This window comes from Amblyomma maculatum, chromosome 11 (assembly GCF_055883805.1).
Source record: "Amblyomma maculatum isolate TAMU_Amacu chromosome 11, ASM5588380v1, whole genome shotgun sequence".
Taxonomy (NCBI): Eukaryota; Metazoa; Arthropoda; class Arachnida; order Ixodida; family Ixodidae; genus Amblyomma; species Amblyomma maculatum.
In genome coordinates, this window is record NC_139354.1 from 118,895,166 (window position 1) to 119,183,523 (window position 288,358).

Here is a 288,358-nt window from a genome sequence, read left to right on the forward strand (position 1 = left end):
GGCTTCAAGCGGGCAACACGACATAGTTCGGTTTTGGCAGACCGACGACCCGATGCTGTCTGGCGGGCTACTGCATAAGGCTATTGCATAACCACATATCGGCCGTCATAGCGGGCCAAGAGTTTTTGATGTAGGCCACGGCGCCGAATTGGACGCCACAACCAGACTAAATCACCTACAGAGTACGTGACCCGCCGGTGACTGGCATCGTATCGCACTTTAGAACGTTCTTGTGAAGCACCAGACCGTAATCGGGCGATTCTCTGAGCTTCTTCGGCGAGACAGAGGGTCTCAGCCAGGCAGGTGTCTTCACGGCTTGCGAAGGGCAGGATTGTATCCAGGGAGTAGCGTGGCGGTCTGGCATAGAGCAGGAAAAATGGACTGTACCCAGTCGTCTCATGCGTGGATGTATTAAACGCATACGTGATGAAGGGTAGCATGATGTCCCAGTTCATATGCCCTTTGTCCACATACATGGCTAGCATATTGATAAGCGTTCTGCTGACGCGCTCAGTCAAGCCACTTGTCAGGGGATGGTATGGCGTCGGGTGTCGGGAAGTTACGGCGCATAAACGCATGAGCTCTTCAACAACATCAGCAGTGAATTGTCGGCCCCGATCAGTGACGACAATTCGTGGCGGCCCGTGCCGTAAGATGACTGAGTGCAGCAAGAAAAACGCCACCTGATGCGCCGTAGTAGATGTAAGAGCGGCGGTTTCACAGTAACGTGTGAGACAGTCCACGCAGATTACAGTCCAGCAATTTTCATCCACGGACTTCGGAAACGGATCCACGAGGTCAATGCCTACTTGATCAAACGGAGCTGCCAGTGTCTTCACAGGATGCAGCAAGCCAGATGGAGTTGCAGTTGGACGTTTGTGGCGTTGACATTGCTTGCAACTGGCAACGTATTGTTGAATCGTCGAGCGCATTCTGGGCCAGTAAAATCTTTCTTGAGCACGGTGGAGTGTTCGAACCGATCCCAAATGCCCAGAAGTCGGATCATCATGCATAACACGCAATACGTCCGTGCGAGGCGTCGTGGGAACTACGAGTAGGTATCGCTGGCCGACAGGCGAATAACTCTTTTTTCATAGGAGGCCATCACGCACACAAAAACGGCTTGTAGGTACGCTAGCTTGGGCGGCGGCAAAGAGAGGCTGCAGACTGCTATAATTTTGCTGTTCCGTTTTGAAAACATTCGTGTCGGGGAACGCTGGCTCGAGGCTCGATATATAATTGTCGAAATCGTCGCTGTCAGGTCCAGTCGTGGCCATTGACATCCTAGAAAGACAGTCTGCGTCTGCATGACGCTTCCCGCTTTTGTACACCACGGCAAAGTCATATTCCTGTAACCGGAGGGCCCAGAATGCGAGGGGCGACCACATGGGTCTCAAAGGTTCCGCAGCCAACAGAGTGAACCAGTTACGATAGTAAACGACCGTCCGTACAAATATGAACGGAAACGCTGCACAGCGAAAACTACAGCCAGGCATTCCTGTTCGGTGACTGTGTAGCTTCGCTCCGGCTTGCTCAGGGTACGACTTGCGTACGCGATAACATGCTCTCGTTCATCGTGCCGTTGGACAAGCACTGCCCCGAAACAGAATCCACTAGCGTCCGCGTGAACTTCTGTCACTGTAGCAGGATCGAAGTGACGTAGGATGGGTTTCGATGATAATAGAAACTTCAGTTGACGAAATGACGCGTCGCAGTCTGGTGTCCAGTCAAAAGTGGACTTTTTGTTGAGAAGGCACTTCAATGGATAAGCGACGTCAGCAAAGTGATGTATAAAGCGTCTAAAATAACAACGCAAGCCTAGAAAACTGCGCAACTCCTTCACTGCCCGCGGGGGTTTAAAAGACTCAACAGCGGCAGTTTTCTTGGGATCCGGCATTACACCATCACCATTGACAGGGTGTCCTAGCACCAGCACTTGGCGCTCTTCAAAGCGGCTCTTTTTCGAGTTTAGAATTAGCGTGGCGTTGTGCAGAAAATTCAAGACGCGTACTAAACGGTCATTGTGTTTTTGGAAGGATTTCCCAAATATGACGACGTCGTCCAGATAGCAAAGACAAATGTCCCATTTTAAGCCGCGCAAAACTGTGTCTATAAAGCGTTCAAATGTGGCTGGCGCATTACACAGCCCGAATGGCATACCATTAAACTCATAAAGGCCATCTAGCGTTACGGAGGCTGTTTTTTGCTTATTCGCAGGGTCCATTAGAATTTGCCAGTAGCCAGATCTGAGATCAAGACAAGAAAACTAACACGCACCAGAGAGGCCGCCGAGGGCGTCATCTATGCGAGGAAGAAAAGAGACGTCCTTTTTCGTAACAGAATTTAGACGCCGATAATCGACGCAGAATCGCCATGAACCGTCGTTCTTGAGTACAAGAATAACAGAGGCAGCCTAGGGGCGAGATGACTCCTGTATCACCTTCTTTCGTAGCATGTCCTCCACTTGCTCATGAATGACTTTGCTCTCAGATGGGAACACGCAATATGGCTTTTGACGAATGGAACTAGCCGAACCAGTGCCGATGGTATGATGGGTCCGATGTGCAGTGCGAGAGGTCTGTCCATCTGTTTGAGAGAAGTCAAACATAGGCGAAAGGGGTAGAAGAATATCCAAAAGAGTACGGCGTTGAGGTGAGCTGAGATCGGCGCTGATCATACGGAAGATCGAAGTTTCATCAGCAGGCAGAGGTACGGTGGCACTCGTAGAATCTGTGACCAAAGCAACGACGTGGGGCGTATCGCGTCCACAGGAGGCAAGCTTCAATCTCGTTGGTAAAACTGCGGGCTCGGACGATGGATTGATTGTCCATAACGAGCCACTACCGTGATGTACGGTGATCATACAGTAAGGGATAATAACATTTTTCTTCAGGCATGCTAAGGGAACTGGGTGCACCACGGCCTGAATTGAAACCGGCTCCAGAAGTGGAGCGGACACGGGGACGAACATGGCAGACAAAGGTCAACTACTGTGTCTTCGGTAATACTAAAAACTGTGTCTTCATTACGGCCACTTTCAAAAAGAGTCGGCAGATGCGAGCCTTCAAAATGAACCTTTTGACTTCAGCAGTCCACGGTAGCGCCACAAAACTTTAGGAAGTCCATTCCTAAAATGATGTCTTGCGTAGAGTGGGGTAAGACGATGAATTCGGCTTGAAAAATTGCACCACCCACAGACACTTGCGCACTACACACACCCAGAGGCCGCAAAGCCTCTCCACTCACACCCCAAAACGTTGAAGCATGGTCATATTCAAACATAACTTTGCGTCAAACGCCAGCTCAAACACCCGCCTCAGGATTCGGAACACTTCTGTCTGGGTGCAGCAGGAGAGGAGACATTCGTGGTTAGTGATCGGAAGTCACGCACTCGCTGACAATAAGGGCTGTGCTGAAATGGAAAAGCACCAGGTGAAGGACTATGTGACAAAGTGTTCTTTGTCGCATGTCCTCCATCCATTCTTTTATATTAAAGTGGTGGTGGTGGTGAAGGTGAAAACTTTTATTGTCCGGAAGAGGCAACACCGGTGCTCCGGCACCGCTCGCAGGCATCCAGGGAGCCCGATGTCACCACAAGAGGCAGGGGCTAGTAGACAAAGCGGTTCGCCGCTTCGGTTGCCAGACGGACAATGTTGGCCTGTGTCGCCAGATCTTCGCTATGAAGCGCGGTCTCCCATGCTTCTGCGTCCTTGAATGAATTGTAGCCCGGGGAGTGCCTGCACTCCCAGAGGATATGTTTTATAGTTCCTATATCGCTGCAGAATCTGCAGAATTGGTCCTCCGGATTTCCAGTTTGCGTGAGGTATCTCCATCTGGGAGACATGTGGTTCATGGCTTGCAGGCGGGGCCAGGTGACTGCCTCTGTGGATGTGAGGGACCTATCTGGGGGTGGATATTTCCGCCGTCCTAATTTGTAGTGCTCAATGACTTCGTTGTAGGTCGCGAGCGTCTCGACCTTAAAGTTAGGTTGAGGCCGGCGTCCCCCCGGATAATGAGCGCTCGGGCAAGGGCGTTGGCCGCTTCGTTTCCTGGTATGTTGGTGTGAGCGGGGGCCTAGGTTAGTGTGATACCTCTGTCTATGCCGCTTTTCGATAATATGTTCAACGCGTAGTGTGATATTTTGCCTTTGGAGAAATTCCTTATTGCTGATTTGCTGTCACTGATGATCACCTTTGCGTTCGTACTAACGCACGCTAGGGTGATCGCCGCTTCATCCGCTGCCGTGGCGTCTACTCCGCTTGTATATATCTTGCCTTGCTCTATTCCGGACCCGTCGACTACCACCGAGACAGAGTTCCCGTCATCGTCAAAAGCGGCGTCTGTGTAGGCAACCGTCTCGGGTGGCATTCTGCTTAGATTTGTTAGCAAGTGTTTGGCTGTGTGCTGGCGTCTTTCCTGATCGTGCTGTGGGTGCATATTCTTGGGTATTGGTGAGATCGTGAGGGCTTTCCTAATTTTGGACTCAATGTGGAACGTCTGGTGTTTAGTGCCTCTGTTCCCTTGTAGTCCTACCCAGCTTAGAATTTGCTGCCCTGTCTCAGTTAGACTTAGGCGTTCGAGTTGTGCCGTTCTCGTTGCTTCCGCTAACTCTTCCCATGTGTTATGCACCCCCCTTCCCTCTAGTGCCACGGTTGAGGCCGAGATTGGGAGTCCCAGTGCTCGTTTCGTGCATTTCCTTATAATGGCGTCTAACTTGTTTTTGTCTGCTTTTTTGATGTTAAGGAACGGGTTTGAGTAGCAGATCCAAGTCAAGATGAAGGCCTGGACCAGCCTCAACTTGTTCTTCTCCTTTAGCCCTCTACCTCTGGCCGAGATTCTTCTAATGATGCCTACCACTTGGTTTGCATGCGCGTCTAGCTTAGCTATAGCCGTGGGATTGTTTCCTGTTTTGCTTATGAGCATGCCCAGAATTAGGATCTCATCTAATTGCACAATGTCTTTCCCGTTCAGTTCTATCGAGATTCTGGGAGGAGATGCGTTGGCTGTCCTCGTCCGAGGCTTGATGATTAGTAGTTCCGACTTCGTTGGGGAGCAGCTCAGCCCCTTATTTTTGGCATGGAGGTCTATGATGTCGGCTGCCCGCTGGAGCCTTTCCTCGATAGACGCATCGCTGCCCTCATTGAGCCAAAAGTTGATGTCGTCTGCGTAGACGGTCGTTTTTAGCCCTTCGATGCTTCCTAATTTGCGCGGGAGGTCGTTCATAACTAGAATTAATAGAAAGGGGGATAAGATGGCCCCTTGTGGGGTGCCCCTGTTTCCTAATTTAATCTCTTCCGAGCTGAGGCTCTGCATATGCAGAGTTGCTGTTCTGTATGAGAAATGATTTGACGTAATTAAATGTCTTCTTCCCTACGCTAATATCTGACAGGCCGTCAAGGATTGCCGAGTGGTTGACATTATCAAACGCTTTGATTAAGTCCATGCCCAATATTGCTCTTGTATCTTTGGTCTTTTGTTTCTCTATTATATCGTGTTTGAGCCTTAGCATGGTATCTTGAGCGCTAAGGTGTGGTCTGAAACCTACCATCTCGTGGGGCCAGATGCTGTTTTCTTCAGCGAATCGAGTTAGTCGCGTCTGAATTACCTTCTCCATTAATTAGCCTAGACACGAGGTCAGTGAAATTGGCCTGAGATTTTCTATACCCGGGATTTTGCCCTTCTTTTGGATTAAAATTATGTTGGCATGTTTCCAGTGTTTAGGGACATCCCCGGATTCCCAAACTTTGTTAAAATATGCTGTAAGGTGAACTATAGAGTTGTCGTCTAAGCTCATAAGCATGCCGTAGGTTATCTTGTCTGGCCCAGGTGCTGCGTTTCTTTTGAGGTCAAAGAGCGCGGCTCTGACCTCTGCTACTAGAATAGGTTCGTCTAGTAGCGGATTCTCCGCCCCCTGATATTCTTTATCCACTGCCGGGAATGCGGGGCCTATATATATGTCTTTAAGTCGGTCGATGAGCTGTTCATCGGTTCCGTCAAATTTGTATCTGGCCTTGATTTGCTCAATGTTGGCGTGGAATTTGGTGTTGGTGGGGTCTATGAGGTGACGCAGCATCCGCCACGTGTTGGGATGGCTCATATTCTTCTCTAGCTCGTCGCATTTTTGATCCCACCTTTTCTCTTCTAGTTTGAGTGCGTAGCTCTCTATTTCTCTACTGTGCTCGGCTATTTTCTTCCTGAGCTTCCTGTTCCATTTCTGGCGCTTTGGCTTATTCTCGAGAGTTGTTTTTCGGTTCAACATATTTCTAAGTTTGTTGTCTAATTGGAATGGGAGGTCATCTCCCTCTATTGTTTCGGTGGCCTCTTTTACGTGCGAGACAACGGTTGATGTCCACTCTATTATGTTTCCGATTTCGCCTAAGTCTGCTGTTGATTTGATAACCCTGAATTTGTCCCAGTCAGTTGCAGTGGCCTGTTTTGAATTATGTATGGGCACCCCTAGTTTCCTATTAATTTGGATTTCGATTTTAAAGTGATCGCTGCTAAGATTTTCGCCCGTGTTCTTCCACGACGTTTTGCCCGTCCTGTGTCCTAGTGTTAGGTACGGTGATGTGTCACAGAAGATGCTGTTGCCCGTTCTGGTTGGCTCGTTCGGATCCGTGAATAGCGAGAGTCCTGTCTTCTGAATCGCTTCCCACAGCATTCTACCTTTGCTATCCATTTTGGAGTAGTTTCATTCGTGATGATTTGCGTTAAAATCCCCCACTATGAGCAGAGGGCATGATTTTGCTGTCCTCAACGCTTTCCTAAATGTCGCCTCAAACTGTGCCTTTTTGTGACGAGGGGGACTATAAGCGTTCAGGACGAATATTCTTACCCTATTCCTTTTGCCGGTGAGAATTTCTACGAGTACGGCCTCCACTTCATCCGTACTTGCGTCATGTTCAATTGCCGCAATGTTAGTCTTGACTAGGGTGGCTACTCTAGATTTGTCCCCTCTTCCGCTGTCGATTGTGCGATACCCTGAAATTTTGACTGGGTTTTTCCTGTTTCTTGTAACGCCACAGGAAGCGGAGGCTCTCCTTGATTTAGAATGTGCTGTTGCAGCAATGCTTTTTTCTTTTTGAAGCCCCTGCAGTTCCACTGCCAAATTATGGTCCCTGTCTTGTCCATGATGAGTAAGAGAACGGGGCTTCCGGCCTCGAGGGAGGCTTCGGATCGGGATGAGCTCTTTCTTCGCCTCCTAGCACGGCCAGAAGTGAGTTCATTTGATTTGTTATAGCCTGGACTTTCCTATCTATGATATCGCTTAGTTTGCTTAGTATGCTTTCCTCGTGTTCCTTGAGGCGCGCTTCTAGTTCGCTCTCGTTAATGTTTTGCGCATCTTTTTGTTTCTCTCGGGTTGAGCCGTCTCATGATCCTCTGCCTTCCTCTTTGCGGTGCCTACCGTATCTACCTCAATGCTGCCCTCGTGCTGCGCCTGTGGGGCGGCTATTTTCTGGACAGGGGTAAGCGGTCTTCTTTGCGCCGCCTGCGTAGCTCGCACTGTAGTGTTCGTTAGCTGCCCAATGCTCTTTGAGTTGGTTTACTGTTACCGATAGAGTTTTATTTCTTTTAGATGGCGATTTTCCTCATCTCTCTTTTCTATCTCTTTTTTAAACATATTGGCCTGTGTCTCTAATTCTGGTGTCATATCATGGGAGACCGCGCTTGCGAAGCTGACAGGCTTACCAGAGTGGGTCCTCTTTTCTCCTGGTTCCCGCAGGTCCGGCCAGTGGGTCTGGTTGTCTCTGGGTGGCGGCTTGGGTGCGCTTGTGTCTCTGGACTCGGATCGTTGTTTTTTGGCCGCAGGTGGAAGCATGACCTTCGTTGGAGGCCTGCCTCTGCCCGTGGTCGTTCCTCTCTTGTCTTGTTCGGCCCTAGCCTCAGCCTGGGCCGCGTTGTTTAACCCAGTGAGGCTTCCTGTAGAGTTCCCTGCATGTCGGGTCCCCTAACTGATGCTTTTATTCGCAGAGAAGACACTTCGGTTCGCAGGCATGTTCCTCTGGCTGATTTATTAGCCCGCAGCCTCGGCAGCGGGTGCTGGTTGGATCTGGGCAGACGTCTTGCCTGTGCCCAATCTTGCCGCATGCGTAGCACACGTCGTACTTTTTCTTATATAGGTTGCATGGAATCCATTGACTGAAGAATTTTACGGCCCTTGGTACTTCCAGTTCTTTGAAGTTAATGATGACTGTTTCGGACGTCCTTCCTAGTCTTCTTACTGCCGTATACGTTGGGTTCCGTGGGTTGTCCAACGCCTTGTGTATTTGTTCTTCAGTCAACTGCAGATTAATCCCGTAGATGACGCCTTTGCCCCCCTCGGGCATCGCCGGGTGGCCAGTCATTTCGACATCTTCTTCTCCGACTCGGATGTTCTTGATTTTGGCGAAAGCCTCTGCCCTTTCCTTGTCTGGGGTCGATATTAGGATCGTCTGGTTGTTTTTGTTGAAGACAATGTCCTCTTCTGCCATGGGGAATAGACCGGCAGCCTCCAGTATAGCGTCTCCAGCAAAACCCCCCAGCTTCTTCTTTATGTTGTCGATTCTTCCCGCTGGTCGTAGGACAATCTTCTCTGTTCCCGATGGAAGGCGAACTTGCCGCTTGTCGACCATCCTCTCTGCCATGGCTTTGTTTTTCTTCAGGTTTAGTGTTTTTCGTTCCCTTCTTATTGCTAATACTTCTGCCACTTTTTGAGGATCTCTTCCGTATGAGTGGTACAAGTTTCATCCGGCAATTGAGGAGCAAGGGTCTGCTCAGCCCGCTTTTTGCTCGGTACAGAGTCACCAAAACGCTGTTTTATCTCGGTGGCAAACCGTTCCCAAGATGTCAAAATGTCCTCGTTATTCTCGAACCAGGTCATAGGCATGTGAGTTAGAAAGGAAACGACATTTGTGAGCATGGTGATAGGGTCCCACCGGTTGCACCGACTAACTAGTTCATAAGGAAGTAGCCACTTCTCAACGTCCTCACCTTCTTCTCCTGCAAACGGTCGTGGTTCTCGGTAAGGCTGGCAGGGAAGAAAGTTGGTTGGGCAGGCCTGTCACCAGCCTGGCTTGCAGCATCGCAGCTGGCACGGTTAGATTCGGTGTGGTCCATGATTGTTGGAAGCGGTGGCAGTCCAGCAAGGCGGTGACTACGTCGAAACTCAAGTTGGTTTAGTTGCGCCGTACTTAGGGATCGAACGGAGCACCTTTCACCAAGTTGTTACGGTGAAATAGAAAAGGATTGTTTATTTACAGTGTACCCCGCCGGGGTGGTGCAGTGGTAACACGCCCGACTACTGTGCCGGAGTACCCGGGTTCGAACCCGGCCTCGACGGCTGCGCTTCGATGGAGGCGAAACGAAGAGGCGTCCGTGTGCTGTGCGATGTCAGCGCACGTTAAAGATCCCCGGGTGGTCGAAATTTCCGGAGTCCTCCACTACGGCGTCTCTCATAGCCTCAGTCGCTTTGGACGTTAAACCCCACAAACCAAACCTATTTACAGTGATATGGCAGTGGGATAAGGTGAAGCCTACTAGCCTCCAGGCACCAACGCTTTCACCTCTTCTTCTCCCAGGCGAGCACAATTCTTCCTCGTCGTCAGTGGCGTGACAATATTGTTGGTTGGTTGGTTGTGGGTTTGAACGTTTCCAAGCGACTCAGGCTATGACAGACGCCGTAGAGGAGGACTCCGGACATATCGACCACGTGGGTTTCTTTAACGTGCACTGATATCGCACAGCACACGGGCGTCTAGCTTTTCGCCTCCATCAAAAAGCGGCTGCCAAGGCCGCATTAAATCCCGCGTCCTTGGGAACAGTAGTTGAGCGTCGTAACCACTGCGCCACTCCGGCGAGGGGGAACATATTGTAGGGATACCCAGATTACATTAGTTGCGCAACCTTCAGATGACCGCCCAAAACAGCAACGTAAAATACCTTTTGCAGCTCTTGAAGAATATTGTGAGTGTTTAAGCATGGTTGCGTCTCGATGGAGGCGAAACGAAGTGACGTCCGTGTGCTGTGCGATGTCAGATCTCCAGGCGATCGAAATTATACCGGAGCCCTCCTTCACGGCACCGCTTTCTGTTTCCGCTTTGACTCCCACCTTCCGCAAAATGTTTGTGCAGATACTGCGCCTTTCCTTTCCTATGAACCAATTATTATTATTATTATTTTTAATATCATTATTAAGCATGGTTGCAACTTAATGATTGAGCGAAAGCTAGGACAGTTGTAGTGATAGCCTCAGTAACACCGTCTTTTCAATACGCATTTTTTTAATATTTTAATTTAAACTAGATTTTGGTGGAATGAAAGAAGCCCTATACTTTTGAGTGGATGGCACGGAATTGTGGACACCTAAACCTAACCAGGTCAACGTCATGCTTTCACATTCTCTTATTTATATTGTACTTTGGTTTATGATGAAGGAAATGGTGTCCACAGAAGACAAGTGAGACAGTTACCGCGCCTTTCCCTTCCAGTGAACTAATTAATTATATTAAGGAAATTCGCAATGTGTACTAGCCTTTAGAGAAGGAAGATGGGAGTGGATGCGGAGAGGAAGACGACCTGTAGTAATTGTGCCACCTCTCGGCCTTTAACTAACGCGGACATGACACCATCCAGGGCTGCCTCTCCTTTAATAATAATAATGAGAAATCGTTCCCAGGAAACGAAAGGCGCAGTATCTTTCACACTTACCGCAGCCGCTTTTCGATGGAGGCGAAGAGCAAGGCGCCCGTGTAATGTGTGATGTTAGTGCACGTTAAAGAACCCCAGGTGGCCGAAATTTCCGGAGTGCTCCACTACGGCGTATCTATTAGCCTGAGTCGCTTCGGGACGTTAAACCCCACAAACCAAACCAAACCAAACCACTTGCTCTATGCCTGAACCGCGCCATAGGGGAAGGAAGGAAGGTGGAAGTAACAAACGACAGAGGGAAAGGGGTGCCGTAGATGAGGGCTCCGGAGTAATTTCGACCACCTGGGGATCTCTAACATGCACAGATATCGTTTCGCTCCACCTAAACGTAGTCCGTCGTGGACGCCCTGACTTTCTTAGGCCAGAGTCACTTGAAGGGAAAATTTTGCGTCACATGAACTGCTATGCTTAGCGTAGTGAAGCTTTCGGTTTGGTTTGGTTTGTGGGGTTTAACGTCCCAAAGCAACTCAGGCTATGAGAGACGCCGTAGTGGAGGACTCCGGAAATTTCGACCACCTGGGGTTCTTTAACGTGCGCTGACATCGCACAGCACACGGACGCCACTTCGTTTCGCCTCCATCGAAACGCAGCCGCCGTGGTCGGGATTCGATCCTGGGAAATCCGGCACAGTAGTCGGGCGTCTTACCACTCCACCCCCCCCCGGCGGGGCTGAAGCTTTCGCTTCCCATGTAAATGTGTTTATAATAAAGGAAAGAAATGCGATAACTGTCAAGATCACTTGATGGTGAAATCTGGCGATACGCTGACGGCTTCAAATCCTTGTGTACATTTAGATATTTAGTTGTTTACGCGACAAATATAGTCGCCATGTGCCATTACCCTATTGCAAAAACCAGCGTCTCCAGTGCGAAACCAGTAAGATTTTGGCGCTGGTTTTGCACTGGATCTGCTGGGCGCGTTTGAGGTCTGCGATATTCACTGGAGCAGTAACGGGAAGACACTGGCTGCACTGGTGCGATGGGAGAAAAACGCTTTGATTATACTTTTGACGCTGGGTGTGTCGATGGCATCCGCGATGCACTGGGAGAAGCGCTGTATGTGCGCTGGGGCCGCACTGGCTCCAGTGTCCCAGTATAGCCGGTGCGGCCTGCGGCGTCAGCCGGAGTAGCATCCCTCAGGGGCCAACAGGGCAACAGCGTACTTTCAATCGACCATCGGGGGGCATATGAAAAATATGGTTCAAGCAAGCGCTTTTTGCTGCGAAGTTGTTGCGCATTTGTAAGTAGTAGTAGTAGTAAAAACATTTATTTTTAACAGAGGGGTTCGGGGCGCGCAGGTCCCTGGGCCCCTGCACGGCCCTACTACACTCAAACGTTCATGTTCCTACGTTTTATGACGTCGGCAGCTCGGTCTGTGGCGGTCTTTTGCCGGACCTGGTCCTTAGAGCGTAGCAGGGTCTCCCATTCCTCCCAGGTGGTTAAGTGCTCCAAACCACACGGGGGAGGATCCGCCGGGCATTGGAATAGAATGTGGGCGAGGGTGGCAGTGCGGTGGTTGCAAAGGGTGCAGGAGGGGTCGGTAAGAGTGGGGTGGTAACGGGACCTAATGTAAGGGGATGGGAGGGCTCGCGCCTGGAGGCGGCGCCATAGTGTTTGGTGGTGATTGCTGAGAGAGAAGTCAGGTGGGGGGTAGATCTGTCTCTTGACCCGGTAGGCCTGAGTCATCGCTTTAAACATGTGCATGCGCTCCCGGGAGAACTCCGACGTGGGGACCGCCCGTGCCCGGCATATTAGACCTCGGGCTAAGCTGTTCGCGGCGTCGTTGCCAGGGTTCCCCGAGTGCGCAGGCACCCAGATAAGCTCCACATGGTGGGGCGGTTTGGCAGTGGGCGAGGTCAGTATGCAAAAAGCAGAAACATGATCTCGCCCACGTGCGAAATTTAGTAGTGCAGTTTTTGAGTCTGTGAGTATATATTTAGCTTCCGTGCGGGCAATTGCATTGGCGATCGCTGCCTCCTCGGCCACTTCTGAGGAGGTAACAGAGGGGAGGGGGAGAGTTGCAATGGACTGAAGGGTGTTGTTCACCGCGGCTGCCGCCGCCTCATCACCCGAGCATGTGGCGTCCACCCATACAGCATCCGTCTCGGAGCCGTATTATTTGTGGAGCGCCTTTGCCCGAGCTCGGCGGCGGGGCTCGTGGTGTTGGGGATGGAAGTTTCGGGGAAGGGGTTTGACAAGAAGGTTAGAGTGAATAGGGCGTGGGATGGAGAGGAGTGTGGGGTCGTTAGCTGGGATGCGAACATCGAGAGTTCTGAGGATGTGACGTCCGGTGCCAGTCTGTGTCAATCGGATATACTGGGTCTGTCTGTGGGCCTCCACAAGCTCCCCAACGGTATTGTGGACACCCAGCTGAAGTAATTTCTCTGTTGAAGTGTTAAGGGGTAGGTGGAGGGCGGTTTTGAACGCGTTACGAAGCATCGCGTCCAAGGTGGAGATCTCTTCACCTCTAAGTCTGAGGTAAGGGAGCGTGTATAAGAATCGGCTGAGGATAAAGGCGTGAATGAGACGACATATATCGTGCTCCCTCATTTATTTATTTATTTCCAATACCTCAAAGACCCCAGGAGTACGGGGTTTTACATGAGGGGTAGGCTTGACAGTATTTAACAAAAAAAGTTTTCAATGGCGGTTCTGAAATGGCTTGGGTTAGAGTGAGCGACGATGTCAGCGGGAAGATCGTTCCAGTCGATGGCTGTCCTTAGAAAAAATGAGTTGAGGTGCGTTGTCGTTCGGGCATGTGGCGGATAAACAGCAAAGGTGTGGCTGATGCGACTGGATGTTCAATGAATCGGCATGATGACTGCTGTGCTAGATGATAAGGCATGATAAAATTTATGAAATAAACAGAGTCTGGATATTTTACGGCGTGCTTGCAAGCTTGGGAGACCGGCATTAGCTTTTAGATTAGTGGCGCTAGTATTACGAGAATAGTCAGAGAAGATAAATCTAGCTGCACGGTTTTGTGTTAATTCAATGGTAGATATCAAGTTTTGAAGATGCGGGTCCCACAATGCGCATGCGTACTCCAATTTGGGCCTTACAAGGGTTACATAAGCTAGATGTTTAACAGAAGAGGGTGCCTGAGCTAGGTTACGCCGAAGAAAGCCAAGTGTGCGGTTAGCATCGTTAGTGACGGATGTAACGTGAGAATGCCATGTAAGATCACTGGAAATTGTGACACCTAAATATTTCAAAAAGGATACCGAGGAGATAGTGGTTCCGTTTAGTAAGTAGTTGTACGAAGAATAGTTTTGGCGTCTGTGGAAGGTAATTAGGGCCGTTTTGTTAACATTTAGGGTCATTAACCAATTTCGACACCATTCCTCGACTTTTGCCAGATCGGCCTGAAGAGCCAAATTATCATTAGGGTTATGTATGGGACGGTAAATGACACAGTCATCGGCAAAAAGGCGGATATTAGAAGAGATGGAGTTGGGTAGGTCATTAATATAAATAAGGAAAAGAAGAGGACCAAGTACGGTACCTTGGGGTACACCGGAGAGAACAGGGGTGAGGCTGGAAGAGTAATCGTTAGCGAGAACAAACTGGGAGCGGTTAGTAAGAAAATCTTCGATCCAATTAAATACAGATGCATTTAAGTTAATTCTTGACAGTTTTAGTAATAGTCGTTTGTGGGGAACCTTGTCAAATGCTTTTTCGAAATCTAAGAAGAGTGCATCAGTAGGAATATTAAGGTCTAAGTTGGAACTAATGTCGTTTAAAAACAATGCAAGTTGCGTGTCACAAGAAAGGCCTTTCTGAAAACCGTGCTGATTGGGGTGGAAAAATTTGATGGATGTTAGGAAGTTGACGACATGTGAGTAAATAACGTGTTCCATGATTTTAGAACATACGCTTGTGAGAGAAATGGGGCGAAAAGTGTTACCTGAGCCCTTCTTAGGAACTGGAACGATCTTGCCCACTTTCCAGTCTTGAGGGACTGTGCCAGATGATAAAGACTGCTGAAAAATATGTGTTAGGATTATGCTAGTTATATGCTTGGTGTTCTTCAAAACCTTTGTGTTGATTCCGTCAACTCCTGACGATGATGTGAGCTTCAAAGAGTCGATAATTTTTGCTATGCCATGAGGTGTAAATGTGATGTCCGTCATGTTCGGATGAGTTAAAATGGAAAAGGGAGGGAGGTTTGCGTTAGTCTCTCGAGTGAAAACCGCACTGAAAGTACGATTGAGGGCCTCAGCAATGTCGCCATCAGATAAAAGAATGCCTGACTCGTTAGTTAAGGAGACGCGTGTATTTGAACGTTTTGGGTTAATAATCCTCCAGAACTGTTTAGGGTTGTTGCGGATTAATAAAGGTAGTGTCGATGAAAAGAATAATCGTTTAGACTTTACTAGGAGCGAGCGAAAAAGTTTTAATGTAGAATGATACTTCTGCCATGCACATGGGGTGTTAGTAGATTTTGCCGCTCTGAAGTGTCGTTTTGTTTTGTTTTTTAATCGTTTAAGAGATGATGTAAACCAGGGTGATAAAGGACGGTCGCGAATAATCTTCACAGGTATGTACTTTTTGATTAGGTACTGCATTTTAGTTTTAAACATTGACCAGTTTACATCGACTGAACGTTCTTTAAACTCAGAAAGGAATATGTCGCAGAATTCTTCGAGCTCAGTGTTGATAGATATGTAATCACCTTTGTCGTATAATGATATTTTTTTAGTTCTAGCGTTCGGACATTTGCGCATGCAGTTAAATGTTCCGTGGATTACTATGTGGTCGCTAACGGCGTCAAGATAACTGAGGGAAGAGAGATTATCGGGATGCGATGTTAATATGAGATCAAGTATGTTAGAAACGCTCGCGGTGCTTCTAGTTGGTGAATTGACCATTTGTGATAATCCAAATGCTAAACACGTGTGAACGAAATGACTTTCAATGGTTTGCTTCGAGGTTGTAGCTGCGAGATCGGACCAGATAATTGACGGAAAATTGAAGTCACCAAACATGAGGATGGGCGCGTTTGGAAATTGGGACGTTACAGCATGCAGGGCGTCGTGAAACTCGGGAACAAAAGTATTGGTTGTGTCTGGGGGGCGGTAGCAAACACCGATGATTAAATGTGGATGCGCGGCATTGCATTTAATGAAAAGAATTTCCAGCGGAGAATTTATTCGGACACGAGTGCACAGCAGCGTAGGATGAGCACCTATAAGGACGCCGCCGCCTCTCCGGTTGAAGCGGTCGCATCTAAAAATGTCGAAATCTTTAAAGCAGGATTCAACTTCGGAGTCGTTATTGGATGAGTTCAACCAGGTTTCTGTTAGCACTATTAAGTTTGCGTGGGATGTGCTGATAAGGCTGTTTAGTGCATCACTTTTCGGCAAGAGGCTTCGGACGTTAGTAAAAAGAAAAGAGATGTAGCCACAGTACTGAGGTTGAGCTAATACGGTTTGCTATGGTAAACGTTCTAATACTTTCTGGCTTTTATGATCAAACTTATAAGCTTTGTCTCCAATTTTTAAGACATCGTGCCGGAGTTTGTAGGTAGCATTTTGGGATTTTGCAAATTGTAGAAGGTGTTTTCGGGCGGAGCGAGTTCGAGGGCAGAAATCTTCGGAGATGCTAACGCCATGCCCCTATGTTGGCCCGAAACTCTGCGGATGAGGTGCGAGATCGCACCTGTCACCCGCTTGAGTTCCTTTAATGTGAGGCTGTTTCTACCGTTGCTTTGGATATGAAGCCCCAGGACCCGGAGAGTGTTCACCTCCGTAATGGGGCGATCATCCAAACCAACGGTTATAGGGGCGCTGGGAGGGTTAGAAAACAAAGACAGTAAGAGTTTCCATGTTTCGATTGGTCGTTTCGAGCGTTTCGAGAGAGACAACGACCGCCGCGCCTCGATCTCATGACACACTGACGATTAGCGCACAACTAAAGCTGGAATTGAATAATGTGGGCTACCATGCATAACCAACTTCACAGCTGATCTTAAGGGCACTCTAACACAATGATTACTGCCAAAATGTTCAATGCGGGCTCAATCGCAGGCGAGCGTAGCCTGCACCACGGCCCAGTATAAACTGCAGAAAGAAAAACTAGAACCAGGAAGAGAGTAGTTTACCGAGCGATGGGCCCATGAGAAAAAAAACAACAACATACAGCGCTTGTAATTCATAATATTTGGCGTGTTTCTCAACTTTTGCGCTCCTTCTTAGTCTGCGTATCAAGCAGCCGAGCCCTCGGTCATTGCAACGCTTCCCACCGCAGCCGTGGCCTCGGGGTAGAGCACCCGCCACACCTTCGGGAGGTGGTGGGTTCGACTCCCACTGCCGGTCGGACACCCACCGGCTTTCTCAAATAGGTACAAGCCATTACCCGGCCTGGTGCTCGGCTTCTCAGGGTGTATGGGCTGGGAAAGGAGCCTACGGCCTCAAATCCCAACCAGGCGGGGGCTCACTGCGACTCTACGTGTACTACTGCAACGCTTCCCGCAATGTTTACATACAAATAAGGTTTAGTTACACGCAATTAGGGTCATCGCTGCAGCGCTTGCCGGTATTGAAGCTTGGTCGCACTTTTTTCCTTGAAGGCTTCTATTAAAGCTCCGTGTTCAGCGAAAATTACGCCCACGGTAGCAGAGCACCACCCAAGAGCCGGCGTTGGTAAATTTGCCAGCAATCTCAAACTCCACATGTTAAAATGATTCCAGTGCACAAAATAGCGTGCATACGCCCCCAGAACATTAGTTGCAAGTCGTGAGAGCAGACAGCAAGCTAAAATGATAAAGGTGTTGCAATTTTTAGAGCGGTAGCAATGGCCTGTAGACTGCGAAACATGAAGTCCCAACCTTATAAATGCGGGTCATGACCTAAAATGCGGAATTGTTTCAAGAAAATCTTGTTCTCGGCGTGGCCGATAAATTTAGATAAATCCAAAGGTGGATTTATCTAAATTTATCTAAAGTCTGGTGGAGTGGGCCTTGTTCACTTGATTGTGCATCAACTTGTTTCACGTTTTTTCTTTTTCAAATCGGCAAACCATCCTTTTCTTGTAACTGTGCTCATTAGGCGTCTTAGTCCACATTTACCTTACTTATTCGCACCAACTGGGCAGGCCCGTGAGGGGCGTTTATAGGGATTCCTTAAGGAAGTTGCTGACACTTTCAATTTTCTCACTGTGCGTTTCTCTGTAGATTACCTGTATAGCCTCACGAGAAAGCAGATGACCCAGGCTCTCACTGAGTCTTTGTTCCCTACACCGTTGTAGCGGCAGCCTTATCTGGGGTTTTTGGATACCACTGTTCTAAAGCGTGTTAGGCAAATGTGCATTCAGGCAGCTGCAAAAACGTTCTTTTTCAAATTACATACAGCGACGTCGCCTGTCAAGACATTTCTTCACAATAAGGAGATGTTTGTGCCCTGGTCGGTAAATTGTCGTCTCTGTAACGTGCCTGAGACAATTGATCATTGCTTTATTCTGTGCCGTGATGCTATGTTCTTTTGGGACATACTACAAAGAACTATTGAAAAGGACACTGAAATTACGCCTTATGCAATTAGATTTTTGCCTCCTGACAAAAAATCTGTCGTGCCTTACGATCTATTTGTGTTGATGGGACTGTTCAGCCTTTGGAAAAGCCGCATGATCGACAGGCATGCAGAGCCACCAAGATCGTCCAAATCCGTGTTTCGGGAGCAGTGTGCTTTGGTGAGAAGTGTATATGCTGCACGTGAAGAACCTCCAAACTGGATGCCGTATCTAGACGCATGTGTTTGTCTCTCAGACTTTTGATGTTCTGATGATTTGCATTGTCGGGCTGGGGATATGACGGGCTCCTATTAAGACGCCCGGTAACTTTAGACATGGACATGTTTAAGTAAGTGTTGTTCCTTTTTTACGGAAGTTTTTCTATGCAATAAAGAAAAAAGAAAAAAATTATCGGCGTGGCCGAGTGGTTAGCTTGCTGAGCTACTGAGTGATATGTGCCTACGGACTTAGTTCGAGGCGCGCATGAAGCGCTATTTTTTTTTTACTTTTTTTTAGGTTTTTTATGTGCCTAACTTGTTTCGTTACTTTTTACTTTTTAATTTTTATCCCACGCCTTCTTTTCTCCGGGCAAACAGTGCCGCCAGTGCTGACCGTCCCAGTATGCCGCATCTCAGTGCGCCCAGTTTCAAGTGGCATACTGGGACCATAATCAGGTATGGCGCTGGGGCGCTGGCACCCAGCGGCACTGGTTTTTGCAATAGGGTACCCTTTTTATGGGGAGGAGGGTGGCTGGTCTTGGCTCTGACGGGGCTGGGATAGGTAGGTCATCGCCGCTTGTGGCAGAGGCTAGCCTGCTACCGAATTTTTATCTGTTGTAGGCCGTGATTGCACGCGCCACAAAACATCTTTAGTTATTTAGTTAGCAGGGGGTCCCTATGTCCAATGTCCCTTTGGCCGTGGCTGCAGTAACAGCTGTGAAGGCATAAACTACCTTTGAAACTGACACTTCCCATGAGTCTTTTCTGTCAGCCTCATTTTAGTACCATAGGTGTTTACTCCACGATAGGCTTTGCTTATTTGCGTTTCCTCTCTCGTCGTTGTTGCGGTAATATTGTTTTTGGAGCTCGATATCAACGTGAGAATGGGAGGGAGGGGGAGGAGAGGAGGCAACCCCACCCATGCCACTCACTTGTTTGTCATTTTTCCCGGCACGGGCCCAAGCGTCAGCTGCGCCATCTGTCTTGTTAGTATGGGCTTTGTGGCCTCTTCCCCCATTCGGTGGTGGCGGAGGCGTCTGTCCTTTGGCGCCACCTCCGTTTGGGGGCTCTTGCTGCTTTTTCACTGTGATGTTGGTTTGACGTTTGGCGTTGTCTTTGGTTGTGGCGCCGGAGTGTTTTGGCTTCCCGTCAGAATGCCGTGTTGCTGCAGGCCCCGAGCGCTTGGCCGTAGAGGGCGAGCGGAATTTCCTCGCGCACTCAGGAGAGTTTGTTGGGTGCCCGAACCCACATGTCGCACATTTCGGCTGATAGTCGTGAGGAGCCCGCACCCCCTCCACTGCTGGCATTTTTCGGCCACACAGGCCGCAGTTTTCCCCATTCGGGTTGGGACATGTGGCCGCCCAGTGTCCAACTGTGCCGCACTTCACACATGCCGGAATTGTTCTTTTGTATGCCCGGACCAGGGCAATTTCTGAGTTGTAATGCACAACCGAGGCACAGTCTTCCCGGCGAAGGCGAGCTGGGCCGCGTTGGAGGTGCCGTATTTTTGGATGTCGACGATCTCTCCGGCTCGCCATTGAATTTTTTGTTGCAGGGACGCAGTGGTCTCGCAGCTCGCTACGGTGATGACACCTTTAGAAATATTGTCGGTTTGCTTAAGATGGCCCCGCATGGCAATGGAGCCTTTCGGAGAGGCAATTTGAAATTCGCCAACGAGGCGATCTGCCACGTCGGCAACCGGGGTGCCCATGACAACAAGATTTTGCTCCCATGAAGGAAGCAGAGTGAGAGTAGCTGCTGCCGACTCACCCAGTAGGGCCTTGAAAGCTTCTCCCAACTGACCGCATTGATACAAATCCCGGAGGGCCACCGGTGTGCTGGGTTTGGGGACGACTTGATAGTCATCCGGATGGAATCTTGGAAGTGGTTTGGGTTTCCACTTCGGTGTCGGCTTATGAGCTGAACCGCCTTGGGACGCATCCGCGCGCTGGACGCCATTTTGCTGATTTGAGAGCGCTGACTTCGCTGACGCTATCTTGGCTCGTCGCTGGGAGCGGCGTTCCACGAGCTTGAACAGATTTTCATGCCGGACAGCTGATCCCGGCGGAAGCTCTTCGGTTGGGGCAACCGAAACCGTGGACCAGGCCATATTCTCGGGATCGTAGCCTCGCTGAGCTTGCAGAGCGGCCATATTCTCCGGAAGGGCTCCTCGGCTCGGAGACGGTGTCAGCCGCCGGGCGGAGGAGGCAGCCGCGGCAGCGCGGCCTGGGCCAGACGCTTTTCGGCAAATTTCAGGCCCGCTTGGGTCGGCGGGTCGCAGTTCGCGGCGAGAGGCACCGGAGCCGACGGAAAACACGTCAGCCCTTGGTGCGCGCTCGAGGCGAACCCGCACGAGGCAGCGGAGGTGGCTCAGCTATAGAGCTAGTAGCAGGCCCATGGATTTCGGTTTCCTTCTTCCAGAGCCACAAGAACAACTTGCCAATAAGACCAAATAATATTTCGCAAAGAAAACTCAACGTGCGAAGCTCGAGAGCCTCTCGCATGTTTTTTTTTTGGAATCTGTAGTTGCGAGAACATTGTGGCGGCTCGCATATACGATGTTTCACGTCCGAATGAATCCCGGCGTCAGGCGCCGGCACAACCCTTTTGAATACTTTGTGTTCACTGTGGTTCTGTTTGCGTTGTGGCGTCGCAGGTGCCTCGCTGAGGCGCGCCGCACTCCCGCCCGCGCAATATACCCAGTCTTGCAGAGGCTGCGCCTCATCATCCGGAAGTATCTGTCGGACGGCGAGACGCGGTTTCTGCGGCGCATGCATACGCGCTTCTTGTTGCACAAGGGAGCAGACTCGAGTTGCCTGTCCTACTTTATTAGAACCCCCGCCCCCTTACTATTGTTTTCCCCTCTGCGGGGAATCATGTTTTTGGGTTTACCATGTATAGGTACAGTATAGTGTTTTGTGTAGTGCTTTGGTCTTTGAGTAATGGGCGTTTTTGTATGTATGTATGTATGTATGTATGTATGTATGTATGTATGTATGTATGTATGTATGTATGTATGTATGTATGTATGTATGTATGTATGTATGTATGTATGTATGTATGTATGTATGTATGTATGTATGTATGTATGTATGTATGTATGTATGTATGTTGGTTGGTTGGTTTGTGGGGTTTAACGTCCCAAAGCAACTCAGGCTATGAGAGACGCCGTAGTGGAGGACTCCGGAAATTTCGACCACCTGGGGTTCTTTAACGTGCACTGACATCGCACAGCACACGGACGCCTTGCTTTTCGCCTCCACCGAAAAGCTGCCGCCGAGGCCGGGATTCGATCCCGCCTCGGCGGCAGCTTTTCGGTGGAGGCGAAAAGCAAGGCGTCCGTGTGCTGTGCGATGTCAGTGCACGTTAAAGAACCCCAGGTGGTCGAAATTTCCGGAGTCCTCCACTACGGCGTCTCTCATAGCCTGAGTTGCTTTGGGACGTTAAACCCCACAAACCAACCAACCAACATACATACATACATACATACATACATACATACATACATACATACATACATACATACATACATACATACATGTATGTATGTATGTATGTATGTATGTATGTATGTATGTATGTATGTATGTATGTATGTATGTATGTATGTATGTATGTATGTATGTATGTATGTATGTATGTATGTATGTATGTATGTATGTATGTACACAATAAATTTTCTTTGTGGCCGGATTGGAAGGTGGTCCTGTCCAGCTTCGACCTTGCTGCACGAAGGACCTTGCTGGTGAGAGCTCGGCAGCGTTATCAGCCACGGGAGTCCCGGACTGAAGACCAGGACAATCCCGCCCTTAACCCATAGCAGAAACCTGCTTATGCAATTCCATCGACTCGCGGATATTTTTTTTTTTCCGGTGGAGAATTGCGCGGCACCGGGATTCCAACCCCTGTCCGCTTAAATGCGAGGCGGATGTTCTACCGCTACGCCACCGCTGCACTGCAAGCTAGACAATATAATGCCCTAAATTATATTAACCGTTGTTTAAAGAAAAGTACTTCTTTAAAATTTTTACGCTACCATACATTCTAATTAACAAGGTGTATAAGTACACAGAAAGGCAGTAAGGTTTATTAATAATAGTTTAATTACGTTGATTACAGTTCACCACCTACCGCAACAAGCAACTTTACTACGTTTAGGGGGCGTAGTTCGGAGCCTATTTAGCACGAAATATTACAGTTTGAGCGTTAGTTTTTGTTCTGTTGTTATTACTAATATCCAGAGATGCGTAAGACACAGGGGCGCAGACACATATATGTGTGTTGTAGGAAGGAAGGCTTGTTATAATACTTCCAAGCAAGCATCCTGCTGAACTAAATCAGACATCATTTTTTTTCTGTTAGGTGGAATAATTATTGTAATCAATTTCTCTAAATGATTAATCAGTGGAAAGGATACGTAAAATTAACCTTGCCACAGGAGCGATGAGAGTCCGATGTACGCAACTGGTGCTGTTACCAGTAATTAACGAGACCTAAAAAAAAGGGAACGAGTGCTCAACTTACAAGAAACGTTTTAAAAGCGTGTGAGAATAAATAATGTAAAATAGGGCAACAAAGACTAAGAAGTTCGGTTAAGAAAGAGCCTCAAGGCATCCTTAGTGGCAGGTTACCAACGCACCCCAAAGAATTCAAGGTCTTTTTTGATCGCGGAATGGAAAGCATGAAGTCTACGTAATACCTATTGCCTTCCCCTCGACATCCTTTTTTGATATTTTGCATTCATGTTTGAACAGCATATTCCAACCGGGAAAGTCGCGTTCACAAACAGGTTGGAGTTTTCATTCGCAGCAATGCTTCGACAGAAATCTTGCTAGAGTGTAACGAAGATGATAAGTGTAGTAGCAGAAACTTTCATCTAGAGGTCAAATTTTCTGGGTGATGTGCGTATTTCTACAGGGTAAAACCGGCTTTATTGTATAGCGACCTGCTCACTACACCACCTCCTACAACAGTTTTAGATGGAGGCGAAAAGCAAGGCGCGCGTGTGCTGTGCGATGTCAGTGCACGTTAAAGAATCCCAGGTGGTAGAAATTTCTGGAGTCCTCCACTACGGCCTCTCTCACAGCCTGAGTCGCTTTTGGATGGGCGCTGACACTCCATCTTCGTTCTCGAAACAACACCGCATTCAAACTTCTTCAACAACCAAATGCTTCTACAGGGTTAGCAACATAGGCATAGCAATTTAGGCCTACCCTAACTTACCAAAATTCAAAAGTAGACTTTCACTACTGTACAGCGACAGAGATGATTCACTGATACATTTCGAACCCAGTTTTTTTTATAAAAGAGGCTTCCAGCAGCTCACGGGCAAGAATGCCCCTGCTCTTGCCTAAAATCTTAATTTCTTTGAACTTCGGTTCACAATTTGCCTTGAGATCGCACAAACAGCATTGAAATGGTAGATGTGAATTCTGACTGTTTTTCAGAGAACGCTTATGTTCTGCAGCCCTACCGTTCACACATCGCCCAGTTTGCCCGATGTATACCTTTCCACAGGTTAACGGCATTTTATAAATAACCCATGCGGGGTATTTGGCATAGGCCTTGACGGGCTTTTTGGTGCAGCCTTGTTTTCGACTTATATCGCCTCTGACTCGTCAGCACATGACAACCAATTTTAGGGGGGCGGAGAAGACCATCCTGACACCGTGTTTGTTGGCGATCTTCTTCATATTATGTGCCACCTTATGTATATTAGGGGCACAATAGGGCTGGATTCGATCTTCCCGTTAGAGTGTCTGTTGTGCAAACGTTGTATTCCTTGACTTCTACGACAAGGACTCCGTCACGGCCACCGCTAGGTGTTGAGAATATCCCGCTGATAGAAGCCTCTTTATCTGGTTATCAAAGCTCTCTTTCATCATGTGACAGTAATAGCTTTGCAAAGCACACTCTAACGCTTCCATCGTGATCGCTCACTTAATAATCTTGGAGTGCGCAGAATCATAAGGAAATAAATCCTTACAAACGCTTGAGGTATAGCACCAGCAGACACTTTTTTGTGTTAACTTGAGAATAAGGTCTAAAAACGGTAAGCAGTCACGCTCCGGTATTTCCTACGTGAACTTTAATCTCTCGCCGCCATCTTGAAAAACACATTGTCTTTGTGCCACTGTTTTTTATCAAAACTATCATTCTATCTCTACAAAAAGATTAAAAAGTCGTCGACAAATCTAAAAACCTTGAGAACTATCCCAGAGTCAGAGGTTACAAAGAGGGACTGTTCAAAACACGCAAGAAAAAGGGTAAATAACACGGGAGCAACTCATGACCGTACAAATACCCTTGCGCTGTAAATACAACTGGCTGTTAAAACCTATAAACGTAGATATCAGATAAAACTCCAATAGGGTCATGAAACTTTAAATGTGTCCATAGCAGCATTATTTTGGAAGGGTATGATGCCATTCAGTTCAATGCATTCTTTGACACACAAAATGTGTTCTTGATGAGGGATAGAATAGTAATCGTCTACAATACCCCCCGAAAAGCATAGCCTACGTCTTCCATCTTCTCACAAAAAACTCACAGACCTCAGAAGGGTTCTCCGTGAAAAAAACATCATCTACTGACAGCGTGTTTAACTGACTAAACCAAAAACGGCTAACAACCTGCTGCCATGCACCGCTCTTAATCGCAATGGTCCGAAACTGCGAAACTGCCGCCAATAAGACCTTCAAGGTGCTGTAGTCGGAGTCTTTGAAGGCTTTCGGTATGTTCACATGATTGAAGGAAGTACACAAATCTATGGCGTTATTTTTGTCACCTCCTTCATAGATCACTGCCTTGTCGTGGCGGAGGGGCTGGCGAAACTCGACGAAGTCGTGATCTCTGCTGTGTAGGGCCACCAAAGATAGACAGGTCACAGCAGAGAGTTCTGACAAGGTAATGGCAACCCACTCCAGCATTTCCTGCAAAGAAAACCCTATGGCCAGTCACAATACCTATAATGATATGGCGCCGGAAGATGAGCCCCCCCAAATTGGAAGGTGTCCCACAAGTTACTGGGGATGAACAAAGGGCGATTCCTAGTAGCTCCAGGACGAATGAAGCGGCTGGGCTAAAGCCAAAAGGACGCTCAGTTGTGGATGTGTCGAGAAGCGACCGGAAAGTCCGATGTTGCAAAGAGATATATCACATAGCAACATGGAATGTAAGATCTATGACGCAAGGTAAACTGGATGCCGTCAAGCGAGAAATGGACAGATTGAACATTGATATCTTGAGTATCAGCGAGCTCAAGTTGACCGGAATGGGAGAATTTAACTCCGGATACCATTATGTCTTCTATTAAGCAATGGGGTCGCTCTCATAGTAAACAGAAGAATGGGCAAAGCAGTGCTAGGGTACAACCCCAAAAATGACCGAATGATTTCACTTCGGGTCCAAGGTCACCCTTTCAACATAACAGTTATCCAAGTCTGCACCTACCACTACTGCTGAAGAAGCTGACGTTGAGAGATTTTATGCGGACCTACAATGCCTTTTAGACCGCACCCCATCATAAGATGTCGTTTTTCTCATAGGAGACTGGAATGCTAAGGTCGGGAGTGTCGAAATATCCGGAATTGCAAGTTCGGTCTTGGCGAGCCAAATGAAGCTGGGCAGAGGCTAGTAGAGTTTTGTCAAGAAAACAACCTGACTATAGCGAATACTCACTTTCAACAGCACAAGAGGAGCCTGCACTCATGGACTTCACCGGACGGTCTGTACAGGAATCAGATCGATTATATTCTTTGCCGGCAGAGATGGAGAAGCGCTATACAAGCAGTAAAAACAAGGCCTGGGGACGATTGTGGCACCGATCATTAGCTTCTTGTTGCCAAAATTAAGCTTCGATTGAGGAAAACGCAGAAAACTAGAAGACCTTTCAGGTATGATCTGGATCAAATTCCATTAGAATATCCTGTGTAAGTGAGGAATCGATTTCAAGAATTAGATCTAGAAGACAGAGAGCCAGAAGAGATGTGGACTGATGTTCGTGATATAATACAAGAAGTTGCTACTAAGGTAGTTCCAAAGCAACAGAAATGCAAGAAAGCAAAGTGGTTATCTGAAGAGGCTTTGCAAATAGCTGAGGAAAGGAGGATGGCAAAAGGTTTGGGGGAAAGAGAAAGATACAAGGTTCTCAATGCGGCTTTTCAGAAAATAGCAAGGAGAGATAAGAATGCCTTCCTGAACATACAGTGCCAAGCAGTTGAGGACAACAGCCAATTAAGGAACAAAAGAGCTCTGTATAAGACAATCAAAGATATCAAAGGAAGCTTCTGCGCTAAGCTGGGCGTGATAAAGGACGAATTAGGCAAGGACCTCACTGAAGCCTCAGAGATAAACAAGAGGTGGCAGAAATACACAGAAGAACTGTACAAGAAGGACCCGAATGTGCAAACCCAACTTAAGACGGTTGTGATTACTGATCTCGAGCTGGGCATCCTGAAGAGTGAAGTTGAATGGGCCTTAGCCAGCCTTGCTAAGAACAAAGCTAGCGGAATTGATGGCAATCCAGCCGAGTTGCTTCAAAACCTCAACCATGACGCTGTTAACATTCTGCATACATTATGTCAGAAGATTTGGACAACCCTGCAGTGACCACAGGAATGGAGGAGGTCAGTTTACATCCCCATTCCAAAGAAAGGCAGTGCCAAAGATTGTTTTAACTACCGCACGATCGCGCTTATTTCGCATGCTAGCTAGGTGATGTTGAAAATCCTCCAAGGTAGGCTGCAGCAGTATGTGGATCGGTAGCTTCCGGACGTGCAAGCTGGATTTCGCAAGGGCAGAGGAACTAGAGACCAAATTGCCAACCTTCGCTGGATCATGGAAAAAGCAAGAGAGTTCCAGAAACCCATCTGCTTTGGCTTTATTGATTATGCGAGAGCGTTTGACTGCGTAGATCACAGCAGATTGTGGCAAGCTCTCCAAGAGATGGGAGTTCCAATTCACCTCATCTGTCTCCTCAGGAACCTGTATGAAGGACAAGAGGCCGCAATCAGAACTGGGCATGGTCTTACTAATTGGTTTCCGATTGAGAAAGGAGTGAGGCAGGGCTGCATACTGTCGCCCTGCCTATTTAACCTATATGCAGAGTGCATAATGAGGAAGGCCGGTCTGGACGAGTCTTCAGCTGGAGTGAAGATTGCGGGAAAACATATCAACAACCTTAGATATGCGGATGATACCACTTTAATGGCAGAAAGTGAAGTGGAACTCAAGAGACATCTGATGCGCGTACAAGAATAGGGTGAGATGTTTCGGCTTAAACTGAACGTTAAAACGACAAAGATCATGGCGTCTTGCCCTATCAAGTCCTGGAGCATCAATGGACAAGAAGTGGAAGCTCTGACAGATTTTCTCTTCTTGGGCTCCAAGATTACCTCGGAAGGAGACTGCAGCCATGAAATTAGGAGACGCCTGTTTCTGGGAAAGAGAGCAATGGTTAGCCTTGACCACCTAGTAAAGAGCAGAGACATTAGTCTGCCAACCAAGAGCCGTATAACTCGTGCTATGGTCTTTCCAGTTGTGATGTGTGAATTCGAGAGTTGGACTGTGCAAAAGGCTGACCGCCGAAGAATTGACGCGTTTGAATTGTGGTGCTGGCGAAGACTCTTGAGAGTTCCTTGGACTGCCAGAACATCAAATCGGTCGATATTGTCGACCATAAACTCTAACTGCTCATTGGAGGGTCAAATTCTAAAGATAAAGCTCAGCTACTGCGGTCATCTGATGAGAAGAGATGAGTCGCTGGAGAAAGATTTGATGTTGGGAAAGGTTGAGGGTCGCCGGAGAAGGGGTAGGCAGCGAACGCGATGGTTAGATGACTTCCTCGAGGCACTGCAGATGAAGTTATGTGATGTTAGGAAGATAGTGAGAGACCGGAAAGCGTGGCGTGACATGGTCCATAGGGTCACGAAGAGTCGGACACGACTGAACGACTGAATTGAACAGATTTTTGACACGATTTGCTCTAGGTTTGATACACAGAAAGTTCTTATCCACCGCTTGAATGGGCTTCTCTTTGTGAAGTCTCTTTGGCATAATCACAAAGCTTCTGTCCTTGTCAGCTTGCATCAAGCTTAGTTCATGTCAGTAGGATACAAGGCTGCACCAAAAAGCACGCCAAGCCCTATGTCAAATGCGCCACAGGGATGATTTATACAATCCCCTTAACCTGCTTAAAGGTATAACATTGAGCAAAATTGGCGATTTGTGAACGATTGGGCTGCAGAACATCAGCATTCTCTGAAAAACTGGCAGATTTTACATTTACTTTTTCATTGCCGATCGTGTGACCTCAAGGCAAATTGTGAACTGAAGTTCAAATAAATTAAGGTTTTACGCGAGAGCAGGGATACTCTTCCCCGTGAGTGGCTAGAAACCTCTTTTATAAAAAGACTACGTTCGAAATGTATCTGTGAATTATCTCTATCGCTGTATGGTAGTGAAAGTCTACTTTTGAATTTTCGTAAGGTAGGGTAAGCCTAAACTGCTATGCATATGTTGCTAACTCCGTAGGATAAATTGGTAGTTGAAGAAGAAATTTTGTATATGATGGTTGTTTCGAGAAAGAAGATGGAGTGTCAGCGCCTGTCCTGTGTGCCTATTAGTGAGTGCCTTTTTCTAAGCGCTGTTAATCTTTTCTTTAATGAACTTTGATCTAATATAACACTGTTAGGGCATTCCAGTGCAAAACAGGAGGCCAGTTAACTTTCCGATAACGTTCCAATTACGAGAAAATATATCACAGCCGGCAAACTCCGTTATGAACACCAAAGTTAGGAGAGCCTTTTTTATGTTTCATTTTCGGCATCACCTGAGAAAGTAATTTGCATAGCGGCCTTAAATTTTATTCATAGGCAGCTGCCTCAATCTCGAAAATGAAGCCGTACTACGAGAACATCTATTCAAGTTTTCAAATTTTCCTCCATGTATTTTCAGAAATGGTTAGTGTGACGCACATCCATAATATTCAAGAACCGGTCAGGATTCCAGGTGGAAGATCTTCACAAAGAATGGTATATAGAAAATCTGGTGAGAACAATCGATACAGGTTAAAGCATACGAGCGAAACTTTCCGAAATACATCTAATTATAAAGCACATATTCAATCGCTACGTTTTTGAAGTTGCCGTTATTCACAGACGATAGGTTAAGAGCGTAAGAGTAAGGTCAGGCATTGTCATAGAAGTATTTGCAACCGCTTTCTTTTTTCCACAGCAAAAGCGAAGCAAGCCATTTTGAAACCACTACGTCGGAGACTCTTAGGGCGGAAAGAAGATAGGCGCGCCTGTTTTAAGTGTTTTTCCCCTGCCTATTCTGGTACGTCATTAGGTGTACGAGATCGGTATCCTTCCCTTCGGGGCACCAGGTGCTTGTGAATCGAACTGCCGTATGGAAGATCACATATCGAATTGTATGACTGCAAAAAATGTATTTCCCTTTTTGCGAAACTATGCTCCAAATATTTGAAGACCAACCGTTACGTCCAACCATGAAACGGAGTCTGGATGTAAAATATTTCTCCGGAGCCACTCCAGGAACAGCAGAGAAAGCAAGCTAGGCAAAATTCAGGAAAAACTGACTAGGAGTGTAAACATCTGCGTACTAGACAATGTGATAAACGTGCTGTCACCTTAAATTACGGTGCCACGTTCGAAATGTCATTTCTACTGGTGAAAGGCTGCATATAACTCACAACTCTTTTTCTTTTTTCACCAAAAGGCGGAAATGCAAAACAGTTACTAAAGTTACAAGTTATCTTTATGAGTTTACCGCACGCTTTCAACCGCCTAAGCCTGAGCACCACGTGGGACAGGGTCTTATGCAAAATCGTTGCGCAATTCGTATAAGATGCTGAAAATTGCCTTTCAGCCTAAGTCCGGGGCTATCTAACTAATAACGTTAAGCAGACATCAGATTAACGACCGTCATCAACTGGTTCCGAGGTATACTTATGTCCCGGCCTATAGCACTGCGGCCAACATGCGCTCCCTCGGCTAATGGCAGGGTCTTTTCTTTCTCTGCCTGGCATCCGCTTACAGCTGTTTCAGATTCTCTGCAACGGTATGGTAGCTAATATGATGCGTTTTCTCAATATATGTGATCAAGTTTTGAGGTCCTTCTCACCAGCAGCATTCCCAAAATCAAAATCCTGCAAATTATGCATGTTTTACTGAGCATTCGTTATCGCACCATTTAGAACAAAGCAAAGATGTTACATTTCGTATTAAGCAGAGGTGTTATCGCACTGGTCTCATGCGTAAGGTTCGACGTTACAGCGTAGAATACATCGAGGAGGCAGGGTGCCGGGCTTGTGAATGACTGCCCGTCCGACACGATAATCTTCGCAACGTTGTTTTTGTTGTCCAAATAACATATGCACATACCCACAGAAGGGGATCGGCCAAGAATTGGGCAGCAAATGAAGATTTTGAATACGCTTAAATTAAAAAAAAAAGATTGCAGGCATAGAGGAATAGGAGAGACTACGTGAAATAATCGAAATAACAAATTTAAAATCATAATGCACATTAGAATTTAACACTGGAATTTGCAGAACAAGTGATGTCCAAAATTTAACAAGGCAAACGATTTGATTCCAGTAAAACATTTTGCTTGTCGGTAAAAACAGACCTGTGACTGTATCCAAGGATGGTGGCATCAAATGATAACAATACTGGACTGCTTATATTGCGATCTATCTGTTGCGATGGTCTTTTCATCAATTTTGTTATCAACGTAGTGAAACGGCGGGAAAATAACAAAGAAAATGATCAAATGTTTTTTGTTAGCTGCAATATGCGCAGGGTGGATAAAGTACCAAGCCAGGCCTGGGAAGATAGAAATTTAGAGGTCGGATACGACAGCACAACCTTGTTAGAGAAACCTCAAGTTGCCGTGAATGGCACAATTTCCTAGTCCTAGATTATTTAAGATGCAGGTAGTCGTCAGATCTTAAAATATGTCGTTTGCATGATTAATAATTTTTTTTCGATACCTTGCTGCAGTGATATACGCTGTCGCTAGTGGGATAGATAATGTCAGAACATTGAGTGACTCTTTTGCCAAGCTATCGGCATATTCATTTCACGTCACACTGCTGTGACTTGATACCCATACCATGTGTACAAGGTTAAAGTGTCGAGGAATCAGGGAAGAAAACGGTTTTACATTTGCTGAATCCACTGACAAAGAGAGGGATGAACACAAGGATAAAGAGTCGGTAATTACAGCCACTGCTGAATAAGAGGAGTCTAGTTTCCGTAGAGTGAGTTTTACCGCCAGAAACTCTGCTTGAAAAATTAGGGTGAAATCCGGAAGACGAACAGAAAGACACCAATCTAGTTGCGGACCATATATACCTACACCTGCTTTTTCGTTACACTGAGATGCGTCGCTTGCTAATGTTAAGCTAGCAGAAAGGCTAATGTTTAGCATTATTCAGAAAAATGTCGTCAAAGACAATTTCAACAAAAGAACTGCTAGTTTACATGAGAAGAATGCTAGGAAGGGAAACATTCAAAGGGTCTAGCGAAGTTTTGGAACATTCCAACCCGCGCGGTGTGAAATCTAGGCCAATGAACACCAAAAAAGGTGGTCATTTGGCAGCAAAAAATAAACACAGATAGGTGAGACTCTGATCCATATACCCTTAGGTACGTCTGAACAGTTATAAATTTTAATCTACATAGCAAAGGAGGAATTCTGGCTTCAAGTTAGAGCACATTGTTTGCAACAAATTTTGGGAGCCCAAGCCACAAACGAAGCTTTTCCCGCTCCAAGAGAACACGCATGTGAATTTTATTAGCTGACGAACAAGAAACCAATACTGATCCGAACTCTAAAATTGCACGGATATACATTAAAATAACCTTTTAGGGAGCATCTCGCCGTATCCCAGAAAGGGGGCAACCTTTTCGGCGCAAAATCCCCACAGCCGGAGCCCCGTTCGTGGCGAAAGGGTTAATGTGTGGCTGCCATGAAAGATTATCATCATAAATGACCCTTTAATACTTTAAAGGTCTAGTTTGAGGAATTATTTGTTGCTGATACATTGCTGTTGTCGACTGGAACCTCGGAGCCTTGTGCACTCTAAGGAAGTCTATCCCACTAAAGTGGGATAGATTCTCGGGCTTATGAACCGCTACGGTGGGGCCCATCGAAAATGACAGCCTTTACCGATGATGTACCCTATCAAGAAACGGGACCGGGGAGAAGGGTGGGAAGCTCCCGACTTCCTGTGATCCAAGGATGGAAGCCGCTGGAGGTGGAGGTGACCACTCCTCGTAGCGGCAAATACGAGTCTGTTCACCCACCGGTGCAGTCCAAGGATGGGCTGTGCCGGTGGTCTCTATGTAAGGACGCCGCAGGGGAACCCCCGCTGACTAATGTCATCAGGGGTAGAGGCAACCCTGTGTAACCCAGCCCGCGAGGAGGCTTGGGGGCACTGTTAGAGACCCTCTTCACTCCTCCACCGGTGAACGCCAGGGACGTCCTGGGAAACACTGAGGCCTTCGGGCGTCTCTGCAGGCGAAGAGAGTGAAGACGAAGCGAAAGCTGAACTTGTGCAAGCACCCTTTGAAAGTATGTCAGTAGTACCGCTGTGAGACCAGAGGGGTGGAGGACGAAGCCTCCACTCGCGCTTCCGGTACGTAGGCGGCAGGTCCTAAAGAGTTGCAATGGGGCCGGCATCCAAACCAAGACGCTTTCCTAAATTTGGCCGAATCGGGCTCTCGCGTGGAGCGCAGCCCGAAGAGAGTTACCGAAGTCGGGGGCGCGAAGGCGTCTGGCACCGTGGTGCACGTCATAGAAGTGCACCACGAGTGTTCGATCCCGCCTGCCAGAGCACGTGGGTGCGACCCACAACACGACCAACGCGGTGGCAGTAGTTGACAAGTCCGCCACGCGCGATGGGAGAGCTGTCAGGATTCGTTTTGCAGCTAGACGATGACCAGACGTAAACTGGGACAAGAGCGGTCTCCAGAGTGGGTGTCCGCCATATTGTGAGACTTAGCTATTGGGAGGAGGCTTGGCCTGGACGATTCCATGTAAGCCCGGGGGATACTGTTTGGCGAGCTAAACTCTTCTTCCCCTTCATGTATCACTACCTCGTCGTGGCGGAGGGGCTTGCGAAACTCGATGAAGTCGTGAGTTCTGCTGTGTAGGGCAACCCAAGATAGACAGGTCACGGCAGAGAGTTCTGATAAAATGTGATTCACTGGAGAAGGTAATGGCGACCCACTCCAGTATTTCCTGCCAAGAAAACCCTATGACCAGTTACAATGGGTTTAATGATATGGCGCCGGAAAATGAGCCCCCCAGGTTGGAAGGCTTCCCACGAGTTATTGGGGATGAACAAAGGGCGATTCCTAGTAGCTCCAGGACGAATGAAGCGGCTGGGCTAAAGCCAAAAGGACGCTCAGTTGTAGATGTGTCGGGAAGCTACTGGAAAGTCCGATGTTGGAAGGAGATATATCACATAGAAACATAGAATGTAAGAACTATGACGCAAGGTAAACTGGATGTCGTCAAGCGAGAAATGGACAGATTGAACATTGATATCTTGGGTATCAGCGAGCTCAAGTGGACCGGAACGGGAGAATTTAACTCCGGCAACCATTATGTCTTTTATTGTGGGCACGAATCCAGGAGAAGGAACGGGGTCGCTCTCATAGTAAACAGAATAATGGGCAAATCAGTGCTAGGGTACAACCCCAAAAATGACCGAATGATTTCACTTCAGATCCAAGGTCACCCTTTCAACATAAGTTATCCGAATCTATGCACCAACCACTACTGCTGAAGAAGCTGATGTTGAGAGATTTTATGCTGACCTGCACTGCCTTATAGACCGCACTCCATCATCATCATGATCATCATCAGCCTGATTATACCCACCGCAGGGCGAAGGCCTCTCCCATATTTCTCCACTTAATCCGGTTCTGTGCTAGCTGCATCCACTTGATCCCTGCGAACTTCTTAATCTCATCCGCCCTCCTAACTTTCTGCCACCCCCTGCTACGCTTTCCTTCCCTTGGAATCCAGATTGTTACCCTCAGCGACCATCGGTTATCCTCTCTTCGCACTACATGTCCTGCCCATGTCCATTTCTTCTTCTTAATTTCCACTAGAATGTCGGTAACTTGAGTTACTTCTCTGACCCACTCTGCACGCTTTCTATCTCTTAATGTTACCCCTACCATTTTTCGTTCCATAGCTCTCTGGGTTGTCCTCAACTTAAGTAGAACTCTTTTGGTTAGGCTCCACGTTTCAGCCCCATAGGTGAGCACAGGCAAGATGCAACTGTTGTATACTTTCCTCTTGAGCGATACCGGTAAGCTGCTAGTCATAACCTGCGAGTGCTTGCCAAATGCGCTCCATCGCAATCTTATTCTTCTTGTTACTTCCTTTTCATGGTCCGGATCTGCGGTTACTACCTGTCCTTAGTAGACATATTCGCGTACTACTTCCAGTATTTCGCTACCTAATGTAAACTGCTGTTCTTTCCCGAGGCTGTTGAACGTTACCTTAGTCTTCTGCATATTGATTTTCAAGCCTACCTTTCTACTTTTCCTGTCTAGGTCATCAATCATTATTAGCAGTTCATCCCCCGAGTTGCTTAGCAAGGTAATGTCATCAGCAAATCACAGATTACTGAGGTATTCTCCATATACCCTTATCCCTAACTGCTCCCATTCCAGTCTCTGAATACTTCCTCTAAACAAGCTGTGAATAATACTGGGGAGATTGTGTCTCCTCGCCTAACACCTTTCTTTATGGGAATTTTGTTACTTTGTTTATGCAGAACTATGGTTGCTGTGCAGCCACTATATATATCTTCCAGCACTTTCACGTACGGCTCGTCTACCCCCTGATTTCGCAATGCCTGTATCACCGCCGAGGTTTCAACTGAGTCAAATGCTTTTTCGTAATCAATGAATGCAATGTATAAGGGCTGGTTATATTCCGAGCATTTTTCTATCACCTGAGTGATGGTATGGATATGATCAATAGTAGAGTACCGTTTCCGAAACCCTGCTTGATCCTTTGCTTGATTGCAGTCTAAGGTTGTCCTGATTCTATTAGCGATTACCTAAGTAAATACCTTATACATAACAGACAGTAAGCTGATTGGTCTGTAATTTTTATGGTCCTTAGAGTCCCCTTTCTTGTGAATGAGGATATTGTTTGCATTCTTCCATGGCTCCGGTACCGTCGATGACACCAGGCACTGCATATACAGGGTGGCCAGTTTATGTAGCACGATATCGCCCCCCCCCGTCCTTCAGCAAATCTGTAGTTATCCGATCCTCTCCAGCTGATTTCCCCCTTTTCATAGCTTCTAGTGCTTTCTTGACCTCGTCCTTCGTCACTGGTGGAACGTCTGACTTTTTCCCTACCGCCAATCTCATTACGGTCCTGACCACTTTGGCTACTGTAGAGATCTGTATAGAACTCTTCGGCTACTTTGACTATCTTGTGCATATTAGTGATGACGTTGCCCGCCTTGTCCCTTATTGCATACATCTGGTTTTTGCCTATGCCCAATTTCTTCTTTACCGCTTTAAGGCTTCCCCCGTACTTTACAGCATGCTCAATTTTCTCCATGTTATACTTCGTGATATTGGCCACCTTGCGCTTATTGATTAGATTTGATATCTCGGCCAATTCGATCTGGTCTGTTGGATCGGAAGCTTTCATACTCTGGCGTTTCTTAATCAAATCTTTCGTCTCCTTAGACAGCTTACCGGTATCCTCTCTAACTATCCTACCGCCTACTTCTACCGCGCACTCAGTAACGATATCTCTGAAATTATTGTTCCTTGCCTCTAGGGTAATGTCGTCATCCTCAGTTAGAGCTGAATACCCATTCTGTAGCGATATCCTGAATTGTTCTGCCCTCCCCTCACCTCTAATTCGTTGATGGATTTCTTTCTTACTACTCTGTTGCGTTCCTTCTTCAGATTTAGGCTAATTCGGGACCTCACCATCCTGTGGTCACTGCTTCGTACTTTCCCGATTACCTCTACATCTTGCATAATGGCGGGGGTTGAACACATTATGAAGTCGATTTCATTTTTGTCTCTCCGTTAGGACGTTTCCATGTCAATTTCCGGTTCTTCCGTTTGCTGAAGAAGGTATTCATGATTCGTAAGTTATTGCGCTCTGCAAACTCAACTAGTAACTCCCCCCTGCTATTCCTAGAACCAATACCACAGTCACCTACTGCCTTGTCTCCTGCCTGCTTTTTCTCTACCTTGGTATTGAAGTCGCCCATTAGTACAGTATACTGCGTCTTTACTTTTCGCATTGCCGATTCTACATCTTCATAGAAGCTTTCAACTGCCTGGTCATCATAACTACATGTAGGTGCATAGGCCTGTTCAACCTTCAGTTTATACCGCTTATTAAGCCTAATTGCGATGCCTGCAACCCTCTAGTACTATAGAATTCATCTATATAATCCGCTATATACTTAATGACAAGGAAACCGACTCCTAGTTGTCGCCTCTCTGGTAAACCTCGATAACAGATTACATGCCTATCTTTCAGTACAGTATATGCCTCATTCGGCCTCCTAAACTCACTAAGCCCTATGACATCCCATTTCATGCCCTCTAGTTCCTCTAACAGCACTTATAAACTAGCTTCACTAGCTAGGGTTCTAGCGTTAAACGTTGCCAGGGTCAGTTTCCATAGGAAACTGGAATGCTAAGGCGGGGAGTGACGAAATATCCGGAATTACAGGCAAGTTCGGCCTCGGTGAGCCAAATGAAGCTGGGCAGAGGCTAGTAGAGTTTTGTTAAGAAAACAACCTGACCATAGCGAATACTCAGTTTTAACAGCACTACAGGCGCCTGTACACATGGACTTCACCGGACGGTCTGTACAGGAATCAATTTGAATATATTCTTTGCCGGCAGAGATGGAGAAGCGCTATACAAGCAGTAAAAACAAGGGCTGGGGTCGATTGTGGCGCCGATCATCAGCTTCTTGTTGCCAAATTTAAGCTTCGATTGAGGAAAACGCAGAAAACTAGAAGGCCTTTCAGATATGCTCTGGATCAAATTCCATCAGAATATGCTGTGGAAGTGAGGAATCGATTTCAAGAATTCGATCTAGAAGACAGAGAGCCTGAAGTGTTGTGGACTGATGTTCGTGATATAATACAAGAAGTTGATACTAAGGTAGTTCTAAAGCAAAAGAAATGCAAGAAAGCAAACTGGTTATCTGAAGATTCTTTGAAAATAGCTGAGGAAAGGAGGATGGCAAAAGTTATGGGGGAGAGAGAATGATACAAGGTTCTCAATGGGGATTTTCAGAAAATAGCAAGAAGAGATAAGAATGCCTTCCTGAACATACAGTGCCCAACAGTTGAGGACAACAGCCAATCGAGGAGCACAAGAGCTCTCTATAAGACAATCAAAGATATCAAAGGAAGCTTCTATGCTAAGATGAGCCTGATAAAGGACAAACGATGCAGGGACCTCACTGAAGCCTCAGAGATGAAGAAGCGGTGGCAAGAATATACAGAACTGTACAAGAAAGACCCGGATGTGCAAACCCAACATATGATGATTGTGATTACTGATCTCGAGCCGGGCATCCTGAAGAGGGAAGTTGAATGGGCCTTAGCCAGCCTTGATAAGAACAAAGCTAGCGAAATTGATGGCATTCCAGCTGAGTTGCTTCAAAACTTCAACCATGATGACGGTGTTAACGTTTTGTATACATTATGTCAACAAATTTGGACAACCCTGCAGTGGCCACAGGATTGGAGGAGGTCCGTTTACATTCCCATCCCAAAGAAAGGCAGTCCCAAGAATGTTCCAACCACCACGATCGCGCTTATTTCGCATGCTAGCAAGGTGATGTTGGAAAACCTCCAAGGTAGGCTGCAGCAGTATTTGGATCGGGAGCTTCCAGACGTGCAAGCTGGGTTTCGCAAGGGCAGAGGAACTAGAGACCAGACTGCCAACCTTCGCTGGATCATGAAAAAAGTAAGAGAGTTCCAGAAACCCGTCTACTTCTGCTTTATTGATTATGCGAAAGCATTTGACGGAGTAGATCACAATAGATTGTGGCAAGCCCTCCAAGAGATGGGAGTTCCAATTCACCTCATCTGTCTCCTCAGAAACCTGTATGAAGGGCTAGAGGCCACAGTCAGAACTGGGCATGGTCTTACTGATTGGTTTCCGATTGAGAAAGGAGTGAGACAAGGCTGCATACTGCCGCCATGCCTATTACACATATACATGCTGAGTGCATCATGAGGAAGGCCGGTCTGGACGAGTCTTCAGCTGCAGTGAAGATTGCTGGAAAACGTATCAACAACCTCAAATATGCGGACTATGCCACTTTAATGGCAGAAAGTGAAGTGGAACTCAAGAGACTTCTGATGCGCGTACAAGAAGAGAGTGAGAAGTTCGGGCTTAAACTGAACATTAAAAAGACAAAAATCATGGCGTCTTGCCCTATCAAGTCCTGGAGCATCAAGGGACAAGATGTGGAAGCTGTGGCAGATTTTTTCTTCTTGGGCTCCAAGATTACCTCAGAAGGCGACTGCAGCCACGAAGCTAGGAGACGCCTGCTTCTAGGAAAGAGAGCCATGGCTAGCCTTGACCGCCTAGTAAAGAGCAGAGACATTGCACTGCCAACCAAGATCCGTATAACTCGTGCTTTGGTCTTTCCAGTTGTGATGTATGGATGCGAGAGTTGGACTGTGAAGAAGGCTGACCGCCGAAGAATTGACGCGTTTGAGTTGTGGTGCTGGTGGAGACACTTGAGAGTTCCTTGGACGGCCTGAAGATCAAATCAGTCGATATTGTCGACCATAAACCCTGACTGCTCATTGGAGGGTCGAAGTCTAAAGTTAAAGCTCAGCTACTTTGGTCATCTGATGAGAAGAGAGGAGTCGCTGGAGAAAAATTTGATGTTGGGAAAGTTTGAGGGTCACCAGAGAAGGGGTAGGCAGCGAACGCGATGGGTAAATGGCATCCTCGAGGCGCCGCAGATGAGGTTATGTGATAGTAGGAAGATAGTGAGAGACCGGGAAGCGTGGCGTGATATGATCCATAGGGTCACGACGAGTCGGACACGACTGAACGGCTGGACGGAACTGAACTGATACATTAAGAACAGACTTACGGGATATTTTATATTGAAAACAACGACAGCGCTCTCGTTAATATTTAGCGTGAGACGCAAGCCACACAACCAATTCTCAATTCAGTCTAGATGCGTTTGCTGGTTGAGATGAAGGGATTGAATATCCGATGTAGTCGGAAAAAACGCGATACAATCTGCATATACGTAAGTGCGGACGTCATGATTAACTTAAATTGAGCTGAGTAGTATGTTAAAAAGCACAGGTTAGGAGGCTTCTCCTTACGGAAATCCCCTGGCTTGCTTGTATCTGCCAGAATGAACCCCATTTATTGCACAGAAAAACTCAGTTTTGAAGGCATGCAGATATCCACGCTAATAAGTAATGTGGAAATTGAAGAGCATATATTTTCGGCAATAAAGTGCTATGTTCAACGCTGTCATGGGCTTTGGCTATACCTAACATTATCAAGGCAGCGTGCAGTTTTGGCGCCGTGCAAAAGAACTCGACTCTCAAGGTCACCATGCGCATTCCAGATGGAACACTTTTCACGGAAACGAATCTGGCAAGGGCTGAGGATATTTTTTGGTTCACAAAGTCCGAAATACGTATAGGTATGACTCTTTCAATTAATTTTACAATGTTTGATGTTAATGCAATTGGTCTGATATCATCTATGGAAAAGGCATCACCTTTGTTTTATACCTAACGGGATCAATTTAGCAAGTTTTCATTCTGAGTGCATCCAAGCATGTTTGATGGAATAATTTACTAGCTCTAATAACGATTCAGGTGACTCTTCAAAGAGGGTCTTTATCATTTTTGATACGTTATCAGGAGCATGAGCAGCGGCTGGTGATCTCATTACTATAGGAGAAAGCTCACGAAGGGTAATTTGAGGATCATGAATAACTGGATCCACTGGCACTACAGACATCGAGCAAGAAAGAAGTGTTGACGAGAAACGCTTCTCCGGTCCTTCAGCGATTGTTTCAATAGTGTCTATGCTTCACAAGGAGTCCAAATAAGAAGGTAGATTTCACAATGTCGGAATCTTTTTCTTCGACAGTAAGAAGCCGAAAAGAGCACTTCGGTTGCCAGATTTAGAAAGCAACTCGAAACGTTTAACTTCATAGTCGTTCTTCGCTTTTGCAAATGTACGTTTAAAAGTATCGGCGATGAACCTATAACCATACCATTTTCTCGGGCACTGATTGTTGAGAAGCTTCTTCTATGCCGCCTTTCTATGTCTGTAATCCCGGGAACAATCAGAATTTCAGCAAACAGCTGAAGTATTCCCTTTTGCACTCCGTACCAAGATCTCGGACATCTTACGGCAATCTTCAATCACCGAGCATGAGCGTTTGGATTTTAGTTCTGCATCCGTGTTAATCACTGAATCATGTGTATAGCGTAACTTTGACTGAAAGTGTTATAGTTAATAAAAGGCTTCAGCTCAGAAGACCCCGGAGTTACGGGGCAATTAACATCACAAGCAATTGGTATGTTGTCACTAGAGGTGCCACAATCAAGTGTGGGTAAATTATTGACGAATGTCACGAAATCGGCGCACATTTTTATTAAGCCGGCGCGGCGCGAGGCGCGCGCGGCGCCGCATGGAAAGTCAGAGAAAAGCTTCCTTGACCGCGCGAGAGAGCGCGTAGCTTTGTACGCGTCGCCGTCGCCATCTTTCTCATCACCGGGCGATGTAGGTGACTCGTCAGTCTGGAATACGCCAGAGCTCTCTAGAATTTTCTACGGGTCCTAGCCAATGACTACGCGCGGCTCGACTGGAGGAAAAGGGAGCGTTCTAACAGGCGAAGCTAAGTGTGTGTGCGCGCTAGCCTTAGCGCGCCTTAACGGACAAACACGGCGCGCCCTATTTATTGAGGCCGCGCCGCTTGTATAGTCAGTCTGTCAGTTAGTCAGTCAGTGCGACGTTTTCGCTGGTGCTTCGGCTGGACTCCCGGGGATCACCCGCTGCTGGCAAGCCCACGGACCTGCGAGGGAGCGGCGCTCGTCTTGCATGGTGGCCACTACGTGACTCTCGAGGCGTCGGACTGCAACAGTGCCCGGTGAACAATTTGGTGTTTGTTTATGTGACTCTCTCGTGTTTGATCTGGGTTGTAAAGCCTCTGTGCTGTTGAATCCCTCTGTAGTTGCATGCTTAGCGTTTGCATTCTGTGAACCTCTCGTCTGTGCATTTCAAGTGTTCTTGTGTATTTTGTTGTATCGTCTCTTGCTGTGTATAAGGTGTGTTTTGTTTGTTACTTCTGACTCTGACCCTTACTCTGGCTTGAATCGGCGACAGCTGGGCACCAAACGGCCACCCTCTTCTGTCACTACAAGGTAGTTAATTCCGGCTGAGCTTGCCACGCAGGTCGAGGGCATCTCCTTTGCGACCGGAACAGCTACGCCCGCTCACTGTAAAGGTGTCTGGGAATGTGCGCATCTTTAGGGGGCATCGTTAATAATCCCTCATAATTATTAATGGCTGACAACAGAAAGGCACGGAGTGATAAAAGTTAAATATAACGCACTGAGTATGTTTTCGTATGAAAGTGTCCGACTCGAATTTCGACAGGAAAAGTTATTGTGAGTTATCCAATCCCAAATATCCAATTCCAAAGACGCTTACCGCATTTATCTGTCTTGTAGCCTCACGACACATGATGAGAATAAAGTTCTCCAGCCAGCAGAACTAAGTTTCGAGAAATGACTAATAACAGATCTAGAGTTTTTGTATCTTGTACACAGCTAGGAAAATAAATATTCACTAAAAAAAACGGACAGTGCCCAGATATTTCAAAGTCTAGAGCCAATAACTCCCAATCTAGAGAAGAAAGGAAATCTTAGCGCTGTGACAGAATTTCGAAGATACAGATATAAACCTCCTGCTTTTGACTGACAGCCTTGCGGGAATGAACGATACTTTTCTAAATTGAAATTCTTATCGGCTGTTAGCCAATTTTCTTGTAAAAAAATTATATCTGAATTATACTGTAAAGAAGTGCAAACAGATTTCTTGAAGCTGTTAGAATTGGTCGACAGTTCGACTGGATATGATTTACACCCGTATGATTGCGAAATTTGGACAGCCGCATTTGCCTCCCCGAAATTATTCTCTTTTGGCTTTGAACCAAGCTGATGTTTCTAAGATGTTGGCTTGGACAGCGGAGAAGGGTTGGACATGGGAGACCCACACCGTTATAGAATTCTTACATCCGACTCCATCATCTTTGAGTTATTCATAATTTCATCCACACCTGATGGAGTAGTCCTGTGAGACGAAGCAGCAGTAGTGCTTTCAATCGGCTGAGACTTTTCAGAAGGCATATTTAATATGACAGCGGCTGTTCCTGTTTTCAAGGCTTGCGTAAGCAGAACTGCTAGAACGTTAGTAAAATGCTCTGATACAGTAGCAACTATGCGGTCCACTATTTTAGTCATGGAAGCTTCGACAGCACTCATTATTGCCTTTGGGATTGATCGGGCTGACACACCTGCATGCCCATGTAATCGCTCTTTAACTTCTGTTACAGCGTCACGGCGCGAAAATTGTTTTCTGTCCACCACTTCTAGAATTTGAACTTCCTGTGTTCGAGATGAAAATTCCAAGGAATTTGCGGCATAGGCTCTACCGCAAAGGCAGCATTTGTCGTTTTGTTCCGGACATGATAACGAAGTATGACCATCGCCGCATTTACTACACCGTACGGGGGTCTTGCAACCACGAGCACTGTGACCATAGCACCAGCGATTGGTAAACTGCAGTGGCAAAGCTTAAAGGGTATCCACACCAAAGATGAATGGCCATGCTTTTACCTCTGACCGGCATGAAGGTACCGCGAATGTGGCGATCACTGACTCTGTTGGTACCCGCATATTATTAACCTCCCGGCTGGAGCGATACGCCACTATCGCACCAGCCGCAGAGAGAAGGTCGTGAGTCTAAGCTGGAGTTAAAGAAGAGTCTACTCCTCGGATCATTCCTTTTGTGCATGCAAGATGAGAACTGATGGTGATCGACGCAGAACCCCGCCACATCCAAACGGCCTCACTTCTGTAATTGTTTCATACAGGGAGGAGGCTGCCTGGAGAGCAGCTCGAACAGTCCCAGGATTGGTCATTTTGATGAATCCGCCGTCCTTATGCACCAGCGCTACAAAAATGCTTGGAATGCCTGAGCGTTGGAAAACATTCAGTGGTAGATCTTGAGGCAGAATAAAAGCCGACCAGGGGGCGTTCCCCTGGCCGCGAGACAGTGTAGAGATCTCTTGACAGTTACAATCCCTCCGCGAGTGTTAGCTAAGCGGTAAAAGAAAAAGAGGACCAGCCGCCCAATACTTAGCCGACTCAAACCAGCGTCAAAAGCCACGCCCCCACAGGCACAAAACGCCCTGTCTTTGGCTAATTTCGTAACCTTCTTAAGGACTGCTATATTTTCCTTTGGACAGCCGGTAGCCCTAGGGCGAGGTAGTTATTCGTTAACATGGCAGAGGCACGGCTTCGTCCGGGTGACGTGGGCGGCTTCTGTAGAGGTTGAGCAGCGACCACTTGCTGTAATGCGTACTGTTCGGTAGTTCAAGGCGCTGACACAGTCGAAGATAAAGTAAGGGTCAGAGGAATGCGCCAAAATTTTCTGGCAGAAACTACGCTTCCTGAAAGGTCGCAACAGCCACATTCGTTTTCTAAGAGCGTGAGACGCACGTCGATGCCGCCTGCCGTGCCGAGGTTTAGAATGGTCTTTCGAAGCGAGAATTCGCAAACGAGCGAGACGGCGAGCTTCTTCGGCCCGACAGACAGTTTCAGTGATGCATGGTTCCTCATGTATGGAGTAGGAAGCAACCATGTCTAGATAGTACCCAGCAATACTGGCATATAGAAAAAATAACGGCCGTAGCCGGTCTTCACATTTGTAGCCATCCAGAAGGCATACGTTATCAACGGCGGCATGGTATCCCTATTCTTGTAGTCAGGCGCAATGTGCAAAGATAGTATGTTGACAAGTGTACGGTTGGTGCATTCCGTGAAAACGTTGGTTTAAGGGTTGAAGATTCGAAAATGGGACGCGCAAAAGCAGAGAATCTATTCAACAATATCTGCTATAAACTGGCTACCTCGAGCACTAAAGTCACTCGCAGAGGTGCATTGCGCAGGATGACAGATCGGAGTAAGAATAGGAACACGTGCTGAGTAGGGCTGAAGAAGGAGCGGCAACGGCCGTTTCCCAGTAAGCCGCGAGGTATTCCGCAAAAACCAGGATCCATTGATTTCCTTTGGAAGACTTCGGGAAGGGACCCATGAGGTCGATTTCGACATTACCTAATACACACCGTGGTGGAGCCGAAGGATGCACAAGGACCTGTAGCATGGACGTTGGGCGTTTGTACAGCTTGCTCCCAGTCCAGCTCGCCACATAATGCTAAGGTGTCTGGCGCATCTTCGGCTGATAAAACCACTCGCGGGCACGATGGACCATTATTGCAGAGCCCAGGTGGCCGGAAGGGGGACCGTCGTGGATGGCACGAAGGACGCACGAGTGATGGCTCTCGGGAACCACGAGTACAAAATCCGTGCGGTGTTTGAGTAGGTCTTTTTGTACAGAATAACATGTTAAATTCAAAGAGGGGTGGCAACTGCGGTATCCCGCGCATCTTGAATTAGTGGCTCGAGGTTCATATCGGCCTCTTGCGCTGTCCGCCTAGCCGAGGCGTTGGAAACTCAGGCATGACGAAGGCGATGTAGTGATCGAAGACGGCAGAATCACATTCGTACGTGGGAGGGGAATATGTGAGTCAGTCTGCATCGGCGTGTTCGCGGCCACTCTTCTACGAAACAGCGAAGTCGTACCCTTGGAGACGAATGGCCCAGCGTACGATACAACCAGATGGGTTACCGAAACTGACAAGCCAAACCAGGCCATGATGGTCCGTCACAACCGTGAAATGGCGCCCGTAGATAGCACCGAAATCGCTGAACGGCGAAAACTAGAGCGAGGCACTGCTGCTCCGTAAGTGTGCAGTTGCACGCAGATTTGCTGAGACAATGGCTAGCATACGCAATTGCGGGCTCGCCGGTTTGCGAACATTGTGCAAGTACACACCGTTACAGCAACTGCTGTGTTTTTCTGTGTAACGGGCCGAACCCTATCGCGGCATACGAGATGTCCGAATACCAGCGTTTGAGGTTCACCAAAACGGCCCACTTTAGGATTAAGCACAGGGCCAACCTCTTGTAGGCAGTCTAAACCACTGGTAAATCGCGTGTCACGTTCAGTAAAACTCCGACGGAAAATAACAACATTGTCTAATAGTACATGCAGATTTCACACTTAAGGCAACGATGGATTGTGGCCATAAATCATTAAAATGTGAGCGGCCTATTACATAGGCCGTATAACATCACATTAAATTAAAATATGCCGTCCGGGGGAACAAATGCAGTTTTTCCTTGTCCGAAGAGTCCAACCTAATCTACAAATACCACGATCGTAAATCAAGCGAAGAGAAATAAGACACTAAGAAAAGGCACTCCATGGCATCGTGGGTGGGCGCGAGAGGATATGCATCATTGTTAGTGATGAAGTTGAGCCGACGGTAGTCTGCCTGTTTTCTGTACCAATATCAAGGCAGCAGTCCAAGCACTGGAGGACTCCTGAATTACGCCCCTGTTCAACACGTGTTGGGCTTGCTCGGATATGACCTTGCTCTCTGACGGCGACCCGCGGTGTTGATATTCGAGGACTGGGTGGGCAGATTCCGCTTAAACCCTACGACGTGAGCGAGACCGTGGAAAACGTTGAGAGCCGTCGGAATGCGCGTAATCGAAAACGGAATCCTGCTACAACAAGGGGTTCTACAATATCTGTAATTGTGAGGAGTTCATCATCGGAAGAAGCTTTTGGTCGGCGGGCGATTAAGAGCGGGATTTTGGGGGAAGGAATAACGAGAGTTACATATTTCGGGAAAGCTGCGCTGCATGAGGCTAGTTTCGAGCCCTCAGGAAAAACAACCGGTTCCGGCAAGAAACAGTAGTCCACATTCAGGTACGCCCCACTTGCGCAGAAACCATGCAATGCGGCAATAAGACATTTCTCTTCGCACTGTAAAATAAGAGGCACCGCTGCCGTCTCAATGGATTCGTTAATGACGCGGGAGCAGGATTCCTAGACTTACACTGCAGAATGGGGCGATAATACAGCAGCATCACAAACACACAAAACCTCTTCATAAAGCTCTCGTCCGGCAATTAACTGTAGCACCGCACATACACAGGAGGTCGATTCCCAAGTTTATGCGTCGTGTGTAATCGGGGAAGTACTGCAAGCTGCGTCGAAAATATTGTGCCCCGCTGCACAATCCAACCGGATATAATTACTCTCCACTCTAGTTCCGTAGCATAGTGCAAGATCGCAGCCAGAGCCGATCCAGGGATGACTCTTTCCCACCGCTAAACCGGTCAACGGCCAAGTTGAAGCAGCAACAGCAGCAGTCGCAGAAGGAACACCAGAAGAAGGGCGCCGTCAAGGTGAGCTGGGGAGCGGGCGCTCCAAACTCACTGTTTACGCACTCGGATCAAAAAAATATTACGCGTAACTCGGAAGAGATTAAAGCACTAAGAGAGGATAATGCATATCCGTAAAAACGTCGATGACCTCATTAAAGAGATGCAGGCTCAGAGAACAGGGCAGGTACCGTGGCCCCCGATTGCGCCGGTCGCAGTGCAACGATTCCCGTCCCCCTCAGACGTGAGCTCCGAGGAATTAAGAGCTTTCATGCAGCACGTGGAGGATTTCACGGTTCGCATCGAAGAACAGTTTCGCCAAACTCATGCAAGATGAGATGCTATGTATGTTCAAACCAACCTGTTGGTACAGAAAGTCACGTTAATAGAGCAAGAAGTTGCGTGGCAGGACCACGTAAAAAGTCAAAATACGCAACGAATAACAAACGAGGCTCGGGACAGGCTCATACAAGAGCGCCGTTTCGGCACTGAAGGCTCCAATCCGAACAATGCCCAAAGCCATGGCTACACAAACACCACTATAAATCTGGCAATGGAACTGCAGGGGGTACCGCCAAAAACAGGGACTCCTAATGCAGTTTCTACACACGCAAGACTCCACACCCGATATAATAGCTTTTCAGGAAACTAACACGACACCGACACTCAGAGGACATACGTGCCACGACACCGGACGCACGGCAACCCTGGTGAGCAAAAAAGTTGGTAACCATAGCCCGCGACCCAATTCCCAATACCAAAATTGAGCACTTAGTGACGGAACTTATTCCAAAAAGAAGCATAAGGAAAATAGTGTCTTTGTCGTAAACCTCTATATCCCGCCTCGCCAGCGGGACGCGAAGTTTCATAAGCTCTTTCTAGGGGCCAGCAAACTTGCTAAAACCAACACGCTGCTTATTGTAGGCGACTTTAACGCTCACGGACAGCAGTTGGGATACCCCACTAATAATCACAAAGGTATAGAGGTCAAGGAGGCGGCGGAAGCGATCCAATGTACCCTCTTAACAGACGAAACTCAACCCACGCTCCTTGGCAATTCTGTCTGCCAGGATACGTGTCCGGACTTAACGTTTGCCAGGGGGGCGAAACACGCAATCGTGGGAGAATCTAATGGAAAATCTAGGCAGTGACCACTATATCTTGAGGATCATGATAAATGCAACCAACATCAAGCGCAAGCTCGGCACGGCCGGGATCACCAACTGGCTGGCCTTCCGCAGGGCATGCGCGGACCTGGAAGGAGGGATTACTTCTATAGATGATTGGTGTCAACAACTTAAAGACATCTAGAAGCAGTACACTCAGGAAGTGGATCGCACCGAGCAAACACCAGAGGTGGACCCTCGGCTCCTCAGGCTATGGGAGGCACGCCGAGGGTTCACCAAGCGCTGGAAGAAGCAGCGCTTTAACAGGAAACTGAAGCTCAAGATTGCAGAAGACACCAAGATAGCGGAGGAGTACGCAGCCCAGCTGGCCAGGCAGAGCTGGCAGCAGTTCAGTAGCTCGCTGGACGGCACCCTCAGCACGGCCAAAACGTCGCGTATACTCAAGACCCTCCTCGACCATATCCAAACCAGGGCCGAAAGCGGAAAAGCTATCCGCAGATTAATCCACACCTTCGATGGTACGGAGGAGGAACTGCTAGATAAAGTAAAAGAGGAATGCTACCGCACGACCTTGAATGCAGCATACGCGAAACCATACCTGGGGAGACCGAACACCCACCTGGACAGGCCGATCACCAGGGAAGAAATGTTCGCTGCCATGAAGGTATGCACGCGCAACACTGCGGTGGGTGCAGACAAGATACAAAACGCTCTAATGCGCAACCTCAGCAACGAGGCGGTCGACCAATTTACCACCTTCTTCAACGGGCACTGGGCTGCTAGAACGGTTCCTGAAGAGTGGAAGCATGCCGAGGTCGTAATAATCCCAAAACCGGGTGAGAAACTCCAGATCGAAAACTTCCGACCTATCTCCCTCACCTCCTGCATAGGCAAGCTCTACGAGCGTGTCATTACTGGGAGGCTCCAAAATTGCATGTAGGACGAAAAGCTGTACCCCCACAGCATGTTCGGCTTCCGAGCTCACCTCTCCACCCAGGACGTCCTCATACAACTCAAAGAGGAAGTCCTCACCAATGCCCCGAGCGTAGGCGAGAACGCGGTCATGGCCCTCGATATTAAAGGGCCTTTGACAGTGTTAGCCATGCAGCTGTAATGGAAGGACTCGACAACCTCCACTGTGGCGAGAAGATTCACGGCTATGTGAAGGCCTTTCTCTCCAACCAAACTGCAACGGTTGGGCTCGGAGACCTTCGCAGCGGTAAATTCTCGACCCCCAACACGGGTACACCTCAAAGGTCCATCATCTCACCACTACTTTTCAACGTGGCTATGATCGGACTCGCGGGAAAACTCGAGAAGATCGAAGGCATACAGCACGTCATGCACGCTGACGACTTCACCGTCTAGTTTACCTCCGGGTCGCTCGGACAGAAAGAAGAACGACTCTAAGCAGCGGCTACCTGCGTAGAAGAATGTGTCCGTGCACGAGGCCTCGCCTGCTCCACAGAAAAATTCGAACTCCTGCGCGTTCACAAAGGGAAACACAAGGAAGCGACCCTCAATGTCTCCCTCGAAGGACAGCTACTTCTCGAACGAGACAAGATACGAGTCTTGGGAATGGGGCTCCAGAGCAACCAGCGATGCGGCCATACGCACGGCCTTCTCAAGCAATCAATCACTCAGGTCACCAGGATGATCACGCGCGTGTCGCAGAAGCGGAGCGGCATGCGAGAGGGTTATACCTTGCGCCTGGTTCAGAACCTGGTGCTCAGTCGTGTAGGCAACGCCCTCCCGTATTTCAACCTCAACAAAGGAGAAGTGAAAAGTGCAGATATCATCATCCGAAAAGCTTAATAGACAGCGCTGCACTTACCAATGAACACCTCCAATGCAAAACTACTAGCTATTGGCGTTGAAAACACCTTCGAAGAGATCAAAGAAGCCCAACTGGCCACGCAGATAGCCAGGCTCCAGCAGACACCTACGGGGCGCTCGCTTCTTAGGTGAGTGGGGCTAGGTGGAACTGCAGAAATCGAGAATTGTACTGCGAGCATACCGGACGCAATTCGCCAGACGCTAAAGGTTAGCTCCCTTCGCCGGAACATGGACCCTAACTTGCATGTGGGCCGTAGGGTAGCCCGGGCGAAGTATGTACAACAAAATCTAGCTACAAAATTCACAACGATATACACGGACGCGGCTCCGTATACAGGAAGCTCGTATAACAGTGCAGTGGCGGTAGCTATTGATTTCAACCTAAAGGAATTAGCTAGCGCCTCATTCAGGGATTGCACGGTAACCGAAGGGCAGGAGCTGGCCGTTGCTCTAGCAGTGGTAGCCGGGTATCGAAGCAACACGTCCCTTACTATTCTTACAGATTCGAGAGAAGCGTTCCGTAACTACATGAATGGCCGCATACGTCGCGCCGGGCTCAGGCTCCTCCAGAGCGCGACCCCATCAAAAATCACACACATCTACTGGGTGCCAGGACACACCGACATAGCGGGGAACGAACGCACCGACGAGGTAGCTCGAGGGTACACAAGCCCAGCTTCCTCCCTTTCGGACGATCTACCCGAGCCAGTCGGCCCTACGTACTCAGACATTATGAACTACTATAAGGGGTACGCATCCGCTATCCATCGCCTCATCAGGATCTAAAACAACAAGAGGCAGTGTACTAGCGAAGACTGCAGATAGGAACATTCCTAAACCTGCATATCCTTAGCAAAATTTACCCGTCGCAATATCGGGACACCTGCGCTTGGTGGGGCAGCAAACCTTCGTTATACCACATCACGTGGGAATGTAGAAATAAAGACAGCTTTCGTAAAGAGCCGAGTGCGGAACAGTGGGAGAGCCGGCTCTCCAGCGGCAATCTGGGTTACTAACTAGGTCATATTCAGCCCGCCCAGCGAGCAGCGAAGCGCAGCGGAGCCCTGGAATAGGGGCACCGACCCTATGAGAAGAAGGAAGACTGACCTCTTCTGCTGCTAGCACAAGACCTTTCAAGAGAAATCAACGTATTTCCTAACCTATCCTACCCTAGCTCCACTCTCTACTTGAAACCGTGATATTAAACGCTGACACGTACAGGCGTGTTCTGCAATGAAAGAGCATAATTTTTTATCATTGCATAAACGTTTCCGAATTGAAACCTGAAATTTTCTTATAGTGTACAATACGACATCTCAAGTGTTTTTTATCTTGAGCGCCTTGATTCCCAATTCAAGCCTCAGTAACAAGAAAAAGTGCCTTTTACCGAGCTTGAGGGATACCATTTTATAAACCGCTCCATTCAATCAACTGACATAGTTTTAAATATTGTGTGCAGCAACCAGAAAAAGAGTTACTCTTCTTTCTTGGAACGTTGATTTTACTGTAAGAGATGTCTTAAAACGCCACATTTCTTTCGTTATTAGTGATACAAAATAATGTGAAGTTCTTGCCTTTTTCTATTAGTGATAACACATGATTGAATAACGCACTGAGAATATCTAAATATTTATATATGTTGTTGCATCTGAGTTACCCCATAATTTAAAATATTGATACTTTTTATAATTTTTGTTCTTTCCAGAATCATCAAACGGCACTTTTACAAGAAAAATAGTGGAAAAAAGGCTTCGACGAAAAGCCTCTTGCGCAATTGCCAAGAAACTCTTTTTCCGGCCAGGAATGTTTTGCATGAAATGCACCCACGCCGAGAGCAAAAGTCCATTAGATGGTGTGACTCCCAGCCACGATAGGGCCATACCTACCAGCCGCTGGCTGGAGATGCCACATAGCAGTAAAGAATGTGAGTTAATATAATTACCAAAGGGTCAACCGCACCCTTTAGCATCGGTATTTATTACACGGTATGCGGCATAGGGCAAACGGAATAAATTTTATCGTTCAGATTGAACAAGCTTAGTGACAAGTGAAAGGAAATGCAAGCACAAAAATGAGAATAACAGAATAAAAATTACAAATTCATACGAGATTTTGCAGTGTTGCGATACCTCGGGTTTTCAAGGCGGTCGAGATCAGATCCAACTTGAATCTCGCTGTCAAATTCGGCTGCTTGGTGTGGGTTATCGCTAGCCGGGCTTCAGAAGCGCACACAATTGCCACATGGACCTAAGCATTTGCAAATGTAAAGTTATGAGAGTATCACGACACGCTATCACCCCCTCCAGAGACTGCTTAAGTAACGTACCCCTAGAATTTCTGACCACATACAAATATTTGGGGTCGACATGTCTCCATACCTCCCCTGGTCACACCATATCGAGTGAATTATTAACAACGCTAACCGTATGTTCGGCTACGTAGGCCTAAACTTCGTGAAAACCCCTTCTCTAAAAAGAATTGATTTACAAAAGCACTAATCCGTTCTAAAGTGAAGTACGGAGCTGCTATATGGGATCCCCATCACGGTAAATAATTACATAGCTTGATTTTGCCCAAAATAATGCGCCTGTAAGGAAGAAGATGAAACAGCGCCGACCCAAACAATGATGAAGACTGCTGGGTTCCTGGCCAATCAGCTGACGCGCACTGAAAGCTCGGGCTGTCTTGTTCGGACGAAATTGTGCTTCGCTCTACAAAGTTTTGCGTCACAGGTCGCCGTCTCCAGTCCTCTCAACAAGCCACAATAAACCCCTCTTCATTTGGTGGAACATGCCGTGGTGCGACTCTTACACGATCACCATGGAGCTCCGCAGCCGTACGATATCAATGGCGACAAATGAGGTAGGCCGACAGCGATTGGAACCTCCGCCACATTCCATGTCATGCACCGGTGCCATTCGGCCGCGAGACCCCGCAGTTTTCAGCGGGCAGAGTGTCAAGGACGTTGAAGATTGGTTGGCCTCGTACGAGCGGGTGAGTTGTTATAACAACTGGGATGACCGCATGACGATCAATAACGTCATCTTCTACCTGAGTGACATTGCTAACCTATGGTATCGAAATCATGAGGCCTACATGCCAACTTGGGCTAACTTCAAGGCAAAGTTCGTTGACGTTTTCGGTTGTCCCCAGCACGGAAACTAAGGGCTGAAGAGGCCTTGCGCGTACGAGTTCAGCATGAAGGTGAAACCTTCACAAGCTACATTGAAGGCGTTGGAGATTTACGCAAGCCTGTCGACCTGTCTATGGATGAGGCTAAAAAGATAAAGACCATAATGAAGGGCATTGATGGCGATGCATTTCACATGCAGTGGGCAAAGAGCCCAACCACGGTTGCCTCAGTATACAACCTTTGTCCAATTTTCGACGAGTTGCTCAAGAAACGCCTCTGGACTCGTCACCCTCCCGCACCTTCTGCGTCCATCTCTGGCCTGGCTGTGAGCAGCGACCTTTCGGCTCACATCAAATATTTCGCCCGAGATGGTCACCTGACAGCTTGGGACTTTGTCTGGCCCACGCCCGACGTCTGCAGCCCAGCTGCTTACCCCTGCGAGCGAACATACCATCACGCAGGAGGTTGCCGGTGCACTTACCAGTTTTGGCCAGCTCATGTGGCACCTCATGTCGACACTGTTCTACTGCAGCCCACACCTCTTGCTGCACCTTTGAGTTACAGCCCCCCTGTTGTCGTGCCGTCTCTACCTGTGCCAGTACAGATGTCTCCCACGTATGCAAGAAGTTACCACCCGCCCTCCGCCGCCACAGTCCTTTGCGTACGTGCCGACTATGGCGCCACCGTCTGTCGCTGCGCCATTGCGATCAACAATGCCTCCCCACAATCCTTGGCGCACGAATGACAACCGGCCTGTCTGCTATGCCTGCGGTATTCTAGGCGACGTCGCCTGCCTGTGCTGTCGTACTCTGCGCCGCTCTGCCCCTGCACGCACTATGGCTGACTGCAATTATCAGTACACCTTGCGCCCACCTTCGGTGACACCTCCGAGGCAGCCGCACAACTCGTTGGGCCACCAGCACATTTCATTGCACCGCTCGCAGTCCTCTCGCAGTCGGTCCTTGTCGCCAACGCGGCTTCGCAGCGTGACACAAGACTCGGAAAACTAGCAACCGCAGTTCCTGGGGCACGAACTGCGCACATGTCGCCTACCAGATGTCTTCTTCTGTCTCCGCTAATGATATTGTCGTTTTCTCTCCCGATTTTCCGACGCACCTCCTGAGCTTGCACCAAATTCTGAGCTGCCTCACTGGCACCGGTCTCCAACTTGACCTGAAGAAATGTCGTTCTGGCGCCCACAAGCTGAGAATACTGGGTTATGTCATGTCCAAAGATGCGTTCTTCCCGATTCAGACAAAATACGTTTGGTCACTGAATTCCCGAAACCGACTTCTTCTAAAGAGCTGCGCAGCTTCGTCGGCCGACGCTCATATTTTCGCCGTTTTGTCCCCAATTTCGCTACCATCACTGCACCGCTTACCAAATTGCTGAATGGTCCCGCCGACTTGTCTACATGGACCTCAATTTGTGGCAATCCTTTCACTACCCTACAACCTCTACTCATTTCACCGCCCTTTCTCTGCCATACAACCCATCCGCTCCTACAGAGGTGCACACTGACGCCAGCGGCATTGGCCTCGGTGCTGTCCTCGCTCAACGCAAACCCGGCTTTTCCGAATATGTAGTTGCTTAAGCTAGCCGAGCGCTAGCAAAAGGTGAATCTAACTACACCGTCACGGAAAAGTAGTGTCTCGCAATCATGTGGGCCTTTACAAAGTTTCGCCCCTACTTATATTGTAGCCGCTTCACCGTCATCACCGACCACCATGCCGTCTGCTGGTTGGCTTCCCTGGAAGCCCCTTCTGGACGACTCGGCCGCTGGGCTCTTCGCCTTCAAGACTGACTTTGACGTGATATATCGATCGGGACGCAAGCACTCCGACGCTGGTACCTTGTCCCGCTCGCCACTGCCTTCTCCTGCACCATCGGACTCGATATCCAAACCCTCCGTTGCAGGCCTTTCCGACGACCTGCCTTTTGAACAACACGCAGACCACTGGATACTTTCGCTCCTAGACGTCCTCACCGCGTCATCAACGTCTTCATTCGCGCGAGTCTTTTGTCGCCAAGCTTCCCATTTTACGATCCGTGGTGGTCCGCTGTATCGCAAAAGTTATCGCCCGGATGGTCGCAAATGGCTCTTGGTCATTCCTCGCCATCTTCGCACAGAAAGTTTTGCCCATCACCATGACGACCCGGAAAGCGTTCATGCTGGCTTGATGAAGATATACGAGCGTCTCCGTCAGCGGTACTACTAGCGGGGGATGTACCACTTTGGCCTCCGCTGTATTCGCTCCTGTACTGCTTGTCAGTAGCGGAAGTCGTCTCAGCGCCCCTCCGCTGGCCCATTACAGCCATTGCCTTGTCCAGCGCGACTCTGTGATCGTGTCGGAATTGACCTCTATGGCCCCTGGATAATAGTCGCCGTGGATCACCTCACTCGCTATGCGGAGACTGCAGCCCTGCCTACGGCTAGGGCTCGTGACGTCGCCTCCTTCATCCTGCGTCACTTCGTTTTACGTCACGGGGCTCCTTGTGAACTTCTCAGTGACCGCGGCCGCGTTTTCTTATCACAAGTGGTTTACGAGCTGTTGGAAGCTTGCCAAACAATACATCGAACCGCCACAGCTTACCATCCTCAAACCAACAGCCTCACAGAAAGCTTTCATCGAACTCTAGGTGACATGCTCGCATTGTACGTTTCATCTGACGTGTCTAACTGGGATCAGGTGCTTCCGTACGTCACCGATGGCTATAACACAGCGTCTCAGGCAACTACTGGATTTCAACCATTCTTTGTACTGGACATCATGCTTCCCTACCACCCCGACAATTCAGAGTACACTTCTCTTTCTGCTGTTGCCCGTTATGCTGAGCAGTACCGTCAGCTGGCTCGCCCATTCACGTTGGACATTCAAGATCTTCGCCGACATGAGATCGATCACAGCAAGCCCGCTTCTGACTTTCCTACCAACACCATCGTATGGCTCACTGTTCCGGCTGATTCAAACTTCTCAGCAAAGTATAGTGGCCGTTATCGTGTATAAGAATGTATAGATCTCCAGTTAACTACGCCATGCAGCCGGCAACGCCTTTCTCGAACCACCGTCACCGCGGGCATGAAGGTGTTCACGACAGTCGACTTAAGCCATACTACGATCAACTTCTCCCCTCGCCTTAAGTCACTAAGATGGCTTACTATTTCCGCCGGGGCAATTGTAAGGAAGAAGATAATACAGCGCCGAACCAAACAAGGACTGCTGGGTTCCTGGCGGATCAGCTGGCGCGCGCACTGAAAGCTCGGCCTGTCTTGCTCGGACGAGATAGTGCTTCGCTCTACAACGTCTTGCATCACACGCCGTTGTCTCCAGTCCCCTCAAAAACCCGCGAAAGACCCCTTTTCACGGCGCGTTTTATTGTCTAACTTTAATTGTGGTACTAACGTAACCAGCATGAAAACTTTCCTCTCTTTAAACCCTCAGCGCGCTAACGAAACATTTTTCGTCTCAGTCGTTTTCACAAAATCTACAGTCATTCCACTTCACGGAACGCGTCCTTTCCTCCACCTCACTACGTGTCGCACCGCATCTATCGTCGTCCCAAGACTGGAATCCAAACATTTACCACTGCATCAGCCATTCAGTCTTTCGTGCCGCGCACTTCGCGCGAATAGGAACACCTTCCTGTTAAAATCGCCGGCATCACAGAAAAATATTATTTTCGCAAGTATAAGCCAAGTTTGTATGAATTGCAGGATTATTTTTGTAACATTCCCTGTTCTTGGTTGCGTATTTTTCAATGTTCTTGTTTGTAACCACTCCCCTCTTACTGCCGCTAGCATTGTGAATTCAATAAATAAATACTCGATGAAAAGCCGTTATTCAAACTGACAAAAACTGCGAGCTCTAATTTGCAACTTTGTTACATCCTAAGTACTAAGCAAGACAAATAAAATGAATTCGCAGCCGAGGGTTGTTTACAAATTTCCACAAATGCATGTGGTAACAGGTATATTGAAGAGAGGAAGTAAATAAATGCAGGTTGATATTTTCTTCTAAGTGCAAATGCACCTCTTCAATCGCTAATGAAAATATGTTTTTCTTTATAAAGCGGACTAGGCTACACTGCATGCAGGCACATACCTAAGCACGTAAGTTTTTACAGGTAACGTGTACCTATTTTCAAATGCCAATAACTTGCGCAGGGAATCTTCCTCTCACTATTAGCTTTTGCTTTTCTATACTACGAAAAAAATGCCAACCAGCCACCAATGCCGCAGCAAAATTACCTCAGATATGGCAATGGACATATGTGCCCTGAAGGAGATGCGCTCCGTAAATATTTATTTCAACAAACAAATGATTATAGATTTCTGGCGTAATGGAAGGCTTTTATTAGTGTATCACCCTTTTATATTTTCTCCTTTTTGTCGCTACAACATCTGGGCTATAGACTGGTAATCTAGACATTTCTTTATGGACGCATGCTATGACAAGTATTTGTTAAGCTCATGTCAACACCACGTCATTATGATCAAGCAAAATCCAGCCAGGCTGGGACTACACAGAATTCCTTCGGAAGTTGTTTTAAATGCTTTTTAACAAATTTCTAAGTTTTGGAAACATGACATTGAATGAAATATTTATCTATGGCTGTCAAGCAGTATTCCCCCAAAATATATGCATTTCGGCATTGCTCTCGTAACGCATTTTCTTATTGCTGAAAGTCTTCCATCCGTACATACGGATCAACACTCATGAGACAGTCGTCCGGGAAGACGCTTATGGCATATAAATGAGTATGCGTTTCGTTATGTAGGTCCTAATGCTCGGTAAGCATAACACGTGCATCTCGTCATGTAAAATTGAGACGGTAAGCCTCGTGGTTGTTTTCCTTCCACAGATCGCTCAAAGCTGTGGCGTGTTTTCCGTCTATTTTCAGCTGCGACGCCGTCCGCTTTGACACCTTCTCCGCGCATCAGATGTGACTGTCGGGATTTGACTGATAGCAGGAACCCCTGACGAGGCCTCCCAGCTGCTCACCAGTCAGTTCTTCTCACGGGGAGTGCTGATTTCTATGACCTATTTAGACGTTTTGAACCGCGGGGCAAGCGTCACACATCTCGAAGAAAAGTTAACTTGAGTTTGATGTCCCGTTTCATAGTGGCAGGTAAGGATCAGGCATTTCATAAACTCTTGAAATTCTCCATATCGCCCTATAGAAATCTTACAAGGGCTTGAAAAAGAACATTTGGAAATCGCATAGCTCGAAATTAACTCAAGCTTGGTGTGCATCTCCTTACAGGTTTTCAATAATGAGAGAAAGTTGCTCACATTCGTTACCATGAATCGGTTCTTCATACTGGAGGTGTTCCAAGGGCATCATAGAAAACTGAAATCTTGGCGCAGGATTTGGCGGCCATGTTCAGTCCACTCTTGCGCTACTCGACTTCTTTCATGCAGCCCTGGCGCAACCAAGCACGTTCGCATCCGAGGAATGTTCTTACAGAATCGCACAAACTAAAATAGGAAGAAGAAAAAGAAACGTTAGGGCAAGCAGCAATTACATCTGCAAAAATATCTTTGTCCGCTAAGCTCAGACGTTAATCTGCAGAGTCATATTGAAATGAAACACTCATAATCACTGGCGGGGCGCTGGAAATAACTACCGGTAATGGCAGCCAGATACATTACCAAGAATGCGTTTTGTAACGACGGTGATGATCTCTGTAATGCAGATATGAAAGTGGACCATGCCATTGCATTTGACGACCTCAATGTCAAGCTAAGCACTCAAGCGACGATTTCATGGGTGCCTGCTCATGCAGGCATTGACGGCAACTAGTGGGCCAACAGCAAGGCGCGAGCAGCAGCACGCAAAGAATCAAACTCGTCTAACGCACTTTCCACCATAGCGGGTACTAAGCCCTGCCCTTTGGAATCCTACACCTTCAGAGCAATCGCTAGGGAGCGACGGCGGAAGGCCCTTGAGCACCTCGGCAATGGGAGACAGGAACGCGCCTAGGAACAGGCGCACCATATTACTCCTATGGCGGAGGAGTATCGAGGGCTACGAAGACAATTGTCCGCAGCCTCGGAACTAACACTTCATTAACCCCATCTTTGAGGCAAAATTATTTCACAACGACCCCGACGAAGGAATGTGCCGTCACAGCCGAAGTTCAGCGACCGCTGCCCATATATAGTATGGTTCTGTCAAGAGTATTCTGACATTGCAGTCAGGGCTTTCGCCGAAATACCAATTGCCATCCTCCCGGCCAGCTAAATCGACAGGGACCTTCCTCTGTCTCTCGATAACGCGGCCGTCGCTATGCTCTGTACAAAGCTCAGCGAGTTTGTTGACTAGGCCCCAGAGCCAAGCTGTATGGAAGATGTCAAAGTCAATCAAGCCAGCACCCGCCTAGGCTGCCATGACTGTGGTGAGGCCAGATGCCCGGACAGATGCCAGAAGCAAAAGAGCATGACTCAGGGCTGTCAATAAACGTGTTTCAATCAGTTGCAAAGCATAACTGGGGAACGAAAACTGTAAATATTCGCTTACCAAAGATCGTGAGCTTATTTACGTGATCCCTGAGCGGTTGTTTGGTAATATTTACTAGTGGTATGCTTTTTGCTTCTTAGTTACTGAGCCTTCGTTTGTTGATGGTCCTTTCGGTGAGATAACAGAAGGATCCTCAATATATTGTGCTACATTCTTGGGCTGCAAAAACACATCATTGTCCTTATTCTGGCGAAGTAGCTCATGCCGCAACTCAAAGCAGAATTTTTTTTTCTCTAGAGTATTTAATTATTCATCCTTTCGTTTGGGCACGACGAGTCATTATATATAGGTTGAAAAAAATTTTAGGCAAACGCACAGAGCTTTATTATTCCTGATGATTATTCGGTCCTTAATGCCTCACCATATAAGCACTCCTTTTAAATAACCTGCCGAAATCAAAGACCATTTGCACAAAGCGATGTGCGAATTGTAGGAACCGGCCTGTTGGATATACGTCGTGTCGCCTGCCGCTGTCGCTTGCGCGCAGCCGATGAAACACCTAGGGGAGCATGCCCACACCGCGCAACCGGCAGCGAATGCAGATGCCAACCTCCCTGATTTATGGGAAGACAGAAATGAGAATGCCGGTGAACACCACTCGCTCATCGGATGTCGCGAATGTAGCCTGAAGAATACGCATGCTCGCTTTGAGGAGAAAAGCTCATATAGTCATTGGCATTAATGATATGAATGTCGAATGTGCGCTTCTTTAGCTATCGACTGTCCGCAACCGCCACTATATTTTTATGCTAAAGAATCGACTGGTCGAACATATGTCTATATATTTCGTTTTACCACACCACCAAGGTGCCCTAAGCACGGGATGAGCCAGCCAAGCAGTCTGCCATTCTTCATTTCCGCCCACCTTTACACCAAGCCTGTGCCCCCGCAGGGAACATTTTTCGCCGTAACAGCCAGAAAAGAAGCGCCACTACGCTACGCAACCAACATAGAAGCGAGGCAACGCCCCATTTGAACCATTTGGTAGCGAAAGGTACACTGTGCTAGGTTTTCAAGCCGTCCGCGGGGCATCGTGGCGAAAAAGAAGAATAATAAGTAGACAGATAACTGGGTAGTAGGTAGAGGCGAAGGAAAACGGCGAGCTGCTAGGGCAGGAGGTTCGTTCGAACGTTGGAACGGCGGCGTATTAAATCCAGTTGTCTGCGTAAAACTTCCCCTGCAAATCTCACAGCTTCCGCTCTATCACTAGGTTCAAGTCATGCCTAAACCTCCACAATTTTTATTTTTTTTTAAACCGTGGCGCCGTCAGTTCAACTATATCTTTCTATATGACCACCACAAAGCACACACCATGCACAGCGCAAACTAAACAAACACGGGCATGATTTTGTCACTCTAAGCCCCATAAACCCAGTACAAAACGATAGCGGTCTCATGGTGTTTTGTGGTGATTTCCGATAGTTCGCTAGAAAGAAGCACAATATAAATAAAATTCGCCATTAGCAGTGAAAGATTGTGCAAATAGCATTATGTAGGCGATTAATATTGAAGTCCGTAATCCTGAGCTTTCAGGCTAAAGAAAGTACGAATTAACCTAGATAACTTCGTACTTTCTGAGGTGGACATTCTAGGAACAGTGCTATGGGGGTTTGGGATGCCAAATTCACAACTAGGTAATTCAGAAACTTGATTGGTAATGACATTTATGCAGTTCTTCTGAGCCATCCGTATCAACATTGGAAGTTGAGACTCAAAATGATGGAGAAGATCCTGATGTTATGCATAAAATTCACCCTTCACTGTTGCGTATATATATATATATATATATATATATATATATATATATATATATATATATATATATATATATATATATATATATATATATATATATATATATATATATATATATTGTATGAGTACGGTGAGTCTGAGGTCGGTGTTCTGGTTGAACGTTTAACTAGCGCGTCAGTCTCTTGCCTATTCTTTGTCAGCAGTCTTCTTCGTAGCACGCGTCTTTTCGAAATACGGTTGCCGTCTTTGTCGCCGCCGACAGTCACCGAGCGTTGGTGTAACGCTACAATTATCCCCGGGAGAAAAAGGAGGCATCCTGCCGACTCATGGCATCGACCCAACAGGCGGGTCATAACAGGGCTTGAGGCGGTCAACGTGCACTGTTTCACGGCCGCGGCGACGCATATCTGGTGTCGGTACAAGTGGTTCGATAACGTAGTTAACCGGAGAGGTCTGGCAAAAAACCCGATATGGGCCATGATATTTGGAAGCAAGTTTGGTAGAGAGGCCGGAGGGGGTGGCAGGAACCCAAATCCACACGAGGAAGTCTGTGCTGTATGAAGGAGCTTGGACAAGACAGTGCGCGAAGGAACTGCTGGTGACCTTGGTTCTGGGTTGTAAATGATCGGGCCAACTGGCGACATTCTTCTGCGTATGCTGCCGCTTGAGAGGGGGTGGTCGATTCGGAGGTGTCAGGGCGATAAGGGAGTACCGTGTCCATAGTTGAGGTGGCTTCACGACCGTATCGAAAGAAAAAGGGGGAGAAGCCGGTCGTGCTTTGTATGGCAGTATTTAAGCGTACGTGACGAAAGGGAGAATCCGGTCCCAGTTAAAGTGGTCGGACGCGATATACATGGCCAGCATGTCACTTAAGGTGTGGTAAAAACGTTCGGTCATGCCATTTGTCTGCGGATGGTAGGCTGAGGTAGAACGGTGGACAATGCGGCACTGCTGAAGAAGGGCTTCAACGGTCTCGGACAAAAAAACACGGTCACGGTCACTGAGCAACTCTAGGTGAACCGTGGCTCAGAACAAGATGGTGCAGGACCAAAGACGCAACGTGCGGCGCCGACGCAGAAGGTAAAGATGATGTTTCTGCGTAGCGGGTAAGGTGGTCAACAGCCACGATAACCCGACGGTTACCAGCTGCAGTGACAGGTAGTGGCCCGCAAAGATCAATACCCACACGGTCGAATGGCCGGCTGGGGCAGGGCAAGGGCTGCATCGGAACGGAGGAGTGGGGTTGGGGGTTTTTGTGGTGTTGGCATTCCTGGCATGCGCGGACGTAATTACACACGAAGCTGTACATGCTGTGCCAGTAATGGCGGAGGCAAAGACGAGTGTAAGTTTTCAACACTCCAGCGTGGGCACACTGAGAAACGGCGTGAAAAGCGGCCCATATTTCCGAACGAAGGTGCCGAGGAATAACAAGGAGCCACTTGCGTGCATCGGAAAGGTAATATCGGCGGTAAAGCATGCCGTTGCGAATGGCAAAATGACGAGTTTGGCGGCGAAGCTTTCGAGAAGCTGGGCGCAGAGAAGATGTAGATAAACGCGAAAGAAGAGAAGCGATCCAAGGGTCTTTTGTTCATGGCGGCAATTTCTAGTGAAGATGAGTCACCTATGGTGATAGCTGTCGAGTCAGAGCCGCATTGAAGAGGTGACCTAGACAGGGCGTCAGCATCAGAATACTTACGACCAGACCGGTAGGTGACCTGAATATCGTACTCATGTAAGCGGAGGACCTAAAAGGCAAGACGGCCGGATGGGTCTTCAAGGGTGTACAATCAGCAAAGTGCGTGATGGTCGGTAACAACAGAAAACGGACGACCGTAGAGATATGGGCAAAGCTTTCCAATGGCCCAAATAATGGCCAAGCACTCCTTTTCGGTTACAGAATAATTTTTTTCGGTCTTTGTTAAGGTGCGGCTGGCATAAGCAACAACGCACTCTGGGTAGCCGGGCTTTCGTTGTGCAAGGACAGCGCCGAGGCCTACACCGCTGGCATCAGTGTGAACTTCGGTAGGCGCCGCAGGGTCAAAACGGCGGAGAATCGGAGGCGACACTAGAAGGCGCCGAAGCGTCGTAAAGGCGTCATCATAGTCGGACGGCCAAGACGAAAGAATGGCGCCACCGGCAAGGAGCTCAGTCAGCGGCGAGATGATCGAAGCGAAATTGCGGACGAAGCGACGAAAATACCAGCACAGCCCGATAAAACTACGCGGCTTCTTTAGGGAAGTTGGACGTGGAAACTCAGCTACTGCACGGAGTTTTGCCGGATCTGGACGGACACCGTCTTTCGAAACAACGTGTCCCAATATAGGAATCTGGCGAGCCCCGACCCAGCACTTTTTCAAATTTAGTTGCAGGCCGGCATCAGTCAGACACTTTAGCACATGCTCGAGACGATCCAAATGTGACGTAAAATCTTTTGAAAACACAACATCGTCCAGGTAACAAAGACAGTCATGCTACTTGAGTCCGCACAGAATTGTGTCCATCATGCGCTCGAAGGTGGCCGGTGAGTTGTACAATCCATAGAGACCGTCAGGTGTCACAAAAACGGTTTTTGGTAGATCGTCAGCTGCCATGCGTACCTACCAGTAGCCCGAGCGGAGGTCGAGAGATGAAAAGAATTCGGCACCTTGAAGGCAATCGAGAGGGTCATCAATGCGTGGAAGGGGGTACACGTCTTTTCGCTTTATCTTGTTCAATCGCCTGTAATCAAGGCAGAAACAGATAGAGCCATCCTTTTTCCTCACGAGAACAACTGGAGAACTCAAGGGTTGTGCGAAGGCTGGATGACGCCACGCTGAAGTATGTCATAAACGTTCTCGGTGATAACTTGACGTTCTGCAGCCGATACGCGATAAGGGCGCTGGCGTACGGGGGTGTGCGTACCCGTGTCGATGCAGTGAGTGACAATTGATGTACGCCCCAACTATTTCTGAGGAAAGTCGAATGAGGAACGTAAGCGCTGAAGTAAGGTGACGAGCTGGTCGCGTTGATCTGCTGAAAGGCTTGCATCAAGACAGTCAGAAAAATCTGCAGTGGAGTTGTCATTGTGTACAGAAGCAGGCAAGTCAATAGTATCGAGCTAAAGTGGGGCTGGGTCTTCTGAGACGGAATATGTCATAGCATCATCAAAGGGCTCGATATCACCAAGACGTTCTCCACGAAGAAGCGTTGACGGACAAGGCAACGGGTTTGAATGTACATGGCGCTGTAAATGAGGACGATTAGCGGCATGCGTCGGAGTGAAAAGAACAGTCGAATCGGAAAAGCAGGCGCGGGAAACGGGCACGAGGAGGGTAGAGCAGGCGAGGATGTCAGTATCCTCGGCCACGGTTATCTTATCGACGTGGAGCGGTGTGTCGGACGAGGCAGCAGGTGAAAGCGGAGACAGTTCGATGCTGGCTGGGGCACAATCAATAATCGTATGATGACTGGTGAGAATGTCGCAACCCAGAATCAGTTCGTGAGAGCAGTGAGACAGCATAAAAAATTCGGCCACGTCAAAAGCACCCTGTATAACCATTCGAGCTGTGCACGCTGCAAGAGGTTGAATGCGATGCGAGCTGGCAGTTCGGAGAAAAAATTCGAAACAGGCGTCGTAACTTTACGAAGTGGGCGGCAAAGGTTGGCACTTATAACAGACACAGCGGCGCCAGTGTCCACAAGCGCGAGAACTGCGACGCCATCAACAAACACTTCGATAACATTGGCCGGGGAAGACACAGGGCTTGCACAAGTAGAAGAAAACGCAGTTCTTGCCTTCGGAACTGAGGCCATTAGTGTTCCTCCGGGCCAGCAAGAGAGCGACGGCGGGGAGACGGCGATCAACGAAGGAGTGGGAGGAGCGGTCAGGTTAAAATGAGTCGGTAGAAGTGCCAGCAGCGGCAGGCGGAGGGGAAGGTTCATAGTTTGAACTGTAGTTGGAACTGTACAGGTGGGGCTTTTGCGGTACGGCTGCGCGCGCTGGCGACAAAGCCGGGCGACGTGGCCAGGAACGCCACATGAATAACAGATTGGGGCAGTTGTCGGAGGTCCGCCATGAATTGACCCGCCGTCGAGGAGGCAGATAAGGGCGGGACGGAGGTGGTAGTGGTGGTAACGGCGCAGCATACGCGACAAGGCACGGTGCTGGTCTGGTTGTGACAGCGGCGTACGTTAGCGGGGCTGTCACAAGCGTAAGTTGAGAGCTTGGCGGTAAAACTTTTGTAACTTGCTCCTGGATGGTGCGTCGAAGTGCAGGATCTATCGATGGGATGGTTGCAGCAGAAACAGGGAGGAGCGACAGTTGGCGAGCCACTTCCGCCCGTTGATCTCGGGAAGGAGGGAAGGCGGTTCAGATGCGAGTCCGCATGCTGTCGGAGGCGGCAATAACCGACCGTTCATAACAGAACGTCGAGTAGAAGCTCGTTGCCTGCTGAGGGCGTGTAAACTTTGACAAAGCAGAACCACTTCAACGACAGTTTGAGGGTTTCTGGTCGTTAACATATTAAACGAATCGTCGGAGATTCCCTTGAAGATTTTGGTATTTTGTCAGCTTCGAACATAGATGGATTAGCACGTTTGCAAAGATCTACAATGTCCTCTATGTAGCTGGTGAATGTTTCGTCAGCAAGCTGAGCGCGGGCTTCGAAGCGTTGTTCAGCGCGGAGGTTGCGCACGGCGGGGCGCCCGAGCACCTCGGAAAAGATCCTTTTAAAGGCCGACCAGGTGGGCACGTCGGGGTAGTGGTTGCGAAACCATAAATTGGCCACATCTGTCAGGTAGAAGAGGACGTCAGCTAACTTGGGGGTACCGTCTCACTTGTATGCGCTTACGCGTTCATATGAGGAAAGCTAGTCATCCACATCCAGGTCATCTGCGCCACTGAAAAAGTTGGGACCCCGTTGGCGAAGCTCACCAGAGCACAGGATGGTAGGCGGAGCGGTGGGAGCAGTCGAGCATGGTGTAGCGGTCTGGCTTGCTGCCTCAGTCACAGCGGATGGAGGAGCGAGTGTGCGACTGCGAAGCTCCAGCGTGAGAGGAGGGAACGAAGAGCAGCCGCCACCAAATGTAAGAGTACGTTCAGTCTGAGGTCGGCGTTCTGGTCGAACGTTTAACTAGCGGGTCAGTCTCATGGCTATTCTTCTTTGTCAGCCGTCTTCTTCGTAGCACGCGCCTGTTCTACATATGCTTGTCGTCTTTGTCACCGTCGACAGTCACCAAGCGTTGGTATAACACTACAATATATATATATGTATGTATGTATATATATATATATATATATATATATATATATATATATATATATATATATATATATATATATATATATATATATATATATTGATACAAACTATACTCGACGCGAACCGGAGACAATCAGTGGCTAGTGGGCATAGATGATGAAGTGGTTGCTAGTTGGCGTAGACTGGAACCGCGCTCAGACCCCTTCTCGGACCGCTATCGGACTTCTGCAGTCATCTAGGCTCAGGGCGCTGCCTGAATGTTTGGCGCAATACCCGTTACAGTCTGGTGGAGGTGCTGGGTGCGCTTTCCTCCGTTTACACGCTTCACGACGGATGTGACTGCGGTGCACCAGCGACTCAGTTGCCGCCTTCGCAGACAGTCGCCTGAGGTTGGGCCCCTTTCCACCCCTACGAGGATCACGCAGCCACAACTGTCGAGCCACCTTGACATGGCCACTGATCCCAGGCTCTCAGCTCCGATCCTCTGCCACCCGCCGCGAACACCACCATCTTTGCACAACGACGCCTAAGGATTGGCTGGCGACCTTCGAGCGAGTGGCTTGGTACAACGGCTGGAGTGACGAGCGCAAGCTCAATATTGTTTACTTTGCCATAGAAGCGTCTGCGCGTACGTGGTTCGAAAACCACAAGGGCCACCTAACTACCTGGCAAGCGTTTTGCCGTGAACTTCTGACCACCTTCCCCAACGCCGACTGTCGCGAGAAAGCTGAAGCTGCAATTCAGTCCAGACACCAGCGGCCAAATGAAAGTGTGCGCATGTACTGTGAAGACATGAGCCGTCCTTTCCGGCGCGAAGACCCCAATATGACAGAGGAGAAGAAGCTTCGCCACCTCATGCGTGGAGTTCAGCAGGAGCTATTTGCGGGCCTCGTTCGCAGTCCACCGTGTACCCTTGCTGAATTCCTCGCGGAGGCAACGACCATGGAAATGATGCTCCAACAACGGGCCCGGCAGTACAACCGAGATGTCAGCAGTCTAGCCCTAAATGGTTTTTCGTCGTGCCATGGAGGCGGTGTGGACGCTTTACGTAACCTCATTCGGTCGGTTGTTCGAGAGGAACTCCAATGTTTCTGCCTGCCTCAGATGGCGCCAGTGGCATTACTGACCGAAGTCGTCAGAGATGAAGTACGCCAGGCTGCTCATCAATTCCCGGTCGCCAACGTACTGCAGCTCATCGATGAAGTGCTCACGCGCACATCTTTGTTCGTCAGGCAGCTGCCTACGATCCTGTCGCTACCATGCTTCCACGGGTCGACGACAAACGAACGTACGGGTCCGTTGCACTTCAAGCACCTGCCTGTAGTCCTATTGACCCGACATCGGTGGTTAGCCACATCAGTCCGTATGCCGCATCTGCTCAAGCTGTGGCGCATGTTCTACGCCCTCGCAAGTCGGACGTGTGGCGTACACGGGACCGCAGGCCAATCTGCTACCACTGCGGGGAGGCCGTATCGACGAGTGGGACTTCGCAGCTTCGGACCCGATGCGCCCTGTCCACAGAACGGCGAACGGCCGCTCGAAATTGAAGTTCAACTCTCGGCCCGTCAGAGGCCTGGGAGATACAGGCGCTATGACTCACGATCGTCCACTCCGCTGCGGTACCGTTCCCCAAGCCGTCGTAGAGACCCCAGCCTCACTGAGCGGCGTTCTCCCAGTCCACTCCGGGAAAACGAATTCCAGTGGTATCCGGAGGCAAGGCCGCCGCTGTCGAAAAAACTTAAGATTCTCCGCCACCGATACACCGATACGCTGATTTCTCACAGGAGCAGGATAGCGAGAGCATCTGACGCGCTACTTCTGATTTTTGCATGACACTTGACGGAACTGACACGATCGCTTTATTCGATACTGGTGCAGACTATTCAGTGATGAGCCACACCTTCGCCCAGGAATTGAGCAAGGTTGTGACGCCATGGTTGGGCCCTAGCATTCGCACGCCTGCAGGTCACCTCATTAGCCCGGCCAGAAGTTGAACAGCCCGAATTGGCATCCGCGGTTTCGTCGACATCGGGGAATTCGTCGTCTTGCGCGACTGTTCGAGAGATTTGATCTGGGGCTCAACTTTCTGCAGGCAAACGGTGCTGTTATCGACCTACACGAGGCACGAGTCACATTCTCGACTAAACGGGCAGTGGCATGCTTTGACACCCAGGATCCCTGTAGCCAGGCTCTGCACATCGTAGAGGATGATGTCACGGTGCCACCACGGTGCAGTGTCTTGATGCGCGTGCAGAATGACGTATTTTTGTGACACTGAGGGCATGGCGGAGGGTTATATCCCGCTGCTGTTTGAGAGGGTTGTCATTGTTGCCCGAAGTCTCGTGGACTTACGGGATGGCTGCACTACCGTTCTGCTCACCACCTTTTAGAACGAATTTTAGCACTCAGTGAAAGGCACGGTGATCTCCTTCCTCCAAGACGTCGCGGAGTGTTCAAATTTGTGCACTGTTGATGGTGCCCTTCAAGACGATACTGGACCTCATCTCGTTCTGGCACCTGTCGAAATAAACACCGAGTTATCGCCGGCTGAGAAGGATCTGCTTTCGGCTATCTTAGCAGATTTTGGAGACAGCTTCGCCACGTCTTCCAAAGTGGGCCGAACGCCGGTCGCCAAGCACCATTTAATACCAGACGAGACCAGGCGCCCCGTATGCCAACGCCCATACCTTGTTTCTACAATGGAACGAGCAGTTCAGAGACAGGTCCCCTAAATGCTTGCCGATGATGTCATTCAGCCGTCTACAAGCCCGTGGGCTTCGCCGGTTGTTCTCCTCAGAAAGGACAACACTCTGCGGTTCTGTGTCGATAACAAAAAACTTATCGTCGTCACTAAAAAGGACGTTTACCCACTTTCCCGCATAGACGAAGCACTCGATCGGTTGCGAGATGGCCGATACACAACGTCTGTAAGGGACCAACGGGCACAACAGATTAGCGCGGGAAGTCGGGGAAAGTATGTGGCTACCAGCCCAGCTCCTCTTTGTTGGTATACACACATTCACGCGGGCCCCGATCGAACGCTGTGGCGAACGCCTAACAATAGTACTACACTCGTGATGACAAGCAGGCCGTGACAGGACCGCTGACCGCTCTGTTCTCTTCTTTTCTTTTTTTTTGTACACCAGGTTGAGCGCACTGTCTCGACCTTGAGGGGGCAGGTGACGCTCATTCAATGCAAGCGCTCAATGGAAGAACGTGACCCTAGGAGTTTCTCATTTCCTTTTTTTATGAGAGAGAGAGTTTAGTCCTCTTAAAGTTGAAGGGGGCGCTGGACGTCGGAACGAACCAATAAGATTGAGGTTGGCTGTGATTGGTCGTTGAGGAAATTAGGGCTGGACCTAAGGGGGTTAAAACCGAGCCCGAGGGCAAGGTCCGACGTTTCGACCTAGGTTTTGATGCTCGGCATCGTCGGCTATGCCGAGGTAGGAATATTTCCCTTTTAGCCGGTTCCAACCTGTACCCCTGCTGTAAATGTTGCAAATATTTGCTGTGTGTATAAAATTCAGTTTTCTTCTTGTCAACTCCTGCCCTCAAGTCTTCGCTCATAGAATCTCCGACGAGGCCTCTCTGGCGCAAGGAACTTCCGCTGCAACATGGTATACCACCTCTGATGGCGCACCCCTGGTGCACAGGGCTAAAGAACCACCAACGGAACCACCAATGGTCAAGTGGTCAGCGCAAAAGATGCTCGCCCGGACTCTGGAAAGACAGCTGCTGTTTCTGGTTTTCCGCTCCCGACTGACAAGAAAGCGGTTCGACAGTACTTAGGTTTGCGCTCCTCTTACAGACGCTTTGTAGGAGACTTTTCGCACATCGCGGAATCGTTGACCACACTGACTCGAGATGACACGCCGTTCCTGAGGGGAAGTGAAGAGGAGGCCGCTTTCCTTGAGATTCGCAGCCGCCAACAGGATCCCCCGATACTAGGCCATTTTGATGAAAACGGCGCAACTGGCGTCCACACTGATGCCAGCAACGTTGGGGTTGGTGCAGCACTAATTCAGTGTCCAGACGGTGTTAAACGGGTCATCGCTTATGCAAGCCGTACACTTACCCGCTCCGAAACCAACTATTCAACAACTGAGAAAGAATGTCTGGCGGTAATATGGGTCCTCACCAACTTCCGACCATACCTCTACGGCCGACCTTTCAGCGTTATAAGCGACCATAATTTATTATGCTGGCTCGCGAGCCTCAGGGACCCCTGAGTACGATTGGCCAGATGGAGCCTTAGATTACAAGATTATGACGTAACAGTCATATACAAATCAGGACGGAAGCATCAGGATGCCGACTATCTGTCGCGCTCGCCCATCGCGATATGTCCAGAAGAAACGGCCGATGATTTTCCCTTCCTGGAGGCAATTAGTAAAACATAAATGGCGCAGCTGCAGAGAATGAACCCAGAGTTAGCGCCACTTGTCGACTACCTACAAGGTATCGACGACCTTATCCCCCGTGTTGTTCATCGTGGGCATCAAGCGTTCACTCTGCGTGGTAACGTGCTCTCAGGCGAAATTTTGCTGACAGGGAAGAGACGTTTCTCATTGTTGTGCCCTCCGAGTTGCGCCCAGATTATTGAGTGTCTGCCATGATGAACTTACCACCGGCCACCTGGGATTCAGCCGTACACTTGCACGAACTCGTCAAAAGCATTATTGCCCAGGTTACAACCATCAGTGCGGGCCTATGTGCGCTCATGTCGTGACTGCCAACGTCGGAAGTCTCCGCCACTGAAACGCGGTGGATTTCTTCAGCTTGTTGTTCCGCCGAAGACTCCTTTCCATCATGTGGGCATGGATCTTCGCGGTCCTTTTCCGAAGTCCTCGTCAGGCAACCGTTGAGTAGCCGTCGAGACAGACTACCTAACACAGGTACGCAGAGACCGCGTCCATTATTAAAGGTGCTGCAGCCGAAGTTGCGCAATGTTTCGTTCATAACATCAACCAACGTCATGGCGCCCCCGCCGTGGTAATCACTGACAGTGGTACAGCTTTTACGGCTTGCCTAATCCGGTTGTTCATGACCCTGACTCACACTAGCCATCGACGTACGACGGCGTATCGCCCTCAGACCAACGGGCTGGTGGAGCGCCTCAAACGCACCCTCACCGACATGCTTACTATGTATGTGGACGCAGAACATCGCACCTGGGATGCGATTTGGCCCTATATACCTTCCGCGTACAATACCGCCACTCAAGAGACGACGCGACTGACCCCGTTCCAGCTTGTCTTCGGTCGCCAAGTGAGCACATCGTTGGATGCCATGATGCCAGTTGGTCTTTCTTGCGGCTCTGACGCCGAGCTTAATGCCGACACCATTGTTCAGCGTGCCGAGGAAGCGCGGCAACCAGCACGCCTTAGAATCCATCGACAACAGGCGAAGGATGCTGCTCGGTGTAACCTCGGCCGAAGAATCGTCACTTACGAGCCGGGTGACTTCGTGTGAGTGTGGACCCCAGTTCGTCATCGCGGCTTATCTGAAAAGTTACTACGCCGATATTTTGGCCCTAAGAGATTGTTCGCCGTATCAGTGACGTCACCTACGCCTTGTTCCCGTAGCCCAAGCTCCATCCCAAAGGCATGACTGAACTTTTCGTCAACGCCGCTGGGTCCGTATGACACTTTTGTGTACCCTTTCGCTAACGTCTTCCTCGTAGCACCTCGTTTTATCGAGTCGATGCTACAGAGGAGGGGGGCAGTGATACAGACTATAGTCGACGGCGAAGTGGAGACAATCAGTGGCTAGTTGGCATAGACGATGAAGTGGTTGCTGGTTGGCGTAGACGACGAAGTTGGTTGCCTGTAACCAGGCTCAGACCGCTCTTCGTACCGCTATCGGACTTCGGCAGTTCTCTAGGCTCAGGGCGTAGCCTGGACGTTTGGCGCAATACCCGTTACAATATATGCGGCGCTTGTTCACAAAATATTCGCATCTGTGCAGAATTTTTTTGGGTAATGATTTTCCTTTTTTCAAAGCTGTGCAAGCTCTTTGAAGGTGGAAAATAATACTTTTCTCTTAGTGCTGGTGTTATTGCAGCACATGTATTTGAACTCATTGTTTTCACTTCCGTACAGTCATTTATCCCAAATAAAAATTACGGTGGTAACATGTAAGTATAAATACAGAGGTACGTTGATGATGGGTACCATACCGCGGTAGAGCAGCCATATCTAGAAGCGGATGGCAGGCAGAAATTAAAACATCTGTCGATGGCTGTGGTCGTCCATGTTGGCCGCAGGATGAATACACTTTGTCAATTTGACAAATGTTCAGTCTCGTGGCCAGGGCGCAAGTGTCTCGTGAGGCTGGCTGTGAGTGTCCAGGAATCTGGTTTGGCTTAGCGTGCCAATGCTTAGTCTGATCGCACTTCTGCTGAAAGGCAACTTTCGAATGTTATGTTAATTGCGCAGCGATTAGGCATAGGATGACTTCCCGATACCGGCTGATCAGGTTGATGCGCCAAACATCGCGCACTCGAAATATTGAGACAGCTTGCAAGGCACACCAAGCAACATTCACAGGATTATATTTTTTTCAATATTAGTAATCACTCTAACAAGAAAATAAAGATTCTAGTAATAAGAGGCTTTTAGACATAACAGAGACCACGGACAGCAACGCCTGATATATCTCGAATCTAAATTTTACGAAATTTTCGTCAATATAGTTCTCAACAAGTCTGTTCCTTTCATTGCTTTGTTATCTGAACATTGGCGAATATTTCATTCTGCTACCTATTTTCTTTCGGCCAAGTGTGCCTTGAATGAAACCGCTACCCCATTGAATTAAAAACCATAGAGCTTCTTTAGTCTGATATTCAATTGTTGCAACAGAATTGCCATCATCTGCTATTGCTGGTGTGTTTTTGAGCTTCATTGATCCGATGGTCTAAACATCACCTGAGAAATAATAGCAGCTAAGTAGCCACCTGAAAGGTTTAGCATTGCGAACTTGCAATTTCTTATTTTGTTTGAATTCCCACTGTTCTAAGTTTGTAATTCAATTTTCACTCCACCAAAAAGAGTTTATCTTGTCTGCATCGATATTTCAATTTTTCAATGTGATAATGTACATTTGGAGTTATGACTTTAAACCTGCCGGAATAATATGACTTTTTTCTGGAGCATTTCGCCATCTTGCAGCATTCGGTCTACTTGCTCTTCACGAGCCGGAAGTTTGGTTAGCCACACAGGATAGGGGCGCTGTCCTAGTGATGCGTGAGTGCCTGGGTCGAAAGGATGAGAGACAATAGATGTTTGGACAGTTAACTTTGGATTGAGCCTAAGGAAGTACGGAACTTGTGAGCTAGGCTAAGCAGGTGCAAGTACTGTGGTGAAGGGAGAGCAGCGTCTGTGTAACTGAGGAACAGATCTGTGAGGACGGAGCTGGTGCAAAGGAACTGGGATAAGGGCTTCGATGGTGGAGTGCAGTGCGTCAACATGTTGATAAAGCATCAGAAGATATTTTAAGAGCTGGATAAAGGCGTGGCATTCAACGCTGGGCAAAATCGTAGGGCAGGCAGATGAGTTAGAGGCCAATAATATGGATAGCCGATAGGAAATTGAGAGTCAGCGTAGGGCAACTGAAGCAATTTAAGACCACGAAATTATGAGTTGGCGTCAAGAAGTCGTTGTCATCGCTTACGAAGTCACAAGAGAGGCGAGCATGAATGGAAGAGCAAGGAGGATAGCCTCTGTTCGCGGTGACAGGAGTTTTAACGTTTGTCATGCTATAAGCATCCAAAACACCGTCGAGCGGCGCTGCTGCTCCTGACAGGGAGCGTCATCTCTGACAGAAAAATAGAAACTGGGGATACACGCTGCGGCACCACCTAGGCATACCGTGCTAGGTTTCTCCTTTCGCTCGCTCGCTTCCGCGCACGTGCAGACGTCTCGGGCTGCTTTGTCGCGCGGACAAGAAAGCACTCACAGGACGCCGCCGGCTAAACTCGTTGCCTTCACGGCATGCGCCGTGCGCTTTCTCTCGCCCCCGCAGGCGTACCGCGACCTGCCACCTGCATTCCGTCTTGATTGGGCAACCTGACGCGTATTTTCATGAAGGATACTTAATTATAGGCGGGAAACCTTTTATTTACGTCCGCACTGTAGAGCAGACAACAGACGGGGATGAGTAAATAATGATTGTGACTGCTTCCCACGTTACCAAAAACGTAGGAAGTGGATCTCGATGTAAGTACGCTATGTAAATATATTGTCATATATCATCATCACCATCAATCTGACTATACCTTCTGCAGGGCGAAGGCCTCTCCCATATATCTCCACGTAACCCAGTTCTGTGCTAGCTGCATCCACGTGACCCCTGCGAACTTCTTAACCTCATCTGTTCACCTAACTTTCTGCCGCCCCCTGGTACGCTTTCCTTAATTCCCTTGGAATCCAGTTTGTTACCATAAGCGACCATCGGTTATCGTCTCTTCACCCTACATGTCCTGCCCATGCCCATTTCTTCTTCCTAATTTCCACTAGAATGTCGGTAACTTGAGTTATTTCTCTGACCCACTCTGCACGCGTCCTATCTCTTAATGTTACCCTACCATTTTTGTCCAAGAGCCCGCTAGGTTGTCCTCAACTTAAGTTGTACTCTCTTGGTGAGCCTCCACGTTTCAGCCCCATAAGTACAGGTAAGATGCAACTGCTGCATACTTTCATCTTGAGCGATACCGGTAAACTGCTAGTCATAATTTGCGAGTGCTTGCCATATGCGCTCCATCTCAATCGTATTCTTCTTGTTATTTCCTTTTGATGGTCCAGATCTGCGGTTACTACCTGTCCTAAGTAGACATATTCGCCTACTATCCTACTATCTGTATAGAACTCCTGGGCTACTTTGACTATCTTGTCCATATTCGTGATGAAGTTGCCCGCATTGTCCCTTGTCGGAAACATCTGGTTTTTTACCTATGTCCAATTTCTTCTTTACCGCTTTAAGGCTTCCCCCGTTCTTTACAGCATGCTCAATTTTCTCCATGTTATACTTTCTTATATCGGCCACCGTGCGCTTCGTGTATAATATTGTTACGGCTAAACCTGCTAAAGTATCATCAGTACTGTGAAATAAAGTGGCCCACTCGTTGACCATCTTTTTGGCCTGTAGCATGCGGTCTATATATGGATTTGTTTTTATTATTACGACGTTACCAAAGGAAATCTTGCAGTAGATGAATAAGCATATAGTCTGAAGGAGGTGTTTCTTCAAAGACCAGAACGCTAGCAATCTCAAAAGCACATGCGTGCTCCGTGCGCTGCACGTGACATAACCGGCTCGCTGGCTCGGAAGACAGATGAAATCCAAGCTTGTACAACATAGTGTTTTATTTCGGTGCATATAAATGGTCGTGCTACATTTATGATATTTGGTTTGCACTCACGGAACCTTTGACGCGAATCGGGTGCTCCGTGCGATTAGTGTCAATCGAGCCATAGCTAGGATAACTTTTGTACTGCACTTCCGATATATCTTCTTTAAAAATAATAATAATAATAACATTGATACGTGGGAAGGTAAGGCCAAGAGATTAGTCCAAATGACACCGCAACACAGCAGTGTTAACCGGGCACTAACCGACACTACTCGAACGTCGTCTTCACCAAAACTCACGAGATTCTTCTTCTTCCGTCCTTATGCAGATATCAGTGGATGCACCGCCTAATGTAACAATATTAATATTAATAATAATATTATTAACAATTGGTTCACTTATTAGCCAATTTGCGAAAATCTGTAAAAGCGTCTCAGCAAGGCATGTTTTGCAACGCCGCCCCCACCTCCGAAAAAAAAGGCCTCGTTCCTAGATATTGTTACCATGCTAATAAACGTCGTTTTCTATCTCACTCACATGGCTGTGACCTGGTTTGAGAATAACGAGGACAACTTGACGAATTGGGAACGGTTCGCCACCGAGTTAAAACTGCGTTTTGGCGACTCTGTTCCCAGCAAAAAGTGGGCTGAGCAGACCCTTGCTCAAAGAGCTCAACTGCCCGATGAAACTTGTACAACGTATACAGAAGAGATCCTCAGATTATGTAAATAAGCCAATTCCAACATGCCCGAAGAAGACAGAGTCGGTCACATTTTGAAGGGTATCGCGTCGGACGTGTACAACTTCCTAATCGCCAAAGACAACATTGACACGGTCTCCGATGTCATTAGACAATCCGCGCGTTTCATGCCTTTAAAACACGTCGTATTGCGCCGAAATTTGGGCAGCTAGCCAACGTGCCTACCGTGGCCAGCCTTGATGACCATGCCCAACTAGATCTTCCGTCACCTATCCTGCAAATCGTGCGTGAAGAACTTCTACGGATCAACCAGCTTCCCCTGCATGAATCTGCTCAGGTCTCTGTCCAGAAGGTCTCTAGACGGCCGGCTTCACCCCCACAAGCGGTTCAAGTGCAGCCTTTCCCTCAAGCTCCTGAAATTGCAGCTTCTATTGACTCCAATGCAATTTGCGAACCCGACTGCGTCGATGCTTGAAACCCCAAGGTATGATGTTACCTCAAGTGCACAAAGATCGTTAATTTGATCTACCAGGATTCCTGTGCAGTATGAGCATTCAGCCAGACCTACGACGCGCCCTGCTGTTCCTGGCTCTTATCCACAACAGCATTTTCTGCCTTCCCCACCAATATGCTACCGCTGCGGCGTCAAAGGTCACATCGCCAGGTACTGGCGCAGTAGGTTCCCGCCACGCTATAACCTCCCGGCGCCTCCAACAGTACTCAACAATCGACAATACAGCCCCGTTTTTCAGCAATCTAATACTCTCCGTGGGTATACCGCAACACCCAGAACGAGAATCGCCGCGACCGTTCCCCTGCATCTGATCGAAGCGTTACTCCTCCACCCGCCTTCCGTGCGCGCGTTCTCCATCCCCGCGGCGGCGCTCCATGTCACCCCGTAAGAAAAATTACCAGCGGGACCAATGGGAGTGAGGCCCCTGGAAATGTGTTGTGTGCCAACATCCCTCCAACTACATTGTTCAAAAACAAAATTCGTGTGTTCATTGATGGTGTGTGAACATTAGCTTTGGTGGACACGGGTGCGACTGTGTCTGTGATGAGTAATCAGTTTAGGCGCTTGTTGGGACGCAAAGTGATGTTTGAATTTGACCGTGCTTCAACATTTTTTGGTGTCAGTGGAGACGCGTTGCGGCCTCTGTGTGAGTGTAGTGCTAAGTGTCCGTGGGCGGTGCAATTTTTCAAGCCGAATTCATCGTCTTACTCCGCTCTACCCAAGACATCATTTTAGGAATGGACTTTGTGAAGTCTTGTGGCGCTACCGCGGACTGCCGAAGTCAAGAGGTTCATTTTTGACTGCTCGCATCTGCCGACTCTTTTTGAAAGCGGCAGTAATGAAGAACAGTTTTTAGTATTACCGAAGAAACAGTTGTTCCACCCTTGTCTGCATTGTTCGTTCCCATATCCGTTCCACGTTTTGAGCAGGTTTCATTTCAGGTCGTGGTGCACCCAGTTCACTCAGCATGCCTGAAGAAAAATGTTATTGTTCCTGCTTGTATGATCTCCGTGCATCACAGTAATGCCTCGTTATGGACAATGAATCCATCGTCCGAGCCCGCAGTTTTACCCACCGGATTGAAGCTTGCCTGCTGTGCATCCGATGCGCCCCACGTTGCTGCTTTGGTCACAGATGCTACGAGTGTCACCGTACCTCCGGCTGCTGATGAAACTTCGATCTGCCACATGATGAGCGCCGATCTCAGCTCACCGCAACGCCGTACTCTTGTGAATATTCGTCTTCCCTTTTCGCCTATATTTGAGTTTTCTCAAAAAGACGGACCAACCTCTTGCCCTGCACCTCGGACACATCATATCATTGACACTGGTTCGGCTCGCCCCATCCGTCAAAAGCCATATCGCGTGTCCCCATCTGAGCGCAAAGTCATTCATGAGCAAGTGCAGGAATGCTACGGAAGAAGGTGACACCGGAGCCATCTAAAACTTGGGCGGCCCCGATTATTCTGATAAGCAAGACGGATCGTGGCGATTCTGCGTCTATTTACCGGCGTTTAAATTCTGTTGCGAAAAAGGACGTCTGTCCTCTTCCTCGTATAGATGACGCCATCGACTGCCTCTCTGGTGCGTGTTAGTTTTCTTGTCTTGATCTCAGATCTGGCTGCTGGCAAATTCCAATGGACCCTGCGGATAAGAAAAAAACAGCCTTCGTAACTCCAGATGGCCTTTATGAGTTCGTTGTTATGCCATTCGGGCTGTGCAATGCGCCTGCCACATTTTAACGATTTATGGACACAGTGTTGCGCGGCTTAAAATGGGACGTTTGTCTTTGCTATGTGGACGATGTCGTCATATTTGGGAAGTCTTTCCAAGAACACAATGACCATCTAGTACGTGTCTTGAATTGTCTGCACAACGCCGCCCTAATTCTAAACTCGAAAAAGATCCGCTTTGGAGAGCGGCAAGCGCTGGTGTTAGGACACCTTGTCTGTGATGATGGTGTAATGCCGGATCCCCAGAAAACTACCGCTGTTGAGTCTTTTAAACCCCCGAAGACAGTGAAAGAGTTGCGCAGTTTTCGAGGGTTGTGTTCGTATTTTAGACACTTTATACATCGCTTTGTTTACGTTGCTTACCCATTGACGTGCCTTCTGCATAAAAACTCAACTTTTGACTGGACACCAGTCGGCGACGCGTCATTCCGTATAATGAAGATTCTTTTATTATCGAAACCCATCGTGCGGCACTTCGATCCTGCTGCAATGACAGAAGTACACGGGGACAGTAGTGGAATCGGTCTCGATGCAGTCCTTGTTCAACAGCACGATGGACGAGAGCGTGTTATCCCGTACGTAAGTCGTACCCTGAGCAAAGCGGAGTGATACTACACATTCACCGAACAGGTATTCCTGGCTGTCGTTTTCGCTGTGCAGAGTTTCCGTTCATATTTGTATGGGCGGTCCATTACTATCTTAACTGACCATCATTCACTCTGTTGGCTGCGGAATCTTCGAGACCCATGTGGTCGCCTCGCACGCTGGGCCCTCCGGTTACAGGAATATGACTTTGCCGTGGTGTACAAAAGCGGGAGGCGTCGTGCAGACGCAGATTGTCTTTCTAAGTTGCCAATGGCCACGACCGGATCTGACAGCGACGATTTCGGCAATTATATATCGACCCTCGAGGCAGCGTTCCCCGACACGAATGTTTTCAAAATAGAACAGCAAAGGGATAGCAGTCTGCAGCTTCTCTTTGCCGCCGCCCAAGTAAGCGCAGCTACAAGCCATTTTTGTGTGCGTGATGGCCTCCTGTGGAAAAAGAGTTATTCACCTGTCGGCCAGCGATACCTGCTCGAAGTTCCCAAGACGCTTTGCACGGACGTATTGCGTGTCATGCATGACGATCCAACTTCTGGGATCAGTTCGAACACTCCGCAGTGCTCAAGAAAGATTTTACAGGCCCAGAATGAGCTCGACTATTGAACAATACGTTGCAAGTTGCAAGCGATGTCAACGCAACAAACATTCCTCTGCAACTCCATCTGGCTTGCTGCATCTTGTGAAGACCCCAACAGCTTCGTTTGATCAAGTAGGCATTGACCTCACCTCGTAGGTCTGTTTCCGAAGTCCTTATATGGAATTCGCTGGATTGTAATCTGCGTGGACTACCTCTCAAATTACTGAGATACCGCCGCTTTTCCGTCTGCTACGGCGCATCAAGTGTCGCTTTTCCTGCTGCATTCAGTTATCTTACGACACGGGCCACCACGAATTGTCATCACTGATCGGGGCCGACAATTCACCGCTGATGTTTTTGGAGAGCTCATGCGTTTATGCGCCGTAACGTCCCGACACTCGACGCCATACCATCACCAGACAAATGGCTTGACTGAGCGCGTAAAGAGAACGCTTATAAACATGCTAGCTATGTATGTGGATGCAGGGCATAAGGACTGGGACACTATACTACCCTTCATCACGTAGGCGTTTATTACCGCCACGCATGAGACGACTGGGTACAGTCAATTCTTCCTGCTGTACGTCAGACCGCCACGCTACTCCCTGGATACTATCCTGCCCTTCTCAAGCCGTGCATATCACTGCCTGGCTGACACCCTTTCTCTCGCCGAGGAAGCTCGGAGAATCGCCCGCTTACGGTCTGGTGCTTCACGAGAACGTTCCAAAGCACGGTACGATGCCAGTCATTACTGTGTAACGTACTTCATTGGTGATTTAGTCTGGCTCTGGCGTCCAATTCGGCGCCGCGGCCTACGTCAAAACCTCTTGGGCCACTATGACGGCCCATATGTGGTTGACAAATGCATGATTTATTTAACGTATGCAATAGCCCGCCTGACAGCATCGGGTTATCGGTCTGCCAAAGCCGAACTATGTCATGTTGCCCGCTTGAAGCCGTGTTAGCCTCGAATGACTCACGAACACGCCCAGAGGGCTTCGTCTGAGTAGGGGGGAAATGTCACGCTACTGACGACGATGAAGGATTATGGTGGTGTGGAAGAAGAGGAAGGGGCATTGGTTTCTGGGGTATAGTGGGCTTCATCTTTTGCAGCTCCTCAGCACTGTAAATAAACACCTCTTTCTTATTACACCGTAACAATTATTTCTTCGTCAATCTAAAAATGAAAAGGCAGCTGTGGACACTTAGGGCACATTCACACATCAGTCTTGAAAGCGGACGTCGCATATGTTGGTTTGGTTGCTTTCAGAGCACTCCCAAAGCAGAGCGAGAGCACAGAAAATCGGCAAAAGTAGACACGCGGGGAGCGAAGAGCAAGATAATCTTCCATCCTCTTCACTTTTATTGCGAAAGCAATACTACTTGCACTTTCAAGCCTTCAGCGTAGCGAGGCGGCGCATACCATTTACCTTTAGCCACATCCCTGATGTGACGTCATGCCATCTGCCGCAAAAACCGGGGGCCCAACGCGCGCCGTCAGCCATGCGTGGCGGTGCACACCAACGGCGGCCTAACCCCCGCTCCTTCCGCGAGGAGCGCTACAGACGAAGTGACGTCATACAGTTGGATAAATCGGGCCTGGCTCACGCCGTCAGCCATACGAGAGGGTGTGCATCAACGATGCCGCCTACCGCTAAGGCAGCAGACCGGAATGAACGGATGAAGCAACGGCGAGCTGCGGAGACGGAATAAGAGCGTGAAGAAAGGCTATCTAAGCGGCGACCAACGTACAACCTCCTCTGCGGAAACAACGGAAGAATAGAATATGAATTTTATGTGTTCGCTTAACACCATGGATAACTCCATGCCGTATCCAGATTGAATAACTGTATGACCGCTGCATCACCAAGCCACACCACAAGTGTAACCATAAGCATAACCAAGAATAATCAAGCATAATCACGGGCACCACCACCAGCCACACCACCAGCTGAACCAGGGTGTAGCCACAGGGTATTGCTTTCGCAACTACCAGGCTTAACCAAGCTAAGTCCCAGCTGATCGTTTATGCATGGTGTTAAACAACTGTACTTTTTTGGTGCCACTATAAGCCGTCTTTGTCAACTGTCACCACTTCTGAGTTTACGAAGAAAGGGGAAATTGGCTCTTGCAACACGAGAACAGATGCTTGCTCATGTGTGAGGCGCAACTTGTGCTCGCAAATCGTGTTTTTGTGCGAAGTGATCACACTAGCGTTTTCGTTTTGTTGTGCTTTTTACGCCCATGCGCATGGTGTCTTCTTTATTGTTGTTGCTGTTGTACCCCCGTAGTATTTGAGCATTGTTAGTCAGCATAGTGTTGCGGTCGCGTTCAGCCAGTAGTACATACCTTTGAAGTGGCGCTAGGCTTCATCGGTCCCTTGAATGAATTAATTCTAAACGGCGCCATCGGGCACCGTGTGGAATCTTAGAAGGGGCGTGTAAGGGACCGACGGGCACAACAGATTAGCGCGGGATGTCGGGGAAAGTGTGGACTACCAGCCCAGCTCCTCTTCGTTGGTGATACACACATTCACGCGGGTCCCGATTGAACGCTGTGGCGAGAGCGCCTAACAATAGCACTACACTCACGACGACAGGCGGGCCGTGACAGGACCGCTGACCGCTCTGTTATGTTCTTTCCTTTTTTTTTTGTACACCGGGTTGAGCGCGCTGTACAGACCTCGCGGAGGCAGGTGAGACGTTCATTCAATGCAAGCGTCCAATGGAAGGACGTGACCCTAGGAGTTTTGCCTTTCCTTTTTTTTTATGAGCGAGACAGGGTTTAGTCCTCCTAAACTTGAAGGGGGCGCTGTACGTCGGAACGAACCAATCAGGTTTGTACTGGTTGTGATTGGTCGTTGCGGAAATTAGGGCTGGACCTAAGGGGGTGAAAACCGAGCCTGAGGGCAAGTTCCGGCGTTCCGGACTAGGTTTTGATGCTCGGCATCGTCGGCTATGCCGAGGTGGGAAAATTTCCCTTTTAGCCGGTTCCAACCTGTATCTCCGCTGTAACTGTTGTAAATATTTGCTGTGTGTATAAAATTCAGTTTTCTTCTCTTCGACTGTGGCCCTCAAATCTTCGCTTATATCGTCTCCGACGGGGCGTCTCTGGCGCAAGGAACTTCCGCTGCAACACGGCGCAAGGAACTTCCGCTCCATCGAAACGCAGCCGCGGAGTTCGGGTTCGAACCCTGGTACACCGGCACAGTAGTCGGGCGTCTTACCACTGCACCACCCCGGCGGGGCTCGCAAGACCTAAATTGGGTATTGACAAACAGAGGTGGGTGAGAGAGACAGGGAGAAGACGGCTTTCGTAACACCCATTGGCTCGTATGCGTTTAAGGTGCTATCGTTCGGCCTATGCTCGGTACTGGCCACGTTGCCACGCTTGATGGATCCATTCTCTGCTCTTTGAAGTTGCAATCGTGTTTGGCTTCCTTGGACGATGTCATCATATTTTCGACCACATTCGACAACACCGAGAACGGTTATGCTTTGTGTTAAAAGCTCTCTCCGAGATGCCAACCTGACAATCAAACCAAAGAAGTGTCTGACTTCTTCTATAGTAATGGGTTCGTCAAGAGTGGGATTTGCTTCTCCCGTGTATGGCGAGCTGTAGTCGGCGCCCGTTTCGTCACCGATGTATCGCTGCTTGATATTCTCTAACAGTTCCCGGTTTGTACCTTGGAAATGGTGCGCGATCCTTTGGATTGTCTCATGGTTTTCACATTTGGTCTTAGTTGGGTCTATGAGAGCCCTTAGCAATGCCCAATTCTTGGCCAAACCTAGAGTCCCCTGTAGATCGTTGCATTTCTGGTCCCAGTCCCGTTTCGAGAGCTCCATCGCATATTCTTCGGCTTGTTTTGTGACCTCGGCGATCTTTAGCTTGAGCTTTCTGTTGTGCTTCTGCCTTTTCCATCTCTTTAGCAACCCCCGTCTAGCATCCCAGAGGTGTAAGAGATGTTTATCCACGTTGGGCGTTTTGTTGGTGAGAGTGACCTTCTTAGTGACTTTTTCCCAGTCGGATTTGATACCCTCTACCCAATCCTTAATGTCCTTGATCTCTGTATCCTCGGACTCCGCCCTGGTCTTTCTATAGGCTTCCCACTGTGTGAGTCTAGCTTGGCCATAATTTTTCCTGATCGGAAGAGTTTCTATCTAGATGCGCAAGATGCAGTGGTCACGGCCTAGCGTCTCCCCGTCGTTTTCCCATCTTGCCTGCCTTATTCCTTTGACGAACGCTAAGTCTGGGCACGAATCGCGGTTGATGCTATTTCCCACTCGAGTTGGTTGGGTGTGATCTGAACACCGCAAGGTTCAGTGATATCCCCTATGCTCTTTAACATTGTTATGATCGGCTTAGCAAAAAAACTCGAGGAAATTGAAGGAGCCAGACATGCTATCTATGCTGATGACATCACGATCAGGGTGACCAGGGGATCTTTAGGAGAAAAGCAAGACTTTCTGCAGAGAGCAGCAGACGCTGCCAACGCATACGCTCGACATTACGGCCTTGAATGTTCTCCGGAGAAATCTGAGGTGCTCAGAATCTACAGAAGAGGGTACGATCTGCACAACTCCATAGACATCTACATAGGGGAAAAGAAGATCCTGGAAGTATCGCAAATAAAAAACCTTTGCATGCGGATACAAAGCAATTGCCGTTTAGATCAAACAATCAGGCAGCTAGCAAGTACCACCGCGCAGATCACCCGAATGATAGCAAGAACCTCCAACAGAAGACGAGGCCTGTCCGAGGAGGACACATGTAGGCTAGTACAGGCCCTCGTTGTAAGCCGAATTATATATGGCGTCCCCTACGAAATTCCGCTCGAACAGGAAAAAGAACAACTGGAGGCAATCCTGAGGAAAGCCTACAAATGCGCTCTTGGACTACCGGTCAACACCTCGACCGAAAAATTCAATAAACTGGGCATAAACAACACAGTGCAAGAGCACATCGAGGCCTTCCTTCTCGCGCAGAAAATAAGACTCATGCAGACGCAAACGGGAAGGAACACGCTAAATATACTGGGCATGAGAGATGCTTGCAGAGAAATAAACAGCACAGGGAGCATACCGAAAGAAATAAGAGAGATCATTAAGGTCAACCCGATTCCGAAAAACATGCATCCGAAAATACACAAGGCCAGAAGAGAGGCAAGATCCGAGGCACACGAAAGAAGCCTCGCAGGAAAAAAAGAACATATTGTACGTCGACGCGACCACATACAAAGAACAACGCGGAGCGGTAGCCAGTGTGGTTGATGACCAGCTTAAAGAAGTCAACCGCGCCTCGATCAAGAGCAACAACATTCTCGAGGCTGAGGAAGCGGCAATCGCTCTCGCTATCACCCACCAGGGTGAGGAGGCTACCACAAAAATAATTACGGACTCGCAAGAAGCATGCAGAAGGTATAGCAGCGGACGCATATCCACTGTGGCCATCCGCATACCCAAGGCAAGAAAAATCACCTTTTCGAGATGCTTCATAACGTGGACACCAGGCCATGAGACTGTCAAAGGTAACCAACGTGCCGACGCCAATGCCCGAGCATACGCCAACCGGGGGGCGCACAACGACGGGGAACCGGACGCAGTCACTAGACGCTATTGAGCCATTCTTGAACATAAAAAGCCTTAAGGAGGATCTATCCACCTCCCCACGAAAACCTCAATAGAGAGCAGTCGGTTGCCTGGAGACAGCTACAGACTAACACATACCCCCATCTGAGTCTACTCAGTAAAATCCACCCCACTACTTATGAAAATAAATGCCCACTATGCGGAGAACCCCCTACACTCTACCATGTTACATGGGCCTGTCAAGAAACACAGGTAAAACCAATAAACACCACACCAACACCGGAGCAGTGGGAGGCTGCGCTGTCCTGCTCGAAGCCTGACGACCAGCTCAAGGTGATTGACAGAGCGCGCAAGACGGCAAAGGCCACTGGGGCCCTGGACTGAGGGCCCCACCAACGCCGGGAGAATTCCCTTTGTGTAAATAAAGTTTTTCATTCATTCATTCAGCTGTGAGGAGCTTCGCTTCCTTGGTCACGGGGTCAGTGCAAACAATGTTCGCCTGGACCCTGAAAGACAGCTGCCGTTTCCAGTTTTCCGCGCCCGCCTGACAAGAAAGCTTTACGACGATACTTAGGTTTGCGCTCCTATTATAGACGCTTTGTACGAGACTTTTCGCACATCGCGTAACCGTTAACCACACTGACTCGAGATGACACGATCTTCCTGTGGTGAGGTGAACAAGAGGCTGCTTTCCTTGAGCTTCGCAGCCGCCTACAGGATCCCCCGATACTAGGCCATTTTCATGAAAGTGCCGCAACTGGCGTCCACACTGATGCCAGCAACGTTGGGGTTGGTGCAGTACTTATTAAATTTCAAGATTGTGTAAAACGGGTCATCGCTTAAGCGAGCCGAACACTTACCCGCTACGAAACCAACTATTCAACAACTGAGAAAGAATGTCTGGCGGTAATATGAGCCCTCACCAAGTTCCGATCATACCTATAAGGCCGACCTTTCCGCGTTATAAGCGACCACAATTTATTATGCTGGCTCGCGAGCCTCAGTGACCCCTCAGTACGATTGGCCAGATGGAGCCTTAGATTACAAGAGTATGAAGTAACAGTCGTAAACTAATCAGGACGGAAGCATCAGGATGCTGACTGTCTGTCGCGCTCGCCCATCGCGATATGTCCAGAAGAAACGGCCGATGATTTTCCCTTCCTGGGGGCAATTAGTAAAACCCAAATGGCGCAGCTGCAGAGAATGAACCCAGAGTTAGCTCCACTCGTCGACTACCGACAAGGTATCGACGCCCGCATCCCCCGCGTTTTTCATCGTGGGCTTCAAGCGGTCACTCTGCGTGGTAACGTGCTCTCAGGCGAAATTTTGCTGACAGGGAAGAGACGTTTCTCATTATTGTGCCCTCCGAGTTGCGCCCAGATTATTGAGTGCCTGCCATGATGAACTTACCACCGGCCACCTGGGATTCAGCCGTACACTTGCACGAACTCGTCAAAAGTATTATTGCCCAGGTTACTCCCATCAGTGCGGGCCTATGTGCGCTCATGTCGTGACTGCCAACGTCGGAAGTCTCCGCCATTGAAACCCGGTGGATTTCTTCAGGTTGTTGTTCCGCCGACGACTCCTTTCCATCAAGTGGGCTTGGATCTTCGCGGTCCTTTTCCGAAGTCCTCGTCAGGCAACCGTTGAGTAGCCGTCGAGACAGACTACCTAACACAGGTACGCAGAGACCGCGTCCATTATTAAAGGTGCTGCAGCCGAAGTTGCGCAATGTTTCGTTCATAACATGATCCAACGTCATGGCGCCCCCGCGGTGGTAATCACTGACCGTGGAACAGCTCTTAGGCTTGCCTAATCCGGTTGTTCATGACTCTGACTCACACTAGCCATCGACGTGCGACGGCGTATCGCCCTCAGACCAACGGGCTGGTGAAGCGCCTCAATCGCACCCTCACCGACAAGCTTACTATGTATGTGGACGCAGAACATCGCACCTGGGATGCGATTTGGCCCTATATACCTTCCGCGTACAATACCGCCACTCAAGAGACGACGCGACTGACCCCGTTCCAGCTTGCCTTCGGTCGCCAAGTGAGCTCATTGTTGGATGCCATGATGCCAGTTGGTCTTTCTTGCGGCTCTGACGCCAAGCTTAATGCCGACATCTTTGTTAAGCGTGCTGAGGAAGCGCGGCAACAAGCACGCCTCAGAATCCATCGACAACAGGCGAAGGACGCTGCTCGGTATAACCTCGGCCGAAGAATCGTCACTTACGAGCCGGGTGATTCGTGTGAGTGTGGACGCGGCCTATCTGAAATGTTACTACGCCAATATTTCGGCTCTAACGAGATTGTTTGCCGTATCAGTGAAGTCACCTACGCCGTTGTTCCCGTAACCCAAGCTCCATCCCGAAGCATGACTGAACTTTTCGTCAACGGCGCTTGGTCCTTATGACACTTTTGTGTACCTTTCGCTAACTTCTTCCTCGTAGCACCTCGTTTTATCGAGTCGATGCTACAGAGGAGGGGGGCAGTGATACAAACTATAGTCGACGGCGAAGCGGAGACAATCAGTGGCTAGTTGGCGTAGACGATGAAGTGGTTGCTGGTTGGCGTAGACGACGAAGTTGGTTGCCTGGAACCAGGCTGATACCCCTGTGTGGGTATGTGCCATCACATTAGAGGAGAACAACAAAACAACAACAAGAGACCACTCTTCGTACCGCTATCGGACTTCGGCAGTTCTCTAGGCTCAGGGCGTAGCCTGGACGTTTGGCGCAATACCCGTTACAATATATGCGGCGCTTGTTCACAAAATATTCGCATCTGTGCAGAATATTTTTTGGTTAATGATTTTCCTTTTCCCAAAGCTGTGCAAGCTCTTTGAAGGTGGAAAACAATACTTTTCTCTTAGTGCTGGCGTTATTGCAGCACATGTATTTGAACTCATTGTTTTCAATTCCATACAGTCATTTATCCCAAATAAAAATTACTGTGGTAACATGTAAGTATAAATACAGAGGTACGTTGATGATGGGTACCATACCGCGGTAGAGCAGCCATATCTAGAAGCGGATGGCAGGCAGAAGTTAAAACATCTGTCGATGGCTGTGGTAGTCCATGTTGGCCGCAGGATGAATACACTTTGTCAATTTGACAAATGTTCAGTCTCGTGGCCAGGGCGCAAGTGTCTCGTGAGGCTGGCTGTGAGTGTCCAGGAATCTGGTTGGCTTAGCGTGCCAATGCTTAGTCTGATCGGACTTCTGCTGAAAGGCAACTTTCGAATGTTATGTTAATTGCGCAGCGATTAGGCATAGGATGACTTCCCGATACCGGCTGATCAGGTTGATGCGCCAAACATCGCGCACTCGACATATTGAGACAGCTTGCAAGCCACACCAAGCAACAGTCACATGATTATATTTTTGTTCAATATTAGTAATCACTCTAACAAGAAAATAAAGATTCTAGTGATAAGAGGCTTTTAGACATAACAGAGAGCACGGACAGCAATGCCTGATATATCTCAAATCTAAATTTTACGAAATTTTCGTCAATATAGTTCTTAAAAAGTCTGTTTCTTTCATTGCTTTGTTATCTGAACATTGGCGAATATTTCATTCTGCTACCTATTTTCTTTCGGCCAATGTGTGCCTTGAATGAAACCGCTACCACATTGCATTAAAAACCATGGAGATTCTTTAGTCTGATATGCAATTGTTGCAACAGAATTGCCATCATCTGCTATTGCTGGTGTGTTTTTTGAGCTTCATTGATCCGATGGTCTACACATCACCTGAGAAATAATAGCAGTTAAGTAGCCACCTGAAAGGTTTAGCATTGCGAACGGGCAATTTCTTATTTTGTTTGAATTTCCGCTGTTCTAAGTTTGTCATTCACTTTTCACTCCACCAAAAAGAGTTTATCTTGTCTGCATCGAATTTCAGTTTTTCAATGTGATAATGTACATTTGGAGTTATTAGGACTTTAAACCTGCCGGAGTAATAGGACTGTTTTCTGGAGCATTTCGCCATCTTGCAGCATTCGGTCTACTTGCTCTTCACGAGCCGGAAGTTTGGTTAGCCACACAGGATAGGGGCGCTGTCCCAGTGATGCGTGAGCGCCGGAGTCGAAAGGATGAGAGACAATAGATGTTTGGACAGTTAACTTTGGATTGAGTCTAAGGAAGTGCGGAACTTGTGAGCTAGGCTAAGCAGGTGCAACTACTGTGGTGAAGGAAGACCAGCGTCTGTGTAACTGAGGAACAGGTCTGTGAGGACGCAGCTGGTGCAAATAAAGGGGATAAGGGCTTCGATGGTGGAGTGCAGTGCGTCAACATGTTGATCAAGCATCAGAAGATATTTTAAGAGCTGGATAAAGCCGAGGCTTTCAACGCTGGGCAAAATCGTAGGGCAGGCAGATGGATTAGAGGCCAATAATATGGATAGCCGATAGGAAATTGCGAGTCAGCGTAGGGCAACTGAAGCAATTTAAGACCACGAAATTATGAGTTGGCGTCAAGAAGTCTTTGTCATCGCTTACGAAGTAACAAGAGAGGCGAGCATGAATGGAAGAGCAAGGAGGATAGCCTCTGTTCGCGGTGACAGGAGTTTTAACGTTTGTCATGCTATAAGCATCCAAAACACCGTCGAGCGGCGCTGCTGCTCCTGACAGGGAGCGCCATCTCTGACAGAAAAATAGAAACTGGGGATACACGCTGCGGCACCACCTAGGCATACCGTGCTAGGTTTCTCATTTCGCTCGCTCGTTTCCGCGCACGTGCAGACATCTCGGGCTGCTTTGTCGCGCGGACAAGAAAGCACTCACAGGACGCCGCCGGCTAAACTCGTTGCCTTCACGGCATGCGCCGTGCGCTTTCTCTCGCCCCCGCAGGCGTACCGCGACATGCCACCTGCATTCCGTCTTGATTGGGCAACCAGACGCGTATTTTCATGAAGGATACTTAATTATAGGCGGGAAACCTTTTATTTACGTCCGCACTGTAGAGCAGACAACAGACGGGGATGAGTAAATATTGATTGTGAATGCGTCCCACGTTAGCAAAAACGTAGGAAGTGGATCTCGATGTAAGTACGCTATGTAATTATATTGTCATATATCATCATCATCATCAATCTGACTATACCTTCTGCAGGGCGAAGGCCTCTCCCATATATCTCCACTTAACCCAGTTCTGTGCTAGCTGCATCCACGTGACCCCTGCGAACTTCTTAACCTCATCTGCCCACCTAACTTTCTGCCGCCCCCTGGTACGCTTTCCTTAATTCCCTTGGAATCCAGTTTGTTACCATAAGCGACCATCGGTTATCGTCTCTTCACCCTACATGTCCTGCCCATGCCCATTTCTTCTTCCTAATTTCCACTAGAATGTCGGTAACTTGAGTTATTTCTCTGACCCACTCTGCACGCGTCCTATCTCTTATTGTTACCCTACCATTTTTGTTCAATAGCCCGCTAGGTTGTCCTCAACTTAAGTTGTACTCTCTTGGTGAGCCTCCACGTTTCAGCCCCATAAGTACAGGTAAGATGCAACCGCTGTATACTTTCCTCTTGAGCGATACCGGTAAACTGCTAGTCATAATCTTCGAGTGCTTGCCATATGCGCTCCATCTCAATCATATTCTTCTTGTTATTTTCTTTTGATGGTCCAGATCTGCGGTTACTACCTGTCCTAAATAGACATATTCGCCTACTATCTGTATAGAACTCCTCGGCTACTTCGACTATCTTGTCCATATTCGTGATGAAGTTGCCCGCCTTGTCCCTTAACGCAAACATCTGGTTTTTTACCTATGCCCAATTTCTTCTTTACCGCTTTAAGGCTTCCCCCGTTCTTTACAGCATGCTCAATTTTCTCCATGTTATACTTTCTTTTATCGGCCACCTTGCGCTTCGTATATAATATTGTTACGGCTAAACCTGCTAAAGTATCATCAGTACTGTGAAATAAAGTGGCCCGCTCGTTGACCATCCTTTTGGCCTGTAGCATGCGGTCTATATATGGATTTGTTTTTAATATTACGACGTTACCAAAGGAAATCTTGCAGTAGGTGAATAAGCATATAGTCTGAAGGAGGTGTTTCTTCAAAGACAAGAACGCTAGCAATCTCAAGAGCACATGCGTGCTCCGTGTGCTGCACGTGACATAACCGGCTCGCTGGCTCGGAAGACAGATGAAATACAAGCTTGTAAAAGATAGTGTTTTATTTCGGTGCATATAAATGGTCGTGCTACATTTATGATAATATTTGGTTTGCACTCACGAACCCTGTGACGCGAATGGGGTGCTCCGTGCGAGTAGTGTCAATCGAGCCATAGCTAGGATAACTTTTGTACTGCACTTCCGATATATCTTCTTTAATAATAATAATAATAACATTGATACGTGGGAAGGTAAGGCCAAGAGATTAGTCCAAATGACACCGCAACACAGCAGTGTTAACCGGGCACCAACCGACACTACTCGAACGTCGTCTTCACCAAAACTCACGAGATTCTTCTTCTTCCGTCCTTATGCAGATATCAGTGGATGCACCGCCTAATGTAACAATATTAATATTAATAATAATATTATTAACAATTGGTTCACTTATTAGCCAATTTGCGAAAATCTGTAAAAGCGTCTCAGCAAGGCATGCTTTGCAACGCCGCCCCCACCTCCGAAAAAAAAGGCCTCGTTCCTAGACATTGTTACCATGCTAATAAACGTCGTTTTCTATCTCACTCACGTGGCTGTGACCTGGTTTGAGAATAACGAGGACAACTTGACGAATTGGGAACGGTTCGCCACCGAGTTAAAACTGCGTTTTGGCGACTCTGTTCCCAGCAAAAAGTGGGCTGAGCAGACCCTTGCTCAAAGAGCTCAACTGCCCGATGAAACTTGTACAACGTATACAGAAGAGATCCTCAGATTATGTAAATTAGCCAATTCCAACATGCCTGAGGAAGACAGAGTCGGTCACATTTTGAAGGGTTCGCGTCGGACGTGTACAACTTCCTAATCGCCAAAGACAACATTGACACGGTCTCCGATGTCATTAGACAATCCGCGCGTTTCAAGCTTTTAAAACACGTCGTATTGCGCCGAAATTTGGGCAGCTGGCCAATGTGCCTACCGTGGCCAGCCTTAATGACCATGCCCAACTAGATCTTCCGTCACCTATCCTGCAAATCGTGCGTGAAGAACTTCTACGGATCAACCAGCTTCCCCTGCATGAATCTGCTCAGGTCTCTGTCCAGAAGGTCTCTAGACGGCCGGCTTCACCCCCACAAGCGGTTCAAGTGCAGCCTTTCCCTCAAGCTCCTGAAATTGCAGCTTCTATTGACTCCAATGCATTTTGCAAACCCGACTGCGTCGATGCTTGAAACCCCAAGGTATGATGTTACCTCAAGTGCACAAAGATCGTTAATTTGATCTACCAGGATTCCTGTGCAGTATGAGCATTCAGCCAGACCTACGACGCGCCCTGCTGTTCCTGGCTCTTATCCACAACAGCATTTTCTGCCTTCCCCACCAATATGCTACCGCTGCGGCGTCAAAGGTCACATCGCCAGGTACTGGCGCAGTAGGTTCCCGCCACGCTATAACCTCCCGGCGCCTCCAACAGTACTCAACAATCGACAATACAGCCCCGTTTTTCAGCAATCTAATACTCTCCGTGGGTATACCGCAACACCCAGAACGAGAATCGCCGCGACCGTTCCCCTGCATCTGATCGAAGCGTTACTCCTCCACCCGCCTTCCGTGCGCGCGTTCTCCATCCCCGCGGCGGCGCTCCATGTCACCCCGTAAGAAAAATTACCAGCGCGACCAATGGGAGTGAGGCCCCTGGAAATGTGTTGTGTGCCAACATCCCTCCAACTACATTGTTCAAAAACAAAATTCGTGTGTTCCTTGATGGTGTGTGAACATTAGCTTTGGTGGACACGGGTGCGACTGTGTCTGTGATGAGTAATCAGATTAGGCGCTTGTTGGGACTCAAAGTGATGTTTGAATTTGACCGTGCTTCAACATTTTTTGGTGTCAGTGGAGACGCGTTGCGGCCTCTGTGTGAGTGTAGTGCTAAGTGTCCGTGGGCGGTGCAATTTTTCAAGCCGAATTCATCGTCTTACTCCGCTCTACCCAAGACATCATTTTAGGAATGGACTTTGTGAAGTCTTGTGGCGCTACCGCGGACTGCCGAAGTCAAGAGGTTCATTTTTGACTGCTCGCATCTGCCGACTCTTTTTGAAAGCGGCAGTAATGAAGAACAGTTTTTAGTATTACCGAAGAAACAGTTGTTCCACCCTTGTCTGCATTGTTCGTTCCCATATCCGTTCCACGTTTTGAGCAGGTTTCATTTCAGGTCGTGGTGCACCCAGTTCACTCAGCATGCCTGAAGAAAAATGTTATTGTTCGTGCTTGTATGATCTCCGTGCATCACAGTAATGCCTCGTTATGGACAATGAATCCATCGTCCGAGCCCGCAGTTTTACCCACCGGATTGAAGCTTGCCTGCTGTGCATCCGATGCGCCCCACGTTGCTGCTTTGGTCACAGATGCTACGAGTGTCACCGTACCTCCGGCTGCTGATGAAACTTCGATCTGCCACATGATGAGCGCCGATCTCAGCTCACCGCAACGCCGTACTCTTGTGAATATTCTTCTTCCCTTTTCGCCTATATTTGAGTTTTCTCAAAAAGACGGACCAACCTCTTGCCCTGCACCTCGGACACATCATATCATTGACACTGGTTCGGCTCGCCCCATCCGTCAAAAGCCATATCGCGTGTCCCCATCTGAGCGCAAAGTCATTCATGAGCAAGTGGAGGAATGCTACGGAAGAAGGTGACACCGGAGCCATCTAAAACTTTTGCGGCCCCGATTATTCTGATAAGCAAGACGGATCGTGGCGATTCTGCGTCTATTTACCGGCGTTTAAATTCTGTTGCGAAAAAGGACGTCTGTCCTCTTCCTCGTATAGATGACGCCATCGACTGCCTCTCTGGTGCGTGTTAGTTTTCTTGTCTTGATCTCAGATCTGGCTGCTGGCAAATTCCAATGGACCCTGCGGATAAGAAAAAAAACAGCCTTCGTAACTCCAGATGGCCTTTATGAGTTCGTTGTTATGCCATTCGGGCTGTGCAATGCGCCTGCCACATTTTAACGATTTATGGACACAGTGTTGCGCGGCTTAAAATGGGACGTTTGTCTTTGCTATGTGGACGATGTCGTCATATTTGGGAAGTCTTTCCAAGAACACAATGACCATCTAGTACGTGTCTTGAATTGTCTGCACAACGCCGCCCTAATTCTAAACTCGAAAAAGATCCGCTTTGGAGAGCGGCAAGCGCTGGTGTTAGGACACCTTGTCTGTGATGATGGTGTAATGCCGGATCCCCAGAAAACTACCGCTGTTGAGTCTTTTAAACCCCCGAAGACAGTGAAAGAGTTGCGCAGTTTTCGAGGGTTGTGTTCGTATTTTAGACACTTTATACATCGCTTTGTTTACGTTGCTTACCTATTGACGTGCCTTCTGCATAAAAACTCTACTTTTGACAGGACACCAGTCGGCGACGCGTCATTCCGTATAATGAAGATTCTTTTATTATCGAAACCCATCGTGCGGCACTTCGATCCTGCTGCAATGACAGAAGTACACGGGGACAGTAGTGGAATCGGTCTCGATGCAGTCCTTGTTCAACAGCACGATGGACGAGAGCGTGTTATCCCGTACGTAAGTCGTACCCTGAGCAAAGCGGAGTGATACTACACATTCACCGAACAGGTATTCCTGGCTGTCGTTTTCGCTGTGCAGAGTTTCCGTTCATATTTGTATGGGCGGTCCATTACTATCTTAACTGACCATCATTCACTCTGTTGGCTGCGGAATCTTCGAGACCCATGTGGTCGCCTCGCACGCTGGGCCCTCCGGTTACAGGAATATGACTTTGCCGTGGTGTACAAAAGCGGGAGGCGTCGTGCAGACGCAGATTGTCTTTCTAAGTTGCCAATGGCCACGACCGGATCTGACAGCGACGATTTCGGCAATTATATATCGACCCTCGAGGCAGCGTTCCCCGACACGAATGTTTTCAAAATAGAACAGCAAAGGGATAGCAGTCTGCAGCTTCTCTTTGCCGCCGCCCAAGTAAGCGCAGCTACAAGCCATTTTTGTGTGCGTGATGGCCTCCTGTGGAAAAAGAGTTATTCACCTGTCGGCCAGCGACACCTGCTCGAAGTTCCCAAGACACTTTGCACGGACGTATTGCGTGTCATGCATGACGATCCAACTTCTGGGATCAGTTCGAACACTCCGCAGTGCTCAAGAAAGATTTTACAGGCCCAGAATGCGCTCGACTATTGAACAATACGTTGCAAGTTGCAAGCGATGTCAACGCAACAAACATTCCTCTGCAACTCCATCTGGCTTGCTGCATCTTGTGAAGACCCCAACAGATTCGTTTGATCAAGTAGGCATTGACCTCACCTCGTAGGTCTGTTTCCGAAGTCCTTATATGGAATTCGCTGGATTGTAATCTGCGTGGACTACCTCTCAAATTACTGAGATACCGCCGCTTCTCCGTCTGCTACGGCGCATCAAGTGTCGCTTTTCCTGCTGCATTCAGTTATCTTACGACACGGGCCGCCACGAATTGTCATCACTGATCGGGGCCGACAATTCACCGCTGATGTTTTTGGAGAGCTCATGCGTTTATGCGCCGTAACGTCCCGACACTCGACGCCATACCATCACCAGACAAATGGCTTGACTGAGCGCGTAAAGAGAACGCTTATAAACATGCTAGCTATGTATGTGGATGCAGGGCATAAGGACTGGGACACTATACTACCCTTCATCACGTAGGCGTTTATTACCGCCACGCATGAGACGACTGGGTACAGTCAATTCTTCCTGCTGTACGTCAGACCGCCACGCTACTCCCTGGATACTATCCTGCCCTTCTCAAGCCGTGCATATCACTGCCTGGCTGACACCCTTTCTCTCGCCGAGGAAGCTCGGAGAATCGCCCGCTTACGGTCTGGTGCTTCACGAGAACGTTCCAAAGCACGGTACGATGCCAGTCATTACTGTGTAACGTACTTCATTGGTGATTTAGTCTGGCTCTGGCGTCCAATTCGGCGCCGCGGCCTACGTCAAAACCTCTTGGGCCACTATGACGGCCCATATGTGGTTGACAAATGCATGATTTATTTAACGTATGCAATAGCCCGCCTGACAGCATCGGGTTATCGGTCTGCCAAAGCCGAACTATGTCATGTTGCCCGCTTGAAGCCGTGTTAGCCTCGAATGACTCACGAACACGCCCAGAGGGCTTCGTCTGAGTAGGGGGGAAATGTCACGCTACTGACGACGATGAAGGATTATGGTGGTGTGGATGAAGAGGAAGGGGCATTGGTTTCTGGGGTATAGTGGGCTTCATCTTTTGCAGCTCCTCAGCACTGTAAATAAACACCCCTTTCTTATTACACCGTAACAATTATTTCTTCGTCAATCTAAAAATGAAAAGGCAGCTGTGGACACTTAGGGCACATTCACACATCAGTCTTGAAAGCGGACGTCGCATATGTTGGTTTGGTTGCTTTCAGAGCACTCCCAAAGCAGAGCGAGAGCACAGAAAATCGGCAAAAGTAGACACGCGGGGAGCGAAGAGCAAGATAATCTTCCATCCTCTTCACTTTTATTGCGAAAGCAATACTACTTGCACTTTCAAGCCTTCAGCGTAGCGAGGCGGCGCATACCATTTACCTTTAGCCACATCCCTGATGTGACGTCATGCCATCTGCCGCAAAAACCGGGGGCCCAACGCGCGCCGTCAGCCATGCGTGGTGGTGCACACCAACGGCGGCCTAACCCCCGCTCCTTCCGCGAGGAGCGCTACAGACGAAGTGACGTCATACAGTTGGATAAATCGGGCCTGGCTCACGCCGTCAGCCATACGAGAGGGTGTGCATCAACGATGCCGCCTACCGCTAAGGCAGCAGACCGGAATGAACGGATGAAGCAACGGCGAGCTGCGGAGACGGAATAAGAGCGTGAAGAAAGGCTATCTAAGCGGCGACCAACGTACAACCTCCTCTGCGGAAACAACGGAAGAATAGAATATGAATTTTATGTGTTCGCTTAACACCATGGATAACTCCATGCCGTATCCAGATTGAATAACTGTATAACCGCTGCATCACCAAGCCACACCACAAGTGTAACCACAAGCATAACCAAGAATAATCAAGCATAATCACGGGCACCACCACCAGCCACACCACAAGCTGAAGCAGGGCGTAGCCACAGGGTATTGCTTTCGCAACTACTAGGCTTAACCAAGCGAAGTCCCAGCTGATCGTTTATGCATGGTGTTAAACAACTGTACTTTTTTGGTGCCACTATAAGCCGTCTTTGTCAACTGTCAGCACTTCTGAGTTTACGAAGAAAGGGGAAATTGGCTCTTGCAACACGAGAACAGATGCCTGCTCATGTGTGAGGCGCAACTTGTGCTCGCAAATCGTGTTTTTGTGCGAAGTGATCACACTAGCGTTTTCGTTTTGTTGTGCTTTTTACGCCCATGCGCATGGTGTCTTCTTTATTGTTGTTGCTGTTGTACCCCCGTAGTATTTGAGCATTGTTAGTCAGCATAGTGTTGCGGTCGCGTTCAGCCAGTAGTACATACCTTTGAAGTGGCGCTAGGCTTCATCGGTCCCTTGAATGAATTAATTCTAAACGGCGCCATCGGGCACCGTGTGGAATCTTAGAAGGGGCGTGTAAGGGACCGACGGGCACAACAGATTAGCGCGGGATGTCGGGGAAAGTGTGGACTACCAGCCCAGCTCCTCTTCGTTGGTGATACACACATTCACGCGGGTCCCGATTGAACGCTGTGGCGAGAGCGCCTAACAATAGCACTACACTCACGACGACAGGCGGGCCGTGACAGGACCGCTGACCGCTCTGTTATGTTCTTTTCTTTTTTTTTTGTACACCGGGTTGAGCGCGCTGTACAGACCTCGCGGAGGCAGGTGAGACGTTCATTCAATGCAAGCGTCCAATGGAAGGACGTGACCCTAGGAGTTTTGCCTTTCCTTTTTTTTTATGAGCGAGACAGGGTTTAGTCCTCCTAAACTTGAAGGGGGCGCTGTACGTCGGAACGAACCAATCAGGTTTGTGCTGGTTGTGATTGGTCGTTGCGGAAATTAGGGCTGGACCTAAGGGGGTGAAAACCGAGCCTGAGGGCAAGTTCCGGCGTTCCGGACTAGGTTTTGATGCTCGGCATCGTCGGCTATGCCGAGGTGGGAAAATTTCCCTTTTAGCCGGTTCCAACCTGTATCTCCGCTGTAACTGTTGTAAATATTTGCTGTGTGTATAAAATTCAGCTTTCTTCTCTTCGACTGTGGCCCTCAAATCTTCGCTTATATCGTCTCCGACGGGGCGTCTCTGGCGCAAGGAACTTCCGCTGCAACACGGCGCAAGGAACTTCCGCTCCATCGAAACGCAGCCGCGGAGTTCAGGTTCGAACCCTGGTACACCGGCACAGTAGTCGGGCGTCTTACCACTGCACCACCCCGGCGGGGCTCGCAAGACCTAAATTGGGTATTGACAAACAGAGGTGGGTGAGAGAGACAGGGAGAAGACGGCTTTCGTAACACCCATTGGCTCGTATGCGTTTAAGGTGCTATCGTTCGGCCTATGCTCGGTACTGGCCACGTTGCCACGCTTGATGGATACCATTCTCTGCTCTTTGAAGTTGCAATCGTGTTTGGCTTCCTTGGACGATGTCATCATATTTTCGACCACATTCGACAACACCGAGAACGGTTATGCTTTGTGTTAAAAGCTCTCTCCGAGATGCCAACCTGACAATCAAACCAAAGAAGTGTCTGACTTCTTCTATAGTAATGGGTTCGTCAAGAGTGGGATTTGCTTCTCCCGTGTATGGCGAGCTGTAGTCGGCGCCCGTTTCGTCACCGATGTATCGCTGCTTGATATTCTCTAACAGTTCCCGGTTTGTACCTTGGAAATGGTGCGCGATCCTTTGGATTGTCTCATGGTTTTCACATTTGGTCTTAGTTGGGTCTATGAGAGCCCTTAGCAATGCCCAATTCTTGGCCAAACCTAGAGTCCCCTGTAGATCGTTGCATTTCTGGTCCCAGTCCCGTTTCGAGAGCTCCATCGCATATTCTTCGGCTTGTTTTGTGACCTCGGCGATCTTTAGCTTGAGCTTTCTGTTGTGCTTCTGCCTTTTCCATCTCTTTAGCAACCCCCGTCTAGCATCCCAGAGGTGTAAGAGATGTTTATCCACGTTGGGCGTTTTGTTGGTGAGAGTGACCTTCTTAGTGACTTTTTCCCAGTCGGATTTGATACCCTCTACCCAATCCTTAATGTCCTTGATCTCTGTATCCTCGGACTCCGCCCTGGTCTTTCTATAGGCTTCCCACTGTGTGAGTCTAGCTTGGCCATAATTTTTCCTGATCGGAAGAGTTTCTATCTAGATGCGCAAGATGCAGTGGTCACGGCCTAGCGTCTCCCCGTCGTTTTCCCATCTTGCCTGCCTTATTCCTTTGACGAACGCTAAGTCTGGGCACGAATCGCGGTTGATGCTATTTCCCACTCGAGTTGGTTGGGTGTGATCTGAACACCGCAAGGTTCAGTGATATCCCCTATGCTCTTTAACATTGTTATGATCGGCTTAGCAAAAAAACTCGAGGAAATTGAAGGAGCCAGACATGCTATCTATGCTGATGACATCACGATCAGGGTGACCAGGGGATCTTTAGGAGAAAAGCAAGACTTTCTGCAGAGAGCAGCAGACGCTGCCAACGCATACGCTCGACATTACGGCCTTGAATGTTCTCCGGAGAAATCTGAGGTGCTCAGAATCTACAGAAGAGGGTACGATCTGCACAACTCCATAGACATCTACATAGGGGAAAAGAAGATCCTGGAAGTATCGCAAATAAAAAACCTTTGCATGCGGATACAAAGCAATTGCCGTTTAGATCAAACAATCAGGCAGCTAGCAAGTACCACCGCGCAGATCACCCGAATGATAGCAAGAACCTCCAACAGAAGACGAGGCCTGTCCGAGGAGGACACATGTAGGCTAGTACAGGCCCTCGTTGTAAGCCGAATTATATATGGCGTCCCCTACGAAATTCCGCTCGAACAGGAAAAAGAACAACTGGAGGCAATCCTGAGGAAAGCCTACAAATGCGCTCTTGGACTACCGGTCAACACCTCGACCGAAAAATTCAATAAACTGGGCATAAACAACACAGTGCAAGAGCACATCGAGGCCTTCCTTCTCGCGCAGAAAATAAGACTCATGCAGACGCAAACGGGAAGGAACACGCTAAATATACTGGGCATGAGAGATGCTTGCAGAGAAATAAACAGCACAGGGAGCATACCGAAAGAAATAAGAGAGATCATTAAGGTCAACCCGATTCCGAAAAACATGCATCCGAAAATACACAAGGCCAGAAGAGAGGCAAGATCCGAAAAACATGCATCCGAAAATACACAAGGCCAGAAGAGAGGCAAGATCCGAGGCACACGAAAGAAGCCTCGCAGGAAAAAAAGAACATATTGTACGTCGACGCGACCACATACAAAGAACAACGCGGAGCGGTAGCCAGTGTGGTTGATGACCAGCTTAAAGAAGTCAACCGCGCCTCGATCAAGAGCAACAACATTCTCGAGGCTGAGGAAGCGGCAATCGCTCTCGCTATCACCCACCAGGGTGAGGAGGCTACCACAAAAATAATTACGGACTCGCAAGAAGCATGCAGAAGGTATAGCAGCGGACGCATATCCACTGTGGCCATCCGCATACCCAAGGCAAGAAAAATCACCTTTTCGAGATGCTTCATAACGTGGACACCAGGCCATGAGACTGTCAAAGGTAACCAACGTGCCGACGCCAATGCCCGAGCATACGCCAACCGGGGGGCGCACAACGACGGGGAACCGGACGCAGTCACTAGACGCTATTGAGCCATTCTTGAACATAAAAAGCCTTAAGGAGGATCTATCCACCTCCCCACGAAGACCTCAATAGAGAGCAGTCGGTTGCCTGGAGACAGATACAGACTAACACATACCCCCATCTGAGTCTACTCAGTAAAATCCACCCCACTACTTATGAAAATAAATGCCCACTATGCGGAGAACCCCCTACACTCTACCATGTTACATGGGCCTGTCAAGAAACACAGGTAAAACCAATAAACACCACACCAACACCGGAGCAGTGGGAGGCTGCGCTGTCCTGCTCGAAGCCTGACGACCAGCTCAAGGTGATTGACAGAGCGCGCAAGACGGCAAAGGCCACTGGGGCCCTGGACTGAGGGCCCCACCAACGCCGGGAGAATTCCCTTTGTGTAAATAAAGTTTTTCATTCATTCATTCAGCTGTGAGGAGCTTCGCTTCCTTGGTCACGGGGTCAGTGCAAACAATGTTCGCCTGGACTCTGAAAGACAGCTTTACGACGATACTTAGGTTTGCGCTCCTATTATAGACGCTTTGTACGAGACTTTTCGCACATCGCGTAACCGTTAACCACACTGACTCGAGATGACACGATCTTCCTGTGGTGAGGTGAACAAGAGGCTGCTTTCCTTGAGCTTCGCAGCCGCCTACATGATCCCCCGATACTAGGCCATTTTCATGAAAGTGCCGCAACTGGCGTCCACACTGATGCCAGCAACGTTGGGGTTGGTGCAGTACTTATTAAATTTCAAGATGGTGTAAAACGGGTCATCGCTTAAGCGAGCCGAACACTTACCCGCTACGAAACCAACTATTCAACAACTGAGAAAGAATGTCTGGCGGTAATATGAGCCCACACCAAGTTCCGATCATACCTATAAGGCCGACCTTTCCGCGTTATAAGCGACCACAATTTATTATGCTGGCTCGCGAGCCTCAGTGACCCCTCAGTACGATTGGCCAGATGGAGCCTTAGATTACAAGAGTATGAAGTAACAGTCGTAAACTAATCAGGACGGAAGCATCAGGATGCTGACTGTCTGTCGCGCTCGCCCATCGCGATATGTCCAGAAGAAACGGCCGATGATTTTCCCTTCCTGGGGGCAATTAGTAAAACCCAAATGGCGCAGCTGCAGAGAATGAACCCAGAGTTAGCTCCACTCGTCGACTACCGACAAGGTATCGACGCCCGCATCCCCCGCGTTTTTCATCGTGGGCTTCAAGCGGTCACTCTGCGTGGTAACGTGCTCTCAGGCGAAATTTTGCTGACAGGGAAGAGACGTTTCTCATTATTGTGCCCTCCGAGTTGCGCCCAGATTATTGAGTGCCTGCCATGATGAACTTACCACCGGCCACCTGGGATTCAGCCGTACACTTGCACGAACTCGTCAAAAGTATTATTGCCCAGGTTACTCCCATCAGTGCGGGCCTGTGTGCGCTCATGTCGTGACTGCCAACGTCGGAAGTCTCCGCCATTGAAACCCGGTGGATTTCTTCAGGTTGTTGTTCCGCCGACGACTCCTTTCCATCAAGTGGGCTTGGATCTTCGCGGTCCCTTTCCGAAGTCCTCGTCAGGCAACCGTTGAGTAGCCGTCGAGACAGACTACCTAACACAGGTACGCAGAGACCGCGTCCATTATTAAAGGTGCTGCAGCCGAAGTTGCGCAATGTTTCGTTCATAACATGATCCAACGTCATGGCGCCCCCGCGGTGGTAATCACTGACCGTGGAACAGCTCTTAGGCTTGCCTAATCCGGTTGTTCATGACTCTGACTCACACTAGCCATCGACGTGCGACGGCGTATCGCCCTCAGACCAACGGGCTGGTGAAGCGCCTCAATCGCACCCTCACCGACAAGCTTACTATGTATGTGGACGCAGAACATCGCACCTGGGATGCGATTTGGCCCTATATACCTTCCGCGTACAATACCGCCACTCAAGAGACGACGCGACTGACCCCGTTCCAGCTTGCCTTCGGTCGCCAAGTGAGCTCATTGTTGGATGCCATGATGCCAGTTGGTCTTTCTTGCGGCTCTGACGCCAAGCTTAATGCCGACATCTTTGTTAAGCGTGCTGAGGAAGCGCGGCAACTAGCACGCCTCAGAATCCATCGACAACAGGCGAAGGACGCTGCTCGGTATAACCTCGGCCGAAGAATCGTCACTTACGAGCCGGGTGATTCGTGTGAGTGTGGACGCGGCCTATCTGAAATGTTACTACGCCAATATTTCGGCTCTAACGAGATTGTTTGCCGTATCAGTGAAGTCACCTACGCCGTTGTTCCCGTAACCCAAGCTCCATCCCGAAGCATGACTGAACTTTTCGTCAACGGCGCTTGGTCCTTATGACACTTTTGTGTACCTTTCGCTAACTTCTTCCTCGTAGCACCTCGTTTTATCGAGCCGATGCTACAGAGGAGGGGGGCAGTGATACAAACTATAGTCGACGGCGAAGCGGAGACAATCAGTGGCTAGTTGGCGTAGACGATGAAGTGGTTGCTGGTTGGCGTAGACGACGAAGTTGGTTGCCTGGAACCAGGCTGATACCCCTGTGTGGGTATGTGCCATCACATTAGAGGAGAACAACAAAACAACAACAAGAGACCACTCTTCGTACCGCTATCGGACTTCGGCAGTTCTCTAGGCTCAGGGCGTAGCCTGGACGTTTGGCGCAATACCCGTTACAATATATGCGGCGCTTGTTCACAAAATATTCGCATCTGTGCAGAATATTTTTTGGTTAATGATTTTCCTTTTCCCAAAGCTGTGCAAGCTCTTTGAAGGTGGAAAACAATACTTTTCTCTTAGTGCTGGCGTTATTGCAGCACATGTATTTGAACTCATTGTTTTCAATTCCATACAGTCATTTATCCCAAATAAAAATTACGGTGGTAACATGTAAGTATAAATACAGAGGTACGTTGATGATGGGTACCATACCGCGGTAGAGCAGCCATATCTAGAAGCGGATGGCAGGCAGAAGTTAAAACATCTGTCGATGGCTGTGGTAGTCCATGTTGGCCGCAGGATGAATACACTTTGTCAATTTGACAAATGTTCAGTCTCGTGGCCAGGGCGCAAGTGTCTCGTGAGGCTGGCTGTGAGTGTCCAGGAATCTGGTTGGCTTAGCGTGCCAATGCTTAGTCTGATCGGACTTCTGCTGAAAGGCAACTTTCGAATGTTATGTTAATTGCGCAGCGATTAGGCATAGGATGACTTCCCGATACCGGCTGATCAGGTTGATGCGCCAAACATCGCGCACTCGACATATTGAGACAGCTTGCAAGCCACACCAAGCAACAGTCACATGATTATATTTTTGTTCAATATTAGTAATCACTCTAACAAGAAAATAAAGATTCTAGTGATAAGAGGCTTTTAGACATAACAGAGAGCACGGACAGCAATGCCTGATATATCTCAAATCTAAATTTTACGAAATTTTCGTCAATATAGTTCTTAAAAAGTCTGTTTCTTTCATTGCTTTGTTATCTGAACATTGGCGAATATTTCATTCTGCTACCTATTTTCTTTCGGCCAATGTGTGCCTTGAATGAAACCGCTACCACATTGCATTAAAAACCATGGAGATTCTTTAGTCTGATATGCAATTGTTGCAACAGAATTGCCATCATCTGCTATTGCTGGTGTGTTTTTTGAGCTTCATTGATCCGATGGTCTACACATCACCTGAGAAATAATAGCAGTTAAGTAGCCACCTGAAAGGTTTAGCATTGCGAACGGGCAATTTCTTATTTTGTTTGAATTTCCGCTGTTCTAAGTTTGTCATTCACTTTTCACTCCACCAAAAAGAGTTTATCTTGTCTGCATCGAATTTCAGTTTTTCAATGTGATAATGTACATTTGGAGTTATTAGGACTTTAAACCTGCCGGAGTAATAGGACTGTTTTCTGGAGCATTTCGCCATCTTGCAGCATTCGGTCTACTTGCTCTTCACGAGCCGGAAGTTTGGTTAGCCACACAGGATAGGGGCGCTGTCCCAGTGATGCGTGAGCGCCGGAGTCGAAAGGATGAGAGACAATAGATGTTTGGACAGTTAACTTTGGATTGAGTCTAAGGAAGTGCGGAACTTGTGAGCTAGGCTAAGCAGGTGCAACTACTGTGGTGAAGGAAGACCAGCGTCTGTGTAACTGAGGAACAGGTCTGTGAGGACGGAGCTGGTGCAAATAAAGGGGATAAGGGCTTCGATGGTGGAGTGCAGTGCGTCAACATGTTGATCAAGCATCAGAAGATATTTTAAGAGCTGGATAAAGCCGAGGCTTTCAACGCTGGGCAAAATCGTAGGGCAGGCAGATGGATTAGAGGCCAATAATATGGATAGCCGATAGGAAATTGCGAGTCAGCGTAGGGCAACTGAAGCAATTTAAGACCACGAAATTATGAGTTGGCGTCAAGAAGTCTTTGTCATCGCTTACGAAGTAACAAGAGAGGCGAGCATGAATGGAAGAGCAAGGAGGATAGCCTCTGTTCGCGGTGACAGGAGTTTTAACGTTTGTCATGCTATAAGCATCCAAAACACCGTCGAGCGGCGCTGCTGCTCCTGACAGGGAGCGCCATCTCTGACAGAAAAATAGAAACTGGGGATACACGCTGCGGCACCACCTAGGCATACCGTGCTAGGTTTCTCCTTTCGCTCGCTCGTTTCCGCGCACGTGCAGACGTCTCGGGCTGCTTTGTCGCGCGGACAAGAAAGCACTCACAGGACGCCGCCGGCTAAACTCGTTGCCTTCACGGCATGCGCCGTGCGCTTTCTCTCGCCCCCGCAGGCGTACCGCGACATGCCACCTGCATTCCGTCTTGATTGGGCAACCAGACGCGTATTTTCATGAAGGATACTTAATTATAGGCGGGAAACCTTTTATTTACGTCCGCACTGTAGAGCAGACAACAGACGGGGATGAGTAAATATTGATTGTGAATGCGTCCCACGTTAGCAAAAACGTAGGAAGTGGATCTCGATGTAAGTACGCTATGTAATTATATTGTCATATATCATCATCATCATCAATCTGACTATACCTTCTGCAGGGCGAAGGCCTCTCCCATATATCTCCACTTAACCCAGTTCTGTGCTAGCTGCATCCACGTGACCCCTGCGAACTTCTTAACCTCATCTGCCCACCTAACTTTCTGCCGCCCCCTGGTACGCTTTCCTTAATTCCCTTGGAATCCAGTTTGTTACCATAAGCGACCATCGGTTATCGTCTCTTCACCCTACATGTCCTGCCCATGCCCATTTCTTCTTCCTAATTTCCACTAGAATGTCGGTAACTTGAGTTATTTCTCTGACCCACTCTGCACGCGTCTTATCTCTTATTGTTACCCTACCATTTTTGTTCAATAGCCCGCTAGGTTGTCCTCAACTTAAGTTGTACTCTCTTGGTGAGCCTCCACGTTTCAGCCCCATAAGTACAGGTAAGATGCAACCGCTGTATACTTTCCTCTTGAGCGATACCGGTAAACTGCTAGTCATAATCTTCGAGTGCTTGCCATATGCGCTCCATCTCAATCATATTCTTCTTGTTATTTCCTTTTGATGGTCCAGATCTGCGGTTACTACCTGTCCTAAATAGACATATTCGCCTACTATCCTACTATCTGTATAGAACTCCTCGGCTACTTTGACTATCTTGTCCATATTCGTGATGAAGTTGCCCGCCTTGTCCCTTAACGCAAACATCTGGTTTTTTACCTATGCCCAATTTCTTCTTTACCGCTTTAAGGCTTCCCCCGTTCTTTACAGCATGCTCAATTTTCTCCATGTTATACTTTCTTTTATCGGCCACCTTGCGCTTCGTATATAATATTGTTACGGCTAAACCTGCTAAAGTATCATCAGTACTGTGAAATAAAGTGGCCCGCTCGTTGACCATCCTTTTGGCCTGTAGCATGCGGTCTATATATGGATTTGTTTTTAATATTACGACGTTACCAAAGGAAATCTTGCAGTAGGTGAATAAGCATATAGTCTGAAGGAGGTGTTTCTTCAAAGACAAGAACGCTAGCAATCTCAAGAGCACATGCGTGCTCCGTGTGCTGCACGTGACATAACCGGCTCGCTGGCTCGGAAGACAGATGAAATACAAGCTTGTAAAAGATAGTGTTTTATTTCGGTGCATATAAATGGTCGTGCTACATTTATGATAATATTTGGTTTGCACTCACGAACCCTGTGACGCGAATGGGGTGCTCCGTGCGAGTAGTGTCAACAGAGCCATAGCTAGGATAACTTTTGTACTGCACTTCCGATATATCTTCTTTAATAATAATAATAATAATAACATTGATACGTGGGAAGGTAAGGCCAAGAGATTAGTCCAAATGACACCGCAACACAGCAGTGTTAACCGGGCACCAACCGACACTACTCGAACGTCGTCTTCACCAAAACTCACGAGATTCTTCTTCTTCCGTCCTTATGCAGATATCAGTGGATGCACCGCCTAATGTAACAATATTAATATTAATAATAATATTATTAACAATTGGTTCACTTATTAGCCAATTTGCGAAAATCTGTAAAAGCGTCTCAGCAAGGCATGTTTTGCAACGCCGCCCCCACCTCCGAAAAAAAAGGCCTCGTTCCTAGATATTGTTACCATGCTAATAAACGTCGTTTTCTATCTCACTCACATGGCTGTGACCTGGTTTGAGAATAACGAGGACAACTTGACGAATTGGGAACGGTTCGCCACCGAGTTAAAACTGCGTTTTGGCGACTCTGTTCCCAGCAAAAAGCGGGCTGAGCAGACCCTTGCTCAAAGAGCTCAACTGCCCGATGAAACTTGTACAACGTATACAGAAGAGATCCTCAGACTATGTAAATTAGCCAATTCCAACATGCCTGAGGAAGACAGAGTCGGTCACAATTTGAAGGGTTCGCGTCGGACGTGTACAACTTCCTAATCGCCAAAGACAACATTGACACGGTCTCCGATGTCATTAGACAATCCGCGCGTTTCAAGCTTTTAAAACACGTCGTATTGCGCCGAAATTTGGGCAGCTGGCCAATGTGCCTACCGTGGCCAGCCTTAATGACCATGCCCAACTAGATCTTCCGTCACCTATCCTGCAAATCGTGCGTGAAGAACTTCTACGGATCAACCAGCTTCCCCTGCATGAATCTGCTCAGGTCTCTGTCCAGAAGGTTCAAGTGCAGCCTTTCTCTCAAGCTCCTGAAATTGCAGCTTCTATTGACTCCAATGCATTTTGCCAACCCGACTGCGTCGATGCTCTAAGCCCCAAGGTATGATGTCACCTCAAGTACACAAAGATCTTTATTTTGATCTACCAGGATTCCTGTGCAGTATGAGCATTCAGCCAGACCTACGACGCGCCCTGCTGTTCCTGGCTCTTATCCACAACAGCATTTTCTACCTTCCCCACCAATATGCTACAGCTGCGGCGTCAAAGGACACATCGCCAGGTACTGGCGCAGTAGGTTCCCGCCACGCTATAACCTCCCGGCTCCTCCAACAGTACCCAACAATCGACAATACAGTCCCGTTTTTCAGCAATCTAATACTCTCCTTGGGTATACCGCAACATCCAGAACGAAAATCTCCGCGACCGTTACCCTGCATCTGATCGAAGCGTTACTCCTCCACCCGCCTTCCGTGCGCGCGTTCTCCATCCACGCGGCGGCGCTCCATGTCACCCTGTCAGGAAAACTAACCAGCGCGACCAATGGGAGTGAGGCCGCTGGAAATGTGTTGTGTGCCAACATCCCTCCAACTACATTGCTCAAAAACAAAATTCGTGTGTTCATTGATGGTGTGTGAACATTAGCTTTGGTGGACATTGGTGCGACTGTGTCTGTGATGAGTAATCAGTTTAGGCGCTTGTTGGGACGCAAAGTGATGTTTGAATTTGACCGTGCTTCAACATTTTTTGGTGTCAGTGGAGAGGCGTTGCGGCCTCTGGGTGAGTGTAGTGCTAAGTGTCCGTGGGCGGTGCAATTTTTCCACCCGAATTCATCGCCTTACTCCACTCTACCCAACCCATCATTTTAGGAATGGACTTCAAGAGGTTCATTTCTGACTGCTCGCATCTGCCGACTCTTTTTGAAAGCGGCAGTAATGAAGAACAGTTTTTAGTATTACCGAAGACACAGTTGTTCCACCGTTGTCTGCATTGTTCGTTTCCGTGTCCGTTACACGTTTTGAGCAGGTTTCATTTCAGGTCGTGGTGCACCCAGTTCACTCAGCATGCGTGAAGAAAAATGTTATTGTTCCTGATTGTATGATCTCCGTGCATCACAGTAATGGCTCATTATGGACAATGAATCCATCGTCCGAGCCCGCAGTTTTACCCAGCAGATTGAAGCTCGCCTCCTGTGGATCCGAGGCGCCCCACGTTGTTGCTTTGGTCACAGATGCTACGAGTGCCACCGTACCTCCGGCTGCTGATGAAACTTCGATCTGCCACATGATGAGCGCCGATCTCAGCTCACCGCAACGCCGTACTCTTGTGAATATTCTTCTTCCCTTTTCGCCTATATTTGACTTTTCTCAAAAAGATGGACCAACCTTTTGCCCTGCAACTCGGACACATCATATCATTACCCCGCCGCGGTGGCGCAGTGGTTACGACGCTCGACTACTGTTCCCAAGGACGCGGGATCGAATCCCGGCCTCGGCGGCAGCTTTTCATTGGAGGCGAAAAGCAAGGCGTCCGTGTGCTGTGCGATGTCAGCGCACGTTAAAGAACCCCAGGTGGTCGAATTTTCTGGAGTCTTCCACTACGGCGTCTCTCATAGCCTGAGTTGCTTTGGGACGTTAAACCCCACAAACCAACCAACATCATATCATTGACATTGGTTCGGCTCGCCCCATCCGTCAAAAGCCATATCGCGTGTCCCCATCTAAGCGCAAAGTCATTCATGAGCAAGTGGAGGACCTGCTACGGAAGAAGGTGACACCGGAGTCATCTAAAACTTGGGCAGCCCCGATTATTCTGATACGCAAGACGGATCGTGGCGATTCTGCGTCCATTCCCGGCATTTAAATTCTGTTGCGAAAAAGGACGTCTGTCCTCTTCCTCGCATAGATGACGCCATCGACTGCCTCTCTGGTGCGTGTTAGTTTTCTTGTCTTGATCTCAGATCTGGCTGCTGGAAAATTCGAATGGACCCTGCGGATAAGAAAAAAAAACAACCTTCGTAACTCCAGATATCCTTTATGATTTTATTGTTATGTCATTCGGGCTGTGCAATGCGCCTGCCACATTTTAACAATTTATGGACACCGTTTTGCGCGGCTTAAAATGGGACATTTGTCTTTGCTATCGGGACGATGTCGTCATATTTGGGAAGTCTTTCCAAGAACACAATGACCGTCTAGTACGTGCCTTGAATTGTCTGCACAACGCCGCCCTAATTCTAAACTCGAAAAAGTGCCGCTTTGGAGAGCGTCAAGCGCTGGGGTTAGGACACCTTGTCTGTGATGATGGTGTAATGCCGGAACCCCAGAAAACTACCGCTGTTGAGTCTTTTAAACCCCCGAAGAGAGTGAAAGAGTTGCGCAGTTTTCGAGGGTTGTGTTCGTATTTTAGACACTTTATACATCGCTTTGTTTACGTTGCTTACCCATTGACGTGCCTTCTGCATAAAAACTCAACTTTTGACTGGACACCAGTCGGCGACGCGTCATTCCATCAACTGAAGATTCTTTCATTATCGAAACCCATCCTGCGGCACTTCGATCGTGCTGCAATGACAGAAGTAGACGCGGACAGTAGCGGAATCGGTCTCGATGCAGTCCTTGTTCAACAGCAAGATGGACGAGAGCATGTTATCCCGTACGTAAGTCGTACATTGAGAAAACAGCGATACTACACAGTCACCGAACAGGAATTCCTGGCGGTCGTTTTCGCTGTGCAGCGTTTCCGTTCATATTTGTATGGACGGTCCATTACTATCTTAACTGACCATCATTCACTCTGTTGGCTGCGGAATCTTCGAGACCCATGTGGTCGCCTCGCGTGCTGGGCCCTCCGGTTACAGGAATATGACTTTGCCGTGGTGTACAAAAGCGGGAGGCGACATGCAGACGCAGATTGTCTTTCTAAGTTGCCAATGGCCACGACCGGATCTGACAGCGACGATTTTGGCAATTATATATCGACCCTCGAGGCAGCGTTCCCCGACACGAATGTTTTCAAAATAGAACAGCAACGGGACAGCAGTCTGCAGCTTCTCTTTGCCGCCGGCCAAGTAAACGCAGCTACAAGCCGTTTTTGTGTGCGTGATGGCCTCCTGTGGAAAAAGAGTTATTCGCCTGTCGGCCAGCGATACCTGCTCGAAGTTCCCAAGACGCTTTGCACGGACGTATTGCGTGTCATGCATGACGATCCAACTTCTGGGCATTTGGGATTAGTTCGAACACTCCGCAGTGCTCAAGAAAGATTTTACTGGCCCAGAATGCGCTCGACTATTGAACAATACGTTGCAAGTTGCAAGTGATGTCAACGCAACAAACATTCCACTGCAACTCCATCTGGCTTGCTGTATCTTGTGAAGACCCCAACATCTTCGTTTGATCAAGTAGGCATTGACCTCGTAGGTCTGTTTCCGAAGTCCTTATATGGAATTCGCTGGATTGTAATCTGCGTGGACTACCTCTCAAATTACTGAGATACCGCCGCTTTTCCGTCTGCTACGGCGCATCAAGTGTCGCTTTTCCTGCTGCATTCAGTTATCTTACGACACGGGCCGCCACGAATTGTCATCACTGATCGGGGCCGACAATTCACCGCTTATATTTTTGGAGAGCTCATGCGTTTATGCGCCGTAACGTCCTTACACTCGACGCCATACCATCCCCAGACAAATGGCTTGACTGCGCGCGTCAAGAGAACGCTTATAAACATGCTAGCTATGTATGTGGATGCAGGGCATAAGAACTGGGACAGTATACTACCCTTCATCACGTAGGCGTTTATTACCGCCACGCATGAGACGACTGGGTACAGTCAATTCTTCCTGCTGTACGTCAGACCGCCACGCTACTCCCTGGATACTATCCTGCCCTTCTCAAGCCGTGCATATCACTGCCTGTCTGACAGCCTGTCTCTCTCCGAGGAAGCTCGGAGAATCGCCCGCTTACGGTCTGGTGCTTCACGAGAACGTTCCCAAGCAAGGTACGATGCCAGTCACCACTGTGTAACGTACTTAATTGGTGATTTAGTCTGGCTGTGGCGTCCAATTCGGCGCCGCGGCCTACGTCAAAACCTCTTGGCCCACTATGACGGCCCATATGTGGTTGACAAACGCATGATTGATTTAACGTATGCAATAGCCCGCCTGACAGCATCGGGTTATCGGTCTGCCAAAGCCGAACTATGTCATGTTGCCCGCTTGAAGCCGTGTTAGCCTCGAATGACTCACGAACACGCCCAGAGGGCTTCGTCTGAGCAGGGGGGAAATGTCACGCTACTGACGACGATGAAGGATTATGATGGAGTGGAAGAAGAGGAAGGGGCATTGGTTTCTGGGGTATAGTGGGCTTCATCTTTTACCGCTCCTCAGCACTGTAAATAAACACCCCTTTCTTATTACAACGTAACAATAATTTCTTCGTCAATCTAAACATGAAAAGGCAGCTGTGGACACTTAGGGCACATACACACATCAGTCTCGAAAGCGGACGTCGCATATGTTGGTTTTGTTGCTTTCAGAGCACTCCCAATGCAGAGCGAGAGCGCAGAAAATCGGCAAAACTAGACACGCGGGGAGCGAAGAGCAGGATAATCTTCCATCCTCTTCACTTTTATTGCGAAAGCAATACTACTTGCACTTTCAAGCCTTCAGCGTAGCGAGGCGGTGCATACCATCGACCTTTAGCTTCACCCCTGATGTGACGTCATGCCATCTGCCGCAAAAACCGGGGGCCCAGCGCGCGCCGTCAGCCATGCGTGGCGGTGCACACCAACGGCGGCCTAACCCCCGCTCCTTCCGCGAGGAGCGCTACAGACGAAATGACGTCATACAGTTGGATAAATCGGGCCCTGGCTCACGCCGTCAGCAATACGAGAGGGTGTGCATCAACGATGCCGCCTACCGCTAAGGCAGCAGACCGGAATGAACGGATGAAGCAACGGCGAGCTGCGGAGACGGAAGAAGAGCGTGAAGAAAGGCTTTCTAAGCGGCGACTGACGTACAGTCTCCTCTGCGGAAACAACGGAAGAATAGAATATGAATTTTATGGGTTCGATTAACACCATGGATAACTCCATGCCGTATCCAGAGTGAATAACTGTATAACCGCTGCATCACCAAGCCACACCACAAGTGTAACCATAAGCATAACCAAGAATAATCAAGCATAATCACGAGCACCACCACCAGCCACACCACCAGCTGAACCAGGGCGTAGCCACAGGGTATTCCTTTCGCAACTGCCAAGCTTAACCAAGCTAAGGCCCAGCTGATCGTTTATGCATGGTGTTAAACAACTGTACTTTTTTGATGCCACTCCAAGCCGTCTTTGTCAACTGTCAGCACTTCTGAGTTTACGAAGAAAGGGGAAATTGGCTCTTGAAACACGAGAAATGATGCCTGCGCATGTGTGAGGTGCAACTTGTGCTCGCAAATCATGTTTTTGTGTGAAGTGATCACACTAGCGTTTTAGTTTTGTTGTGCTTTTTACGCCCATGCGCATGGTGTCTTCTTTATTGTTGTTGCTGTAGTGCCCCCGTAGTATTTGAGCATTGTTAGTCCGGATAGTGTTGCGGTCGCGTTCAGCCAGTAGTACATACCTTTGAAGTGGCGCTAGGCTTCATCGGTCCCTTGAATGAATTAATTCTAAACGGCGCCATCGGGCCCCGTGTAGAATCTAAGAAGGGACGTGTAAGGGACCGACGGGCACAACAGATTAGCGCGGGAAGTCGGGGAAAGTGTGGGACTACCAGCCCAGCTCCTCATTGCTGGTGATACACACATTCACGCGGGTCACGATGGAACGCTGTGGCGAGAACGCCTAACAATAGCACTACACTCGCGACGACAGGCGGGCCGTGACAGGACCGCTGACCGCTCTGTTATGTTCTTTTCTTTTTTTTTGTACACCGGGTTGAGCCAACACCACCTAGACTACTCAAGGCTTCTCCGCTCCTCCGTGACGTCATCACACTACGACGAACGCAAAGGAGGAGGAGGAGGAGGAGGAGGAAAAAACTTTATTAAACGAGCGAGTGTGGACCCTTCAAGGGCCCAGGGCCACCGCACGGCCCTCACATTACGTGCATGTGTCCAGGTCACGTAGGGCCATGGCACTGGCACCCCGGTCCACACAGCGAAGTTGTATGTCCAGGTCCTGCGACGTAAGGAGGGCCTCCCATTCCTCCCACGATCCGATGGTGGGCTGTCCCTGCGGGGGAGGATCGGCAGGGCAGCCGAAAAGAATGTGGTCCAAGGTGGCGTGCAACTCTCCACAGAGAGTGCACTCAGGGGAAACGGGTCGGTAGTAGGATAGGCGTTGAGGGGTGAGAAGCGTTCGGGTTTGAAGACGCCTCCAGAGGATTTGTTGGGAGTGAGACAGTTGGGGGTGGGGAGGGGGGTAGAGTCGACGGGCAAGGCGTGCTTGCTGTGTGAGCTCAGAAAATGTATGTGCCCGCTCCCTCGAGAAATCCCGGCATGGGTCGCCATTTGCCCGGCTAATAAGTCCTCGGGCTATGTTATCGGCGGCCTCAATTCCGGGATTGCCAGAGTGAGCCGGCACCCATATAAGCCCAATACGCCTGTCAGAATTCAGGGTGCACATTCTCAATATTTGCCACGCGGGAGGATGGACGCGTCCGCGGGCAAAGTTAAGTATGGCTGTTTTGGATCGCTAAGTATGTAAGCCGCATCTGTTTGGGCGATTGCTAAGGCTATAGTCACTTCCTCTGCTTCCTCCCAGTTACAGGAAGGGTCTATGAAGTGAGTGAGGGGGGGGGGGGGGGGCTGCTGGATTGTAGCGCGGAAGCTGCGCGCTGCTGCGCGTAGCTGCGTGCTTATTCTTGTTTCACTAGAATTGTGGTTGTTGCCGAAAAACGTTCTTTGGTGTAAGCCCCTTTGTTTAATAATAATAATAATAATAATTGGTTCATACGAAAGGAAAGGCGCAGTATGTCACACTTCTTTCTGTGGACACCTGAACCGCGCCGTTAGGGAAGGGAGGAAGGTAATACAACTTTTCAGTCGGCTCCAATATCGAGAGTAAACGTCTGTGTATTCGTGCAGTGGATTTTCTAAAGAAGTTTAAAGTTTCAGGAAACAGCACATAATCTAAATGAGTTTATGAAAAGCCAGAAGCACTGATTTTATTGTGCCAGTGTTAGTATAACGCTACGGATATAAACATAGCTTCAGAAAGTCAGCTCTATAAACACTGGAACATTCTGTAGTCTCTGTACTCGTTTTGGAAACAAATATCAAGAAAGTTTCGCAGTGATTTCATAGCACTCAGAACAAGTGACTCCACGATCAGCAGAGGACTTTATTTTTGGCTGTAGAATTGATCTCAGCTCAATAAATACGTAAAATGCATCGAATATGAAAGTATTTATTAAAATATGCAAGTTTCGAGAAAGACTTTGACAAATGTCACAAAAACAAATAAAAATTATCAAGGCTTCAAAGTGTTAATTTTACGCTTTTGAGCGATCTTGGATTGCACAAGCCGATCGTTTCTTGTCTTGCAATAGTTCTTTAACAGGACATTGGTTGCAGCACCGAGCGCATATTTCATCACTTGCTGCGGGCTGTGACCATTTTCGCATCTTTCAAAATTTTCATCTTTCATCAGGTTGCTTGTCAAAGTAAAAAGGACTTCTTTTTGGTTCTCCAGTGCATGGAATTGAATTGCATGATTTTCACTACGAAGTTTATCAAGCACGATCTCGGCTGTCACTACAGCATTTACGATAGCTTGTTTTTGAAATTTGAGACCTCCGCCGGTCATGTTCCGAACAATTTCATCATTCTCAAATTGAATGTCGCGGTCTTCAACTAGGTTTGCTCTGCAGGCTGTGCATGAGAGCTTCTTAAGTGCAGCGTGTGCACAGTAACCGGCCACGTATGTAGCGGCAGCAATAGTTGGATCCTTGCGTTCGAAGTCGTCATCATTTACTTCTATGTTGAAGCTGCCTAACACGAGCTCGTCAGTTTTAATTTCCGGTGCCCCTTCATCCATTTCTGGAAGCTCCAGGGCTGTCTGGAGACGAAGCTTTCGTTCTGATTCCTACTGGGATTCAGATAGTTGTCTGTATTTGCCGAAACGCGCCTCCAAGCAGTCAGTCTGGAATTTCCCCAGGAGGACGTAGTCAAATCCCAGGTCATGGTGGCAGTAGCTGATGAGGTTTACCAACGCTTCCGTAGTGAGTCGAAGCGCACTGTGCGTCTCCCGTGTTAGAATTCCAGTATCAAATTTCAAGCTTTGCCACAGGTCAAGCCATTTCAAGATACTCTGAAGAAATTCAACTTGCGGAGATGATCTTTGTGTTACAGGACTCTGGAACACATCACGATGCCGTTGTCCTTTCTTGGGTGACGACGTTTACAATCCTCCACCACTTTTCAATGATCTTCAGAAACTCTGCTGTTCCAGCTGCATGCTGGAGACCGTAGCGTTCACCACATGTTTAAATGGCAGCTATGGTGGAGGGGCTGAAGACCTTAAGCGCAAGCTTAACATTCTGTCTCTGCATACTCGATGGGTTGAGAGCTTTTTCCGAGAGCGTCGGAGCAGCCTTGATCAATAGATCTTGTTCCTTTAGGTGAAGGTCATGCAATGACTTGAATGATGCGGTCAGAATTTTCGGCGTTGTGCACAGGCCCAGAAATTCAGGAAAAACCATGCATGTTCCACAGTTCTTCTGATTGATCCAGTTGTTGCGAACACATTTTAGGAGGTGAACGGGGTCAATAACAAAAAAAAAGAGGCCGTGTGGGATCTGATGGATGACAGTATGATCTGCTGAGTTTTGACGAAGTTCCAAAGAAAGACATTACTTTACGGTTGATGGAGTTGTCGTCTGTAATAACAGCAACAATGCGAAGTCCAGCCTCTTCAAGTTCATTTATGATTTTTCGGAGGACAGTATTCAACTGGTAAAATGTGAACGACGGTTTTTTGCGATGAAAGAAGGCTTCGAATCATGAAAACGTGTGCCGTTTTCGCTGCATTTGAGCTGTTGCTGGCCGTGCCGACAATAGTGCCACCCTTAAAGTCAAAATATGTCTGTAGATGTATTTCATCCATCATTAGAACCGCACATTTCTCATCTTTCATTGTTGTCACAATCTTTTTTGCATGCGACATGAATGAGGCGTCCTGCTGCTCAGCTGCTGGACTGACGGCATATGAACAGCAGACACGTCTGATAGTTGATCCATGCGGCAGAATAAGACCTCCGTAGCTTCTCAAGTATTTATAGGCGTGAGGAGAAATGGTGAATAGAAGGCTAGAAAATACGAGCCACTCAGAAGAGTAGCGGGGCGATTTGCTGGAAAGAGGGGATACTTGTTCCAACAAGAAGGTCAAAGCATCCTGTCGCTCCTCGGTTTGCAATTCTTGGTTCAAAGCATCCTCAAGAAGGGACTGCATAAGCGTCAGTGTGCTATCTGTCTTATCCACGGGCTTGAAGGCAGACACCTTATCAAATCTCTGAATGGCTTCCAGTAGATTTGTTAGGCACCGAATGTCATTTACAGTTTCTGGAATGTTTACACCATCAACTTTGGTCACCTCTACGTCTTGAAAAAACAGCCTTAGGACAAGTCATTTGTTACTTTAACTGATTTTCTGATAGCTGGAGCACAATCAAGACCGAGCTTTAGAAACAGTATGCACTCAGGATAGGAAACAACTTTCCAAAATTCCGAAACCTGGATGCGTGGAAGACCGCTTAACAGAGCCTGCAAACTGTCAATTCTGTTGCTGTGTTCTTCCTCTCGGTGCGTCTCAATGGACTGGTTGATGGCTTCCTGTATTGCAGCTGCTTCAAGACGCGCCTTCTTGGCATCTGGGGCCTCTCGAGAGGCACTTGTAGCTGGACCAGAAAGATACGCTGGGCAGTTTGGGAGTATGCTTGGTACTGCGTCAGGTAGAAGTCGTACCAGTTTCAGCTTAGCTTCAATCACTTTTCCTGTCTTCACATCCACGTAACTTGTTTTGCCGACCATGTCCGCAGGCTTAAAGTGACGCTCGCAGACCTAGAATGTGAAATTAGACATTATGAGGATGCAGTACCTGAAGGTAAACAAAAAAGCAGCAGCCCTACCTTTTAAGGTTCTAATGATCGCAATTTAGTTTCAAGTCCGCGCGCACTAAATATCAGTAATACTGTGTCTCTAAGTCACATTTACGTAGTATAAAATAAGGTTCGCACAATAGCTATGGAAACTTTCTTTTTAAGGCGGAAGCCTTTAATGGTTCATACTGTCGTGGACAAAGTGTGTCCCGCTTTTGCGGCAGCTGTCACTTGGCGTTCCTCGGTGTGCGTTCAAGTGTGGAATTCAGATGCAGGAATGCTAGACACGATGAGACTTCTGGAGGAAAGACGCAGTATCCGTCGCACTTTCGCCGACAAGTGTGCGTTTGGATGGAACGCCATAGCGATCCTGTCGCGTGGCGTTCCATGGCGCGTTCCATGGCGCGTTCCATGGCGCGCGTTCAAGTGTGGGATTGCAGATGTCAGGAACGCTAGACAAGATTTCTCGGGCTTTCGCCTTCCACTACCTTACTCGCTAAATTTCCTCGTTATTTTTAAGGTAAGTATCACGTACACATAATCTCGGAGTATCTATGTAGCGTTAATGATGCAAAGAAGTTGTCGATAACAAATAGTAAAGAGGAATATTTGCCTTACCACTGATCGCTTTCCTGGTGTGAAATCGGCACGATGGATGGCTTTTATCCACTCAGCCCTTCTCTCTGGGTCCGATGGGAACGTGAAGACTCTCACTGTATCCCCACCATCATAGTTTCCGCGGCACCGCGGTACACAGCAATGTTCAGGTATTCTCAAAACGTGCACACTTGATGAAAACACTGCAGCATCAGCGCAGATCTGTCACCTCCACTCATGCAGTGCTTATTTCTAAAAACAAAATCAGCAAAACTTTTGCGACACACGTTGCACAAAGGCGAAATCTCGCACTGCAGTTAGAGCATGAACAACACCACCTAGACTAACCACTCGAACCCCTCGCACCCGCCTCCCGGATATGCGCCTAGACGGGAGACGACGAAAGAGCTCCCTCGTAGTGTGATGACGTAGGCGCGAGGAGGAGGAGGATATGGAGAGGCCTTGTAGTCTAGGTGGTGTTGGTTGAGCGCGCTGTACAGACCTCGCGGAGGCAGTTGAGACGTTCATTCAATGCAAGCGCCCAATGGAAGGACGTGACCCTAGGAGTTTTGCCTTTCCTTTTTTTATGAGAAAGACAGGGTTTAGTCCTCCTAAACTTGAAGGGGGCGCTGTACGTCGGAACGCACCAATCAGGTTTGTGCTGGTTGTGATTGGCCGTTGCGGAAATTAGGGCTGGACCTAAGGGGGTGAAAACCGAGCCCGAGGGTAAGTTCCGGCGTTCCAGACTAGGTTTTGATGCTCGGCATCGTCGGCTATGCCGAGGTGGGAAAATTTCCCTTTTAGCAGGTTCCAACCTGTATCTCCGCTGTAAATGTTGTAAATATTTGCTGTGTGTATAAAATTCAGTTTTATTCTCTTCGACTCTGGCCCTCAAATCTTCGCTTATACCGTCTCCGACGGGGCGTCTCTGGCGCAAGGAACTTCCGCTGCAACACGGTATACCATCTCTGACAGCGTACCCCTCGTGCACAGGGCTAAAGAACCACCAACGGAACTTCAGTACGTCGCAAGACCTATGAAAAGGGTTTGTTTATAGGAAGGGAAAGGCGCGGTAACTGCCTCACTTCTTTTCTGTGGACACCGCAACCGCGCCGTTGGGAAGGGAGGAAGGTGGGAGTGAAAGTGGAAAGAGAGAAAGAGGAGCCATAGTGGAGGGCTACGGAGTAATTTCGACCACCTGGGGATCTTTAACGTGCGCTGACATCGCACAGCACACGGACGCCTCTTCGTTTCGCCTCCATCAAAACGCAGCCGCCGAGGTCGGGTTCGAACCCGGGTACTCCGGCACAGTAGTCGGGCGTCTTACTACTGCACCACCCCGGTGGCGTATTTGGGTTTGCTCGGTACGGTGGCTCCGCAAGGGACAAAGAAACAGAAGAGACGAAGAAAACGGGCTGTTCCAACTAGCATCTACCGCCCCCAGGAGCCGAGCAGCCTAGCGATTAACGGCGCATGCTTTTTCAGTGGGCGTCACGTTGGACGCGGCACAAGCCTGAGAGAGCCTATAATACTATTAATACTACTACTACTGCTACTACTACTACTACTACTACTACTACTACTACTACTACTACTACTACTACTACTACTACTACTACTACTAAATAATAATAATACACAGTAATATTTTTCTGCTAACTATTATTATTATCGTTAGTAGTAGTAGTAGTATAGAGAAAGACTCGTTTCACGAAGTTGGCACTGATTTGTCTAGTTAACGGCCGAATTAACTGGCTAAATATTTTCAGTTTTAATTAATAATAATGATTGGTTCACAGGAATGGAAAGGCGCAGTATCTGTCACACTTGTGTCTGTGGACACCAAGGGATGAAGGTGTCCACAAACACAAGTGTGACAGATACTGCGCCTTTCCCTTCCTGTGAAGCAATTATTATTATTATCATTATTAATTAAAACTGGGAAGATATTTAGCCAGTTAATTTGGTCGTTACCTACAGACAATTAAGTGCCAACTTAGTGAAACGAGTCTTCCTCTATACTACTACTACTACTACTACTACTACTACTATTACTACTACTACTACTAATACAACTACTACTACTACTACTAATAATAATAACAGTAGTAGTAGTAGTAGTAGTAGTAGTAGTAGTAGTAACAGTAGTAGTAGTAGTATATGCTTTCTCAAGCTATTGCCGCGTCCAACATGACGCCCATTGAAAAAGCATGCGCCGCTAATCGCTAGGCTGCTCGGCTCCTGGGGGCGGTAGATGCTAATCGGAACAGCCCGCTTTCTTCGTCTCTTCTGTCGTTTTGTCCCTTGCGGAGCCACCGTACCGAGCAAACCCAAATACGCACCCCGGCGGGGCTCGCAAGACCTAAAAAAACTGATTTTTATTTACAGGAAGGGAAAGGCGCGGTAACTGTCTCACTTGTTTTCTGTGGAGACCGCAACCGCGCCGTAAGGGAAGGGAGGAAGATGGGAGTGAAAGTGGAAAGAGAGAAAGAGGAGCCATAGTGGAGGGCTATGAATTGGGTATTGGCAAACAGAGGTGGGTGAGAGAGACAGGGAGAAGACGGCTTTCGTAACACCCATTGGCTTGTATGAGTTTAAGGTGCTATCGTTCGGCCTATGCTCGGTACCGGCCACGTTGCCACGCTTGATGGATACCGTTCTCTGCTGTTTGAAGTTGCAATCGTGTTTGGTTTCCTTGGACGATGTCATCATATTTTCGACCACCTTCGACCAACACCTAGAACGGTTACGCTTTGTGTTAAAAGCTCTCTCCGAGATGCCAACCTGACAATCATACCACAGAAATGTCACTTCAGCTTTGAGGAGCTTCGCTTCCTTGGTCACGGTGTCGGTGTGAACAATGTTCACCTGGACTCTGAAAGACAGCTGCCGTTTCCGGTTTTCCGCGCCCGACTGACAAGAAAGCTTTACGACGAAACTTAGGTTTGCGCTCCTATTACAGACGCTTTGTACGAGACTTTTCGCACATCGCGTAACCGTTAACCACACTGACTCGAGATGACACGATCTTCCTGTGGGGAGGTGAACAAGAGGCCGCTTTCCTTGAGCTTCGCAGCCGCCTACAGGATCCCCCGATACTAGGCCATTTTGATGAAAGTGCCGCAACTGGCGTCCACACTGATGCCAGCAACGTTGGGGTTGGCGCAGTACTCATTCAATTTCAAGACGGTGTAAAACGGGTCATTGCTTAAGCGAGCCGAACACTTACCCGCTACGAAACCAACTATTCAACAACTGAGAAAGAATGTCTGGCGGTAATATGAGCCCTCACCAAGTTCCGACCATACCTATAAGGCCGATCTTTCCGCGTTATAAGCGACCACCATTTATTATGCTGGCTCGCGAGCCTCAGTGACCCCTGAGTACGATTGGCCAGATGGAGCCTTAGATTACAAGAGTGCGACGTAACAGTCATATACTAATCAGGACGGAAGCATCAGGATGCTGACTGTCTGTCGCGCTCGCCCATCGCCATATGTCCAGAAGAAACGGCCGATGATTTTCCCTTTCTGGGGGTAATTAGTAAAACCCAAATGGCGCCGCTGCAGAGAATGAACCCAGAGTTAGCGCCACTCGTCGACTACCGACAAGGTATCGACGCCCGTATCCCCCGTGTTTTTCATCGTGGGCTTCAAGCGTTCACTCCGCGTGGTAACGTGCTCTCAGGAGAAATTTTGCTGACAGGGAAGAGACGTTTCTCATTGTTCTGCCTCCGAGTTGCGCCCAGATTATTGAGTGCCTGCCATGATAAACTTACCACCGGCCACCTGGGATTCAGCCGTACACTTGCAAGAATTCGTCAAAAGTATTATTGCCCAGGTTACTCCCATCAGTGCGGGCCTATGTGCGCTCATGTCGTGACTGCCAACGTCGGAAGTCTCCGCCATTGAAACCCGGTGGATTTCTTCAGCTTGTTGTTCCACCGAAGACTCCTTTCCATCAAGTGGGCATAAATCTTCGCGGATCTTTTCAGAAGTCCTTGTCAGGCAACCGTTGAGTAGCCGTCGAGACAGACTACCTAACACTGGTATGCAGAGACCGCGTCCATTATTAAAGGTGCTGCAGCCGATGTTGAGCAATGTTTCGTTCATAACATCATCCAACGTCATGGCGCCCCGCCGTGGTAATCACTGACCGTGGAACAGCTTTTACGGCTTGCCTAACCCGGTTGTTCATGACTCTGACTCACACTAGCCATCGACGTGCGACGGCGTATCGCCCTCAGACCAACGGGCTGGTGGAGCGCCTCAATCGCAGCCTCACCGACATGCTTACTATGTATGTGAACGCAGAACATCGCACCTGGGATGCGATTTGGCCCTATATACCTTCCGCGTACAATACCGCCACTCAAGAGACGACGCGACTGACCCCGTTCCAGTTTGTCTTCGGTCGCCTAGTGAGCACATCGTTGGATGCCATGATGCCAGTTGGTCTTTCTTGCGGCTCTGACGCCGAGCTTAATGCCGACATCTTTGTTCAGCGTGCTGAGGAAGCGCGGCAACTAGCACACCTCAGAATCCATCGTCAACAGGCGAAGGACGCTGCTCGGTATAACCTCGGGCGAAGAATCGTCACTTACGAGCCGGGTGACTTCGTGTGAGTGTGGACACCAGTTCGTCATCGCGGCCTATCTGAAAAGTTACTACGCCGATATTTCGGCCCTAACGAGATTGTTCGCCATATCAGTGACGTCACCGACGCCGTTGTTCCCGTAGCTCAAGCTCCGTCCCGAAGCATGACTGAACTTTTCGTCAACGGCGCTGGGTCCTTATGACACTTTTGTGTAACCTTTCGCTAACTTCTTCCTCGTAGCACCTTGTTTTATCGAGTCGATGCTACAGAGGAGGGGGGCAGTGATACAACCTATAGTCGACGGCGAAGCGGAGACAATCGGTGTCAAGTTGGCGTAGACGATGAAGTGGTTGCTGGTTGGCGTAGACGACAAAGTTGGTTGCCTGGAACCAGGCTCAGACCGCTCTTCGTACCGCTATCGGACTTCGGCAGTTCTCTAGGCTCAGGGCGTAGCCTGGACGTTTGGCGCAATACCCGTTACAATATATGCGGCGCTTGTTCACAAAATATTCGCATCTGTGCAGAATATTTTTTGGTTAATGATTTTCCTTTTCCCAAAGCTGTACAAGCTCTTTGAAGGTGGAAAATAATACTATTCTCTTACTGCTGGCGTTATTGCAGCACATGTATTTGAACTCATTGTTTTCACTTCCATACAGTCATATCTCCCAAATAAAAATTACGGTGGTAACATGAAGGTATAAATACAGAGGTATGTTGATGATGGGTACGGTACCGCGGTAGAGCAGCCATATCTAGAAGCGGATGGCAGGCAGAAATTAAAACATCTGTCGATGGCTGTGGTAGTCCATGTTGGCCGCAGGATGGATACACTTTGTCAATTTGACAAATGTTCAGTCTCGTGGCCAGGGCGCAAGTGTCTCGTGAGGCTGGCTGTGAGTGTCCAGGAATCTGGTTTGGCTTAGCGTGCCAATGCTTAGTCTGATCGGACTTCTGCTGAAAGGCAACTTTCCAATGTTATGTTAGTTGCGCAGCGATTAGGCATAGGATGACTTCCCGATACCGGCTGATCAGGTTGATGCGCCAAACATCGCGCACTCGACATATTGAGACAGCTTGCAAGCCACACCAGGCAACAGTCACATGATTATATTTTTTTCAATATTAGTAATCACTCTAACAAGAGAATGAAGATTCTAGTAATAAGAGGCTTTTAGACATAACAGAGAACACGGACAGCAATGCCTGATATATCTCGAATCTAAATTTTACGAAATTTTCGTCAATATAGTTCTCAACAAGACTGTTCCTTTCATTGCTTTGTTATCTGAAAATTGGCGAATATTTCATTCTGCTACCTATTTTCTTTCGGCCAATGTGTGCCTTGAATGAAACCGCTACCCCATTGCATTAAAAACCATGGAGCTTCTTTAGTCTGATATGCAATTGTTGCAGCAGAATTGCCATCATCTGCTATTGCTGGTGTGTTTTTTGAGCTTCATTGATCCGATGGTCTACACATCACCTGAGAAACAATAGTAGTTAAGTAGCCACCTGAAAGGTTTAGCATTGCGAACGGGCAATTTCTTATTTTGTTTGAATTCCCAGTGTTCTAAGTTTGTCATTCAATTTTCACTCCACCAAAAAGAGTTTATCTTGTCTGCATCGATATTTCAATTTTGCAATGTACATTTGGAGTTATTATGACTTTAAACCTGCCGGAATAATAGGACTGTTTTTTGGAGCATTTCACCATCTTGCAGCATTCGGTCTACTTGCTCTTCACGAGCCGGAAGTTTGGTTAGACACACAGGATAGGGGCGCTGTCCTAGTGATGCGTGAGTGCCGGGGTCGAAAGGATGAGAGGCAATAGATGTTTGGACAGTTAACTTTGGATTGAGTCTAAGGAAGTGCGGAACTTGTGAGCTAGGCTAAGCAGGTGCAACTACTGTGGTGAAGGAAGACCAGCGTCTGTGTAACTGAGGAACAGGTCTGTGAGGACGGAGCTGGTGCAAAAAAACGGGGATAAGGGCTTCGATGGTGGAGTGCAGTGCGTCAACATGTTGATAAAGCATCAGAAGATATTTTAGGAGCTGGATAAAGCCGAGGCTTTCAACGCTGGGCAAAATCGTAGGGCAGGCAGATGGGTTAGAGGCCAATAATATGGATAGCCGATAGGAAATTGCGAGTCAGCGTAGGGCAACTGAAGCAATTTAAGACCACGAAATTATGAGTTGGCGTCAAGAAGTCGTTGTCATCGCTTACGAAGTCACAAGAGAGGCGAGCATGAATGGAAGAGCAAGGAGGATAGCCTCTGTTCGCGGTGACAGGAGTTTTAACGTTTCTCATGCTGTAAGCATCCAAAGAACCGTCGAGCGGCGCTGCTGCTCCTGACAGGGAGCGCCATCTCTGACAGAAAAATAGAAACTGCGGATACACGCTGCGGCACCACCTAGGCATACCGTGCTAGGTTTCTCATTTCGCTCGCTCGCTTCCGCGCACGTGCAGACGTCTCGGGCTGCTTTGTCGCGCGGACAAGAAAGCACTCACAGGACGTCGCCGGCTAAACTCGTTGCCTTCACGGCATGCGCCGTGCGCTTTCTCTCGCCCCCGCAGGCGTACTGCGACATGCCACCTGCATTCCGTCTTGATTGGGCAACCTGACGCGTATTTTCATGAAGGATACTTAGTTATAGGCGGGAAACCTTTTATTTACATCCGCATTGTAGAGCAGACAACAAACGGGGATGAGTAAATATTGATTGTGAATGCGTCCTATGTTAAACGTAGGAAGTGGATCTCGAGGTAAGTACGCTATGTAATTACATTGTCATATATCATCATCATCATCATCAATCTGACTATACCTACTGCAGGGCGATGGCCTCTCCGATATATCTCCACTTAACCCAGTTCTGTGCTAGCTGCATCCACTTGACCCCTGCGAACTTCTTAACCTCATCTGCCCACCTAACTTTCTGCCGCCCCCTGCTACGCTTTCCTTCCTTCCCTTGGAATCCAGTTTGTTACCATAAGCGACCATCTGTTATCATCTCTTCACCCTAATTGTCCTGCCCATGCCCATTTCTTCTTCCTAATTTCCCCTAGAATGTCGGTAACTTGAGTTATTTCTCTGACCCACTCTGCACGCTTCCTATCTCTTAATGTTACCCTAAAATTTTTGTTCAATAGCCCGCTAGATTGTCCTCAACTTAAGTTGTACTCTCTTGGTGAGCCTCCACGTTTCAGCCCCATAAGTACAGGTAAGATGCAACTGCTGTATACTTTCCTCTTGAGTGATACCGGTAAACTGGTAGTCATAATCTGCGAGTGCTTGCCATATGCGGTCCATCTCAATCTTATTCTTCTTGTTATTTCCTTTTGATGGTCCAGATCTGCGGTTACTACCTGTCCTAAGTAGACATATTCGCCTACTACTTCCATTGCTTCGCTACCTAAAGCAAACTGCTGTTCCTTCCCGAGGCTGTTGAACATTACCTCAGTCTTCTGCATATTGATTTTCAAGCCTACCTTTCTACATTTCCTGTCTAGGTCATCAATCATTATTTGCAGTTCATCCGCCGAGTTGCTTAGCAAGGCAATGTTATAAGCAAATCGCAGATTATTGAGGTATTTTTCATCTACCCTTATCCCTAATTGCTCCCATTCCAAGTCTCTGAATACTTCCTCTAAGAAGGCTGTGAATAGTACTGGGGAGCTCGTGTCTCTTTACGAACACCTTTATGGGAAGTTTGTTACTTTCTTTATGCAGAATTATGGTTGCTGTGCTGTCCCTATATATATCTTCCAGCGCTTTCAAGTACGGCTCGTCTTCTCCCTGATTTCGAAATGCCTGCATCACCGCCAAAGTTTCAACTGAGTCAAATGCTTTTTCGTAATCAATGAATGCTATGTATAAGGGCTGGTTATATTTCGAGCATTGTTCTATCACCTGGTTGATGGTATGGATATGATCGATAGTAGAGTACAGTTTCCGAAAACCTGCTTGATCCTTTGCTTGATTGTAGTCTAAAGTTGTCCTGATTCTATTACCGATTACCTTAGTAAATACCTTATACGTAACAGAAAGTAAGCTTATTGGTCTGTAATTTTTAAGGTCCTTAGAGTCTCCTTGCTTAGGAAAGAGGATAATGTTTGCATTCTTCCATGGTTTCGGTACCGTCGATGACACCAGGCACTGCGTATACAGGGTGGCCAGTTTTTCTAGCACGATATCCCCCCCGTCCTTTAACATATCTGTGGTTATCTGATCCTCTCCAGGTGATTTCGCCCTTTTCATAGTTTCTAATGCTTTCTTGACCTCGCCCTTCGTCACTGGTGGAACGTGTGACTGTTCTTCCTTACCGCCAATCTCATTACGGTCCTCACTACTTTGGCTGCTGTAGATATCTGTACAGAACTCCTCGGCTACTTTGACTATCTTGTCCTCATTCGTGATGGCGTTGTCCGCCTTGTCCCTTATCGCATAAATCTGGTTTTTGCCTATGCCCAATTTCTTCTTTACCGCTTTAAGGCTTCCCCCGTTCTTTACAGCATGCTCAATTTTCGCCATGTTATACTTTCTTATATCGGCCCCCTTGCGCTTCGTATATAATATTGTTACGGCTAAACCTGCTAAAGTATCATCAGTACTGTGAAATAAAGTGGCCCGCTCGCTGACCATCCTTTTGGCCTGTAGCATGCGGTTTAAATATGGATTTGTTGTTAATATTACGACGTTACCAAAGGAAATCTTGCAGTAGAAGAATAAGCATACAGTCTGAAGGAGGTGTTTCTTCAAAGACAAGAACGCTAGCAATCTCAAGAGCACATGCGTGCTCTGTGCGCTGCACGCGACATAACCGGCTCGCTGGCTCGGAAGACAGATGAAATCCAAGCTTGTACAACATAGTGTTTTATTTCGGTGCATATAAATGGTCGTGCTACATTTATGATAATATTTGGTTTGCACTCACGAACCCTGTGACGCGAATGGGGTGCTCCGTGCGAGTAGTGTCAATCGAGCCATAGCTAGGATAACTTTTGTACTGCCCTTCCGATATATCTTCTTCAATAATAATAATAACAACATTGATACGTGGCAAGGTAAGGCCAAGATATTAGTCCAAATGACACCGCACACGGTACACAGAAACACAGCAGCGTCAACCGGGCACCAACCGACACTACTCGAACGTCGTCTTCACCAAAACTAACGAGATTCTTCTTCTTCCGTCCTTATGCAGATATCAGTGCATGCAGCGCCTAATGTAACAATATTAATATTAATAATAATATTATTAACAATTGGTTCACTTATTAGCCAATTTGCGAAAATCTGTAAAAGCGTCTCAGCAAGGCATGTTTTGCAACGCCGCCCCCACCTCCGAAGAAAAAGGCCTCGTTCCTAGACATTGTTACCATGCTAATAAACGTCGTTTTCTATCTCACTCACACGGCTATGACCTGGTTTGAGAATAACGAGGACAACTTGACGACTTGGGAACGGTTCGCCACCGAGTTAAAACAGCGTTTTGGCGACTCTGTTCCCAGCAAAAAGCGGGCTGAGCAGACCCTTGCTCAAAGAGCTCAATTGCCCGATGAAACTTGTACAACGTATACAGAAGAGATCCTCAGATTATGTAAATAAGTCAATTCCAACATGCCCGAGGAAGACAGAGTCGGTCACATTTTGAAGGGTATCGCGTCGGACGTGTGCAACTTCCTAGTCGCCAAAGACAACATTGACACGGTCTCCGATGTCATTAGACACTCCGCGCGTTTCAAGCTTTTAAAACACGTCGTATTGCGCCGAAATTTGGGCAGCTGGCCAACGTGCCTACCGTGGCCAGCCTTGATGACCATGCAAAACTAGATCTTCCGTCACCTATCCTGCAAATCGTGCGCGAAGAACGTCTACGGATCAACCCGCTTCCCCTGCATGAATCTGCTGAGGTCTCTGTCCAGAAGTTCTCTAGACGGCCGGCTTCACCCCAACAAGCGGTTCAAGTGCAGCCTTTCTCTCATGCTCCTGAAATTGCAGCTTCTATTGACTCCAATGCATTTTGCCAACCCGACTGCGTCGATGCTTGAAGCCCCAAGGTATGATGTCACCTCAAGTGCACAAAGATCTTTAATTTGATCTACCAGGATTCCTGTGCAGTATGAGCATTCAGCCAGACCTACGACGCGCCCTGCTGTTCCTGGCTCTTATCCACAACAGCATTTTCTACCTTCCCCACCAATATGCTACCGCTGCGGCGTCGAAGGTCACATCGCCAGGTACTGGCGCAGTAGGTTCCCGCCACGCTATAACCTCCCGGCGCCTCCAACAGTACCCAACAATCGACAATACAGCCCCGTTTTTCAGCAATCTAATACTCTCCATGGGTATACCGCAACATCCAGAACGAGAATCTCCGCGACCGTTCCCCTGCATCTGATCGAAGTGTTACTCCTCCACCCGCCTTCCGTGCGCGCGTTCTCCATCCCCGCGGCGGCGCTCCATGTCACCCCTTCAGGAAAACTAACCAGCGCGACCAATGGGAGTGAGGCCGCTGGAAATGTGTTGTGTGCCAACATCCCTCCAACTACATTGCTCAAAAACAAAATTCGTGTGTTCATTGATGGTGTGTGAACATTAGCTTTGGTGGACACGGGTGCGACTGTGTCTGTCTGTGATGAGTAATCAGTTTAGGCGCTTGTTGGGACGCAAAGTGATGTTTGAATTTGACCGTGCAACATTTTTTGGTGTCAGTGGAGAGGCGTTGCGGCCTCGGGGTGAGTGTAGTGCTAAGTGTCCGTGGGCGGTGCAATTTTTCAAGCCGAATTCATCGTCTTACTCCACTCTACCCACGACATCATTTTAGGAATGGACTTTGTGAAGTCTTGTGGCGCTACCGTGGACTGCCGAAGTCAAGAGGTTCATTTTTGACTGCTCGCATCTGCCGACTCTTTTTGAAAGCGGCAGTAATGAAGAAGAGGTGTTAGTATTACGGAAGACACAGTTGTTCCACCCTTGTCTGCATTGTTCGTTCATTTGTCCGTTCCACGTTTTGAGCAGGTTTCATTTCAGGTCGTGGTGCACCCAGTTCACTCAGCATGCCTGAAGAAAAATGTTATTGTTCCTGATTGTATGATCTTCGTGCATCACATTAATGCCTCGTTATGGACAATCAATCCATCGTCCGAGCCCGCAGTTTTACCGCATTGAAGCTTGCCTCCTGTGGATCCGATGCGCCCCACTTTGCTGCTTTGGTCAAGGATGCTACGAGTGCCACCGTACCTCCGTCTGCTGATAAAACTTCGATCTGCCACATGATGAGCGCCGATCTCGGCTCACCGCAACGCCGTACTCTTGTGAATATTCTTCTTCCCTTTTCGCCTATATTTGACTTTTCTCCAAAAGATGGACCAACCTCTTGCCCTGCACCTCGGACACATCATATCACTGACACTGGTTCGGCTCGCCCCATCCGTCAAAAGCCTTATCGCGTGTCCCCATCTGAGCGCAAAGTCATTCATGAGCAAGTGGAGGACATGCTACGGAAGAAGGTGACACCGGAGTCATCTAAAACTTCGGCAGCCCCGATTATTCTGATACGCAAGACGGATCGTGGTGATTCTGCGTCTATTAGCGGCGTTTAAATTCTGTTGCGAAAAAGGTAGTCTGTCCTCTTCCTCGCATAGATGACGCCATCGAGTGCCTCTCTGGTGCGTGTTAGTTTTCTTGTCTTGATCTCAGATCTGGCTGCTGGCAAATTCCAATGGACCCTGCGTTTAAGAAAAAAACAGCCTTCGTAACTCCAGATATGCTTTATGAGTTTATTGTTATGCCATTCGGGCTGTGCAATGCCTCTGCCACATTTTAACGTTTTATGGACACAGTTTTGCGCGGCTTAAAATGGGACATTTGTCTTTGCTATCTGGACGATGTCGTCATATTTGGGAAGTCTTTCCAAGAACACAATGACCGTCTAGTACGTGTCTTGAATTGTCTGCACAACGCCGCCCTAATTCTAAGCTCGAAAAAGTGCGGCTTTGGAGAGCGCCAAGCGCTGGTGTTAGGACACCTTGTCTGTGATGATGGTGTAATGCCGGATCCCCAGAAAACTACCGCTGTTGAGTCTTTCAAACCGCCGAAGACAGTGAAAGAGTTGCGCAGTTTTTGAGGGTTGTGTTCGTATTTTAGACACTTTATACATCGCTTTGTTTACGTTGCTTACCCATTGAGGTGCCTTCTGCATAAAAACTCTACTTTTGACTGGACACCAGTCCGCGACGCGTCATTCCGTCAACTGAAGTTTATTTTATTATCGAAACCCATCCTGCGGCACTTCGATCCTGCTGCAATCACAGAAGTACACGCGGACAGTAGTGGAACCGGTCTCGATGCAGTCCTTGTTCAACAGCACGATGGACGAGAGCATGTTATCCCGTACGTAAGTCGTACCCTGAGCAAACCGCAGCGATACTACACAGTCACCGAACAGGAATTCCTGGCTGTCGTTTTCGCTGTGCAGCATTTCCGTTGATATTTGTTTGGACGGTCCTTTACTATCTTAACTGACCATCATTCACTCTGTTGGCTGCGGAATCTTCGAAACCCATGTGGTCGCCTCGCACGCTGGGCTCTCCGGCTACAGGACAATGGCTTTGCCATGGTGTACAAACGCGGGAGGCGTCATGCAGACGCAGATTGTCTTTCTAAGTTGCCAATGGCCACGACCGTATCTGACAGCGACGATTTCGGCAATTATATATCGACCCTCGAGGCAGCGTTCCCCGACATGAATGTTTTCAAAATAGAATAGCAAAGGGATGGCAGTCTGCAGCTTCTCTTTGCCGCCGCCCAAGTAAGCGCAGCTACAAACCGTTTTTGTGTGCGTGATGGCCTCCTGTGGAAAAAGAGTTATTCGCCTGTCGGCCAGCGATACCTACTCGTAGTTCCCAAGACGCTTTGCACGGACGTATTGCGTGCCATGCATGAAGATCCAACTTCTGGGCATTTGGGATCAGTTCGAACACTCCGCCGTGCTCAAGAAAGATTTTACTGGCCCAGAATGCGCTCGACTATTGAACAATACGTTGCAAGTTGCAAGCGATGTCAACGCCACAAACATTCCACTGCAACTCCATCTGGCTTGCTGCATCTTGTGAAGACCCCAACAGCTTCGTTTGATCAAGTAGGAATTGACCTCGTAGGTCTGTTTCCGTAGTCCTTATATGGAATTCGCTGGATTGTAATCTGCGTGGACTACCTCTCACGTTACTGAGAAACCGCCGCTTTTCCGTCTGCTACGGCGCATCAAGTGTCGCTTTCCTGCTGCATTCAGTTATCTTTCGACACGGGCCGCCACGAATTGTCATCACTGATCGGGGCCGACAATTCACCGCTGATGTTTTTGGAGAGCTCATGCGTTTATGCGCCGTAACGTCCCGACACTCGACGCCATACCATCCCCAGACAAATGGCTTGACTGAGCGCGTAAACAGAACGCTTATAAACATGCTAGCTATGTATGTGGATGCAGGGCATAAGAACTGGGACACTATACTACCCTTCATTACGTATGCGTTTAATACCGCCACGCATGAGATGATTGGGTACAGTCCATTCTTCCTGCTCTATGTCAGACCGCCACGCTACTCCCTGGATACTATCCTGCCCTTCTCAAGCCGTGGATATCTCTGCCTGGCTGACACTCTTTCTCTCGCCGAAGAAGCTCGGAGAATCTCCCGATTACGGTCTAGTGCTTCACAAGAACGTTCTAAAGTGTGATACGATGCCAGTCACCGGCGGGTCACGTACTCTGTAGGTGATTTAGTCTGGCTATGGCGTCCAATTCGGCGCTGTGGCCTACATCAAAAACTCTTGGCCAACTATGACGGCCTATATGTGGTTGTCAAACGCATCAGTGATTTAACATATGCAATAGCCCGCCCGACAGCATCGGGTCGTCGGTCTCCCAAAACCGAACTATGTCATGTTGCTCGCTTGAAGCCGTGTTAGCCTCGAACAACTCCCGAACAGGCCCAGAGGGCTTCGTCTGAGTAGGGGGGAAATGTCACGTTACTGTCGACGATGAAGGATTGTGATGGTGTCGAAGAAGAGGAGGAAGAAGCATTGGTTTCTGAGGGCTAGTGGGCTTCATCTTTTCCGGCGACCTCAGCACTGTAAATAAACACCCCTTTCTTATTACACCGTAAAAATATTTTCTTGGTCAATCTAAAGATGAAAAGGCAGATGTGCACACTTAGGGCACAATCACACATCAGTCTCGATCGCAGACGTCGCATCTGTTGATTTGGTTGCTTTCAGATCACTCACAAAGCAGGGCGAGAGCACAGAAAATCGGCAAAACTAGACACGCGGGGAGCAAAGAGCAGGGTAATCTTCCATCCTCTTCCCTTTTCTTGCGAAAGCAATACTACTTACACTTAAGCCTTCAGCGTTGCGAAGCGGTGCATACCACTGACCTTTAGCTTCACCCCTGACGTGACGTCATGCCATCTGCCGCAAAAACCGGGGGCCAAACGTGCGCCGTCAGCCATACGAGGCGGTGCACACCAACGCGGCCTAACTCCTGCTCCTTCTGCGAGGAGCGCTACAGACGGAGTGACGTCATAAAGTTGGTTGCATCGGACCCTGGCTTACGCCGTCAGCCATACGAGGCGGTGTGCATCAACGATGCCGTCTACCGCTAAGGCAGCTCGCCGGAATGAACGGATGAAGCAACGGCGAGCTACGGAGACGGAAGAAGAGCGTGAAGAAAGACTTTCTAAGCGGCGTGCCCAGTATGCAGCTCGGCGACCAACGTACAACCTCCTCTGCGGAAACAACGAAAGAATGGAATATGGATTTTATGAGTTCGCTCAACACCATGGATAACTCCATGCCGTATCCAGAGGGAATACCTGTATAACCGCTGCATCACCAAGCCACACCACAAGTCTAACCATAAGCATAACCAAGATTATTCAAGAATAACCACAACCACCACCACCAGCGACACCACCAGTTGAACCAGGGCGTAGCCACAGGGTATTGCTTTTGCAACTACCAGGCTTAACCAAGTTAAGCCCCAGCAAATGTTTTATGCATGGTGTTAAACCACTGTACTTTTTTGATGCATCTCCAAACCGACTTTGTCAGCTGTCAGCACTTCTGACTTTGCGAAGAAAGGGAAAATTGGCTCTCTTTTTTCCACAAAGAACGCGAGACTTTTTATGCGGTTGGAAAACTGGTCTTGCGGACAGGATTCCAAAGGAATCTGCAAAGTTTCACACTTGAGCCTAGTCTTTTGGCGCTTCGCCTACTATTGTGGCTTCCCATGATACAATACTACTTAGTACATTCGTTTCGCATCAGCGGAAGCGTTTTTGTATTGCCAAATAACTGCCAGGCGCAACGCGATCGCCGAGGGCGCAGAGGAAGCTAGCGGAGCGTCTGCTCCAGCGAAGCATGGCCTCCGAGATCACCTCCGCGCGCGCGTTTCCCTCCGGCCGTTTCAATCGGCCGGAGAAGTTGGAAAAGGGGCGTGGCAGCGTCTTTCGCCACACCGCGGCGCTCGCCACCTATGCATCAGGTGTTCCGCCGCAGCTTGGCGCAAACTATAAAACTCGAGTTTTCTCAGCTTGTGCTCGTACCACAGTCGAGCTGCCAGCATTAAAATGCCACGCGCAAGACGGCAGCGAACAATTTCGCTATCGTTAAAGTACTAATAATATAAGGCCTACATGCGCAAAGTTATGCAGCGACTACCCGAAGCATGCATGCGTGCTCTGGCGCTCTCTGCTGCGGTTCCGCGTCTTCTTCTTTTTTTTTGTCAGTGTGTATATACACGCCTTACATTTACAAGCTGATTAACTCGCTAAATACAGTATTTACGTGTGCGGCGACTTACATAAACATCCATCGCTCGAATGCAATTCTCTAAATGGTTCCACTACAGCCACATGATTATTGCTTATTTAGATACACGTCACGATTGCTATGTTTTTCTCGCACGGTTTTAAAGCAGCCTTGGAAGATCGTAAGCACGCAAGTTCGATAGAGTCCTTACGGAAAACAATTTACATGTGTTTTTACAATATGCCTTATAGCAAGCTTGCGTAATAAAAAAGTTCGATAAAGGTGAAGGGTAATCGGGGCACATTCAGGCACCTCTGCCGTCATATGAGTATATGCGAGGTTTTCGGAAGTGATTCCGATAAAAACGGATTAGCTTATACGATCGAAAGTGAGGAGAAGCTATTACCTCTTTGTAAACTACGCGGCACGCCATAGCATAAATGTGCGCAATTATTACGCCAGTTTCAGCTTATTTCTTGTTTTCACTTGTTTGCATATGCTACAGACTGGGCGCAATGCTTTTACTGCTATACCTATACACGCAGAGGGCCAAGCCGAGCAAATGAGTTAACTCAAACGAATTACGATTAGACTATAGAACGGCACTATTATACACGCCTGCCACACTAGTTAGCAATTTTTCATTATCTTTCAATGATATGCGAAACTTATCAGAACATTTATGGCACTAAACATCCGCCGGTTGTAATGATACTAGCCACTTTCTGAAAAAAATTACGAGGCAAACACTGTGAGCAATTTAAAAAAGACGTACATATTTTTTTATTTACAAACCTCATGAGGTGGACAAAGAGAAAAACAATATGGACAAGCACAATCAAGAAGTACACACAAACATTTCGTTATTTACAAAGTTCATTCACCACACATGATGACTACTTGCGTAGTTTTCTATTCGCAAAGATATAACTCGCCAGACTAAGCACGCAGCTCCTATCTTGCTTAGCAGGTTTTTTTTTCCGGTAAGCTCCTTGATCAATTAATATTTTTCCTGCGTTGATTAGCTGTGGCCTAAGCAACGTTTCTATGATTATCTTCGTTGTTTCAGTGGCGTGGTCCTTTCTTAGTGCACAAAGCTAGAACACCTCTCAAAGTAAGCAACATAAGCTGACGACATGTACGCTAGACATGGAATGTAGCGATGTGCGCTCAACTGGAATTTGTTATATTTGCAAGCAAGCGCAGAAGCCCTAGGATTAAAAATGGGGAGGAAAACGAATGCCTCATCAGTTCACCAAACTGCAACAAGACCTTGCAGCTAAGAAACATGCATGCCTTTGACCACTCGAGCATACGCTCGTAACGTTGATTGACTGCCGGCTTCACGAGTGACCGTTAGGCACTCAAAGACTACCACCTACACGAGGTAGTCTTGACGAGTAACTGGAGTAACTGTTTCACAGGCAAAGAAAACTATCTACACGAGCACAATGCGTAAATTCTAAGTGGAACAGAACGCATTATGTGAACGCAGCAGGAACATCAACACTCCGCTTCGATAGTAAACACAACACCTAAATTGTGAAACATTTCGGACACACCTTGCGGTCAGTCTTTGCTGGAAAACCAGCTGAAAATGAAAGGCTACGTGACACGCTCGTAACAAATGTTTCGTCAATGTACGCGCGCAAAAAACGAGAGAACCGTCAGCGGAGATACGCCGCGAGCGGGCTGGACGATGGATGGGATGGATGGACGGATGAAATATAGGAGCGTCCCCTTTGAAACGGGGTGGTAGCAGTAGCTATCATGCTCATTATTTTCTCCCTATATCTTAATTATAGATTTCGAATGGGTAACTAAACCATCATTCTATTTATTAAACTTTTGTTCCTACATTACTAGCATTATCTCACTTCTCTGCTTTTAAGCTACCAATCTTCCAGTCGTTTTTTGCTAGTTCCCACCGCCAGTTTATTCACCCGGCCACTCTAAACCCCAGAGCTTCAGGAACAGTGATTGCGCCTGCATCAACTTCCGGATGGATACCATTACATTCGAGTATAATATGGCCAATTGTTTCACTGGAGTTTCCACATACAGCACGTGCGTCATCTCCAATGTTAAATTTCTTTATGTAGCTGCGTTTTCTAAGGCACTCTGATCTAGCTTCAAAAAGTAGGGCGCTGCCTCTTGAGTTATCAAAGAAATCTTCCTTCCTGATCTGCGTTTTCCACTTTAGGTATAATTCCACGCTCTGTTTCTTTTCCATCGAATTTATCCAATTTTTACCTTCTGTGTTTTTCACCTGTTACTTAATGCTCTTTATTTCTCCGTCCTTGTGACTAGCATACTTACTAGTTAGTTTCCTAGTTCTTTTCCTCCATTGTGAGTCAACGCTTTTTAAATACAGGCATTTAAATACTTTAGCTGCCCATCTGTTACTGTCCAATTTCCTCAGGCGTTCCTCATATAATATTTTACTCTGAGCTTCCCGTACTTCGAAAGATGTCCGGCCTATATCTTCCTGTACGGCCTCATTTGTAGTTTTGCCGTGGGCACCTAGTGCTAATCGTCCAACAGAACTCTGATTTATTTCTAATGTCGACTGCACCTCTGATTTTAGGCACAAAACCGCATTTCCGAATATAAGTCCGGGCGCCTTAAATCCTTTCCAAATACCCCTCAAAACCTCATACCTATTGTATCTCCACAATGCCTTATGCTTCATTATCCCGGCATTCCTTGGCCCTATGGCCTTAAGTGATTGCTTATGCTTTCCAATGTATGCCAATCCTTCGTTTACCCATACCCCCAGATATTTATATTCTGCTACTCTAGGTATTTCATGGCCTTGTATTTTAAGACCCTGATCAGATGCATAGGCGCGCACTGCCGCCTGATGGCGCCTGGAAGAACTGGCAAACTTACAACATTTGGCTGGGCGCGCGCCGATTGGAACGGCCGGAGAGAAACACGCGCGCGAGGGTGATCTCGGAGGCCATGGGCGAAGCCCCATCGTTTCACATTTCGCCACCACCCCAGGATTGCGGCGCTGCCGTCGCGCGGCGAAACTTGAGCTTGGGTTCCCTATGGCCAAGCACCGGTAGCTCGCCATATGTAGTGCTTCGAAGGCATGTCTTCTGTGAGTGTCGCCAGGCCCTCATGAACCGTACTTGGATTTCCACTGGAGTAGTCACCGAGAACGTCATACATCAGATTTTTAACCATGATCGTCCTTTGAGTTAGCGCAGCGCCCACTGCTCCGCCATAGTCGTGCCAAGGCTTGTCCACCTGTCCCTGCTGCTCTTCTGCAAAGGCTCGCCATCTCCTTGCCCGTTGGATACCCTGAAGGTGGCCCGACCCCCTATCCTTTAACAAGAGATACGCCTCTCGAAGTAAGTATTCAGTCTCTCAACGAGAACAGTTAAGGATAAGTGTCGATGAAGAAAACATCCATAATCTATGGTTCGCTGATGTAATTGCCTTGATAAAAATCTAAGGGGATTAATAGCAAAAACTGATTTTGACCTAGGCAGCTCCAGCAGAAAGGTCGGCATCAAAATTAACGCGCAGAAGACTGAGGTAACTTTTACCACACTCAAGAGAAGACGAGTTTGCAATAGGCGGCGATGCACTGGAAGTGTATCTCAGAATAACAGCTTGTGGGGCGCGTTGCTGCATAGTATACGCAGAACTGCGGCGTCTTGAGGCGATGCCTTGATGTGTTTTGTCCTTTAAAACTCACAAGACGGCCTCGTTGTTTAGATGTATTGGGAGTGAACGTGAACGTGATTCATAGCAGCTGCAGCTATGTGGTGGTTTTCCTAGTTTGTGTCTATGTGGCGGAAGCTGTGGCTGTCTTGTTTGGATGATGTCAGTGATGAACCTGATCTTGTATTGTTGCTTGAACTCTATCTTGAATGTAAAGGTTGATAACATTTATCGTTGGCTAGACATGTCCGCTTGTGCGCGTTTTATGTACTTGGCATAATGGAGGAAGTTGAGGCTGTGTGAGAAAGAGCAGTTTCAGGTTCCGTTTTTTACTGTTCGTTAGTGTACGCCTTAGCCTGTGGTTTTCTCAAGGTTCTTAAGGGAAAAGCCTTTAATGGCTCATCGCTGTTGTCAGCAAAAATGGCATGCTTTTAAGGCGGCTCTGATACCTAGAAATAAATAATAAACCTTGTCTCCCAACGGGGATTCGAACTGCCATCCCTTGGATCCCCAGCCCAGCGTTCTACCACTGCACCACTCCCCGGATTGGGAAGCGCGCTTCATAATTCCCCCTGTCTACGGTGGGAATGATTGCAAGAGAGGTCGCCCTGAGCACCAGGATTGCCACGCAACTTCTCTCTTGTCGGCACTTACGGCACCTCCTTAGGTCGCTTCCTCGAACCCTTCCGAGCCACCGCTTGCTACCCAGAATGTTCAGCGCACCAGCTCTCGATACCAATACAACTAGGGTTGGTGACCTTTTTGTGTCATCTTTAAAAGGTCCTATTCTACTGCAGTTCGTACTGACGTTATCATGGGTAATTAAAAAGAGAAAAATAAAGTTGGCCATTTCGCACAGCCGCACGCACAACGGTATTGAACAGATATATAAAAGACGGGCAAAAATAAAAACAGCATTAAAAAAGCAAGAAAAAGCAAAATAATCTTACAGGGGGGTGAATTGCTAATCTCCATAGAGGATTAGGAGCTACTACGACAGCTCACTCATGATGGGGAAATTCTGGTGGTCAACCAAGTCACAGGGGCCGAGCTAGCAAGGCGAATGTCGGCTGTAGAGTAAGGCTGAGCACCTCGCGATATACTGGATGGCGGAGACCCCACTACAAAAATGGGGACGGGCTAGCGCACGCAACTACGCATAGCTTCTGAATGAGATGCCAGAAAAATGAGGCAGAAACCAGCGAGAAAATTATCAAAAAGCCCCTGATACTCCGAGTGAACATGAAATGAATTTTCGTCAGCTCGCCCAACTGTGAGGCTCTCAGACTGACGAATTTACTTTACCAAGAGGCATAGGCTGGCGGAAAGGAGGGAAATGTACACACGTTCGTTCACAAGTGCAGTTTCTCCACGAGATCTCGACAGCTCGCACAAAGGTTAAGCATCTCGTCATGCATGCTGAGAAACAAAATGAATACCTCGCGCCAGCACGCGAATCATTGTGGGCAGGCCACTTGGCCACAAAACAAAGGCCAGAAACCATACAGCTTCATCTGGAACAGCCACATCCAACGTATGTAAGATTCTTTGCAATACACTTAAACACAAAGCCGTCTGGCACCCCCCTCCCCGCCCTCATAACAGATCAGCCCTTCAAGGATGAGAACGTCGATCTCACTGGGTAACTTGAACTACCTTGGGCACGAGAAAAAATATACGCGTTATGCCTCGTTTATCTGTGCATACGTTATTTCGTAGTCTTCTGACGGTCGTAACAACAAAGAAAACATGCAATACCATGCAAAGAGTTTCCCTGGCTCCGGAATACCGGAAGTAGAATGTTCGGGTCATAGCAAAAACTACAGAAGCTGATGGATAGACAAAGATGTGCAACTAGTTTCTCAACTCCAGTGTCCCTCGAAAACAACGGGGTGGTCGAACGCTGGAATCACGTCCTTTAATTATGCTTATAGTAATGTGAATCAGTGACCCGCTAAATAGCGATTACGGCGTTCAGACTGCTTTATGGTGTAAATCAAAAAGCTTCTCTGAGGGTGAGAAAAAACGTAAACGAACCAGTTTCCTATCTGAAGACATTAAAAATTGAACTAACTCGATATCTGAATGAAATGCATGAACTACTCTAGGTTGCACCGGATGTAGCTGCGTTGACAAAAGGTGCCAAGCAGTGCAACTACGCACGAGCATATAACAAGATGACACGAGAAAAATCACTTCAAAATGGACACAGTATCCTCCACAATGACATGAACCTTGGCATGAAAATGACAACCAAGAGGTGAACACATTTCACAGTAATCATTCGAGAAAGGCAGAATTTAAATAGAAAGCAGAATTTCTACCGCATCTACACAGGAGTGATCAAAAGAGTGGTATTACAGGTAAATCGGCTACCACAATTTTTGCGAGAGCAAGCCTTGTCAGCATCGTATTCGTGATAGGTAGTTCGATGAATCGGAATTATCACTTCGCCCAGCACTCAGTCGCTGCGTCGCTCCAGTGAAGCTCGAGCTTGAAAAACTAACCAGCAGCACGTGTAGCATAAAAGAAGCTTTCCCGAAAAGCTCTAGCCTGTTTAGCGAGATGTCAGGTAGATAAAAAGTAATGGAGCATTGCATGAATCAGAAGAGAGGCACAAACCTATCGATCTTTCTCATGCTGATAAAGACAGTTGTTGAAGGGTGAGCTTAGCCGTAAAGTGAGCGAGCGTTTATACTTGGGACTCATTTCCACACCAACAGCGAGTATGCCCATCCAGTTGTACACGTTGGGAAGACGGTTCGATCCACCTTGTATCGATTACAGCGCACTAAATGCCGTAAGTCGCTCGGACGCGTTCGCCATGGCTCATGCTCAAAACCTATAATAAATGTTACGCATGTTAAATTTATCACGTTAATAGACTTATGACGAGGGTTCTGATAAGTACACATGGCTCTGTAGAGCCAGCATCTGAATGTTTTTGTCGCACATGCAGGTCGATACTAATTCTGAATCATGCCATTTGGTCCTAAAATGCAGCTGCCACTTATAGAAATATCAAGTACTCATTTTTAGCTAAACAACAAGCATGTGCCGCCGCTTACAGTGATAACATCACTATAGTCTCGGTAGCCTGGCAAAAACGTTTAGGCACATCGTCAAAATCCAGTCTTTGGACTGAAACACTTTTTTTAGATGCCACGAAAGTGCCCAGTTGCTTAAAGGCCCAATGTCCACCCTCCGGTCGAAAATATTTTCTTCCCCGGTGACTGTGAGACTTCGCCCCTAGAACGCAAGGCTGCAAAATGTTTTTGAAGAGTAACTAATACCGCAGTTACAGCCACTGCAATCACCTGATTCTGTCATGCTTCTCTCCCTCCTTTCCCTCGCAAAGGTCTCTCCTGCTCGAGGTCTTCTAGCCTCCGCAAGACAAATTCCCCTTCCTCCTCCGCGTTTGGCGGGAGGTGGGGCGTGGCACTCCGCGAGCGCGAAAAAACAAACGGGCGAGGGAGCGCGCGCCGCTGAATTCAGTCTGGCCGTGACGAGGGAAAAGCGCGCGGCGAGCGGTAGACACCCTCCCTTCTCCCATCAGTCAGCGAGACGGACCATTGAAGTCGTTCTCTGGAAGTACGTCATTACTGTGGTTCCACGGGCCAGCGGAGAAAACTGCGAAGCTGGCTTCCACAAGGAGAGCATGGGAGACCTTTGATTTGTATTTTCGTTGCTTTGCGGCGCGCGTGTCACTGTAGCATTTTGCACAGACTATCTCCGGTACCTGATCAAAACACTGGGCTCCTTTGCTTAAAAGGTCTTTCCCTGGACAGTGGCCCTTTAAGACCACATCAAATGCCTGAGCCACAGCGGTGGTAGGCGTGGACCTGACCCAGAAAGGAAAGCGGCTATAAGAAATATTGGCCCTCCAAGTAAAGGAACACAATTTCGAAGCCTACTTCAGCTGTCCGGTTACTACCGTGAATATCTCAATAACTACGCCAAAGTATCGGCACATATGATTGAACTCAGGGTTACCTAACCTAATTCCGTGGTCTAAAGACGCGTAGCTTGCACTGGAGCAGCTAAAGGAGTCATCTTGATTTGTTACTTCCCTGAATACGCCCGATTTAGTGCTACAGTTCTGGTTTTAAAGGATACCTCCGAGGTCGGACCTGGTCTTTGCCTAGCTCAGAAAGGCGAGGCAAGTCGTAAAACGAAAAATTCTATTGTATTCGCCTGCTACCGTTCTCGCGCTATTCAAATGCGCAGATCTACAATCGAAATACAGGCTTTCGCTATGATTCCTACATTGTGCACATTTGTTCATTTGAGACTGGAAGCATGGGTCCTAGCGGTAGTATACAATAATTTTGTGGCCTACTTAGAACAAGTGCCCTACATGGGGCGAAGCTCGATAGGTGAGCACTAGCATTTTATTAGTACAATGCAATAGTTAGGCATCGAATACGTTATCAAATGGCAACGTTGACCACCTTTCTCGACTCCTTAATATGTCCGACCGGGGAGTACTTGTCGTTCAAGCTTGAGTGACGTGGCACCGGCGGGCGTGAGTTGTGAGTGGTCTCGGTAGCCTTAGCATATTAGTTGTCCTTTTCCACGGGGGGGAAGGGGGTGACTAAAAAATGCCTGCCGGACACAGCACAGGCAGACGTCCTAACTGTGATGTACGCACTAATAAAAGATCTGTGACTTACCATGGCTGTCATGTATATCAAGAACTGACTGTTAATGTGAACTGTACATACCGGTTTGCTGGAACGATATTCAGCAATCGCCTTATGGTGGAATGTGCAAGGCCGGTGTTGCATTTTTTTTTTAATTTTCGGCACGAACGAAAAAAATCTTCAGCCACATCTGCATCTTATCGCACGGAACAGGTGTGCAACTTCATGGCCTTCTAGAAAAAACCTGTCTGTCTGTTCTCCTTGTCTTCAGATCCGAGCTGGCGGCTGGGCGGCAATAGTTGGATGGGTTTGGACAGGACGGGCTGGGGCGAAGCTGCTCGGAGATGTGCCAGCCCGTCCTGTCCAAACCCGACCAACTATCGCCGCCCAGCCGCCACCTCGGATCTGAAGACAAGGAGAACAGACAGACCAACCAGAACAAAGACGAAGGACCCGAAAGGCCCAAATAATATGACGGAACGGTACATGTACAGGCAACCCGCCCCCACCCCCCTCCAGCAACCCGACGCCACCTCGAGCCATCGGTCCCATGGACTCTGGTGACGGATGTTTGAACAGCTCCAGGGAAGACGGGCTGGGGCGAAGCTGCTGGGCGATGTACCAGAGCCCTTGGTCGATTGTCCCGACTTAAACAGGGCGTCGATGCTCCAAGGTGAGTATGGGGATGACGTACGCTGCGCCTCCAACCAAAATGTTACGGGGTGAGAAGCAAGAAGCCAGCACAATATGGCGATAGGGTGAAGAATGATTTTATGGCTGGCCTAGCGCGAGGGCTCTTCTCGCGCCACTGCTGATCTTCTTCTTCGTAACAATATTAATAAGATGACAATTACTATTCCAGCATGACAGATTTAAATTCCCCCTTTTAAGGTAATCTGATATCACCTTAATTGGTTTAGGTGCTGTGAGGTGCTGTTACGGGCACGCCTCCGGCCGGAGGCACTTGGCAGCTGGCATTACTGGGCACTCAATGTTTGGCATCTCGAATGACTTCATGAAGTTACATGACAAAGCAAGGGCTGCAGGATTTGATTTTAGAATACATATGACGGTGGAAATTGGTGTGAGATGGCCGTGTGACGTAGTATTAAAAACCATCTGGCCGTTACATCCAATATCACAAACGCTACACTACTCCACAGTCACGTTTTTATCGCATCGTTGAAGCTTCTTTATACATATGATGAGGGTCCTCTACACATTATGGGTGCTAATGAATGTATAATAATGTATATGTGATGAGAAAGCAGAGCCAAAGACATGAATTTTAGCCGTCAGCTCTAATCCCATTCACAAACTTCAAGGTCGAATGTTGATACATTTGTGACCTTGAACTGTCGCACTCTGCGGTAAACGTTGTTATTACTAAGAGGTTCCGTTTGCGCCATTTCTTCATTCAACCTAAGTGAATGCGCTGTACGCATGCGCCATCTCAATAAACAGGCTGCACCGTTGACTGAGGGCTGAGAGAAGGAACGAAAAGCCGAAAAAGCCTGTTGCCAAGATTCCTAAGCGCTATGGTCGTTACGGCAGGAGCGACCGCATCTGTGGCCGAATGCTAACACAGTAAAATCGTCAGTTCAAGGATACTTGAACATGTATTTTATATTTGCGCGCGTAGAAGATTGCATGTACTCGAACGTGAATCCGCAATGCTTGCCGCCGATGGCAAGGGATGCACTGTCGCGAATGACTGATCTTGAGAAGTTATGCATTCCCGCCCCCCATTTCTATGCATTTGCAACGCTTCCTGGCGATGGTTTTGATGACCTTGAATATTGAGGTGTCCGTTAAGGCCATGACAGAGCCGATAAAACGAGTACTTTACACAGCACAGGATTGCAACCACGGCTACTCTGAGCAAAATAAACTTAAAAAATTGCGCTGAGCCTACGGGCAGAAAGCAAAAACAAATTTCTAAAATGCCACGCAAGTGCATGGTTATCGAAGGCAGGGCATATTTTGGGGGCAGTGGAAATTCCTGCCTGCTTCTGGTTAACTAACGAAATGAATTTGATCCTCCGCTTGTCATTGTGCAGGTTTTAAATGGAACTAGCTCACGCATGAATTAGTTGTTACTTTTCAGATTAAGTTAGCCATTCATTCTTCATCATCATCAACACCACCCTCACTATACCCACTGCAGGGCGAAGGCCTCTCCCATATTTCTCTAATTAACCCGGTTCTGTGCTAGCTGCAACCATTTGACCCCTGCGAACTTCTTAACCTCATCCACCCATCTAACTTTCTGCCGCCCCCTGCTACGATTTCCTTCCCTTGAAATCCAGTTTGTTTCCCTAAGCGACCATCGGTTATCCTCTCTTCGCACGGCATGCACTGCCCATGCCCATTTCTTCTTCTTGATTTGTACTAGAATGTAAGCAACTAGTTATTTCTCTGACCAACTCTGCAAGCTTCCTAACTATAATGTTACCCTACCATTTTTCGTTCCAAAGGCCTCTGCGTTGTCCTTAACTCAAGTAGAACCCTTTTGGTTAGCCTCCACGTTTCCGCCCCTTGGGTGAGTACAGTTAAGACGCTACTGTTGTGTACTCCTCTCCTGAGCCACACCGCTGACTTGTACGTCACGTTTAGCCTCGGTGCCACGACAAAAACTGTATTTTGCAACAAACTGCAATAAATCGATCAAATCAACCAGATGCTGCTGAACCCCTCCGGCAACGCACTCCCTCACCAGAACAGTAGTTGGAAATCCTGGTGCAGTAATTGGCCGCAACTTCCCATCATTATTTCTATAAAACTCCGGCCCTCAGTCACCAGTAGCTGCGGAACAACTGGCGAGGGTGGCGGTCAGACCTGTGACGCAGCAGGGGGTGCTAAGAATGCCTGGCTTCGCTGGACAGGCCGCCATTGGAAACTGACCCTGGCAAAGTTTAATGCTAGAAGCCTAGTTAGTGAATCTAGTATAGCGGTGCTGTTAGAGGAAATAGAGGGTACGAAATGTGATGTAGGTCATAGGTCTTAGTGAGGTTAGGAGGCCGAATGAGGAAAATGCTGTACTGAATGATGGGCACGTACTGTGTTATCTTGGTTGACCGGAGAGGCTAGAACTAGGAGTAGGTTTCCTTGTCAATAAGTATAAATGGGTAATAGAGATGAAGTCTAGAGTATTAATCAGAGTGTGGCAGGCATCGTAATTCGGCTAAATAAATGGTATAGACTGAAGGTTGCAGAGGAATATGCACCTACATGTAGTTATGATGATCAGGCAGTTGAAAGCTTCTACGAAGATATAGAATCGGCAATTCGAAAAGTACAGACGCAGTATACTTTACTAATGGGGGGATTCAATGCCAAGATAGGGAAAATGCAGGCAGGAGACCAGGCAGTGTCTATGGCATTCGTTCTAGGAATAGCAGGAGGGAGTTACTAGTTGAGTTTGCAGAGCACAATAACTCAAGAATCATGAATACCTTCTTCAACAAACATAAGAACCGGAAAAGGTTAGGGAAAAGCCCTAACGGGGAGACTAAAAAGGAAATTGACTTCATACTGTGTTCAACCACCGCCATTATGCAAGATGTAGAGGTAATGGGGAAGTACGATGCAGTGACCACAGGCTGGTGAGGTCTGGAATTAGTCTAAATCTAAAGAAGGCAGGCAGGAGACCTTAGCACAGAACGCACTTAGCCCGGAACCAGGTTAAGTGGAGAAATATGGAAGAGGCGTTCGCCCTGCAATGAGTATAGTCAGGCTGATGATTTTGAAGAAGAAGGAGCGCAACAGATAAGTAACAAAGAAGTCCATCAGGGGGAGGGTAGAAAAGTTCGGGATCTCGCTACAGAATATATATTCAGCTCTAACCGACGATGGCGACATTGCCATAGAAGCAATAAACAATAATTTCGAAGACACTATTACTGAGTGCACTGTAGTAGTAGGGGGTAGGATACTTAGAGAAGATGCCGGTAAGCTGTCTAAGGAGACGAAAGATTTCATCAAGAAACGCCAAAGTATGAAAGCTTCCAATCCAGCAGACCAGACAGAATTGGCAGAGATATCAAAGCTAATTAATAAGCGTAAAGCGGCCGATATAAGGACGCATAAGATAAATAAAATTGAGCGTGCTGTAAAGAACGGGGGAAACCTTAAAGCGGTGCAGAAGAAATAGGGCATAGGCAAAAATCACATGTATATGCTAAGGGACAAGGCGGGCAGCGTCATCACGAATATGGACAAGATATTCATAGTAGCCGAGGAGTTCTATACTGATCTTTATAGTAGCCAAATGAGTCAGGACCGTAATGAGATTAGCGTTGTGGAGAAACAGTCAGACGTTCCACCAGCGACGAAGGACGAGGTTAATAATGAAATAGGAACTATAAAAAAGGGGGAAAGCAGCTGGAGAGAATCAGATGACTAAAGCTTTGTTGACGGACGGGGGAGATATCGTGATAGAAAAACTGTACACCCAGTATACGCACTGCCTGGTGTGATCGACGGTACCAGGACCAAGGAACAACGCAAACATTATCCTCATTCATAAGAAACGGGACGCTAACGACCTTAAGAATTACAGACCCTTCAGCTTACTGTCTTTGTATTTACTAAGTTAATCGCTAATAGAATCAGGACAACCTTAGACTGCAATCAAGAAAAGGATCAAGCAGGGTTTCGGAAACGGTACTCTACTATCGATCATATCCATACCATCAACAAGGTGACAGAAAAATGTTCGGAATATAACCAGCCCTTATACATAGCATTCATTGATTACGAAAAAGTATTTGACTAAGTTGAAACCTCGACGGTGATGCAGGCATTACGAAATCGCGGGGTAGACGAGCGGTACGGGAAATTGCTGCAAATATATATAGTGGCTTCACAGCAACCATAGTTCTGCATAAAGCAAGTAACAAAATTTCCATAAAGAAAGGTGTTAGACAAGGAGACACAATCTCTCCAGTACTATTCACAGCATGCTTAGAGGAAGTGTTCAGAGACATGGAATCGGAGCAGTTGGGGGTAAGGGTAGATGAAGAATACATCAGTAATCTGCGATTTGCTGATGATATTGCCTGGCTAAGTAACTCAGGAGCCGAAATACAAAGCATGATTGGTGACATAGACATGAAAAGTAGTAAGGTAGGCTTGAAAATCAATAGGCAGAAGACTAAGATAATGTTCAACAGCCTCGGGAAGGAACAGCAGTTTATGTTATGTAGCGAAGGACTGGAAGTAGTAGGCGAATATGTCTTCTTAGGGCAGATAGTAACCGCAGATCCGGACCGTGAAAAGGTAATGACAAGAAAAATAAGGTTGGGATGGAGCGCATTTGGTAAGCACTCGCAGATTATGACTAGGAGCTTACCAGTATCGCTCAAGAGAAAGGTATACAGCAGTTGCATCTTACCTGTACTTACTTACTAATGGCGCTGAAACGTGGAGGCTAACCAAGAGAGTTCTACGTAAGTTGAGGACAACCCAGAGGGCAATGGAACGAAAAATGTAGGGGTAACATTAAGAGATAGGAAGCGTGCAGAGTGGGTCAAAAAAATAACTCAAGTTACTGACATTCTAGAGGAAATCAAGAAGAAGAAATAGGCATGGGCAGGACATGTAGTGCGAACAGAGGGTAACCGATGGTCACTTAATGTAACAAACTGGATTCCAAGGGAAGGAAAGCCCCAGGCGGCACAGTTAGCTGGCCCAGTATTGGAAATGTGTGGCAACACACGGCCCAAGGCGGCACATTGTTGCCAGTATGTTTGGCCAGTATGTTGCCAGGAAATGTGCTGGCAACACACGGCTATCAAAACCATCGGCAGGAAGCGTTGAAAATTCATAGAAATGAAATTGGGGGGCGGAAACGCTTAACTTCTCAAGGTCAGCCATTCGCAACAGTGCATTGCCTTCTATCGGCGGCTCGCATTGTGGATGCACGTTCGAGTACATGCACTCTTCTACGCGCGCAATTAATAAAAATACGTGTTCAATTATCCTTGAAGTGACGATTTCACTGTGTTAGCATTTGGCCACAGAGGAAGTCGCTCCTGCCCTAACGATCATAGCGCTTAGTAATCTTGGCGATGGCCTTTTCTGGCTTCTCGTTCGTTTCTATCAGCACTGAGATAGCGCATGCGTACATACGCATTCACCTAGGTTGAATGAAGAAGCGGCGCTAGTGGAACCTCTTGATAAAGACAATGTTTACTGGTGAGTGTGACAGCTCAAGGTCAGAAATCTATCAACCTTTCACCTTGAAGTTTGTGAATGGGATTAGAGCTGTTGGCTAAAATTCGTCTTTGGGTCTGCTTTCACATCACATATACATTACTATACATTAATTAGCTCCCATAATGTGGAGTGGACCCTCACTATATGAATAAAGAAGCTTAAGCATGCGATAAAAACGTGACAGTGTGCAGTAGCGTAGAGTTTGTGACATTGGATGTAACGGCCAAATGGGTTTTATTACTATGTCACACTGCCATCTCAAACCAGCTATCCAGGCAGCACAAGAGCCCGGATCAATATTGTGAGTGAGTTGGCAGAGATCAGCTCTATGTAGGCCCAGCGCTGCCATCTTATGGCCGGTATTGGTTGTGCCATTCTATAACACGTCCAACACTGGCCCTGAGGATTCCATTGGAAACCAAAATTGTTCGTACCTATTTATATTGATAACAACATTGGCCCGTCATATCCGACGCAATCGCAATATCGGTGGTACCATTATGCGAGGATGGCAATGAAGGGCCTGAATATCCGGCGTATCACCAGTGTTGGCGCTGCCATGAGATAAGGATGGCTATAACGGACAGCATTAGCCGTCAGTCCGCTGATGTTGGCCAAAATTCGACATATGCTGGACAATAATGTGAGCTCTGTTACAATGGCCCGCCAATGCCAGATATACGCTGGCATAACTTACATATGAGCGGTATTGGCATTGCCATCTCATAAGGATGGCTATATCGAACAGCGTCAGCCATTACTCCACTGACGTTGGCTAATATATGGCATATGCTGGACAATACTGTCAGTTCTGTTACCATGTCCCACCAGATGCATTGGCATAAACTTTAGTCAACATTGTCTTGTCTATTTCACCTACTGGTCAATCCCAGGCAGCACAAAGCATTGGGCCAATGTTGTAAGTACGATGGCAAACAGTGGCCCCACAGTGGGCCAGCCTAACCAGCGTGCTCCCAACATAGGACGTGCCAGTCAACACCATGTCCAACAATGGCCCAGGCTAGCCAATGCTCTCCCAGTGCTGGCACTGCCAATAGCCAGCACTGGCTAGCTTGGGCCAAGATGTACAGTGAGTTCCCGATATTGGCGCTGCCGTACATATAGAATGTCTATATTGGACCGAGATTGCCATTGTTTCTCCAATATGGTCGCACCGGGTTTTAAAACTGGCTATAATGGGCCAAGTTGTCCTGCGTTCCTCCGTCGTTGGGTTTTCCGCTTTTTAAAACTGGCTACAATGGACCAAGTTGTCCTGTGTTGTTCCAGCATTGGAGGTTCCGGTTTTTAAACATGGCTACAATAGACAATGTTATCCTTTGTTCTTCCAGTATTGGATGTTCAGTTTTTTAAAGCTGGCTACAATGGACCAAGTTGTCCTATGTTCCGCCGTCGTTGGCCATTCCTTTTTTAAAACTGGCTACAATGGACCATGCTGTCCTGTGTTCTTCCGGCGTTGCCCGTTCAGTTTTTAAAGCTGGCTACAATGGAACAAGGTGTCCTGTGTTCTTCCGATGTTGACCGTCCCGTTTTTTTTTTTTTAAACTGGCTGTAATGGACCAATTTGTCTTGTGTTTTTCCAATATTAGCTATCCCTGTATGAAAACTGCCCACGATGGACCACTTTGCACCCTGATCTCCCGATTGTCATTGCCATCCTAAAAACGCAGCTTTAATGGGCTACCGAAGTGAATATTTTCCGTTGACCATTCAATCAAAACAAATTCTACATTTTTATGGTTGAATACACGTGCGCTGGACGCCGAACCGCGGCATTTAATTCCGACAACATTTCAGCCGATCGATCGTTCGGACCTCACAGAGTACCACTTACGGGACAATTACTATAACGCATACAAGCACGTACCGCTGCAGCTGTCTGGATTCGTCTGTTCGGAGCGCTCATATGCTGCGCATTTTTGGGGGTCAGCTAAATGTGTTTACGGTTTTAGGCTATTGGCATGCATGCAGATTTTGTCGCAGGCGCGTACGTTTGTCGCACAATTATATCTGATGATAGCACGACCGTGCGATCACATATGTATACCCCAGACCGGCTAGCACTCACGACCAATATGCCTGTATTGGACGCCGATTACATCCCTGCATCTACTTAACCTCTAGTACAAATCCAGTTGTCAGTGAGAACGCGCATACAAAACGAAACCGTGTCGCCATAGCATGATCATGTGACATTAAATTAGTGATTAGAAGGTAGCGTTTTCATTGCCGAGAAGGGAAACGTTGCCTCAAGTTGAAGGAACAAATGACCATTTTCTCAGCGATGTTTTTGTTCTAGTGCTTTTGTATTATCCCTAAGGAACTACGCGCAGCATCGTCTGTTTACCTGGAGAAAGAACCGAATATGATGTGTGTACTTTCTGGACGCAATCACTGTCAATCACTTTCATGAAAATGAAAAGCCGAAAGACTCGCGAGGTTACCATTTTAGTTTTGGGCATTCACACGGTGGTAAAAAAATGACAGTTTTTCGCGCAGACTGCGAGCATGAAGGCCCCGGTACATTTATATGGCGCACAACATATATATCGACATTAAAGAACAAAAATAGTTTGTTCCGCCTATTAGTTTAGAGTTTGACCATTCCAGCCGCGCTAGGCGGTGGCAAACGAATAAAAAAACTGTACAGGAATGAAAATAATGCGCGCTGTCGAGTCATTCGAAAAAACGAATGCAGCCCAGAAACATTGTTTTAATGAGGCAGTTTTCCATGCCCTTTCCAATTCTTTCATTCTACTAAAATGATCTGGAATACGTTGCTTGCTCATTGAACGTTATCGTCTTTTTGAGCAATCCGCGTTAAGGTGAAGGTGATTGCGAAAAACGTCTGTGTGTTGCCTGATGCCACAGCGCATCAGAACCTCGACGCGCACAAAATTGATTCTGAATCATTCATTGCTGTGTCTGTCATCGTCGATTCGCGAAGTCGAGACAAAACATGACCGAAGAAATATTGTTATAGCTGGAGAATGATGAGGACGAAGTGGCGCGCTCGTTTGTGGAAGATTAAGAAAAAGAAGTGCGTCGAACGGGGGCCCTCGTAGCCTGGCTCCTTGGCTGTTCCTCAATGTATATATATTTAATCCTCTTTTGTAAATATATTTCTCCCTGTTACAAAATTATATGCCAAAATTTAAAAACCTTGAACAATTCACAAATTCCGTAGAATCTTCAGAACTGCGCGGTGAGCTATAATTGGACAAAGGCTTTATCGAAGTGGCCATAATTACTTGCGCTACAAAATTATGCAAGGTGTTTTTTAATGGTTTTGAAAGCTGAGGTAGTGTAGAATGGGTGGAAAAAGCTTGAACAATCTTAAAACTGTTTTTTTCCTAAAAATTTTCAATATTCGCTGTTTTCTGTAAATTAGCGCGATCGTATCTTTGTATTCAAATGTCATAAAAATATGAGTTTTAGCTGTTTGCGGATAATTATGCTGAGAACATATTGTGGAATTATTGCTGCTCTACCATGAACCTTTTCTGAAATAAAGGCCTGCAAATTAGGAAATTTTCATTTCCTGGGCCGATGTTGAGAATTTTTATAAAAACATCTACTCATACCTGAAAAGCGAACTGAATACAAATAAAAACTATATATTTAGTCAGATAATTTTCAGCTAGATAACTTGAACATAATTTGATTATTCTATAACCAAAGTTGGCCAGAATAGAAGAGAAGCTCGGAACTCCGCCTCTTCGACATTATTAATCAGTAATCACGCAACAATATATAATATTTTGAAGTAAATATAAAAGGTCGAACGACCATCATTTGTTCGATCATAGGTGGCGAACGGGAGGGGAAAGATGACGCGCGCATTTGTCGATGCACCAACTGTATGGATTTACGCAAGAATATGGATGGTAGATGGGGAGGCTTTCTATTTTTTTTAGAAAATGTTATGTACGTGGTTGGCTTGAAGAAACAATGCGATTGCGAACACACAAAACAAAACTATTTTTTAGAACTCGACTCGAGCGGTGCGCGCTGGCGGCCACTCATCGGCACGGTCCGAAGTCACGGCTGGCCGGTGCAAGCAGAAGAGGGCTGGGAGGAACGGAATGTTGAGAGGGTCGTTGGTCCTTCGTTCCCACGCGCAGCCCATGCGAACACAACACCGCGGCGGGAATCGCGCACTGGTTGAGCGGTTCGCTGTTGCCCCTCGCCTACGCGTCTACGTGCAAGACACAACAGAAAGCATCCCCAGCTGCGCTGCTGTGCGGCCTCCTCCCGAAGCGTTCATTTCAGAGCTTGTTGAAGACGCTACAAGACTTGTGACAGCTTCTTAAAGCTTTCTTTAATTTCTTCCCTCATTAATTTTCTTTTTCATTGCGCTGTGCATAATTTTCTCTTGCGCCTATACATGTCCATGTGCTCCGGTTTGTGCTTGCTACATATCAGTGAATAGCTGAGCTGTGATATGTCGCCGGAGTACGGATTACAGCAATGGCGGAATACCATCGGCATTATCGGACTCAGTGAACGCCGTCATCTTAGACCGTGAGTATATATCTTTGCAGCGTGCCATTGCTTCATAATTGGTTCTATATAATCTCCCGCCAGTCCCAAATGTTCTCTTTCCGTATTCTTTTCGAAACAACTGCACGAAGCATGACTTCAAGAACTAAGCGAATTTTCGTCCTGGTTACATGCAACCAAGTGCGTGGACTTATTTGCTGGCTGCGATATGAATAGCATTTACGCCGAAAATAGAGGAGCCGTGCGTAACAGCTGTGTATGCCACCAACACCATTTGCGAAGGCAGCCATTTGCGAAGTTTTTTGACTGTGCAGCGCGCCGCAATCAATTAGTAACCAGATACTATGCGCCCAGCTTTGTACATATATTTTGGACAGCCTCTCTTATGCGCGCAGGAAGCCATGTTCACACAGTTTTTGGATTTTGTGAAGAGTTAAGGGCATTTTTTTTTGTTTTCAGATGTACAGACGAAGTTTTGAAAACTGTCCGTGCCGTCTGTGCAAGCGAATTTTACAGTGGGGCGGACATTGTGTGAGTGATGCCGCTTGATGATTAGGCTATAATCAAGTCATAATGAACCTCCACTTTTATAAGGGTTAATATCATATTGAGGAATTGAAAGCCGTGAACAGCGCAAGTGAGCCCCTTTTCAAAATTTTTTTAATCGACGCCCCCCTTCTGAGCACGCGCCTTCAGGTGAGGGCGTTATCAGAAAGCGGCGACAATAGGAGAGCGATTTCGCAGACGCGCTTCGAAGGCGGGGGAAAATAACAATACAAACAAAAAGACACATAAGCCTGTGTGCACTGCGTCCCTGTCACTGCAAAGTAAACAACGTGCGCGCGGGACACATTGTACAAAACATTGACGGCCGGTATGAGGCAACCATATCGCCCGAAATATGTTGCTCGCGAAGCGCTCGATCACGGCGCGCACTTTCAGGCGAAATGGAACTTGGGAAATGGGAAATGGGAATTGCCTGTTCGGCAATTACAGCTCTTTGTACCTCACGTACCGTACCGTATGCATGAAGTGCACGCCATAGCCATCGTGCAAGAATGTTGAAACCGAAGCAGCGATCCACGTATTCTAATTCTATAGGAAATCATTTGGGAGTAGAAAAGAGCAACTTAATATGATGTGCATGGTTCTTTAATGAACGATATGTATAAATGGACTGTTGAATAGTTACAGTAATGGAGTGTTGCGCTAGAATTGTTTACGGCCGTGACCGCAATAAATATTACTCATATTGCTCTTAGGTTTAAGCTCTGGCATTGATAAGCCTATCTAAAGAACCGACTGGCAGTGACAGGTTGTTTACAGCTGTTGATCAAAAGGTAGGCCATCATGCTATTATTACAGGCATATTTGCTTCTTTTTGTACCTCTGTTTACTAAAACTTAATTTTGTTCCCCATTCCTAGGGACGCTGCACCTCTTGCAACACTCACTGTTCTGTCGCTTTTATTCAAGGTACAAAAAGGAGGAAATGCGCATGCACTCATAGGATAGCCTGTCTTTCCGTTAACAGCTGCAAATAACACGCCACTGCTCCTCGGTATCTTGGATGAAGTTTTCAATGGGGTTACCTGAGATGCCTAGCAATTGCTGTAATATTTATACCAATCACTGCAGTGAAAAAGAAAGGTAACACTGCATCGCTTTAACTGCTGCATGCACCTATAAACGTGCCTTAATTTATTGCCTATTCTTATAGACGCAGGACCTCTTGCTTTGTTCAGTAAGCAACCGTCTTTCATTGCTTCAATTTCTGTCTCTCCACCACTTTCTTGTTGCTCTGGGTGTGATCATTTGATTTCATTGTTCAAATCATATTGTTTTATCATGTGTGAATGATTTAGCCTGCACATACATGCTTTCATTTTTTTAGATGCGCATTGGGAGCGTTTTCTACGTAGAAATGGATCGATTGAGTTGTATCTTTCATTGCTTCAATTTCTGTCTCTCCACCACTTTCTTGTTGCTCTGGGTGTGATCATTTGATTTCATTGTTCAAATCATATTGTTTTATCATGTGTGAATGATTTAGCCTGCACATACATGCTTTCATTTTTTTAGATGCGCATTGGGAGCGTTTTCTACGTAGAAATGGATCGATTGAGTTGTATCACTGGTGCGAAAACCGACAACCCCCAGAAGATGTGTGTCCTGTGGTTGGAAGGGCAATAAAGAAGAAGAAAATCAGCGGAAAAGCCTGCCTAAAAAAAGGTAGCACTGCATCACTGTAACTGCTGCATGCACCTTTAAATATGCCTTATTTTTATTGTTTATTCTTATAGATGGTGGACCTCTTTTTATTTTTCTTTTTGCAGAAAGCAACCGCCTTTCATTGCTTCAATTCCTATCTCTCCACCACTTTTTTGTTACTTCGAGTGTGATTTTATTGTTCAAATCATATTATTAAATCGCCGGTGAATGATTTCGCCTACACATACATGCTTTCCTTTTTTTTTTAGGTGCGCATCGAGAGTGTTTTCTACGTATAAATGGATCCATTAAGTTGTATCACTGGTGCGAAAACCAACAGTTCGGTGCCCCCAGAAGATTTGTGTCCTGTGGGTGGCAGGGGTATAAAGAAGAGGATAATCAGTGGAAAAGCCCGCCTAAAAACTTACAAAGATGGCGCAAAAGCGAAATGCTGATCAGGGTTAGAGTCTGATTACTTCTGTTATCCCATTTCACTTGCTAGGTGATGTGACATATATGAGGCACCTTAATATAATTTGTGGTATACTCACTGAAAATTGTGTAGACATTAACTTTTTTCTTGCCCAATTATTTTGAGTGACGCACGAATTGGAATAAAACGAAGTCATCCACACATCTAATGCCCATAGACATTATATGCGTGGATGAGCTCATTAACTGTGTTCCTATGTGAGCATCCAATAGTTTGTCGAATATATTAATATGTTAAAAGTTGATTTTTTTACTGTTAATCGGAGTAATACATATGCTCCATATCATAGCATTATTCGCCTGTAGTTTGTATCTGCTCTTTCCTAAATTTTATTCTACAAAGTATACGTGTGTCATCTCGTACGTCTATTTAACTAGCGAACAATTTGCAATCGAATCCCTTTTGTGATGTTGTTTCAGCTGCAAATAATGTATGACAGTTGTGACAATATAGGTAGCTTTAGCTATAACATATAGCGCGAAAATCTTTAATATATGCGATGATATTTTTATTCACCGCATTGGCTAAACCAGCCTGTTTGAAGAGACGAAATGAAAACAAATATGGATGTCTTCGGACAGGAACAGTAATCGTGGTGCCATGACCATTTTTTTTAATTAAATTTTCATATGTAGTGGGCTAATCTCTCGACACAAAGGAATGACCCTTAGGTTTGCCAGATGCGGCGTAGTATTCTCGAAAAAAAAAATGCCTATCACTAAAGCTGGAAAACGCCGTTTTTGTCGTTTCAAAAAGTTGCAAGTTTGGAGGCCGGCTGGTTGCGTAAAATTTTGTCATTCATTGCTTTTTACTCACCGCATTTGCGTAACATTTACTTGTATAAGAAGTATTAAAAGTGTGTTTCATTGATGCAGTTGATTTAGTAAAAAATCGCAAACTTTGCTTCAAGAACAACGCGCTACAAAAATGTTAATGTTCAACCTTACATACTGACGTGATGCGTTACGTCGTTTGCACTAAAACATTCTGTGTTTATTACGCAGGTCATATTGTTAATTTAAGGCAGAATTTGGAGACTCTAACCTTCTATGTGTGTTCTCTGTAACGCCACCAAAATTATTACGCTGGAAAGCGATTTGCTTATGATTGTAATTATAAAACTTACACATTGAAAAATCATCTTCAAAAATATGGTATTGTTAGTGGTGGTCAAAGCTGAGAAATGGAATAATATATTAATAAACTAGATTGAATACTATTGCACCTAGCAATAAAAAAGAATGCAGGACAGAGAAAAAGTTCAGCCTTCACTTGCGTTCTGCCATGAAATTGACAGAAATAGTGAATCAATACCATTTTAAGCTATTTGCCCAGAAGCAGAAAAAGGATGTATAAGCGCTGACAAGGTTTTAAATTTTACTTAAGGTAAAATGTAACTAAATTCAGCAAATACTAACTTGAAGTTTTGATGCCTACTCCATAAGGGGGAGCCATATAAGCACATCTATAGAACAAAAACAGGCATTTTTATATTTCTAATATTACATTTTGCAGAATTCAATATATTTACTGACTCATATTAATAATATATTTTGCATTGTTTCCACAGATTTTGATAAAAATCGATGTTGCGGCCGTTTCTTCAATTCTAATCAGTTTTCCTTATTTTAACATTTTCTTACTTTTGTCCAATTTCAAAATAATATGCAGAAACACACACAAATCTAGAGCTTCAAATTTTTTCATAAATAAAGAATGGAACCTAGAAATGTAGAGAAATAGTTTCCGTGCCAAGATATTATTGGATCTTGCAAGAATGAAGGCTGAATTTGGCCATTATCAGCACAAGCACTCGGTTTATTATTTAGTGCTATATTTTTAAACAGTATAACGCAACACTTTTCAGTCCGTGATATTTTTGAGGTACTGAAGATTTTTGAGAGGGATTTGAATGAAAATCGAAGATGATCTTTTCTTTAATTGCAGCAAATTTGCCCTTTACTGCTGTTTTCGAATTCTGAGCAATTTTGATCCGTTGTGGAGAACACACCTAGTGGTCTGGAGCTCCAGATACTGCGTGGAATTAAGAGCATGCGTCAGGAAGTGAAAACATATTTAGTGCAACCAACCTAATGCATCATATGCCAGTACATAAGGTTAAAAATGAATAATATTTTTGCAGCATAACGCTCCTGAAGCAAAGTTTGCGATTTTTTAATAACTCAACTGCAAAAACAAAACAGGTTTCTAATAGTGTTTGTAAGTGTAAAACCTGCATATATTTAGTGAGTAAAACATAGTAGATGACAAATCATGGTATCCAAACTTGCAACATTTTGAAATGGAAAAAACAGCGTTTTCTACCTCTAGAGATATACCACACAATTTTTTTTTTCGAGGGAACTACGCGTATCTTGAAAAACTTAAGTTAATTCTTTTGTGTCTAGATATTCGCCCACCACATATAAGAATTTCATTGGAAACGAAAGATGGCCATGGGACCTGGATTATGTTTCTAAACTAAGGCACCCATAATACGCTGTGAGAAAGCCAATATCAAGGGCTTTTTTAATATCCCATATTTCGAACGGTTGTGTCATCTAAGAAAATTTGAAAGCTAGGCACACCTTAGCTGTCGCCGGCCCTCACTTTCTGTTACAGCTGCAATTGCTAAGCTTAATTAATACGTTGAGTACTTTATTTTAGCCACGAATATAGCGCTATTACGTGTCAAAGAAAGGCCGCAGTGACGCGATTCCCGTAGAATTTGTAAGTGAAACCTGTAAACCTTACAAATCTACCCATATATATAATCTCTTGCAGGTTTTATTCAAGCTACATCACACCTGCTGCGCCCCATATCTTGAGCCAAGGGTTATAAATAAACCATTAGAAACACGACGGAAACCGCTGGCGCATTGCTGGCAGCCACTTAGGACAGCGCAGAAAATTTTTATTGTGTACGTAGCGAAGTGAGGTTATTCGCTTCAAGTACTAAATATTCACTTCAGACAATAGGTAGGACTTAGAGTCGGTGAGCACGTTCGGAAACCCCTGTTTCAATATTTGCGGTTAGAAACCTCATGTGTACCTTTTTTTCCAGCTGCAGATAAATTCCGGGTTATGTAGATACCGTTACCAGCCCATTCGCGCACCTCGATTGTGCTGCTCACAACATGATTTTGAGCGGACAAAATAACCTGCCGCTATGATGGCTAGCCCCATGCATGAGTAAGGGTGATATGCTGGCGATGGTTGCTTCGCGTCGACCCTTTGGCGCACATGAAGGCTCGAGTTACAATGAGCGCGCCGAACTTTCCAATGCGGATAATGACTACAAAGCGGTAAGGATACAGATGAGTGGAACAGTATTTTTTAGCTGTAAAATACAAATACAGTCTTGCTGGACTGTCCCAACGCTACTGTCCCAACGCTACTGAGACTATGAGAGTCGCCGCAGTGGAGGGCTCCGGAAATTTCGACCACCTGGGGTTCTTTAACGTGCACTGACATCGCACACCACACGGGCACCTTGCTTTTCGTCTCCAGCGAAAAGCGGCCGCCGAGGCCGGGATTCGATCCCGCACCCTTGGGAACAGTAGTCGAGCGCCGTAACCACTGGCCACCCCGGCGGGGCGGCTGCCTCATAATCAGCAGTGAGCATATATCAATCGTCCCTGTTGGGCCTCAAGTTATCACCGTGTCCTGCTTTTACCTGCCGTCTTACGTCTTAAATGAAACGCTTGCCCTGGTCCTAGCGAGCATGGCAAAGTCCACAGTGGGCCAGATGGGCTCCCGTAAGCGTGTTCTCACTGGGACGCGGTATGTGCGGATCGAGATGTTTGCGTTGTCACCAGTACAGAACTACCTACGCGTCTTTGGGCATCGCGTGACGTTTGACTACGAAGGTATGAAGCGTGTATACCGGCGATGTGGCTCCTCGGAGCAATTTCGGGCGCTGTGTTCGGCGCCTTTTTCTGGACGCTGTGGTAGCCTTGGTCACCAAGGCGAAAGCTGCGCCCTGCCCTGCCGACGCTGCAGTGAGGGCCACCCGACTGTGACGTGCACGGTGAGCCGTTCCTATTCGGACGCAGCGGCATGTGCGTTGCGTTTCCTCCACATACACTAATGAAGCCTACAGTGCCCACCCCACCTGCCAAGCCGGCTGAGTCAGCTAAAGGCAAGGAGGAAGTAGAAATAGACTCTGTGCAGGTAACGAAAACAAAAACGTTGCCGAATTCGACTCCTGGTGCACTGGCGGAAGGAACGAACTGCAGCAATGATTGGTTGGTTGGTTCATAGGAAGGGAAAGGCGCAGTATCTGTCACACTTGCTCTATGGACACCTGAACCGCGCCGTAAGGGAAGGGATGAAGGTGGGAGTGAAAGTGGATAGAGAGAAAGGGGAGCCGTGGTGGAGGGCTACGGAGTAATTTCGACCACCTGGGGATCTTTAACGTGCGCTGACATCGCACAGCACACGGACGCCACTTCGTTTCGCCTCCATCGAAACGCAGCCGCCGAGGCCGGGATTCGATCCCGGGAACTCCGGCACAGTAGTCGGGCGTCTTACCACTGCACCACCCCGGCGGGGCACTGCAGCAATGACGTGCCATTCAACAAGCATACGACTGGCCCGTCCCAGCCTGAGATTGCTTGCGCGGCAGCGGCTGATGTCGCGGTGGCTCCCGGATCATCATGTGAGCCTTCTGCTATCACGGTAGCTCCTGCCACATCGTCATCGTCACCGGATCTTCTGTGCACGTTTACAGTTCGCGGCATCTGATCAAAGCACGGAGTTCGTGGAAAGAAGGTGCTGTCGGCATCTACGGGTTAGGCTCCACCATAAACCCGTGGTGCCCTCGGAAACCAGGCTGGTCGTATTGTGGAGTCGACACCGACGCCGGCCACTGCTGGCGTTTCTAATACGTGGCGTCTTGGAGAAGCAAAGGGGATGCGTGAAGTACCTACCGGCATTACGAAAGTATACTTAAAGGAGTCATCTGAGTTTCTTAGCCAAGAACAGGATATTGACGGCTCCACCAGCTTTTCAGCCTTGGTGTCGGACATTCTCCGCTGCGTTCTACGCTTTGTGAATGTGATATGGAAATGGAGCTCCAGCGGGAAGGGAATAAGGCCTATGTTTCGTCGCTGAACTCAGGATCGGATGCGTCACAAGAAGGTCGGCCGGAGGAACACCCTCCCGAAAACCACTGCCTTTCTTCTGGAGGGCCGGGAAGCGCCGCCTAATGTGAGTGCAAACTAGTTTCGTGATGCCACCTCAGGGCACGCATCTGCCTTAACTGCGTTCCATACTCGTAATCCGATATGGCATTAAGATTGAAAATTCTTTCTTTTAATGCCCAGGGATTGCGTAATACGCAAAAACAGACCGAATAAAAGGTTTTCAGATCAAACTGTCATATCTTGTGTCCTCAGGAAACAAGTTTAGTACTCTATCTGATGTATTGGCCTTTAAGGCCGATTTTCGTTTGGAGTGCTTCTTTTCTTTTGCCATTTCGCGCTAAAGTGGCTTAGGAACCGCGGTGCTAAACAAATCCCTTTTGCGCGATTATCACTTCACATATGACGATTTGGGCGTGTGCTAGCATTCAATTGCTTATTTTCGGCTCTGTGGTTGCGCATCATGTTCATTTACGCTCCGGCGAACTCGAGCCTTAGCAATGATGTCTTTAAAGGGAATGATGTTTACTTTTTAGACGGCCGCCAGTAATAACGGGGGGCGATTTTAATTGTGCTATAGACTCGTACGTAGATGTTCAAGGCCCTGGTCCAGGGCGACCGACTTGGTACGCATATGAACTGCAGCGCCTGGTTCAGCATTTTGCACTTCTTGACGCGCACAAACTCATGCATGGGTCGCGTTTCTGCTGGACATGACGTCGTGGTTCATCTGCGAGCAGGCTAGACCACGCATATGTGCCCCAGTCCCTTTAAACGTATGTGCCAGCTGTCGAAGTTGTTACCTTGTCTCAGACGCCCATTCATATTTCTAACCACCGGCCATTCATGCTCAGCCTTTCCTGTCGTAGCGCTGGCTCATTTCGCCCTTGACGGTTTGACGTGCGCGTACTACACGATTCGCGTTCGCGTGAGAGCTTGTTGCGAGCTTTACGTGTCTCGCTTTCTGACAGTGCTGAAAATGAATGGGACAAGCTCAAATCAATTTGCGCATGCACATCTCGGTAGAGGGTCGTGCGCTACGTCGTCGCGTGCTTCAAAAGCTGGTAGACACGGTTGCGAAGATCCGCATCGCAGACAAAGCGGGTTAGCATACCCCTTGATGCGCGCCTGGTGCGACGAATTACATAGTAGCCGGTATCAGTGCCTTATTGGAGCCTTGTACCTTTCAGCGGCGGCCTGGCTTGGAAGACGTAGCCCATCTGTACATCCTGAGGTGGATCGATCGGCGTAGAGAGCTCACATACATAGCTCAGGGTTGAGCGGAGCGCCCCACTCTGCGTCCCATCAAACTAGGAATTGTATGCGTTTTTGACGCACTTCAAAGGCATTACGTTTTCAGATACTACGATTGATGTAGGAGCTATAGAGACGTATCTGATGTTAGCTGGGTTGCCGCTGGTCAGCCCGGAGATGCATGATTTGCTTTCTGCTCTTCCCTTTCAGAAGAGATAAAGACAGCTTTAGAGTCAATAAAGGGCAGATCAATGACTGGGCATGATATGCTCCCTGTGGAATTTACTTTGTATTTCTTGGACGTTGTCGTCCAGCATTGACAAATGTTCTTCGACAGTGCTGAGAGTATTTAGATTTTCTGCCCAGTTGTCGGAGAGGGTGAACGATTCCGATCCCAAAACGTGATCCTTGGACATCTCGCTCAGAAGAGTGGCGGCTGATCACTCTTCTAAGCGTAGACTACAAGGCTCTCGAAGCCATCGTGGCTCGGCGCTTGAGGAGTGTGATGGCCTTATTATTGGTTGTCATCAGGTGTGCTTTGTTCCTGGCAGGGAAATACATTGCCGTATGTCACTCGATACATTATTGATTACACACAAAGATGCTTAGCTAGTGGCATCCATATTGCTTTAGATCAAGAAAAAGTTTTGACCTGCTAGAACATGGCTACATATTCAGCGTTCTGGATGCCTTTCGGTTTCCGCTAAATTTCATACGTTTAATTTAAAGCATGTATGATGGCATTCATAGCACACTGGCAATGGATGGGTGGGAAAGTACCCCTTTCCCTGTTACCCGCGGTGTCCGGCAAGGTTACCCCTATAGCAACTTTTGTTTGCTCTCAGCTTAGAGCTTTATTTGAGAGCGATAATTACAGACCAAAGCATCAGTGGCCTCCCTCTCCCAGGGTGTCAGACGCTGCGTATGACTGATTACGCGGATGACATTACGGTTTATCTGCGTGATGAAGCGAGTCTGCTGCGTTGCCTTCATCTTTTTGGCATATACGGCAAGGTGTCTAGGGTTGCTCTAAATTTTGAAAAAAGTAAATATTGTTCTATTGGCAGGCTTGAAGCGCGCCTTAATGGTGCCCTACCAATTACGCACAGCGACCCCATCCGCATACTTGGCATTGACTATAGACAAGTGGGATAGCAGCTTCGTGGTGGACATCCGTCTTACATAAGATGCGCAGCAAGGTGATCACAGCCAGTGCCTTTGAACTGCCCATGTTAGCGAAACGCTTCTTTGTCCACATAGTTTTCTGTGGGCGAATATGGTAAATCTACATGCAACGCATTCTCCTCTTAGAATTTTGCATTCCCTTAAGACTCTTGTAAGTTAATTTTTTGAGGCAGGTCGCACAAAACTAGTATGCCCTGCGGCACTCGGCCAGCCACGTTCTAAGGGTGGGTTTGCCTTCCCTTCTTTGTCTGTCTGCTGTCGGCTGCTGGCTCTGCGCTACCTTTTTCGTTTGCTGCCTGGTGATGAGTGCCCAGCACGGGTACTTGTCTTTTTTTTAGGCACAAGTGTGAGGGAGCTTAGGCTTTCCGAATGCCTGCTTTTTATTCGTGCTTGGTTGCACTTCGCCGCCTAGCCCACCATATGAGCTCGGACTTAGACATCTCGGCCAACAGAATGGTACACTCAATGGGAACGTTACTACTTCCGCTGTTTCCTGCGGAACAAGGCGAATGGCGAATTCCACTTGGTGGTTACCACTCACAGCGTCGTTTTTGGCAGGGCGTTTACGTGACTTTATGTGGCTTTTGGAGTGGGGGGCTTAGCCTACACGAGATGGCTGGAACGATGCGGCATTGTGCGGACAGCGCAGGGCCCAAACTCTCCACTTCAAGAATCCAATCGTCACATGGTCAGCAATGCACCGTTGCTCGTGTTGTTTGGAGGGCCGTTCACGCCGGTTTCAGAAGTCTAGGTAATACAAGATTTCAGATAAATGGTAGATGTCCTCGCGGTCTCTTTGCACTATTGCTGATTGTAGCTGGCGCTTTCCCGTTATGGCGCAATCGTTGTCAGGCTGTCGCATTGAGCCGTGGCCCATGTGCGATTTTCGCTGTCCTTGCACATCAACAAAAGGAGATCGTCAGCATTTAGGCTGAGGAACGTTTCTACATTGGGGAGCGAGAGTTCCTTCGCAAATGGTTTTGCCCTTTTGGATGTGTTCGGGTGGGTTCTAACCCACCTTGGTACTTAAATTTAAATGTTTAAGTCAATTCACAGCTGTATACCTCCCAAAACACATTTGTAATACACACTGTGCATGTGATTACTGTATATGTTTGTACCCATATTTATTTGTCATATTACTGTACACTGTGTATAGTTTCATATGCATTGTAATTCACAAATGTATATATCATCATTACTAGCAGTCAATGTTTTCGCGGAGGTAAATATTATATTTTGATGTATTTCCTTGGCATGAGATATGTTTTGAGCAGTGTTTCCGGTTTTAAACGTGTACGTTTTCAGTTTTGATCCTTTGTCATCACACACGTCAATGTATATTGTCTAACAAAACTTCTTCCAAACACCCTGAAGCCGGCTGCCTCGTCATCGGCAGCGAGCGTATTCCAATTTTTCCAGTAGGACCACAAGTGACCACCGTGGCCTGCCTGTTCTTGCCGTCATACGTTTCAAACGAAAAACTCGTCCAGGTCCTGAGCAAACATGGCAGAGTACTGTCCGTCACTCTGCGGGCCAGATGGACTCCCGTAAGGATGTTGTTACCGGGGCGAGGTATGTGCGGATGTAGATGTCATCCATGTCAGCGATACTAATTACCTACGCATCACTGGCCATCGCGTATCCTTTGACTACAGATGTATGCAGCGTGTTTGCAGGCGGTGTGGTCCCTTGGACCACTTTAGGGTGCAGGGCTCAGCTCCTTTTTGTGGTCGTTGTGGGGTCCACGGTTGTAGAGGCGAAGGTTGTGCCCTGCCCTACCGACGCTGAGGTGATGACCACCCGACTGTGGCATGCCCTGTGCGCGGTTCCTATCGGACGCGGCGGTATAAGTACGTTTCCCCAGCTCACACCCGCGAAGTCTAGAGTGCAGACCCCCTCTGCCAAGCCAGCTGAGTCAGCTAAAGTCCAGAAGGAGATACAAGTAAAACCTGTGGAGGGCGCCACATCAGAAACAGGGTCGAGTTCTACTCCTAGTACACCGGTTGAAGAAACGGCCAGCAGTTGTACCGTGCCGTTTGACAAGCATACGGCCGGTCCAAATGAGGTTGTGGTTGCATGCGCGATCACGGCTGACGCCACAGTGGACCCCGGATCCTCGGGTTAGTTTTGTGGTATCGAAGAAGCTCCTTCCACATCAGTCGCCGGAACCGCTGTGCGCGTCTAAAGTTTGCGGCGTTCAGGCCAAGCATGGATTTCGGGAAAAGAAGCTGCAGTCGGCGTCTAAGGCTTGGGCAATGCCAAAAACCTCTGGTGCCCTCGGAATGCCGGTTAATCGTATCACGAAACGTACGCCGATGACCGCCACTGATGGCTTCTCAAAGATTGGTGGAGCCTTGTAGAAGCAAACGGGATCCATGAAGAAGCTACCGGCATTGGGAAAGGACTTAAAGGAGGAATCCGTGGCTGTGAACAAGGAAAGGGATGTGGACGATTCCAGCGGCTCTTTCAGCCTCGGTGTCGGAACATCCCCGACGCTTTCTACGCTCACTGAATGTGACATGGACATGAAGACCAGCGAGACGGGAATAAGTGATGTGTCTCGTCACCCTCCGGATCAGACATGGCACGGAAAGGTCGCCCGGTGGAGCATCTTCCCCAAGAAGTCCCGTCCTTCTTCTGGAGGACCGGGAAGCCCCCTTAATGTGGGTGCAAAGCACCTTTGCGGTGCCACCTCATTTCGCGAATCTGCATTATTGGCTTCCTGAAATAAATACCCGAGATGGCATTAGAGCAAACAATTCTTTCTTTAAACACCCAAGGGTTTCGGAGCAAACGGAACCAGGCAGAAATAGTAGATTTGGCTTTATAAAGACAATCAGATTTCTTGTGTCTTCAAGAAACAAATTTTACTACTCTTTATGATGTATTGGCCTTTAAGCCCGATTGTCGTTTTCGCGCTCGAGTGGCATTGCAGTTGTGATGTGCGCGTTCATCACAACGCATATGATGGGTTTGGGCGTATGCTAGCTTTCGATTGTTTATTTTCGGCTGTGAGGTTCCGCATCTTGTGAATTTATGCTATGGCGAACTCCAGCCTTAGTAATAACTTCTTTAAGGGTTGGATGTTTACTTTTTAGTCGGCCTCCATGTAATACCAGTATGTGATTTTAATGGTGTTATAGAATAATACGTAGATACAAACTGGCAACCGACTTGGAACACACGCGAACTGCAGTGCCCGGTCCAGCATTTTGCACTTCTTCTATGTGCATGAACTGAATGGGTCGCGTATCTGCTGGACATTTCATCGTTATTGATCTGCGAGCAGGCTAGACCTCGTTTATGTGCTGCAGTCCCTTTCAACTTGTGTGTCGGCTATTAATGTTGTGACCTTGCCTCAGACGCCCATCGTTATTTCTTACCACCGGCCGGTCAGGCTCAGTATTTCTTTTCTTAGCGCTGGCTCATTTCGTCCGTGGCGTTTTGACGTGCGCGTACTACACGATTCGCGTTCGCGTGAAAGCTTGGCGCGAGGTTTACGCGTCTCGCTTTCTGACAGTGCTGAAAATGAATGGGACACGTTCACATCAATTTGGCGCAGGCACAGTTCAGTAAAGGTTCATGCACTACGTCTTTGCGTGTCTCAGGAGGTGGTAAACTTGGCTGCGAAGATCCGCATCGCACAGAGAGCGGTTTGGCATTCCCCTTTAATGCGAGCCTGGTGCGATGAGTTATATAATTTGCATCAGTTTCTTATTGGAGCCTCGTCCCATTCGGCGGCGGCCATCTGCGAATCCTGAGGTGCTTCGATTTGCGCGGAGAACTTACATCCATAGCTCGGCGTTGAGCAAAGCGCCCAACTCTGCGTCCCATCAAGCTCTGGATTGTACGCATTTCTTGACGCACTTCAAAGGCCTTTCGCGTTCAGATATTATGATTGGTGTACGAGCTGTAGAGACGAATCCAGTGTTAGCTGGGTTGCAACTGGTCAGCCCGGAGATGCATGATGTGCTGTGTGCACTTCCCTGTTTAGAAGGGATAAAGACAGCTTTAGAGTCAATGAAGCGCGGGTCAGCCCTTGGGCATGATAGGCTCCCTATGGAATTTTATTTGTATTCCTAGGATGTTGTCGGTCAAACACTGACCAATGTTCTTCGACAGTGCTTTAAGCATTTAGATTTTCCGCGCATTTGTCAGAGAGGGCGAATAATTGAGATCCCAACATATGATCCTTGGTCACCTAGTTAAGGAGAATGGCGGCTGATTACTCTTCCAAGCGTAGACTAGAAGGCTCTCGAAGCCATCGTAGTTCGGCGCTTGAGGGGTGTGATGGCCTCCCTTATTGGTTGTCTTCAGGTGTGCCCTGTTCCTGACAGGGAAATACATAGGTTGTCGTATGCCACTTGAGACATGATTCAATACACACAGAGACGCTTAGCCATTGGCATCCTTGTTTTTTTAGATCGAGAAAAAGTTTTTGACCGGCTAGAACATGGCTGCATATTCAGAGTTCTGGACACTTTTAGGTTTTCGCAAAATTTTATACGTTTAATAAAAGCATCGACTTCGTTTAATAGAAGAAATCGACTTCATATTGTGTTCAACCCCCGCCATTGTGCAGGATGTAGAGGTAATCGGGAAAGTGCGATGCAGTGACCACAGGATGGTGAGGTCCCGAATTAACCTAAATCTGAAGAAGGAACGCAACAGATTGGTAAGAAAGAAACCCATCAACGAATTAGCGGTGAGGGGGAGGGCAGAAGAGTTCAGGATCTCGCTACAGAATAGGTACTCAGCTCTAACTGAGGATGGCGACATTACCCTAGAAGCAAGGAACAATAATTTCAGGGATATCATTACTGAGTGCGCGGTAGAAATAGGCGGTAGGATAGTTAGAGAGGATACCGGTAAGCTGTCTAAGGAGACGAAAGATTTGATTAAGAAACGCCAGAGTATGAAAGCTTCTAATCCAACAGACCAGATCGAATTGGCCGAGATATCAAAGCTAATCAATGAGCGCAAGGTGGCCGATATAAGGAAGTATAACATGGAGAAAATTGAGCATGCTGTAAAGAACGGGGGAAGCCTTAAAGCGGTAAAGAAGAAATTGGGCATAGGCAAAAACCAGATGTATGCGATAAAGGACAAGGCGGGCAATGTCATCACTAATATGGACAAGATAGTCAGAGTAGCCGAGGAGTTCTATACAGATCTCTACAGTAGCCAAAGTAGTCAGGACCGTAATGAGATTGGCGGTAGGGAAAAACAGTCAGACGTTCCACCAGTGACGAAAGACGAGGTCAAGAAAGCACTAGAAACTATGAAAAGGGGGAAATCAGCTGGAGAGGATCAAATAACTACAGATTTGCTGAAGGACGGGGGGATATCGTGCTAGAAAAACTGGCCACCCTGTATACGCAGTGCCTGGTGTCATTGACGGTACCGGAACCATGGAAGAATGCAAACATTATCCTCATTCACAAGAAAGGGGACTCTAAGGACCTTAAAAATTACAGACCAATCAGCTTACTGTCTGTTACGTACAAGGTATTTACTAAGGTAATCGCTAATAGAATCAGGACAACCTTAGACTTCAATCAAGCAAAGGATCAAGCAGGGTTTCGGAAACGGTACTCTACTATCGATCATATTCATACCATCAATCAGGTGATAGAAAAATGCTCGGAATATAACCAGCCCTTATACATAGCATTCATTGATTACGAAAAAGCATTTGACTTAGTTGAAACCTCGGCGGTGATGCAGGCATTGCGAAATCAGGGGATAGACGAGCAGTACGTGAAAGTGCTGGAAGATATATATATTGGCTGCACAGCAACCATAGTTCTGCATAAAGAAAGTAACAAAATTCCCATAAAGAAAGGTGTTAGGCAAGGAGACACAATCTCCCCAGTACTATTCACGGCGTGTTTAGAGGAAGTATTCAGAGACTTGGAATGGGAGCAGTTAGGGATAAGGGTAGATGGAGAATACCTCAGTAATCTGCGATTTGCTGATGACATTGCCTTGCTAAGCAACTCGGGGGATGAACTGCAAATAATGATTGATGACCTAGACAGGAAAAGTAGAAAGGTAGGCTTGAAAATCAATATGCAGAAGACTAAGATAATGTTCAACAGCCTCGGGAAGGAATAGCAGTTTACATTAGGTAGCGAAATACTGGAAGTAGTAGGGGAATATGTCTACTTAGGACAGGTAGTAACCGCAGATCCGGACCATGAAAAGGAAATAACAAGAAGAATAAGATTGGGATGGAGCGCATTTGGCAAGCACTCGCAGATTATGACTAGCAGCTTACCGGTATCGCTCAAGAGGAAAGTATACAACAGTTGCATCTTGCCTGTACTCACCTATGGGGCTGAAACGTGGAGGCTAACCAAGAGAGTTCCACATAAGTTGAGGACAACCCAGAGGGCTATGGAACGAAAAATGGTAGGGGTAACATTAAGAGATAGAAAGCGTGCAGAGTGGGTCAGAGAAATAACTCAAGTTACCGACATTCTAGTGGAAATTAAGAAGAAGAAATGGACATGGGCAGGACATGTAGTGCGAAGAGAGGATAACCGATGGTCGCTGAGGGTAACAAACTGGATTCCAAGGGAAGGAAAGCGTAGCAGGGGGCGACAGAAAGTTAGGTGGGCGGATGAGATTAAGATGTTCGCAGGGGTCAAGTGGATGCAGCTAGCACAGAACCGGGTTAAGTGGAGAAATATGGGAGAGGCCTTCGCCCTGCAGTGGGTATAATCAGGCTGATGATGATGATGATGATGATGATGATGATGAATAAAAGCATGTATGATGGCATTCAAAGAGCACTGGCTATAGATAGCTGGAAAAGTTCCAATTTCCCATAGAAAAAATTTCTATGGTCATTAATAGAATATCCTTTATATTGCCGCGAAACCTTCAAAACAATATTTCCGCCGGCATACAGGCGTATCACTCTGATTCTGGACCGCGTATCAGTTCCGTAATCTTTGTTTGTTAATGCTCGATGTCGCGAGTGACACCTTTATCAGTTTTGTTGTATCGCAAGATGCACCGACCTCTGTCTCGAAGGTTCCGGCCACTCGGGTGTCTTTCCACAATGTTCCAGCCCGTGCTGGTAGCTGTTTGCGACGTTATATAGATTGTTCTGTGCAACCTTTAAATTGAGCGTTGACGAGTGTGACGGGCACTCTTTGTTCGACGATCGACGGGCACGTTTGTTTCTATCGCCGCCACCGAGTTGCTTAGTTCTTTTGTCGGCGCAAGTCAGCCCAAATAAAGAGTTTATTTAGTGCAATCATCGACCCCTTCATTTGTGTCTTCGACCTCGCCACCACTAAGTGACATCTGGTGGAGGTGCTGCCTTTGATCCTTCAAGCGAAGACCCAAGCCGTGTTCCTGTCGCCCTGGAAGTCCAGCCTACAGGTCACCGAGCCAGTCGCCGACTTCAAGGCCTACAACCCGAACACGGTCTGCTGCCTGACCCCTTTCGATCTCGGAAGGCATCGACGCTGACAATAGCCCAGCCTACAGCACCGGTTGTTTTCGTCCAACCCCGTGAGCCCCCCTGCTTCCATGGACTACTGGATGAAGATGCGGGAGATTGGATGGACCTTTTCGACCGTGTGGCAGATTTGAACGGCTGGAACGACGCTGCGAAATGCAGGCAGGTCTACTTTGTTCTTCAAGGACATGCCCGAGTTGTTTCGAAAATCATGAGGCACCTATGAAGAATTAGGACATTTTCAAGGAAGCGGTTTTGACTGCCTTTTCAAGCATCGTGCGAAAGGAAAGAGCCCAGGCCCTCCTTTAGTCAGGACCAACTTCCTAACGAGCCTGTCCTGGCGTACGTTGAATAGATGAAGCGCCTCTTTTGCCGCGCCGACCCTAACATGACTGAAGGTGAGAGAGTCAAATTTTTAATGCGAAGCGTCAAAGAATCGCTTTTTGCAAATCTTGTCCGAAATCCGCCAAAAACCGTGGCGGAATTTGAAACGGAAGCGTCTGCCATCGAGAAGACGTTGTACACCCGGATGCGTCACTACGAGCGACCACTTCAGCCAGACTACTCGAGCCACTACCCCAGCGCATCTGCAAGTGGAGAGAACCTTCGGGACCTCATCCGGGAGATCGTGCGAGAGGAGCTCCGCCGATTGATGCCATCCTCGCAACAACCCCAGGCGGTGAGGCTTGCGGACGTCGTCCGTGAAGAAGTCCAGCAGGCGCTGGGCGTACCTCAAGCGACGGCTGCGACTGTTCCAGCACAAGAGGCAACAGCGATGAACTACGCTGGTGCATTACGTCGCCCTTCGCTCCGACGTCATGACTTTCTGAGCCCTCACCGTTACCGCCCTGTTCCTAAAAACCGCCCCTTGGCCCCCGCCCGCAGAGCCTACCAACGACCCCCAAGCCACAGAAAGTGCGACGCCTGGAGGACAGCGAACAGCCAGCCATTATGCTTCCACTGCGGTGAGGCCGGCCACATTCTGCGGCACTGCCCGTACCGACGAATCGGTCTCCGCGGATTTGCAGTCGACGCTCCACGACCACGCCCAGGTGAACGACCGCAAGAAATCGACAACTATCTGCGTAGCGGTGAGATTGCACCACCAAGCCGTCGATTCAGGTCTCCATCGCCGTACAGGGCCCGCTTTGCGTCGCCAGGACGTAACTATGATGATAGTGTGCGCGGAAGGTCCCCAATCCCGCGCAGGGAAAACTAAACAGAGCAACCTTCGGAGGTGAGGTTTCTCAACGGCGAAAAGACGAACATCCTCCGCCGCCGACGACCACTAACGACGACGCAGCCATTTCACCGCTGCTCCACACGACGACACCGACGACAACACGACCGGAATGCAAGCCGACACCGCACGGCTGCGTATTAAAGACCAGCAGCGCACCGACAGTCGACGATACAATTTACGACGACGCCACGCAGAGTACAATCCAGGAGACCAAGTGTGGGTTTGGACACCAATTCGCCGTCGCGGATTAAGTGAAAAGTTGTGTCGATATTTTGGGCCATACAAAATCCTTCGTCGCGTCGGACCACTGGACTATGAAGTCATTCCCGACGGAACGTCAGCATCAGAACGGCGACGCGCACGCCCAGAAATTGTACATGTTGTACGACTGAAGCCATATTACGCGCGTTAAAGAATCTGTGGTGTTTAACTTTGCAGTGTTTATGCTTAAGTTTCTTTGTTTTGGAACATCGAGGCGATTTTTTTTAAGGGGGGAGTAATGCCGCGAAACCTTCAAAATACTATTTTTTGTATTTTAACAGCCGCCGGCATACAGCCTTATCACTGATTCTGGACCGCGTATCAGTTCCGTAATCTTTGTTTGTTCATGCTCGATGTCGCGAGTCACACCTTTATCAGTTTTGTTGTAGCGCAAGATGCACCGAGATCTGTCTCGAAGGTTCCGGCCACTCGGGTGTCTTTCCACAATGTTCCAGCCCGTGCTGGTAGCTGTTTGCGACGTTATCTAGATTGGTCTGTGCAGCCTTTAAATTGAGCGTTGACGAGTGTGACGGGCATTCTTTGTTCGACGATCGACGGGCACGTTTGTTTCTATCGCCGCCGCAGAGTTGCTTAGTTCTTTTGTCGGCGCAGGTCAGCCCAAATAAAGAGTTTCTTTAGTGCAATCATCGACCCCTTCATTTGTGTTGTCGACCTCGTCACCACTACGTGACAGTATGGTCGTCTATATATATTTGACCCAAATATCTATAGCCGCTACTATGGCTGTCTTTAGGTTTTTCTTCTATAGAAGTTTGTAAGCTATTCTATGGACTTATGATTTTCTGCGTGCTGCAGTCTTCAATATTTTTCATAGTCAGGTATAAACTTTTATGGTCAGCTGTAGAAAATTCTTTGTATGGTCGGCTATAGATATTTGGCCCAAATAGCTATAGCTGTTCCTATCGGAATCTTTAGGTGTTGCTATAGGCTATGTTGTCGACTTCTTTAACCGTTTCTATAGACCTATAGTTGTCCATGTACTGTAGGCTTTAGCATTTTATATGGTTGCGTACAAACTTTTATGGTCATCTATAGAAAATCCCTTTTACGATCGGCTATAGATATTTAGCCCTAAAAGCTATAGCCTGCTCTAGAAGTCTATAAACTGTAATGAAGCCGTTTAGATGGTGTTCACAGCAAATATTTATTCTGCGTAGCAGCTACAAAGGCCAGTGTTCACAGCGACAGCTCTAGTTTCGTCCGCTTTGTCGTTTGCTTCACTTCTATATCGTCTTCGGTGCGCGACATCTCTACTTTCCTCTTCTTTCTCCTTTCCACAGGTCACGCGTCTCTCTTACATACTCCCCCTGTGAAAAGACGCCATCTTGGCGGATTTAGCGGCGGTCACATTGGCAGGGTCATGGTACAGTTTGAGGCGGTCAAGGTGAACAATTTCACGTCCTGTTGGGCGGTGATCTGTTGATGGCGTGAGGGGCTTTATAAGGTAAATAACCGAAAAAGTTAGCTTAAGCACACAATATGGTCCCTTGCATCGATTCAGAAACTTGGGCGACTGGCCTGAAGTGGAAGAGGGCACCCATAGACACACCAGAGTCTGGACGATAAGCAGGCGACAGATACGAGGATCCGGCGCGATTGTTTTTCTGGTGGTACTGATTTCGAGCTGGGTTTTGACGTGCGATCTTACGGCGCTCTTCGGCATAGGCAGCGACTAGAGAAATGGGTGTCAATTCGGAGGCGTCGGGACGGTAGGGTAGAATGGTGTCCATCCTGAACTAAGGTTTGCGGCCGTACAGGCGCAAATAAGGCGAGAAACCGATTGTCACTTGCGTAGCAGAATTGTCGGCGTAGGTTAAGTATGTTAACACACTGTCCTAATTCGAGTGAGTGGATGAAACATACATAGCCATCATTTCTCCAATGGTCCGAATAAATCGCTCGACCATTTCATTTGTCTGAGGATGGCAGGAAGACGTCGTACGATGAATATCACTGCAAGCCTGAAGAAGGGCTTCAACGACATCAGACGAAAATAAGCGACCACTGTCACTAAGTAATTCCTGGGGCGGACCGTGACGCAGGATAAGGTTTTCAAGGATGAGACCAGCGACATCACGAACAGTTGCAGCTGGTAAAGCGGCAGTTTCAGCATATCTGGTGAGGTGGTCAACGACAACAATGATTCACCTGGTACCGGCGGAAGAGCAAGGAAGAGGCCCGTAAATATCAATTCCAACACGTGCAAATGGCGGAAGTGGACACGGGAGAGGCCGCAGCGAGGCTGCAAGGCGTGGTGTGTTCTTGCGATGCTGACAGTTGATACAAGAGCGGACGTACTGGCGAATAAAACGATACATGCTCTGCCAGTAGTCGCGATGACGTAGCGAGTATATGTTTTCAGGAACTCCGCATGGGCGCACTGTGAATCATCGTGTTAGCTCACGCAAATGACTGATCGCAGATGTGGAATACCGAAGAACTATTTTCAGCCACCAGGGAGGTAGTTTTTGCGGTAAAGAAGGTTGTCACGGATAGTAAAGTGATGGGCTTGACGTAGTAAAGCTCAAGAAGGGTGGCACTGCGATTGGTTGGCCAGAACATTCATGAGCGAAACAATCCAAAGCCTTTGCGCTGCTGAGATGCCATATCCATGGTTTCTAGGACGAAAGAAGTGAGGCCGGCAATAGCATGCGGGTCAGGGTCAGAGGTCACGTATTTTCAGCCACATGCTAATTGGCATCTGATATTGACCAGTAGCCGAAATCGACAAGAGAATGTTGACTAAAGTGTATGCGAATGCATGTGACATTGGCGGGACATGGTAAAAGAAGTTACAGTATTGCCCAGCGTATGCCATATATTGGCCATTGTCAGGGGAGTAATGGCTAACGCTGTTTGATATAGCCATCCTTATGAAGTGGCAATGCCAATACCGGGGATATGTAAGATATGCCAGTTTATATCTGCAATTGGCGGCCCATTGTAAACGAGCTGAAATTATTGTCCAGCATATGTCATATATTGGCCAACGTCAGTGGACTGATGGCTAACGCTGTCCATTATGATCATCCTTATCAAGTGGCAACGCCAACATCGGTGATACGACGGATTTCCAGGCACATCATTGCCATCCTTGTATAATGGCGTCACCGATATTGCGAGAGCATTGGATATGACGGACCAATGTTGTTATCAATATAAATAGGTACAACCAATATTTGTTACAAGTGGAATCCTCAGGGCCAGTGTTGGTCGCGTTATAGAATGGCACAACCAATACCAGCCATAAGATGGTAATGCTGGGCCTACATAAGGCTGATCTCTGCCAGCTCACTGACAATATTGGCCCAGGTTCTAGTGCTGCCTGACTTTCTTGGTCATCGATGACGCGGCGTTCAGTGGCTGAAACTCGGTAGGGGCGCTGGCGCAGTGGCGCGTGGAGGCCAGAGTCAATATAATGTCAAACCATGGTTGTACATCCCAACGAAGTTTGATGAGAGGCGAAGGAGGCGCTGAATCGTTGAAGCAAGGCTGAAGCTTGTCACGCTGGCTGGCGGCAACGATGCGTCGACAGAACGGTCAACAATATCAGACGTGGTCGAGTCGGTGACTGCAGTGGGAGGAGTGAGGGCAGTAATGTGATGCACTGTAGGGTCTGCAATACCACTAGAGGTGTCGGCGGGATCAATGATATCGACAGTGCCAAGCGATTCTTCTCGAAGTAACGTCGTTGGAAAAGGCAACGGGTTGGCAATGTAAAGAATGCTAATACTGCCAGAAATGTTTAGCACGGCATGCGAAAGCAGCAAATATTTGCGATCAGCACTACGGACGGACGGTGTGTACATTAATGTAGCGTCATTGATGGCGTCACATTTCCCCAGGTCATGCATCTCTCTTACAAAACTATGAACAAATTCTGTTGTCCTAGTGTGTTGCAGTCTTTAACATTTTGTATGGTCTGCTCTAAAAAATTCCCGCGCGTGTGTGTTCGTGTGTGTATCATGCTCTACATCTTCAGATGTTTATTTTCAGTTCGATGCCTAAATGACTAAACCTCGGCCACCAGTCCCCACGACTAAAACTATCTTGGGGCGGAGGTAGTCGGCGTAGGCGAACGTTAATGCGACGACGGTGCTCCCACCAGTTACATCAAGATTTTGACGCAACCTATTTGTCCGTACAGGATTGCAGTTGATGTCATATGGTTTCCCGTTACATACAGCACACAACTCTTAATCAAGTTAGAGGACAAGTCGCACGAGGGATTCGAGCCGATGATACATGTACCTTCATATAAGAGTGTGCGACTACTGGTCTATAGCTTTTGGTATATACAATATTCTATAGCCTGCTAAAACAGGTTATATGGCCTCCAGTCTGTAGCTTTAGGTGCATTGACATTTCTATAGACGGCTAAAGATAACTGTATGACTACTAGTCTATAGCTTTGGCAGCATACACTTTTCTATAGCTAGCTAAAGCAACTTATATGGCTTTCAGCCTGTAGCACTAGAGGCATTCATATTTTTATTGACAGCTAAAGAAAACTGCATGACTACTAGTCTATAGCTTTAGGAGCGTGCACTGTTCTATAGCCTGCTAAGCAGCTTATATGGCTTGCAGTCTGCAGCTTTAGAGGCATTCACATTTCTATAGACAGCTAAAGGCAGCTGTATAACTAGTAATCTATAACTTCAAGAGCATAAACGTCTCTACAGCCAGCTAAAACAGCTCATATGTCTTGCAGTCTGTAGCTTTAGAGGCATCCAAACTTTTATAGCAAGATAAATTCAAGGTAAATAATATTAGTAAAAAATACTAAATATAATCGGCGGCTAAGAACGCGTAGTCTGATGGGGCCATCTTGAATATCACTGCTACAAAATTAGAGGCGCAGCAGCTGTTGGATAAAACTATCATGCCTTGTTGAAGCATGTGATCGACGATACCTCGGATTATGTGAAACTGGGTATTCAAGGCGCTCTACTTTCAGTGGCATAAAAAAGGGAGCATGTCCCTTTTCCTGGGTAATGTGAAATATAAACTTCAATGCTGAAGGTTTGGGATCCTTCGGTTATGTTTACTTGCGGAAAATACGCAGAAATGGCCAATTAAAGTGCTTAGCTGAACGTCTGGCACCTGCAGTCGGATGATGTAACCTGCATTTTATCAATATTAAGACAGCACCAGGCACAGAGAACAGGGATTGAAAAAAAAGATTATTGAGGTGTTTAACATACCCTAGGGATGCAAAAGCAGGGTAGAGAGTGGATGACTAAGTGTATTTTAACTAAGCTACTATGGTTTCGAGAACCTCAAGAACGGAAAAAGAAAGACAACAGGTTCCAGTAGGCTGTGGATTTGAAGAAAAACAACAGCCCAGGAGACAAATCAATTTTAACAATAAACAACAAAGAAAAATACCAATAAATAGCCGGTACAGTCGGTTGAAACTGAGCGAATCGAGTGGTGAAATAAAAGAAATAACGTCAGTGAAGTTAAAAATTAGAATCTTAGCAGTGCAGCTATAAGTTGGGAATAAAACATGACTAGCGAATGCACAAAAGCGTGGCAAGCAAAATCAGTGAGCGCACTGGATTAATAAGAAGCCGGAGGCAAAATGACCTGATGAGACCAGTGGCATAGTGCAACAAGTTTACTGATATATGAAAGGTCGTTGAATCTTATGCCACCAAGGGGTACATGGCCAGTCAGCTGGCTGTACAGTGGACAAGTCAGGTGAAGTGCATCCCTATTTACAAGAGTAGTATACACCTGACCGTTAAAGCTAAATTGGGACGACTCAGCATACAATTGACTCCAAATAGTCGAGGTGTTGCACGGGTAAAATAGGGAGAGCAAAATAAACAGTGTTATCAAGATATTAAATAGTTGATTGGTTTTTATTTGCATGCATAGAGCGCACCTCATAAAGCTCAAAATGAATTCTGATACCTTTCAAGTGTCAAAAACGTCCTTCCATGGCGACTGCTAGCAGAACAGAGACTGACATTTGGAAGTACGGTGATGCGTTTTTTTCCGCGGAAATGTTATTGTTGAGACATTTTAATAAAAAGAAGTTATGTGGCAAGGTTTAATTGACTCCCTAGCTGAATGCTTCATAATTCACATTCGTGAAATAATAAGGCGATGAAAACCAGGTGCTGAAAAAAACAAAATGTGTCGTGCAGCAGAAATATATTCAGTCTCCCCAGCCTTTCCGCTTGTTGACGGTACAAATAATGACACGACTGATTCTTGCTGTTATCTTGTCCCTTGACCTTAACTAAGCATTGTGATATTTATGGTCAGAAATGTCGACGACATAGTGAAACTTTTCACTTTTCCGAACGCACTAATGGTCTGGTACATTGCCTGAGTACGACTTTAATATCTGAAAGGGCTTCAAAACTTGAACTTCACAATTTTATCACTTCCCTTTATGAATTACCTGTAAAGGTTTACATTCCTCGTGTCATCAGTCACAGAGAATAATATTTTTAAAAAAGAAAACTTCATTACACTCAATAGCTGATCGCACACGTTCCGCTTTCTTGTGTATGAAAATATGCCTCAAATTGACCGCAAAACATAGCTGGTAAATTTTAGAGTCAGTTGTAGAAATAAATTACTGAACGGTACCTAAAAGATACTGAAGTAAAGGTGGACATAATGTGGAAAGGTCAGGGTTAGGCACTTAGCGCATGAACAAGAGAAAACCACATTATTTGGCTGAGCCGTAGATCGTCGCGGAGCCATCAAGTGGTTAAGAATTTTTCAGCTGACTTTAAACCTACCGAGCGGTTAAGTCACCCATTGTCATCCAATCTCTCTTGCTCATGCCTCTCTCACTTTCACTCATCACTCAACCCTCAACTGTGGCGAATATATTGTGTTATATTTATTTGGCTGCCATCCCTTCATTGAATAATGCGGCCTGTCACAGATTGTGGGACAGGTTAGAGTTTTGGAGCGTAGCACTAGGTTAAAAAAAAGAAAATAAAATCGCGAAGCTCCATTTCAATTTGTTGAATCGGCAACAAATTTTGTCCTGCTTATATTGTGGGTTTCTCGCTGTCAAGCTGAGCTGGGAGCTACGCGAGACCCTACTTCGGCGGAAGACCACACACGACTGAATTACCTGACGACATAGGCTAGCAGATAAGAAAGCGACGCCAGCGGCACAAATGGAGGGACAAAGTTTCAGCGAAATTGTCGTGTGCTTCACTTTGAAAAAGGTTACATACAATGAATAAAACGTTGTCATCGTTCTACTGACAGAGCAGCAAACGCACACTTTGCACCTAAATTTTTGCCAGATGGTTTTTGCAAAGACGCAGCCGAACGTTTTTCGTCGCCGTCTGCTGCTAGTTTCAATTTGGTAGATATCCGCGCACATGAACATTCCATCTGTTTCCGGTGCCGGCAGAACTGCGAGGCCATTTTCTATGGATGAGTTGCAGAATATAGATGTTGACAGGAAAATAAAAACAGCGCCCAGTGGGACAATATTCAGTGTTAGGTTTAAAGAGCCGATGTATCGTTGCACTACCTCAATTACTAGACATCATAAGAAAGTATGGGTGAGAGGTGCATTTCCCGATAGCTGGAAATCTACTTTCTGGGTCCCTATTCCGAAACAAAAAAAGTCTCCAACGGGCCTTGCCAGCACACGACCTATCTCCTTACGCCAACAATGTGGAAACTGGCAGAGAAAGTGCTAGCTACACGTCCTGCTTTTGTGTCTTGAATAGCATGGCCTGCATCATCTTGCTCAAATTGGATTTCACCTATATATCGGTATAAAGGCAATATTAGTAAGAGCATTTACTTCCCATATCAGCAGTCACAATTTGCGCACTGTTGTAGCATTATATATCGAAAAGGTATAAAAAACACAAATCATACTGCCATCCTGAACTCGATTGACAGGTTCGACCTCGAACTTTGTATGAGAGTGCGTAATGTTGTGGAATCATTCATGAGAGAGAACATTTGCAATGCACTTCAGCGATGAATCGATTGGATCACTTGTTTTGCTGCCCGGCGAACCTTAGTGATCCGTATAGTCAACGGTATTTAATATCGCTTCCGTTCCATTACCATGGCTCGTGTACACCTGAAATCCCTGAAATTAAGTGACTGCGTACGCGGATGGTATGATGGTGCAGCGCCATCACCAAGATCTGCTCCATCATGAGGCTGCTTTGCAATCCGTCTAGAGTTTTAATATTTATGTTTAATGAATTTTCGTTCACCTTTCCCGGGGCAAAGGTACATACATGCGGGTCGCCAACTTCCGTGGACGTCGGAAACTTGCAGCAAGCCGTATTCGTCTCTCTCTCCCAGAAACCCCAATACAAGAGCATTACAGTGTATGATTTCTGGGTTTAATATATCAGCAACAAGGGTGAGGACTACTTCGCTTCCCAGTCAAAAAGCATGCTATTCAGAGCTTAGATTAAGTTACGATTGCTTCTAAGGCATGTGGCTCTGCTACGTTGTTTGCACACCAATTCGTGATGGCAGTGTTGAAGCCCCGTATTATTATCAAGCATAGTGTCATGATTTTACAAGAGAACAATATGGTGGCCCTGAGGGGGTGAACCGCTAGAACCGTCCACGCATCACAGCGGACATGGCTTGTTAGAAACATGCAGCTCAGTTGTATTATATGGCTCTTTATTAGCAGAATATTAAAAAAGAATAAAAAATGTTTGCCAGCCCCGGTATCTGTTATTTGTTACCGCAAACACCTAAACTTAGACGGTGGAAATCAAAGGATAAGGAGGAAGCGGTTGAAGGCCTCACCTTCAAAAAACGGGTCTTCCGGCCATGATCTCGCTCGACAAGTGACAAATCCAGTCTCTTAAAAAGCACCGGTTTATTCCGGATAAACATAAAAGCACCTAATAAAAGATACAACATCAGGCGCTACTGTGCTGAGAACATGCTGTTCATGCGCGCAGCAATAGAACACCGAAGGGGGAAAAATGTCAGGGCTTTACAGTGGTAAAACAAAACACACTGCTGAGAGAACAGGGCGAGCAATAGGGCCAAAGCGCTAACGGCGGCACAAGAAACATAGCTCCTCGCGTGACAGCAACTCAGGCGAATACGCCTAGGCCATTTCTGCAGACGCTAATTTCATCTTCGTGTCGCCTGTCTTCTTTCCGTCGTCTGTGCACACCCCGCTAGGCCGTGCACACACTCGCTACCTGCCCTGCGCTGGCCTCCCCGCCGGGGCAAAAAAGCCCCGCTCCTTGCTTCCGACGCGCTTATCTACCCTCGTCTTTCGCCGCTAACATCCCGCCCCTAAGTTTATGTGATCGCTCATGCGCACTCGCGCTGCCCGCGCAAACACAATACAAATAGGAAAACGCGCCACGGTTTAAAACACTTAAAGGGGCTTCGGAGCCCTCCCCCTCCCCCCCACTCCTGTCAAGACGGGGCACCTCCCAAGATGTCAAAGAACAAAAGGAAAAATGGCACTGGGAGGAGTACAAAACAATGCTCCTGCTGACGAGCTGCCCGCTTAAAGGCATCCGCTGGGTTTGTGACATTCAACAGACGATGATCCAGGTGGCTCATATCTGGTAGACCGAGTGCCTTTACGTATTTTCTAGCCACTTGTGGCACTTTCTGAGGTCGGCGACGTTGATTGGTCCGATCTCCCGGACAAGGATGTAAGCGAGCTGCGAAAGACGATTTATTACTGTGAAAGGGCCTGTCCACCGAGGAGCGAAAGAGGCAGCAAACCCTTTTGCGGCATCACTTAGCGGGTGTGAGCGGCGGAGTACTTTATCCACAACCTCGAACTGCAAAGGACGCCTGCCCTTGTACTGGCCGCAGTGCTCCAGGCGGGCGAGGTCCAAGTTCTCCCTGGCCTCCTTTAGGGTTCCAGCGAGACGACTGGAGAGCTCCTGGGTGAACCTGGAATAACTGGAAGCCTGTAATTCAGAGTGGTGGGTAAGGGCATGTTCAATGCGAAATCGAACCTCACGACCAAGAAGCCGCTGGCGTAAAACCAGTCGACCGGTTTACTGTGGTCCTTGTGGCGAAGGCCATCGCCTGCACACGCGAATCCCAGTATTTGTTACACTCCGTGAAAGCCACGAGCGTGTTTTTCAGGTTTCTGTTCAGCCGCTCTGTGATGTTGGCCTGAGGATGGTAGGGCGTAGTCTTTTTGTGCTGCATGCCAAGAGCTTTGCAGATGTTAGCGAATATCCGGCCCGTACAATACGTCATATAATCAGTGATCAGCTGCGTCGGGAACCCGAACCGAGTGAATGCGTCTAGGAGTTTGTCCAGATTACCTTCGAGTCCAGTTCACGAAGCGGGCATAATTCAACCCATTTAGAAAAATGGTCAGTGACCACTAGCAAGTAGCGATTTCCTTTCACAGATATAGGCTAAGGGCCCACTACGTCGCAGGCAACAATTTCCCACAGGTAACGGCTCTCCACAGGTTGCAAGAAGCCCGGTGGTTTACCTCCCCTTGCCTTCGCTGTCTGGTATGTAAGACAAGTATGGACGTATGTCATGACGTCTTTTCTCATGCGGGGCCAAGTCACGATGCGACTCAACTTTCCATATGTTTTCTTGCCATCGCTGTGTATGATAGGCGTCCCAGGTAGCACAAAGTGGGCTATGAAGGGGGGCCCCTTGTGGGTCCGATGTAGGCAATGCAGGACAGCCCCGGTGGGCTCAATGTGGGTGCTGCAAGAGGGGCCGACGTAGGCCCGAAGGGGGCTGTCGACAAAGCCCCCATGGGCCCCGCTAGCGGCCGATGCAGGCAGCCCGCAAGGGCTCCCTACATTTTTCCGGCATTGTTAATAGAGCAAATCCCGCCAACTCCCCGCGATGGTCCTACTTTGGACCGATTTGGGCAGCCGCTTTGAAGGAAGATTTTTTTTTATTTCAGTTAGCCCCTCAGATAATGACATAGGACCAATGCGGGTTTTATAGCGCTAGCCGCACTTGGGCTCGCCCACATTATTCTCATAGGGGTCTGACGTAGGAAATTGATGGAAAGCCCTAGTCCAAGTTTCCGCAATCAATATTTATGCACATAATTAAGTAATTATTTTATACATGTCTGCACTTTCTAAAAAGCCACAATATTAAATTTTACAATAATTCATACCATTCATCTAGCCGAAATGACTTCATGTGCACCTTGTTCAGGCTATGGAGATGTGTGTTCTGAACGGTAATATTGTGCTGCGAGTTGCAGGCTGTCCAAAGCAACCACATAAAGGCAACAGTTAGCAATCAGTTTGTTTTAGTATTTGTAGCGCAATTTGCATGAGCGCGAGAACTAAAGCTATGTAAAATATCTGGTCGACTAAACATGGCAACAACTGTTATACAAATCATCTATAATAGTAATTTAGGGCAACATCTAAAGCAAATAAAGGTTGGAAACAATGATTACGCATTTGCACGCACGCCTTCTAGCCCCATTACGGCCGATGTGGGACCTACAGCGGTTTTGTGTGGGCAGCCCCAATTGGGCTGGGTGTTGGTTTTGAACCTAAAGCCCACTTGCTGTTGCATGTGCCTTCAAAATCCCCACAAGGGACCAATTTTGGTATCATGCGGGCCCTCCCGCCTTCCAGCCCCATTACGGCCCATGTGGGATATAAAGCAGTTTTATTTGGGCAGCCCCAATTGGGCTGGACGTTGTTTTTGAACCTAGAGTCCACTTGCTGTTGCACGTGCCTTCAAAGTCCCCACAAAGGACCGATTTTGGTACCATGCGGGCACGCCCGCCTTCCAGCCCCATTACAGCCTATGTGGGACCTAAAGCGGTTTAGCTAAGGCTGCCTCTATTGGGCTTCACGAGGGCTTCCCCAAATTGAGCCCTTATTCATATTTCACTTGCCCTCAAGTAACCTACAAGGGGCCGATTGGGGCAGCATGTGGGTATGTCCGTTTTCTTGCCCCACTACGGCCGATGTTGGTCCCACAAAGATTGAATGGGGGCGGCCTCACTTCGGATCTATGAGGGCTTTCCCATAAAAAGCCCACATTTAGGTTGGATTGCCCTCAAATATCCGGCAAGGGACCGTTGTGGTCTGGATGCAGGAATGTGCTCTGCATTAGCCCAAGAAACGCCGCTGTGGGACCCATGCAGGAGGAGCAGGGGCAAGCCCAAATGGGGCTTGCCCACTTTAGCCCCATCGGGGACCGATGCAGGTTTTATGATGGTTGCCCCAGCCCCACTTGCCTACATTGGACCTACCGGGGCCCCACTTTTTGTGCTACCTGGGGTGTATCATGAAAATACTCTAAAAAGAGCTTGCGGAGGCTTTTCGATACAACAACACGAAATAGAGACTCACCACCGCGTTTGTCAGCTGCGGGTATATATCTCAGAAGACCATCCTCTGCTTCCAGGTAGCAGCCATAGCTGCCGGTAGGCGCTGTGCTTCCTGCAGGGTTGGCGCTGTCCAGGCCTTTTCGTATCTCGATGCACTGAGGATCGCTTAGCTGAGCTTCGAGCAGCTTTTGACGGGAAACCAGTGTGCCCCAGGAATCAGCGGCTACTGCCATCACTGGGACTTGCGTTACTTGCTCGCTATCTGCAGGTATCGGAGCTCGGGACATGGCGTCAGCGGTCTTGTTGAAGGTGCCCTTCTTGTATTCCACCCTATAATTATACTTCTGAAGTGCGCGCGCCCAGCGGGCTAGACAGCCGGCTCGGTTTTGCAGCTTTGACAACCAAGACAGTGCCTGATGATCGGTCTGAATCGTAAATTCAGCCCCATCCAAATACATGTCAAACTTTTTTAAAGTGAATACAATTACCAAGCACTCTTTCTCTGTTACCGTGTAGTTACGCTCAGCGATAAGAGAGTGCGACTTGCGAATGCCAAGGGGCAAGCGTCCGTTCGTGCTCCTGAAGCAAACCAGCACCGATCCTATACTCACTTGCATCAATCTGCACTGTAAAGGGCCGGTTTAGGTCCGGAAGCCACAGACGAGCAGTATCAGTGATAGCTGTTGACAGCGCCAGAAACTATATCTGCTCCGTGTCTGTCCAGGACCAGCGAGCACCTTTCAGGAGAAGCTGATGAAGGGGTCTTGTCAGGTTCGTGCAGTTTGGAATGGAGTGGCGGTAGAAACCCACCGTGCCTAAAAATCGCTGCAGGCTCTTGACGTTTGTCGGTGGTGGCAGCTGCAATGTGGCCTGCATTTTCTCCTCGTCAGGCCGGACTGTGCCCTGTTCAACAATGAAACCAAGCAGGTTGATTCTGCGTGAAACCAACTGCACTTTTGGGGGGTTAATGATGATGCCGGCGGCCTGCATTCATTGCAAAACACTGGTTAGATTTATTCGATGTTCATCCAAGCTTTCTGAAAACACCACGAAGTCATCGGTGTATGCCTTTGCATAGTTGAATTTCGCGTCTCCAAGCACTATATCTATCACGCGCTGAAAGGCAGCAGGTGAATTGCATAAACCGAAAGGCAGTCGGACAAACGCTAATAATCCCCGATGGCAAGTGTATGCAGTTTTTTTGATGTCACTCTCGTCAATCGGTATCCGCAGAAAACCCCTGCACAGTCCAGAGTAGTGAAGAACTTTGCTGATACAAACGTGTACATGACAGAGCCGACTGACGGAAAAGGGTACGAATCTCTGACTGTTACCGCGTTCAGCCTCCGATAGTCGACACATAAACATGCTGTGCCGTCTTTCTTAGGCGCAAGGCCAACGCGAAAAGCCCGAGGGCTTTTTGAGGGTCTTACTGCTCCGGTAGCCATCATTTCATCCAGAGTGGCGTTCAGGAGTCCTCGAATGTGGAAACTTAACGGCTTGGGGTTGAAACGGATCGGGCCGGAGCTGCCGGTGTCAATCCTGTACGTCAGCACGTTAGCGTTTCCACGAGCCTCCGTGAACATGGCAGCGAAGGGCTCAAGTGTCGCCTGGATTCTGAATCTTTCCGTTTGCGACCCTGTAAAAGAGTGCAGAACAGCGAGAACACCACTCTCTGCCACTGCGACTGAGGGGGGGTCTGCAACCAGGAGATTTGAGTGACGCTCTGTTATATTTGTAATGAACATGAGTCGTTCTGCATTAAGGCCGTGTCGGTAGCTGCCTGACTGTAGGTTGACAATGATTCCTTCCTTTGAGATGAAGTTACGGCCCAAAATTACCTGCCAAGAGAGTGTGCCAAAGTGCAGAAAGCCCTGCCTTATCTTCCGACCATTCACGATAAGTGTCAGACGTGCTGCAGAGGTTGCCGACGTTACCTGTGGCGATGCCATCCGAAGCTTTGTGGTCACGTTTCGTAACTGCAAATGTCTTGCGTCGCATGCTCGCTTAAACTCATCGCCAAAACAGAAACAGTAGAACCTGTGTCTAGTAGAGCGGGAACTTCCATCTCCGCTATTTTGACAGCCACCAACGGTACATTATCAAGGCCGCCATGCTGGAGGCGGAAAGTGGACGGCAAATCTCTTACTGTTTGGTCCTTGATGTTCTGGGGCTGTGTTTCACGCTCCAAGAGGCCTCCGAGCAACTCTGGTGCCGGGGCTATCTAGGCCAGAGAAGACTTCTTTCCCCGTCTCTTGCGTCGCTTAGGCTGACGTCTGTAGTAGTCCCTTAACCTGGCCGCCGGGTGATGCGACGACTAAAACACCAGGCGCCGTCCTGGCCACATTGTTCCTTCGCCGCATTGTAGTAGGCGGCAGCCAGAGGAGGCCCATTCAGGCCTGCCATACTCGGCAGTATGCCAGTCCGCGGAAGAGGTCCAGTCTGGCCTGCCACCCCTTGAGATCGCCCAGTCACCGGAGGAGGCCAGGTCCGGCCTGCCACCTCTTGCACTCGGCCAGTTTCCGGAGGAGGCCTGGTCCGGCCTGCCACCCCCTGCAGCTCGCTAGTGACCGGAGGAGGCCCGATACGGCCTGCCATCCCCTGCAGTCGATCAGTCACGGGAGGAGGCCCGGTAATACTGCCGCCTCCTGCAGTCGGCCAGTCAGCGGAGGATACCCGGTCTGGCCTGCCACCCCCGGAAGTTGGTCAGTCAGCGGAGGAGGCCCGGTCTTGCCGGCCACCCCCTGCAGTCGGCCAGTCAGCGGAGGAGGCCCGGTCTGGCCTGCCACCCCTTGCTGTCGACTCGGTACAGGAGGAGGCCCGATCTGGCTTCCTACCCCCTGCAGTCGGCTCGGTACAGGAGGAGGCGCACCAGGGAATGCGACCTCGTGGAAGTCGCCGTACCCCATACAGCAGCCGGGGGTCACCACGCTGTGTGCTGCCGTTGGGCGCCAGATGAAGGCCTCGCCTTCAAAAACGGGTCCGCGGTCCATGGTCTCACCCGACGAGTGACAAATCCAGTCTCTTTTAAAACGCCGGTTTATTCCGCATAAACATAAAAGCACCTAATAAAAGAAACATCAGGCGCTACTGTGCTGAGAACATGCTATTCATACGCGTGACAATAGAACACCAGAGTGGGCAAAATGTGAGGGCTTTACCGCGGCGAGACAAAACACACTGCTGAATGAACAGGGCGAGCAATAGGGACAAATGCGAACTGCGCCACAAGAAACATTGCTCCTCGCGTGACAGCAACTCATGCGAATATGCCTAGGCCGTTTCTGTAGGCGCTCCTTCCATCTTCGTGTCACCGGTCTTTTTTCCGTCGTCCGTGCACACCCCGCTGGCCCATGACACTCGCTGCCTGCCCTACGCTGGCCTTCCCGTCAGGCCAAAACTCCCACACCTTTCTTCCGTCGCGCTTGTCTACCCTCGTCTTTCGCCCGCTAACATCCTGCCCCTAAGATTACCTGATAGCTCATGCGCACTCGCGCTGCCCGCGCAAACACAATAAAAATAGGAAAACGCGCACGCGGTTTAAAACACTTAAAGGGGCTGCGGAGCCCCACCCTGTAGAAGAAATCGAGAAAGTGAGCAATATAGAGAAATGAAAGGTAAGTAAAAATAAAAAGAATTATATACACTATAGCTCAAAATACAGTAGGTTGTTTGAGGGCCGCCATTGTCTTAGGTCACTGAACCCTCGGCACTTCAAATGAGCCTCCACAATTGCTCTCATGACCGCCTTGTCGCCGTAATGTGCTGGTCTCATTCCCTCTCTTGATAAGTGGCGCTGGCGACCGACCGAGGGGTGCGTCTTGGTGATGGGGAGGGGGGTGGTAGGAGAGAGATAGAGAGCGTCGGCTAAACTAGACGCGGGTGTTCAGAGAAGTCCAAGTACAGAGGCACGATCTGTGCGCCAGCTGTGTCCATGTCAATATTTACAAAGGAGGTGCGCGGCACACAGTACAAAACACTGATGGCCGATGGGGGTTATCAGCCCTTATCGTTCAAAATAGCACACGCAGAGCGTTCGGTCACTGTGCACACTATCTACGAATTGTTCTATCAGTGGCGTGATACCCGCCGACTTAGAGTCTATGACACTCAAAGCAATGACTCATGGCTCATTTTCGACATTTATATACCCGATTAAGGTGCACATTGTGCAAATACGAAAACTATAAAGCCGACAGTTACTACTTGCGGCGAGACTTCCCAACGTCGCGACCGACAAGAAGCGGGCATCTAACGGTAGTAGAACTTTCGCCGATAAATCCTGCTGAATATGGCTGGAATGCTTGAAACAGATGACCGCTCATTCTATGACTTAATAATAATAATAATAATAATAATAATAATAATAATAATAATAATAATAATAATAATAATAATAATAATAATAATAATAATAATAAGTTTATTGCCACAACACATTGGGAGACTCGGGCCTGTCAAAGCCAAGAGGAGGCTTGGAGGACTAGGCCCGGCAAAATCAGCGGCAAAAAGTAAAGGCAATAAAATATCAGGGTAAGTACACACACACACTGAAATACAAATACTAAGGAAGATAGTTTTGTATTAATTGACATATAATAATATTATTACTAATAATAATATTGTCACGCGCCTTCGTAGAACGTCGACGGAAGATGAAGAAAAACGGTCAGGTAGATCAAAGTGGAGGCCCAAGTTACGGCTATGATTAGTAAGTCTCTTTCTACAACTGAGCGTCGTATTCTAGTGGAACTACTACTGAAACACGTGACAGTTTTCGACTTTGCCAAGGATGGCTCAATGCCACTGCCTACCAGTCGTATTCATCACACGATCAACACTGGGTCCGCACCTCCAATACGTCAGAAGCCCTATCGAGTCTCAGCAACTGAACGTAAGGTAATAGATGAGCAAGTTCAAGACATGCTAAAGCGCGGCATTATTAGAGAGTCCTGTAGTCCTTGGGCAGCTCCAGTTATCCTTATTAAAAAGAAAGACGGCACATGGAAGTGTTGTGTTGACTACCGTCGCTTAAATTCAGTCCCGAAGAAAGATGTCTACCCGCTTCCACGTATAGATGACGCAATTGACTGTCTGCACGCAGCTTCATACTTTGACTTGAGATCTGGTTACTGGCAAATCCCCAAGCACATTGCAGATAAAGAAAAAACGGCAATCGTAACACCAGACGGACTTTATGAATTTAACGTTATGCCTTTTGGATTATGTAATGCACTTGCCACATTCGAGCGGTTCATGGATACAATTCTACGTGGACTAAAGTGGCAAATTTGTTTATGTTATTTGGACGACGTTGCAATTTTTGGCAAAACATTTAGTGAGCACATCAGCCATCTGAATATCGTACTTATATGCATTGAACGAGCTGGTCTTGTACTGAATACAAAGAAATCTCATTTTAGTGATCGTCAAAAAATTGTCCTGCGTCACTTAGTTGACAAAGAAGGTGTTCGACCAGATCCCAAGAAAATTGAAGCCGTCAAACGTTTTACTGTGCCCAAATCAGTAAAAGAGCTGCAGAGCTTTTTGGGGCTATGCTCGTACTTTCGACGCTTCATACCAAGGTTTGCAGACATCGCTTACCCATTTACGTGTCTACTGCATAAAAAAGCACCATTCAATTGGACCAGCGAATGTGACTCAGCTTTCCGTCATCTGAAGTTTCTTTTGACCTCGGGCCCAATTCTCCGCCACATCTGCCCATCAGCTCCAATTGAAGCACACACTGACTCAAGTGGTATCGGTATCGGCGCTGTACTTATACAACGCCATGGACGCGATCAGCACGTGATAGCGTATGCCAGCCGCTCGTTGAGTAAATGTGAAAGAAATTACACGGTTACGGAGCAAGAATGTCTAGCCGTTGTTTTCGCTGTACAGCGCTTTCGCTCCTATATGTACGGAAATGATTTCACGATTGTGACCGACCACCATTCCCTTTGCTAGCTCGTGAGTCTCGTGACCCCTGTGGGCGGCTCGCTCGATGGGCTTTACTCCTATAAGAGTTTATTTTAGTGTGGTGCATAAAAGCGGCCATAAACACTCAGATGCTGACTGTCTTTCGCGTTTGCTGCTTCAAACGACTGATAACGACTCAGTCAATTTCGATGAATATTTGGCTCCAATTTCAGAAACCTTCCCCGATCTCCGAGTTTTCCGAACCGAGCAACGCAAATCAAAACATTAACTTCACTGTTTGATTCCGCCAACGATCCTATGAAGAACACATTTAGCATTCGCGAAGGAGTGCTTTACAAGAACAATTTCGCCTCTGGGGGAGCACGTATGCTTCTTGTCGTTCCGGAAAGCCTAAGTATCACAGTTCTAGAATTGATGCATGATGACGCCACGTCTGGTCACCTGGGAGTGGCCCGAACACTCCACCGCACACAGCAGCGCTTTTACTGGCCGAAGATGCGCTCAACGATCAAGCGATATCTAGCCAGCTGTGTACAATGCCAGCGCTTTAAGCTGTCGACTTCAAGCCCACATGGAAAACTGCAGCCAGTCACACCTCCAACAGCCCCATTTGATCAGGTTGGCATTGACCTTCCTGGACCTTTCCCACTGTCCTCTAAAGGAAACCGATGGATTCTTGTGTGCTTTGATTATTTAACCCGCTGCTGTGCGACAGCCGCGATACCATCCGCTACTGCGTCTGAAGTATCAAATTTCTTACTTCGACTCGTCATTCTTCGGCATGGCCCTCCTGCAGTCATCATTAGTGACCGTGGACGCCAATTTACAGCGGACATTGTCGAAGAACTTCTCCGCCTCAGTGCCCGCAGCTTTCGCCACTCCACGCCATATCATCCCCAAACGAACGGTGTGGTAGAACTAATAAGACGCTTACCACCATGTTGTCCATGTACGTCGCTGCAGACGATAAGGACTGGGATGGCGTTCTACCGTTCATTACTCATGCATATAACACGGCGCAACATGAGACAACAGGCTACAGTCCCTTCTACCTTCTCTATGCTCACACGCTTCGCTGTACCCTCGACACCATACTGCCATTTTTCATTCATGACGTACCTTCTCTTGCTATCACACTCTGCAGAGCTGAAGAAGCCCGCCAGCTGGCCAGAGTTCGAATTTTATCTTCACAAGAACGTTCTAAGAACCGCTACGACGCCCGACACCAACACGTTTCTTATGCGCCTGCTGACTATGTGTGGTTGTGGACACCTCTCCGTAAACGTGGTCTTTGTCAAAAACTGCTGTCACTCTAAACCGGACCGTTTGTTGTGTTAGAACGCATCAATGACCTGAATTACGTCATAGCACGCATAACGGCGAATGGTCGACGGTCACGGCAGTCTCAGGTGGTGCATGTAGCCCGCCTCAAGCGATTTCATTCCAGAGGTTCTCTGTAACTCGCCCGACGGGCTTCGTCTGCGAGGAGGGAAATGTCACGCGCCTTCGTAGAACGTCGACGGAAGAAGAAGAAGAACGGTCGGGTAATCGGTGAAGAAAGAAGAAGAGCAAGGGCAGAGGGACGTTTGTACGCTTCGCCGCAGTCCTGTTTGGACCGATCCTTGTAAATAAACCCCCCGTGCGTACAAAGCACGTAACAATATTAATAATATATTAACAACAATAACAATGTAGGGGGGTCTTTATCCAGTCAGCCCAGATGAATACAGCCGCTCAGGATAAACTCGCAGCGGAGCTGTTGCTGTTGTTTTCTAAATTGACGGCACATACCCACACAGGGGGATCGGCCAAGAATTGGGGTGCAGAGATATTAGATTTTGAGATTGTTAACTACATCGAAAAAATAAATAGAAATAAATAGAAATGCAACGGAGCTTCAGGCGTAGTGAATCACCAAGACAGCGACCAACTTCTTCGTCCTCGAGTGCGCCAGCACGCGATTCATGCCAGTGGCTACGATGCTGAAGATTAACACACTACAGTTTTCCCCCAGCTAAAGAAGGGGCTATCCTGGCGACTTATGGAGTCGAAAAGACAGACGGGTCGTAGTAGGGCTTCATTTGTCTCACATGAACTGTTTCGCGTCCAAGGCGACGCAAGTCCGCAGAGGGCGTAACAGGCTCAACTACATAGTTGACAGGAGATGTTCGTTGGTGTACTCTGTATGGACCGTGATATTGAGCAAGAAGCGTCTTTGAAAAGCCGCCAACTGTGGCAGTGAGCCAGAGCCACACCAGGGAATTTGGAGCATATGAAGAAGCCTTGCCGGTGTCATGGTGGTGTTTTTGCTGCCACTGGTTGTACGTTGTTAGCGAACGAGAGAGCTGAAGGCATTCTTCAGCGTACTGGGCGGCGTCTGAGAGTGGCGTGGATACAGAAACATCAGGGCCGTAGGTACAAAGCGTGTCCACTGTGCAGGTTGGCTCGCGCCCGCAAAGACGGACGGAGGGAGAGAATCCAGTGGCGGTCTGTGTCGCATTTGTTGGAATGAGCGTCGTTGACGTACATGGCCAGCCTGTCACTCAGAGTACCGTTGAAGCTTTCTGTTGGGCCATTCGTCTAAGGGTGGTAAGAAGTAGCGATGCGGTGAATGATGCGGCATTCCTTCAGTAGGCCCTAACAGTGGCGCCACCTCGGCGGGGCCATGAAGATAAATGGTGGATGCTTTCGCGTTGTCACATATCGTTCACATACAAAATAAACAAAAAAGAGAAGGAGATAATAGCTTCTTCAAAGAACAGACTTAAAGCGTCGCTGGAGGTAGGCCCAGACATTACTACTTAACAACGATTGTGAAGATAGTTCCCGTTTACTGTTCTCCAGGTTCTGGTGCAATAAATCGGAGAGTCCGATTTTCCAACAGCACCTCTCTTCCAGATCCACTGAGAAATACGTAATGATTCACACTCAGTAGGTCATGTTTAGTAATCAATGCATACATCAAAGAACGTACATGTTTTTCTTATATCTGGGATACACAGGAAACAACGGATATAGGACGGCAAATCATAATTCTTCCCACTTTTGTACAAAGGAACCACGTGAGCACTGTTCAGTGGTTCTGGCCATATACCGCTTTCATTGTATACAATTTAATATAAACAGCAAAACTTTTTACAGGCCTTCTTATCAGATCACCTACAAATATGCTGCCAAGTCCAGCAGATTTTCTACGTTTCACGCTATACAAAATGCTGAACCAATCACATTAAGACGAGAAAATGTTTGGGCGTGTTGGTTCATCGTCAGCTAGAAAGCAAAGCGAAAAAATGACAAAGGTTGTGGTGAGGCCAGGATAAGCGCTACTATCAACAAATGTTTTTTTGCGGTTCCGGAACATATATTGATACATCAGTATCACAAGGGGAAAGGAGGGAAGGGAAACAACGACATCTTCACAAGCCACCTGTGCTAAGAAGTGCAGCTCGGTTTTTGTTGCGGAAGCAACCCTAGGCTAGCCGGTGAGCCATTTCAAACAGCCTCCGATGAGCCAAGCTGCGCATGCGCGAGGAGCGTGTGAAAGCACACGGCGTACAGTTGGAGAGCCGCGTAAGAGCCGCCTCCAACACCTCCAATACGCGGGCGACGCAGAGGTGCTGCCGTCGCCGCGCAACATGCCTATGCGCCAGGAGGGAGTGGCGTCACGGAGAGCACAGCTGGCGTGCCGGGGCCGCCGCGGAGGACTTGGCGGCGGCCCCGGCACGCCAGGTGTGCACCCTGTGACGTCACCCCCCCCCCCCCCCCCCTGGTGCCGACGCCGCGTTCGCAGCAACTCGCATGCGCAGTAACGTCAATGCTCATCCGATACGCCGGAGCCACTGCGCATGCGCGGGGTCTATAGGCGATTTTAGTTTCGATGCCTGGGCGCAGCTATCTTAAATTGATGGTGGCGCCCCGTGTGAGCAAAACTGGAAAAGTCCGCTCCGGCCCTTCTTGACGTCATCTTGGGCTGTGCTGCGCGTATTGATGTTGGGATGCGGCAGTGTAAAAGTGCCGTTTCACGGTGCTCGTGAAAGCTATCTGACACCTTGGTGCTATTTTGTGTTTTTTTTAGTGCGCCAGCGAAAGATATACCATCCGTTTTGCTTTATATCTATAAACGGCAGCTGTTGGAAACAGCACTAGGGGCCGGGGCGACTGCGAAGAAATGCGCTTCGATTCTGCAGGCCGATCTGATCAGAGTTAGCTATGACGATGTATCAGTTGTAACTTTCACAATACATGCGTTTTCAATTATATTTTATAATCGCAATGGTAACTGTACACAACGAATGAACAGTACGGGCAGCTAAAGAACGCGGACTATATACTACGAAAGATGCTTTACAGTCATCGCCGCATTGATTTAACGTGAAGTGCGACCTTTTTAATTTCATGTCGTGTATTTCCTCTCGACGTTGCGCTGCTTTTATTTCGAATTGAAGACACGGTTAGCGTTCACCGCGGTTACGCCACTAACCGCTGCTATCGTGTACCTAGCTTAGCGAATACATGCGTGTCTGTGATGCGCCGACGACTGAGTGCGAGAAATATGCAGTCAAGCTGTCCGTCAACAGTGTATACTTTTAACTTTAACCACGCTTCAAGAATACCACACTAAAGTAGTAGTGACTAAGGTACCACCTGTCGACGTTTTTATACAGTCTTGGTATACGTCCGGCGGCGCAGCAACATCATATCCCCGCCCTTCATAGCAGCATCGTTTGCACTGCGTATTGTTGAGCAAAACGTCGAAAAACGTGCGCTCTCAGTTGTATTAGGAACGAAGCCGACAATTTCGTCGCACATACAGCAGCGCTTACAAAACCGGCGGCACTCTCGCCGAGCGCTAATCGCTAGTCATCGCTAGGCCTAAATTGTTTCGAATCGAATGGGTATTCGTCGGCGCTTTGTAAACGCTCCTTTCTAGAGTAAATGGTCTCTCGCGGAACTGCCTTCCTGCTGATTCAATTGTATCAGTAAAATAAAGATGTCGATTTCGGTGACGTCTTAGCAGCGGAGCTAGCGTGCAGACGATGAGCCGCGGCCCGCACCAGGGGCAGCTGACTGTGTTGAGAAACTTGTTGTATTAAAATTATAAACAACACTGTATGGGTCAGAGATCCGCAAGAAAGAGTTTTTCGCTGTCGGCTTATTGTTTCAGTGAAGAACCGATTTCAGCACGTTCTTCTGGCACTGGCGGAAGAGATGCACCGTATCGTTGGCGAGGAGGGGTTGTTGGAGGCGCGGTCTGCCCGACGTGCTGGTTTACTGCAGCGGAGGAAGTAAAATGGGCATCAATTCGTGCGTACGTCGTTGGTACTAAGCCTGTCTGGCTTACACAAAACGTTCTTAGGCGAATTAATTCAGGATGGAATGGAAAGCGGTGAAGCAGAAACATATCAAAGCTGCACTCGGACTGTCGTTGCATGCATGCCGCATGAGCTCTCGGCGATCATCTTGCGAATTCTTGTTGCGATTGTTGGTGCAGTCCACGAACACGTATTGCTGTTCCGATGACATTACCGCTAAAAGAGGTGCTAATAAAAGCGTAGCGGTAGAACATACGCCTCGCATGCAAGGGGACCGGGGTTCAAATCCCGGTGCCGCGCAATTCTCCACCGGGTGAAAAAAAAATCCGCGTGTCGATGGAATTGCATAAACAGGTTTGGGGTGCGACCTGATGCCGGTGAACACCTCCGGCAACGCACTCCCTCACCAGAACTGGAGTTGGCCACCCTGGTGCAGTAATTGGCCGCAACCTCCTATGATAAGCTCCATAAAACCCCGGCCCTCAGTCACCAGCGGCTGCGGAACAACTGACCACGGCGGCAGTCAGACCATTGACGCAGCAGGGGGTGCTAAGAATGCCTGGCTTCGCTGGACAGGCCGCCATTGGAAACTGACCCTGGCAACGTTTAATGCTAGAACCCTAGCTGGTGAAGCTAGTTTAGCAGTGCTGTTAGAGGAACTAAAGGGCATGAAATGGGATGTCATAGGGCTTAGCGAGGTTAGGAGGCCGAATGAGTCATATACTGTACTGAAGGATGGGCATGTACTGTGTTATCGAGGTTTACCAGAGAGGCGACAACTAGGAGTAGGTTTCCTTGTCAATAAGTATATAGCGGGTAATATAGATGAATTCTATATAATTAATGAGAGGGTGGCAGGCATCGTTATTAGGCTTAATGAGCGATATAAACTGAAGGTTGTACAGGCCTATGTCCCTACATGTAGTTATGATGACCAGGCAGTTGAAAGCTTCTACGAAGATGTAGAATCGGCAATGCGAAAAGTAAAAATGCAGTACACTGTGCTAATGGACGACTTCAATGCCAAAGTAGAGAAAAAGCAGGCAGGAGACAAGGCAGTAGGTGACTATGGCATTGGTTCTAGGAATAGCAGGGGGGAGTTACTAGTTGAGTTTGCAGAGCGCAATAACTTCCGAATCATGAATACCTTCTTCAGCAAGCGGAAGAACCGGAAATGGACATAGAAAAGTCCTAACGGGGAGACTAAAAATGAAATCGGCTTCATAAGTGTTCAACCCCCGCCATTATGCAAGATGTAGAGGTAATCGGGAAAGTGCGATGCAGTGACCACAGGACGGTGAGGTCCCGAATTAGCCTAAATCTGAAGAAGGAACGCGACAGATTAGTAAGAAAGAAACCCATCAACGAATTAGCGGTGAGGGGGAGGGCAGAAGAGTTCAGGATCTCGCTACAGAATAAGTATTCAGCTCTAACTGAGGATGGCGACATTACCCTAGAGGCAAGCAACAATAATTTCAGGGATATCATTACTGAGTGCGCGGTAGAAGTAGGCGGTAGGATAGTTAGAGAGGATACCGGTAAGCTGTCTAAGGACACGAAAGATTTGATTAAGAAACGCCAGAGTATGAAAGCTGCCAATTGAGCAGACCAGATCGAATTGGCAGAGATATCAAAGCTAATCAATAAGCGCAAGGTGGCCGATATAAGGAAGTATAACGTGGAGAAAATTGAGCATGCTGTAAAGAACAGGGGAAGCCTTAAAGCGGTAAAAAAGAAATTGGGCATAGGCAAAACCCAGATGTATGCGATAAGGGACAAGGCGGGCAACGTCATCACTAATATGGATAAGATAGTCAAAGTAGCCGAGGAGTTCTATACAGATCTCTACAGTAGCCAAAGTAGTCAGGACCGTAATGAAATTGGCGGTAGGGAAAAACAGTCAGACGTTCCACCTGTGTCGAAGGACGAGGTCAAGAAAGCTCTAGAAACTATGAAAAGGGGGAAATCAGCTGGAGAGGATCAGATAACTACAGATTTGCTTAAGGACGGGGGGATATCGTGGTATAAAAACTGGCCACCCTGTATACGCAGTGCCTGGTGTCATCGACGGTACCGGAACCATGGAAGAATGCAAATATTATCCTCATTCACAAGAAAGGGGACTCTAAGGACCTTAAAAATTACAGACCAATCAGCTTACTGTCTGTTACGTATAAGGTATTTACTAAGGTAATCGCTAATAGAATCAAGACAACCTTACACTGCAATTAAGCAAAGGATCAAGCAGGGTTTCGGAAACGGTACTCTACTGGCGATCATATCCATACCATCAATCAGGTGATAGAAAAATGCTCGGGATATAACCAGCCCTTATACATAGCATTCATTGATTACGAAAAAGCATTTGACTTAGTTGAAACCTCGGCGGTGATGCAGGCATTGCGAAATCAGGGGATAGACGAGCAGTACGTGAAAGTGCTGGAAGATATATATATTGGCTGCACAGCAACCATAGTTCTGCATAAAGAAAGTAACAAAATTCCCATAAAGAAAGGCGTTAGGCAAGGAGACACAATCTCCCCAGTACTATTCGCAGCTTGCTTAGAGGAAGTATTCAGAGATTTGGAGCAGTTAGCGATAAGGGTAGATGGAGAATACCTCAGTAATCTGCGATTTGCTGATGACATTGCCTTGCTAAGCAACTCGGGGGATGAACTGCAAATAATGATTGATGACCTAGACAGGAAAAGTAGAAAGGTAGGCTTGAAAAGCAGAAGACTAAGGTAAGGTTCAACAGCCTCGGGAAGGAACAGCAGTTTACATTAAGTAGCGAAATACTGGAAGTAGTAGGCGAATATGTGTACTTAGGTCAGGTAGTAACCACAGATCCGGACCATGAAAAGGAAATAAGAAGAATAAGGTTGGGTTGGAGGGCATTTGGCAAGCACTCGCAGATTATGACTAGCAGCTTACTGGTATCGCTTAAGAGAAAAGTATACAACAGTTCAATCTTGCCTGTACTCACCTATGGGGCTGAAACTTGGAGGCTAACCAAGAGAGTTCTACTTAAGTTGAGGACAACCCAGAGGGCTATGGAACGAAAAATGGTAAGGGTAAGATTAAGAGATAGAAAGCGCGCAGAGTGGGTCAGAGAAATAAGTCAAGTTACCGACATTCTAGTGGAAATTAAGAAGAAGAAATGGACAAGGGCAGGACATGTAGTGCGAAGAGAGGATAACCGATGGTCGCTGAGGGTAACAAACTGGATTCCAAGAGAAGGAAAGCGTAGCAGGGGGCTGCAGAAAGTTAGGTGAGCGGATGAGATTAAGAAGTTCGCAGGGGTCAAGTGAATGCAGGCAGCGCAGAACCGGGTTAAGTGGTAAATATGGGAAACGCCTTCGCCCTGCAGTGGGTATAATCAGGCTGATGATGATGATGATGATGATGTACAGAGGTGCAAGGCCGCTCTGCTATGCATGAAGCGTGCGAATGCGCAGCCCACTCGGTACTGGCAGCAATGAGCCGGCGAAATTAATCTGGTTAGAGAGCATTTTTCTCTTTTCCCGCTTGCTCTCGGTTAAACGATCTATACATTAGGCACCGCGCCAGCACTGGCGCAGTCAACCATGGTGAAGTTGAGCCGAGCAGAGGCTGATCGCCATAGGTGAGCAAATCTTCGTAATTCGTTGCTTCTACAATTTACTCGGGATGCCCATTGGTCAAATCGCACCCAATTTTCGCAGAGCCGTAGACGGTTTGCTGATGTATTCATTCACTGACGCTGTTATCTGCGACGCTTCCACAATATCTCTCTAGTTAGACCGGTGCGGTGGCGATACAATGCAATCGTTTTTTGGAACAAATGATAGCGCAGTCTCTGGGTCACACTTTTTCACAATGGGCTGCTAACTGCGCGTATATAGCAATGTTACAGATTTTTATAGTGCTCTTGCAGCAGAACATTCAGACAGTTTCCAATTTGGCCAATATAGTGCCTACCACACGAAAGCGGAGTTCTGTACACAACATCAATCTGGCAAGGTACCAAGGGATGGGGATGGTTTGCAACGTAAAGTTACATAGAATGCAATCTGGAACCAAGGAATGTCAGCAACCAGGCAGGTGAGTACGAGACTGAGCAGTTTCACTTCGTCGGCATCCTCAATTGCCCGTTCACTCTCCGTCATCTTCTATGAATGACATGTGTCATTGCCCTCCTTTTTTGCAGCATCTCCTTGATGCAGCCGACTAGAAGCGAACTGGTGAGCTGACAAACAGTGTGATAGGGTGATACGGGAGGACTACAACACAAAATGTGGCACCATGAGCATAAACAACATTAAGCGTCGCGGTCGTAGTGACAATATTGCGGAAAACGTGAGCTTGCGTCGTCGGCGGCTTGAAGGGTCTTGGGTGGCGAATTCAACTTCGTACATAACGCCACTTATATCGGGGAGGACACAGTACGAGCCGAAGTACCGGCCTCAGTAATTTTTTAGACAGTTAGAACGGGTGCCGAAATCCTAGCAAGGCACAAAGGCAAAAAAGTGCCGTCGCTGGTTATAGCTGTCAGCGTCTAGTTGCTGTTGTAGGTGTCTGCGCTGTTTTGGGAGTTGCCTTGCTTCTTCCGTACAACTTTTACTTAGTTAACAACCCAACCAGAGAGGCAGATCTGTCGAAATGTTTAGCTTTCAAGGATAAAAGCTAGCGACGTCCAGTTCAATCTCACTTTCAGAGTCAGGGTCTACTGGCGGCATAGTATCCAGGGAAGTTGGAATGGAGTGAGCCGCAACATGTCTTGAAATGTCGTATTTTATGCTAACGAGGCGTATGGGAAAATTTGATCTAAGATCTTATCTTCCTGCCATGTACTTGGACGGCATGTCGGTCAGACCCCTCCCAGAAGGCCATTTGTCTGCGGGTGGTACGACGTGGCCCGTCTATGGCTAGTGTGAGATTCTCACAGCCATTGTCAGGCTCCCCGGTCGGTAATGATAATAGCCGTGGCTCCCTGACACGATATCATATTGTGGACAAATATTCCACTACTTGGTAGCATTTTCATTTTTGACCGACGTGGTCGCAGCGCACCGGGTGAAGTAGGCCGTCGCGACAACACTCTAACGTTTTCTATTAGATGACATGGCAAGAAAGAGGCCAAGAAGATTCATCTCCACTTGTTGAAAAAGAGATATTGGTGGAGCAATGGTTTGAAAAAACCGGGCTAGTTTCACGGGTGGAAACTTCCGGTATTGACAGTCATGATAGGTGTTAACCTAAGTTCGTACTGAGGGTAAATATTTCGGTCAATAGTACTATTCCCGAATTCTTGGAAGCATATATCTAACTCCCAGGCGACCGGTCGAAGGTTCGTAGTAATAAGCAGAGGTGGGCAAATGCCCTCATTTTGGCCTTTCCTCCCTCACCCTCAATTTCCAATCGGCAGCCCTCCCTCACCCTCACCCTCACTTTAAAAAATTTATTCACCCTCCCTCGCCCTCATCCTCACTTAAAAAATATTGCTGATCCTCACTCACCCTCACCCTCATCTCATTTGCCCTCCCTCACCCTCAACCTCATGCCCAGCAGTTTGAATATTTTAGTTTTTTTTCATTACTTTCGATCTGTGACAACGTTACAGCGAGTCTAAGTAGGCGCAAACTATTCTTATCTGCGTCTGTTTTCGGCATGTGTCAAGCCGCGTTGATCACTTAGCAATCCGAATTTCTCGAAGCTAACAATGGACTTAAATAAATGACGGGGCTGCATTCATGCTGTAGCGTATCACTGGCAAGAGCCATCTGGTACTTGTTCCGACAGTTGCTGAGAATAAGATATGCACTGCACATGGAAACCAGACTATGAAAAGTGCAAAGAACAATTCTGTCAGTGCTCTAAGCATGCCAATCAAAGGCGAAACTTCGAGGAGGAAGGAAAATAACCACTGTCATAGTTACCAGGCAAACCTGTCCACCGGTTTACACGCCATGTGTTTGAAGGAGATAGAGTGATGAAATACGTTTACACAGCGCGTGAGGAAGGAGGAGGTTCTAACTTCTAACCAGCCGCAGACGGAAGACATGAGGCATATACGGCATATTAGACGACAGAACAATGGAATCTAATTCAAGTAACAAAAAAAAAAAACGCTATCACACAGAAGCGTAAATTTCGAGGGAGTCAGGGGATCATGACCCTCGATCGCTTCGCAGAGGGGGTTGGAATGGGGGGACATAGCATGCGAGCCTGGGGCCGTGCGCGACAATTTCCGACATGTACACGTAGTGTCATTTGGGAAACGTCGCGTAAAAATGCGGTTGTTAGGACACGGCACCGTAAATGCCACCGACGATGTGCCCCGATCGCATCCCGCCTTCCTCCAAGAACAAACCAAAAACGCAAAGTGAAACACGTAACTCTGTTGCGCTTCTGATTTTCACGAACGCCGCCTCAGTGTTGCGTAAAATCGTTTTTTTTTTTTCAAATTCTATTAAAGTTCAAATTCTATTAGGAGAAAAGGACGAGACAGCGCCTAACTAGAGCAGTACGATGTGCAAAGTGAACAGGCCAGCATTTCATGTATAAGGTTTGATTATGCTCCCTGACTAGTGTGCTTAAATCTAGGATCACTTATGAAAAAAAACAGCGCTTACAGAACGGGAACAAAAGAGCAACACATATGCGCCAACTGGCCGAAATCAGCACTCTGCATTAATTCGCCCAAGTTCACATCTCCATAGCTGATCTGCTTCATTCCGGACAAACCCGCATATGCAAAAGCCGGAAAACGGATTGTCTGCACTGTGAATGGCAAGAGCGGCAAAAAAAAAGAAACTCACCCGGAACCTGCATGACGTCCTACACACCTTTCACAATTGGACCGCGCATTTCCCAATAATATCCGAGAACACTGCCACAATGGAAACTTATTCGCGCACATAGCACACGGACGTCCTTGAGCATATTAAATTTGCAACAGCGCACAAAAGTGTTGTTTCAACAAGCGTCAACAACTTGAGTGATCCGATCGAAAGGACACAGCAACACAAACTGAAGGGCTTCCCCAGCCATTCCTGCCGTTCGCTGTTTTTTTTTCTTTTTTTTGGGGGGGGGGGGGAGGGGGGAACTGAGCTGAAGGAAGACCCTTTCTTTGGACAGAGAGCGGGAAAGGAACGCACGGTGATCGACGCGTGTGTATCCTTCCGAGAGCAATGCTGCCACGTCCATCCATGTCTCCACCCGGTGCCTCAGGGAGATCTGATAAGATTAGCCACAGCCGCCTTTTGAGCCCAGCCGTGGAACAGCGTGCGTGGTCTGCCCACCGCTCGGATATTTTTTTTTCTTTTTTTTAACAGCTTTCCTAATGACAGCTGCCCTCGCTATGGGAGGGGGGGGGGGGGGGGGGGGGGCGTCAAGCGCCTGTCGTCGGGGCATTGCCACAGGGTGCAAAGCAAGGCGCACACTGTTTTGTGCGTTATCTGTCGCCCTCCCAAGCCATCTTCAAACGAAGCGCCGCTAACCAAAGCTCTCGGGTGTGCAAGCTGAAGTGCACCCCGGCTAACAATGTTCCGGCTTACAGCCTTGTAGAACACTGTAGCCCGCCGAATGGAACATCTTCCCGCGGCCTAGTACGAGTAGAGGCGTTCGTTGCTTCGTTTTTAGTTTGCAACACACAGATGGTGTATGCGTGTGTTTGGCACGAGACAGAAAAAGTAGCAGGCATCTCGCTGATCATTCCACTGCTTTACACGAGAAGCGACCTACAGCTTGCACAACAACATGGGAAATCCGCGGAAGAGAGGAGGCCTCTTTCCTTCCACAGAAATGGCTAAGCACAGTCAGGTGCACAAAAATCAGGGCTGTCATAGTTTCAACTTGCCAGCTTGAGATCCTAGGACATACCATAACTACGCGGAATCGGGCTTACTTTTATCTCAGCTGTATGGTTTATTAATATTGAGTCAGTCTTAGAGTGAATGTGGGGCGTTGAAGCTGGGAGGTAGTGTTGAGCGTTCGAGAGCAGGTATCACGCAAACCCTTGAAGCCTTCTTCCCTAAAGTCTTCCTCTTCTTCATACCTGGTAGATGTTTTAACAGTATGCAAGACAGGGGCTCTCTGGCGCGACTTTAGCCATAGCGGCATGTATCCCAGCTGGTCATCTTTATGTTAAGAAAATGTAGGGACACTTATTAAAACGTTCTCATAAAGTCCGAAGCTTTGGCTTTGAGGCAGTGGGCCTTACTCGAAGTGTAAGCGTCCTGGAGGGCTAGACTTCGACATCACCCTCCCATCTCATAGGTGAAAAGCACTCAGTGCGGACCTTTATAACCAAATGTGAATTGATGTTTTGTAGCTTCTCTCGAATCTAAAACCCTGCTTTACGTCAGTTAAAAATTCCAGTTTAGCGGTAGCCATATTCCGCAGCATTGAGCCTACATCACTTTTTCGCTTTATATCGTGACGTACCAAGCACAGTAAACCATGCTTCGAATAAGAAGTTGTTGAAAGCCGACATAAACGTGGTCCACCCCTAGAGTGAAGCTGATATTGGCAAATTAAGTAATGGCAAAATAAGAACACTAGCCCGTTGCCGTACGTGCGACTCCTTAAGTTATCGGATAAGGCGACGGAGGCTTCAATTGCTAACACAAGTGGTGAATTCCATCTTAATGTAGTATGCTTCGTATACTCTCCTGCTTGTTTCGAACGCAAACTTCTTCAAGATTGTCGTTTCCCAGAATCGAGGAGCACGTTTTTGGAACAGAACCACGACACTGACGACATAGACTGCCAGTTCCCCACCACCCCGCCAGTGCGTCTACTCCTGCGTGGAGCTCTGAAGTGCGACGTTTCTGCAACATCTAATTTGTTCTGTGTAGCTTCTGACACGGGAGATCTGTATATGGTAAATGACGGCACTCTCCCTCGGCACGAACCTGCCTAAGTGTTTGATACTGCATCCTTAGCTGCTTGTGCTTTCCTTGCACCATATTGCACAAGCTAGTCAGTTTTTCGGGTACAGTGATGACTACCAATACGTCACCCTTCTGAGCCATATTTTTTAAGCGGTGGGAAATTTGATAGTTATATGGAATGACAACGTATCTTGTATCTTGCGCTTCTTCAGCGCAGCGGTGCTGCTCTACATCCCTAATATCCCTGGCAAGGTCCTCTAAAACAAAGGTGACCACCTCAGAGGCAAATCCTGCACTGGTCAGTGTTTGCAGCCAGACATTCACGCTATATGTGCCATTTAATGTCGGCAAGATTTGTCAAGAGCGGTATGCAGGTAGTTTTTAGCAATGCTCTTCTTAAGAACCTTTGAATGAGCTAACTGCGGTGGCTTAAAATGCCTTCTTTTTTTATAGCGAGGCTGATACCTCCAGCATGCTTTGATTTTGCGAACAGCAACACATGTATCTAAGAACTGCAAGCACCCTTGCGCACCCAACACGAAAGCACATTCGGCAAAGAATTAAACCCGGTACAGTATTGTCATACCTTCCTCATGCGTGAGTCTATGACAGCATTCGGCCTTACGACCGTCGGGCATTTCGATGCATTAAACTTATTCTGAATACAGAACAGATGCTAAAATCAAAGAACATTAAAGAACCTTACTCCGGTGCAGGACTTCAACAGGTTAACGCGAAATGAGAACACTCTATAGACTTTGGATACTGGAAATGAAACAACTCTTGCGCGAAATTGTGCTCAATGCTCACACGCTGTAGTTATTACTTTCAAATCGCTGCTATGTTACCACTCATCTCAAGAAAACTGTCTTAGGAAAATAGAAAAAGTAAAACTTAATGCTATAGAAATTGCAGAAAAACAATGCGCTGTAATTACGAGCCGCACATATTAATGCACGATTTGACAATTTTTCTTATTCACAACAGAGAAAAATGATAAAATAAATAAGAAAATACTTCTTGTTTCTGCAAACACATGACAAAGGTTGCAACAGATATTGAACTGCGGTTTATTTTATTGCAGCTATTATCAGCACAAATTATTTCCGTTGGTTTTGTTGCGAATTGTAATTTACACAACTTATGAAAGTTTTATGTAAAACCTTGATAACCAAACAGTCAAGTAACACTGTGAAGAAACATTTCGCATGCGTCGGCTACTCATGCAAGCTATCTGGACGAGAGAAAAACGAACATGTGGCAGGGTCCCAGCAGATAAGATCACCCCACCTCGGTATTTTGTGTTCAACCCCTCTACTTTAGACGCGCTTTTTTTTTTCTTCTGGTCATGTTTTTTCCTAAATGGCAAAGAAACGTTAGCAGTTAGAAACAGGGGTCCTGTGTATTTTGCCGGTCCTGTCGTGTTCTGTGAGGCTGGAAACAGCGACATCGTTCTCGGTGACTTCCTGCAGCTTCCTAGGGTAGTTTTTAGACTTTTCTTTACCACGAGCGCCGGGCAATTTTGTGGCTTTCGTTCCTGCTTCTACTATAGCTGCAGCGCCCGTGTCCCGTTCCATTACATCTGTTTTCTATACAACACATGCCCAGTGGAGGAGAAAGCGTGTTGTCACCCATGCCTTTCGGGTTGCCGCGTGTTTTTTCTTACTGCAGAAACTACACCTTTCGTGGAGCATTTGCTCTCGCCCCTCATACTCTTTATCTTTCCCTCCCTCACCCTCCCCTCACCACCTCTGCCCTCCCTCACCCTCGTCCTCACGAATTTTTCAGCGCCGATCCTCCCTCGCCCTCACCTCACCGAGTCAGATCCTCACGAGGTGAGGGTGAGCACGCCCTCATGAGGGTTCACCCTCGTGAGGATGCCCATGTCTGGTAATAAGAGCTCAATATTTCCACCTGGTGTCCCTGATGTTCTTAGGTGGCGCCTGGAAGAAAAGGACGCCGAAGTTGGCTCGCGTGCTGTGGGCGGAACTTTGCCTGCTGGTTCAGCTTCGCCCCTTCATTTTAGTCACGTCTAGCCCTATTTTCCGTGACATATTTTGGTGGAGGTGCTGGGTTCCCTCGTTCGCCTCGTTTGAACGGATCGCCTCGTTTAATCAGTGGGACGACGCTACCAAGCTTCGAAACGTCTTCTTCATCCTGGAAGATGGCGCTCGTACTTGGTACGAGAACCGAGAAGACGCCCTAACATCATGGCGTGAGTTCTGCCGACGCATTCGTGAGAACTATACCAGCGCGGATAGGTGAGAACGCGCAGAAAGGGCTCTATAGTCTCGTATACAGATGCCAAATGAGACTGTGACCATGTATGTGGAGGACATGACCCGGCTCTTTCGATGTTCTGACCCAGTCATGACCGAAGACAAAAAGGTGCGCCACCTTATGCACGGTATTAACGAGCAATTGTTCGCTGGCCTCGTGCGTGATCCACCAAGGACGGTTGCCGAGTTTCTTTCGAAAGCTGTCTCAATAGATAGGATGCTTCAGCAGTGGTCTACCACTTACGACAGGTCGGTGGTCACCGCTTCGGTTGTGGAGCCGCTTTCGGCCTTCGGGGCTACCCCGAACCTACTCGACATCATCCACTCAGTTGTACGCGAAGAGCTCCAGACGCTTTTCGGTACTCCACAGCCGATGGTCGGCTCTAGCTAGCATTGTCCGTGAAGAGCTTCAAGCGTTGATGCCTTCGGTAGCGTCCGCTGATCCACAACCTTTCCCCACGGAGTACCTGCGCCAAACTCATGCAGATATGGCGCGACGCCCTGCCCCTGCTTCGGCGCCATTACCGCCACCCGATCAAGGCTCACTGCATTCCGCACACACTGAGCCGTTCGTCGACAACCGACGAACACCCCAGCGGAAGGCGGACCTGTGGCGCGCCCCAAATTGTTAGCGCCTGTGCTTCCATTGGGGGGAACCAGGTCATCTCTATCGCCAGTGCCCCTATCAACACCTTGGACTTCACGGATTTCCCATCGACATGAGTCACCCTCCAATAGGCCAAAGACCCCGAGAGATTGAAGACTACTTAGCGCAGCAGCGCATGGCGCCAACTTCCCCGCGGCGGTCACGATCCACGTCCCCACGCCGACCATCGCCGCAGCCCAGGTCATTCTGGATGACACAGCGACGGTCGCTAAGTCCCCACCGGGAAAACTAAAGACAGCGACCTCCGGGGGCGAGGCCGCTTGCAATCGGCGTGACGAAGACCCCCTGACAACGAGACCTGTAAGCGATCTGGATTTTACGGCGCCGACGACAGTTCCTACGCATGAACATCAACTTTCGCTGGACATACCCGTGCTTCTCGATGGCCATAAGGTTAGCGCATTGGTGGACACTGGCGCGGATTTTTCGATTAAAGGCGGGAAGCTAGCAGCGCTTCTTAAAAAAGTAATGACACCATGGTCTGGCACGCAGGTTCGCACCGCTGGCGGACATGTAACTCCTAGTGGCCTGTACACGGCATGAGTTCAAATTCGCAGCTCCACGTTTACTGTTAGCTGCCTCGTTATACCTCACTGCTCCCGTGACAATCCTTGGGGTTCATTTTCTCCGGGAGTATGGAGCTATTATCGAAATCCGGAAGCGCACAGTGACCTTTTCAACCGAGAAAGCTGCTGATACTGACAGCAAGAATTGCCAACGCCGTGCCGCCCTTCGAATTTCCGCCGAGAGCGTTTCGATTCCACCACGCGCCAGTGTTTTTGTTGCGACGAACTGCGTGACGGGCCTGCGGTCGCGGAAGGGAACTAGTCACTTTTGCTCACCCACGGCATCTGTACAGCGCGCAGCCTCATCCACCTCCGCGACGGCCGGTCTGAGCTCCTGGTGACTAACTTTACCAACGAAAGCCGGAATCGTTTTCGTGCTACTGCCATCGCGTTTGCTGACTCCTTAGGGGGTGTTTCAGAATGTTTTACGTTTGGGGCTGTTAGCACTGTGCAGCCCCCCCCCCCCCCCCCTTGACCGTCTTGATATTAGTCCGGATCTTTCGGACACACAGAATCGTGAGCTACGTGCCCTCCTACTAGAGTACAGCACTTGTTTTGCGTCCTCATCGAAAGTACGGCAAACGCCTCTCGTGAAGCACCGAATCATTACTCCTGACGACGTCCACCCTATCCGCCAGCAGCCGTACCGTATCTCAACGACAGAACGTGAAGTGATTCAGACACAAGTTCAGGAGATGCTTTGTGATGGTGTCATGCAACCATCCAACAGCCTGTGGTCCTCCCCTGTCGTGTTCGTAAAGAAAAAAAGATGGGACCCTTCGCTTCTGTGTCGATTATCGAAAGTTGAATGCCATCACAAGAAAAGACGTCTACCCGTCGCCCCGTATCGGCGATTCGCTCGACAAGCTTCGTAGCGCCCAGTACTTCTCCTCCACTGACTTGAAGAGCGGGTACTGGCAGATTGAGGTCGATGAGCGGGACCGCGAAAAAACAGCTTTTGTCTCCCCAGTTGGACTGTACGAGTTCAAAGTGCTGCCTTTTGGCCTATATTCAGCGCCAGCTACTTTTCAGTGCATGATGGACACCGTTCTCGCCGGCCTCTAATGGCAAATCTGCTTAGTCTATCTCGGCGACGTTGTCGTATTCTCTGAAACCTTTGAAGAACACCTCGAACGCCTGCGCGCGGTATTAGATGCCCTCCGGTCAGCTGACTTGACGCTCAAGCCCGAGAAATGCCACTTTGGCTACAAAGTGTTGAAGTTTCTTGGTCACCTCGTGAGTGCCGCAGGCGTTAGGCCAGCCCCGACAAGACTTCTACTGTCGCCAAATTTCTCGTTCCTGCAAAGAAGAGAAGTTTGAAATGCTTCCTGGGTCTCTGCTCGTACTACCGCCGCTTCATCGCCGATTTTGCCAAAGTTTCCGAACCCCTGACTCGCCTCGCGCGCGATGATACACAGTTCGTGTGGGGCGCCGAGGAACAAGAGGCTTTTGCGGAGCTGCGCAGCCGACTGCAAACAAGCCCTCTTCTTGCGCACTTTCATGAAGACGCGGACGCCGAAGTCCACACCGACGCCAGCAATATCGGCCTTGGCGCTGTACTCGTTCAAAATCAAGCTGGCGCTGAAAAGGTAATACCGTATGCCAGCCGCACGCTCTCCCGCGCCGAGACAAACAACTCCACTACGGAAAAGGAATGCCTTGCGGTTGTGTGGGCAACCATGAAATTTAGGCCTTACCTCTAGTTTAAAGTGGTCGCCGATCATCATTCCTTGTGCTGGCTGGCTAACCTCCGCGATCCATTGGGGCGCCTAGCACGATGGAGTCTTCGCCTCCAAGAATTTGAGTACGCCATTGTGCATAAATCTGGCCAGAAGCACGAAGATGCTGACGCGCTGTCGCGCGCACCCGTCGGTTTAGTTGATGAGAGCACGGACGAGGAGAGCGGTTTTCTTGGACTGGCGAGTGCTTCAGACATAATGACCCGACAGCGAGCTGACCCGGACCTTCGACCTGTCATTGACCCCCTGCAGGGTCGCGCTGCCGATATGCCTCGTCAATTTGCTCGCAACCTGTCTGCTTTCTGTGTCCGGAATGGCGTTCTATCAAACAGAACTCCAGCACTGTTGACCGAGCGTACCTCCTCGTACTGCCAGCCGACCTCCGTGCCGATATCCATTTTGCTTGCTAAGATGAGCCCACCTCTGGCCACTTGGCCGTTACACGCACACTCGCCCGAGTTCGTCAAGCCTATTATTGGCCTATACTTGCTGACGCCATTCATCGCTACGTCAGAGGCTGTCGTGAGTGCCAAAGTAGAAAGGCGCCGCCTCTCAAGCCAGCGGCTTTGCTCCAACTAATTGCGCCTACTCGAATACCGTTTGACCAAATCGGCATCGACCTTCTGGGCCCATTTCCGCTGACATCGGTCGGTAACAAATGGATTATAGTCGCTACCGACTATCTCACACGGTATGCTGAAACCAAGGCGGTGAAGCGTGGCACGTCATCTGAGATCGCCCAGTTTTTGTGCAGCAAATCGTGTTGCGCATTGCGCCCCGTCCCAAGTAATCACCGATCGAGGCACGGCCTTTACGGCACACCTTATTACGATGTATTTGAGCTGAGTCACACGAGCATCGCAAAACCACTGCCTATCGCCTAGAGACGAATGGCCTCACGGAGAGACTCAATAAAACGATCGCCGACATGATTGCAATGTACATAGACACCCAGCACAAGACCTGGGACGAGATTCTCCCGTACATCACATGTGCCTACAACACTGCCATCCACGAGACGACGCGTTTTACGCCATTTCGCCTGCTCTATGGAAACGACGTTCAGATGAGGTTGGATGCCATGCTTCTGTGCTGCACGGATAATCCTCTCATCCCAGACGCTGAACAGTTTGCTCAGCGCGCCGAGGAAGCACGTCAACTTGACGCATCCACATTCAGCAACAGCAGGACAAGGATACGCGTCGCTACAACCTCCGTCATCGACCCGTCACATACCAACCAGGAGAGCAAGTTTGGATGTGGACACCGGTACGCCGGCCCGGCTTGTTTGAAAAACTGATGTCGCGTTACTTTGGGCCTTACAAGGTTCTGCGCCGTGTCACAGAATTGACATACGAAGTCCTTCCAGCGGGTACTGTGCAGACCTCGCGTCGGCAACCACGCTCCGAGGTGGTGCACGTTGTCCGCATGAAACCGTATTTCACGCGGTAATGTGCAGTGTACTATGCACTCGTTTAGTTGTGTAGGACACCGCCTTCGTTTTATATTTGGTTTCTATACTGACTTGCATCGCCTATCGCTCGCGGCCAGTCTGTGCTTTCGTTTCTGTTTTTTAGGAGAGGGAGTAATGCCACCTGGTGTCCCTGATGTTCTTAGGTGGCGCCTGGAAGAAAAGGACGCCGAAGTTAACTCGCGTGCTGTGCGCAGAACTTTGCCTGCTTGTTCAGCTTCGTCCCGTCGTTTCAGTCACGTCTAGCCCTGTTGTCCGTAACAATATGCCATCCCTTATGTGCGCAAGTGCTACTTTTAGGAAGGCCTTTTTTGATCTTTCAAAGTTGCGTTTGTAGAAAACGCCACTCACTCGTAAAACATATGACTGAAAGTTAAGGCGAAAAACAAGCAACTGCTGCCTTGAGGACCTGGATGTGTAGCACCAGCTCCGGGCCCTTCCACTGAACGACAACCGTAAGGGATTGGTTAATGGCCACATTAAAAGTGAAATCGTCGGCAATTTCCACAGCAGCGGAGTTGACGGGCGCGCATGACAAGCATTCCACATCTTGTTGATTTTATTCCGAGTTATAGACGACACTGACTTCATACTCTTGAAGACGCAGGCTCTATCGAACTAACTGACCTGTCAGGTCTTTACGGCTTGCCAATCTGCACAACGAATATAGGTCGCTGACAATACGGAGGGGTCGTCCGTACAGATAAGGTTGAAACTTGCTGATGGCTCAGATTACCGCACGACACTCCTTCTTTTTTGTCGAATAGTCCACCTCTGACAGCGGCAGTGTTACACTTACGTAAGCGATATGACGCTCTGCTCTATCTTGCCACTGGATAAGTAGCGCCTCGAAGCTAAAGATGCCGGCATCAGTGTGTACGTCTGTTGCAGCGCCCCATCGAAATGGGCGAGTATTGGGGGACTGTTTAGGCGACTTCGGAGCTCCTCGAAGGTATGTGCTTAGTCATTTCCACAAAGAAAGGTCTTCGGTAGTTAATTCGGTCAACGGCTCAGCTATCCTGGAGAAATCTTGGACTAAGCGCTGGTTTAGGAGTAAGCACACGGAAATGTTTGAAGTGCCTTTTTGCCGGTGGGGCGTGGAAAACTTGAGACTGCAGTATTCTTGGCAGGATAAGGGACAATGCATTGTGCGCTAACAGCATGGTCTAGAAAACGAAGTTCGTTGAAAGCCAAATGGCATTTCTAAGGCTAGATAGTTTTGCGAATATGAGCGCTTGAAGCACAATGCACATCAGGTCGAGGTGTTGCTCGAAAGTAGGCGATAAAATATCATCTAGGCACACCAAGCACGACTCCCACTTCTGAAGTGATAAAATAGGGTCCATCCTACGTAGGTACATGGCCGACGCAGAGCTAAGTCAAAATGGGAGCCCCTTAAACAAACTGATATAGCCGTCGGGTGTCATGAATGCAGGCTTATCTCTGTCTATCTCACCCACCTCTATTTGCCTGTATCCGCTTTTGGAGCCTAATTTGGAGAAATATTTAGCGTCGCACAGTCGGTAGGGTGCAACATCAATCCTGGGCAGCGGATGCACGTCGTCTTCGGTCGTTTTATTTAATTTCCGGTACTCGACGAAGAATAGCAAGGAAGCCCTCTTTCTTTTTAACAGGGACCACTGGCTACGCCCATGGGCTCATCGAAGGCGGTATCAGATGGTGCGCAAGCATTTCCTCCACTTGCGTTTTAATGGCTTCATGTTAGGAGAAACCCGTTATGGGTGTTGTCACATCCGCAACGTTGCTTTATTAGTCATGATGAGATGCTTGACAACACGACTACGATTGCAAAATCGGGTATGAAGAGCCGAGAAAAGATTTATCTGGCCGGGCGTCCAGTCTGGGCTAAAATCAACGGCTTGAAAGGCAGGACAAACTATGGTCTCTTCTGGAGGGCTGACCCAGGCGGCGCATAAATGAGGGAAAGCAGTACTATTGTGAAGGACGGCAAATGCCTTGCCCTTGGCGAGAGCCGCATCTCCGCAGCGAAATCCGGTGGACAAATACTTGAGGACAGTAGCACAACCATTATGAAGTTGAACGACTCCTCGACCGACGGCTACCTCCATCTCGAGTAGCTGCGGGAGGTGCCCATCCGCAGTGCCCTCGAAGTCGTGGAAAATTTCATGCCTCACAAGAACCAGCACACTACACCGTGCTGGCACCCTCACGTCATCGTCGACTATAGTCGGGGGCACGCGGCCAGGGGCTGTGGGTCGCGCGGGCGTCTCGCATTCAATACGTGGTTATGAGCGAGCGTTCTTCGATGTGTCGCGAACGCGATCTACTACCTATGCATGTAGGTGCGTGCTATGCATCACTACTAACATTTCTCCCTGTTTCAAGAGTGCTACAGCAATTTTAAGCGCGCTGTTCCCTCGGTGACGCGATATTCAAGGGTAGCCTGCGAGGCATAGTAACGAACTGTAAATCGTCGATTATGCGTAACAGTGGAGTCTTTTTTGGGGGGCGCAGGTGGTTGTTATTGCCCTTCACATGCGATAATTCCATACGTCTTTTGTTTACTTGTTCATTTTGCATGCGAGGATTAGATTTTCGGACCTGACTCCATGATGTGATATTAACTGGAGCGCACGTTCGCGCATGCGATTGCTCAGGCAAAACGTGGTTTTTCGGCCAACAGTTTTCCTTTAAGGGAATCTAAGTACAACTACCAGGACTCCCAATAGTTATTTAATTCCTTATTTCAGAGAGAAGGCGGCGTACAAAACGGTTCAGCGCAGTAGCTTTTTGTCGTTAGTATCTACCTCGGACGCAGCAAACAGGATTTCATCACAATCTATGACGAGCAGCAGTTTCGTAACACCAATAGCATCGAAATTAAACATACTCTTCTTGTCGCTGCAAACCTCGCGAGCGCTGGCTTCTGTGTTAATATTTGTTCAAGGGTTAATTATTGCAAATAGCGAAAAGAGCTTGTGGCCTTCAGCGGTGTCTGTGTGGTAAGGCTGTTTAATGCTGAGCCCGAAGACATAGGTTCGATCACAGAGGCGACAGCCACGCTTCGGTGAAGACGAAACTGAAGCGCATGTGTAATGTGCGATGTCAGGGCGCGTTAAAGAACCCCAAGCAGTCCCTAATTTTCCATAGCCCTCCATTACGGCTTATCTCATAGCTGATGCCAGTTTTCTACGTTACACTCCATATACCATATAAAAACTTCGTTGCTATGCTCCAGCTAGCATCGGTTCGCTGCTGTTTCCTTGGCATGAACGAGAATGTACTAGCAGGATATTAAAAGGTGCACTATACTTGGCATGCATGCGGAACAATTTGATAGTCGCTATATATAGAGTTCCAGGAATGAAAAGAAACAATCCTAATGCGTCGGTATAGATAAAGCGTAAAAAAATTTACCTGCAGTTAGCTTGTCAACTACAATGACCACAGCGATAATTTGTTGATATGATTGGCGCACACCACGCAAACGACAAACGCAAACACTGAAGGATGAAGAGCGAAGTGGAAGTAGAATTAAATGCGAGTCATACGCAAGAGTAATGTTTGCAATTGTTCACAAACGTTTTATCGTCACTAATGGACCGAAACGGCATTAGCGCACCTGCGTGATGACCACCAACATAGTTAACGTAAACGTTTAACTAAGCCCCATAAATCAAAGTTCTAATTTGACTCTACGACAATACAAACAAACTAGCTCCAAAACAACCGTGCCGCGAAATATTTTTGGCGATGTTCTCTAGGGCCCGAATGCTAGATAAACGCGGCTGCCGTGCAGGCGCGGCCGTGGCGATACCACGGCTCCGCAGTCCCACAGGAAGAATCTGCGCGGCGATACGCTAGTTGCCAGAAAATGGCCGCGCTCGCGAGCAGCTACAAAATCTAGTCAGTACGGAAAGAATAGAGTCCAGGATCTCCGGTTTCATTGCGCGCAACGGCTCGTTTCGTCCAGAACATCACCGACGCTTCTTTCAGGTCGCTGACAACGCCTTTGGTCTGCAGGGAGTCTAGGCCAAGAATCATGTCTCTAAAACACTCGCGAAGTACAACGAATTCACCGACATACACAAAATCGCGGATGCCGAACCACGCTGTGCTCTTGGCAGCACCGGTAATCAATTGACTCCCCGCCGTACGAATGCTCAGGCCTGTCAATTGCATCGAATTGCAATTTTCTGGTGAGGCATAGGGTCATTACCGAGTAATCGGCATCAGTGTCGACTCGAGTTAACATCAACTAGATCTATCGTAACATACAAATTGGAGGTAGCACGTCAGAGTCTGTCGCTACCTGGCCAAGCGAAATGTCGTCGTATCAGTCTGAGGTAGATAGTCGGATGCTGTCGCTACTTAGCCCCGCAAATACTCGTCGAATCCACGTAAATTGGACGGAAGACCTTCCTATTTCCCGACGTCAGCGATCCTGCTTCCGGAGACCGCTGGTATTAGATTTCCCGGTGAAGGCTTCGATAGCGGCGTCTGGGATAGCTCGGAATTGGATACTGGTAGCTCGTCGGGGAGGAAGACCGACGCTCTTGGTAGATGGACGTGATCGGGTGTTGTCGCAGGGAAAGTCTGCTTGCGATCTCTGCTGGCCTATTGCCAATCCGAGGGCAGCAGTCGTTTTGTGCAAAACAACACTTGCCGACGCAAAAAAAAAAATAAATAACTATAAAGGTTTTAATCATGCGGCTGCCATTTAAAGGTGATGGTACCTGCTGAGCTATGAACAACGCGCTTAAAAACCACTTCTAGCTTTTAACACGGCCCAGTCAGTTAACCGAGCCATTGCCACATCATGCTTCAAGTGCGCGCTCGGAAAGATTCAACTGCATATTATCCCACTTGAGCTACAGCATCTAGCCGAAAGGTCTCGCTGTGTCTGTTATACTGAGCACCTTCTAACTTCGGTTGCTAAAAGGCCTCCTTAAAACGATGGGAACAGAGGTGCAAACGTGTGAAACCCCACACAGCATAAGCAAAAGCTAGCTGTGATACCTTTCGCCCTGCCTCGACGGTGCAGTAGTTCGGGCGGTAAACTACTTTGTCCAATGATCGCGGCAGCGGGAAGAAAAACATGGCGCCTTTGTGCTCTCCTATCTCGTCATCATCAACCCGAACAACCAATGCAGCGCGCAGGCTTCTGCCATATTACTTTAACTAATCCTTTCCTGGTCAAGCTTGATCCACTTGACCCTTGAGCAGTTAACTTCATCCGCCCGCCTAACTTTCTGCGGCGCCCTCTGTGATGTTATCCAAAAAAAAACAGCGCGAACAAACGGGGACGACAGGAAGAAACCACAGGAACAAGCGCTGTCTCTCAGCTAAAGTTTAATAGCAGGAAACACATCCAAAGGGATAGTTTATAAAATTCCCTTGTCCTATGGTCAGATATACATTGGGCAAACGGGAAGATGTATTAACACACAAGAAATATGGCCTACCAAGATACTTTGTTGGGCCAGTTGGTACTTATTCATTATTAATATAAACAGCGCGAACACGAAGACAAGGGACAAGAAACAAGAAAGCCACAGTACATGCGCTGACTACCAACTAAGCCCAAGCCGTTTACTCCAAGGCCCAGAACAACAAACGCGACTGTTTCGTTTTCTTCATGTTTGTTTTTCTGGGCCTTGGAGTAAACGGCTTAGGCTTAGTTGTGAGTCAGCGCATGTACTGTGGCTTTCTTGTTTCTTGTCCCCTGTCTTCGTGTTCGCGCTGCTTATATTAATAATGTATTAACACACGACTCAGAGAGCATATCAACTCAGAATCTAATCGCTGCGCTAATCTAGTTGATCATTGTCGTGAGTGTCAATCCTGTTTTCCGTCCTTGCATTTTACTGACATTTTGTACAAACAACCCGACCAGCTGTCAAGAAAAATCATCGAGGCGTATAATATGGCTAAGAAAGAAACATTGTGTGTCAGAAAACCTTCTCTGCTCCTGCGTGACTGCGAGGTTGCATATCTGGACATCCCATAGCAACACGTGTGTTCTGGTTTTGGTGTTTTATTGTTTCTGTACCTTATTTAAATGTGTTTCCTGAGATTAAACTTTAGTTGAGAGTCAGCACATGTTCCTGTGGTTTCTTCCTGTCGTGCCCGTTTGTTCGCGCTGTTTTTTTGGATGATGTATCACCAGTTCGCCCGCTTAATCATTCTGTCATGTCAGTTTACGTTAAAGAAGCATCGTTGGCCGAAATTTCAGACCCCTGCACTAAGGCATCTCTCATATGGCCCGAGTCGCTTTGGGACGCTAAACCTCATAAAAATAAATCCACCATACCATATCAAACCATAATACCTTTCATTTGCAGACAGTCACATAGCATCAAAAAACTAGCACAACAGTACCACACTAGCTGTCAAAGCTGTGCAGAATGACCAATCGAGAGACAATCCAGCAACGGAACTGCGCGAATGAGCGCAAGCGGCCTTTCGTTGCATGCATAGAAGGCGTTGTCTAATAAATTCCATTAAGCTGCGGAAAAAGATATGTTGGCCAATTTGGGAAATGTGCGAATGAAAGCTTGCGAGAGTACGTGAAAACTTAAAAATGCAGTGAAGGGAAACATTTTGAATGTTTTATGGATACTCACTGCTAACTTGCAAGGAATCTTGCCCTGATCTTCCGATCAACTCTATTGAAAAAAAAAATGCGAACATTGTGTAAAATGAGGAATAATTGAACCGGTGCTGATACGCAATCTTGGGGAGGCATATCTCAGTTCTGCGTCCATTACTTTCTGACCAATTTGCGCATGCGTTTGCGATTACGCCAGATTGTTCAGAGTGTATAGGTAAAAAACATTCGTTCACAATAAATGTTTCTGGAAGCTGACCGCCCTACTTGTTGTCCAGTCTAAGTTCCTTTGTTTTGCAAGGACGTTATTGCAGGCTAATTGGTGAATTTATTAAAGTATGTTTTAAACGCGGAACAACGGGACGCAAGGAAAACTGTAGACAGGATGAGGCGCTACTAACAACTCCGAAGCTGCATGATGAGATTGGAAAATCTCATAAAGAGTGTGCCCGCGATCGTTCGAGTGTGCGCTCAAAAAAGTAATTAAAATATTTACTAAGCAATACGCCGTATTTGATACATGTCTCCTCGTGTGATGGGCTACATACTGCAGTGATTGTCCGTGTATGCTTTCTCTCACCTTGTTAATAAGAGCAAGTGCCATATTTAAACATGTGGCCTATCATTAAAATCTACGTTGTTAGTAGCGCCTTGTCCTGTCTCCTCTGAGCCTTGTGTCTCGTTGTTCCGCTCTTAAAACATACTTTAGGTCCTGTGTCGTTTGGGCTGCCATCTGTTCAAAATGATGTCTTGATATTTAGAGAGTATGCTTCGCTATTATTCGTGGTACCGAAATTTTTTTGTTGTACTTTTTGATACTACAAATGTGCTTTAAAATAAAGTCTACAAATATTTATTAAGCATGTGTTTAGGCGGCTGTCATTTATATAGGAGGCTTTTTATTAAACAGAAGATAAAAAACAAAATTCTATAATATAACAATGCCTTGCAGATATCTGGATTTTCATAGAGCAGAGGCACCAGGACAAAAGGGAGAACAACTTTTGAGGCTACTTTAAAGAGTTCACCCATTGTCTTGAACTTCTCACAACTGCTCCAAGCAAGACTGGATGACAATGTTTCGTTTCCATCGCAGAGTTGATTTGCAGAGACCACATTTGGTGGATATTTTATTTGGCATATGCAACTTATTTCTTGTCTTCACAGTTTTCCCGCTACACGAAATGTCTGCAGAAGCCTCAACAGCATCCAATGCAAGAAAGCCTAGCAGCGTGCCCCTCAATATTTCCAAGGTGAGCCACAACCCCTTGGCATCTCCATCAATGTTTTACGCGCGTGCTATGTGAGTTCATGTCCTGAAAGAATGCGAGTACAGACATATCCCATTACAGAGATGTGAAACACCGAATGCTGTGTTCCTCAATTGTGGCCAGTTTAATTTAAAGTGCAATGAATGCCACCATTTCAGACAGAGGATAGGATAGGATAGGAAATACGTTAGTTTCTCTAGGTGGGTCTTGTGCTAGTAGCGGAAGAGTTCCATCTTCCGTCTTCTCACAGGGTCGGTGCCCCTATTCCAGGGCTCCGCTGAGCTTCGCTGCTCGCTGGGCGTGCTGGATTAAACCTAGTTGGCAATCCAGATCGCCGCTGGAGAGCCGGCTCTCCCACTGTTCCGCACTCGGGTCTTTACGAAAGCTGTCGTTATTTTTACATTGCCACGTGATGTGGTATAGCGAAGGTTTGCTACCACACCATGATCAGGTGTCTCGATATTGTGACGGGTAAATTTTGCTCAGGGTATGCAGGTTAGGGAATGTTCCTGTCTGCAGTCTTCGCCAGTACACGGCCTCTTGTTGTTTTAGAACCCGATGAGGCGGCGGATAGCGGATCCGTACCCCCTTATAGTAGTTAAGAATGTCGGAGTACGTAGGGCCGACTCGCTCGGGTAGATCGTCCGATTGGGAGGAAAGTCGGCTAGTGTACCCTCGAACTACCTGATCGGCGCGTTCGTTCCCCGTTATGTCGGTGTGTCCTGGCAGCCAGTAGATGTTGTGTTTGACTTTTGATGGGGTCGTGCTATGGAGGAGCCTGAGGGCGGCGCGACCTATGCGGCCGTTCATGTAGTTACGGCACGCTTCTCTAGAATCTGTAAGAATGGTAAGGGACGTGTCGCATCGATACCCGGCTACCACCGCAAGAGCAACGGCCAGCTCCTCCCCTTCGGTTACTGTGCATTCCCTGACTGAGGCGCTAGCTAGTTCCTTTAGGTTGGAATCAATAGCTACCGCCACTGCGCTATTATGTGAGCTTCCTGTATACGGAGCCGCGTCCGTGTATACCGTGGTGGATCTTGTAGCTAAATTTAGTTGTACATACTTCGCCCAGGCTGCTCTACGGGCCACATGCAAGTTGGGGTCCATGTTTCGGGGAAGGGAGCTAACCGTTAGCGTCTGGCGAATTGCGTCCAGTATGCTCGCAGTACGATTCTCGATTTCCGCAGTTGCACCTAGCCCCAGTCGCCTAAGAAGCGAGCGCCCCGTAGGAGTCTGCTGGAGCCTGGCTATCTGCGTGACCAGTTGGGCTTCTTTGATCTCTTCGAAGGTGTTGTGAACGCCAAGAGCTAGCAGTTTTGCGTTAGAGGTGTTTATTGGTAGGTGCAGGGCTGTCTTGTAAGCTTTGCGGATGATGATATCTGCACTTTCCACTTCTCCTTTGTTGAGGTTGAAATACGGGAGGGCGTTGCCTACACGACTGAGTACCAGGCTATGATCCAGGCGCAGGGTATCCCCCTCTCGCATACCGCTCCGCTTCTGCGACACACGCGTGATCATCCTGGCGACCTGAGTGGTCGATTGCTTGAGAAGGCCGAGCGTATGGCTGCATCGCTGATTGTTCTGAAGCCACATTCCTAAGACTCGTATCTTGTCTCGTTCGGGAAGTAGCTGTCCTTCGAGGGAGACATTGAGGGTCCCCTCTTTGTGCTTCCCTTTGTGAACTCGCAAGAGTTCGGATTTTTCTGTGGAGTAGGCGAGACCTCGTGCATGGACATATTCTTCTACGCAGGTAGCCGCTGCTTGCAGCCGTTCTTCTTTCTGGCCTAGCGATCCGCAGGTAACCCAAACAGTGAAGTCGTCAGCGTACATGGCGTGCTGTATGCCTTCGATCTTCTCAAGTTGTCTAGCGAGTCCGATCATAGCCACATTGAAAAGTAGTGGCGAGATGACGAACCCTTGAGGTGTGCCTTTGTTGGGGGTCGAGAATTTATCGCTGCGAAGGTCTCCGAGCCCAACCGTTGCAGTTCGCTTGGAGAGAAAGACCTTCACGTAGCTTTGAATCTTCTCGCCACAGTGGAGGTTGTCGAGTCCTTCCATTACAGCCACGTGGTTAACGTTGTCAAATACCCCTTTAATATGAAGGGCCATGACCGCGTTCTCGCCAGAGCTCGGGATATTGGTGAGGACTTCCCCTTTGAGTTGTATGAGGACGTCCTGCGTGGAGAGGTGAGCTCGGAAGCCGAACATGCTGTGGGGGTACAGGTCTTCCTCCTCCATGTAACTTTGGAGCCTCCGAGTAACGACACGCTCGTGGAGCTTGCCTAGGCAGGAGGTGAGTGAGATAGGTCGGAGGTTTTCGATCTGGAGTTTCTTACCCGGTTTTGGGATCATTACGACCTCTGCATGCTTCTACTCTTCAGGAACCGTTCCTGCGGCCTAGTGCCCGCTGAGGAAGGTTGTCAATTGGTCGACTGCCCCATCGCTGAGGTTGGGTATGAGTGCATTATGGATCTTGTCTGCACCCGCCGCCGTGTTGTGCGTGCATACCTTTATGGCAGCGAACACTTCTTCCCTAGTGATCGGTCTGTCCAGGTGGGTGTTCGGTCTTCCCAAGTATTGTTTCGGGTATGCTGCAGGCAAGGTCGTGCCGTAGCATTTCTCTTTTACTTTATCTAACAGTTCCTTCTCCGTACCCTCGAAGGTGTGGATGAGTCTGCGGATAGCTTTCCCGCTTTCGGCCCTGGTTTGGATAGGGTCGAGAAGGATCTTGAGCATACGCCACGTTTTGGCCGTGCTGAGGGTGCCGTCCAGCGAGCTACTAAACTGCTGCCAGCTCTGCCTTGCCAGTTGGGCTGCGTACTCCTCCGCTATCTTGGTGACTTCTGCAATCTTCAGCTTGAGTTTCCTGTTAAAGCGCTGCTTCTTCCAGCGCTTAGTGAGCCCTCGGCGTGCCTCCCATAGCCTGAGGAGCCGAGGGTCCACCTCTGGTGTTTGCTCGGTGCGATCCACTTCCTGAGTGTACTGCTTCTGGATGTCTTTGAGTTGTTGACACCAATCATCTATGGAAGTAATCCCCCCTTCCAGGCATGCCTTCCAACTGGCATGCCTTGCGGAAGGCCGGCCAGTTGGTGATCTTGGCCGTGCCGAGCTTGCGCTTGATATTGGTGGCTGTTATCGTGATCTTCAAGATATAATGGTCACTGCCTAGATTCTCCAGCAGATTTTCCCACGTTGCATGTTTCGCCCCCCTGGCAAAAGTTAAGTCCGGACACGTATCCTGGCAGACAGAATTGCCAAGGCGCGTGGGTTGAATTTCGTCTGTTAAGAGGGTACATTGGGTCTCTTCCGCCGCATCCTCGACCTCTATACATTTCTGATTATTTGTGGGGTATCCCCACTGCTGTCCGCGAGCGTTAAAGTCACCTACAATTAGCAGCGTGTTGCTTTTAGCAAGTTTGCTGGCCCCTAGAAAGAGTTTATGAAAATTCGCGTCCCGCTGGCGAGGCGGGCTATAGAGGTTTACGAGAAAGACGCTCTTTTCCTTGTGCTTCTTTTTGGGAATAATTTCCGTCACTAAGTGCTCAATTTTCGTGTTGGGAATCGGGTCATGGGCTATGGTTACCAACTTTTTGCTCACCAGGGTTGCCGTGCGTCCGGTATCGTAGCACGTATATCCCGTGAGTGTCGGTGTCGTGTTAGTTTCCTGTAAAGCTATTATATCGGGTGTGGAGTCTTGCGTGAGTAGAAACTGCATTAGGAGTCCCGGTTTTTGGCGGTATTCCCTGCAGTTCCATCGCCAGATTTCTAGTGGTGTTTGTTTAGCCATGGCTTTGGGCGTTGTTCGGATTGGAGCCTTCAGTGACGAAACGGCGCTCTTGTATGAGCCTATCCCGGGCCTCGTTTGTTATTCGTCGCGTATTTTGGCTTTTGACGTGGTCCTGCCCCGCAACTTTTTGCTCTATTAACGTGACTTTCTGTTCTAATAGGTTGGTTCTGACATACATAACATCTAATCTTGCATGAGTTTGGCGAAACTCTTCTTTGATGTGAATCGTGAAATTCTCCACGTGCTGCATGGAAGCTCTTAATTCCTCGGGGCTCACGTCTAAGGCGGACGGGGGTCGTTGCACTTCTGCCGGCGGGATCGGGGGCCATGGTACCTGCCCTGTTCTTTGAGCCTGCATCTCTTTAATGAGGTCATTGACTTTTTTACGGAGATATGCATTCTCCTCTCTTAGAGCTTTAACCTCTTCCGAGTTACGCGTAATATTCTTTTGATCCGAGTGCGTAAACAGTGAGTTTGGAGGGCCCGCTCCCCAGCTCACCTTAACGCCGCCCTTCTTCTGTTGTTGCTTCTGCGACTGCTGCTGTTGCTGCTCCAGCTTGGCCGTTGACCGGTTTAGCGGCGGGAAAGAGTCCTCCCTGGATCGGCTCTGGCTGCGATCTTGCACTATGCTACGGCCTTGGCTCGAGGAGCGGCCATTGTCCCGCTCCGAGCTCAGCCACCTGGTTCGGCGCTCTTGACTCAGGTTCCGGTTCCGCTGCTGCTGCTGCAATTGTTGCAATTGCTGCTGGGGCTCCCACTGCAGCTGCTTCAGTTGTTGCTGCTGCTGCTGCCGCTGCCAGTGTTGTTGCCTGGACTGCCGGACGCCGGTCGTGCTGCCCCGGAGCTCGTCAGTAGTTTTGAGGCGTCGACGGCACTCTCTTTTGACGTGGTCGCCTTGGCACACCATGCATTTCGCCTTGCACTGGTGCCCTTCTGGTGGGTCGCGTGTGCCGCACGTCCTGCAGAGCTTGGTGCTCGGCGCTGAACAGACGTCCGAACGGTGGCCTTGCTTTCCGCAAACGTAGCAGATCTGCCTCGTAGGACGATATGGGTAGGTCTTCAATTCTCCAGAACGGTAAATGACCCACTGCGGGATATACGGGCCGTCGAAAGTGATGAGCGCCGTTTCCGACCTGCCCAGCAATCTCGCTTCGCGAATCTCCACTCCTTGGGATCGAAGCCTCAGCCTAGATTTCAGTAGGGCCGGTGATTGCCACGGCATAACGCCGTGGATGACGGCACGCTTGAGGTCATCCGGTGGGGCTGGATAGGTGTTGGTTTCATAGGTTTGGTCATTTATAGTGAGCTTTTCGATTTTCCTGAGCACGTCGGCGATGTCCAGGTCGGGCGTGCTCGCAATCATGATGTTCGAACCGGGCCGGAGTCTCATGATGAAGTCTTGTTCCTTGATCTTTCCTCCGCTGGCCGCGACGAGGGCTTGCGTTGCCTGGTCGACACGGATTTCGCTGATTTTTATACCTCCCTTGGGGCGGTAGATGATCTTGATATCATCCTTCGGCAGCGGTGGCGGACGTGGCCTTATTTGCAGCTGCGCTCCCGCCAGATGTTTGGATATAGAGCGCGGCACACCATTCGCGTGCGCCACTGCTCTGCCAGCTGCGGCTTTCGGCGCTATCCTGTTCCTTGTTTCTTTCCGGGGCTCGCCTGGCTGCAAAATGACGTCGCTATGCGGCACAGCGAACTTCGACCCTTTCTTTTTTGGGCGCCGTTTGGAAGAAACAAGCGTCCAACGCTCCGCATTTTCGTCTTGCAGTGGGTAGATATCGGCCTCGCAGTCCCGCTGCGGTGGTGAGGTCTCCATGGCTTCGTTCACTGCCTCCCCTAGTCCGGGGCTCATATTGACCGGCGACGCGGCAAGAAATTCGTTCGTCTCTTGAATATTCGCCAGACCTTGAGCCGATGTCTGATTAGGTCCACTCCTGGGTCTAACCGATCCTTCGGAGTCCGAGGACGTCGATGGACAGTCGTCTAAGTCTTCTGTCTGGTTGGTATTTGCCTCTTCGGCGTCGGTGAAGAACCCCCCGTCAGGGATCAAGAAATCATCGACGCCCGAAGCCTTCTTGATTTGATGTTGTTCTCCGCCTACGTCGAGTTTTATTTCCAGGTGTTCCGCATAATTGTCCGACGGCCTTCCGCTGGCGACGGTGGACGATGTCTGGCCACGGCCACTTTCCGCCTCATCACTACCGCCGCGACCGTGAGTGGATGGGCCCTTATTCATCTGCGTGGACTGCCCTTCCTCGTCAGTGGCTTCCGATAGCTGCTTGCGGAGAAGCATGGCATGACGCCGGACGCGACAGCGTGGCTGGCGCCGACCTCCGTGCTCCCCTTCATCACACTCTTGGGCATCGTGGTCATGACTAAGCGGCGTAAGGCTCATAACCCGGAGCTAGGGTTAGCTCCGCGATGTCCGCTTGGCAGTTCACAATCCACGGGCGACCAAAGAAGGCACTCACGGACAACAGACTTGCCTCCACAGATCCTGCTCAGGGAGATCTTGCAGAATGCACCAACATATGCGGAATGGGGCAATGGTATCCGGTCAGAAGCTTATCTAAATTGGAGCCGAAGCGAACCGCGTTCGCTCACATCGGCTTCGTCGTCTTTTTTCAGACAGACAATGATTCTCTAGTACTACAAATTGTTTGAAACGAATCTACAATCGGTATGACGTCTGACTTGACGCGCGGCTTCGACACTTCGCGCGTCTTCGACAAGATATAACGCACAGACATATGGAGCATCAGATGTTTTTTTTTTTTTTTGTACGCAAACTTGCCATAAGACATATTATATAAACTCATGTAAATGGTTTTCCGTGAGGAACCGGAGCAGGCTCCCGCTCTTAGCGTTGTCGGTGAGCCATTTAGAAAAGTCATCTTCCCTTGTTGTGGTTAGACCCACTTCGCGCAGAATCTTTGTCCTTGATTCCCTTGTCCCTGCACAAGTCCATAGCAGGTGACGAACATCCACTTCTGCAGCTGGTGTGGAACACTTTGGGCATGTTGTTGGTCCGATTTCAGCTTGCGATTCCCATCGGCATTTTACCGACGGGGTAAGGGCCGCCCCAGCTCTTATCCTTCTAAGGGAAACCTCCTCCAATCTCGTTAAGTTACGAGGGAGTGGGAATGTACACGGGGGAATGAGGGCACGTGTACTTTTCCTTAAAGAGGATGCTAAAATGGAAACAGCGGAGCGGGCATCGAAAGGGAGCCTGGTGGGGGGCGCATTAGTGTGTGGAACTTCGTGTGTGAGGTGGTCAACTTTTCTCTGCTCAGCGTTCTCAGCATTGTCTTGTGTCCAATGTATCTGGATGCTTATCTTTGTTTTTTTATTGAGTGCGTGGATTTCCTGGGTAACAAATAGCGTCTTCGTCACTTTCTTTAGTTGTTTTATGGCGGCTAAGGAGTCTGTATAGATGTGGGCTTCTGTTATCGAATCTATTTTATTTATGGCCTCCATAGCATCGCGGATTGCATAGAGTTCCATCACAAGCGGGTCCGGGTATTCTAAAAGATATTCTTTATGTACCTTTAGTTCGCTGTGTGTTGGACTAGTAGCTGCTGTTCTACCGCCATTTTCTATAATTGATGCGTCCGTATATGCAATTAAGGTACCTGGAAGTGCATCAACCAGAGGTCGAGATGCCAGCTTTTCTTTGCGACGAAGCCGAGTGGTCTTGTTTGTCGTGATAGTAGTGAATTCCCAAGGAGGGGGGTCAGCCATTGGTGGTGTTCGAACTGCCACTTCGTTGTACAAGGATGCTATGGGCGTAACGTACTTTCGCTTCATATCCCTTGTTGCCTCTCGTTGCTCAATTAATTCTGTCAACGTATTTATCTGTGCAAACTCTTGGAGAATAGGGATAGGGGTAAGTTTTGGTAAGGCCGTGATAGTGCGCATTGCGTTTCTATTTATTGTTTCCAATTTTGCCCATTGCCGCCTCGTGAGTCTTTGGAATTGGGCCTGGTATAGTATCCTCGGCTGTAACACTGATTGTACAAGACGTCTTGCCATGTCCGCTCGAGCTCCTCCTCCCCTAGACGAAATGCGTTTTATCAAGTTTAAGGAAGTCGCAGCTACTTTTTTCACTTTATGAAGCCATTGTGTTCCTTTGCCGGATTTGTGAATTTCTAGGCCAAGAACTCTCAACTCGTCCACCTCTTCCAGTGCCTGATTTCCAATCTTTAGGGAGTCTCTTTGCGTTGCCAATTGTTTTCTTCCATTCTTGTTGGCAACATGAATGTAACTGGACTTTTGAGGTGATAATTCCAGGCCTGCACTTTGCACGTACTCATCTATGGTATTTAAAGCCTCTTGCAGATGCCGAATCTGTCTGTCAATTTGTTTATGAACAGACCAAATCGTGACATCATCTGCGTATATCATGAACCCCACTTCTGGTATTTTAGCTAATTTCCACGCCAATGGGATCAGTGCGATATTAAATAATAAAGGTGCTAACACTGACCCTTGTGGCACGCCTCTGTTCGAGGTGTAATTGCCAATTTGTTTTCCGTTTATCCGGATAGAAAACGTCCTGTCCTTAAGCAGATTATGTACTGCTTTTATGACCTGCAAGGGAATGCCCATACATTCCATGTTGCTAAGAATGTTGGCATGTAACACGTTGTCGTATGCCTTCGCCATGTCGGTAGCCACTACAGTGCGCACTAGGTGGCTATAAGGCGACACGTGTATGACCTCTTCAGCGAGCACAGCCAGTCCATTTTCTGTCCCAAGGTTTGTTCGGAACCCAATTTGTCGAGCATGGTATTTTTTATTACTTTCCAACCACCATGACAGGCGGGTGGCTATCATCTTTTCATAGATTTTGCAAATTGTGGGTGTTAGCGAGATAGGCCGCAAAGATTCTAGACTTGTGGGAGGTTTCCCAGCCTTTGGTATTGTTACCACCACCGAGTGTTTCCAGCCGAGTGGAATGTCTCCTCCTTGCCATACCTCATTTACCACATCCAACAAGCCGTCAACTGCGGCTCCTTCTAAATTCTTGAATACTTCATAAGGAATATCGTCATGTCCAGGCGCAGTTTTACCATTCGCTTCTTCTATAGCAGCCAATAACTCCAATTTTGTAAATGGTAATGTTATTCCTGTTTTATCAACCGCATCCACTGTCGGTGAAGGCGCCGGATAATGTGCGTGGTTCGGGAAGAAAAGGGCAGCAGCCTGATCTGCAAACTCTTCTGGTGTAAGCTGTAATGCGAGTCTAATACTTTCTGCATGATCTTTAACCTGCCGCCTCTTTTCCATGCCATGGAAAGTCCTCCAGAGGGCCTTGTTATTCGTTCCTGAGCCCAAACGACTGCACCACTCATCCCATCTCCTATGAGCCAGCTGTTTTTCATATCGGCGTGCCTGTGCCGTCACTCTGTTTACCTCAATTCTTCTTTGCACGTCTTCAGGATGGCGACCAGCCTGTATCTCGGCCCGCTTTCGGCGTGCCCAAAGTTTTAGTAGGTGCAGGTCGGGAGTTGGCTGATCTTCGTTCACTGTAGTTGTAATGGTGTGATCCTTGAGTACCTTTTGAAGGGTAGTAACGAGAGTATTCGGGCTAACTGAATGCGTTCGAGTATCCTGCCGTACACCATCCCAATGTGTAACAGACGCTTTCTTTCGAATTTTCTTCATATGTCCCAAATTAAGACCAATACCAATGGGGACATGATCACTACCCCACGCATCTAATTCCGCCTGCCATAGTGGTGCATCAGGGCCCTTCCACCACGTCAAGTCTGGTGAGCGTGTTTGTGTTGCAGGTAGTGTTGCGACTCCTGGATGATTTAGCAGTGTAAATTCCATTTCTGTGAAGGCAGTATGAACTTGATCACCCCTTTTAGAATCATAATCATATCCCCATACGGTGTGCGGAGCGTTAAAATCTCCACCGATTAGTATCGCAATTCCAGGGTATGAATGGCGAATATGCTTAACCCATCCAAGATTAAGCACTGTGTTTCTTGGCCTAGCGTACATGGACACTAATATAAGGGGCGTTTTGTTCGGACGCGTGAGTACAGCAACTACTTCCTGCTGAGTGTTGCACCACTTGCTCAAGTCAAGTGGCGTTTGGGGAATGTTGGCCCTAATGTAAACGGCAGCTTTTCCTGGTGTTTCGGCCTCTGCTCTTGCTCGTTTATCAGGGATAGAAGGACAATGGTACCCTATATATCCTGTTATTGAATATAACCTATTGTGCTCCTGTATCAAGAACGCCCATGATTGTAGCTTACCGTACAATAATTTTGTATTTATTTCCCCAACTTTATTACAGAGCCCTCTGCAGTTCCATTGTGTAATCTGTTGCCACTTGTTTCGGCTACTTCTATCCATGATGTAAGCTGCTCTGAATGAGGTGTGTCAGTTGCGTAAGCGTGTCCAGTACCGCCTTCCAAATAGGTATGTTATCGGCAGGTTTACAATTCGGAGCATCCACTAACCTTGCTGTCGTACTGCCTGCAAGCGTTTCTTTCTGTTTTTCTGAGCTCTCCTTTCGTCGTTGCGCTATATGTGCTTTCTTTTGTCGCAGCTGTGCAATTTGTGCTGAAAGCATCGCAATTTCTTTTTCTATTGCATCCTGCTGGCTTGTGCAGTCTTTAAGGTCCGGAAAATCATCAGTAGTGAATGCCACTGTGCTCCGTTTTGTGCGTCGTCCATGTTTTAGCGTAGAAGCAAAAGATGCACTGTTCTGTGCAACCACCTCAACAGGCTCTTCTTCTTCTAGCGGGTCATCAAACAGCTCTTCGGCCAGAGTTGCAAATCTGTTTTTAACCATTAACGGTGCATATTGTTTATGTCGTCCAGCCCTTGCTAACTCGAGCTTTCGCTTTTTTGTCGGACACTGAGATGAAGTGATATCGTGATCATCAGATTTGCATAGGCCGCATTTGAATTTCGCTTCTCCAGATTCAATTATGTATTCGGGGTTAACTCCATATGGACAAAATTTCTGCATATGACCTTCTCTGTAGCACCTGTAACAGTGAACCGGTCTAGGTTTGTACGTTTTGGGTCGCACTATGCGGCCATTGTAGTAGAATCTGTCCGGAAGAGTATCTGGTCCCTGTAATGTGATGAGAAAAGTGCCTCTGTTCCCCATACGACGTGCGGCTAACACAGTATGTGTTCCTGATATTAGGTCTCTGGCCACCGTCTCCGGGGAATCTTGTAGGTCTAGGTCATAGAGGACACATCGCTGAGTATTTGGACCTGACGCAAAATACGTCTGGACAGGAAGATACTCCTCTGTCGTGATTGGAATCTGTGTTACTGTGGTCATTTTGCGTGCATCCTCAATGGTGGCTAAATGTACTGTGACAGTATTAGATGCCCTGTGGCTTACAAACCCCTGGTAACCTGTGGTACCAAGCGCTGCGTCTATTACTCTCTGCATTGTTCTGGTGGGTATCTTAGTGATATCAAACTGCACTGTAGGTCTGATATGCACTCTGAAGGATTTCTGCAAGGCTGGTGTTGGATAAGCGGATGCTAGCTTATCAGGGGCGGCCCTTACCTTCTTTGCCGGTGGTGTGTTGACTGGTGGCCCAGGTAGTTTGACCAGCCGGGGTGTCCGTTGAGAAGCGTTAGTGACGACTTCCTGTTGCACATCCATAGCCTGATGTGTATCGTTTAGCTCGGGTAGCGGCCCGAGCGTTGTCCTCGTATTCGAAGTAATGTCTACGTTGCTCTGTGGCCAAGTGCTAGCTCCAGGTAAAGGCTCGTTACCGCAGCCTGCCGTTGTGCTTGCAGAAGTCACAGCGACTACCGGAGGGTCCATTGGCGTCCCCATTCTTGCCATATTATCAGAGCTGCGGCTCCGCCGAGTCCCAGTAGGCCTAGCAGCATGGCCGCGTCGGCATTCTGCAGCGTCTACCCGGAGGGCTGTGTCCTTGATGCTCTTCTTGCCACGCACGGGTTGTTTGGCCTTTATGCTCTTCTTCAAGAGTTTGATTGCCGCTGTGTGGGCGCGGACTGCAGACGTAGTTCGAAATCTTACTGGACACGATGTAGCCACGGTGCTCAGCGACACGTCTTCTGTACTGATTCATAAAGGAGACTGTCAGATATTGTCATTGCCTTCGAAACGGCACGTAGTTTATATCTTGCTATAACATTCGACGTCAAGTTTTGTTGAGCAATGCAGTGCAGCAAATGATACATAAAAATTAAAAAAAATCCACGTTACTGGGCAGCCGCCCGACAGGACGGGATGTGAGTGTTTATAAGCTGTTCATATTAGAAAAAAGGCACAATTGTGTGTGAGTGGTTCGCCAATAAGGCTTTTGAGGGTAGAAACCGAGCATCTGGAACGTATTTTCTGAATCATCGCGGCTTTTGACGTTGATTATTTTACTGCGAATATCTGCGCTTTAGTAGACATCATATGGCGTGGCTGCAAATAAAACGGTTGAGAAGGAGCTAAAGTACTGTTTTTTTTTCTTCCTTCCGTGTATATATAACTAATGTCAACTAACTTTCCATATTACACTATTTTATTCTACCGACAGTTTCGGAGGGCGCACCTTCTTTCTTCAGGGTAAAAATGCGAATGAGTTCGAATATTATGGCCACTGTTAACAGAGGAAGCGAGGAATTCTTTCTCTCCATCTTTCTAGAAACACACATCAATGAATAGATAGAAAGGGCGAAAAGCATGACGCCTCACGTTGATTGGGGGGTAAAAATTCCACTAAGAGAAAAACGAAAAATGAAAAAGAGAGGAGGTAGATACCCAACGAATTTTACCCGCGCGAGGCGCTTCTATGAAGCTGACCCTGAAAAAGGACGGTAAAGCACCCGAAACTGATGGTAGAATAAAATAGGATAATAGTGAAAGTTATGTGGCATCAGTTTTGAATTTTCCTGGCTGATTAATGACAAGAAAAGTATGGCTCATATATATATATATATATATATATATATATATATATATATATATAATGTTACGGACGACAAGGAAGAAGAAGCGGGCAGTGGCGCGGGCAGGAGCGCTCGCGCTAGGCCCGCCGCGAACATTCAATAAAACGTCATCTACCATCGTCATCGGTCATGTTCTGTCATCAGTCTTAATCGGCTTGCCGCTTCGTAACATTTGGTGGAGGTGCGGGGTGCGACATCCCCATCCTCGCCTTGGAGCATCGAGGCCATCTTCAAGCCGGGACCATCACCGAGGGCCCATGGACATCGCCGAGCAGCTTCGCCCCAGCCCTTCAAGCCCAGACCTGAACAACTACCACCGCCCAGCCCCCAGCCCGGACTTGAAGACAAGGAGAACATACCAATCAGAACCGATATGAAGGACCCGAAAGACCCGATTGACCCGAAGGAACCGATGGACACGAGCACGCAACCCCCGCCCAAGCTGCCTGACGTGACCTCGAGCCATCGGTCCCATGGACTCTGGTGACGGATGGTTGACAGCTCCAAGGGAGGCGGATCACCCACGCATCAGACATCGTACCGGCAAGCCGTTCTATTCTTCCTTCTTCCTCTTCTTCTTCAGGCATCCAGACACGCCCATCATCACGCCATAAAATCTTTATCATCGCTAAACTTCCTCGTCCACGATCGGGACGATCGCTCGGTGGCCCCGGGTCATGTTACGGACGACAAGGAAGAAGAAGCGGGCAGTGGCGCGGGCAGGAGCGCTCACGCTAGGCCCGCCGCGAACGTTCATTAAAACGTCATCTACCATCGTCATCGGTCATGTTCTGTCTCCTGTCTATATCGGCTTGCCGCTTCGGAACAATATATATATATATATATATATATATATATATATATATATATATATATATATATATTGTGAGCGCAGCGCGTGAACTTTCACCTCTTTCATCTGGATAGATCCATCATTATCGTCATCGCTGACTGCTGCTCTGAACGTCGCGCGCTGTGCGCCATCTGTTTCTTAAAAAGAACAGACGTTTGTGCAAGTGTTGTCTCACAAGTGGCGGAGGTGCGATTCGTACTCCCCACCTCTCGCTTTCGACCCACTTATCGTTCTCCCTGGAGCTCCGTTCAGGCCTTCGCTTGCGTCCGCGGTCCTGTGCTATGGATGAGGGCAACGTTGCTCGCTCACCCCCGTCGTCTCCTGCTTCTACTGCGGCTGCCCCTGCCTGGACAGTCACCAGCCGCCAGCGCGATCCCCAAATCTTTGCTGGCCTTCGCGGTGAAGATGTCGACGACTGGCTCGACAACTACAACAGGGTCAGTACGTTTAACCGCTGGGATGACGCTTATAAACTTCTCAACGTCGTCTTCTACTTGTCTGACGTCGCCAAAACCTGGTTCCTCAATTATGGGGATGTCATCGCTGACTGGCCTACATTCACGGACCAGCTAAAGAAAATTTTCCGCACTCCGGCTGGTCGTCCAGAACAGGCAAAGAAAAAACTTGAAGCTCGTCTCCAGCAGCCCGGCGAGTCCTATACGTCGTATATCGAGGACGTTCTGGCCCTTTGTCAACGTGTCGACGCTGCTATGCCTGAATCTGAGCGTGTTCGCCACTTAATTAAGGGCATAAACACTGCTGCTTTTATTGAATTCGTGGTTAAAAATCCGTCGTCCGTGTCTGACATCACATCCACATGTCAGCGTCTGGACCAGCTACAGTCGTGCCGCCTCATACAAGACACCAGTGATGGCGGCTCCCTAATAGATGGAAATTTGCGGTCCCTAATACGCACCATGATCCGAGAGGAGCTCTACGGCCTGACCAACCCCTCTGATGTTTCTCCAACTCTTCCGCCAGCAACGGTGAATTTGCGCAGCATCATCAAGGATGAATTGACGAATTGCAACTGCACTGTGGCACCTGCCCCACCTCCCATTGCATCCCAACCTTCCTCGCCGCCTCCCATCACCTCCCAACATCCCTTGCCAACCTATGCCGAGATTACTTCACGTCAACCCATCCCGCCTTCCCCGACTTGTTCGGCACCCGTGTGCGGTCACGTCGCTGCCATGGCACCATATCCTCCAGTGCACCGACCTGTTACAGCCTGGCGCCCCTGCCGCCCTGTGTGCTACTATTGTGGGATACGTGGCCACATTGCCCGTGTCGGTCGCCGCCGCCAGCAAGACGAGCAACGGGGTTATGCTCCCTTTGAACGTCCCCGCGTGTGCCAGTCTGATGATTCTACACTGCCCTACTCAGACCTTTACCGGCGTTCATCCTCTCCTCCGAATTCCACCAATGTTTCACGGCCCTCGCGTTTTTCCCGACGCCGATCGCCTTCGCCTTTTCGCCGCACGTCACCGCTTCGTCCTGCCTCGTAACCCTTCCAACCTATAACGGAAAACTAACCGAAGCAGTTTTTGGAGGGAAAGCTGCTTCGAGTTCGAAATCTACAATTTGTCCTGGGCCACCGTCGAATATGTTAGTAGTGATTGTTGAAGGATTGTACGTTGAGGCCCTCATCGACACCGGCGCCGCTTATTCCGTCATGCATTTCTCTCTGTGTTCTCATCTGCGCAAAGTTCTAACCCCATTCTTCGGTCCGCCACTTCGTGGAGCTAACGGAACTCTTATGAAACCCACCGGCCTATGCACAGCACGTGTCCTCATCGATAACCAGCGGCATCATATTGAATTTATTGTGGCCCCCACGTGCGTTCTTCTCATGATCTTGGGGTGGGAGTTCTTATCGTCGGCGTCCGCCCTCATCTCTTGCCGTGAGCGCCTTATTTATCTTGCGGACCCCGATATATTACCGACTTCTGATTGTTCACCACCACACGTGTTCACAGCAGTTGATTTCGTTTTGCCCCCAGGACGCGAGCAGCTGATCATCGTGGCATTGGACTACCCTCTCGATGGCGAGGCCTTCGTTATGCCCGTTCCTCGGTGGACCTCCGACGGCCTAGCTCTTGCCTCGTGCCTCACCTCCTTCACCCGTGGTTGCGCGGTGGCTGCGGCCCTCAATGCAACTCTCCAGCCGTTCTTACTGCCCAGAGGAGCCACAGTTGGGTTTATTTTTGACTGCGATCCCGTTCCCCTCAACACACTTTCCAGCGCACCACCGCCTGCTGCCAAGCCTCCATTTCCGACATCCTCTGCGCTCGCAGCCGCCATGAGCCCTGACCTTACATACGAGCAGTCCACAGCTCTGCTAGACGTCCTTATGCGGTACCGAGAGTCTTTTGATGTGTGCGCCTCAGCGTTAGGGAAGACCTCCGTCACCTCTCATCGCACAGAGACGAACGGCTCTGCTATTGTTCGAAGACGGCCGTATCGCGTTTCAGCAGCAGAACGCAAAGTCATTGAGGAGCAAGTTGCTGACATGCTTGCTCGAAATGGAATCCGACCATCCACGAGCTCTTGGTGCTCAACTGTGGTTCTCGTTCGAGAAAAAGATGGCTAAGTCCGCTTCTGCGTGGATTGCCGGGCACTTAACAAGATCACACGCAAGGATGTTTACCCTTTACCTCGTATTGATGACGCATTACACTGTCTCCAAGGCGCTGAGTATTTCTCCAGTCTCGACCTCTGCTCGGGATACTGGCAAATTCCTATGCACGGTGCAGACAAGGACAAGACTGCCTTTTCTACCCCCGACGGTCTCTACGAATTTAACGTGATGCCTTTAGGACTCTGCAATGCGCCGGCCACCTTTGAGCGCATGATTGATACCGTGCTTCGCGGCATGAAATGGAAAACATGCCTATGTTATCTCGACGACATCATTGTCTTCTCGTGAAACTTCGCTCAGCACTTACAACTTCTCACTGAAGTCCTCACGTCCCTTGCCCAGAAATGCCACTTTGCCAGTAAGACCATCAAAGTACTCGGCCATGTCGTCAGTAAGGCAGGAATCCAGCCTGATCCCCCAAAAAATTGCGGCCGTCGTTAATTTTCCCCGGCCCCAACGTCAGAAAAATCTTCGCAGCTTCCGTGGCTTAGCCTCCTACTTCCGCCGTTTTATTCGGAACTTTGCAACAATTGCGGCCCCGTTACACAAGCTCGTGTCTTCCCAAGTGTTTTGCACCTGGTCCACTGAATGTGAAGACGCCTTCAAAGCTCTCAAGCAGGCACTCACTTCCACTCCTGTGCTTCGCCATTTTGACGCTGACGCGCCCACCATACTTCACACAGACTCCTGTGGCCACGGTATTGGCGCGGTTCTCTTGCAACGCAACGCAGTGTCTGAAGAGCAAGTCGTCGCATACGCCAGTCGTACGCTTACTGCAGCTGAGCGTAACTGTACTATTACCGAGCAAGAGTGCCTCGCCGTTGTTTGGTCGGTTCAAAAATTTCGACCTTATTTGTATGGCCACCACTTCACCATTGTCACAGACCATCACGCACTTTGTTGGCTGTCATCGCGGAAGAACTTATCGGGTCGACTGGGTCGCTGGGTACTACGTCTTTAAGAATACACCTTCACCATCACTTATAAATCTGGGCGAAAACACCTCGACGCTGACGCTCTCTCTTGCTGCCCATTGATACCTACTGACGCGGCCCCACATACGGTCTCCTCTCCCTCCTGCCATCCGAGTCAGCCTTCTGCGGGCCACCTGAATGTTGCCCCCATCGCTACAGCTCCATTCGAGAACAATGGTGATTTCTCGTCCCTGCAGCTCTGAATGACCCTTACTGCCGCACAATCATCGCTCGCCTCCGTGGAGAATCAGTTGTCCCAAAGAGTCGCTTGCGCCGTCAGCTTCGTCGGTTCCGATTTCACCAAGGAACACTTTACCGCGACGTTTATCACCCTACGGGCCAACGCTGGGTACCCGTTGCCCCTCGCTCCCTTCGTTTTCAAATTATGGAGGCTTACCACGACGACCCCACTGCTGGACATTCAGACCACTTTGAAACTTACGACCGTAACAAGAGCCGCTACTTCTGGCCTGGGCTTTCTGCCAGCGTCGCCAAATATATTTCATCATGTCCGTCTTGCCAGCATCGCAAGCGTCAACATCCCCTCCTGCTGGCCTACTGCAACCTCTACCTTGCCCATCTGTGCCTTTTGACATGGTCGCCATTGACTTGTTTGGTCCTCTACCTTTGACGTCAGACGGCAACCGTTTTGTTGTCACTGCCATCGACCACCTAACGGGGTACGCTGAAACCGCACCTCTTCGCTCCGGTGCCGCCTCTGAAGTCGCAGATTTTTTCCTGCGTGCGATAGTTTTGCGTCATGGTGCTCCTCGTATTCTCATTAGCGACCGTGGAAAGACATTTCTTTCTCAAGTCCTTGAGGAAGTACTGCGCGCAGCCAACACCGCCCATAAGACTTCTTCTAGCTACCACCCTCAAACCAACGGACTCATCGAGCGGTTTCATCGCACTTTGTCCGACATGATATCCATGTATATTGCTCCTGATCACCGGAACTGGGACAATGTTTTCCCTTTCGTCACCTACGCTTACAATTCCGCTGTTCAATGCACTACTGGTTGTAGCCCTTTCTTTTTACTTTATGGCCGTCAACCATCGACAGTATTCGACACTACTTTCTTCTCTGCTCCCTCTACGTCTGAATCTCTGGGCGAAGAATTTGCCACTCGTATGGCCCAGTGTCGCCAACTTGCCCGTTTGAACACTGAAGATGCTCAACAAGAACGCAAATCCCAGTATGATCAACGCCATCGAACTCCCTTGTTTTACCCCGGTGATGAAGTTCTCCTGTGGACACCAATCCGGATTCCTGGCCTGTGTGAGAAGTTTCTCCATCATTACATTGGCCCTTATATAGTACTACAACAAACGTTTCCGGTGAACTACCGCGTTACTCCCTCGCACACCGTCGCAGATTGACGTCGTCGCTCCGAAGAGATCGTCCACGTCTCGCGCATGAAGCCTTATGCCCGCGGTCGCTCATCCCTGTAATCAGCGACCAGGGTGGCCGCTCTCTTGTCGGGGGGGGGGGGGGGATTTGTGTGAGCGCAGCGCGTGAACTTTCACCTCTTTCATCTGGACCGATCCATCATCATCATCATCATCATCATCATCATCGCTGACTGCTGCTCGGAGCGTCGCGCGCTGTGTGCCAGCTGGTTCTGAAAAAGAACAGACGTTTGTGCAAGTGCTGTCTCACAATATATACTAATTTATGTGATTACCAAAGTAAAAATAAAAAAAAACATAAAACACCATCCCGAATGCTTTCCATGGCCTCGCCGACTGTTGGCTTCTTTCCTTCACACACACACACACACACACACACACACACACACACACACACACACACACACACACACACACACACACACACACACACACACACACACACACACACACACACACACACACACACACACACACACACACACACACACACACACACACACACACACACACACACACACACACACACACACACACACACACACACACACACACACACACACACACACACACACACACACACACACACACACACACACACACACACACACACACACACACACACACACACACACACACACACACACACACACACACACACACACACACACACACACACACACACACACACACACACACACACACACACACACACACACACACACACACACACACACACACACACACACACACACACACACACACACACACACACACACACACACACACACACACACACACACACACACACACACACACACACACACACACACACACACACACACACACACACACACACACACACACACACACACACACACACACACACACACACACACACACACACACACACACACACACACACACACACACACACACACACACACACACACACACACACACACACACACACACACACACACACACACACACACACACACACACAGGTGCGTGTGTGTATATATTGGTATATATAGGTTTATATATATATATATATATATATATGGAGACATTGAACTTGAATGAAACTCTTTCTTTGGCTGATTTCGGCCCGCAAAAGCACTAAGTGAATAGGCGGCAGCAGTAACAGCAAACATGCTCGTCGGTTTAAGAATGCATGTTTCGCGCGGCAGTGCTACGGTTAAAGGCGGCGTATACTGATCAATATAAAACAGTTAATTGTGACTAGCATAACCTGTAACATTGATGAAACACATGCGCGGGGCTGTAATCTTTCGAGATACATCACGAGGCATATTCTGCGACAAAGGAAATGATATAGCGGCGTCTCGCGACAATGATCATGAACAAAAAGAATACAGCAATCGATCTGCGCTCTAGAATAACAGTGATAAGACAGCAGGTCGGTAGCTTTTGAAAAAGAAAAAGTAAAGATTACATTAGTTTGTGACAAAAAAAAAAAAATATATATATATATATATATATATATATATATATATATATATATATATATATATATATATATATATATATATATATATATATATATATATTGTAATGTGGGTGTTTCTGAGCAGATCAGCAGGACTCATCAACAGGACTGGGCAGATCAGCGAAGAGCACAGCGACAGCGAACATCGTCAGGTCCAACACCCGCAGCGATCACGGTGCCACTGCCTGAATGTTCCTCGTGTACTTCTTCCTCTTCACAATTACCGCAGGACAAAGAGGAGACATCCTGGCGACTTACGGCGTGAGCAAGACGGCAGGGTCGTAATAGGGTTTAAGGCGCATGACGTGAAGAATTTCCTGTCTGCGCCGGCGTAGATCATGGGACGGCGTAAGAGGTTCCAACACATAATTAACCGAAGAGGTGCGCTCCAGAACTCGCTATGGGCCATGGTATTAAGCAAGAAATTTTTAAGACAGTCCAGGAGCATTAAAAGGTGTCCACATTCGCACAAGAGCGCCAGATGAGAAGTCCGGTGTCGAGTGTTGGTTACCATGGTTGGATATATGGCGGTACTGGGTGTTAGCCTTGAATGCGCGGGCAATTTGTCGACAGTCTTCCGCATGCTGGGCTGCTTGAGACGCAGGAGTATACTCTGATATGTCTGGTTGATACGGGAGTATGGTGTCGATTGTAGCAGAGGGGTGACGGCCGTAGAGGAGAAAAAAAAGAGAGAAGCCAGTAGTAGACTGCGTTGCGGTTTTGTAAGCGTGACATACAGAAGGACGAGGTCCCAATTTGAGTGGTTGGAGGAGACGTATATAGAGAGCATGTCGCCAAGGGTACGATTGAAACGCTCAGTAAGGCCATTAGTCTGGGGATGATAGGCGGAGGTTGTTCTATGAATAATGTTGCACTTGGTGAGCAAGGCTTTCCCAACGTCACTAAAGAAAACGCGTCCTCTGTCGCTGAGCAGCTCTCGAAGTGCGCCGTGGCGAAGAACAAATCGCTGCCAAATGAAGGAAGCTACTTCTGACGCTGTGGCAGGTGGAAGTGCGGCGGTTTCTGCATACCTCGTCAGATGATCAAAGGCTACAATAGTCCAGCGGTTGCCGGCTGCAGTGTAGGGAAGCGGCCGGTACAAATCAATGCTGACGCGGTCGAAAGGGCGTGGTGGGTTGGGTAACGGCAGCAACTCTCCAGCGGAACGTTGAGGAGATGGCTTGCGACGTTGACAGGTGAGGCATAAGCGAACGTACTTGAGTACGAAGGTGTACATGCCCCGCCAGTAGTAACGCAGCCGGAGGTGAGTGTCTTGAAGACACCCGCGTGACCGGATTGTGGGTCAGCGTGAAAATAGTCACATATTTGCGAACGTAGCTGCCGGGGAATAACTAGCAACCACTTGCGGCCATCTGCGCAGTAGTTGCGGCGGTAGAGGAGGTTATCACGAATGGTGAAGTGGGAAGCATGGCGGCTGAGACCAGGCAATGGAGAAGCAGCTGTAGGATTGGAGAGAAAATCTAGGAGAGAATTTGTCCAAGGATCTTGCCGCTGCGCTGACGGCATATCATTGATGTGAAGCGATGGCGGGGAAATGTCGGAAGAGGAAAAGCTCGCGACCTCAGCTGTAAGGGGGCAGCGGGAAAGTGCATCGGCGTCGTGATGCTTGCGCCCGGAGCGGTAAACAACGCGGACATCATATTCCTGAATGCGAATAGCCCATCTTGCCAGTCTGCCGGACGAGTCTTTCAGTGAGGAAAGCCAGCAAAGCGCATGGTGGTCCGTCACTATGTCAAAAGGGCTGCTATAGGTAAGGGCGGAATTCAGTAAGAGCCCAATCTCTTTCAGTGACAGAGTAATTCGATTCAGCCTTCGTGAGTGTTCGGCTACCATAAGCGACCACGTATTCAGTATAACCTGATTTGAGCTGAGCGAGCACAGCGCCGAGACCAATACCACTGGCGTCTGTGTGGACCTTAGTAGGCGCTGTGGGGTCCAAGTGACGTAGGACAGGCGGTGCCGTGAGGATGTGTCGTAAAGCATTGAAGGCATCGCCTCACGCTGCTGACCACGACGAAAGGTCGGAACTGCCGAACAGAAGGTCTGTCAAGGGAGCAGCAATGAAAGCAAAATTTCTAATAAAGCGGCGAAAGTAAAAGCACAGCCCGAAGTGGAAGTCGCTTAGTGGAAGTCTTTGGTGGAAATCTTTGGTGGAAGTCGGTTTAGGAAAGGCTGCTACAGCACGAAGTTTGGCAGGATCTGGAGATACACCTTCTTTGGAGACAACGTGGCCAAGAATGGTGAGCTGAATTTTTTCAAATTCAGCTGCAGTCCGGCATCAGATAGGCAGGTCAAAACGTGCTTCAGATGATAGAGGCGTGTGTCAAAGTCAGGAGAAAAGGCGACAATGTCGTCGAGGTAGCAGAGGCATGTCTTCCACTTTACGCCACGGAAAATGATGTCCATCAACCGCTCAATGTTTGCCGGAGCATAATAAAGGGCAAACAGCATAACTGTAAATTCGTACAAGCCGTCGGGAGTTACAAAGGCAGTTTTGGGTCGATCAGCCTCTTCCAGGGGAACTTGCCAGTAGCCGGAACGTAAACCTAGGGAAGAAAAGAGCTCGGCGCCTTGCAAATAATCGAGAGCGTCGTCGATGCGTGAGAGAGGGTAGACGTTCTTGCGCGTAATCTTATTAAGGCGGCAATAGTCGACACAGAAGCGGATAGAACCATCTTTCTTTTTTTCGAGGACAACAGGCGACGCCCAAGGGCTGCTTGAGGGGTGAATCACGCCATTCTGACTAGTTAGGTCGACTTCCTCTTTAATAGCTCGGCGTTCGGTTGCAGACACACAATAGGGGCGCTGTCGCAGTGGTGCGTGGGTGCCGGTGTCGATGCGAGTCGAACTTCGATAAGAGTCGAAGGAGGAGCGAAATGAATGTAGTAGGTTCAAAAGCTGAGTGCGCTGCGCTGGAGGAAGATCGGCGTCGATGGAGCGGAGGAACAAGTCTGTAGAGGGAGTAGCGGGCGCAGGTGAAGGGGAGCTGAGCGCAGTCACGACAGGGTGCGACGCGTCATCAGGTTCCTCGGAGATCAGAAGAGATCTGATTGGCTGGATACTGCGAGGCATTCACCATGGCGCAAAGCAGAAGGGAAGTTAACTGGGTCAGAGACCGATAACATGGAACGGCCAGCGGAAATAGCGAGCACAGCGTAGGGCAATGGAAGACACTTGCGGCGCAGGAAAGTATGGGTTGGTGTGAAGAAAACGGTCTCATCGCTAACAGAGGCACAAGCGACACGAACAAGCACAGAAGAGCAGGGAGGAAGGTCAATATCTTCGGTGACGAGGTATTTAGCACAGGATTTGTGGATCAGCGTCTGGTAAGGTATCGGGTAAAGTTGAGAACCCCCCGTAAGCTCGAGCACAATTGATAATAGCAGCGTGACGCGACAGGAAATTCAAGCCTAAAATAACCGCGTGTGAGCAACTTGGCAGCACGACAAACTCAATCGTATAAAAGGAATTCTGGATGACTGCTCGAGCGGTGCACGCTGCTAAAGGCTTGATATACTGAGCGCTGGCCGTTTGCAGCGAAAATCCCGCAATTTGCGTCTTCATTTTCTGCAAAGAGCTACATTGTTTTACGTCCATAACAGAAATCGCAGCACCAGTGTCAATTGGAGCCATGACAGCAACGCCCTCGACGAAAACTTCAATAAGGTTGGCCGGCGACAGATGAGGACTTTGAAAGCTCGACGGAGTCGCAGTTCTCGCCTCAGGAACTGTGGCCTCTAGTTTTCCTCACATGAAGCGTTCTGTCGACGTCGCATCGGAGATAGAGTGGCGTCGCGGCGACGGTGAACGGTGGTCGGACATGGCTGAGTGGTCTGGGGAGAAATGACGGCTAGCTGTAGGCTCAGTAGGCGCGGAATACTGAGGCGTCGAAGACCAGTACCCAGAACCATGAATAGGTGGTGCCGACACTGGGACACGGTTTCAACAATAACGAGAAATATGTACAGCCAGCCCGCAAGTGTAACAAATTGGCCGGTTATCTGTCGTGCGCCAGGGATTAGGCAGTCTTGGAGCCGGTCGAATAAACTGCACAGGTTCTCGAGTAGGACCAAGAGGCGGCTGAACGTAGGCAGGTTTCGGCAGGGTATATATAGGTGGTGGTCGGGCAGCAACAGCCGCATATGTCAACGGAGCTGCGACAGGCATGGATTGAGGGGCTGGAGGAAGAGATCCAGCTGCTTGTTCCTGAATAATCTGGCGCACACTGGGAGCTAAGTGTGAGGAAGGCTCTTCATGGAAGGACATAAAAGAGAGCTGTCGAGAAACTTCTTCCCAAATGAAGCTCTCGATTTGTGGCAGCATCGCAGAATGTTCAGCTGAATCTGCCAGGTCAGCAAGCGACTCAGACTGCATGGTGTTCGCGCGAGGTATGGCTCTTTGTCTGCGCAGTTCATCATAACTTTGACACAGTGTGACCACTTCTGCGACGGTACGGATATCTCGACCAGTCAGCATCTGGAAGGCCTTGCAGAATGTACTTAATCTTGCCGGCCTCTGACATCTGTGCGTTCATGCTCTTGCGCAATTCGACGACGTCCTCAATATAACTTGTGAAATTCTCACCAACCTGCTGAGACCACGCATGCAAGCGCTGCTCAGCGCGGAGTTTCCTCACAGCCGGACGGCCGAAAACTTCAACGAAGCTATCTTTTGAACACGGACCATGATAGAATGTCCGCTTCATGGTTGCGAAACCATAGATTTGCTACGCCGGTAAGATAGAATATCACGTTGCTTAACTTCGTTTCCGCGTCCCATTTGTTATAAGCGCTCACTCGTTCATAGGATGTGAGCCAGTGCTCGACGTCGTGGTTGTCAGTGCCGCTGAAGAGGGCGGGGTCTCGAATGCGGAGGGAGCCGGGACAGATAATGGCCGAGCCAACTTGTACGGCTTGGTGGTTAATGTCCTCAGGCATCGCAGGAGGTGGTATTGTGCGGCTGCGGAGTTCCAGGGCGAGAGGACAGATCTTAACCGGCAGCTCCACCAAATGTAAATTGGGGGTTTATTTAGCAAATCATCAGGGCTCGATCAGCAGGACTGGGCAGATCAGAGGCGAGCACAGCGACAGAGAACACCGTCAGGTCCAACACGCGCAGCGATCACAATGTCACTGCCTAGAATGTTCCTCGTGTACTTCTTCCTCTCCACAATATATATATATATATATATATATATATATATATATATATATATATATAGTTTAAAGGAGCTGACAGTCTGCTTGTCTAAGGATAACGTTGGAGATTTTTTAATCTGTGTTTGGTTGTTGGTATTTGATAAGAATTAGTCTCATGGTTTATTATCGGGATAAATGATATTAAATGAAAAGCCTTCCAATTTTCATTTCATATATTAATACAAGACTAATTCATGTCAAATACCAACAATCAAACATAGGAAAAAAAATTCCCAACGTTTGCTTTAGACACGTAGACTGTTAGCTCCTCTAAACTCTATAAAAACGAGCCCCTCATTTCCCTTTTAAATATCTGCATAATAGCTTGCAAGGGTCTCGTTTCTGGCAGTCTGGAGGTCGAAAACGGTAGCCTAAGTGGGTTCTCGCACAGCTGCCGCTCTCCCCAATGATCACGTGCTACGTCACGCCACATCAGCCGCTGGTGAACCTTGACAGGGTTCGGTTAGTGAACATAAATACCCAACCAAGCGGAAGGTTGGACAGTCGTCCACGTAGCTAAGTTGGAAGTGCACAGGACGCGATATTTGGAGGTCGTGGGCTCGCCTCCCGCCATCGGCGAAATATTTGTCTTCCCGCTTTTCATTTAATATTCCTTATCCAGATATTCACCATAAGACTAAATCTTGTCAAATACCAACAACCAAACATAGGAAAAAGAAAACAATCCCCAACGTTTGCCTTAGACAAGTAGACTGTCATCTCCTTTAAAGGGGCACAGTGACGTGCGTAAGGCGGTTAATTCCAGCCAACCTCTAGGTTCTTTGCACCGTGCTGATGTCAGTAAAAAAAGAATTACGAAACTCGGCGCAAGAAAATGAGAATTATACGGTTTTTAAAATTTAAATACAATAGAAAAAAAACAGCGCCTCTGAGCTTGTTCGAGATGGAGCCCCTTTTCCATTTCGCTCGACCAGCTCTCGACTCGGGCGGAACCTATCAGAAACGCAGCTTTCTGCTGACGTATCGGAAGCCATCCACCATGGTTGCTCGTCGAACACAACCTGCGGCCGCGCATTTTAGCAGCATCGTTACCATGGCAACGACGCTGCGAAGCACAGCTATGAGGACTGGCTTCTTCGTCTGCTCCTTTGGTCTGCTCAAAGTTAGCCTAGCCCACCAAATGCTGCTCCAAACCATCTTTGCCATCTACGTGTAGTGCCCACATATCGTTGACGGTTAAATACTGAAAACAAATGTTTTCCAACCAAATTGCGGGGGTGTCGACGAGGTGGACCCGACGGTCAGCAAATCTGCGTCGCCGTTTTGGTGTTCCGCCGGCATTCATCACTGCCGCTGTTACGGATCGCTCGAGCGCTACTTCTGCGAAAGTTTGAGAACGAGTGCGAAAGGCAAAGACGGGAGAATGGCTTCCACACGCTAAGGCGAAGCCTATCCTTCACCCATAGGGAAGCGAACGTGCTTCACGAGCGATTTCGACACAACTGGCGCCATTTCAGGGCGTCGGTAGAAACGATCAACCACGTGATTTTTGCTTGTCCAGCTATTTTGCCGACCTCCGAGTTCCGAACGCTTTCAGCTGCCTTGGGATTTGAGGAGCCTGTAGGAGTGACCTTAGTGCTTGTGACCGTAGATCCTGGACAGCGTATTAGCTGACTTTTTTACTTTCTGTGTACTTTGTTTTCATTTTTGGCTGCGTCGCGCCAGAAGGCAGCGGCGACCCGCTACGAAGGGCAAAGCCACCATCACCATGATCACAGCAAGCAGACGCTCCATCGGGCTTGTTGACAACACCGCATTTATCTGAGTTTGCAGTCCCCATCTTTACAAGCACTCCACGAACACACGCGAAATAAGAACACCATTTTTTTTGTTTTCTGCATAGTAACTTGAAGAACATTCGAATGTAAAATATAAAGTGCGTGCCCAAAAAATCAGCGAAGCAGCACGAGAAGGAAACGTCATATCTGTTAACGAACTTTGCTGTCGTGTGCCGCTCACATCGATGCCAAAACGCTGATTATTGAAGCGGAATAAAATATTACGCGCTACGATTTCGCCGTTATGATTGGGCTCTCGGGCATCGGGAAGCTGTAAAGAACTATAGCGGCCGGCTGGAATTAGTGGTCTGGCGAACGTCACGGCGCCCCTTCAAACTCTGTAATAACGAACCCCTCATTATCTGCATAATAGCTTGCGAGTGTCTCGTTTCTGGCAATCTAGCGGTCGAAAAAAGTAGCGTAAGTGGGTTCTCGCACAGCTGCCGCCCTCCCAAATGATCACGTGCTACGTGACGCTCGCGGTATAAGATGTACCACATCCGCTGCTAGCAACAAGTATGGCGTGGTGAACGCTAACAGGTTTCGGTTAGTCAACATAAATACCCAAGCAAGCGGAAGGTTTGACAGCCGTCGACGTAGCTCAGTTGGAAGAGCACTGGACGCGATGTTCGGAGGTCGTGGGTTCTACTCCCACCATCGGCTAGTTGATTTTACTTCCGCCTTTCATTTAATATTCTTTATCCCGATAATCACCATAACACTGCTTCTCGTCAAATACCAACGACCAAACATAGGAACAAAATCCTCAACGTTTGCCTTAGACAAGTAGGCTGTCAGCTCCTTTAAACCACGGCCGCTCGATGGAAGCGCACTGGGTGCGGCCAGCTGCGTCGCGCCTCAGTAAATGGGCAAGCGCATCCTTGGGGAGTTTACAGTTGCGGCCGCTATTTATGCTGAGGGCGCCACTGTTCGAGGACACGTCGCCGCCGGGTCGCCGGCTACGAGCGCGCGGTTGTCTTTCTTTCTGGACACATTCGCCTCGCGCATGCTTCGTCAACGCAAACGTTTTTGTGCGCGCGTGTGCTAGCACGCTAACGTTGAGACGGGACGCGTTTCTTTTAAGGCGAAAGCCGCTCTATGCTCACGGAGTGAAAATCTGTGCGCAGAAGCTGTGCCTATAATCTGTGTGGTGTTGCATCTGTGCTCTGGTGTCAGTTGTAAAAAGCGGGCATGCAAGGAGGGAGATTATGAATGAAAATGATTGATGGTGATAGGTAATCAATAAAAGTTATAGAGACTGATAGAGGTAATGACTAATGATCTGACTAATAATGTATAATAATGACTAAAATGATTTGTAATGACCAGTATGTCAAGCTACATGTAATGACCGCAATTGATTAGAAATGAGTAAAAATGCTTAGTGGTGTGTGGTAAAGACTATAAGAGCTAGGCATGACTCATAATTACTGCTAATGACTACGAAATGACCAATGTGTCAAACGACGACTTGTAATGACCACTACTGATTCTAAATGAGTAACCTGCTTAGTTATGAGGGGTAAGGACTAAAATGACTACGCAGGCAGACTCATCATGACTGGGAAACGACCAATATATGAAAGGACGACTTGAAATGACTGCAACTGTGCAAACGATGAGAGGCAAACGTAGGAGAAGGGTAAAATTTCGCCGTCCTCTGCTTAAGAGACATCTAAGAGACCCTCTAATTTTATCTGTTGCGCTCGCTTGAGGCAAAGGCAGCAGCGAGGAGTGGAAATACACTCGCTTCCTCTGGAATGAAACGGCACTGAGGTTAAAAAGTCCAAATGCTGAAGCATAATGCCGTACCAGCTGTCGTTGAATTTGCTGCAAGGGGCAGCAGATTGGAATTGTTGGTGATTAATTATAGGTTGTCAGCGCAAACAACGTGACGGGAACACTGGAGAACAAGACGGCACAACCGCGCTAGTTGTGTTGTCCTCTTTGCCTGTGTTTCAGTCATGTTGTTTAACCTATTTAGTTACCAAGGAGCTGGCCAGTGAACTAGGATTTTTAACGATGTGTGCAGTAGATGAAAACGATGAGGTAGCACTAGAAGCTTTTCTCGCAGGTAATGTTGCGAGGACATATCTAGAAAGGTGCGATTGTTTTTTTTTTTTCATATAAGCATACAATTTGTTCTAAATTTTGCCGCTAGTCTGAGTGGCCTTTCAAGCCAAGTAGCCTGTGCATATAACATGTGTTTAAACTCTTGAGACTGTTTGAGCCGATGCGATAAACTGAAAAGCCCCGTTCCACAGGAAATCTGGCGCCCGCTCTGTCGATGGAAAGTCAGAAAAACACTTCTCTGGCAAGAAGCACTTTTGTTGGTAATATGGCCAGACACCTTTGGCGCAATTAGGACACATGACATGTTCAATGTGGCAGGAGCTGCCAAACCAGACAGAGTCAATGAGACGCAAGGGTGAAATGGGAATTGAAAGTGGAACCCTTAGATCCCAAGTCAGGCACACTATACTTCTATAGGGCATGCTCGTACGGCTTCGGTAAAGAGGGTCTTTATATACTTATCTGTAGGATGCTATTTCATATACTGCGGTGGCTTAAGGCTGTATTATAATGATATGCGACAGAAGTAATTAGGGATACGGTGAATAAGCAGGTATTAAAGTGCGGGTACGCTAACGAGGCTCCGCAAGGAGACTTAAGAACCCCAATTTTTGTTTATCACTACCAAGTTGTTGCTTAATTAATGCGATATTTGGTAATGCTTTTGAGGCGGCATGTCTGTCGTACAAGAGACTGTAGCAGGAAATATGAGTCAACTGGACCAGTTACAGGTTAATGAAAACCAAGGACAATGGAGGCTTGAAGTACCCCGCAAATGAAGAAATCAAGCTTTGTCAGCTTACGAGCACCTTCATTAACAGGATAATGAAGTCTGAAGAGGTCCGGCGAAGTAGCAAGCTGTGTAAACTTTTGATTTCAGCATTGGTTTCTGACTGTACACAGTGCCTGCAGCTAATCTATGAAAACAATGATCGTGCCCATGCTGAGGAGCTATGCAAGATATCGTTAAATTGCTGCACCCACTGATAGCGAGCTGGGCAGGAAATGTCAACTCAACAGTGGAGCAACATTTATGGCTATGGCATAAACCTCACTCAAGAAAGGTTTTCCGTCTGCGAATGGTAGTTTTCTTCCTTTGTTTGTGGGACCATACTCGGCTGCTCGCTGAATCTCGGCAAGCACCTAGTTGTTTTTAGAACGAGGGCTTGGCACCACAAGAGGAGTTGCCAAAATTCGGGGAGGACAGGCTCAGGTACTGGTTCCGAACTTCTCCAAAAAATATCTGCATCTTAGTAAGCGCCCGACGATCGCCTTTTTTGACGAGCTGGCGGAAAGCTGAGGTGTATTCGCCCTCCCCATCCGAACAGAAGACAATGCGCCCAACCTTTCCAAGCAGCCTACGTTCGGCATCACCACAGATTTACCCCACCGAGGCAAGACCAGATTCACAGTTTTCTTGTAACCTACAGCGAGAATTTTCCTTCAGCTTTAAAGGGGCGACAAACCCCGTTGGCAAGGCACCGAATTATTACAGACGAAAACGGCCGACCTCTTCGTTAAGGCTCCTACCGTGTATCGCAACGCGAACTTCTAGCCATCCGCGATCAAATTGAGAAAATGCTTCGCTGGGACGTGGTTCAGCCACCGAATCACCCTTGGGTGACAGCAGTCCTCTCAGTGAAGATGAAAGACGGAACACTTGGGTTCTGCGGTTATTGCCGTCGCTAGAACAATGTCACGTTAAGAATGTCTATTCGGTGCCTCGTGTTGATACTGGCAAGTAGGGGTCGAAGAAATAGACCACGAGAAGGCGGCGTTCATAACACCAGACGGCCTCTTCGAACTCAAGGTAGTGCCATTTGGCCTGTGCTCACGTTCCAACGAGTAATGACAACTGTCCTGGCTGGCTTGAAGCGGCAGACTTGTTGCGTATACCTCGATGGCGTCGTTACCTTCTCTTCAAACTTTCATTACCACCTTAAAAGGCTGCGGACAGTGCTGGATGCCCTCGTCTCATCCGGACTAAGATTAAAATAAGAAAAGTGCCACTTCGCCTACGAGTAGCTGTTATTCCTGAGATATATCTTGAGCAAGGATGCCTTTTACCCAGACCCGCTGGAAACTGCTGCAATCGGGCACTTTCATAGCCTTCCCACAAGAAAGCAGGGCGCAGATTCCTTGGGTAGAGGGCTTACTACTGCCGATTTGACAGGAACCATTCGCGCATCGCCGAACCATTGGTGCATAAAAAGCAGATGCGCCTTCTAAATGGGAAGAGCCGCAAGTAGTAGCTTTTAAGGAACTTAAACGCTGCTTACAGACCCCTCCTGTCCTCGGCCATGTCGAAGAAAAAGCCGGGCTGCTATACCTACCAACGGAAGTAGCGTTGGCCTAGCCGAATTTCTCGCTCAGAGCACTGTAGGACAACAAAGAATTATCGCATACGCCAGGCGCTCTCTGTCGAAATCCGAAGCAAATATCTCGATGGCCGAGAAAGTGTCACGCGTTCATCTGGGCAGCCTCAAAGTTCCGTGCATATTTATACGACCGACCATTCAAGGTGGTAGCGATGACCACGCGCTCTGTTGCTGAAAAATGTGAAGGACCCCACTGGCGTCTTGCCAGATGGAGAATAGGTCTTCAAGAATTTGATGAACTGTAGTTTCCAAGTCTGGCCGTAAGCATTCTGACGCAGGCTGCTCATCCCGAGCTCCCATCCACGATCCCTCGAAAGAAGACGGTGACGATGCATTTGGGATCGGTAGGCTTCAGATGTTTCGCAAAATAGCAGCTATCAGAACTTGATCTGGATCAGATCCTATTACCAAGAAGGGAAGACTGCTTCCACTCCCGCTGTATTCAAGCGTTAGCTGCCGTCCTTCGTTTACCCAACGACATCCTCGTGACGAACTTTGCATCCAGTAGGACCGCACAATTTGTTGTTGTGTCTACAAACCTCCGGTAGGAAATTCTCCAAACGCTCCACGTTGAGTCAACAACAGGACGTCTCGGCCTTGCACGCATGTTTCACCAAATCTGAGAAAGGTATTATCGACCATGGTTAGCGGCCGACGACGCCCATTACGTCAAAGTGTGCCGTGAGCACCAGCGACGCAAGACACCCCGGATGAGATCACCGAGGATTTGAACCCGAGGCCACCCCCAAATGAACCCTTTCAACAATTTGGAGTCGCCCCCGCAGACCTTCCCAACTTAATCGATAGGAAACACGTGTATCATCCTAGCCACTGACTACATGACCCACTACGCTGCGCTGAAGCAAAGCCTTGCATAATGCTCCCGCAGCGAAAGTCAAAACGTTGCTTTGATACAGAGCCCTATGTTCTGCATTAGCACTTTGTTAACAAGCTCGCTTCGTTCAACATAATAAAAGAGGTATAAGGGGTCTGATCGTCGCTTCATTCCAGCCTAGCATTACGAGGCGATTTGGAAACTAGTTAGTTGGCTGTTAGTTGACATATCGACCCCAAGATAAAGATTATTAACGGGCATACAGCCTCTCACTCGAGACGTAAGCTTTGAATCCCCGCTTGTTTATATTATTGCAGTGCTTCTAGTGTCTTTGTGTGTGGGTAAAAAAGTTGTCTATATTTGCATATCCATGTTCGCATCGTTGAAAGGGCTTCCTCTATAATTTTCACTCTTGGTCGCTACTGTAACACCTAAATTGTCGATACTAAATAGAGGCTTTGAAAACTACCATTCATTTTGAAGGAATACCATTTCCCTCCTTGCAACACCATAAGGTACCTTAAACATCGTAACGATATGCTATAGCTACCTATATGTCTCTACTTCGCGCCACTTTGTATGCAGTCGTAGATTCTCAACCCGCAATTTCGCAGTTACATCGGCATCATCGCTGATAAATTCATCAGTAAGCCACTCACAGCTTCACTTTAAAACTGATGGTCACTCGATTATAGATCTTCTAGTTGTGAATTTGTGACCAGTGCACACATAAAGCGCGACGTCAACGCTTCCTCTCTAAAAGTTTTGAAGCGACGTTGGAGTTACCAGCCTATTTCGTGGTATAAATTGGCATTGTGAGCTAGGCATTTGCCTTATCAGAGCAAAACTTTAGGGCATGCCTCTGCACGTTAGTTGACAGCTGAACTCGCTTTGCACGTATCAATTTTATATTCGTGTAGTGCCGCTAGAAAAAATTCAATGGGTTAGTTGGCAGGAGCTGATATTTTAGGTAGTTCATTTGTAGTTCTAACATTAGATGCGTATCGAAGCCATTGCAATACCTTGGTTGGTGTTTCGAGTTAGCGTCGTTATCAAAAGTGTCTCTATCTTCCAAACCTTGAGTGATCTCGTTGCTTTAAACGTGGTAAACAGAAATGGTAGAAACGTACTGGTACCCAGCTGCGCTGTTTACAGCATTAAGATAATACGAGCTGAGGCAGATAGTGACAGTTTCGATAAAGGCGCAATCTCAAAATACGGACGCTGGATGCCGAGTCGGACTCGTTACTTCTCTGACACGCTCTAAATGTTTATGCCGGCTGGTTAGAGCAGGACATAGTTTCTATGCCGGATGGTCTCTCTTGCGTAACAAAGCAGCTTAGGACTGGATACTAATGAGCATGTGTAAGGTAATAAAGGTCGCACTATAAGAGACAGCAGTTAAACAAGTAGACTAGCAAAGTGCGCTTGGAGGGTCCGTAAGTGGTGCGGGGAAAGGACCCAGCAGTGTTGCTGCGTGATACGGTTGAAGGTGGAGCTGAAGCAGCCCATAATTTCGCTTTTCCTCCAGCGACAGAAAATACTGTCCATTTGTCTTATTAGGCAGCCGATACACACACTAAGCATGAAAATGCCGGCGTAACAAAATGCTGCTTGAGAGTAGAAAATTCCTGCTTCCTTTATCAAGCAGAATTGTAAAACGGTCGTCATGCCTGCTGCGTAGATGAAGGTCGAAATTATTTAAGTGCTTCGACGGCACACTCTTATATGAACCTAATTTCTATCCTCTGGTCTTGGTTCACAGCACGTGCCCGCTCTATCTCCATCCTATTCTTGAGACATTGGGCGTTGCAGGTGTGGTTCATTTGATCTTTTATCGGTGTCTTTCTTCCTCTTCCCTCCTTGCTGAAAGCTTTTGATGACTGTTTCCCACAGCGGTATACTTATCCGCACCCTTTAAAATGCCTGTCCCCTTATGAAAGAGGTGTGTCAGCATCGATCCTGCTGGTGGTGCTGACTTATCAGTCACTTCGCATTGTAGGTTTATTGCGAAAGCAATACTACGCCAGGTTTCGGCTCGTCGCGTAGTCCGTGGACTCAATCAATAATGACCTTGAACAGCCGCGAAGAAGAAAAGGAGGAAGAAGAAAGAGGAGGAGAAGAACGCTCGGTCACCTGCAGCTAATGCTTTCGCTCCATTTCGGTTTAGCAGCGTTGAACCGTACTGATTTTTTTTCTGCTGGATGCCGCTTTTTATTTTCTCTTAGATCACAAGATGGACAGGTTCAAGTATCTGAAATTCATACCGAAAGAAATATTGTTTCACTTCTTGTCCAACTTATTTCTATCCCTAATGTTGCCAATTTTGTCACACTATCACTGATTTTGTCGCGAAGCTTAGGCACTTTTTAGAATAAAAGTCCTTTTTAGGGATTGAGACAAAAAATCTTGAATTTTAAATATTGTTATATTTGATGTGATAGCGACCAGACGAAAATGTTCTTTAATACATAATTAAAATAAAGAAGGAGATCTTTCGAGCAAATACCAGAAATAAGCACTCTACTGTGATATGATATATATGTGCATATACGATGATGTAAACAATTTTGTCAGCATGAAATATCACTTTGTATACAAAATGAACAGAAACAGGCCTAAAAAAGCACCCTTGTGGTATTCCAATTAATATAATGATAGTCAGGATTGCTGTTAATGCAGACACACTGACTTCCATTGGCCATATACGATTCAAGTAAAGCATGAGGCTTTCCGCTGATGCCATTTAAAGTGAGTTTACCACGAAGCATTTTAGGTTCGAAGCATTCAAAATGTTTCAGAATGAAATAATGCTATTGTAGGCGTTCCATGTTTGATGTTTTTTTAAATGGTTCCTTCTATCGCGCTGAGAGCTATTTCAGTCGATTTGTACTCGACGAAAGAAAACCAACAGTTGGTTGCAGCCCTACGTTTGTTCAAAAATGTATTAAGTATAATTGAGTTTTCTTTCGAGGTATTGAAGAAAACAGGTAATATAGATAGAGGTCTATAATTAGATGCTGCGTTTCTCTATCTGCATTTAAATACCATAGCGACTCGGTAATACTGCATAAGAAAAATAAAAAAGAACTTATAAAAACAATTCGTTCTTTTGTGCGGTTTGCTTTTTAATTTTGAGTTTAGTAAGAAGCGAAGATGTTTGTAATTGGAGTTTAATCTGCTACACAAAGCTAATGGTAGTCAAACGCTGAAATGCCGTTTTTGAGGCACCCTGCATTGGTCCGCCACTGCAGTGCACAGCAAAAAATTATAAGTGACAGTCTACAATAACTATCAGAAAAGAGGTGATAAAAATAAAACATAAATTAAAAAAGTGAAGTCAGAGGCACAAATGATGAACACGGAATACGAATATGTCCATCCTCGTTGTAAGGGTGCGCATTCTAGCTTAGCTAGAAGAAAATAGATATCGAAGCGCGCATATTACACTTTGTAATCTGAAATAGAACTATCTCGAAATAAATTTGCGACAATGATACCCTGAAGTGCACGTTTATTAAATCATCCTTAACAACACCGAGCACCGCTTTATGCTTCCATATTTATCTTAAGGATTACGCACCCATCCTATGTTAAAGGGAAGCTGAAGCGCTTTTTGACATTTGGGAAACATGCAACGATTTGAATAGACGTAGTTTTTAAGGAAGGTGTGCGAAGTCGTTTGAAGCTAGCATGTAAATGGTGAAAACACCACAAAATTAGTTCCCACTTCTCCTCTTCTGCTTGGGAGCAATGAAGACCAAATCTAGATGGTGCTATGTTTGTCAATCTGTTTCCATTCCCCCTGTGTTGTGCCACGTGCTGTCGTCTGTCATCCGATGCTACCATGCAACTCTTCACGAGCTTTATATTGATGTTGCGGGTGTTTCGTTTGCAAATAACCTTTTCTCGGCTTGAAACTTCGCTCCGATATACACGATGGCATCATTGTGAACCGAGCCAGATGTTGTGCACTGCAGAGAAGTAGTAACATCTGCGACACTTTGGCGATTACATGAGTATTTGAAATGTAAAGAGCAAAGGAGTTCGAATTTTCAAATTCGGGTTTCAGGCACTCATTCCCTTATAGATTTTTGAAGTATAAACCTTATAAACCTTCTTACAGGCCTTTTAACAAGATGCTTTTTTCATACTGGAATATGTAGACACCACGAGGGTGGTACGGTAATAATATAGGAAGAAACGTTGTCGTGCGCAGTTTTCCCTGTGCCTGGATCTTGTTTTGTGAAGATGGTGCAAATATTCAGAGGTTACTTATAAATTATTTCAATTATTTTTGGATATAAACGTATTTATCCTTTTTTCTCCAATATTTCCCCACGGGCAGGTTTTCGATACAAGGCAAAGACTTTGGGTTTACAAGCAGACCCATACGAATTTTTTCGTCGCCGATGAAGTGGATCCACCCCTGAATATTACCGAGACATGTATTTTTAACAAACAAATAAACATTTCATCCGAGGAGTATTTCTTTTGGCAAAAAATGACGGTTGACGGCGAGTCGTAAGTAAAAACGTATTTTCAATTGGCTATTGTTGCACGAAAAAAATCTAATCCCATCAATTGATGCCTCATGTTACCTTCGTTAACTATGCGACGGCATTTGTATGCTTGAAGTTCTTTTCGAAATCAGTAGTACATTCATCTGTTCGCGTACACCGACCTATGCTCCAATAATATTGATTTATGATGCCGCCCTTGCAAAAATTAGTGTTTAAAGTACGGGTTTGTTTTTTACTCAGGTAAATTCAGTCAGTGCATGGCTCACAAGTACAAGACATGTTATCGTTTCAATGCAGATCGAATAGTCGTACACCAAATTGTGGACTGTATGTACTAATACTGTTGACTGACTGGATGTATCAAAGTTTTTGACCTATCACAGATTGTCAACGCAGCACTAATGCTGCTGTTGAATTTCAAGTTGTTGATTGAGTATGCTTCAGTTGTTTTGTTTACAAGTTGTTGACGGCGTGTCATTGAGTTGATAAGTAGTAAACAAGTTACATCTCTGCACATGATTCAATTTTGTAAGAATAGGGCTAATACGTCATTTTTGTTTATTACTCAAACCTAAGTGGATGCGTTTCCTGCATCAGGAGCTACAGCTCGAGAGTTCTTTTTGTTTCTAATGTAGGAAGAAGGAAAAGGAAATGCAGAGGTGTGCGAATGGCTTGAAGCTGAACCACCTTCGTGGAAACAAAAATTCTGTAAATAGAATGATGGCATAGTTAACCGATCTAAACAATAATGAGGATACAGGGAAAAAACAAGCATGATAACTACTGCTACCACCCGTTGCAAAGGGGGGGGGGGGGGGCTCCTATATTCCATCCATCCATCCATCCATCCACCCACCCACCCATCCACCCAACCACCCACCCACTCACCCATCCATCCATCCATCCATCCATCCATCCATCCATCCACCCATTCATCCATCCATCCATCCATCCATCCATCCACCCACCCACTCACTCACTCACCCATCCATCCATCCATCCATCCATCCATCCATCCATCCATCCATCCATCCATCCATCCATCCATCCATCCATCCATCCATCCATCCATCCATCCATCCATCCATCCATCCATCCATCCATCCATTCATCTGCGTATGCGATGGCGTAACCCTATGCGTAACGTATGCGTAGGCGTAGACGGCGTATGCGCTGGCCATGCGTTATATGCTGAAAAAGAAATATGTTTAGTGCACGGAAAGGGAGGTGTGGGTGATTTTTGATGACATGCGGTGTAAATTGGTAGAAGAGGGGGATAGTCAGTTCAGGTGCGGATGTGGCGTGCTGTGCGAACGCCTAGGAAGAGTAGACGCAAAGAATGCCTCACTGGTATCAGGTTTGGTTGCCATAGAAATGCAACTGGAGATGGAAAGAGCGAAAAATGGTAGGCTTAGGAGTCAACTGGCCAATATGGAGAAAGAAATGGCTGACCCTGTCTTCAAAAACGGAAAGCGTGCTCCACGGTATCAGGGGAACTCCGGAACAGATAAGGGCATGGATAGGGAGCAGGATAGGGACAAAGTGCACGAAGGCGCAGAAGAGGTAAGGTTATCTAGGGGCGACATGCATAATACCAGCGCCGCTCCCTTGAAATGCGTCTTTTGTGGAGTTAGTAAGGGGGCGTGTAACCAACGCCAGAACGGGGGCCACGAGTAGGCTAGAAAGAAGAGAGAGAAAAAAAGCATAGCAAACTGGGTTTCATCGGCGATAACTCAAACATAATAAGGTACAGCCCAGCAATCAGGAAAAGGGTGAAATAAGGTACTAGATTTGGGATCGGGGTGTTTCCAGGAAAGACCATGTGCTACAGATAACGAGATACGGACTGTCAGAGAAATCTGTAGACCACAGTATGGTCGTTTAGTGGCAGGATTAAATGTTTTAAACAGTGAGGGGGGTGTTAGTAGCGGCGCGGTTGGCAAGGGAGTGGAAGAGTTCTCGGCCGTAGCTCCAAGGGTGCAGATTGTAGAGTGCACAGTGCCAGAGGGGATCCGAAAAAATCCATATATTGAAATGGAAGTGGCTAGGGCCAACCAGAAAATTAAAGAATTAAGCCTAGAAATGCATTTCGAGGTAACTGATATCAGAGCAAGATCTGGAACGGCAATTTAGCAAGATGGAATCCATTTTGAAGGAAAAGGGAGCGCTGAGATCGGCGTCCGCCTGGCAGGTAGTGCGGTAGATTTTTTAGGGTAACCGCGAGCGTTTCGAGCGTAGGGCGTCACAGTGAAACAGAAACTGTCAGGCTGGAGAACACCTCTAACCAGCTGGCCTTAAGAAGATGCAGAAAAGAAGCTAAGAAAAATAAATTTAACTCCATTATTCATTACACAAACATGAAAATCAGCAGGAGAGCGAAATGGCTACAAATAAAACAGCAGTAAAGAGGTTGTGAAGTCGGTGGATATACTATAAGCGCGACACACTTCAGGAACCTGGAAGGACCACCGGGTATAGAATGCTATGTTTGGGAAGGGTGCAATAGACAAACAACGGAGATGAAGGGTGGTGGATTCGGTATGTTGATACGCCAAAGGACTAATTGGTAAAGGGTGAAACCACCTTTCAAAGAACATGTCTGGTTTTAAGGAACAATAGCGGGTAAAATCGTACGGCTAGCGATAGCCTATTTGTGAACCGAGCGAATTTAAACAGAAAAACAGAGATCTGATGAACTGCCTCAGTGAAAATATCAAACAGTTTGGAGACGGGGCCGCGAGAATTTTTCTGGGTGATATAGGACAAAATGAGGATCATGATTGATACACCGACGGCAAGTGGAAGTTAACGCTAGACATTTGTGAGTAATTTACCCTAGATATTATAAATAGAGAAAGGAAATGTGAAAGCCAGATCATATGGGATTTACGGAATATACAAACGACCATTGATTACTGCTTGATATCACAAAGAATCTGAAGTGAGCTTGCGAGGAAGGCGCATACTGCCTGCGCCTTCCTCGCAAGCTCACGTATTAGCCTGCAGATAGGACACCCGGCCGAATGTAAAAACCGGGAAGCACAAAGAACAAATTCAAATTGAACTAACAAATATCTGGAGCTAATAGCATTTGGGCATTGAGGAAACGATCGAGAAACACCTCATGGAGGAGTGGGGTTGTTATACAACTCATCCCTACAAAACGTCGACAAGTGAAAGAGTCAAATTGTTGCAAATGTAGGGACACTCCTCGAAGCTGGCTGAATAGGTAAATTAAACAGACAATTGAGCGAAAACAGAGGCCTTCCAGAGAACATAGAGAAGCTAAGAAAGCGCAGCTATCTCAAAAGAAACTAGGAAATGAAAATCCTATCCACAACAAAAATTGGAAGTACAGATACTGGCGCAGAGTAAAAAAAATAATAAAAACAGCACACTGATCTCTGGATGACCGAAGTGCGCGACTCAACTAAATAGGCGGCAAATAAATTCTGGATCCATATAGCTGCCTGGTTAAGAGAAATGATAGGGGGCAAGAACAGATTCAGGACACCGAGGAATAGGTCCAGAAGATGATAAGGTCATAGGATATATTACATCAGTCACTGCACTTCCGAAGCATTTAGGCGCGATGATGAGGTAATCTCGCCTGAAGAAACAGCAGTATCAGGCAGCCAAGAAAAAAGGAGCTTACAAGTGAAAAATCTTAACTGGAACAATGCGGAGACAAATATTCCTGTGGGTACAGCCATCGGGATGAACGAAATTCTAATCAACCTAATTAATGGGCTTGGTCCAAGAGGCAAGGACACGTTGTGATAAGCATTGGAAACAGTCATAACAATGTAGCTCCTGCCTGCTGGCGACTGAGTTGGATGAATCAAGTCTATAAAAAAAGGAGATAGGACAAACATTATATCATTGAGACCAATCACGATAACTTCAGTTTGCCTAATTACAGGTTGGCAATACAGGCATTAGAACTAAAATCTAGGCATGGATAGAAAGTAATAACGTTCTGGGCGAACTGTAGAACGGGGTCAGGAGTAGTAGGCGCCTAGATAGCATTTTTGTGGCACCCAATGCATATAAATAGCCATGGCGGAAAGCAGGCCACTGCATTTAGTTTTTCTGGAATAAGTGGTGCATACGACAGCGTAAACAGGTAACTACCTTGGAACATACCTAAATTTGAAGGCATCGGTAAAGAAGTAATTGAATTACTAAAATAAACATACAGGGATAATAAAGTTGGGCTTGCAAGATAGGGGTTAAGAAGTGCGTCTAAAGTTGATTTATGAAAAGAGCTATTGCAAGGATGTCCGCTATCCCCGCTGTTATTAATGATTTATATGAAGAATATGAAAACGATTCTGCAAGAAAGCAACCTCGGTTTATTATCTCATATAAGCTAGGTGGAACGGGTGTGCATCAAATGCTTCCAGGGTTAATGTACGCGGAAGTTCAGTTCAGTTCAGTCGTTCAGTCGTGTCCGACTCTTCGTGACCCTATGGACCATGTCACGCCACGCTTTCCGGTCTCTCACTATCTTCCTAACATCACATAACTTCATCTGCAGTGCCTCGAGAATGCCCTCTAGCCATCGCCTTCGCTGCCTACCCCTTCTCCGGCGACCCTCAACCTTTCCCAACATCAAATCTTTCTCCAGCGGCTCCTCTCTTCTCATCAGATGACCAAAGTAGCTGCGCTTTAACTTTAGAATTTGACCCTCCAATGAGCAATCAGGGTGTATGGTCGACAATATCGACTGATTTGATCTCCTTGCAGTCCAAGGAACTCTCAAGAGTCTTCGCCAGCACCACAATTCAAACGCGTCTATTCTTCGGCGGTCAGCCTTTTTCACAGTCCAACTCTCGCATCCATACATCACAACTGGAAAGACCATAGCACGAGTTATACGTACGGATCTTGGTTGGCAGACTAATGTCTCTGCTCTTTACTAGGCAGTCAAGAAGCAGGCGTCTCCTAATTTCATGGCTGCAGTCTCCTTCCGAGGTAATCTTGAAGCCCAAGAAGAAAAAATCTGTCACAGCTTCCACTTCTTGTCCTTTGATGCTACAGGAATTGATAGGGCAAGGCGCCATGGTCTTGGTCTTTATAAAGTTATGTTAAATCAAAACTTCACACTCTCTTCTTGTACGCGCATCAGAAGTTCGAGTTCCACTTCACTTTCTGCCATTAAATGGGTATCATCCGCATATATCTAAGGTTGTTGATGCGTTTTCCAGCAATCTTCACTCCAGCTGAAGACTCGTCCAGATCGGCCTTCCTCATGATGCGCTCTGCATACAGGTTAAATAGGCAGGGCGACACTATGCAGCCTTGCCTCACTCCTTTCTCAATCGGAAACCAATCAGTAAGACCATGCCCAGTTTAGACTGTGGCCTCTTGCCCTTCATACAGGTTCCTGAGGAGACAGATGAGGTGAATTGGAGTTCCCATCTCTTGGAGAGCTTGCAACAATCTGCTGTGATCTACGCAGTCGAACGCTTTCGCGGAAAGCATTCTTCAATTAGCCAATAGACAGGAAGATTTACACGCATTGGTTAATATCTGTGAATACGAAGGAGATGCAGTCGGCTTTTCCTTCAGTTCACTTAAGTCAGGTCTGATGGTATTCAAAAATACCAAGATGGCAAAACACCACGGGGTATAGATAAACGTAGGGCAGGTATGCATAGAAAAATATGAACAGGCCACTAGAGCGAAGGGGCGAAATGATGCCGCGAGAATGAAAAGCTGGGCTTTGGGGGTGTACAATAGACAGGAGGTGTTTAAAAGTATTTGGAAATGAATAACCAGGACATTCTTGAACGTGGCTCTGTGCTTAAGGGAAGAAGTCGAGTCGGGGTTAGAAATAAATTAAAGATTTTGGGAAGGTTTGCACTTGGAGCCTACGGCAAGAGTACATAGAAAGCAGTACAGGAAGACATGGGCTTGGCTCCTTTCGAGGCACGAGAGGCTCAGTGCAAAATATTGTACAAAGAATGCCCTAGGAAAATGGACAACAATAGATGGGCAGCTAAACTTTTTAAATACTTATAACGAAAGGGCATTGACTCGATGTGGCGGAACAGAAGACAATTAACCAGTAAGTATGTACGAAGGCAGGACGGAGAAATAAAGAACATTAAACGGCCGGTAAAGAACACAGTAGCTAACAACTGGAAATATCTTGACCCTACCGCGGGGGTGCATAGGTGAAGGCACTCAACTACAGTTGCGAAGTGCCCGTATTCGACTGCAGCACTGCATTTCGATCGGGAAAAAAACGGATAGCCGTCCACGGGCTGTGCGATGTCAGCGCATGCATAAGGTCCCCAGGTGGTCTATAGTATGCGCAGCCCACCGCTACGACATCGCTTTCTCTTCTTCTGTTTCACTCCCACGCTCTTCCTTTCCCTTACAGCGAGGGTCAGGTGTCCACATAAAATTTGACAGATATCTCCCCCTTCGCTCCGCCGGGGTGGTGCAGTGGTAAGACGCCCGATTACTGTGTCGAAGTTGCCAGGTTCGAAGCCGACCGCGGTGGCTGCGCTTCGATGGAGGCGAAACGAAGTGGCGTCCGTGTGCTGTGTGATGTCAGCGCACGATAAACATCCTCAGGTGATCGAAGTTACTCCATAGCCTCCCCCCCCCTCTGGCTCCCCTTTTTCTCCGACTTTCACTCCCACCTTCTCTCTTCCCTTACGGTGGTGGTGGTGAAAAACGTTTATTGATTTAAAAGGGGTGGAGGTATTCATAAGCCGGATCTTTGAATATCCAGCCCTTACAGATACTAGGTTGGGTCCCTAGTACAGGACCCCCGTGGCGTCGGCCGCTGCTCGGGCGCGCTCGCCAAGGCCTTTTGGGCCAACAGGTCATAGCAGCCGAGCAGGTAGCCTCCCAGTCCTCCTGAGTGGGGTTGGATGGGCAAGCCCACACCATGTGGTAGATGTCCGAAGACTTCTCCGCACAGTGCTGACAACTGCCCGTGAAGGAAGGATTAAAATGTTTTAGTGCCGCCGGGCACAGCAGAGCGTTGGTATAAAGACGGAGTAGAAGCCGCTCCTCCGTCTTAGATAGACCTTTACTCGGGCGAGGGTAAAGGCTATGGCAAGATTGATAATAAGGAAGGAAAACTTTATTTAGCCCTATATTACTTGGCGGTTTTTGGGACGTCTTCAGAGATGTCTGCTTGTTGAATCCACAAGAGTCCTCCGTCGACCTCATCCACGTTTGCACAATGGTCGGTTGCCCTCAGTCCAGGGCTCCGCTGGCTACTGCCGCCCGTTGGGCTCGCTGTACCAGACCTTGCTGGTCTTCGCAGCGGTCGCTGTACAGCAGAGCCTCCCATTGCTCCGCACTCGGGTTTCGAATTTTGGGGACCCAATCTATGTCTTGACAGGCCCATGGGATGTGATATAGTGTTGGTTTTTCATCGCACCACGGACATCGGTGCGCGTATATGGTAGGGTGCATTTTGTTTAGTTTAGTAGGTGTAGGTTTGGGTGTGAACCCGTCTGTAATTGTCTCATACTTAACCAGCCATAGGACGAGACACAGGAAAGAAGAGGACAGGACAAGGCTGGACTAGCAACTGAATGTTTATTGAACAGAAGAAAACAACGAATACCTCTTCCGAAAAGTACGCGCACAACCCAACCGGTGGAATGGCAGGAAATTGGGAAGAAGATGAAGAAGAAAATTCAAAGCCAATTCAAAGTCAAGGCCTAACTAACGACTTTTCTAAAAGATCAAAATCCTTACAATGAAGGCTAACCGACGCCTTAGCCACACACGTGTCCTCGGCTTTAGCAATGTAAAATGCTTCAACCAACTCTCTACAGAGTTCATCAATCAATCAATCAATCAAAGTGATCTTTATTTGTAGGAAACGAAATACATAAAGAATATTTGGACCGATAGCCGGGGGGCTAGTAGACGGTCCAGTACAGAATAAACTTGGTCAGGCAGCCGTAATGAGCGCATACAAACACACACACACACACAAACATACAAAAAAAAAAAAAACGACTCACACAGACAAGCAAAAAGAATCAACAGGCACGGAGAAAAATACTTTTCAGCAAGCAATTCATAGGCAATTAATACAAAACGCAAGCGCACACACACACAAAAAAAAAAAAAAAAAAATGGGGGGGGGGAGGGGATCATAACTCTCCTTGGCTGTTAATAAAGAACATTTTACAACTCATTTTAAAGTTACCTGCAAGTTTTACATTAATAGGCAACGTGTTCCAATGTTTTGCTCCAGAAAATTGTACTAAACGTTCTCCGTACACATTGTGGCAGGCAGGGAGGTTGAAATTGCCATTTAATGCGTGTCTTGTATTGCGAGATGGCAACAAGAAAATATCAAGTGGCAGAGGAATACTAGTATTAATGATGTTATTTACCAATACACAGATTTTGTATTTAAGCATTGATTCTAAAGAAAGTACTCGATTTTCTAGAAATAAATTATTGTTGCTGCAGTCGAAAGATACGCGGTATATTATACGCAATGCTCTCTTCTGCAGTCTCTGTAAGGGAAGTAGATAAGTTTTGTACGTTTGTCCCCAAGACTCACAGCAGTAGCTGATGTGGCAGTGAAATAACGAAAAATACAGGGAACGTAGTATGGTGTACGGGAAATACCTTTTCGCCTTGGTAAGCGCGTAGCAACTGAAAGCTAGCTTTTTAGATAGCTTATCTATCTGCTCTTGCCAGTGCAAGTGTTGGTCAAAGATGATACCAAGGTATTTGAAAGAACAAACTTGCTGAATACAATCGTTGTTTAGAGATATGTGAATCGTACTAGGGTCAATGTTTCTTCTCTTGGAGTGGAATACTACATATTTAGTTTTATCTACATTTATTGTTAGTTTATTAGCACGAAACCATTCTGAAACATTAAACAGTTCGGACGTTATCGTATTTTCTAGGCCCAAGAGTGACTTGGATGTGAACAAAAGAGCAGTGTCATCTGCATACATAAAGACTTTTGAAAATTGAACGGCCTGCGGTAGGTCGTTCACGAAAATGGAAAACAAAACAGGACCCAATACAGATCCTTGCGGGACCCCGCAAGTCACAGGTAGTAGTGTGGAGTGTCTGTCACTCAGCACTACTTTTTGTTTTCTAGCGGAAAGGTAGCTATCAAAAAACTGGAGAGAGGCATTAGTAATACCACACGATTTTAATTTTTCCAATAACTCTGAGTGACAGACGCACTCAAATGCCTTTTTTATGTCGAGGAATATTACTATTGCAATTTGATTTTTGTGAAGAGCAGTGTTAATATGGTGAGAAAGTGATGTGACAGCAGTGGTTGTTGATTTGGCTGAGATAAAGCCATGCTGCTCAGCACAGATTACATTATTATCAAGCAGAAACTTGTTCAATTGTAAGGATATTAATTTTTCAAAAACAGTATTGATTATACTAAGCACAGATATGGGTCTGTAACTACTGGGGTCATTGGGATCTCCTGTCTTGTAGACTGGCACAACTTTCGCAATCTTCAAGCTTATTGGATACTGAGAGCTAACCATCGCATGGTTAATTATGTTGCATAAGGGGGTGCAAAGAATGTCGATATTGTCTTTTAGCACCTTCGATGGTATTCCGTCATAACCACAAGCTTTGTTTTCTCGCAGATTTTTAACTACTGACCTCATTTCTTCTTCAGTTATCTCCCGGAAAGCAAAGGTATTATTTGTTGCAATAGGTCTTCCTAGGTGAGGCGTTGTTGAAGGAAAGCCATTAACCAGTTTTTTTCCTCGATCGACGAAATTATTATTGAAGGTATCAGCCATCTCCTCTGAGATTAAGTCTGGAAGGATATGTTCTTTTTTCTTTAATCCAACAACATCGCTCACAATTCCCCATATCTTTTTGGAATTTCCTTCCTGTCTCATAATTAGATTAGTGTAGTATTGTTTCTTTGAGTTCCTCATCATGGCGACCGATTTGTTTCTGTAGCATCGAAACTGTTCCCGGTAATACCTATTAGTTCGATTGTTTTTCCACTTATGATAGTATGAATCTTTCTTTTTCAAGACTTCAAGTATAGCTTTTGTCATCCAAGGGCATATACCATGGTCGTAGTTACGCCTAGTGTATGTGTAAGTGGATCGGTCAATGACGTCTGTGATTTTCCTTATCAGGTATTGATATTCAATATCTATGTCATCATCATGCACGCCTTCGAAATCTGTGCACTGAAGCAGCGATCGCACTTGAGCGTAATCGATTCGGGTGGTACGTTTTTTAAACTGCTTGGGAGGATAAAGCAAAGGGTCACAGGGATAAAGAATAAAGATGGGATTGTGGTCTGAGATGGCAATGTCGCACACACCAGCAAACACATTTGTGTCCTTGTTGCAAAGCACATGGTCAATCAGAGAGGCGGATTGGTTAGTGACTCGAGTTGGCTCATCTATAACATTTGTCAAGTTAAAGGACTGTATCAGCAAGAGGTAATCACGGCAATCATCTTTCAACAAATCAATGTTGAAATCACCACATACAATCAAAGACGATTTACCCGTCGCAAGTGATAATAGCGTAGTTTCCATTACGGAATAGAATTTGTTTAGACAAGCGCTAGGTGGGCGGTAAACAACACCTATAATGATGCCACACTTCATTTCAATGAACAGTGTTTCAACTACACCTGCTTCATAACTAGCATTGCATTTACAGCAGTAGTCGATCCCTTTTCGAACAAAAAGTGCGAGGCCACCACCACGTGATACACTATCCCGCGGTCGCGAGAGGAAATTGTACCCAGGAATTTCAACAGTTTCACCTTGCTTGAGCCATGTTTCTGTCAGCGCAATAACATCAAAACGATACGAGTAATGTGACAGATAAGCAACCAAATGATCGAGGTTTTTCCTAGCACTCCGGATGTTGCAGTGTAACACAGATACCTGACCACGCCCAAGCCATTTGTTTTCGATTTGAGCAGAAGTGTATGTCATTCGGAGATACAGCGATTACAGGGTAGCCTATTTATTACTGTACCTGGGCGAGGTCAGCCATTCGCGTCACCTGCAGTACGTGCGAGTTGTCTGTCTTGCGCATCAAGATTTTACCTTCTATGACCCAGGCATACTTCCAACCCTTCTCTTTTTTTGCCTTCAAAGCGTGGCCCAGCAGCACTTTTTTTGCCGGGCACAAATGCTCGTTTACATAGACTGGTGAACTCTTTTCTTCTGAGCTGTTGAAACCCAGGTGAAATGTGTTTAGTCTTTGTTTTTTGGCAGCTTTCAGCATTTTGTCTCTAGCGGCACGGGAATGAAATTTGACCACCACATTTGACTCTTTTTTGTTCATCGATGGCACTCGGTGAACGACATCAATGTCACTCTCACTGATTTCAATTTGCAAATGGCGTGATATATCTGTCAAAGTAGCGACAAGGTTTTCACCCTGGACTACAGGAAGCCCCTTGATTTCCAGATTACTTCTCCTGCTGTACTGCTGCAAGTCAATCACCTCTTTCTTCACGTCTTCTAGTTCTTTTGAGAGGCGATCGTTGTCTTTTTTTATTTCTACGCTTTCAGCTTTCACATATTTCAGTTCCTTTTTCATTTCAGCTATTTCTGCCTTAAGCTCCTCAAAAATTGTGTTAATGAACTCCATGGATTTCCGCACTGGCTCAAGCTCATCTTCAATTACCTTTTTGAGGGCCTCTTTCAGCTCTAGCTGATTTGTCTCAAAGTGTGCTGACATGTCAGCAAGTGCTTTCACGACTTCCTTTATAGTCGAAGGTGCCTTGTCTCCCATAATATCATGTACAGACGGACGGAGCAGTCCAAGAGCCGCTATATAGCAACAAGCACCTTAAGTAAAAGAAGGCTCACACACGTACCTGCACAGAATGAAGCAGGCAGTTAGTTGCAGCTCAACGTTACGGCGTCCTGGACTGCTCCGGAATGGTGCTGAGGATGGGCTAGACAGCGGATTTTATAGCCTTCCTGTGACGTCGATGGCCCTTCGAGCTGCGCAAGCGCAGCTGACTGCCGGATGATAAAGTGTCGCCGACGGCCCTCCAACAGTCCAACAGCAAAGCGCAGGCACAAACAGGTATCTGGCGGACGCAGCACGTGGACGCTCGGTGTAGGCAATAAGCAGGATTTCAGGCGATGGCTTGAGGATTTTTTTTTCCCGATGACAGGCTGCACAGAATGAAGCAGGCAGTTAGTTGCAGCTCAACGTTACGGCGTCCTGGACTGCTCCGGAATGGTGCTGAGGATGGGCTAGACAGCGGATTTTATAGCCTTCCTGTGACGTCGATGGCCCTTCGAGCTGCGCAAGCGCAGCTGACTGCCGGATGATAAAGTGTCGCCGACGGCCCTCCAACAGTCCAACAGCAAAGCGCAGGCACAAACAGGTATCTGGCGGACGCAGCACGTGGACGCTCGGTGTAGGCAATAAGCAGGATTTCAGGCGATGGCTTGAGGATTTTTTTTTCCCGATGACAGGCTGCACAGAATGAAGCAGGCAGTTAGTTGCAGCTCAACGTTACGGCGTCCTGGACTGCTCCGGAATGGTGCTGAGGATGGGCTAGACAGCGGATTTTATAGCCTTCCTGTGACGTCGATGGCCCTTCGAGCTGCGCAAGCGCAGCTGACTGCCGGATGATAAAGTGTCGCCGACGGCCCTCCAACAGTCCAACAGCAAAGCGCAGGCACAAACAGGTATCTGGCGGACGCAGCACGTGGACGCTCGGTGTAGGCAATAAGCAGGATTTCAGGCGATGGCTTGAGGATTTTTTTTTTCCCGATGACAGGCTGCACAGAATGAAGCAGGCAGTTAGTTGCAGCTCAACGTTACGGCGTCCTGGACTGCTCCGGAATGGTTACCATTGCTGATTGATTACCATCCAGTTGATTACCATTGCTGTAAACTACACCCGTATTATTGAAATCAGGCGCACAAAGGGATGGGTCATGCTCCGACTTACACTCTCGGGATTGCACATGTAGCGCCAGATTAGAACTCGCCTTCCCTCCCAGAGAATTAGAGTGCTCCGTCAGGCGCACGTTTAGACATCTGCCTGTCTGCCCGTAGTAGCACCGGCCACAATTGGGCGGAATGCGATAAACTACTTTCTTTCTGCAGGTTGTGAACTTTTTCTTATGTGACACTGCACAACGAAAACTATCACGAGCTACACTGTCGAGCCCCTTTCTAACTCAGGCGCACAAGCCTCCTATTTTGTTTCTCGCTGTAAATACAACGTCAATGTCGTACCTTGCTGCCAGTTTCTTGAGTCGGTGCGAAACGCCATGGAGGTAAGGTATGGCAGCCACCTTCTTTCACCGCGTCGCCACACCAACATCAACCTGGCGGCAAGGTACGACGTTGACGTTGTATTTACAGCGAGAAACAAGATAGGGGGCTTGTGCGCCAGAGTCAGAAAGGGGCTCGACTGTGTAGCTCGTGATAGTTTTCGTGTCACATAAGAAAAAGTTCACCACCTGCAAAAAGAATGGGGTTTATCGCATTCCGCTCAATTGTGGCCAGTGCTACTACGGGCAGACAGGCAGATGTCTAAACGTGCGCATGACGGAGCACTCTAATTCTCTGGGAGGGAAGGCGAGTTATAATCTGGCGCTACATGTGCAATCCCGAGAGTGTAAGTCGGAGCATGACCCGTCCCTTTGTACGCCTGATTTCAATAATACGGGTGTAGTTTACAGCAATGGTAACAACTCTGTAGAGAGTTGGTTGAAGCATTTTACATTGCTAAAGCCGAGGACAGGTGTGTGGCTAAGGCGTCGGTTAGCCTTCATTGTAAGAAATTTGATCTATTAGAAAAGTCGTTAGTTAGGCCTTGACTTTGAATTGGCTTTGAATTTTCTCCTTCATCTTCTTCCCGATTTCCTGCCATTCCACCGGTTGGGTTGTGCGCGTGCTTTTCGGAATAAGTCTTTGTTGTTTTCTTCTGTTCAATAAACATTCAGTTGCTAGTCCAGCCTTGTCCTGTCCTCTTCTTTCCTGTGTCTCGTCCTTTAACTGGTTAAGTATGAACACTTACCAACTTGCCCAGTCGTCAACCTTGTTAAATGTAATTTTCTCCATAATCCAGCTTCCTCTCTGGTGAGAGAACTGTGCGGTGGGGGATATCGCATTTTCCTTCCTGTATAGTTTTCTAGTATGGCAGAGTACGTCTTGCGTGCTGGCAAAAGTTCCGCGGACTCGTCGGATGCTCGGAAAGTAGTGTATGCTCGAGCTATCCTGTCGGCCTCTTAGTTCCCTGCTACCCCCATGTGCCCCAGTACCCACACAATTTTGTGTCTGGCTTTGTTTTATTCGTGGTTTTAATTCTGTCGCTCGCTACGAGGAGTATACGGAGCGCGTGACGACCAATCCTACCATTCATGAAATTTTGAAATGCTGTTAGAGAGTCCGTGAGTATCGTTATTAGCGACCGCCCAGTTCTATAGCCCTCCGCCACCGCTAGAGCAACGGCTACTTCCTCGGCCTCTGCTACTGTGCAATGTCGGATAGAGGCGCTGGTCACTTCGCGTAGAGACGAATCGACCAATGGCCACTGCGATTTTGTTATGTCCTCCTCTCGAGGACGCGTCTGCATACACGGTCGTGTCTTGAGGAGCGTATGTTTTTTGAATAAAATCGGCCCTTGCTTCTCTTCTACGTTGATGGAGGTTAGGGTCCATGTTTCTCGGGATTGGAGCTACCTTGAGGGACTTGCGAAGTTCGTCGGGGATCGTTTGCGTCCTCGCTATTTCTCGCATCTGCTCACAGTATCCGAATCTCTGTAAGAGCGCTCTTCCAGTCATTGTCTGCAGCAGCCTGAGTTTTTGCGACTCAAGCTGCGCCTCGCGTAGTTCTTCGAATGTGCTTTAATTGCAATCCAGGCGCCATGAGCTTTTCTGTAGACGTGCTGCTCGGTAATCTGAGCGCCGTCTTATAAGCTTTGTGTAGCAGGGCATCCGCTTGTTGTATTTCACTCTTGTTGACCACTGACGGGGCAGGCTGTACATAATTAGGCTCACTACCAGGTTTCTAACTAGTTTTAGTGTGTCCTCTTCGCGCATGCCATGCCGTCTGTTGATGATGCGGGTGATCATGCGTGTAACTTGTACAGTTGTTGTTTTGAGTATGGTAAAAGTGTGACTACTACGTTGGTTCGATTGAACCCGCATACCTAATATTCTTATTGTTGTATTTTCCGGGGTGGGCATTCCTTCTAAGTAGATGTTGAGTTTCAGGTCCTCCCTGGTTGGGACAGTCTGGTTTTGCTTGCCTCTCCACACTCGAAGCAGTTCGGATTTTTCGGTCGAACATGCGAGTCCTCTTTCGTCGAGATATTTCTATGAACAGGAGGCCGCTTCCTGTGGTTTTTCTTCCTTCTCGCCGAGAGAACCGGTGTTTGTCCAGACTGTTATGTCGTCTGCATACATGGCGTGCCTGATGCCTTCGACCTTCTCTAGTGTTCGTGCTAGACCTATCATAGCTAAATTGAAGAAGATAGGTGAGATGACTGATCCTTGGGGTGTTCATTTGTTTGGCGCGTGAATTTTGTTCGATCGAAGGTCTCCCATGCCTATGGTGGCCGTTCTATCTGACAGGAAGGGGTTGGCGTACCCGTATATTCTCCGTCCGCAGTCCAGGTCGTCTAGTCCTCTAAGGATCGCTTCGTGACTGACGTTATCAAAAGCTCCCTTAATGTCCAGGGCCAATATGACATTTTCACCCAATCGGGTACGGTGCGGAGCACATCTTCTTGTATTTGAAGCAAGAGCACTGTCTTTAAAAGAATACGCAGTTTCGAATTCGAGATTCTGATCCAGGGGGTCAAGATAAGAATCCCGGAAAGCGTGCGCACGGGCGGCGTCGTCGGCTGCTTCATTCCTCTCGAGACCCATATGAGCAGGAGCCCATACTATTTTCCGGTAAGTGGGGTCCCCGGTATAGGTGCAATTTTGAAGTAGTCGGTAGGCTAAGTATGGCGCGCAGCCTTGCTCGACGCTCCGGCAGGCTCCTCGCGAGTCGGAGATAATTGTTTTGGAATCAGTGTGGGTAGCGGCCAGCGCAATGGCGACCTCCTCCGCGTGGGTTATGTCACGGGCGCGCAATGTAAGTCCGTTACAGTTTTGGACTGGTCGACCACTGCCGCCGTGTACCATGCCCATGATGGGGGTCGGAGGCGTCCACGCAGTAAATGCCGGATTTCGACCCATAATGGCGGCCCAGGGCTTCCGCCCGCGCCAGGCGCCAGCCATTGTGGTCTTCACGTGTCATGTTTTAGGAAGAGGGCGTACATGGAAGGCGCATCTCCACTCGAAAGGGAGACGTATACAATATTCCATAAGGGTGGTATGTTGGATGTGTAGCCGGGCAAGGAGGCGGCGACCCGACAGTGTCTTAAAAGGACGTGTGTACAGGTTTGTTAAGTGAGCCTCTCGGATCTCCCGGAACGTATTCACCATGCCCAGGCCCAGTAGACGCTGGTTGGAGGTGTTCACGGGGAGATCGAGGGCTCTCTTAAAACTTTTGCGCAGGATGACTTCGAGTGCATCCTCGTCTTGTTTCCGAAGGTGGAGGTAAGGAGTCGAATACAAGATTCGACTGGCCACGAATGCATGCGCCAGCCGCAAGGTGGCTTTGCACCGCAACGCCCCACGTTAGAAACTCGGTGGACCATGCGGCCCACCTGGTCCCCCACCTTACGGAGTTTCGCCAAGGTAGTGTCCGACCGTCTATGTTGTTGAATGAAGAGCCCCAGTGCCCGGACTTCTATGCGTTCAGGAATTGATCCTGTCTCTGAAGAGAGCTCAATTTTGGACGCGGTTCAGGTGTCCACAGAGACAGATACTGCGACAGATGTGTGACAGATACTGCGCCTTTCCCTTCCTTTGAGCCAATTATTATTGTTATATTTCCCCTTTCATGTCCTCTAAACAAGCTATAATGTTAATAATATTTAGTATTATCATTAATTATAATATTATTTATTATTCTTATATTTAATGTGCGCTGATATAGCAAAGCGGACGGACGCATTTCCATTTCGCCTGCTTCAATACGTGGCGGATGCATCACGTGGGCACCGGATGCAGCCCTCCTAACCTGTGTGCTACGTTTACTACTTGGCGATTGAAATATATACCTGAGAATTTCGAAGTTCAGAATATTCTGGCCGTCGCACATCTTTGGTGCCAGCTCGTCCACTGTTAGGGCGAACACGGGAGCGCGAGACCGCATTGACCATAACGGGAGTGCGCCCTACCAGGCTGCGCATTAAAGCCAAATGACATCCCATTCAAAGCACGACCTTTTAGTCACTCAATGTCATTGCAATTTCGGTTCGAAAAGCTGCTGCGTCAAATGGTACTGTGCTACGAACACAGTAAGCATCTCCTCGTGTGTTGAACGTATGAGTGGATGACCGTTACCTTCTCTTCAGCACCTAATTCAAATTCTTGCTTTTGAGGGCAAGCCGGAGGTGTCAAGCATTCACACAATTTACTTCTCAATCGCATTTCAGAACGGTTTCAAATTCTGGCTGACCGAAGAGAGGGAAGAGGATTGTGCCTTTTTCTTTAGGTCTTCTATATTTGTGCCTAATTTCCAATTGCGACGTCGTCCTTTCAATTTTCGTCGTTTAGTGTCTGCCTTTAAATAAATGCTTGAGGTGTGTATATACCACTGTGGCACTTGTTTCATGCGGACTTCTGTGCTGAAGTGTTTCAAAGTTTCACCACATCTATTGTTTCTTTTTGTCATGGCTGCTGAAATAGCATGATTTTAGATTGGCTTTAAAATATTAAGTACGCATGCTCTTAGCTACAATTATCGGCGTTTTTGGTATGATTTCGAGTCAACACCGAGGAGATGCGGGCTCCCATTCTGCATCCTGCTGGCACTGAGATTCGTCCATTTCAGCTACAAAACTTCAATATTCGAGCACCAAACGAGATTTAAGCAGACTAATTCTGAGCTCGCTAACGCTTTCGTTCCTTTCCTAAGCATGCCGCCATGGTGCCATGCACATCTGGAATAGACCTCCGCCCGATGTCGTCAGTCGAGGCGGTAGTCCTTCGAAGTGCGTTCGGGCATTTAGAATTCCGTCTGTCTCAGTGTCACAGCTTCAGATCATGGCGCTCCCCTCTATTGCACGGTGTTGCTGGTGGTTCTCTCTTCAGCAGGGAAATCAGTATTTCTGCATTCTTGTCATACGAGTTCTATTTCTGGCCGCTTGTGATTCTGCATATTTCAGCATTTTAATGCTGTCACAGTCTCTCCTATTCAAGGCAAGCAACAGAGCTTAATGAAAGAAGAGCAAGGAAACGTCTTGCTAAGAGTGATGACTCTGCTAGACCTACCGCACAGGAGAAGAATCCTCGCACCTGCCGAGACACTAATGTGCCTGTAACAATTTCATGCTTACACCTAGGGTTGATTACAATCGAAGCAGTAATTCTAATGCAATTTTTTCCTTTATCTTCTTACCTATAGAATTGCGCTGCCTTTGCTGGGCAAGTTTATTCTTCAAGATGACTCCCCACCAGTACAGATGGACGTAATCGACCTTTCAGGTGAGACAGCTGCCCCAATATTCTCTTGAGGCTGCTGCCAGTAAATCAAAATTATGAAGGTTAAGTTAGAACTAAATCAACATATCTCACCGTAGCCTCTGGCGTGCCCCGAGCGTCTGTTTTGGGGACTTTGATATTTTTAGTCCTTATAATTGACATTATCTGAAACCTAGAATGTAAAGTGAGGTTGTATGCCGATGATTGTGCCATACAAAGGAATTTAGAAAAATATTTTAATTTTAACGGTATGCAAAATGATCTGCACAATATATCTGCTTGGTGCACTTAGGGGCCCATGTATATGAAAAGGGATAAATGTGAACGCATGTAGTTTACCCGTTAGCGCTTTCCGGTGAGATCAGTCTATCTTTTGGACGGGCTACCACTTGAAAAAATGTGACATTGCAAATATTTCTGGGCCTCTTTTTCAGAAAATGTGACATCAAAGACATTGAATACTTAACTTTAGACTCATCTCGTATGCTAAACCTATCTAGACATAAATTTTATAAGCTCCTAGAAAGTAAAACTGCTTTACATATTCGTTATTCCATGACGTTGGGGAGAAACTTTTAAACAACCACAGCATGAATTTTAATGATCCAAACTGCACTCACTATGGACACTGCTCGGAGAGCGGCGTCTCCATGAAACTATACACCGCTCAGCTCCGAAACGTTGAGTGTCTCTTGAAGGGAACACGCGCACGAGCGTCCCTCTCTCGCGCCACCCACCAACACAACACACGCGCACACAGCCGTACCCCGCGGTGAAGAATGGGCGATTCCAGTTCATGTACGTCCATCCCCCGTTGTCAGTGGGATGGCCCAAATGTCGTGCCGTGAAGACTAGAGTAGCGGAGGCGGCACCCGGAATATTCAACATCCTCCCCGCCGAATGAGCGCTAGCTCATTAATTTCTGTCTTCCAACGGGTACAAAAGTACAACCTGGTAAACCAATCATTCAGGATCGCGTTCTTCCATCTCGCCCAGTAAACTCCTCCGTGATGCGACCATTTCTGCGCCTGTTGGATTTCGAATGCACAGAGCAGGCCCTCAAGTCCATCCTTTTTTGATCACAGTTGCGAACAAAGCGTCGCATCCAAGCTGTGACTCGCTGTAGGCGATTCAGATTGCTGAAGCGCTTAATTTCTATCACTGGAAGAGATGCTTGTGCTGTGATTGTTATTGGGCTCAGCAGACCGAGGGGATCGAAGATTCTCGCTGTGGCATGGATCACGAAGCGTTTAGTGTTCCTGTTGACAGTAAGAAGCTCCAGCGCCGTTTTCAAGGAATACTTCAGCTCGTCGTTTCCTCTGTCCCACTCGAGCCCCAACACTCTTGCCATGGCTGAAGTCGTCGTCGCAGTGTCAGCGCAGGTATTTCCAACGCCGTCAGCATCGAACTGTCGTAGGAGTTCATTGTTGGAAATATACTTTCGCAGTTTCATTCCAGCTGAGCTCAGTATTTGCTGTGCCTCCTCATTAAATTTCGTCGCCTCTTCCGCGTTGCTGACTCCGGTTATCAAGTCGTCGACGCACAGGCAGCTGCCTAAGATTTGTGCGGAGTGAGAGAGGTCCTCAGAGATGTTAGCCAGATGATGTCGTATGGTGGCAGCCAAAATAAAGGGACCACTTGTGGTGCTAAAAGGCACTCTTGTCATGCGCCAGACCTCTATATCACCCTCTGATGAGCCCTCAGATGACGCAGATGAATACCAGAGAAATCGCAGTGCGTCGCGGTCCTCACTTTCGATGCCAATCTGAAGAAAGGCCTTCTCGATGTCGGCAGTCAATGCAATTTTGTGGCATCGAAAATTCAGAGTAAGCCGCAGCAGGTCGGGTTTTAGGTTCGGGCCGGTGGTGAGGGCATCATTAAGTGACAAGCAGCCTTGTGCTTTCGAAGATTCATCGAACACTATGCGAACTTTGGTGGTAGAGCTTTCGGAACGGAAAACAGCACGATGAGGCATATAATACACTCGAGACAAGGTGCTGTCGATTTCGTCGGCTGGAACCTTTTCAGCAAAGCCTTTATCTAGGTTGTCACGGTTGGCTGCATCATAGACCATTAGCCTGCTCTTGTTGAGTCTCAGACGCCGCATCAACTTGGCCAGGCGTTCTCTTGCTACAACTTCGTTGCTGGTTAGCCCCTGGTCAAGTGCCTTCCACGGGAGGCTCGCCTCGTATCGCCCATCGGTCAAAGTCAGAGAACGAGTAACGTCTTCTCTCACCTGCTGCTCCTTGCTTTCAAGTAGGCAGCTGCTCGCGGAGATACCGAGGCTCTCCAGCTCCCAGAACGCTCGATGTTCGTCTGAAATGTTGGCGTTCATGTCACAGACGCTGGTGCACAGAACGGCAATGGTGGAACACGACACACCTGAAGCAGACAGTGGTATCGGGCCTTGCAAGGTCCAGCCGAAGTCAGTCTTGAGCGCAACCAAGGCCCCTTGCACTTTCCGTACTTTTGCGTGCACAAAAGTCCAATAATAATCAGAGCCTATTAGAATTTCTATGCCTTGTGTGAAGAGGCGAGTTGGTGAGATGGTGACGTCCGCTAATTTCAAATCAGCCACCTGACTCATCTCAACAGCGTTTTCTGGAAGCAGCAGTTGGTCGGAGCAGATTTCTTCAATTTCTAGGGCTTCGATGATGTGCTCCTTGCGGTCGTACTGGCTTCGTAGCCTGAACTTCACTCGGCGTCGTTTTTTCTTCATAACGTTGGTCGAGCCGCCGAAAGGATAAATGGTCACTTCCTCTTCACCGATGACCTCAAGATCCAGTATTCGCGAGAGCTTCTCTGTTATAAACGATCGTTGACTGCCTTCGTCAAACAGACAACGAGCGAGGCGTTTTCTTTTCGGTCCGTCGACCCACACCTGCGCAGTCTGCAGCAGCACGGCGTTTTTATTGCTGTTGCTAAGAGACGCTGTTGAGTGCAACCCAGTAGCGGTCTCGCCCTCGGCGTTCGGTTCCGGTGGATCACAAAGCGAGGTGATGTGTCGTCGGCCACACTTCGCGCAACGTAGTGTCCAATTCTTACATCCTTTCGTCATGTGCCCCTTCTTCGCGCATCGGTAACACCTCCCTTCCTTTCGCAGTTTTCTTTTCTTCTCATCAATTGATATCGGAGCATTGCAATCTGCAACCTCATGCCTCTCTGAAGCGCAGAAAGGGCATCTTTCCTTGCTCAATTTGGCACCCACCTGGAGGCTGGCCGCTGAGCCTTTGCCGTAGACGCTGTTGGGACGCCGTTCACTGGCGCGTTCAGGTTGCGTTTGCTGAGGAGCGTTCGTGCTTTCTCCGTGCGCCTTTTCCCTGCTCTCCACTTCCAGGCGAACTGATTGCAGAATGGCTTGGAGACTCGAACTGTCGAGCACGTCCTTGTCTGCACTGTGGGCCTTATGGTACTCAACAGCCCATTCGGCCGGCAATACCCGAAACAAAGCCGCGCACAGCATCGCACCATAGCTGTCCGATTTGACACCTAAAGTTTCAAGTCCTGCGATGTTTCGCTGAACATGATCGTGGAGGCGTCGCAGCGCGTTCACGTCACTGAGAGCTCTAACCTGGGGAAGGTTTAACAGCTGCGTAAGGTGTTCTTACACGAGCACGTCCTGACGCCCGAAACGCTCTTGGAGTGTCTTTACAGCGTAGTCGTAATTCATCTCCGTCGCTTGAACGCCGGTCAAAGCGGCCGCCGCCTTTCCTGTCAACGCTGTCCGCAGGTACAAGAACTTTTCTATGCTGGTCAAGCCGGTATTCTCGTGAACTGCTTGCCGGAATTGTTGCCAAAATGGTTGCCAGTCGAGCTTGCTGCCGCTGAATTTCTGAAGCTCCAGCTTAGGCAACCTCAGTTGTCCCGAACGGGCAGCAGGTAATCTGGACGCGGTTTCTTCTGCATTCAGTGTGCTTGTTACACCGTTAGAATTCGTTTCACCGCAACGCCGAAGCTTTGTCCGCATTCGTGTCATCAGAGCTTGGCACTGACGAACGCCTTTATATTCTTCCGCGAGGCCTTCGTCACGCACATGCGGCTCAATCAGGGCATCTAACTGTTTCAAATCTCTCGAAACAATGTCCAACTCATCTGATATTTCCGCGAGGAGGTCTCGTTGCTGGGGGCCGAAGTCATCCGCCGTCGTTAGTCGCTCAAGCTCCTCGTTGAGTCGGTTCAGTTCGGCTCGCGTAACTTCTCTCTTCGTTTGGAGACGCTCCATCGCTGTCGTCCGTTGCAGTTGGAACGCTGGTTTCAAGTTGCCGTTGTTTTTCGCTTACTCCCGGGTTTCGGCACCAAAAAATATGTTCGTTATTCCATGACGTTGGGGAGAAACTTTTAAACAACCACAACATGAATTTTAATGATCCAAACTGCACTCACTATGGACACTGCTCGGAGAGCGGCGTCTCCATGAAACTATACACCGCACAGCTCCGAAACGTTGAGTGTCTCTTGAAGGGAACACGCGCACGAGCGTCCCTCTCTCGCGCCACCCACCAACACAACACACGCGCACACAGCCGTACCCCGCGGTGAAGAATGGGCGATTCCAGTTCATGTACGTCCATCCCCCGTTGTCAGTGGGATGGCCCAAATGTCGTGCCGTGAAGACTACAGTAGCGGAGGCGGCACCCGGAATATTCAACATTACATAACAAATGATCATCCGGTAATCGAAAACACTTGCTCGGTATGGACCCTAAGAGCTTCAACTTTATAGAAAAGCTAGAACGTGTCCAAAGCTGCGCTAGAGCGTTTGTGTCTGGTGATTGTAACACCTGTAGCACTATTACATTAGCTAAACAGAACCTTGGTTCGGACAAAAACTAGCACGCCGCCTATTCACTGCAAAATGAAAACATTTTTTTCATCTTTGCTCTGGTCTCACAAGAATAAACAAGAACTTGCACGTTTCCCCCCTACCTCATCTCTGAACGACGTGATCATGAGCTCAATGTACTTGAAATGCGGTGTAGAACTGATGTCTATGGTAATTCATTCTTCTCGCATACTTCCGCACACTGCAATAGGCTTCCTAACAGCATCGGTGAATGTAAAACGGGTTCAGAGTTTCAGTCAATCTTGTCACACAGTCTGCCGCAGATTCATATCATCCCGCTTACTTGAAACCATTCGGCTGGCATTGCGTTTCATGCGATAGTGGACCCTTTACATTTACTGGGTTTTGAATTTTACACTGCGGTGCCCTTAGTGCCCTTACACTGCGGTGCCCTTAGTTTGCCGACGATATAACTTATCGAACTTGCTTATTTTGTTTCTTTCTTGCTTTTACTAACTGTGCGTAATTGTTTTAGGTAGAATTATGTTTCCGTCCAATTACACCCCTTGAAGTAATGCCCCTGAGGTGCTGCAGGTAATTGTATATATAAAAATTATTAAATAAATTCGTGTTAACAAGATGCGAGCAAAAGGTATCAAAAGTGCTTAATGATAATGTGCAGCTAGGGTCAGTTTGCTGTGAATTGCAGAGAAATCTTTTAGAAAATACTGATGAGATTGAATTTATGAAACATAGAGCTGAAGCCCAACTGCAAAATATTACATAAACTGTAAGTGAAAAACTTTGAATTAAAGAAGATACTTTTTATTTAAGATATTTTTTATGGGCGACAAATGGTTCCTTTTGTGGCTACCAGAAAAGAATGTTCCTCTATTCTCCTTTTTTTATTGATAAACGTCTGAAGTGGCCTTGTTGTCAAATATGGCATATTGCCAGCGCTACCAGTGGGTGCAGATCAGCGAAATAACGTTTCTTCGGTGCGCGCCCAGACTCTTGATTGCGTTATTGACCTTCTTGCTAACACGTGACATCTGGTAGAGGTGCTAAAATCCGGCCTACTTCTTCAAGTGAAGTCCTCAGCATTGTTCCTGTCGCTCTGTGGAACAGCCTGCATGTCACCGAGCCAGCCGCCGACTTCAAGGTCTCCATCCTGAAAACGGTCTGCTGCCGGACCATGTTCAAACTCTCAAGAAGGCCCTAACCTTGACAATGGCTGATTCTGCAGCACCACTTCTCTTTGTGCAACACCGGGAGCCCCCATTTTGAAAGGACTGCCTGAAGAAGATGAGGAAGACAGGATGGACATTTTGACCGTGTGTCAGCATTCAATGGCCAGATCGACGCTTCGAAACTCAGGCAAACATACTTTGCTTTTCAAGGACTTGCACGAACCTGGTTATAAATTAATGAGACGTTTTTGAAGGACTGGGGGACATTCAAAGCGGGTTTTTGACAACTTTCGCAAGATCCGCCAGAACAAAAAGAGCAAAAGCCCTCCACCAATCAAGAATTCATCCCCCAAATGAGTCTGTCCTGGTGTACGCTGAGGAAATGAAGCGCCTCTTCCAACGCGCTAATCCAAACATGATAGCGGAGGAGAAAGTGAAACTTATAATGAAAGGTGTGCAGGAATCGCTTTTTGGCGCACTTGCTAAGATTCAGCCGAAAACAGTGGCCGAATTCTAAAAACAGGCGTCGTCCATCGAGAGGACTGTTCAGGCCCCCATGCGCCATAACAATCGACCGCTTGAAGCGGTCCATGGAAGCCCCAAAGTCTGATCACCTATAAGCTCAGACCGCCTTCGGGACTTAATCCGCGGGGCAGTTATGGAAGAGCTGCGCCAGATGCTTCCGTCATTCTAAAAACCTAAAGTAGCAACACATTCGGACGTTGTCCGTGGAAAAATCCAGCAAGCACTTGGGAATGCTGCCTTGACAGAGAGAATACAGCAACCTCTAGCAATGAACTACGATGCTGCCGCATGCCGTCCTGCACCCATACGCGGCCCACCAAACCCTGCTCGACGCGAACAAACTGCACTTGAATGCCGCTTCTTGGCCCTCACCCGCCAAACATACGAACGACGTTGAAGCCGATCAAGCGACGTAGTTTGCGTGGGTAGCACGGACACCTACACCCCTGAAGGCTTCATCGAGGGAAACACCCAGTTGTTCTTGAAACGAGACCTCAGCACCACAAGAGGCATCGCCAATTTCCGGAGCGGAGATACTCAGGTGCCGGTAACAAACTTCACAGAATACCGGCATCTCAACAAGGGCACAACGATCGCTTTTATCGACGAATTAGCAAGCATACGAAATGCATTTGCCCTCGTCGACCAACCCCTGAAAGATGCACCCGTCCAAGCCTGCGATTGGCATCAACCTGGCATTACCTGAAAGCAAAAAAGACCAGATTCGCAATTTTCTTCGAGGTTACAGCGAGTGCTTCTCGTCAGTTTCGAAGGGGCGATAAATCGCCCTTGCCAAGCACCCTATTATAACGAACGAACACACCTGACCTCTGCGCCCAATGCCCTACCGTGTATTCACGCGAGGACGCCAAGCCATCGCCATGCATTGTGATGACGTCATCCAGGCATCAAAGAGCTCCAGGGCGACACAAGTCGTATTGGTGAAGATGAAAGACGAAACACTTCGTTTCTGCATAGTTTACCGCCGCCTAAACAGTGTAACGAAGAGGGACGTGTAACCTCTGACGCGCGATGACGATACATCAGACCGGCTCTGCAATGCAGGATACTTCTCATTGTTGTACTTATCGAGCGGCTACTGGCAAATATAGGTCGATGAAAGAGATCGCGATAAGACCGCATTCATTACACCAGACACCTCTTCGAGCTCTAGGTATAGCCAATAACATCTGCTCCGCACTCGCCACGTTCAGCGAGTACTGGATACTGCATTGGCTTTCTTAAAGTGCATGTTTGTCTAGTGTACTTAGATGATGTCGTGTTTTCTACGACCATCGAAGAAAACCTGCGAGGGCTTCGTCAGGGCTAAGGCTCAAAGCAGAAACGTGCCACTTCGCTTAAGAGAAGCTGTTGTTCTTGGTACACAACGTAAGCTACGACGGTGTACCTCCAGACCGAGATAAAACCGTAGCAATCGCGCAGTTCCCACAGCCAAGGAAGAAGAAAGCTGTGCGCCGATTCCTCATGCTATTCGAGTATTCCCGACGATTCGTCAATAACGTTTCACACCTTGCTGAACCTTTGACACTGCTTACAAAGGCAGACGTGCCATTTGAACCGAAAGCATCGCAAGCAGAAGCCTTCGAGGAACCAATCGCCGCTTTCCCCACCTGTCGTCGGTCATTTGATGAATGCGCTGAGACGAAAATTCACAGCAACGTAAGCAGTGTGGGTATAAGCGTCATCCTCCTCCAAAGGATTGCGGGAAAAGAAAAAGTTATCGCTTACGCTAGCAGGTCCCTCTCAAAGGCCGACACTAATTATTTAACGACTGAGAAAGAATGTCTCGCGATCACCTGGCTCACATCGAAGTTTCGTCGTTATCTATACTGTTGACGATTCAAGGTAGTAAGCCATCATCATGCGCCCGGCTAGCTTGACAGTTTCAATAACCGCTCCGGCCGCCTTGCGCGATAGAGCTTACGCCTACAAGAATTCGACATCATGATGGCGTAAACGTCTGGTCGCAAATATTTTGAAGGAGAGTGCTTGCCACCGGTCTCTGTTGACGAGCCTCCTAAAGAAGACGACGATGACGCCTTCTTGGGACGGGTAAGCACCACCAGCTTTGCAGAACAGCAGCGCTCGGACCCGCTGTTGAGAGACCCGGTGGATTACCAAGAAGGCAAGACGACTTCTGCTCCGATGGTCTTAAGGCGACAGCTGTCGTCCTTCGCATTGCACAACAGCCTCCTTGTGAAGAATCTTGCCGCCAACACGACCGCATACCTCCGTGCCGCGCCTCAAGGACTCCGAAAGTACGTTTTGCAGGTTTTTCAAGATAAGCCGACAGCAGGACATCTCGGGATGGCACGCACGTTGCATTTTGTGCAAGATGAATATTATTGGTCGTGGTTGTAGCCTGCAGACGTTGCGCAATACGGCAAGACGTGGTCCGATCACACCTGCTGCGCTACCAAGCCCAATACTAGCCCCGAACAAGCCATTTCAGCAAAGTGGAATGGATCTCCTCGGCCCCTTCTCGAATTCATCAACGGATACTAAGTGGGTAATCGTGGCCACCGATTGTCTTATCTGCAACGCTGAAGCACATGCACTGCCTAATGGTACCGTGGGAGAAGTCACCAAATGTTTCGTTCTTTTCTTCTGCAGCACGGCGCCCCCGAAATGCTGGTCACGGAGAGGGGAACAGCATTCACGGCGGAGCTCACTCAAGCCATCGTGAAGTACAGCCAGACAACCTATCGGAGGACGACTGCCTGCCGACAGACACACGGAACGGCTGAATAAAACTATCTCGGACATGCTCGCCAGGTACGGCGATGTCAAACACAATACCTGGGATGGCATCCTGCCGTACGCGATCTTCGCGTATAACACGGCCGTTCAGGAGGCAACGAGAGCAACCCCGTTCAACCTTGTGTGCGGCAGGGAGCCCACAACAACGCTCCATGCGATGCTGCCGCACATTACAGAAGAAGAGAACCTCGTCATCGCCGCCTACATGCGGTGTGCAGGGGAAGCCTGACGACTGGCCCGGCTGCACATTAAAGACCAACAAAGAACCGACGCCCTAAGATACAACATGCGACGACGCGGCGCAGAGTACAAGCCGGGAGACCATGTCTGGGTATAGACGCCGACTCGCTGTCACGGACTAACTGAAAAGTTGTTACGTCAATACTTCGGGCAACACAAATTTCTTCGTCGACAACTGAATTATGAAGTCATTCTCGACGGTACGAAAACCTCCCAACGGCGATGCGCGCGCCGAGAAGTCGTAAATGTACTTCTTACGCCGTAATATGCGCGTCACAGAATCGGTGATGGTTTAAACTTTGTAATGTTTATGTTTACCTTCCTCTGTTTATTCTTTGTAACATCGAGGCGGTGTTTTCTTAAGGGAAGAGTAATGCCACAATCTATTCTAATCTTTATTTGTTATTTTTCGAAAGCCGCCGGCATGCGACCGTATCACTGCGATTCTAGCGCGCAGATCGATTCTTGTATTCTTTGTTCATGCTCACTGTTGCCAGACGCGGCTTTATCATTTCAGGTTTTGCAGAAGAGACTTAGAAATGTTTCTGAAAAGATTACAGCCACGCGCATGTGTTTACAACATATTACAGGGTGTTCTAGTCACCGTTAGCTGTTTTATCTCGATCTTAATACGTCGCCTTTAAATCTACGGCTGATGCGCAAAACGGTCTTTCTTTGTTCAACGACCACCGAGCAAGAATGTTTGTATCACCGCAGCCGAATCGCTAAGCTTTTTTTGCGGCTGAAAGCCAGCCTAATAAAGAGTTTCTGCAGTTCACTTCCAGACTTTTCACTTGTGTTATCAACCTTGCCACCACGACGTGGCGATATTTTACACTTTGAATCTTCAAAAGCGTTGCAAGCTGGAAGATTGGTGCTCTATACATTACATAGAATGCATCAGAGCAGACGTTTTTTCGAATAATCCCGCACTCAAACTGCTCACATGTTTATTCCGCATACTTTGTGCCAAGACCTCATGCATCAGCACTTGGTTTGAAAAATTCCTCTAGAGCATGGGCTACCATTAAGAATGGAAAATATTCGACGTTATTAAAACCATTCTATCTGCAGAGAACCGCATTATCGTAAATGAAAACCTTGACGAATCACGGAGTGATTGATTTGATATATAGAGCTGGAAAATACCTTTCTGCCGCGGGTGATTTTCATTTTCTTTTGTACAATGAACGGAGGGATGTCGCATGCTGATCAGCTCTGCAACCGTTCCACCTGAAAGCAATTCATTCATGGGCAAAGTACAAACAAAATCACTACTTCCCGGAGCTAATGGAGCGGTTACATTCAATTGCTGATCTTGTAAATCGAGCAGAAGTTCTGATATTGCCGCTAACGTCCAAAACTGTAGTCACATGTGAGAAAATGCGACGATAGAGCTCACCCATTCAGGCGTAGAGAAACTAAGTGTCGAGCGCTACCATTACACTGAAAAGAGCTTTTCTTGGAGAAGAGGTGAGGAACTCTCATGTCACGCTGACAGCAACCTAGCATCGTGACCTATTATGTCACCCTCTTGTGTCTCTAAAAACCCGTTTCTTATCGGCAATAAACGTTGTTCTTCATCGGCTGCCGGCCTGTCTACATGGTGGCCGCGGTCCCGAGTCAGCATGTCGACGCCAGCGTACCTTCTTCCGCCACCGAAGACCTTGGACATATCAGGCAACGCTTGGCTAGGGAAGCAAGCAGGGAAGAGTAAGTTTACGTTGTTTTTTGCCGCTACCCAGCTCAGCAACCAGCGCAAAGAGGTGCAGGCAGCCATACTGCTAGTGACGATTGGTGATGAACCTAGAAAGGCGTAGAGCACGTTCATGATTGAAGCAGAAGAAGACAAAAACAGCGTTGACGGCCTGCTAAAAAAGTGTGCGAGATTCTATAAGCCTGAAACCAACCTGATATTTCGTGAATTTCGCTTTGTCTCAAGAAACCAAAAAGATGGCAAAAGCTTCAGTGAATGGCTGACAGAACTACAAATGCTGGCAAAACAACTGCGAATTCGGAGAACTAGAAGACC

At 47.9% G+C, this 288,358-nt stretch overlaps 1 long non-coding RNA gene and 1 pseudogene across 1 annotated transcript; one reads left to right on the forward strand and one right to left on the reverse strand.

Annotated features, from left to right (window-relative positions):
* Positions 1-116,276: 116,276 nt before the first annotated feature.
* On the reverse strand, positions 116,277-117,754 carry LOC146174854 (uncharacterized; annotated as a pseudogene).
* A 37,075-nt stretch (positions 117,755-154,829) lies between these two features.
* Positions 154,830-157,842, forward strand: LOC146174855 (uncharacterized). Its single transcript, XR_014701652.1, has 3 exons — positions 154,830-155,027; positions 157,088-157,237; positions 157,486-157,842. It is a non-coding gene; the product is annotated as an uncharacterized LOC146174855 (long non-coding RNA).
* Positions 157,843-288,358: the final 130,516 nt, after the last annotated feature.